General features: G+C 48.4%; 9 protein-coding genes and 6 long non-coding RNA genes across 25 annotated transcripts; 7 read left to right on the plus strand and 8 right to left on the minus strand.

Moving 5' to 3' along the window:
* The first annotated feature begins 5,898 nt into the window (after positions 1-5,898).
* Positions 5,899-29,413, plus strand: SLC22A4 (solute carrier family 22 member 4). 2 transcript variants are annotated; one of them, XM_064672280.1, is made up of 10 exons: positions 5,899-6,619; positions 12,750-12,853; positions 14,046-14,200; positions 17,842-17,965; positions 19,871-19,997; positions 22,029-22,129; positions 23,111-23,325; positions 23,996-24,178; positions 25,737-25,872; positions 26,994-29,413. In XM_064672280.1, the coding sequence occupies exons 1-10, from the start codon at positions 6,080-6,082 to the stop codon at positions 27,067-27,069; spliced, it is 1,761 nt and encodes a 586-aa protein (XP_064528350.1). In that variant the 5' UTR covers positions 5,899-6,079; the 3' UTR covers positions 27,070-29,413. The 2 variants fall into 2 exon arrangements, with proteins under 2 accessions (XP_064528350.1, XP_064528349.1); XM_064672279.1 differs by having other exon boundaries at positions 5,900-6,619; positions 17,794-17,965.
* A 1,417-nt stretch (positions 29,414-30,830) lies between these two features.
* LOC135422782 (organic cation/carnitine transporter 2-like) lies at positions 30,831-57,349 on the plus strand. The gene is made up of 10 exons (XM_064672281.1): positions 30,831-31,323; positions 39,398-39,501; positions 41,996-42,150; positions 43,480-43,651; positions 44,586-44,712; positions 47,713-47,813; positions 50,441-50,655; positions 52,200-52,382; positions 52,835-52,970; positions 53,524-57,349. The coding sequence occupies exons 1-10, from the start codon at positions 30,931-30,933 to the stop codon at positions 53,609-53,611; spliced, it is 1,674 nt and encodes a 557-aa protein (XP_064528351.1). The 5' UTR covers positions 30,831-30,930; the 3' UTR covers positions 53,612-57,349.
* Positions 57,350-66,982: 9,633 nt separating this feature from the next.
* LOC135422774 (uncharacterized) lies at positions 66,983-68,467 on the minus strand. The gene is made up of 2 exons (XR_010434585.1): positions 68,324-68,467; positions 66,983-67,496 (listed from the first exon to the last, which is right to left on the minus strand). It is a non-coding gene; the product is annotated as an uncharacterized LOC135422774 (long non-coding RNA).
* A 5-nt stretch (positions 68,468-68,472) lies between these two features.
* Positions 68,473-97,484, plus strand: LOC135422773 (uncharacterized). Of its 2 annotated transcripts, none has more exons than XR_010434583.1 (3): positions 68,473-70,863; positions 84,188-84,552; positions 97,171-97,484. It is a non-coding gene; the product is annotated as an uncharacterized LOC135422773 (long non-coding RNA). The 2 variants fall into 2 exon arrangements; XR_010434584.1 differs by lacking the exon at positions 97,171-97,484 and adding an exon at positions 85,406-85,912.
* On the minus strand, positions 82,830-88,154 carry IRF1 (interferon regulatory factor 1). Its single transcript, XM_064672267.1, has 9 exons — positions 88,068-88,154; positions 87,201-87,300; positions 86,824-87,000; positions 86,447-86,496; positions 86,187-86,322; positions 85,906-86,031; positions 85,271-85,314; positions 84,337-84,472; positions 82,830-83,874 (listed from the first exon to the last, which is right to left on the minus strand). Exons 1-9 carry the CDS (start codon positions 88,152-88,154, stop codon positions 83,783-83,785), a joined length of 948 nt encoding a protein of 315 aa, XP_064528337.1. The 3' UTR covers positions 82,830-83,782.
* A 9,564-nt stretch (positions 97,485-107,048) lies between the features above and the next one.
* On the minus strand, positions 107,049-111,663 carry LOC135422775 (uncharacterized). Its single transcript, XR_010434586.1, has 4 exons — positions 109,527-111,663; positions 109,195-109,227; positions 107,998-108,132; positions 107,049-107,403 (listed from the first exon to the last, which is right to left on the minus strand). It is a non-coding gene; the product is annotated as an uncharacterized LOC135422775 (long non-coding RNA).
* A 1,193-nt stretch (positions 111,664-112,856) lies between these two features.
* On the plus strand, positions 112,857-132,698 carry RAD50 (RAD50 double strand break repair protein). The gene is made up of 26 exons (XM_064672269.1): positions 112,857-112,878; positions 114,258-114,437; positions 114,825-114,908; positions 115,153-115,304; positions 116,111-116,299; positions 116,454-116,658; positions 117,036-117,164; positions 117,409-117,574; positions 118,253-118,446; positions 118,995-119,201; positions 120,043-120,225; positions 120,420-120,577; positions 121,102-121,277; positions 121,380-121,617; positions 122,115-122,304; positions 123,165-123,291; positions 124,061-124,254; positions 124,557-124,667; positions 125,227-125,319; positions 125,400-125,513; positions 126,262-126,389; positions 127,189-127,413; positions 129,479-129,564; positions 130,002-130,144; positions 131,460-131,593; positions 131,937-132,698. The coding sequence occupies exons 2-26, from the start codon at positions 114,309-114,311 to the stop codon at positions 132,121-132,123; spliced, it is 3,942 nt and encodes a 1,313-aa protein (XP_064528339.1). The 5' UTR covers positions 112,857-112,878; positions 114,258-114,308; the 3' UTR covers positions 132,124-132,698.
* A 1,525-nt stretch (positions 132,699-134,223) lies between these two features.
* Positions 134,224-144,410, minus strand: LOC135422777 (uncharacterized). The gene is made up of 4 exons (XR_010434587.1): positions 144,317-144,410; positions 142,456-143,668; positions 137,883-141,660; positions 134,224-136,639 (listed from the first exon to the last, which is right to left on the minus strand). It is a non-coding gene; the product is annotated as an uncharacterized LOC135422777 (long non-coding RNA).
* A 1,049-nt stretch (positions 144,411-145,459) lies between these two features.
* On the plus strand, positions 145,460-147,633 carry IL4 (interleukin 4). The gene is made up of 4 exons (XM_064672341.1): positions 145,460-145,612; positions 145,816-145,863; positions 147,237-147,368; positions 147,508-147,633. The coding sequence occupies exons 1-4, from the start codon at positions 145,460-145,462 to the stop codon at positions 147,604-147,606; spliced, it is 432 nt and encodes a 143-aa protein (XP_064528411.1). The 3' UTR covers positions 147,607-147,633.
* A 4,312-nt stretch (positions 147,634-151,945) lies between these two features.
* Positions 151,946-169,047, minus strand: KIF3A (kinesin family member 3A). 4 transcript variants are annotated; one of them, XM_064672270.1, is made up of 19 exons: positions 168,954-169,047; positions 167,312-167,594; positions 165,619-165,763; positions 165,300-165,384; positions 164,722-164,827; positions 163,814-163,953; positions 162,991-163,188; positions 162,534-162,708; positions 161,483-161,584; positions 159,817-159,888; positions 157,948-157,956; positions 156,167-156,323; positions 155,150-155,330; positions 154,778-154,888; positions 153,860-153,985; positions 153,167-153,220; positions 152,959-153,027; positions 152,625-152,749; positions 151,946-152,125 (listed from the first exon to the last, which is right to left on the minus strand). In XM_064672270.1, the coding sequence occupies exons 1-19, from the start codon at positions 168,957-168,959 to the stop codon at positions 152,077-152,079; spliced, it is 2,193 nt and encodes a 730-aa protein (XP_064528340.1). In that variant the 5' UTR covers positions 168,960-169,047; the 3' UTR covers positions 151,946-152,076. The 4 variants fall into 4 exon arrangements, with proteins under 4 accessions (XP_064528340.1, XP_064528342.1, XP_064528341.1 ...); XM_064672272.1 differs by lacking the exon at positions 159,817-159,888; XM_064672271.1 differs by lacking the exon at positions 157,948-157,956.
* Positions 169,048-169,208: 161 nt separating this feature from the next.
* Positions 169,209-170,929, plus strand: LOC135422783 (uncharacterized). Its single transcript, XR_010434589.1, has 2 exons — positions 169,209-170,542; positions 170,640-170,929. It is a non-coding gene; the product is annotated as an uncharacterized LOC135422783 (long non-coding RNA).
* A 2,016-nt stretch (positions 170,930-172,945) lies between these two features.
* SEPTIN8 (septin 8) lies at positions 172,946-213,197 on the minus strand. 5 transcript variants are annotated; one of them, XM_064672276.1, is made up of 10 exons: positions 213,043-213,197; positions 196,241-196,355; positions 194,072-194,267; positions 193,227-193,407; positions 189,295-189,456; positions 187,777-187,873; positions 187,312-187,480; positions 186,929-187,061; positions 186,124-186,314; positions 172,946-174,373 (listed from the first exon to the last, which is right to left on the minus strand). In XM_064672276.1, the coding sequence occupies exons 1-10, from the start codon at positions 213,070-213,072 to the stop codon at positions 174,208-174,210; spliced, it is 1,440 nt and encodes a 479-aa protein (XP_064528346.1). In that variant the 5' UTR covers positions 213,073-213,197; the 3' UTR covers positions 172,946-174,207. The 5 variants fall into 5 exon arrangements, with proteins under 5 accessions (XP_064528346.1, XP_064528345.1, XP_064528344.1 ...); XM_064672275.1 differs by having other exon boundaries at positions 172,946-174,370; positions 193,227-193,413; XM_064672274.1 differs by having other exon boundaries at positions 193,227-193,413.
* Positions 213,198-214,181: 984 nt separating this feature from the next.
* LOC135422784 (uncharacterized) lies at positions 214,182-217,766 on the minus strand. Its single transcript, XR_010434590.1, has 3 exons — positions 217,538-217,766; positions 216,211-216,368; positions 214,182-214,567 (listed from the first exon to the last, which is right to left on the minus strand). It is a non-coding gene; the product is annotated as an uncharacterized LOC135422784 (long non-coding RNA).
* A 141-nt stretch (positions 217,767-217,907) lies between these two features.
* Positions 217,908-221,512, plus strand: SOWAHA (sosondowah ankyrin repeat domain family member A). Its single transcript, XM_064672284.1, has one exon. The coding sequence runs from the start codon at positions 218,003-218,005 to the stop codon at positions 219,374-219,376; it is 1,374 nt and encodes a 457-aa protein (XP_064528354.1). The 5' UTR covers positions 217,908-218,002; the 3' UTR covers positions 219,377-221,512.
* A 3,331-nt stretch (positions 221,513-224,843) lies between these two features.
* Positions 224,844-239,321, minus strand: SHROOM1 (shroom family member 1). 2 transcript variants are annotated; one of them, XM_064672282.1, is made up of 7 exons: positions 239,200-239,321; positions 234,291-237,169; positions 233,925-233,995; positions 232,637-233,188; positions 232,107-232,254; positions 230,644-230,916; positions 224,844-228,895 (listed from the first exon to the last, which is right to left on the minus strand). In XM_064672282.1, exons 2-7 carry the CDS (start codon positions 237,063-237,065, stop codon positions 228,641-228,643), a joined length of 4,074 nt encoding a protein of 1,357 aa, XP_064528352.1. In that variant the 5' UTR covers positions 237,066-237,169; positions 239,200-239,321; the 3' UTR covers positions 224,844-228,640. The 2 variants fall into 2 exon arrangements, with proteins under 2 accessions (XP_064528352.1, XP_064528353.1); XM_064672283.1 differs by lacking the exon at positions 224,844-228,895 and adding an exon at positions 228,923-229,108.
* Positions 239,322-253,791: the final 14,470 nt, after the last annotated feature.

The following is a 253,791-nucleotide window of genomic DNA, read 5'->3' on the forward strand; positions in this document are numbered from 1 at the left end:
TCCTGGGACCCTGCATCCTGTAGGGTGTGGAGATGGGAAGGGCCATCGTGTCTGCACTGGTGCCTGGCTCCTGTCCCCAGTGAGACCCAGCTCCTCCTGTGATGGTCCAGAGCTTCACCACATCTACTCCTGCACAAGGCCAGTGACTTGGGGTTTTTGGCAATGTTTAACCAGTCCCAGTGACGCTCCAAGGGAACCTGCTCCTGCCTGATGGCCCAGGCTGTCACCAGATGGGACCCACGGCTCTGTGGGGCTGGGGCTGTCACTGCCCTGCCACTGCTGGAGTGATCCAGGCCTTCTTCCCAAGGGGAGGTTACAGCTGACCCTGGGGGCACAGAAGCCCAGTGGGTGGTGGGAGTGTGGGGGATTGGGAGGTGAGGGCAGGCTGGGATGAGCAGCCCTGTCAGAGGGATGTTTGCTTCTGTAGCTCAGTCCACATGGGGCTGGTTTTAATAGCTGATGGGGATTTGAATGTGGTTTTAATAGCTGATTGGGATTTGATTCATTGGTGTGTGGGAAAGTCAGAAGGGATGTGAGGTAAGTGCCTCCAATAGATGTTAACCTAAAAGGTTTTATTTGGCAAGTGTTCATATATGGAAATTGTTGCTTGTATGTGCCTAAAATATTTAAAAGACAAAGCCTCTGAGGATCTGCATGTGGCAGGAAAGATTTCCATAGTGTGGGTCTGTGTAACTCCATGTCTAATTAGTGCACATATTCAAATAATTAACATGCTTATGACTCTCCAATTAGTGGTTTTCTCTTCACCCTTGAATGCACACATGTGATGGGTGTGTTTCTGTGGTTTAGCCACTGCCCTCCCTGGCCCCTCTGCCCTGGGCATTGCTGCTGGGGGGCTTCAGTCCCACGGGGTGATCCCCAGGGGCAAGACTGGGGGGACATGGGGGCCTGAGCAGCCCTGGGGCCCCCCAGACCTCCTGCTGCCCACACAGACACTGTGACCAGCCCAACACGGGGAGCCTCCTCCCTGCTTTAGAAAAAAAGAGGTGTAAGCTCTGTGATGAAGCACAGCATTTATTAACTAAAAGTGGGATCCGGGCCAGTCTGATTCAAGTTCTAATTGTTTAACTTTTTCCATGTATCATCATTAAAGTTTCCTACTTAGCCAGGCATTATTTCCACCACCACACCCCCATTCTGCTGCAGCTTTTGTTTGGAGTTGTTTAACTTTGCTTTTGTTACTGGCTGGCTGCCCCAGGAACTCTAAAAAATCTCAGCTGGTCCATTTCTATGAGGATAAAAGTCTTTGTGCCATAGGAGGGGGGTAGAGGGAAAGAGGCTTTTTGGAAAAGTTCCCTCTCCTCCCTTTCTCATGTGTGAAAGAGGCTATTTTAATTACTTTAGGCAAAAAAAAAAATCTTCTCCACATGCATAGTAAACTCAGAAAACTGCTCCTAACTCTAAAGAAACTTCTGTGCAAGTTGTTCTGCCTCTCTGTTTCTCCCTAGGAAACACCCACAGAGCTCTTCCAGCCTGGGAGCAGCTTCTCCCACCAGGACACTTAAATATTTTGAATTTTGAGGCAGTCCTAAAGCAGTTCCTTGTGCGGGGAGGGCAGTGGGGAGGGCCTGGGCCGGGGCCAGCACTGCTCTCGGGGCAGTCGATGTGCACAGGGTCACGTTACTGTGCGAAGCTCGAGCCCGGTTCAGGCTTTGGGCTTTATTAATGAGAATAACTCTCTTCTGAAGAAACACCTTAGTTGTTCACTGCCAAACCTGAGGGGAGTTCCAGGAGGCCAGTGACAAATATGTCCTCCCTGAGCTGATGGACCCAGAGGACACAGAAGCTGCTGGCACTGTGGGACCACGGGAGGGCAGGGCTGGGGACACTGAGCACCGTCACTGGAAAAGCTGCCTGGGGGGCCCTCGGGCAGCCACCCACACCCTGCTCCTGTCCCCAGGCACACCGGCCACCCTGTCCCTCCCAGGGCTGTCTGATCTGTCTGTGGGGTGCAGCCTCCCGGCTCCCCAGGCAGGGGGTCCCAGGGCGTTTCCAGCATCGGGGGGAGCACAGGGGGTGCAAAGGAGCACATCGGGTGTGTGACGTGCAGAGGAACGTATGGGATGTGTGGGGGAGAGAGCGGTAAAGGGGTGTGCCTGGGGTGCAGGGGGCTGGATAGGATGGAGGGGGTAGGTGAGGAGCAGAGGGGGTGCAGGGGGCTGGGTAGGATGGGGGGGTAGGTGAGGGGCAGAGGGGGTGCAGGGGGCTGGGTAGGATGGGGGGGTAGGTGAGGGGCAGAGGGGGTGCAGGGGGCTGGATAGGATGGGGGGGTAGGTGAGGGGCAGAGGGGGTGCCCGTGCAGGGCCGTGGTCCAGGCGCAGCTCCAGGCGGGCGCAGCTCCAGGCGGGCGCAGCGCTGTCTCCGGCACCATCTAGTGATGGAACCCAGAATATCCAGCGGGTTCGGGCAGGGCGGGGGAAGAGCCGGCGCTGAGAGGAATCCCGGCGTGGTGGGATGGTTCCTGGGTGGTAACAACTAAATCCCTTGGGAGGACAGCGCTTTGGGAAACCTCTGGCAAAGATCGCTCCGGGAGAGGTGGTTTTACACCACGGGGATGGGCTTGATCCCGCCTGTCCTCTGGCAGGACCCCTGGCCATCCCTGTTGCTCTGGTGCAGCCCTGGTATAGGGCCAGGGCAGCAGGACATGGGTGCTGCCCCAGGGCACAGGTGCCTCAGTGCTCTGCTCCTGCCACACCGCTGTGCTGGGAGCGTGTGCTGGTCCCTGCCAGGGCCAAAGCAGCGTCCCTGCCCTGGCTGGAGTGACATTGCACCAGGGAAAACTATTTAATAAAGTCCTTGGTGAGTGGTGGATAGCCTTGGAAAAGCTGACTCCACCTGAGTAGGTGTTGCTTGGGGGGTTTATCCCCAATTCTCACGCAGGTGCTCCATCTCTCTCGCAGGATTCCTATCAGAAATAAGATTAAAAATAATCACCCTGAGTGCTTGTCTGCCTGGCTCTGCTTAGGAGGGGAAAAGTTCATGCACCACTGCCGGGAACTGGGCAGTGATGGCCACAGTGCCCCTCAGAGCTCCGAGTCCCGTAAATGGGATTTCAGCGAGCCTGGCACCAGGCAGCCCTCAGTGCTGCTCTGGGGGTACTTACAGTGCATTGCTGAGAGAGCAGCAGGGCTGAGATGAGTCAAGAGCCTTTGCAAAGGCTGCCAAAGATTATTTTTTCCCAGATGCTATTGGTGCAGCGGAATGTGGCCCTGATGGACATGATCACTGGCTCCAGGACAGGCAGCAGGCAGCCAGCAGGGTGAGGCCAGGGCCTTGGGCAGAGCAGGGCTGCCCCACACTCCAGCAGGGTGACAGAGGCGCTCCAGCACCCGGCACAGAGCCCCTGGGAGGACACACTGCAAATGTACAAAATGGGTCTTGCTTTGCCCCATCAATAAGGAAGCTTCCCCATGATCCAAGTGCTACACAATCCACAGAACTCGGAATTCTCATGAGCTTTCCCAATTCCCAGCTCTCGAGACGGCTGCTAGGAGGATGACACAGTTGTCCCCACCAAGGCAGAGGATCCCTTGAGAGGGGCTTTGCCCAGGCAGGAGGAGCAGCATCCCCCAGCCCAGAGCAGAGCAGGAGCTCTGGTGCCGGGGGTGGCACAGTGTCACACAGGGGGAGGGGGATGTTACTGTGTGTGAGCAGGAGCTGGGCTGTTCTGCTGCTGGGGGGACAGCCTGGGGCATCCAGCAGCCCCTTGGTGTCCTTCCTGCTTCCACAAGACAAAGCATTTGCACCAGAGGTGATATCTCAGCCATGCAAAGGTTTGCTCCTTCTCCCCCTGTGCTGAGTTACTCCTCCCTCCCTCTGCCAGCTCCTTGGCATCTGGTTTCACTTTACAGGAATCTCCTTGACCTCGTTTCCCGCATTCTGCTCTTCATCTAATAGCTGAAAGCGTGTTTTATAAGGCTGTGGTGTAATCACAGAATAGTTGAGATGAAAAAAGTCCCCAGCACTACCAAGCCCACCACTAAACCATGTCCCCAAGTGCCATATCTACATGTCTGTTAAATCCCTCCAGGGATGATGGTGACTCCACCACTGCCTGTGCCAGTGCTTGATAATACTTTCCATGATGATTTTCCCTAATATCAAATCTAAACCTCCCCTGGTGCAACTTGAGATGGTTTTCTCTTGTCCTATCTCCTGTTCCTTGGGAGAAGAGACTGACCCCCACCTCACTGAACAAGGACTGGTCCTTCTCTACGGTGAATTTGCTCCACAACTGTCCAAGCCATTCACTGGCCACTACTGTGTGTGGTTTTCATAGTCTCCATACTTCGGTTAAAGCATCCCTGATGTTGGATCACAAGTGGGGTTTGCAGTCTGGGGAGCACCAAGAAAAAGCTCTGACAATTGCAGCAGGAGCTCGTTGTGCTGTGGCAGCACTGGTCAGAACATAAGGGATTTCTGTAAGAACTAATTTATGTAGATTCACAGTAAAAGAGAAAAACCTGTGGTGTTTTCATGTTGAACACATGAAATTTAGAATACATTAAGGATTCATCTGCAAACCAGATAAACCTGAGCATGTCATATGTGTCTACCACTTACTTTTGATATGCTAAATTTGCAGCCTAACCACAGCTATTTCTGAGAATTGCAAATTAGTCCTCTGTAAAAAACTACTGTTGACTGATTAATTACTAAGATTGCATTAACATTAATGCTTACAACAATGCACTCTCATCCCTTATTTCCCCACGGGGGCAGGCATGCATGTCCTGTCTTTACCATGGTTCTTGCACAGCCCCAGGGCAGGGCAAGGCAGGTGGAGCTCTGCTGCTGCTGCTGCTGCTGCTGCTGCTGCTGCTGCCTGTGAGCCCCTGATCTGCCCCAGCTGGCCCCCACCCTGCTCTTATCACTGGGGACAGCTTTGGCCGAGCAGTGGCTCAAGCATGGCGTGGATTTGCCACCTCCAGCCTCTCTCCAAACAGGAGGTATCTGAATCTTCCCATGATGTGGGCTCTTCATGCCATACCCCAAGCAGCAGTGGATTGCTGCCCGGCCAGATAAATGTTGCCATCTGCTTCTCCTCCCCAGGCACTGCTGAGCCATTGCTTCCTCTCCGTGCCTCCTTCCCACGCACCCACAGCAGCCTCTGATCATCTCTGCTGGAGAGATGCTTCCCAGGTTCCCCTCACCCACAGCATGGGCATCCTTGGCTGGGCACAGCCTGACACGGGCACCCTGCTCACACCTCCAGGGACCTGTATTGTGTGAGCAGGGCGAGTGCTATGCTTGGTTTAGACACCACCGGGTTTCTGAGTGTCCCCTGAGTTATTTCAGAAGGTGACAGCATTGCTCAGATTTCTGAAATGGTTTTGCCAGCTATCCATGTATTCGACTGCAGGCAAAGCCGGAGTCGTGTAGAGCAAGAATAGTTAACGGACAGGAGACAGGAATATAAAAAGCACCTCTCCCGAGGCCAGCGCTGCTACAGGCTCCTTGGGCAGGCACGGCTGACCTTGTCAGCTGCCGAGAATAAACACTGCTGGGGAAAAGCAAAGGGGTGCAGTTAGGGACGGAATTTCAGGGGCTGTGAGCACGTTTCATTCCTACAGCTGCGTGATCCTTGTTTTCCTCTGTGCCGGTGTGTAGGAGGGATCACATCACTGCTGGCTCTCACGTTTCGTTGGGTGCTGCAGGGAGAGAGACCCCGCGGCCCCGGCAGCCCCCCCAGCTCCCATCTGATGGATCGCTGTTCCAGGTCCCTGTCCAATTAACCGGTCCCGTGATTCCCGGCTGTGCCCGCTGCCGCAGGGATGGTGCGATTGTGCCTCCATCTTGCAGCGGCAACACAGAGGAAGCCTGGCGTGGGTCCCCGAAAGAGGTGGATTCGGGGCTGGGGAGAGCTGGGGGCGGCGGGGCCATCACCCCCGGGCGATCCCCGGGCGCTGATCTCGCCCCGCCGGTACCGGCACCGCCCGGCGCGGCTGCGGCCGCAGGTGCCCAGGGAAATAAACGGGTGAAATGGAAAAAACCGGGAACCGCCTCCCGGGAAGGCTCCGGAGCCGGTGCCCACGCGGTGCCCGGGGAGGCTCCGGGGATGCCGCGGGAGGCGGGGTCGGAGCGAACCCCTGGCCGGGCCGGGGGCCGGGACAGGACGCACCGCCCCGGGGGGGGCCGGGCCGGGCCGGGGCCGCCCCCTCGGAGCGCCCGGAGCCGCGGGACAGCCGCGGAGCCCGCGCTCGCCATGCGCGACTACGATGCGGTCACCGCCTTCCTGGGCGAGTGGGGCCGCTTCCAGCGCCTCGTCTTCTTCCTGCTCAGCGCCAGCATCATCCCCAACGGCTTCAACGGGATGTCGGCCGTGTTCCTGGCCGGCACCCCCGAGCACCGGTGCGCCGTGCCCCGCGGGGCCAACCTGAGCGGCGAGTGGCTCAACGCCAGCATCCCGCTGGAGCTGCGGGACGGGCGGGCGGCCCCGAGCCGCTGCCGCCGCTACCGCCTGGCCGCGCTCGCCAACTTCTCGGCGCTGGGGCTGCGGCCCGGCTCCGACGTGGAGCTGGAGACGCTGGAGCAGGAGCCGTGCCTGGACGGCTGGGAGTACAGCCGGGACGTGTACCGCTCCACCATCGTCACCGAGGTGCGCGGGGATGGGACATCCCACCCTCGGGCTGTGCCCGGCCCTGGGGTGGCTTCTTCTGCCTTGGGGAGGGTGCACAGGGAGCAGGAGCCAGCGGGTGAAGCGCCTGTGGGAAAGGTCCGTCTGGGCACGATGCTGCGGGGAGCGGGAGGGATGCCGGGGGTGAAGGTTGCTGGAGGAGCCGCTCGCCCTCGCCATCTCAGCTGTTTTCCAGTTTGTTTTTGCTCGGAGAGATGTTTGTGTGGAGGGGGAGGCAGAGGCTGAAAATAGAAGCGTGATAGTTTCCTTCTGCCACACGCTGACCGTCCCGGTGAACTGTGTATGTGATGGGACTGTTCGTTCTCGGTGCAGCGGTGGAGGGGACGCGGACACGGTCCCATAAACACACAGCCAGCCCGGCTGCGGCCAGAGCAGGGTGGGCTCTCGCTGGCCCCACACCCCGTGCCCTGCCGTGGTCTCGGTGGCCGTCGGTGCTGGAATGGGCGGGTTGGGGCGAGGCAGGTGCTCTGTCGCTCCTGCCGGAGCCTGACCCGGGGCAGCCAGGCAGGGTTTGTAAGGCTCTGCAGGGGCATCGTCTGTACGGGGTGTCTTGTGAGAACCTCAGCGGTGACAGGTCACATAAGCGCTCGTTTGGCGGTGTGGTGGCAGGGTCGTGCTGTTCTGCCTCTGCCCGTGCGGGCAGGGAGCGTGGAGCTCCGTTAGAGAACGAGAATGATTCCGCTACAGCTGCAGGATTGCTGCTGCTCTTCTACATTGTGCAAGGGCTTCCAGAGGTTCCAGGGCTCACCCTCATGCCAGGCAATGCTTGGACTTGGCCGCTGGCAGGCTCTGCGGTCCTTCAGCGTGTCCCAGGTAGCCAAGGGCTGCCCTGGTCAGGCACTGCTGGCTCACCCTCGGGCTGCGTGACAGGGGGTGGCTGTGTGTCATGGTTTGAGATAGTCCCCAAATCCAATTCCCTAGTTCCATCCCCCCTCCCACATCTCAACCTAATGTGAGATGGAGATGGGCTTTTCCAGATAAAACACACCAGACTCAAAGTGGGGGAAAGGGAATATATTACAATGACTGTACAAATAAATACCATATCACATTATACACATGATCACAAACTATCTCTACCATGACACTGTGTAACCCTCCTCACGAGTTCTGTGACTCAGCAACAGCTGCCACCAAAAAACATTGCGCGGTGGCACAGCCGGGAAAGGTCCTGAAGGAGAGGCGAGGGGTCTGTGCCCTGGGGACACGGGAGGAGGGTCTGTGCTGGGGGTGGGCAGAGGTGGGCTCAGACACATGCCAGGAGGCAGGACGTGGGCAGGGGATGCCAACCTCCTCTCACCTGCCCGAAGCAAAGTCACTGGCACGGGTGACACCTCTTGCCGCTGTGCTGGCAGTCGGGGATCCCTCATGACACCAGGTCGAGCTGCTTGGCTGTGGGTGCTGCCCACACTGCACACAGACATGCCCAGCTGTAACCCGTGGGCTGGCACAGCTGCCTGGTGGGTGCCTGGTAGCCACCACTGGCAGAGGCAGTGCCACGCTCACTGCCAGAGGGAGGCCAGTTTATCCTGGGCTGTCTGTGAATTCATAGGCTCTGGTTTGGAGTTGGTGCTTGCTCTGAGAGAGGCAGTAAATGAAGCAAAAGGAGGAGAAATGTGATTCCTTCTTAATGACCAGTAAATAAGTTGTGTTGGCAGATGCCAAACAAGAGCATTCTGTGTGGGATCCAGATGGGACACAGCAGTGGGGTTTGCCACAAGGCTTGGGGTGTGCCAGAGAGGCAATAGCACATCCAGAGATGGAAACCAAGTGCCAGGTTCCCATCTGTAAGCCAGATGGAAAAGAAGGATACTTGTTTTGTTTTAAAATTGTCATGGACATTTGGAAAAAATACAGAATTTGGTTTCAAAACAAGGAAAACAGGCACTGATGAAATGCTGAAAAGAGGCAGTTCAGTTAAATTTGAGATGTTTATTTTTGTACCCAACATTTTTCTCTGTATTAGGAAAGACAAGCCAGGACATGCCATCAGGAGAGCTCAGGGAAGAAACAGCTTCAGTTCAAAAACTCAGTTGAGGAGCAGAACTTGATGGCACAGGATTAATTGCTGGAGATTTAATTTGATTCGTGCAGTTGCATGAAATCCTGTTATTGCTGCTGCTTGAAGGGAACTGGGAGATGCCAACTCAGCACCCATGTTACTTGGTCTGGGGTTCTCTGTTGCCAGGGTTTAGCATGTCCTCACAGACTCAGTCATCTGCTGGTCTGAAAATGGAGATGATGGGCAGAAGTGACCGTGCCCTCAGCACAGGTGAAGAGGTGACCGTCAGGCTCTGAAAGAGGCTCTGAGTGTGATGGTGAGCAGGTGGAAATGTGGGTCACTGTGGGGTCCAGTGTGATCCCACAGCTGAGGTGAAGGGGCTGCAGGGCTCCCTTCTCCCCTTGGCAGGCTCCCAGGCCCTGCTCATTGGTGTTCTTTTCTGGAACTTAACCTACCAGTGTTTTACTTCCAGATCACGATGCTCAGAGCTGACACTAATTGGAGGTTCAAGGGCAAGCACCAGTTCTGCTCTTTGGAGCAGGGCATCAGCATCCAGTTAGTTCCCTTGAGGTGGGTTGTCACCCAGCACTGCTCCCTGGGGACACCCTGGGCATGGTGTGTGCCCCAGACACACTGAGAGACCCCTGTGAGGGGCAGGGTGAGTGCCAGGGGCTGTACTGGGGCTGCTCTCCTGTCACCTGTGCCACCCTGCTCAGTCCCTGTCCCAGCCCTGGCACTGACTGTCAGCAAAGGCAGAAATTAGAAGCTTTTGGAACTGGCAGAGACAAGAGGCTGGGTAGGAGCTGCTGTGGTTTGAAGGCATCTAAAGGTCTTTTTGTTCCCTTATGGATTTTTCCATCAGTGGAGAGCAGCCCTGCCCAGCCCCGGGAACACACCCTGTGCACGGGCAGGAGGTGCCTGTGCTCATCACTTGTGCACCAAGCAGAGCTGGTCTCATTGCTGGACCTTGTGCTCAGGGAGCAGGATGGAGCCATCTGTGAATAATTAATACTTCTTGAGTTATTCATCTTCAGATTTATTCTTGTAAACCAGCTCAGATTTTCCCTGGTTTACAGCCCTGGCCATTTACACAAGGCTCCATTAGTGTTTTCTCCTCTGATGTGAGTGGGCTGGTTCTCAGGAGGGTTAATGAGTGATTTCTGACTGAGAATGCAGGTGGCTGGGTCTCTTCAGGCAGTCAGGACACCTTATCCAGTGTCCTTTCAGTTTTTCAGAAAGCTCTTCCACCCACTGCTGTGGGAAAGGGTTGGAGGGATTTGATGGGAATTAAGTGATGTAATAACAGTGTTCTTGAGCAGCTCCTATTCCTGCATTCAGAGCTCTTCTTTGGAACCTTACATGAACTTTGCTCTCCAATATGCTTAGCTAGGGACATTTCAGAATTACTTATTTTCTGGTTAATGAATAATTAGTCCAGTAGAGACAGTTTGGAAGTTGTAGCTGTAGATAGTTCAGCTGTGGCTGTAGCTCCCATGCCCATGTGTGGTGCAGCTGTGATGGATGTAGCCTCTGAGGAGGAGGTCAAATAAGTTACTTTTCACTTTTCCCTCTACATTGGAGCAGGAGTGAAACCTCCCCGTGTCAACATGTGCTTGATCCCTGTGCAGTGCCAGGGCACGAGCCTCAGTCAGAGCCAGTGTCTGTGGGGTGGGAGGTGGCACTGGGGAGATGAGCTGTACCTGTGGGGTAGGGCTGCATTGCCAAGGTCCTAAAATAGGTGGTGGGGTTTGTTCACTCAGCAGCTTCACTCCAAGGCATATTTGGAGCCGGATGGACTTGGTGTGTTTGTGTGTGTTCTGGCCACATGCAGTGAGTTGCTGCAGACAGCAGCCCCTCTCCAGACAACCAGCTGCTGGGTGCTCTTTATCACATCCCCCAAATCTGAAAGACTTGACCCTGTGCAGTGAATTTTTGCTGGCTGTACAGTATGGCATGGGAAAAGGGAGAGTGAACACCTGGGTAGGAGGCAATGCAGTTTTATGGACAAGTTATTATTTAGCTGGGTTTGCTTTGCAGCCAAAGTGCCTTTGGCACGTGGAGGCATTTTAAAAACACTGATCCTTAACCCTGATCGACTCAAGTCTGAAGGTCTACGAACAGGTACTGTGCTGGTGACCCCAGACTGGGGTGCTCAAATCCAGGTAATTAATAATAGTCTGTATCAGATGCAAACTCTGCCATGTCACCAGCTTTCCCCAGGGACAGGGAGGTGCAGCAGGATGTGGTGAAACACCTCTGCAGTGTACGTTTAATGCTTTGTTTCCTGTAGCTGAATTTTGTTTTGTCTTAAATAGAGGATTTGATTTCCACCAAACCTCTTCACAGAAATCTCCATTTCTCTGACAGGTGAAGCAGATCCCTGTATCTGTTTTTCACAGCTATCATCCTCGAACATACCAGAGCCCCACTGGCCCACATGCTCACATCCACCTTACCAAACACAGCAAAGATAACCACGGGTGTGTGTCTGGGGGAGGCCACACCTCATCACCTCTCCCTGGCCAGCAGGGATGAGAAGATACCTTACAGCAACTGCTGCCATAGGGCTCTTTTAGTTGTTAATCAGATTTAAGTCTTGGAGGCACGTTTCAGTCCACCAGTCTCCATGTTCCTGCACTGAAGATGTGTGTGTTCCTCAGGAGGAGGCATGGGCTGTGTTTTAAACTCAGTTCCTTTTTTCTGTCATGTAGCTGGTGTTACCCTGCAGGGCAAAGGGCAGAGGTGCCTGGCTCCCCACCACTGCCAGTGTATCTCTGTTCTGCCTGAAAATAGGCATTGGTTGCATCTCTTTCCTAAGTTATAGTCCAAAGCAAACTGCATCAAACCACACACCCCCCTTGCTTTGGGGTTTACCTGCCTGTTGTGCAGCAGCAGCAAAGCTCAGCCACCAGGCCAGGGGGGGTTTGGTTTTGGCAGGACTCTGGTGCCATCCGATGGTACCTGGGTGTCTCTGTAACACAAGAGTTGCTCCTTGTTGTAGCCTGCAGCTGAGTGAGGAGCCAGAGCAGCCCTGAGGGCAGGATTCTGCTCCACCCCCCTGCCTTTGCCTGGGCTTGGCCCGAGGGCTCCCTGAGCAGAGGGTGTGTGCTGGGGCAGGCGATGCCCCGCTCTCGGATAGCATGGCTAATTATTAAAATTATGCCATACTTTGATCTATGAGCTAATTAGATTACCATTATGGTAGTATTATCTGATCTGAGACTGACATGTTTGAAGCCTATCCCTAAGTGTTCCTGGCAGGCATGCCTTAACCAGGAGATTAGTCACCAGGATGGGAACAAGCTGTGGCAGAGACACGCTCAGCTGTAACTTCGGTGGACAGAGACTCATGATGCCATTGCTATTTTTTTAAACCTTGGCTGGAGTTATGAGTAGTTTTAGGTGGAAGTTTCCATGTTGGCTTCTGTCCCAAATCTCCAGCCCCAGCCAACTCCAATCATGAGGCTGAGTGATGGGCAGCAAGTCAGTGGTGCAGGTTATGAGATGGAACAGAATTTGGTAACACATCAGTGCAGGAGAAGAGATTTCATTCTGTGCCTCTTCTTGCATATGTTTTGTCAACCCCAGAAGTTACTGAAATGCAGCAGGATTTGTGCTGGCAGAGGTCAGGTAACTGGAAGCTGTCCTTAGCCAGGACAGTTCTTCAGCCATCTCCATTGCTCTGCTTCACTGGTGGGAACATCTCGGGCCATGGAGAGCCAGGTCCGGGGGGCTGGTGGGGGATTGTGCTGGAAACAGGGCCAGGGCAGCCCTGGGGCTGCACACACCAGCTCCATCAGGCCTGGCACTGCTGGCTGCTCCCCCCTCAGCGGAGATGGGGTCCTGTCAAACACCTGAGGGGTTTTGGCCTCATGGAGTTGCCTGGGGAGGGAACCACCTTCCCTTTTTTTCTGTGCTTTAAAGCAGGGCATTCCAGCAGCGCCCCTGACTGAGAAAGCAGTGCCAGGGATGGGTGGAAACGTGGCATGGGGAAATGGAATTAAATTGCCTGGAGATGTGTGAGTGTCCAGCCAGTGGCCCCCGTGCCCAGCGCCGTGGCTGTGTCTGAGTCAGGCTCTTGTCTTGCAGTGGAACCTGGTGTGTGAGGATGACTGGAAAGCCCCCCTGACCACCTCCCTGTTCTTCGTGGGGGTCCTCATCGGCTCCTTCATCTCGGGGCAGCTCTCGGACAGGTAATGCCGTGGGCAGGGCAGGGCAGCCCCGGGGCCACGCCCGGGCTTTGTTTTTAGGAGGGGTAAAGGAGTTAAATGTGCCATTCTCTGAGCTTTTGATCAAAATGGGGTAACTGGCCTGGCTCCTTCAAAAATCCCTTGATCTGCAATTGTTTCTTTATCTGACAAAGATGTTGCTCTTTGTCACACATTAACTGACAATCCCTCCTTAGAGCTGCAGGATAGAAACTTGCTCTTTGAATGGAAGCTCTGCATAGGAGAGCTGATTTGCTGGAAATACAGTAAGCACATCCAAGAGGAAGAAAAAAGCAGATAACCTGTAAATGGATAGCAGTTGTGTTGCACCATCTCACTACATAAAGTATCAAAAAAATCATTACAGGCATTTAATCATTATCTGAGCAGTGTTGACATTTTGGCCTTACGAGTGTTGAATGCAGAAAACACACTCTCTCTGCAATTCTCTGCTGCCCTCTCCATACAGCCCTCAACCCTGTGTCCACACCACTATAGTGGGATCTCTGATCCTGCTTTGGTTCTGCCTGGGAATGAGGATATCATAAGGCAGCAGTGTTCCTCTGGGCTCTTAGGAGAGGGGTTTCAAAACTCATTGGGAGTCTTAATCCTAAAGCTTCTAGCATTAAATTCCATGTGATCCGAATTTAATCTCCTGACTCCTGCCCCAGTGCAGAAGTCAGTTGCTGTTACTGTTTGAAAGGGAGACGAGATAATCACTAAATCCCACTGGTGCCATGTGCCCACTGGGAGCATCTGAGGGAGTGTGTGTGCCCTGGTGGCAGCACAGCCAGGCAGCCTCTCCCAGGGCCCAGACACCCTCCTGCATGAGCTATTCCTTGGATTGTTGTGGGATCTCTGTCAGTAATGTGATATCTCCTAACTTTTGTGTGGCAATCTTCACGTGTCTCCCTGTTGTACTGTTGCCTTGTCTCCTTAGTCTCTGTCTGGTGGCTCCCTGAAGTTTCTGCTTTTAATTTTTCTTCTTGGTTTGTTTCCTGAGTCTTGGGAATTTTAATATTTTTTTTAGTGCATATGAAAAGAATAACATTGTTTAAGATGAACAAAACTTCAGGTTGTGCTAAGCTTCATCACTTTGTGCTCCCTTGTGCCCTCTTACATAGCCCCCTCCATAAATACCTGCTGTTTCAGTAATAATCTTTATCTTTTACCAAAGGTTTGGCAGGAAGAGCATCCTTTTTCTGACGATGGCTGTGCAGACTGGCTTCAGCTTCCTGCAGATCTTCTCCACCAGCTGGGAGATGTTCACAGTGCTCTTCCTCATAGTGGGGATGGGACAGATCTCAAACTACGTGGTGGCCTTCATACTGGGTATGGATATGTCTGCATTAGAGTAAATGTTTGCTTAATGTATTGTTACTATTTCCCCCCCCCCAAACCTGCATTATTTAATTAGACAGTGGTAAATCTTCACTGGTACAATTCCTACTTTAAACCACTATGATTTTTTTTGGTCTTGGACCTTTAAAGCCCATAGTTTCTGTAGGTTGAGAGAAAAAGAAGAGAGCAGGAAGAGTCTAGATAAACATCCATTTCCTTCCTCTTTGGAGAAGACATTCAAGGCAGTGTTCAGGGTTTAGCAGCAGCAGGTCTGAAATAGAGGAAGCATTTGGGTTCTTCCCTGCCTCTGCATCCCTTTGCAGAGGGGTCAGTGCATACCTGGTGCAAAACCTTGGCACAAACCAGTGCTTCCAGACACAGGGAATGTCAGGGAAGCTGGGTGGGTGTCAGAGCCCCAGGAGCTACAAAGTCACTGGTCTCAGTGTTGAGATTAGTGATAAAGTCCCTAATTTTAGAAGCTAAGGTTTGGGGTTTTTTTCTACAGGGAGTGTAGGAAGAAGGACCCAGCAGCTGTGGGAGGCTGCATGGCTGCAGTCACTGCCTGGGGACCCTGCAGGGAAGGGAAGAGCCCATGGGGAAGGGGAACCCAAGTGTCTCCCACTGGGCACAGGGTTTTTGGGAAAGGCAACTGCAGGGGCAGATTGTGGGGATCAGTGAAGCAGGTCAGGGGGGAACTGGGATTTGCAAGAGCTGTCTTTAAAATGTGCACATACATATTTATGGCTGTTTTTAAACCACTGGTGCCAGCATTACAATTTGTAGATCATAATGTGAGCTAGATTAAAATTGTATACTAATAGTTAATGCTGGTCTTTCCTACCACATGAGGCTTTAATGGGGGTAAAAATAGAGCAGAAGGGCATAATATGAAGTCAGTGCTGTGAAGGGGATACAGCACCATGTCCCCAGGCAGCTGTGAGTCACCACTGCCAGTGTGGAGGGAGGATTAAGGTCAGACTGTCAGCAGGAAGATCCCTTGTTGCCATCACCACTGCCACTGCTGCTGCCACTGCTGTCACCACTGCCACTGCTCCCACTGTGCTGGGAGCTGACTCCTGTGCTGGGCTGATGGAGCTGGAGCCAAGGCTGGGAGGTGCAGCACTGGGTCAGGAGCTGGCCTGGCTGACAATCCTCCTGGGAGCACAGGGGGTTTGTGTAGCACAGGGGCACAGGTTCTGGTCAGGCAGGAATGTGGTACCCAGCTGGATGTGGATTGGGATGCTGCCTCAGGGCTCAGCAGAGGCCAAGCTGCAAGGGGGGGCCTGCAGCCAAATGCTCCTGCTGCTGAGAGAGGGGACGGGGTCTCCCCGAGGACATCAGGCTGGTTGAATTGCTCAGTTGCAGTTTGCTGGCCCTTGCCCCCTTGTGTTGTCTCATGGCATCGTCTTTTCTGTCGAGTCGTAGGAGCAGCGGTGGCTCCCTGGGGCACTTGTCATCAGTGCTGGCTGTTCCCTGGCAGCCTCGAGGCTGGTTCTTGGGGCAGGATTAATTTAAACTAACTTAGACATTGGCTTCCTCATTTAAGTGAGTCATCAGCTGCCCGTCATGGGTAAGGAAGACACTGACAGGGGATGGTCCTTCTCCCCCTACCCTGCATAGCTGATGTGCCCCAGTGAGCTCTGTGACCTCTGCCCATGGCAGGGCAAACCCAGGAGCTTCCAGGGAGCTGCATGTGATAGAGGTGCTGGATAGGAGAATATGCCCATAGAAAGAGAGGTAACTCCTTAAGAAAGGCCATGCTCATTATGGGATGTGCTGGAGATGCTCCCCATGTTTCATCTGACAGCAGTCAGGGCTCACCAGGGCAGCAGCACCAGCACCTGCAAAGGCCCTGTTGGCTCTGGCTGTGCTGCAGCCCTGCCACCCTCCAGCCCAAAGAGCAGGGTTATTTTTTTCAAGTGGCCATATCAGCACAGGTTTCCCTTGTCACTCCAGCTTTCAGCATCCAAACCTGTGTTGCCTTCCCATGTGTGGCTCAGACCCTGTTCCAGCATCCTTGGCCACCCAGGCTCGTCCTGCCCTTGGCACTACTGCTGCCCACCTTTGTGGGAATAGTTCCACCCCAAGCTGTTGGTGAAATTCTGTAGAGAATGTTGATTCCTCTTTTACCTTTAGGCCCCAGTTTTCTGTGTTTGGAACTGTTGTGCTCTGGGACTATAAAAAAAATGGAGATTTGTGAAGGCATGTTGGTATTGTCCTAGAACTGTTATTCCTTGGCCAGCAGAATGAGGGAGGAGAGGCAGGAGATAAGGGAATTGGAGTTGACAGATATCATACTGGCTTTGAATTGACACAAATGACAGTGTAATGTTTAAAGATATAAACTGATGTTTCAAATATCAGACCTCTCCCAAGACAGCCCATCTAAACAAGAGCAATCAATAGGGGAAGATGGAATATTTTATCCCCCCACACTTGTTTTAGCCCAACAAGTTGTTATTTTCAGTTTTCTTAGTGTGACTTTATTCAGTTAACCTAGGTTTCTAAAATGAGAATTCTTGTAACTATTAGGAGGAATTTTCAGTCTTGAGTATTTTTTTCCATCTTCTCAGCAATATTAAACATTGGAGTTCTTACCATGTTGCACAACCAAAGCACATTCTCCAGACTTTCTGAGCCCCTCCTGTTTGCTCAGTGTCCTTTGCTTTTTAATTGAGTCCAGATCAAAGTGAGAGTTCCAGCCCTTGCAGTGCTCCTCATGTGAGGGAGAGCTCTGTAGCCCTGGGGCTGGGAGCTCAAGGAGGGGTGAGGTGGACCTGAGGGCATCTGTGGATTTTACTAAGCAGTGGCTAAGTGTTTTATTGTAAAAGAAGGGTTTTTTTATTGTTAAAGAATTTAGGTGCTTTTGAAGCCTTAGAACAGCCTCAGTTTTTATGACTAGATCTTAGGTTGCTGCATGGTGCAATGACTGTAGGATGCTTCCAGTGACTGCTGCCTGGCTCCTGGAAGAGTAGCATTACTAGAAGATGGCATCTTCCCTGGTTGTGTCCTGGTTGTGCTGATCCAACATTCCAACCTTCCTTCTGTTCCAAGAAATAGATGTGACATTTGTTCCCAGTTCCCCTCAGTGTAAATTCACATCCTTCCATCCCGTGTCAGTCTGTTGTCCACGGACCTCTGCTCCTCCAGAAGTGCCCAGCAGTGACTTGCATCTTAAATCCTGATGGGCTTAAGTGGGGGAGCAGGCTGTGTCCGGGGGGAGCAGGCTGTGTCCAGGGGGGATCAGGCTGTGTCCTAGGGGGGGAGCAGGCTGTGTGCCAGGGGAGAGCAGGCTGTATCCTGGGGGAGCATGTCAGGAAGGCCCCTGGAAGTCTGCCGGCCATCCCCCATGCCTGTCCTTATCTGTCTCTGCAAATGCATTAATCAAAGCAAACAGAAGTAGCTTCTTTATCTGAAGGTCCCCAACACTCCCAGCAGCTTTTCTGTACAGGGTGGGTCCGTGCTGTGCTGCTCTCTTCTAAGACTGTTTAGCTGATTTTTTTTTCGTAACTGCAATAAAGTATTTAGTCATGCTTGAAAAGAAAGAGTTAAAATGCTAATCCAACCTCCCTTGTTTTAAACAGGCACAGAAATTCTTGGCAAATCAGTTCGTATTCTGTTCTCTACATTAGGAGTTTGCATATTTTTTGCATTTGGCTACATGTTGCTGCCACTGTTTGCTTACTTCATCAGAGACTGGCGGATGCTGCTGCTGGCGCTCACTGTCCCGGGGCTGTTCTGCATCCCGCTCTGGTGGTGAGTGCCCACGCTCCCCACCTCCCCTCCTGCTCTCCCTGCTGGGTGCTGGGGAACACCAGGGGGTTGGGGGGGGGCAGTTATTACTTTCTATCTGCCCTGAGGAGGCTTTGGTTCGAGGGGGGATGTTATGTTTGGGTTACTTGTGCCAGTTGTAAGTCACTGGTGCTGGCTGTGTGCTTGAAGCCCTGCTCTTTTCAGCTGGGCAGAGGCATTGAGGAAGGGCAGACAGCCTTGTTCTGTTCCTGCCCTGGTCATCTGCTGCTTTCTGAAGAGACAGGTATTTGAAAACGGAAAAGAAAGGCAAGGTATCACTCACACACTAAAAATAGGGATAATTTATAACAAAAAGAGTTCCCTCCTTTGGTATTATCCAGAGGACCCCTTTCTTCCTGAAAAAGTTGTAAGTGAGCAATTAATGCCTATATAACAGTTAAGTGATTCAGAGCCATTCTTCCACAGTCCAAAAGACCTCCTGCAGGTCCCAGTCTTGCCAGAAGTCTCTACTGATGGTTTTGGTTTGTCAGTTGTTTGGGGTTTTTTTTAACCTTAGCCTTCAAACCAATCCTTTAAAATGGTTTCCAGCTCCACCTCTGCTGTCATCAGATTTTAAAGGTTGATTCTGTCTAAGGGTCAGTTTGTTTATTTAACTTGAAATGTTTCAGACTCCTTCAGCACAGCAGCACTTCCCTGTGCACCAAGCAGCTGTTCCCTGGTTTGGGAGGTTTGGGTGGGAGCCTCTCAGGTATCTGTGGAACAGGCACTGTGAGGGACACGAAATCTGTCCCCAGGGCATGGCTTCAGAGTCCTGCTGGGAAATGTACTGGGTGGGAGTTCCCAGGTTTTCAAGGGTGCACACTGTAAAGCATGCAGAAAGTTCCATGGAGGGAACTTCTAGTCAGGGGCTTATGTGGGGGGAGATATGGGGCTCAAGGTGCACTGGCAATGCTCTGCCAGGGCAGGTTGGCATTAGCTGGCATTTGGGCACGTGGACCTGCTGCTTCCATGGGCCATGTGACTTGCACATCCCACTGCTCTGTGCCATAGTTGCTCTTTTACTCATTTCCCTTCCAAATTCTCCAGAAGGTTCCCATCATTGTCTCTGCAGTCTCGGGATCCTCAGCTTGCCCAGAAAGAAGAGCAGTGGAGGCAGCTCATCTCACAGAAAGTCCCATGCGTGGTTAAGGATTGGATATAAATCATCTATGTTTGAAATTATTGACCTGTCTTTGGGTCAGTCCTTTAGGGTTCATCAGAAAAGGAGTGTCTGACCTGCTTTTTTCCAAGGAGAGGAAAAAGTGCTGCTGGCTAAAAGGAGCAAGGCAGCACCTGTTAATATCAAAGGATTTAGTTGAGGAAAAGTGAAATTTTCTGCCCTTGTGTTTGGTGTTAATTCACTCAACACGTGCCTGGAATTGATTAGAAAATGTCATCAACTCTGCAAGGGGACACTGCCCCAGTTCTCTGCCCGGGAGAGCCTGCTCAGAGCTGTGGTAACATTGTGAGGTTTGTATATAAGATTCCTATGACACAGAACCTTTAAATATATCCTGTGCATATTTAAAGCATTTCCACATTGTGTGCAGTTTCCTAAGAATATTTCTGCTCAGTGCTGGCTAAGCTACCCCCATCCTTGCTGTCTGTCTGGTGACATCTGGTGGACATCAATTATTCCTTGAAAAACAACCAGTGAGGACAAAGGCCTAAGCATGCATCTACTTTAGCATGAGAATAACCACATCCCATATATTTGAATTACACTGCCCACATCCCTCTGTGCTGGCTGTCTCCTGCTGCAAGCAATCTGTGAGATGAGAGCATAATTCACAGACACAGCAAATATGTTACTTGTAACTTTTTACTTTTGTGACAATGTTGAGTCGTTTATTCTGAAACTTATTGCAGGGTCATTCCTGAGTCCCCTCGGTGGCTGATCTCCCAGGGAAGATATAAGGAGGCAGAAGTTATTATCCGAAAGGCTGCAAAAATAAATGGCATTCCAGCCCCAGCCGTGCTTTTCGACACTGCAGAGGTATGTTCCACACATCCTGCTGCTTTACCTAGCTGGCACTTTTCCCCTTTGGCCAGTTGACTTGTTGGGAAATGCCAGCAGGGAACTGGTTTGCACCAGCAGCTCTCAGAGGCTGCAGAGACTTCTGGCGTGTGGTAAGAGCTGGGATCAAAGTGAGAACCCAAAGGGAGGTTTTATTATTTGTTTTGTGCAGTAAAATGGTATTCCTCAGCAGTGGTTTGTTGTGGTTTTCAAAGCAAGGGTGGCCCGGATTGCTTTATCCTTTGGGCACTGAGAAGACCTGAGGAAGATGTGTTTGTGCCCATTTCAGCTTGGTGTGGTGTTTGCAATTTGTAGTTTAACAGCAGCCCTTTGCAGAGGGGCTGTGCAGGGGGCCCTAAATCAGCACCCATGTGTGCTGGGGCTGTGTGGAGCCTGAGGGACATCTTGGGTTGCATAAACCAGTCAAAGCACCCGAGTGCTACAAGGGCACTTGAAAACCAGGATGGTAGTGAAGGCTGTGAAGAACATCAAGCTCTTCTTCAAAACTGTTTTTTTTCTTGTGTTTCATACCTGTTGGTTAAAAGAAGAAAGCCTGGGGCAAACCTGGCACCCCAGAGGGCTGGGGAGCAGCAGAGCCCCGGCAGGATGGTTGGTTCGTGTGCTCATCTCCCCCTCTAGTGGCTCTGCCCGCGCCGGAGCGTCTCCTGAAGAGACACACGGATTTTTCTTGTGCAAAGGAACCAGCAACTCGACTCTTCGGCCTTGTGTCAGCAATGACCTGTAGGTCACATCTTCCTCTGCTGCCTCATAGTGGCACCTGTGTTTTGTGCCTCCTCGTGTCTCCTGGTAGAGCAGAAAGCAGAGCCCCGTGTGCTCCTCTGCAGTGTCTGCAGGACACAGATGGTGTGACACCTCCCCTGGGCACCACCCCGCACTTGAGAGTCCCACTTACAGTTTGGCTGAAGATCCCTTTTCCAAGTGTAAGTTCTACTGTAAATTGAAGTGCATATTGCAATGATGGGAAGCTCATCCTACAGAAACCACGGAAAAGCCATTTCCTTCCTTCACAGCCAGTGCTCGGATGTGTTTCAAACTGTGTTTCATCTTCATGCATTCAAACTGGAGGTGGCTTTTTCAGGTTGCAGCATTTCATCACTCCCACGTACTTTTGAGACCAAGCAGCAGCTCAGCTGTCCTTTACCTCATGGAGATTTTGTGTGCCACAGTGTCTGTCCTCAAAAGCCTGAGGATGATGTCTGTGCTCTGCATCCTCCGTTGGAAGTATTTTTCAAACATTACTAGGAAGACATTCCTCAGAAACCATCCTCTCTTCGTAGGAAAGGAAATCTCCCGGGTAGCCCTGTTGGGAGAGCCAGGGTGGTTTGCTCTTTCAGCCTGGGGGGAAGCCTGGACACAAGTGCTGGCTTTGCCCTGGCAAGTCAAAGTGTGCAGGCAGAGGGGCACCCTAATGCCTCCCAGAAGATTCCTGCCTCAAGCCTCAAACAGGACCCTCTGACTCCGATCTGAGGTGGTGGATGCTCCCATGCTGTGCTCTGGCCACCTCACCAACCTCTGGCATCTGTTGCCCTCCCTGTCAGGTGCTGGCAGGCAGCAAAACTCGGTGATTTCCTGCGTTTTTTTCACATTGTTTGTGAAGGTCGAACAGAAGAGAGTTGAGTGGACAGTACACAGAAAAATGCCTTTGGTAACGAGGTTACTCCTGGAAGCAGAGTGTGACATCCCTAAGGAAATGTGAATTCATCTGTCTGGTCAGCTGATACTCCTTTCTAATTAGTCAGCATGTGCTGTCTCGGCATTACCTATTTTTTTTTTTTTTAACAAAAAAGTGGAATCTCCCACGAGTGCAGCTGGGTGCAGAGACAAGCTCTACCTAAGGACTGCCCGCCCCAGGGCAGACGTGGCCCTTGGGCTGCCTGGTTATCCCCTGCTAGCTGTAACTTCGTAACTGCCCGGCTTGTGGGTAGCAGAGGTTGTTTTGCTCTTAGGTGTGTGGGAATTTTTTCGGTTTTGTTTTCCTTTTTCCTTCAGATGCAGGATTCGAAGCCTCAGCAGCAGCAGAAGGCTATCCTTCTGGACCTATTTCGAACCCGAAACATTGCAACTATTACTATTATGTCATTACTTTTGTGGTAAGGAAATGTGTATTCCTACAGTACCCAGGCAATAAAACAGTTACTGATTTGAGGGCACATGCCACAGGTTTAGATAAGAAGTCTGAGCCTTGGAGCCCATCTCCACATGGTCCTTGGCTGGTACCTGGCCCTCAATGTCCTCACTCCCACACAGCATTAATACCCAAGGATCTGGAGACAGTAGCCTCGATGTAAAATAGTTAAGAAACCATATGTAACAACTTGTGTATTTTAGATTATGTTGCTTTTCTTTTTTTTTAAGATGCTCCCATCTCTGTAATCTCTGTTTGAAGAGAAATGTTCTTCTTGAAGCAAAGGCAGCAACTCATAGCATAACAAGAAGCAGACCCATGGCCAGCATTTTTGTTCTGTGTCTGTACAGTGCCCATCTCAGTGAGATCTTGGTCCCTGCCTGGGCAGCCACGAGGAATGAGGACCCAATAATACCATGTAGACAAACCAGCACCCTTTTCTGTCCATATTTCCCCAGCAGAAAGGAACTGGCTAGCACACTTGGCATGCCATAGTGAGGCACTCTTGAGATTTGAGACCTGAACATCCAGCTCTCTTGTGAAGATTAAATAAGTTGGAACTGCTGAGGGGGGGAGATCCTGTCACTGGAGTTGGCTACAAGTAGGAAAGTAGTTGGCATGGGAAGCTTGCAAGAGTCATTCCATTGTGTTGTTGAGTCCATTGCAATGAAAAGCCTTTGTGAACGACTTCCACAAAGCCTTTTACTTGGTGTAGTGTGTGCAGGAAGGACAGAGAAATCCAAGGTCTCTTCAAGCTGCTGTGGATGTGGCCACTGGAAGAGATGACAGAATTAGAAAGATGGGGTTGCCACTGAGATTTTTTTAAGCCACGATACCTGTGGCAATGCTTTCCGACATCCTATATTTGTAACAACACCTGAGGCAACACTGGAGGCGTTCAGAGACTGCTGTTTCTGGAATGATTTGGATTTATTGCTTTTCTCAGGTTTTTCACATCAGTTGGTTACTTTGGCCTGTCCCTCAGCACTCCAGACTGGCATGGAGATGCCTACCTCAACTGCTTCCTCTCGGCTGTGATTGAAGTCCCAGCTTATGTGATCGCCTGGCTCCTCCTCCGCTCCCTCCCGCGCCGCTACTCCTTGTCTGGCACCTTATTTTTAGGGGGAAGTGTTGTCCTCTTCATTCAGCTGGTTCCTGCAGGTACAAAATTCAATACGTGGTTCTAGTATATAAAATATTCAGAACAGCTGATGGTACTACATACCAGTTCTGCAAAACTACTGGAAACCGGCATCGAATTAAGAATTTGAGGCCAAGGTTATGCTGATCCCTTGCAGCCTTAATTTTTTTTTATTGCATATGTATATGCTGAGTCATGCTCAACTCTCATTTATTGTGTCAGGTTACTGAGCTTTATATAGTGCAGGGGAACCAGCTTCTAACATGAGAGCCCAAAGCGTACTGTGATTTATCTTGTTGTGCATCCAGACTGAAAAAACCTGCATCCACATTTCACTGTGTGTAAATCTCCACAGGATTTTGCAAAAATGGGGTGGATTTAAGCTTGTGCTTTATTGCTATGTAATCCAAAGTTTTGTTCCATTTAAAAAATGCTGTTTTACTTGGAGACAAGCAAAATCTGGAAAGTACAAAATAACCTGAACAGCTACATTATGCTCAGTGGGAAGTTTGGAGCCAAGTCATCCAGAGACGGGTTAATACTTTGTGTAATTTTTAAAAAAAACAACAATACCAAACCCACAACCTTTAAGAAAAAGACCAGCAATATAATCTTTTGGACGTAGAAGAAATACAAGTAATAAGCACAGGGTGTTGTATATTGACCTTGATTTTATTTTGTGTCCTCCAGATCTCAATGTCCTCTCTGTTGGTCTGGTGATGCTCGGGAAGTTTGGCATCACAGCTGCATTTTCAATGCTCTATGTCTACAACGTGGAGTTGTACCCAACCCTGGTGAGGAACATGGCAGTGGGAGCCACTTCCACGGCGTCCAGGCTGGGCAGCATCATCGCTCCTTACTTCGTTTACCTGGGTGAGATATCCTGCCTTTCTTGCCTTGTGCCACACAGCTGCCCAGAGAAGCCATCTGAGCTTCTGCAGTGCAGGCTCAGCTTTAAGTCCCTTCACTTCTTGTCTTTTGAGTCCTTTCTCTCACCTGGGGTCTGAATTCACTGCCAGACACGGCAGAAATGAAGTGGAGCTGCTTGGGCTTGACAGAAGGATCAGGCACTTCTTTCCTTTAGGGACCACTCACGTATCACTGAAGTGGGTCCAAGCTGTTCCAGGACAATGATGGTGTTTATAAACCATGCAAATGGAGTGGCTGGGATGACAATCACATCTTGGGATGCCAGGTAGTTTCCCAGGAGAATGTGACAAGAAGTGATGTTGCAAGTAAGGAAATCTGGCAGTAGGAGATCCGTTGCATGGTACTCTCCATGCACATCCCAGGATGGGTATGTCAGGAGGAGGTGAACCAGGTGGGAATCCAAACATTTGCAGAATCTGCACTCTCTGGAGTCATCAAAATAGTTTCCTAAACTCTAAGGGATTTTAGGAGAAACTTGTCAGCTGCTGCTATTTGCTACAGCTAAATTAGGACCTTGTATTTCATCCAGCTCATGAACACAGAAGAGATCAAATCACAAACTTTGGCTCAGTGTGACATACCCAGGGGTCCTCACTTTAATCCTAGTTTATTCCATACATTATAAAGCACATTGCTCTATCCCAACTATAAAATAAAGCTGTCAAGTCCAGTTTGGTATTTTCTGGATCTTAAATACTTTAACTCCTTGGTAATCCCTTTCCTGAAAGACTTTTCCATTGCTGTGCTGCTGTGACTTGAGGCTCTTGCATCCTGCCCAAACACTCCTGTGCCAGCTTCAGGCTGCTGGCAGGGGCTGCTGCCTTCGAGTCCAAAATAGTATTCTGAGTACACCAAGGTCAGAGCCTCACGTGTGTCTCAGGAAGCCTGATGCTGTCTCTCTTTGCAGGAAGGAAGGCATTGAAGGATTCCCCTGTTAATGACTTGTTAGTCTGTAGCTGGCCTGTTCAGCTGCATTAGTCTCTTCCCTTCTTTTGCACCAGCCCAGCAGGATACACAATCCCAGCAGCTGATGAGCTGCTTGGTTGCTTATGAGCAATTTTATTCCCTCATATTGAATTATTTAACAGAGGATTTGGTTCCTGATGACAGTGTAGTGCTGAAGACTCCAGCAGTGATCCCAGCAGAGCTGTTGCCTTGCAAAGATGTTGGCTAGCCCAGCTGAAAATGTAAAACATCCCCAAACCCCCAAACTATCAGCCACTACACAAACATGGGGCTTGGCATGAAACTGTTGGTAGGTGTTGCCATCCAAGAGCACACGTTGAAGCTTTAAAATTTTTAAAATTGGAAAAATCCCTTTGTTTGCTGGCAGGTAACAGACGTTAACTCAGTTTTGGATTCACCTTTGATATTTATGAAGCTTTCAGCTAATTATTCCAAATTAATTCCGCATTACAGCAATGTCTGAAATATAAAGTTTCCACGTGGGTTTGTTGGGTGTGGACATTAAGTACTGTTGGCATGTCCTCTGCCCTGCCAGGTGCCTATGACAGATTCCTGCCCTATATCCTGATGGGAAGCCTGACTGTGCTGATTGGGATCCTCACCCTGTTCCTCCCGGAGAGCTTCCGCAACCCCCTGCCCGAGAGCTTCGAGCAGATGCTGAAGGTGAAATGGTAAGGCAGCTTCCACTCATCCTGTGCCTCACAAGGGTTCACAGCCTGCTCCTACACACTCCCTTTTCCCAATCAGTAAACATTTCTTCAGTTTCACTGCAAAACATCAAAGCTTTCAAAGTGCCCCTTAGATTATTTTCTTTTGGGTTGTTAATTCAACAGTGACATCGTGCAATTTCTCCAGAGTGTCTGAACCTGAGAGCTGATGTGCACTGGCAAAGCAAGGCTGACCTTCTCAGCACCTTGAGGCTGTTGCTTCAGATTTCCCAACACCTTTCATCCTTTTTATCATTCACTCTCTTTAACTCTTCGTTTAAACTTTCCATTTAGTAGGATTATGTACATTATGAAACACTTCATCATATACTACTCCAAATTAAACACAAAATTTCAACATTCTACCTCTTTCTGGGCAGCCAGAGACAGGCCAGGACAGCTTTTCCTCTGGTTTATATGGTTTAGCTGTAAGCAACAACAGTTCTCTTGACCCACCACCATGGCTATTTAGGGTCCCCTGAGCAAACATTTCCACTGAAATCTGTGCACATCCGTTACAGTGTGAAGAAAATTCTTGGGAGCAGCAGAGGGAAACTGGATTAACCAAGTAGCCACCACCCAGCTTAGTGAGAACTGGTACTGGAACAGAATTTGCCCTTATAAGCAATAATACCTTGAAAAAGCTGGGAATCCCTGTATCTAATTCCTGGTCAATATAAGGAGCTGTCATGCTTTCAGAATAAGAAAAATTCTCTGGCCAGGTTCCTTAAGAAAAAGAGCAGCATGCCCTATCATAATTAGGGACTTCTTACACGTCTGACCTGTGGCTTTTCAGTGTTGCACTGAGGACCTGTAGCTAGAAATCCTGGAGTCAAAGCAGATTCCCCTCACAGGCTTATTGCATCAACAGACTGAATTACAGTCCCTGAACGAGGTTCACATTCCAAGCATTGTTTGCTGCACTGCTGCTGCCACCCAGCCAGGCAACTGTGCAGAGCACTGCGTGGGCTGTAGGGTCACAGCAGAGGAACGTGCCTATTGCAGCTGTGCTTGCTGGGAGGGGGGAGTGGCTGATGACACCCTGGAAAATCTTCTCTAGTTCTCAGTCTTTTATTTGTTTTCAGTTTCAGAAATGGGCAAGAAACCACTGGCGTTAGGAGTTCCAAGGAGAGTCCTAAAATTCTGATAACACGCTTGTGAAGAAGGATGCACGTTGTCAGAGGGGCTGAAAGAAGAACAGGATCATCTCAAAATGCATTTTTCTTCCAGAGGAAAATGAACAAAACCCAACAGTCAATGCTATTGCACCATAGTTGTTACCCCCTGTGCTACCATCCCCAGATTACACAGTTTACTGACCAGCTGCTGTCTACTCCTGCAGGACTCTCAGTCTGTAATTCAGTGTCCTGATTGCTGGGGTTTGTCAGCAGATACAGTCCCCACTGAGAAATGGGGGCCTGCTGTGCTAAACAGAAGTCGAGGAGTAAGCTAGAAGTGAGCCTTAGGAATAATACAGCAGTGACTCCAGTAAGTCAGGTACTTGATGAAAGCTGCTTAAAGGACAAAAAATATTTAGCAAATGTAATGCTGGTGGTTCTTCTCACTGTGTGTGTTGACTGGAAGAAGGGGAGCTGGGTGCCTGTCTTTCCAAACCTGAAGGAAAGATCCTGGCCTCCTCTGAAATCTGGGACCAAAGCCCATAGACTGAGTGGGGTCAGAACTGAGTTGTAGCAGAGCAGACACAGACTTTGCTGTAAGGACATGGGGTTAAACACAACATCAGAGGAGCTTTCCATGTCACTTGCTTTTCCCAGGACCTGGGATCCGCTTGTTCCTGTAAAAACTGATGCTTTTTCATAAAGCCTGAGCCCACCTTGGGCTTTGTGAGTGTTCAGTGTCTTTGGGGAGGGGGGAAATCTCGAGCACTGAGTAAGGACTATAGTTTGCTGACTTTCTGATGGGCCATGCCCACTTTCAACAGAAACATAAGCTTTAGCAAGTCAGTGATCCTGTCCATATGTACCATGAAGTTTTAGATTTTAGGTTTTTCATGGTATCTGGGCATAAGCAGTTTTTTTAGATCTTTTGGGGTGTTGGTTTTATTTTTCCCAAAGTATTTAATTTCTTCTTTGAATATATACCACTTTGTTCTGCACCTTCAGAGAAAGCTCACTGCAGTTTCAAAAGCTTCTCAAAACCCTTGTGCCATTTATAAATTTAAAGGGGCTTTGCTCTCAAAAATCTGTACTGGAGATGTTTACCTGCAGCTATTAAAAATGCAAAAGGACTAATTGGGGACCATGTTTTTTTCAAAACAAAACTAAACACCAGTGTTTTGTTTTTCAAAACTTACAGATGATATATGCTTTTTTTTAAAAAAAAAGTTTAGCGTAGGTAGATTGGATGATGATAAATGTAGAGATTCAAGTTGTGCTACTACTGTTTTATAAACACTACATTGTTTGAAAAAAGTGTAATACCTTTTATTTTTGTATATGTTGGCTGTGCTTGCACTTCTTGGACACATAAAGTCTATCAGACCTGGTAGACTGATTTTTATCCTCTATAAATAACAATTAGCCCTGAGTCACCTCCTGTAAGGGCCAAGAAAAGCACAGTGTCTCATCTTTACTGCGAGAGTTCAGGGTGAGTTGTCTCATGCTGGCACTTGGCACAGGAATGGGGCTCTCCCTGAAGTTCAAGCACAAATATAAAGCTTTATAACATTTAAATGCAAGGAACTTGTGCAATTAATTCAAACTGCTTTTGGGAGTGGAAATACTATTTTCTAATATTTTGCTGCAGTTATGCTTTTGCCATAAATGTAACATGGCATGAGGTAACCAGTGTCCTGTGACCCCTGATGTTCTCATCCCTTCTCAAGCTGTAATTTCTCTAATAACAGCAGTATTTAATCTTGTTTTTACTTATTACAGAATTAACCTATAGAATAGTTGTTTAAATGTACCAAATTTCTCAAGAAAGCCCTTATATATCAGCACAGAACAGGTTTGAGGACTTGGGTTAAATATAGGTGGCCATATTTTTATGAAGATTTTTATATTAAGTTGTGACTTATTTTATGAGATTGTAGGCTTGGGTATTTCTAAAAGGTAAATATTTTTGTACTCTTGAACCTTGCAGTATCTTAAAACCTGTTTTTTCCTTTTTTAAATAAGAAAGAGGGTTGTGTTTTTTAAAATACCTTGTTTCAACCAGTCTCATTTTTCTTACTTGCACCGCTGATCTGGAGCTAGTGTCACATTTTAGTATTTCTAGCAGGGGATTTAACAACCTTTCTCAAGAGCAGAATGTCTTTCTGAGCAGTGCTGTTGTAAGGCCTGATGGTGTCTGAAGTGCAGTGGAAATGAGGGAAGCCCCAGCTGGGGCCGTCGCACTGTGCCTCCTCTGTCACCTGGACTCGGGTCTCTGTGTGCAACCTTCGATCCCCCGCTGGCTCACTGCTCTGCTCACGCCTCTAGGAAGCTGTATAATTGTCACTCATTAACTTCTGTGCTCATTGTAATAAAAACGTGCACTGACATTGTTTCACCTGCTTTCTGTGTGGGTTGTAGTTGCAGAGCAAGGCTCCCAAAATAAATGCTTGGTGCCAAGAAGGTTAAAGAAGTAATTTAAAATGTATTTAGCACGGATAAAGGATGAAAATAAACCCCTAAAACTACCTGGATTTCAGGTAGTTCAGTCCTGATCCTGTAAATCCTTGGAAGCTGACCCCGGCCATGCTTAAAGATGATTTTGTGGTTTAACTCTTATTTTGTTATTCGTTTTCCACCTTTGATAATTTTCACAGCTGTGTGATTTCAACATGGAATGAAAGATCTTTTTAAATACAACAGTTCAAAAGATGCTGTGGAGAAAATATCAGCCACAAAAAGCCAGTCAGAAATATGAACTAGCCTTTGGGAGAACAAGGCCAAATTCTGCAGCGATACCCCACAGCTTTTGAACTGAGCTCTATGGGGCATGTGAACCTCCTGCCAGTGCCCCTGGGTACTGAGCTGGGGCTTGGGACCGAAGATCAGAATATTATTTATTAAATTTATTATTTGTCAAACACCTAGTACATGTTCCCTCAGAAAGTAGTGTCATGGTAAACGAACCCTTTTTACAGCCACAGCCAGTGCTGCCGAAGGGACGATGGCAGGTGTGGGAAGGTAACACAGACTGGAACGAGGAGCCATTGAACCTGGACTTACAGCAGGCTGCCTTCTTTGGTCAGCAGAACAGTCCAGGAAGACTCTTTTGGCTCATCCATGGTACTGACCCAAACCAAGGCTTTACTGAAGAACCCTGGGCTGGTTCCTTGTGTGGTTGAGCCTTGGGGGCTGAAGGCAGCTCAATAATGATTCAGTTGGAATGGGCTGCCCAGGGAGGTGGTGGAGTCACAGGAGTTGTTGTAGGACAGACAGAACATGCTCAGGATGACATGGTGATGTTCACTGAGTGCCATGCTCAGGATGACATGGTGATGTTCGGTCACAGGTTGAGCTCGATGATCTCAGAGGTCTTCTCCAACCGAATTGATTCTGTAACCAACGCTGGTTTCCGAATCCTTTGGGCAGTAAATATGGGGTCTGACGCCTGTATTAATGGGCTGTTGCTGACCAGAAGTCACCCAGGGCAGGGGACGTGCCTTGCATGGAAAAAGAGCCCCAGGTCACGGACCAGGCTGGTCCGGAGCCGAGCCCCGGGGCCGGCCGGGAGTGCCGGGGGAGAGGGAGGGAACACCGGGAGGAGAGGGAGGGAGCGCCGAGGGGAGCGGGGGGAGCCGCGGGCCGGCCGGTCCCGCCCTGTGACACCCGTGCCCGTCCCGCCCTGTGACACCCGTGCCCGGCCCGTGCCCGGCGCTGCCGAGGTCGCTCCTCCCGCAGCCGCAGCAGCCCCGCCGGCCCCGGCCGAGCCCCCGGGCGGAGCGCGCCGGGCCCGGCCCCACCTGCGGGGCCCCCGCCCGCAAACCCCACCCCCGGCCCGGCCCATGGCGCAGCTTCCTGCCCGCGCCACAGCGGCCCCGGGCACCGGCGGCCGCAGCTCGGCCGCGCCATGCGCGACTACGATGCGGTCACCGCCTTCCTGGGCGAGTGGGGCCTCTTCCAGCGCCTCATCTTCTTCCTGCTCAGCGCCAGCATCATCCCCAACGGCTTCAACGGGCTCTCCATCGTGTTCCTGGCCGGCACCCCCGAGCACCGGTGCGCCGTGCCCCGCGGGGCCAACCTGAGCGGCGAGTGGCTCAACGCCAGCATCCCGCTGGAGCTGCGGGACGGGCGGGCGGCCCCGAGCCGCTGCCGCCGCTACCGCCTGGCCGCGCTCGCCAACTTCTCGGCGCTGGGGCTGCGGCCCGGCTCCGACGTGGAGCTGGAGACGCTGGAGCAGGAGCCGTGCCGGGACGGCTGGGAGTACAGCCGGGACGTGTACCGCTCCACCATCGTCACCGAGGTGCGCGGGGATGGGGGGCGCGGGGCTGTCGCAGCTCCGCCTTGCGGGGGTCCCTGCCCGCACATCGCCCTCCGGTGAGACCGGGCTTGTTTTGAGGTCTTCTATTCGCTTGCACTTGCGTGAGAAAGAGGAAGGAGTTTTTACTGTGGGACTGGTGAGACACTGGAACAGGTTGCCCAGGGAGGTTGTCGATGCCGGGCTGGATAAGCCCTTGAGCATCCTGGTCTAGTGGGAGGTGTGCCCGTGGCAGGTGGGGTTGGGACTGGATGATCTTTAAGGTCCATTCCAATCACCTAACTTTCTATGATTCTGTGATAAGGAGCCTCCAAAAGCAGCACGTTTCCTTAACCCAGCAGGACTGGTCACTGCAGTAATTGAATTGCTGCTTGGTTCGTTAGCATCTGTGCGAGGGGCTGGAGCAGGGTCAGCACCTGGGTTCAGCTTGTTTGGTGTCACAGACGTGTCGCTTTGAACTCGGGAGACCAGCAGGGTTTGTTTTCTTTCTTTAAAAAATAAATGTGGTTGAAGTCATAGAACCACAGAATGGTTTGGATTGGAAGGGACCATAAGGACCTTAAAATTCCCACTCCCTGCCACAGGCAGGGACACCTTCCACTAGCCCAGGTTGCTCCAAGTCCCATCCAGCCTGGCCTTGGACACTTCCAGGGATGAGGCAGCCACAGCTTCTCTGGGCAACCTGTGCCAGGGCCTCCCCACCCTCACAGTTGGGGTCATCCTGCGGTGTGCAAGATGCAGAGGTTGGGGAGCACTGGTTTAGTTTTACTGTGTCCAAAAGGACCCTGAACTTCTCTGTGTGCCCACAGTGCCTCTGCTTTGGCCGTGCCCACTGCTTTGGTCTCCCTGCTCCCCTGCCAGGACAGGTCAGCACAGATACACCCCTCGAGTCAGCTCTGTGGTCAGGGCAGCCAGCCAAAGCTGAAGCTGTCCTGATTGTATCTCTTGTTTCAGGTGAACGCTGTGCAGACCCACAGGTACAGGCTGACTTAAGGAAATGGTTTCTGAGGATAACTTGAATTTCAGTATGTGCATAGCGTTTTTCAGAAGGCTTGGGAACTTTGTAGGGTTCCATTGCCTGTTGACAAGTTTGACAGAGCTAGAGCTGTATTTGCCATTATTTCTTGCTTTGCAAAATGGGTTGTGATGGGTGTTTGGGTGGTGATGGGTGTGAGTACTTAATGACTGTAAGCTGATCTGGGCACAGAGATCTTCCTCAGGAGGAAGCAGGGGAGAGGAGCCATGGCAGCACAGGGGGTGTGGAAACAGGGACGCCGGGGTTGTTGGAAATTCAAGCGAGGGCTTGAGTGATTCTGAGAAGTGGTACAAGGCATTGTCTTACCTATTGCTAAAGAACTGCTGTCTTCCTGGAGAGGAAAGCTGCTGGGAATGTCTAGGCCCTGGTCCTTGCTGGCATGCACTGTTGAGAAAGGCTGGGTGCTCTTGGGGCAGCGTGGGGCAGTTGGCATCCATCCTCCTGGCCAGTCCTGCTCATGGGGTTTGTTCCCCGTGCCATACTGTAGTGCTAGACCTGCCTTAGACGTGGTGCTTTGTCTCTGAAACTTCTTCACTCAGCCTTGGCTTGGTGTGAATTGAACGTCCCGAGCTGCTGGAGCGTCGCGCAGAGGTTTCAGTGTACGGAGCAGGAGCTCTGGCCCTGCCCAGCCTCCCCGGCAGCCCTGCCCGCTGTCTGTGTGACTTGGCACATGTCCCGTGCCCGTGGGAGGTAATGTTTGTCTGCCCAGGCATCATGCACAGAGGCAGTATTTTTTTTCTCCTTTAACATTAATGTTTCTGAGGGAGTTTTGCAAAAGCCGTGCCCTTTCACATACTTACAGGTTTTCGGTGTTAAACGTGTTTAATTTCTTGGCTTTGTGCTGCTGCTTTTATGATTAACTGATCTTGTGTTTAGTTGCGTATCTCTAACTTGTTGAATAATCATGAGGACCTTTGTCCCAGATTTCCGTAGCCGACGCTGGGAGGGGGAAGGGGATCTTTTTTTTTTCAAGAAAGCTTTTTGCTGAATCTCTCATGACTTTAGAGGAACCTTGTTTATGGTTTTGCTTTTCGGGGGAGACTTAAAACATTCAGTTCTCTCCCGCTTGAAGAGAGGCTTTCTTTTCTCACACAGACTAACAACAGAAGGTTGTTATTAGCCAGTCTTCAGTATTTATCCAGCTCCAGTGTAACAAAATCCCTTTCTGTCTTTTGCTTTTTGAAATGCTGTGGCTCAGGGGATACGAAAAGCTTTACTTTGGCTCAAGAAGCCATCTGTGTCATTCTGATTCCTCCATAAGTCCCATAAAAAAAGAATGTAGGAGTAGTAAAAGTTCATAGATGGTAGTAAAAGTACTAAAGCCAGGAGCAACTAAGGTAAAAGGCCAGCTTCTGCCAGTCATGGCTGTTATGGGGCTACACAGAATAACTGGGAATAGAATTGAGCAGTGGAGTTCAGAGCATGAGTGCACTAGAAATATGATATAATGAGAAGGCGTTAGATGATACAGCAGTCAGAACACTTCACAGGGGAGTAGTTCTTACACAGTGAACCCTAAACAGACACCGAGTTTTGCATACACATATTCATCCTCGACTCCTAAAAATGTGTCACATTGCTCATCAATTGAAATCAGCTCAGTGCAGGTGGCACGCAGCCAGAGCTGGATGTTTTGTGTCTGTTTTGCTGTTGACAGGCTCTAGGGATTGTTGGCTTTTGCAGGGGAAGGGTGCCCGTGGTGGGAATTGCGGGGTGTGCAGAGGCTGATGCAGGGCTGGCACTCCGGGCTGGCACTCCGGGCTGGCACTCCCTCTGCATGGATGTGCAGGGACAGTCTGGGGCAGACAGAGGCTGCCAGCCCCTGCTCCCCCGGGATTCCAGTGCCCCGTTGTGCTGTTGGACCCCAGTCCCTGGAGGTCAGTGGGTTATGCCAGACCCTCAGGAAGCAAGGGGAGGCCACAGCAGTGTCATCTGGAAGGACTCAAATGGGCTCTGTGGCACAGCTGGTGAATTAGAGGTATGGATGCTCACTCTCAGTTGGAAGGCAGAGGGATGTATTGTTTTGCTTTACCAAAATAAAAACAGAGGCCTGTGCTAGACACTGTAATTTACAGAGTCACAGAATCACAGAATGGCTTGGGTTGGGAGGGACCTTAAGGATGAGCTGATTGCAGCCCCCGTGCCATGGGCTGGGACACGCTCACGAGCCCAGGCTGTTGCAGGAGCAGAGCCAGCAGCTGAAGTGCAAATCATGCCCATGTCATCCAGGTCCAGCTCTCACCCAGCTCTTCATTAACATCAGTCATCTCCATTGTTTCTCACCTTGTAAAATAGGTGCTTTCTCTTCATAGTTGTAGTTAAGATCTCACTTTTTCTGGCTGAAGTTCATATTGATAACTTCTCATCCCCTGGAGTTAATAAAGCTGTGGTGATTGACAGGTACAAAATCTTAGTGTTACTAGTCTTGTCGGAAGAAGGGGAAAAAGTCTAGTTTTCATTTAATAAGTAAATGTGAAAGTCTCACAGATCTTTTAAGGTATTTCTAAAATGCTATGGTTTTCAAGGTGTGATTTAAGAAGCACATCATGCAGGAATGTTCAGAATTGTACAAAGTACAGATGTTTCTGACCTTGCAACATAAAATAAGATTAGTATTGTTAAAGAATGATAGGCCTATGTTTGATGATGTTAAATGGAAACAGTGCTCTTTTAGTGGTACCATGGACAATTAGTGACAGGGTAATGTTCCCTTCAAATCTTTACTTGTAGATTTGAACTCAGCTCAGGTTTCTCAGTTGTTGATGTCACTGCCCCGTTTCCTTTTTCTCCAGCCATCTAAAAAACGTGTTGTATGGGGAACAGTTCAGTTTCTGCACTGGAATTATAAAATATTTGGCAATTTCCCTCCTGTTCTATGCAAGTTTTATCTCTGTAAAAATTTAAAACAACTACAGGGGGGAAAATTAAGCAGAACTTGTATTTTGTAGATACAGACTTCTGTTTACTTCAGATAATAAGCTTTAATGTAACATCTAGAGCTTCTAAGTATTTGAAATATACAAATGTTTTTTGAGAGGAAAGGGTGTTTAATAACACTCATAGCTCTCAAGTAAGCAGAGAATATTTATATGGATACAAACAAGAGGAGATTCTGAATTGTTAAGTACTTGGTTGTGAGACTGAGATTTTTTTGAAGAACCTGCTTCTACTTGCTGAGAGAAGCGAGTGGAAGGAGAGAGTACAGGATATTGGCTTAGCTTCAAAAATTCTTGCTAACATGTTGATTTTTAAAAAGAAAATATTAATACATGGGACCACCCACTTAATTCTTCAGTCATGTGTGTTACTCTCAGCAGGACAGGAAAACAGTTTAAAAAAATAAAGGAGTGGGAAGGTATGATATTTTGTAGCTGTAAAAATTCCTTTTCCTATAAGGCCTTTCCTTTTAGGACAGGAGTGTAATCAAGTGAGGCTCTCGAAGCTTTTGTACTTGCCATAGCCCAGCTTTGTTTAGGGTTCTTATAATGGTGTTAGGAAAGTTGAATGTTCCTGTGGTGGAGCAGTTCTCTATACTGAGAAACATCCTTTTTTCAAGTAAGGTCCTTCTTTATCTTTCCAAGCATGTTTGGTAGTGGTGTGTGTTTGGTATATACTGTAATGCAACAACTTTTGATGTTTTGGAGAGCTACCCTATAACTAGACTTGTAATTTGCATATTACAGTGCATTAAAAATTAATTAAATTTATTAAATTAATTAAATTAATTAAAAATTTATGCTTAAATAGCATAGGCAGTTTTATGCTTAGGTAGGATAGGCATCTTGATATCAGCAGTTAAGATTTGATTATTTTCTGTTTAGCCATCTCTTTTGGGATGGTATATTTGCAGTGAGAGTGAAGCAGGATATGGGATCTGCACTGAGGTCTCGATGAGAGGCACAGCAGGATTTACTGTCAGTAATTCATGAAGTGCCAGCTCTCCTTTCGAGTACAAAAATCACAAAACATCAGCCCAAAATAGCTCCAGTCTGAGGAAGAAAAGTTTAAACTGCAACAGAGGAGTTGTGACAAAGCAGAGTGGGGATGCTCAGTGCTGCTGGGTGCCCGTGTGGAGCAGCTCGATGCTTCCCCATGGCAGCAGCTGCTCTTTGGAAGTGGAATGTTTTCCTCCTGTTTGGAGCCCAGACACCTTGCCGGGGTTAACCTTAGCTTCTTCCCTGGGGCAAAGGCTGTTACAGCTGGCAGGCCAGTTCAAAGGATACTGAGAAGTGGAAAGAGCACATGATTTTAAAGCACTGGGTCACAGTGTGCTGTGTCCAAACAGCACTGCCAGCAGCAGGGATTAATCAGGAACCACTCCGGGGATGCTCCCTCTGTGCCGTGCTGGGCTCCACCAGTGATGTTTCAGTGACTTCCTCTTGGACAATGGGCACCTGAGGGAAGGGTATGGTTGCAGAATGGCTCTGGCAGGCTGATGCTGTCATCACTGGTAAGCAATGTAGTAGACCTTGTTGGTGAGTCATTACAAAGTTGAAGACGTCAACATTTATTTACTGGGGCAAAGGGTAACAGACCTTAAAATCCTTTTGCCCTAATTGTTGTGGAGTGTGAATAACTGAGATTGCACAACTAAAGTAATTCTCCTTTGGAAATTTGATGTTGAAGTTAACTCTGGTGCCTGGTTTAAGTGATCTTTAGCATAACAGCTCCTCACACTGTCACAGAGAGGACAGAAAAACAAGCTGGTAATCATTGCCACGTTTGAATGCCCAGTATGTTTGCACCTGCCAGTGCAAGAAGCTTTTGGCAGAACTGTGCTAAACATTTTAATACCATGACCTCTCCCAGGAAAGGTCTCCACCTCAGTAGTCTGAAGGAAATGTTTGTTACAGGGCACAAACAAACATGTCAGTGCCTGGAAATCCAAGTGTTGTGCAAGGCTTGTGCCAAAGTACAGGGGGTAGGACAGATGAGAGGAGAGGGTGCACAGGCTGAGCAGCTGGAAAGGAGTGACTTCTTTAGCAGTGATAGACTAATAACCAAGGTAGTTAGATTTTAGTTCTGTTATTGAGCATGTCTGACTCCAGTAGTTGATACAAAGGTGGCTTTTTGTGAGTAGGCGAGGCTTTATAAATGCAGGATTTATATTTGTGATATTTTTTTCCTGGTGTTATCATATGAAGGCATATGATAATGACTGAAACCTTTGGCCGGTATAAATTTGATAACAGTCATTTGCTGCATGTTTTCAAGTTGCCACATATATTTTCCTGAAGCTTCCTGGCTGGCTTAGCCTCTGTGGTCATCACAGAAAGGCTCAAACTTTTTTTAATCTATAATGAAGCACATCTTTTGTTGAATAATACAGATTTAATTATAAACGTTGATTACAGTTCTTGATCCACATGATATTGATAACTGTGGTAAGTTCAGTTCCTTAACATGAGTAGGATACATTTGTTCTCACATAAGAAGGCCACAGTTCTGGAAGGCTCCTCTGTAATGATGCCTGGTTGGTGGGATCAGGCACTGTGGGATGTGCTTGCACTGTGTTGAATGCTGGGACCTGAGCTTCAGGTGCTGTGAGGCTGGAAAGGGTTGGGGAGCAAGGGCAGGAATAATATCAAGGGTTAGGAAGCCTGATAGAAAGAGAGATTTTTTTTCAGACATGAAACCACAAGCAGATTTATCAATGGGGAGGTTAGGAAATTACTTGAATGCAGTTACAAATTGGAAAAGGTGCATTTTGACCTCAAAAATAACAATGATGTTATATTATAAATTAGTGTAAGGGCTGGCAGCTGAAGTTCTACAAATGCCCATGAGAGTGCAGCCTGTGTGAATGGCCATAATTCATCTCTAGAACAGTTCCCAGTTCTCTCTGAAAACTGGATGCTGTTCCATGACATAAGTGATGGCTCAGCTGTGTTTTGGTGCAGGGATCTGGGAGTGGAAGGCCATTGCTGGTGTGGTTCATCCTGTGCATAGTTTTTAGTGATCCTCCAGCCTTAAAACACAGGGAGCTGGGACATGGAGCAGCTGCATTTCTAAGGAGCAAATCAAAGCACTGACAGGTGTTCCAGTACAAATTGAAAGAAACTATGCTTAATTATTTGTAATTGGGGGACAAGAAGGATTAATTTTTGGGGTCAGGGCAAATATTTTCATTTCAGCCTTTTTACTGCAGATTAAAACCTAAAAGTTTCCATCCCTAAAATATCAGATGAGGGGTGGGGCAGGACTGGGAGAGCTCTGGGAACTCCTCCAGTCACAGCAATGCTGTGAAAGAGGAGTGGAGGCATCCCTGCTGGGTTTTGTCCTTTCTTCTAATTTTTACACATTTTCCCCTAGGTAACCAAAATAAAACTAAGACTCTTTTAATAATAACTCTTAGTGTAGATAGAAAAATAACACGAGTGCTGTTTCAAAAACATCAGACTGAAATGAGATTGGAAACCATTGCAGTCTTCATTCAATAAATATTTTCTTTTGTTCCTCTTTTTTGTTTGTTTTTTTTTTTTTCTGAAATCTTGGTTTGTTTGGTGTATGTTTCAATTTGTATTCAGAATTCTAATTGATGTTAGTTAGGTTCCCAGTGAAGAGTGAACAGTCTCCTGTCTCTCAAAACCACATTAAAATGTAATAGAGGCTTTTTCTTTCTATATTCTTGTTTCTGTAGTTCAATTTCTCTTAAATTAGGAATGTGAGCTTTTAATGGAACATTGCTATATGCAGGGAATTACAATTCGATGGGATATTGGGAAGGAATTTTTTCCTGTGGGGGTGGTGAGGCCCTGGCACAGGTTGCCCAGAGAAGCTGTGGCTGCCCCATCCCTGGAAGTGTCCAAGGCCAGGTTGGACAGGGCTTGGAGCAACCTGGGCTGGTGGGAGGTGTCCCTGCCCATGGCAGGGGGTGGGATGGGATGAATTTTAAGGTCCCTTCCCACCCAAACCATTCTGTGATTCTGTTCTCACTCCTTCCAAAACCAGCTCAGCCGAGACATTTAGGAGAGAGGGGAAATCCTGTTTATTGAAAGACTTTCATATTCTCTCTCCCTGCAGTGGAATCTCGTGTGTGACAACGACTGGAAGGGACCCCTGAGCACCTCCCTGTTTTTCGTGGGTGTCCTGCTGGGATCATTCATATCAGGACAAGTCTCAGACAAGTAAAGTATATACACCAGAGCTGCTGGCTCTTTGTTTGAGTCTCGTTTGGAGACACTCCTTGTATGTCAAATTTCCTATAAGTGTCTTTCTGCAACTCCTAACATGTCTTTGTTCTGTGACTGTCTAACCTGAGTCTACACAGAGTGTGTAGAGAAATGTCCTGAACTAGAACAAAATGTTACAAAGATTATTACTGGGTGTTACCTTTATCTGTTTGTTTTTGCAATGAAATCACTCCGGAGCAAACTGGTTTTATGTCAGAAAACAGGTGTAGGAGATAAGTTTTATCTGGAAAAATCAGATCAGTGACATTCTCTCCTATTTACTTTGGACTGTGTTCGGAGGGATACCTGAAGATTGTTTTCCTTTGTTTTTTTAAGTCAAATTTAAAACTTTTGTTTTATAAACACACGTAGCTTCTCTTCCTCCGCATCATCTAAGTCCAGTGATCTGCATTTGTGGAAGCTGCAAAGCATGAACGTTGTTCAGCTGCACTCCAGAGAAGCAAAGCTTTCTTGTTTATTAGTACAAACATTAAAAAAAGGAAGACAATGTTAATTTTTGTGATGTTGACAATTGTTTGGGTTTTGGGTTTTTTTGTAAAGCTTGGTTTTTCTTATTCTCTCCCTGGGATTTGCTGTGCAATGCACCATGTGCTGTCTTCCTGATTCCCGGAGAACGATATGTGGTCCTTTCATCTGCTGATACTTGTGGAGTTTTTGTTTCATTGAAACATAATCTTTATGCCACAAATCTTGTAGCATCATTTAAGGCCTTTGCATAGTTTCCTGCCCACCAGGTTTGACAAGTCTTGAGCTCAGAGGCAGGGATCCTTGAAAATCAGCCAGCCCTCCTGGACTTCTCTCCAGAGCTATATGCCGTGGGATTTTTCCAAGCAAATCCCTGGTCAGGCCAGTGTTTGCTCTCCCTGTGGTCCTGCCTTCTGCCTTGTTCCTCCCCTCAGGATCCTGCCCTTCCCATGGCACAGCACAGCCATGGTGCTGCCAGCCTTCACATCCCCAGACAGTTCTGCCCTGTTTGCAAGCCTGAGGTCCAGCAGTGTCTCCCTTGGCCAGCTCCTCAGCCACGTGTTGGGACATTGGCATTGATGAGCTCCAGAAAGCTCCTGGGCCTTGTCCTTCTCTCTGTGCTGGAGTGGTTGAAGCCCCCCTGATGGCCAGTGCCTCTGGACACAAGGAGGTTTCACAGGACACAACAGCCCTGCCCTGTTGGCTTCCCTGCCAATCCCAACCCATGAGCTCAGCAAGCTGCTCATCCATCCCCAGGTCATCCATCCCCAGGCAGAGCTCTGTGCCTTCCAACTGCTCTCCCATATGAGGGGCAATTTCCCCCCTTCACTGTGGGGAAGTCTCCCACCACTCCATCCTGGCACTGCTTCCAGGCTCAGGAGCTTCATTCCTTGTCTGCTGCATGGGTGCCGAGTGTGTCCCACGGGGACTGCCTGGCAGGGGAATCAGGAGCTGTTCTCACAGTGACCCAGGAGCTTCCCACCCTCACACTCCCGGGAGTCTCCTTCTGCAGCTCCTTCCCGTGGTGACACAGATCCTCATGGATGCAGGAGAGGAGGCCATGGGCAGGGAGCTCATGGCCAAGGGCTGCTCCTCTCCAGGAGGAGGACGCTGCAGGGAGGTGTGTGCAGTGTTCTGCTGCCCCCATCTGCTGCACACAGTCCTGCAGCCAGCCTGAGACATGGAGAGGGACAGAATGCTTTGGGGAGTCTGTCCTTGGTGTCTTGTGACCCCCCTGAGCTCATGGCACCAGCTGCAGAGCTCCAGGCTGGGTGGGGTTGTGTGACCCTGCCCTCAGCATGTCCTGCCCCAGTGCTGTGGGGCTGCCTGGGCCGGGACATCAGCAGCGACCCTTGATGGGTTGAGTTTAGTTGAATTTCTTTTATCTTTGTTTGTTTGGTTTTTTTCTTAATACTTCACTGATAGACCTTCCAGAGTCCCTCAGTTTGGTTCATGTTTAAACCAAGTGGAATGGAGATTGCAGTGTGGGAGCACTGACAGCTAATAGCATCTTGCAAACCTGAGTTTTACCTCTCTTCTAGGAACTTTCCATCTTTTTTTTTTTTTTTTAACATGCTGATCTGTGTCATGGACTGTGTGCTCCTTGGAGCTTTGGATACTCTTGCATTTCAAATAATTTGCTCCTGATGATTTGTCTCCGTGCCCATCCTATCAGTAAGAAAGGAATAGTGTTCCAGCACATAGTTAAAGACAACTTAATTAGCAGCCCTTGGAATATCACTTTCTCTTGGCCAGTGATTTTTTTTTTTAATGTATTTAGAATAGCTATACCTGTGTCACATGTCCTGAACCTCTGCTTTTTGCAAAAGTTTTGTATCTCCCTAACTGTGCTTATAAGTAAACTTACTTTTCTGTTTCTGAAGATTTCATTCATGATGTTGTATAATCATCTTTTTTTTTTTTTTCCCTTTTCTTTCTTTTTTTTTTAATCTGTCCATGGAAGGTTTGGCAGGAAGAATGTGCTGTTTGCAACTCTGGCAATGCAGACTGGCTTCAGCTTCATACAGGTCTTCTCTACCAGCTGGGAGATGTTTTCAGTGTTGTTTTTGCTGGTTGGCATGGGACAGATATCTAACTACGTGGCAGCATTTGTTCTTGGTATGAAAGTCCTGCTGGGCACAGTATGTGTTCTTTCATCTTGTGCTTTTCCTGCTCCTTTTCAGTACTGGCTTAGGGTTGATTTGTTTTGCCAAGCAACACTGTTAAGAGTGTGGCCTCACCATGCATGGATAATTTGTCGTCTCCTTGAAAGTTTCCAGTTGATAGAAGTGGAATTTGAATTAATTCTATGGTTTACCATTCTAAAAGAGTCAAAACCCCAGGAACTGATTATTTGAAACAAAGTCTGTCTTCTAGTTGGAGAGATAAGACATGTGAGATGTGATTTTTTGGGGGTTGGAACTAGAGGATCTTTGTCTCTTTCAACCCACACCATTCTATGTGATTCTATGATTTTTCAGGGATTTCTCTTGTCAGCTTTGGGGCCTAAATACCTATTTGATTAAAAAACTTGCAAAAGAACAAAAGTAAAGTAATTTTTATAAAGTCTCCTTTAAACAGCCTATAGTAAAAATGTGAATGTCATCATGATACTTACTTCATATACTCTCAAGTTGACTGAGACTATATTTGGTGATGGGAATTACCTTATGAATTACCTTATGAATGTGAGATTTTTTAAAAAAAAGTTAATGCTACTTACAGTGACCTCACTGTCCAAAGTGCCAAATGGTGGCAAGAAATTCCTTTTGGGCCAAGGAAGGCAAGTTCAGGGGTGAAAGCAGTGCTTGGCTAACCTCACTGCACACAGCCTGCTGCAGCTGCTGGAGTCTTCTTTGATTTCCATGGAAACAAGGAAGATTAGCTTGCTTTCTGCGTCTCTTGATTTGCAGGTCCCAAAACATTTCAGAGGGGGTCATCAACCCCTGTTTGTGCATTTAATTCCCCTGCCAGTAGCCTGGCCTTTGTTAGTGATCAACATGAATTCCATATGTGTGCCCCAAAAGACTGTGAGGTTTTTTGGCTGTCTTTTAGGAGGTGATACAGGTTGGGAACTTCTGAATTATTCTTTAAAGAAGCTGGTCACTCTCCATAAGCTGTAGAGGATGCTGTGGTGATCAAGCTATGGTTTACTGTGGGTGGTTTCAGTTCCTCAAGTAAAACGTGAGATTCTAAAAAGATAAAATTATAGAAATATGAGCTACAGAAATACAGTGTGGCCCAGTTCTCTTTGTTTTATACACAGAATTACCTCAGTTGATGCAGGATCACTGCATGAAGCAGCTCTTAAACCTGGATGGCAGAGCACTGTGCACTGCAGCTCTGCAGTGCAGTGCATTCCCAAGCCCATTGCTAGGGGTACTTTTGTTGGGTTATTTTGCTGCTATCAAGTTAAAATGCTATTCTTCCCTCTGCTGTTTTGAACAGGCACAGAAATTCTTGGCAAATCAATCCGTGTGTTGTTCTGCACCCTGGGGGTGTGCATATTTTATGCAATTGGCTACATGTTGCTGCCACTCTTCGCTTACTTCATCCGGGACTGGCGGATGCTGCTGCTGGCACTCACCCTGCCCGGGCTGCTCTGCATCCCTCTCTGGTGGTGAGTATCCCTAACTCACAACACTTCAGTCTCTGTAAGGCCCTGCCTGCAGATTTTTAGGATCCAAACTCCGAGCCAGTGAAATTCAGGAATGGGTAGGTGAAGAATGGATGTTGTGTCCTTTCCCCTCACAGTCGTTTTGCTGTCAGTCCATGGCTTTGTGTGTGATCTGGCTGATGCCCAAAAAGCCTGCTCTTCATTTTCTGTAGGCTTTTATAAAATAAGTGCAAAGAAAACAAAAAAAAAGTCAATAAAACTCCTCCTATGCACCAGCTGAAATCCGCGGGCTGTGGTCTGAACTGAGGGCAGAAGCAGAAACCACTGTCTGGGAAGCTGAGCGTTGGTAGGGTGACACAGATATGACAAACTACACAACAGTACTTCCACATCTGTGAGTTTTCTTCCCTAGCTGATAAAATACTGCTTTTGGGTGGCATGTGAAGCTGCAATAGCCCACATGGGGGTGGTGTTCCTTCACTTCCACTTGCGGTTGTGTTTGTGATCCCATCCAGGTTCTTACCCAGTTGAATGACTGGTGAATTCTGCTCTGACTTGCCTTTCTGTGACAGGATTTACAGTTACTAAGTTTATATGTGTTATTCTCTAAGGATATGCTTCTTAATGTACAGCGTGCTGCTTGTGTGTTCACCTTTCTGAATTTCTTTAATTAAACTATTTTTCCATGCTTTGAATGTTTGGATTGCTCTTTTTTCTGAATCATTGCTAATTCCTTCAGCACTTCTGAAATCCGTAAAGCCATGCTAGTCTGCTCTTGTTCAGTAGTCTAGTCTGCTCCTGTAAATCTGATTTCTGTTGTCACTGCACTAATTCCTGCAAGATGTGGCATGTTTTGAGATCAACAATGTGTGTGTTGGTGCCTGCAGCAATGCTTTGTGTGGAACTGCAGCCTTGTTGTTCTGAACCTTCTCTGCAGGGTCATTCCAGAGTCTCCACGGTGGTTGATCTCCCAGGGAAGGTTTCAGGAGGCAGAAGACATCCTCAGAAAAGCTGCAAAAACTAATGGCATTACAGCCCCAGATGTCATACTTGACCCTAGTGAGGTAAGATTCATTTAGCACTCCAGGTGTTTGCTGGACTCTGTGTAAAGGGATTAATTTCCAGGCAGATGAATGGAGTCATTCCTGCACTATATTATGTGCTTCTCAGATGGGTGAAAGATCATCCTGTTCTGCTGAAAAGCAGAATACCCTTTCCCTTCTTCATTAAGATTTGCAAGGCCTTTGCTGTCCCATTCACATTTCCAATGCAAGCATCTTTTGATCCAGTTTACAGCCACCTTTTTCCTTTTAACTCTATTTTGTGGAGGAAGATAATAATTTTGAGGTACTTGTTGTTTAGTCATCTAAATACTTGTGCCAAACAGACTCTGTGCTTATTCAGTCAATAATATAATTCTATAGAAGTCTAACACAGGACTAATCCTGACCTTCTTATGGTAGTTTTTCTCCTGGATTTTTATTAGAACGCATCTTTTTCCTTTTTTTTCTTCTTCCTACTCATGTTGTAGCCATGAAAACTCATCCATTGCCAGCACTGCAGCAGGAGAACAGAAAATAAGCTCTGGCTCCAGCATCTGCCTAAGGTCACTGTTCCTGGAATCCTCTGTGTCTCATTCTTAGAAAGAAGCACTGCTCTGTTTGCTGTGTCTGAATGGGGCTGGACTGTAAAGCAGCAGAAGGCAGGGGCAAGAGTAGGGATGTCTTAGGAAACACTGGGCAAGGGGAAATGCTGACATTGCAGCAGCGTGGGCTGGAGTATGTGGTGCTTATTTACAGATAAATCATTGCACATCAGCTTTCAGAAACACATATTAACATTCTGACAATCAAAGGAAAATGAGCTCAATGAACAGGTGCTGTTTAAATGCAGAACTCCTGTCCATCTCTTTACTTTTTTAGGGAAAAGTAATGCTGTGGCCAAAAGATCTGTGCAAAACTTCATCAGTGGTGCTGTTCTTGTGTCTGCTTTCTGCAGGGCAGGAAAGCAGGAGACTCACAGCCCTCAAGGGTTTGGGAAGCATGTTTATGCTGCAGAGAGGTTCTCAGAATTCTGGCTGGCCCTTTGCCCTTGTGCATTTGGAACTTGAGTTTGGGATGGAGGAGCAGCCCAGGCTCATGTTTGGAGTGTCCCTCAAAGCCCTGCAGCTGGAGTGCAGAATTCAGACTGCAGAGGTTTGAAACCATTGGGGTCCAGCAGGTGACTGGTCACAAACCAGCTGCAGAGCAGAAATAGGGCCTGGTTGGTTGAATTATCCCCTGTGAGAGGGATACAAGTGTTTGGATGATAGGTTTAATTTCAAACCACCATTTTGCCTTCCCTGCCCTTCTCATTGCTTCTTGTTCTAGCCTGTCCTGGTAAGGATTCTGTTGTCTGTTTATCCAGCTCCTAAAAGGCAGAGTCCCTTTTCCTCATCAACTGACTCCAAATTTTACTGTTCCTGGTTTTGTTTTGTGGTTTGCTTGAGGTTTCTCTCTCTTTTTTTTTTTTTTTTTTTTTTTTGGGGGTGTTCTTGTTTCTTGGCAACAAATAGTGGCAAGATGGGAGAGTACTTAGGAAAGATCATGTGATTTATGAGAAAGGGCTGTGAGTGACTGCAGTTTTTGTGATGTAAGTTTGGTTTTCAGGCAGAGTGAAAGCTGTCAAAGGTAAAGAACTGTTTGCCTTTTGTAGAAAATGAGATTTACAAAAGCAAATACACTGAAATTTGCCATGTACCAGACTGCTGCTTCATCCTCCAGATCTTCAGAACCGACTGTCACTTAGAGAAAATTTTCACCTGGCTGCAGGAGTTACACAAACTCCATGTTGTTTTATCAGAGTTGATGGAATTTGTCCTCTTAAATCCCCTTTTCCATATTCTGAAAAATCTCTTCCTTGGTCCCCCTTCTTAGGGGTCTAAATTAAAGTCCTAATTAAAAAAAAATTAATTCTTCCCTTTTTTACAGTCTTACCAAGCACAAAAATTGTTCTCATGCTTCATGGATGAATATCCTTGCATTGTTTACATAGAAGTGGTTTTATGTTGAGGAGCTGGAAAGTTTAATGGGGAAAGGAGAAGTTTGTTGTCTTTTTGTTTATGTTCTTAGAAGATGACCTCAAACCCAGACTAGATAATGATGGGCACTCTTCAGCTCGTTAGCCAGTTTGTCTCAGTTTTAATAGTGCTGTTAGGTCCAATATGAGCAGTCATTAACTATCTCTGTCCTGCTGTGGTTTAATCTTGTTATTTGTTGTAACATCTGCAGTAGACATAGAGGACAGTTTATCACTTCATTTGCAGGTCTTTGAAGACCATTCTGTGCCCTTGGTCTTCTGGCCCTTAGGCTAAACACACCCTCTCCTTTTTTTTGAATGTCTCACCATCCCCACTGCTCTCTTCTTGTCTGAGTGCAGTTCCTTTGCCGGATTCTCAAGGTGCAGTGCTCAAAACTGGACATAAGAACCATGTCAGTAGTGACATATGAATCATGAATTAATGCTTTATAATTCAACTAACAAAAAGCAGTTGCTTTGTGAAGCCCGAGGCAGAGAAAATGATTGCTATACAATCCCAGAATCCCAGAATGTGCTGAGTTGGAAGGGACCCACAAGGATCACAGAGTCCAACCCTCAGCCCTGCACAGAACCATCCCCAAGAGTCACCCCCTGTGCCCCAGAGGATCAGCCAAACCCTCCTGGAGCTCTGGCAGCCTTGGGGCTGTGCCCACTGCCCTGGGGAGCCTGGGCAGTGCCCAACCAGCCTCTGGGGGAAGAACCTTTGCCTGAGATCCAACCTGACCCTGCCCTGACTCAGCTTCAATCCTGCTACTGGTCATGAGAGTGAAGAGTTTCAGTCCAAATTTTAAGTGACTTTGAATTAAGGAGGAGCTTCTACTTTCACAGGCTCTTCCAGTTTATATGTGTTTTGTTAAAAGTGAGGCATCTATTTCAGCATATCAGAATACTGAGGTATAAGTTGGGGAGGGACTTATTTTCATAATAATTATTTTTGCAGGAAGTTAAAAGTTCCCATGTTTTGTTTGTTGTTTGCTTTTTTACAGCTGCAAGATGTGAATTCCCAGAAGCAACAGACATACACCATTTTGGATCTAATGAGAACCCGAAATATTTTAACTATCACTATTATGTCAGTGCTTATTTGGTAAGCAAGTGTGATTCAGGAGTATGTAACTTTAAACACTAAGGGACTGTGAAGAGATAGGGACAAAACCAGCTCAAAAATCAATGACTTGCTGGCTGAGACAACAAAGTTGTGGTTACATGGGTTCTTCACTTCAGTGACAGTGTAGAAACACATCTGGACTGTTGTTTCTTTCTGAAGTAGTCAGGCGTATCCTGAACTGAGTGAGAATTGGATCAGCTGGCAGTGACGTGTGGGAATCCTGCCTGGTCCTGGGCCTCGGGGAATGCTCTTCTCACTGTAACAGAGTCTTCTAGAAGAATGAGTCATGCCCTACCCCCCCTCAGAGAACTTCTGCCCAGAGGTCTGAACATGGTGCTTTCCGTCTCTTTTGTATTGGTTCTTAAAGGGATAAAGCTGCCTCTGAAGTTCTAATCTGAGATTTCCCTGGACTTTCCTGCTGTCTACTCTGTCTACCTGCCACCTTCAGCTTGATTTTTACTAGCTGAAGCCATACTTCATGCTCAGTGGCATTAAATGGTGGTTATTTTCCTTTACTAGATATCTTGAAAGACAGAAAACAGAGAGATAACCTATAGGCTGCCAGAGGCTGTACAAGTGAGGTTTAATTACTGCATGTACCCAGTGACATAACCAAGAAGGTCCCTTGAGTGCTTTGGAGCCAACTTAAGTCTATTTGCTGCCTTTTTGAAGAACATTCCTGTGCTTTAATGAGGCAGAGCCTTGGAGTTCAGTCCACTGACCTGCCAGCACATACAAGTTGATGTGGCGTTTTGGGTCAAAGGATGACTTGGCTAATATTTAAGCCAGATTCTCTGGCCCATCACCAAGCACAATGTCACAAACACACCAAGAAAGGAAATTGTGCAAAAAAACAGCTCAAGGAGAAAAATAATGTTAGTTCTTTGCAGAAATGTCAATACAGTGTCTATATAAATGTCCTGCCTCCAAGTCCAGTTGCTGACTCTCACCTTTAATTGAAAGTGAGACAGCCCTACTCCTAATCTGCTTGGAGCAGAGCAGTAGCCCCTGGGCACAGCCAGTTTTGCCTGTGTGGTTGTAGAAATCAAATGTTCGAACAGCATTTCTGGTAGGATGAAGCAGCTGAGAGGAGCAGTGACATGGCAGTGTGTATGTAATCCATTCTGCTGGATTCAGTAACCCAGGCTGAAGGGCTTTTTGCCACATGATAAATGAAGTTTTATGATAGGCAGGAAGAGTCAAACACGTGCAGCTGACTTGCACAATCTTACCTCCTCTCACAGACAAGTATTCACTTGGTCAGGCAATTTTTTTCACTATTCTATCTTGTGTGTGAGTTACCTAACCTACTTTTAATTCTTTCCCAAAATATAAAGCATCTTGTGCTGGCTTACAGCACAACTCATGGTATACCAACAGTATATTCTGCATTATGAATTGACAGTGCTTACAAAAAAGGTCTGTAAAAGAGGGTGGTTACAGACAGCACTATGTCACCTTTACATAGTACTGAGTGTTTTGGTAATTTTGAGTGAGTAACAGGCCTTTAAACTATTCCCTTTGCAGGGCTTGCACCAGGGAGGAGGAGGTTTGGCTCCTTGGCACCCTGGGCACAAAAGTTTTCCTACAGACTATATAACTGTGTCAGGGTTTGCCAGTGTGATAAACTAAGGCAAACTGCCACCAAAAAGGAATTCCAGCATCAAGTTTATTGTGTATAAAAATAATTCCAAGGAGAGCAGGGTGGGTGTGTTGCACAGTGGTGAGAAAAACACTGCAGAACTACTGAGAAGAATGGCTTTGGGGCAGGGCACCACAGCAGTGGGGTCACTCCCAGCTCTGTGACCTCATACCTTCCCAGGCACACTAAGAGACTTTATTTTAAGCAATTGGACCACGAAGGCTCTTCCCATATGCAGTGAGGAGGAGGAGGAGGAGGAAGAGCACATCTTTTGTCCCTGACCCACTGTGCTGTGCAGTGGTTTTGCTCTGGGTGCTGAAGATGCTGAAGGAGATGAAGTACCAAGTGTTTTGTACCTCACCTTTGCCCCTGCACATGTCCCCATCCAGTGCCTATTCCTTGTTTACCATGTTACACTTGTTGGTGAAGCTTAACCTTCTCTTCCCAACATCTCCAAGACACAACAGGGTTTGTCTTCAAGGCCAGTTGTGTGTTTCCCCAAATCCCGTGGAAGCCAGCTCCCGTCTGGCAGTGGCACAGTTAAGATGTCAGTGTTCCAGCCACCAAGGTCTGTCCTGCTGCACTGACCAGCCCAAGCACCCAGCCATGCCAGCATGATTTGGATGCTGCCCGGCCAGCTTGGGGCATGGCAGGGAAAATCTCAGGATGCTGGGTCTGCCAGGATGCCACACTCCTCCTCTCTGATTTTATACACAAAGCGTGGATGGTAATGACCCAGAAACAATGCTCTACACAAAAATGTATTTATATATATTGGTTTAGCTGTCTCTCTCTTGTTTCTGTTCTCTTGGTTATTTTTTCTCTTCTCCCTTGGTTTTGGTGGGGGGGAGGCAGCTCTTGTGGTGAGGTTTGGAGACTTGGCAGGGAGCCAGCTTCAAACCACCTCACTTGGCCACCTCAGGGACAGGTGAGATCAGTCTGATCCCGTTACTCTTCCTTGCAGGATGATCATCTCCGTTGGCTATTTCGGGCTGTCTCTGGACACCCCCAACCTGCACGGGGACGTGTACGTGAACTGCTTCCTGTCGGCCGTGATCGAGGTGCCCGCCTACACCATCTCCTGGGTGCTGCTGAGGAACCTGCCCCGCCGCTACTCCATGGCCGCCGCGCTCTTCCTGGGGGGCTGCGTCCTGCTCTTCATCCAGCTCGTGCCCGCACGTACGGAACCTCAGTTCATCTCACGTGTATGGCAGGGGGTGGGCAGTACTGGGCACACAGGATCACAGAATCAGCTGGGTTGGAAGGGACCTCCGAGATCATCCAGTCCAACCCTTGATCCAACCCCGCTGTGGTTCCCAGCCCATGGCACTGATGCCACATCCAGTCTGTCCTTAAACACCTCCAGGGATGGAGAATCCACCCCTTCCCTGGGCAGCCCATTCCAATGGCTGACCACCCTCTCTGGAGAGAAATTCTTCCTAATATCCAACCTAAACCTCCCCTGGCACAGCTGCAGACCCAGCCCTCTTGTCTTGCTGATCACTGCCTGGGAAAAGAGACCAACTCCCCCCGGCTCCCCCCTCCTGTCAGGGAGTTGCAGAGAGTGAGGAGGTCTCCCCTGAGCCTCCTCTTCTCCAGGCTGAACAGTCTCCTGAGGGGACTCAGTACAGATATTCATGCCCCATCTTTGCCCCTCCTCCTTGGTCCTCAGTGCTGCTGCACGAGGAGCTCCCACAACATGTCATTCAGATACACTTTTAAAGGTGGGTCATTGGCTTTGTGGTCTGTTGGGATTAGTATGGTAGTCCAGTTTTGCCTTTAAAGTACATCCCTGGCAGGGTGTCCTGGTAAGGTCCAGGTGTAAAACCAAGACTAGACCAACCAGAGTTTAGTCAGAGAGATTACCAAGAGGCTGCAGAACTCACTTCCCAAACTGCTGCCCATGACTTTAGGGCTTGTTTAAAGAGTTACATTCAATAGAGTCATTGTGGAAGCATTTTTGATAAGCAGAGATGCTTGTACTGAATTAGTGTTGACAGCTTAAATAATGTGTGGCAACTGGAAAGGAGGGCCAGGTAACATTTATTAGATCTCAAACCATATGTATCTTTAGATTAAAGGAGTGATGGAGTCAATATAAGGGGAGTGTTGTTGCCTAGGACTTGTTTACAAATCAAAGAGTATACAAAAGAAATGTGCAACAACTGCCTTGCTTATTTTATGTGTCCTGCATTCTCTTTTTTCCCTCCTGATCCATGAGTCAATTGGACAACACTGATATAATCTGTTTTCATTTTCAAATCTAAATGTCCCAGTTAAAGTCAACCCAGCTTCTTATAATAAAGTATTGACTTGTAGCTAAGAATATTAATGAGAAATCAGAGCAGGAAACCAAAAATAACTTGTTTCAAATGTTTCGTTTTGTTCATTTTATTAAGAAGGGATAAATGGCATTGTTTGCAATAGCAGAGATCTGGCCCTTGAAATCTGAAAGGGCCTCAACAGTTCTTGCTCTGTCCTCCTTATTTTTCACTTGGCAGGAAGCCCTGTGCTCAAAAGAAGATGAAAATGTTGATTCCTAGTAATTCACAGAAGAAAAAATTAAAAAAGAATATTCCTTATGTTTGTGGACATGTACAGGGAAAAAAAAAGACACCAGATCCTGGAGTTAATTAGGCAGGAGTTACACAAACACGAAGGAATGAAGGGATACCATGAACTGCCAGAGCTTTATTAAGTCCTTACTCGTGCTGTGATTTCAGATCTCCGTGCTCTGTCTATTTTTCTGGTGATGGCGGGGAAGTTTGGCATCACATCAGCCTTTTCCATGGTCTATGTTTACACGGCTGAGCTCTACCCCACAGTGGTGAGGAACATGGGGGTTGGAGCGAGCTCCATGGCCTCCAGGCTGGGCAGCATCCTCTCCCCGTACTTCGTTTACCTCGGTGAGTGACCTGCTCTGCTCAGGAGAGGCTCTGGAGACTCCCAGTGCTGTTTCCTCAGGAGGGACAGCTCCTACAGCTCCTGCTTCCCACTCCCTGGAGCTCCTCAGATCACATTTATAACAACATACACTTTGGATGTCAGGCTGTGATGGGGGTTGCTTGGGCTGGCTTTTACTGAAAGCATAAATCTTGCATGGCTAAAGCCCTGTACCTTGGTACAGACATTCCCACAGAACCACAGGATGGTTTGGGTTGGAAGGGACCTTGAAGATCATCTCATTCCACCTCCTGCCATGGGCAGGGACACCTTCCACTAGCCCAGGTTGCTCCAAGCACAGTCCAACCTGGCCTTGGACACTTCCAGGGGTGGGGCAGCCACAGCTTTTTGGGCAATTATCAGAGACCTAGAGCTGATGCTGCCTTTTCCCTTTTCCTTTGTTGTGTTCTGCCAGGTGCCTACGACCGATTCCTGCCTTATATCCTGATGGGGAGCCTGACTGTGCTGTCAGGAATTCTGACACTATTTCTGCCTGAAAGCTATGGGATGCCTCTTCCTGACACCATTGACCAAATGCTGTTGGTGAAAGGGTAAGGATCACCTTCTGACCTCGGCACTCTGCTCTGAGGAGTGCCCTTGCCTGGCTGTGGGCAGAGGGAGGGGCTGGTTTTGGCAGCACAGGTAGTGCTCTGTTGATACAAGAGCTTGCCTGGAATCCTGGTCCTGTTCCCAAGTGTGTATGTTTGTATGTGCATCTCTCAGCTCTGAATTTATCATTTTTCTCTGATAGCTTTTAAAAGTACATCTGAGGAATGCACTTTAAAAGTGTGTTGCTTTATCAAGGTTTAGGGACACATTGTGGGTTATAATCATTTTAGGTTCTGAAAGTCTTATAAGCTGGGGAAGAGCTGAACCCTTCCAATTTAATTCAGCTGACCTAAAAAGGCATTGTGTGTTTGGCCTTTCACCACAGCGCTGGTTGAAGATGACACATGAACACAGATGGGGTGTAAGAAAGGGACCTGCAGGATATTAAAATTAGGAAGCTGTAATGTCAAAACAGAAATCAGATTTTTTTTCCCCCAATTCACTCGTCTATCTTTAAAGTTATTTTCTCTTTTCTTTCTTTTTCCCACCCCCCAGATTAGAATACAGGCCTGCCTCTGGTAGCACAAGGGATTCCAAGGAGGAAGAAGAGAATCCAGAGATCCTTAAAAGCACAGCTTTTTGATGGACTCCTGTGTACTTCCTGGTGGACTGAAAGTTAAATGGACTTTCCTTTTAAAATTCATTCTAGAAAGGGCTAGTGGCAACACTTTGTTTCCTGCAATTTTATCCTTATTTATTAATTTAAGCACTGTGTCCCGTACGTTCTCTTTTTGTATGAACAGGAATACTGCACAGCCTTCAAGGAGATGGTTCAGCCACAGTTGTGCCCATCAGCAGTGCCATGGAGCAGCATCTGGTCAATCCTGTGTAACTTTATGTGTACAGTTCAGCTGAGAGAGACTTGAAAATGAGTTCAAGGGCTGGCAGGGTACCTGGGTTCCTCAGTGAACCTCCTCCAGAGCTAATGCACATCAAGAAGTAAAAATTGCCAGAAAAAGCTGCTCATTGCTTTTGATTCCTTGACTTCTGTCTCTGGACAGGAAACTTATTTATTATGGTGAAGGTTATGAGAACGTGCCTCTCTGTGATCTTACTCAAGTGACTTTGTATGTGCTGAATTTGTTACCAAATTCAGAAAGATGCAAAGAAAGATTTTTGAGAGTTAATTCTAACTTGATATGTTTTAACTCAGCACAGACTGAAAGGATTGTCTTGCACAAACTGTTTAGCACTGAAGTTTTGCTCACAAAATTCACTTGATTCCAATGCTGGATTTCAACTGTACCTTCTTGGTGAAGTTGTTTACATCTGACCTTGGATGTGGCCTGTTTCCAGGCTGGATTTATTCTAAATCATGCAAAAGGTTTCACCTGTGTGTAGAGGGAGTGGTGTTAGTTTTTGTGGTGAAAGTTTTACGTGTAAATTGTTTTAATGTTCTCTGTGCAATTTGAATGATGGAAACTATTCTCCTGTCTTTATTCTGTGCTTTTCCCACTGGTGCATGTACACACACACAATTAATATATTTAGTCATAAATTTTTGTGTTAATGATGCCACTGCATTGACCTCATGGTGGAATGTACTGAGAGCAAAATTCAGAATATATTTCTGACCACTGGTTCTCGATCCTCAGTATCAACTGTATGATTGCTGTGAGGTCTGTTGTTGCACTTAACTTGTGTAATCAGTGAATTGCTTTAAAACTGTTTTAAAAAACCCCAACGAACCCACAAATCTTGTTGAAAATCTGCCAAGAAGTTGTGGCAGCGCCCTTGGCATTACCTGTGTTTCTGTAAATATACAATATACAGGTACACACAGTCTCACTTGTGCTGTGCTGGTTGTGTGGCAGATGTGAGTGGTGAAAGGTTTCTGTCTTGTGGCACTTGTATTTTGTTCTGTCTTAATAAACAGCCTAAACCTTTGTAGCCAAAGCTGTTGGAGGCCTTACTGTCCTGCAGCAGCTGTTGGGGAAGTTTTGCATTTTCCTGTGGTATTTAAATATGTAGGTGGCATTGGCTCATTCCAGTCTTTGATTAACCAATATCCCAAATCCTGTCCTTGGTGGGAGTGGTGTGTGCCTTGGACTGCTTATCACAGGAACAAGAAAGTAGAAAACACTGTCTAGACTATAGTGGTTTGGTTTGGTTAAATTCTCCCTGCCAGTATCTTGAGCTCCAGGATTTGCTCCACTTCTCCTGCATTTTTTCACCTCTTTGTTTAGGATTTTGATTTCTGGATGCAGCAGGAAGCTGGCCAATGTTACTGGGTCAGAGAATCACGTGGAGGAAAATAATTTTGTTGTACGTGAACTTTTCCAAGGAAAGAAACGGAAAGGTTGGGGCAGGTTCAGTGTCACTCCTGTTTAGTAGGTTGACAAGCCCTGGGCAGGAGGTTTAAAATGCAGTGTGTGATTTGAGGCTAGTGCCAAAATTGAGAATCTGGATTTTACAAGCCTCACTGCCCATCACAGAACAGCCTTGACATGGGCAAATACATGTTAGGAGAGTGCATGTAACAGCCAGTTCCCCTTCCCAAAAACATGACCTGTTCTGGCAGGCTTACACTTTTTTTGAAATATTCATTGCAGACACAAAAGAGTGTGTTGTCAAACTTGGTACAGATATTTTTTTTTGTAAACCTTGTCTAGGAACTGTAACGCTGAGAAGCAACTTCTTTTGTATGTGTTATAGAGTGGTCTGATGACCACAGGAATCTGAGGCAAAACACATTTAGCTGCAACTTCCTTGTAATGAATTTGCCAAAGTAAACACCCGTGTCCCACAAGGCTCTTCCTGTAAACAGTTTCACAAAATATCCTGTAATGTCAGACATGTGCCTGCCCGATACACGTTTTAGTCTGGAAATTCCAGTGTCCAGTTAACATCTGATTTAGCTGTAATTTCTTACCCACTGTTCTATCCAAGTATGTGCCTTCAAAGAGAGACTTTTTTCCTTGAATATTTAAATATTCTGATGTTGACTAAAGTTCTTTGTGGGGGTTTTTGTTGTTAGTTTGGTTTGTTTTTCTAACTCCAGACAAACTGGGGAATTTCCCATTAGTCATGACTAATAGTACAGAACTCAATGGCAATTGCTTTGTGTCAAAAAAGAGGGTTTTTCTCTTGCTTATGTTTTTAAAAACATGAAGTCTGAGTCAGAAATGTAGAACATATTTAAAATAGCAGACTGGGTTATTATGTGTTCACTGTTTCATCCTACCCTTATCAAGTTTATGTCTAAAACAAGGATCTTGTTCCAGTGGGTAGGTGGAATTCAGATAACAGGGATCTCCAAAAGAAATTGAGGGAATATTTTAATATAGGTGGGTGATCTGATCCCTGCAAACAAGATGTAGATGAAATAACCTGATCCAGTCATGGGTAAATCTTAGAGCTTGGTCAGTGCTGGCAGCAGGTCAGATTTGCAGCACAGCTTGGCTGTGGATAAACCTGCAGGATAAGGGGAAAGGGACAGGATTTACCTTTGCAGGAGGAGTTGTGATAAACCTGTGAGCTCGTTGTGTTGTGGGGGATGCACCAGGCTTTGAGATTCAGACTGACCCTACCCTGGGCAGTGCTGCTGGCTGTGCCTGTGACCTGCTCCCAGCAGCAGTGCAGTCACTCCGGGTTATCCACTCACTGCTGCCAGAGAACAATGCACACTGCAGTATCTTCACCAAGGGAAGCAGCATATGCCCTCGAGCTGGGATTGAGAATCCCCTCCTCTCCAGCTCCCAGGATGACTTCTGTCATCATCTTGGGCAGGTCAGATAATCCCGTGACTTTGGTTCCTTTGCTTGCAGGTGGCAATGCCGATAACTCAAAAGGTACCACAGCTCCTTGTGATGCTTGTGCTCCACAGTCAGTATTTATTAGAATCTCTGACTCTTCTGACAGTGAATGTAATGCTCCCACGAGCATCATTTAGTATTTCAGCTTCCAGAATCAGGCAACTTTGGCTGACTTCTGACACTATTTTTGTGAAGATGTGTGAACTCCTCCCCCCTTTCCAAGTGACCATTCTGGGGAGGAGGAGGGGCTGCTTTGCCCGGGGAGTTGGACTGCAATACCTACTTCAGTATTTGTAGAATAGAACCCTAGTCCTGGCAGTTGTAAATTATTTTCTTGAAACATAGAATCAGCCCATGCACCATAAAGCCTTACTTAGAGATGCTTTTGGGAGAACTTTAAACCAGTAATGAACACAGCCTTGTATATAGAAAGGTATATAAATTTCTTCCAAGAATGTAAATATTCCTAGCTGTAACTACATTAATTCTTACCCTAGTTTTTTATAGAGAAATGCTTGTTATTTGTAAAATTCAGAATAAAATCGTATCTGGAATTATCTTTAAAATGAAGCATTCTTTTTTTTTTTTTTTCACATCTTCATGTTTAGAAATATATCCCAGAATCTACTGAAGGGCTGTTGGTGTGAGGTTTCATTGTTTAACTGCCAGTCTGAGATCTCTTGGACTGTTGGTGTACTGTATCTTTGTGTAAGGAGTCAGTGTGTACATCCAAATAGCAACAGTCCTGCAGCCCCAGGGGCAGCCCAGAGCCTGGCCAGAGCTGCCAGCAGCACTTGTGCAATCCAGATGTGCTGCTGGGATTCCAGGCTGAGCCTTCCTCTTGCTGTTCCCATCCCTCACAAAAAAAAAAAAAAAAAAACAAACAACAAAAACCTTTTTAAGATGCACGACCAGCAGGTTGAGGGAGTGAATTCTGCCCCTCTGCTCTTGTGAGACCCAACCTGCAGAGCCACCTCCAGCTCTGGAGTCCAACATCATGACATGGAGCTCCTGGAGCAAACCCAGAGGAGGCCACGGAGCTGCTCCCAGGGCTGGAGCCCCTCTGCTCTGGAGCCAGGCTGGGAGAGCTGGGGGGGTTCACCTGGAGAGGAGAAGGCTCCAGGGAGAGCTGAGAGCCCCTTCCAGGGCCTAAAGGGGCTCCAGGAGAGCTGGAGAGGGACTGGGGACAAGGGATGGAGGGACAGGACACAGGGAATGGCTTCCCACTGCCAGAGGGCAGGGTTAGATTAGAGACTGAGAAGAAATTCTTGGCTGTGGAGGTTCCTGGGTCCTGCCAAGTGCTCCTGAGAGCCCCAGCTCTTCTCCCCGTGGCTGTGCTGGTGTTGGGAGGCTCTTTCTCTGTCAGATTCTGGCTAGAAGTGAGACTTCCTGAAGCATCTTAATTGTGACCATCTGGAGGGTTCTTTTCCCCTGGGGTGGACCAAGTTAATTTCCTTTTGATTTATTCGTTAATTGTCCTTAGCCATCAGAACTCTTAGTGCTCCATCAGCTTTTCTCAGGCCACCCGAGTCCGTGTGACAGCTGGGTTGGCTCAGAGAGCTGTCTAGTTACGAGACTGCTCTCCCGGGAAGAAAGTCCCTCCCGTTACCCCAAGCGCTTCCACTTCAAGAGGTAAATCACTGTGTGGGAGCTACAGGGGCTCACAGAATCGTTCAGGTGGGAAAAGCCTTCTAAAATCATCGTGTCCGGCTGTTAGCCCGGCACTGCCAAGCCCACCACTAACCCAAGTCCCCAGATAGCCCATCTACACGTGTGTTAAAGCCCTCCGGTGCCTTCGGCGACGAGCTGAAGCTCCTCTTCACCTGTCCTGCAGCAGGTGAGGGAGGTGAGGGAGCATCCCGATGGGGCGCCTGGGAGGGGATGAACTCGCTGTGAGATGCGGGCTGGGGGAGTGGCTTTGCCCGCAGCCCGAGCGTCCCCCGGCTCCGGGCCGGTTCCCCCGGTCCCCCCGCCCCGGCTCCCCCAGCCCCTTCCCCGGGGCCGGCCGGGAGCCGGGGCCGCCCCTCCTTCGCCGGGAAAGGGAAAGCGAAAGCTCCGGGCGCTGTCACACGGAGCGGGGCTGCGGCAGGACCGGGCTGGGGGCGCCGGGGAGGTGAGAGGGGGAGCGGGGCCGGGAGGGAGGGAGCGGGGCCGGGATGCCCCGGGAAGGGGGTCCGTGGGCGGGGGCCGGCGGGTCTGACAGCGGGGATGGAGCAGCAGCTCCGCCGGGTCCCGTCCCGGTCCTTGGCGCTCCCCTCCTTCCCTTCCTCCTCCTCCTCCTCCTCCGCGGGCAGGTGCGCTCGGGGGGCGGTCCCGGCGGTCCGGGGTGAGCCGGGGGTACCGCTCCCTCCCGGGGGTGCAGCTCCCTCCGGGGGTACCGCTCCCTCCGGGTCCCACTGGGTCCTGCGCCCTCGGGCCGGGGGTTGCGAGCTCCCGTTGGAGCGTCTGCAAGTCTGACCTTCACATGTAATTATCGCTTAGAGGTAGTAAAACACTGGCACAGGTTGCCCAGAGGAGCTGTGGCTGCCCCATCCCTGGAAGTGTCCGAGGCCAGGTTGGACAGGGCTTGGAGCAACCTGGGCTAGTGGGAGGTGTCCCTGCCCATGGAACTGGATGAGCTTTAAGGTCACTTCCAACCCAAATCATTCAGGGGCTCTATGATTCTGTCTGAGGGGTTCTTTGGTGCGTGTGTTCCCTGAACTGCAGGTCTCTGGCTGCTGCCCAGTATTCTGATTGTTCAGTTTATCCCACTGCAAGTTCCTATCTTCGAGTTTCTATTTGCGTATAACTCTGCCAGCTTCAGTTGTTTGAGCTGAAAATGTCAGGATGTCCTGGATGTCTGCCTCAGCCTGCCTTTCCTTTCTGTACTCATTTATTTTCTTCCAGCCAAGAGGGAGGCAAGGACTGACTCTTGGCTCTCAGATGGCCATAGTTCTGGTGACCTTTCCTTGGAGCAGCACTGCCCTCTCAGCTCCAGCAAGGAATTTATATCCGGGAAGGGAGAAGAGCTTTTATAAAGATCTGTTGCCCAAGTATAAGCTGATTTGCACAAATTGTAATAAACTATAAGCTTAATTTCCTTCTGTTCTATCTCAGGTCAAGTATTCACTGTAGCTCTGGTACACATTGCTGCTGGGGGAGCCAGAGCAGGAAGAACAGACCAAGGTCAGGAACCTGAAGAAGTTGAGAAATAAATGGGAATTTAGTGGAGAGCAGTAGAATTGTGCAAGCTGGAGTAAGGCTTGGGGCTGGACTAAAACTAGACCAGCAGTTGCTGAGGACTGAGACCAGGGAGGACAAGGGCCCCCACAGGCAGCTGCTGTTGAGCTGAGTGCCCCAGGTTTACTCTTGCCTTGGCAGATGAAATTCAGTTTGTTCCTCTAGCAACAGCTGTCAGTCTTTGTTTTCCCTTTGAGAACAGAGCCCTCAACAGGTAACAGCCAAGGCCATGCCCAGGGCTTGCCTTTTCCCAGCCCACCTGGGAGTTAGTGAAGAGCAGCCCCACAGTCTTTCTTCCCCTTATTGTATTTATAAGAGCAATATTATCAGGGCTTTCGAAGTTGCCCTGGGGATGCAGGGTGGGCAGTGGGGGCACAGTGCATGGGCATTGTGGGTGCTATTAGTCCCTGTCCCAGCTGTGTCACCAGCACCCTCAGCATAGATGCCCTTTCTTATCTTCTGCTTTCTGTTTTGCAAACAAGCCACAGACTAGACTGCTTTTATGATTAACTTACTGCTACAAAGCAAATACTGCTCTGTGTGTGTGCTGACATACACCTAAAACTGGCTCTACTTCTGCTTCTTGCGTTGAGGTGGAGATTTTATATGTAATAATCCAACTGGGGTACTAAGAAAAGCCTTCAGAGCAGAAATGGTTATTCCAAGCCATAACTGCTGGTACAGCAGCATGGCCAGTGTGCTCTGACCAAGCTCCATCCTGGCTGGCAGCCTGTGAGGGGGCCGGGCAGCAGCGCCAGGCTGGGTTGGAGTGAGGGTGCTTCCCCAGATGCCTCCAAAACAAGTCCCCTGCAGCCACCAGACTCCTTGGGGATTTCTCCTGGACCCTCCATGCAGGCTGGGGAGGAGCAGGGGCTCTGGCAGTGTCCTGGTGGCTCACAGGCTCTCTGCCTCTGGAGCGATGCATCTCCACGGGTGGCTGCAGAAGTGCTGGCTCCCTCTGGGCTGTCACTCCCTGCCCTCTGCCCTGCCCAGACCCTGACCCGGCCATGTCTCAGCAGCCTAGAAAGCTTCAAGGATGTTTATGTGAGCTGCTGAAGCCATTGCCCTCAGCTGTCCCCTCCCAGTGCTGCTCTCTGCCTCCCCACCTCCACTGCTTGGACGTCCACGTTCAGCTCAAGCCCAGTGTGTTATGCTCCACTGACCGAGTCTTCACTGACTACAAATCAGCTTCAAGGAGCCTGTTCAGCCCAAGATGTCTGTGCAGAGTCAGGTGTGCCCCAAACTGCATGACTGAAGGCAGCACGAGGGCACAGCTCCACTCTGGGGTGCGCAGGACACCTCTGGCTGCTCTCGGGGCTGGTGGGAGGTTGCAGAAGGACACAGGAGGAGGGATTGGTGTGGGACAACACACTCTCTGCTTGGGCTTCTGGCCCTTTCTTGGCATCTTCTGCAAGAACCACAGCTCTGTTGGGGACTTCTCAGGTGGGACAATGCACAGGACAGGGACTTTCCTTCCCCCCAGTGCTGATTCTGGTGTTCCCACTGTGGGTAAATGCTTTTCCTTGGATGAGTATCTTCTGGACTGGAATTTCATAGGGAAGCCCACGACAGGAGAGGCTGGAAGGAGAGGACAGAAGGAACACCCTGTGTGGAGGTGAGCTGCGTGTTCCTCTGGGGACTGCAGAGGGCAGTGGCACCCGTGGGACCTGCGGGTGGCCCTGGGTGCTGGCAGGAGGAGCTGCCCCAGAGCAGCTCCTGGCAGGCTGGGAGGAGTCCTGCGTGGATTGTTGCATCCCTTGCTGGGCTCCATCCTGGATTGTCTTATTCTGCAGAGTGTCTCTGCAAATGCTGGTGGCTGCAGGGGCTCCCTGCTGTCCCAGCCCCCTGTCCTGCCATCCCTCCTGGCCGTGGCAGTGGGGAATGTCCACTCAAGACAAGACAGGAGTGACCACCACTGTGATGCTGCCCTTACACTGCCCTGAAGGTGAACACAGTCGGCTGTCTGCAGGAATGAGAGCATATCAGCACTGCTCAAGGGTGATGTGGACCAGGGGCCACGCAGCTCCTCTCCTGCCTCCTTCCATCCCCAATGTGATTGGCAGTGCCAGCTCCCACGGGAAGGGGTCTCTGAGTGCCTGGGGCAAGGGTGAGGATATGGAGCCTGTGGAGCATGAGCATGTGGAGATGTCGGGTGAGGTTCAGAGGAGATGCTCAAAGTGCAGCCAAGGAGGCCCCACAGCCACACACTCCACATGCTCTCAGAGTTTGGAGACCTCTGCCATCATCTGACACCTCAGGGCAGCCTCCACATCTGCATCTGGAGGGGTCTGAGGGAGGGACTCAGCTCACAGTGCCAAACATTTGCTGCTTGAAGGGGACTTGGGCACTCTGAAGAGCTTCCAGATCCTGAGGAGCCCTGGGAAAGGAGCAACAGCTCTAAGAGGTCCTGGAGGAGCATCTGAGGTGGAGGGTAGAGAGCTGCTGGTCCTATCAGAACTGTCAGGAAGAAATTAATGCACTGAGTTTTGTTTTACAATTCTGAGATCAAAATCCTGTGCCAGAGCTTTGCTTTGAGTGCATGGATGAGCACGTGGTTTGCTGCCAGTCCCTTTGTCCTTCTCCACACTTGGTTTTACTCACCTCCTTTTCTCTCACCAGCTGGCAGTTGGCCCTCTTCCTCGACAGAGTGTTTCTGTGTTTCTATTTAATCCCAATATCTGCTGTACACAATAGCTGTGCTGTCACAGGCACAAGGGAGTCTATGCCATCCTCCCTAAACCCCTGCCAAGCTTGGGCCCACAAGGATTTCTTACCCCTGGGGCCCAAACCCCCTGCTGTCCCTCTGGGACTCACAACAAGTGCCAGGCAGCTCTGGGGGGCTTTCTTCCCTCTCTGGCCCTGGAGGTCTGCGGTGCCTTCTCAGTGTCCCTGGTTCATCAGGAGTTTCAGTCTCTTGCCTCCTGTTTGTCGCGGCTTGTTCTCTCTCTGACACCCATCCCACCCTTTCCTGTCCCATCTCGAGCTGCTGTGGCAGCTGCACTTATCTCCTCAGAGCAGCCATAGACATGTGCCAGGTACAGCCCTGTCCTGGAGCCTGCTCAGCCTCAGCAGCTTCAAAAGAACAAGGAGAGTCATGTTGTTAAAATGTTTTTCAGTACAGGGGTGCTGTGGAGCACTGCAGGGAGATCAGGGCACACCGAGTGCAGGCAGAGCTCTCTCCTGGGAGACAGGAGGGAACCTGGAAGGGGTTATTGGTGGGAGAGAGATGCAAGAGAGGGGCCTCAGGAGAGCAGAAGTGGACTGGGTCTGGTGAGAAACTGCAGGTGGGTTTGATTGAAGAAACGGGCAAAGGAAATGTGGGGTGTCCTCACCTGAGGGGCAGTTAAGCTGCTGGGAAAAGTGCTCAGTGACTTCGGAGGAGTTTGAGACAGTCCCCTTTGCCTTACAGAGCCTTTGCATTAGTTTTAGCAAAATGTGTCCACAACTGACACTTATTCTGCCCAAATAAGCTTCTCCCAGCTGAGAACGTGTCCCTGGAGAAAAGGGAACGCCTTGAGTGACTTTATTGACCTTAGTGGTTGTGGTGAAGAGCCTCGGGGCAGCTTCTCCTCTCTCTTTACCTCTGACAGCTGTTGGAAGGGACTCTCACCTGCTGTTGAAGAAAAGGTGGTTTCACGGGTGAGAAACGCTTGTTTTCAGTGAACCCTACTTAAGGAGATTGTACAGTAGTTATACAGCTTAAGTAGTGCTCATCTCCTACAATCAACACAACGATTAAGCTCAATAAAGCCCACTTACTGGCTTTCCCTGACAAGCACCTTGTTTTCCTTAAGCAAATTAGCGTGAGGAAGAGCTGCAAAACCAGTTCTCCCAGTCTCCGACAGATGAAACAGCTTTTTGCCTTTGCACCATCTGACGGTGGAAGGTGCAGAACAGGGAGATTTGGGGGTGACAAACTTTGAACTTCTGCCTTCTTTTTCTGGGTTTCCCACAACACCTGTTGAAAGCTTTAGTTTTATTCTGGCCACCTAAAGCATTTACCTGCAGGATTACTGACACGTGGGGACCTGCAGCTCCCGCAGGGTTAGAAACGGCATCGCTCCTTCCCGGGGAGTGTGGGCTGCCAGCCTTGGGAATTAAAGATGCACAGGCCCTGGGCTTCCCCCAGTCCTGCTGAGCCGTGATGCTGCGGGACAGGCTGCATGGTCCTGCCAGCATCCAGCGTGTGGGCCTGGGCAGCCCGCTAATTATAGCCTGCTAATTACAGCCTGCTGATTACCCGAACAGCGTTATTTGGGCAGTGACACCCCTGATGGGAAGCACTGAACTGGCCTTTCTGAAGGCGTGAAATTGGTTTTAACGTGGTGTCAATGTGCCTTAATTACTAGACTGTCACCACCCTTACCTGTCTGGACCAACCCCCTGGGATGCTGCAGGAATGTTTGTCCTCAGTAGCCCAAATCCCCTGCAGTCCTTTCTTTGTTGATGTGTGAGGTAATGTGGCCATGGCATGAGGTCAGTGCTGGTGGAGGTGGCTGGAGCTGATGAAGCTGAGCTGTTTCTACGCCCCTTATGAGAGAAGGATAACTCTGAGCTACAGAAGAGAAAGCAGACACACTTTAGTTCCAGGTGAGTTATTTGCGTGGGTCCAAATTCCTTTCCTGGCAGAGCAGTGTCATGTCTGCCAGCAGTGCCAGTGGAGGAGGGACCAGCTCCCCCAGCCCTGTTTGCACCCCAGGCAGCACCGTGGCTGCTGCTCCCTCTGAGGGAGTTTAACTGAGCAGTGGAGAAACCAACTGTGTGTTTGTGCTGAGATAATGCAGCTGAGATTAGAGAGAGAAATGGATTGTCTTATCTGCTGAACCCTTGGAGTTCAGCCCCCGGGAGAAGGGTGTGAAGGAGGAGCCTGGGTCAGGAACAGTCCTGCTTGATTTCTCTTCTTCACTAACATGCACCAGTTTTCCCATCCTGATATTTTTCCCTCCCTTACAGGAAAGAAAAGGCATGGCCAAAAGCCTTCTTGAGGAGGTCAGTAAACATGGCAGTGACCATTCTATTCCGAAAGTCTCTTTTCTGAAACAATAAACAGCACTGTACAAAATAGCTGACACTTCCCATGCAGCTGTTGCATCATCTTCCTCTGGACAAGTGTTGAGGTTAATAAGAGTGTAGTGTGTGACAGCCTGGTGATAACAAGCATCAGTATGGGAGGACCCTCAGCACGTGAAGGAGCTTTGGAAGAGTTGGCTCCACCAGACCTTTCATTTATATCAATACCCAGTGCAGATAAACCCAGCTCCTGCTGTGCAGAAAGCAGGGCAGTGCCTGTTGCCCTGTGCTGGGCACTGATGAGGCCACACCCCGAATCCTGGGTTCAGTTTTGGGCCCCTCATGACAAGAAAAACTTTAAGGTGCTGGAGCATGTCCAGAGAAGGAAGGGTCTGGAGATTAAGTCTGATGATGAGAGGCTGAGGGATCTGGTGAGGCTCAGCCTGGAGAAAAGAAGGCTCAGGGGGAACCTTCTTGCCTTCTATAGTGACCTGACGGGAAGTTGGAGACTGTTGGAACAGTCTCTTCTCCCAGGTAACAAGGCAGAAGGACAAGAGGAAATGGCCTCAGGTTGTAGCAGGGGAGGTTCAGGTTGGACACTCGGAACAGAGGGGTTGTCAGGCCCCTGCCTGCATCCCCAGCGTGGGAGCAGAGTCACAGCTGCTATTTTGGGGCACTGACACCTGAGGTGAGTTCCTCGGCTGGGAAATGAGTTTTATTTTTGCAGGCTGGTTTGAGCAGTGAGCCACCCCTTCTCCCTTTGAACTACCCTCCTTCCTGCTTGGGTGTAGCTCGAAGCAGGTGGAGCAAAGTCCTGGTTTCACCCCTGTGGAGAGGAGCTTTGCTGCTGCAGCACTGCTTGCACTGCGGCTTCCTCGGCGTGGATAGCAACACAACCCACAAGCTTTCCAACTTTCCTTTCGAGAGAAAAGCGTTCCCTGAGTGCTTTTTCTCCTGTTCAGCAAATTATTTTAATTGTTGATACTTATCCCATTTTAAATGAGGTTTTGAGTCTGCCCTGAGTACAGCACTCAGTGCATGCTACAGCAAAACCAGGCCCCTGACCTTGGTATGGGAATCTCATCACTAGCTTGGGGTTTGTTTGTTGTTTGAGGAGAGCAGAGGGATGCTGTCTTCCAGCCAGTATAAACAGAATCAAGACAGTTTTAGGAAAAAAGAAATAGATCTATTTGTTGAAGTACATCTTCTTCTGTAATTTATCCTGTCCTCCTTTGTTTAGAACTAAGAGCTTACATGGAGCAAGAGACAAAAAGATGATGTGAGTGTTCAGTGATAGGGTTTTTCTCTGTTGTAGTCAGCAAACCTGCTTGATAATGGCTGTCCTTTTGCCTTGGAAACATGATGGGGAAAAGAAAAAAAATCCCTGGTGGCTAAGACTATTTTTCTATGTAAGTAATACAGGTGGAGTATTAATAAGCTGTTGGTCTGGGAGTTGTATCTGTAACTGCTGCTTGCCGTACACTCTGGGCTGTAGGAGTCCTGGTCCTGGGTCTCCTTCATGTCAAGGCAGAGGTACCCTGTCCCCTTCTCCCTGGGCATGTCCAGGCTGAGTTCTGCCTTCCCAATGTGCCACATGGCCCCACTGCAGGAGCCAGGCTGGTGCTGCTGGTGCAGGCTGGGCACTGGTGGCAGCTGCACTGGGGACTCTCGGGCTCTTTTGAGCCTGATGAAGGTGAGTGAGCCCAAGAACGTGACTATATTATGGCTGAGCAGGAAGGATCGTGGCTTTCAAGTGAGTTTTTTGTTTGTTAGGGCTTGTAATGTTGACATGTTTGCTTTGGACGCCTCTTTGTGACCGAGTCTGGTTTCCTCCTGGCAGTGAGGGTTGCACTGCAGTGCACAGACTGCCCTGAGGAGCCAGCCCATTAGCAGAAACCTTCCTTTGCTGGTATTATGATCTTGGAGGACACACCCTGCTAAGGAAATTAGAACACAAAGGAAAACAAAGGTAGCAGTATTCTGTGTCGCCTTTAATGCTGGTTTGAAGTTGATCAGCAAATGTAAAAACTGAAAGGGTCTCTTGACAAGGGCACGTAGTGACAGGACAAGGGGGAATGGCTTCAAACTGAGAGAGGACAGGGTTGGATTGGACATTTAGAAGAAATTATTCCCTGGGAGGTTGGGGGGGCACTGGCACGGGTTGCCCAGAGAAGCTGTGGCTGTCCCACCCCTGGAAGTGTCCAAAGCCAGGTTGGAGCAACCTGGGCTAGTGGAAGGTGTCCCTGCCCATGGAAGGGGTGGGACTGGATGAGCTTTAAGGTCCCCTCCAACCCAAAACATTCTGTTTGATGACAAACAGATGACGATGACGAAAGCACAGAGAGCTGGCAGGAGGCAGGTGAGGTGGTAAACACGGATTACCACTGCTGGGTCATTGATTCTGCTCCCGTGATCTGGTTGTTATTGCTGTTATCTTGAAGCACGTAATCAAATCCTGTGTGGCTTCAGTGCAACTTGGAAAACCTGGCAATTAGGGAATGAGAAATAACTCAGTGCATGCAGAGAGCTGGAGATCCTTGTGTGTGCCTTTAGCACAGGGGATCAGCAGAACCCCTCACTGCCACTGCCACAGCAGCTCTGCACTAACACCCCACGGTGCCAGTTCCTCTGCCTTCCCCTCCATGTTCAGTAACTCGAGCCTTGGCACACACCGGGGGCTCGGTGAAGTCCCCAGCAGGGCAGGGAACCCAGCACAGACTCAACAATGGGTTTAAACAATAAAAATGGGAAGAAAAATAGGATCACAGAATGCCACGTTGGAGGGGATCTCAGGGATCATCTGGTTCAACCTTTCTTGGCAAAAGCACTGTCTAGACAAGATAGCTCAGCACCCTGCTCAGCTGAATCATAAAAGTATCCAACATTGGGGAATCCACCACTTCCCCAGGAACATTCTTCCAATGGCTGATTGTTCTCATTAGGATCAGCTTTTATCTAACTGGAATCTCCCCAGGAGTAACTTGTCCCCATCACCCTTGGTCTTTTTGATGTGACTCTCTGTAAAAAGGGAGGCTCCATCTTTGTAGCCACCCTTTAAACAGTGAAATATGCTGGGACCTCCTTTTCTCTGTCATTGTCTCAGCCTTTCCTTTTACAGCAGCTTCCCAGTCCTTGGACAATCTTTGTGACCCTTTTCTGGACTTTCTCCAGCTTGTCCGCATCTTTTTTGTATTGTGGAGACCAAACTGAAGACAGTATTCCAGGTGTGGTGTGACAAGCACTGAACAGAGTGGGATAATCACTTTTTTCCCTCTTGTGTGATGCCCTTGACCCCCAAGACCCTCCAGTACCTTCAGTCTGCAAAGCAGGTATCCAGCAGAAAGCTGCCTGGGAACTGCCTTTCCTCGGGGAAGCACCCAAATTCTCGTCCTTTTAGCTCTGAAGGGGCTGAATTTGCTCTACAGAAAGAGTTTTTGATGAGCTCTTAGTAAATAAGTCGTGTCCCCTCCTCCCACTCTGCTGCGCCCGCCCGGGAGCTGGCAGTGCTCACAGAACTGCTGTGAGTGGGCCAGGCAGATAGGAACCGTGCCAAGGCCTTCTGGTTGACCTGGGAAGAGTAAAAATGTTGAGCTCAGGATGGAATTAAAAAAAAAACCTAGTTGGAGGAAGTTCTGAGGGATCAGGCAGAGAGGTCTGAGAGCTCGGCGGCACCGCCAGAAATAGCTCCAAAAACGGGGCTGGCGCTGAGAAAACCTTCAGAGCTCTGTGGCTGCTGCTGCAGGGGGGGCAGGGGGGGACAGGAGCACTGTGATGCCACAGCTCATGGTGAGGGCTCAGTCTGCCTTGAGGAATTCACCTATTTAACATCCTGCATGTTTAAAGGTCAACTTGCATTTGGAGGTCGACTTGCTTTTGTTGGCTTGTCTTTGGGTGGGCTCAAAAGGTGTTTGCATCCACTTTAAAAGAACCAACACCATAAGCAAATCAAACACAATCTTCACAGGAAATTTTGACATAATGACTGTGACTCAGCTTATTAATATTAGCGGTGTTATGTCACTGTTGGTCTCAATGCTTTCTCCTTTTCTTGCCTTGTGAGTGTGCTGCTGGGCATTGATGGAGAGAAAAGAATTGTCAGGTACGAAGGTGAAAACCCAAATGTTCCAAATACAGCATAAGAAGGGTCTCCACTGAGCCCCACTCTGGGAGCAGTCACCTGCCATGGTGCTGCTTAAAACCAAAACAGGGCCTCAGGAGTCAGGGGTGCATCCCCTGGGAACGGCCTCACCAGTGGTCAGGAACAGCCAGGGAGCAGCTCCAAGATTTAATTGAAACTTAAATGGTTTGTGTTATGAGCAATGTAGTCTGGGTAAGGACTGCAGCCACAGAAGTGGGGTCAGAAAGTGCAAAAATTACACAGAAAATTCATGGCTTGGTGATGGCTGGGATGGACATAAGTCATGGTCAGGCTGAGCAAAAATTAAATATATCTGCTCATTTAAGCAAGGCAGAAGTTCTTTGTGTTGTTGATTTTATTTTTTCTTAACAAACACAACTGAAACGTTTTATTTTGATTTTATATTTCTGTGGGGTGATTTTGGCAAAATTCAAATGAACTTGTGGGAAATTCCCTTTTAATCTAACTCGTATTTTCTGAGACAAAAACGCTGAGATGAGACAGTTCCATACACCTCCTATTTCAACGTTTGTTTGAGTTATTTGAGACAAACTATGCTCTGCACATTCAGGTATTTGATTCCATCTTTCATGATGTAACTGAGTGATTCCTGCGTGTTTTCACGGCCAGGCACCAGCACTGGTGGGTACGAGGTGCAGGTGACAGAAGCCATGAGAGCAATGCCAGTTTATATGACTTTCCAGTAGGTACCTAAACAAGTAGGACTGTCAGCAGCCATCCCTGATGTCCAGTAACATGGTCTGAAGCCCTGTAAATGCAGGATGAGTGTGCAGCCCTTCCCAGGGTGACACGCGTCGATCCTAGCGGAGCGGGGCTGCCTGGGAAGTGATCCAGCTCCTGCAGGAGCTTGTCCTGCAGTTTACATCAACTCCTTCCAACCTTTTTTTTTTTTGTGTTACTGACAAAGGAACTGCTTCAACCAGCAAAACTTAATAATTATAAAGGAATTACAGTATATACTTTGTTTGCCTTGTGGCTGAGGAAAGTCCATTTGCTGTCATCAGCCATTTTTGCAGGGAATGCAGCTCCAAGTCTTGAAGGCTGTCCTGTCCATGACAGGCACTGTTGGCTTTCATCTCCAAACATTGTGTATAGATAAATAACTTATCTTTGTATAAGAGAAATAACTTATGAAACAGGAAAATTCTGAAGTAGCCAGAATAAGGTTGTGAGATGGGAGGGTGTAGAAGTGTGAAGAAATTAATACATTTTGGTGAAGAAGGAATCCTTTCTATAAGCTGATCTAGAAATACAGTGGTATCCAATATATTAACCTTGTCCCTTTCCTTACAGCCCCTGATACACGGTTTATAGTCAGAAGAGACATGAGATGAAGGCAAGGCTGGGAAATCTCCTCTCTTGGAAGGGGGATGTGGTTCTCCTGGAGCAGCAGTTGATGCTCTGCACACCCAGCATCTCCAGCCGTGGTGGGCAATGGCCATGGGAGAGCTCTCACTTGCGTGTCTGAGGTGACAAAGGGACACCACAGGGAAAAGTGGAATAAAGATGATTGAGTTAGTCCTGAATCCAAGTATCATGGCTGATGAGCTAAAAAAAACCAAAAAACCAACCAAACAACAACAACAAAAAAACTAAGAAAAGAAAAGGAAAAAAAAAAAGAGAGAAAAAAACCTGTGGCTGTGTTCACTGCAAGTTTGTGGTCAGTATTTCCCAGGCTGCCTCGAGGTGAGGGTAAGTTCAGTCATCACACTGCCTCTCGACAGCCTCTGCTGGTGTTTCTAAATCACTGATAAAAGATTGTGAAAAATGAACCTGTGGTAGGTTGCATCATCCTTGTTATGTGTTTTGAGATGGGGACCAGCACAGATCCCATGTTTGGGTCCCACTGAGCCGTCCCTGCACTGCTGCACCCCCAGGCACCCCCCTCGTGGGGCAGACCCCATGTTCTGCTGTGACCCACCTGCATGGCCCTGCATTTCCAGATGTGCTGCTTTCCTGCTCTGCAATAGAAATTTTGCATCAGCTCATGGAGAGTCCAGGTTTCCCTTTGATGGAAGGTAAAAAGCTGCTCTGGGGGAAGCCCCCAGACACTGTGCACAGGACCCCCAGCTGGGGACCCCCAGCTCCCCGTGTTCCAGTGCTCTGACACCTTGAGTGGGAGGCTTTGCAGCGTTCAGGGCCAGGCTGGATGGGCTCTCAGCAACCTGGACTAATGGAATGTGTCCCTGCCCATGGTGGGGGGGTTGGAACTGGGTGGTCTTTAAAGTCCCTTCCAACCCAAACCATTCTGTGGTTCTATGAAGCAGCTGATTGGTGAAAATGAGAGTTACAAATTGGTACTGAGGAAATACCTGCAATAAAACAGCCTCTCCAAACATGTCTCTAAATAATGTACTTCATTGCAAGTTCCAACAGAAAGAAGAGGGGAGTCCCTGCTGGGCAGAGTTGTTGGAAATTAAACCCAGCCCAGGATCTCTGGGTGCACTGGGGCTGTCATCTCCTGGCTGTTGTGGTGCTGGTGGATACTGAAGTGGATTATTTATATGTAAATATGAGAAAGCAGAAACATAAACCCTCCTGAGTACTTGGCTATTCTAAGGTAAGCCCACAAGAGGGAAAGGATCTCCTCAGTAAGGAGTGCCCCACGAGCCAGTCCCCGTGCAATGGTTTCCTGGCACCCTGGGCAGTCTGGGCTCTGGCACTGACCTCTCCCTTTTCCACCCATCACAAAGCAGGAGTGATGGTGCATGAAAGGAGGTGCCTGGATGTGAAACCAGCTGAGAAATATCCCAGCCACTTCCCTTTTCCCATCAGTAGATGTTGCTTCAGTTCCCGTTTCCTAATGCTGCCTCTCTCACTGGCTCCAAGCTCTCTCAGCAGTTGCTTGCCAGGGACTCCTGAGCCATGGATGAAGACATACTTGAGCTATTTTAAATGAATCTTTGATGTTCCTATTCCATTTTGTCTTCAAATGGGCATTTATTGTCCTTCCTACAAAATACTTCCCTCTTTTATGACTACAAGCTAGAGTAAGATATTTACACCATGCTATCTGCAGGGCTCTGGCCACAGATCCCAGAGGGCTTTTCCAACCTAAATGATGATCCTATGGAAATGGTGTGTCTTTGGGATGTGGCTCCTGAGTCCTCTGCCACTCCCAGAGCAGTGTGATAACAAGCAACTGTCCCAAAAAGCCCCCTGACCTTTGGAGCTGTTATTTTCAGAGCTGTAAGGAAAAGGAAATAGGAAGTAGAGGTGCTGTAATGCATTTTTTGCATGCTTCAGTGTGGTGCTGTTTACCTTGTGAGTGGTTTGTATTTCCATTTGCATTTGGGTGTTGTAACCAGCAGCTGCAGCTCTTCAGCTGAGCTCAGCACTGGGGTTTTCCATGGGACAGTAGACTCAGGGGCAATTCTCAGTGGCTGCATCCTGCCATCAGCCAGGGCTTTGCAGTGGTGTTATTTAACAGAGGGAAAAGGGAAAGGAGCCAATAGATCCATTTATCTGGAAGCAGGGCCCCCAGGGCAGCAGAGCCAGGCTGGGAGCTGGCAGTGCATCAGCTCCTCCCTGTACCAGGTACTCTGATATAACTTGAAATTTTTATTGCTCAGTAACCAAGGTAGAAATGGCTGAGAGGTACCAGAATTGCAGTCCTGACAGTGGGGATGCACTGGTTTGCCAGTAACCTGGGGCTGGAGAGGGGACCCCGAGCTAATTTACTGGGACACTGGGTGAAGAAGTAAAGGGCAGGTAAACCCAGACCCTGTAGTGTTAATAACTCTTGATCAGGGGTTTCCAATGCAGTTGTAGAAACATATCTAAGGAAGTTTGCATCTTGTTTGAACTGCATGTGATTGAAAGCTGCTGCAGTAATTCTTGGGTTTAATTCTGTTTTACCCCCAAATTAGTAAAACATAATGGTTTCCATGCAGTGAGTGCTGCAGGCTATTATGGGCTGGCATGAATCCAACTGGTGTAAGAGCAGTACTGAGTGCCCTGAAAAGTAGAGGAAAAGAAGGAAAACATTCCAGTGGAGCTGCCTGCACAGATGTGTCTCTGGTACTTTAAGGGTGTTGCATTTTCAAAATGAAACTGTTTGTTTTTTTCTTTTCCTTTTTTTTTTTTCCATTCATAGCAGAAGCCAAATTCCACTGACTAGACTTTCCTTTTCTATTTTTTTTCTTCAATATTTCATGTTTTCCCTCTCTTTCACTGCACATGTTCTTTTCTTTGTTTCCACTGTACGGGGCACTTCTGTGCTTATTTTTCCTGTTCTCCCATTTGAATGGGCCTGAGGGCAGGCAGTGTCTGCCTTGTGTGAATGGGAATATCAGGCAAATAAGGAAAGATCTTCCCAGGCACCGATGGCCTCTTTCTAACTCATCTGTGCCAACTGCCCTCTGCTCCTCTATACTTCAGTAGAAATGAGAAATTGTCTACTGTGGCTTATTGTAGTAATAATGCACATTAAAACACCTTCAGGGAAGTTTTCCACATTGTATAGAGGGCAAGGGGTCTCCTGTGCTTTAGTTCTTGCATCTAGATTATTTGAGAAATGACATTCCTGAGCAATGGGAAGCACTCGTGGGCACAGCTGTAGCACATCAGAGCCCAGGGCAGGCTGGGCTTTGCAAAGCTCAGCAGAGGGGCTGGTTGTGCTCTCCTTGCTGTTCCTCTGGAGCCAGACATGGGGGAGCAGATGGACCTCTGCATCTTCCAGCAGCAGGACCAGCCCGTGAAGGTAATTCCCTCCTTCCACAATTCGGGAGGGGGAACTTTTGCTCCAATATTTGTTGGTTCAGGCAGGGAGGGGTGTGAGTGTTTGTTGTTATTGCTGCTTCATCTTTCCTTGGATACTAAGTTTAGATTCCTTGTTTTTTGGAGTTTGATAAAGCAACTAGTAAGCCAGCACTTGAGTGTATGGAGTGCCATAGCTGGTGTGAAAGGCTCTGGTAGAAATGCCATGTACAGTCTGCTGGGATTCACCTCTGCCCTTGGAGCTGGTATGGGTGGGTTCCCCTGGGAGTTTTATGCTGTTGAACTTCTGTGAAGGAGAGAAACATGGAACAGGTGAGGGATGTGGTATTGCTGTGGCTGGGAGGTGTGGGAGAACAGGAGACTTACCAGAGACCTTAACTGAAACATCACCAAAACTGAACAAGAAAATAGTTCTCTGAAGCCAGCTGCTGATTAAAGAAAGATGATAAAACAGGTGGTAAATCAGTGCATAGGCAGGAGGGGAAAGCACAGAGCTGCCTGTGAGCTGCATCACCTGCAGGGATCTGGTTGCTGCAGGAAGAACGTGGCAGAAGCAGCCGTGTGGGATAATTCCTGTGGAAAGGGACCTCGGGAGGGCTGTATTCCAGCCTCCTGCTTGTGCCCAGCCACAAGTTGCCCTGAGCTGTTTGCAGTCTCGGAAACCTCCCTGGCTGAGCTGTCCCACTGCTTGGCTGTCTTTGCAGGAAGAAACATCCCCTGATATCCTGGCTAAATCTGTTATTTCAGCTTTCCCCCCTTGTTCCTGGTACTCCTAGCACATGCCTGGGAAGAGCCTGGCTCCACTCTCACATGAGGCCCCTGGCAGGAGGGTGCTATGAGCCCCCAAAGCTTCTCCTTCTGCAGCAGAACACCCCCCTTGCCCCCTCCTCTCACAGCCAGGGCTTGGTGCCTTGCTTGTGCTGATGGCTTCAAGCTTTTGGAGCTTATTGCTGTTTTGTCAGTGTCTTTCTTGCACTGGGGAGACAGGAAACTAAGCCCAGTGCTCTAGGTGTGACCTGCTGTGTGCTGGGTAGGGGGAGAAGCCTTTCCTTTCATCTTCTGGGTGTGCTCCTGTTGGTCTGTATCGAGGTGGAGGTCTGAGCAGACCAGCCTGTAGGATCGGGAGGCCCAAGCAGGAGGTGACCTGGTGGCCCCAGACCACACTGGCTGCTGGCACTTATTGGGTGTGGACTTGATGGGATAATCAATGAGTGCCTGGAGGGATAAGAACTGAAATAAATGCTTCTGCAGAGAACAGCCTGCCAGGTCTGTGTGCTCGTGAGTAACAGCTCAGTCATTTCTCATCCCGTTGGAGAGATGTGGAGTGGAAGGAAAGGATAAATCCATGATAACTGTGGGGGAAGGAGGAAGCAGGTTGGTTCTTCAGGCACGGCCTTACGTGATGCCCACAGGTACTTCTGGCAGTGCTCCTGCAGCAGCAGCCTGAGGCTGCACCCCAGAGAAACACTTGGCTAGAGAGTGATTTAGGCTAAATCCACACTGGCTACACAAGTATTTTTGGTGCTGCCTCCCCAAGCAAGACAGGCAGTTCTCAGTTACAGAGTGGCCAACAGCCACCCAGGACACACCCTGATTTATCACTGAGCATCAGGAAGGCTGAGGCACCTGATTTATGCACTGAGCACCAGGAAGGCTGAGGCTCTGTTTGTCTCTGAGCAGAGGTGGCAGTTGCTCCAGCATGTGAAATATTTCACGCCTGACACCTCACTCCAGGAAATGGTGGTTTGCTCAGCAGAGGTGCAGGAGGCAGCGAGTTGTTATCGAGTGTAACATGAGCCCTTCTCATCGTTTTTCTCGAATTACTGAGTTTGTTTTCCAGAGCAGAAAGCTGTGCTGGGCTCTGCAGGGTGGGCACTGGGGTACCCCAGCTGGCATGTGGGAGCTGGGGGTGCCCACAGCAGGGGACATGTCCCGAGTGCCAAGCTCTTGAGTGTTTTCTTGGTTTTTGACACTGTAGCAAGTTCGTTTTCCTGCAGGGCTGGGCTCACATCCTGCAGCCCTCAGTCGCTGAGGTTCCTATTCCTCAGGCACAAGGTGCCTGAACTGCAGTGAGTTCATGGTGAAACTGAGGTGGCTCAGCTGCCCCCGGCGCGTTATTCTGTGAAGGGACTGAGACTGAGCCCTCCCAGGCCCTTCCCAAGGGTAGGAGCAGGTCTGTGCCAGGCGTGTGCCGTGCCCAGTGTGTGTGGGAGGGCAGCAGTGGGTTTCCCCCATGTCCTCCCCACCTGGAGCAGAGTTCTGTGCTGAGGACAGCCCCTGGGTCCTCTGCCTCACACCTCACCAGGTCCTGCTCTCAGAGCAAAAAGGAACAAACTGGAAGACCATCTTCCTCCTCACCTTTACCTCCAACCTAAACCTCTCCTGGCACAACTTGAGGCTGTTTCCTCTTGTCCTGTTACCTGGGAGAAGAGGCTGATCCCCACATGGCTCCAACCTCCCTCCTGGGAACTGTAGAGAGTGATGAGGTTCCCCCTGAGCCACCTCTTCTCTACCCCTTTTAGTCCCTGCAATGGGGGCCAAAGCAGAGTCATTCCTGGCCCTGGGGACAGTGCCTTGGCAGGACACACTCAGCCTGGCCGTGCTCCTCAGTGGTGGAAGGAGGTGTCACCCTGCCAGGGAACCCAGAAGGATGTTATTGCAAAGCTTCCTCATACCTGTGAGCAGTTAGAGGGCTGTTCCCACTCCTTAACCCCTGGATGCTCCTGTCACCTAAAGGGGTGTGTGTTGTAATCAAACACCTCGGGGAGCTGCTTTTCTCGGGAAGCTGATCAGGTGGAACATTTCCTGCCTGTTGAACACAAGTAAAATACTGGAGGGAAGTGGGCTGGGCTGGGGGCTTTCCCTGCTCAGCTCTTCATAGAGGATGGGGTTGAGGGGCTCAGCCTGTGCTTCTCTGTGGGAAGCCTGTCTGTGGGCTTCCAGAAGCAGGCTGGGCAGCAGAAACCCCAGTGAGGCTCCTCCAAAGCTGATGGTGAAGGATTACTCTGGGTAGGAATGGCAGCTTTTGGATACAACACAGAATTGTACTTTCTGTGTGAAATGTATATGTCTAAAATGCTGATTTTAACACTTGCTGATTTTAAATATTGCCACTGGTAATCTATGCTATGTCCCTCCAGCATTGTTAAAAATATCCTAAAAACTAGCCACAAGGCTGGGAACAGGCCAGCACTGTCCCTACTCCACTCCCTGCACCCTCTGCTTTCTTCAGCAAGAGAGCTGGGGAAAACAAAGCTCCACCTGTCTGGACTTGTCTTTTCAATTAATTTCTGCTGCCTGGAGACTGTTGGTGAAATCTTTGTAATATTTAGCTGATGACAGAACAAACTCAGTGAAACATAGCCTTGCAATGCAGATCTTGGAACAGGGCATGTTCAGTGGATATGCTGTGGTTCACCTGGCTCCTGTTATTTAATAGCCCCGCTCACAGATAGCTAATATGTGTAATGCTTGTGCTGGATTCATCCTGAATCAGGGCCAGCATCCTTATGCTGTTCTCTGTCCTCCATTCTATGTGTTATCAGTGCTAAACCACCCATGCTTTGATAGGAGCAAAACCTCCACCTGCTTTCTGGTTGCCCAGAGTTCCTCAGACCCTTCCCCATCCTCTCCCTATGGGAACCTGTTTTTTACCACTCCCTTGCTTCTGTGTTTCCAACCATTGCTCCGTGCAAACAGAGCAAACAAAGCCCTTCTCTCTGCCCAGGGCTGGCAGGGACTGTTTCTGCTCAGGCCACCCTGTAACTCTGGTGAGGTTGAATTCCCCTGGAAGGTCCCCAGAAGCTGCTGCTCGTATCTTGGCTTGCCCCAGCTTTGATGCTGTGCCCACGTGCCCACAGCACAGTGTGTCACACCATGCAATGGGGAACAAGCACAATAGGCAGGAGCACTTGTTTGAAGTGTGACAAGTCTACCCCAAAATAGGTGGTGAGCTCATCTGTGGCAGCTGAGCACCCTCATCACAGCTCAGGATGCTGGTGTGGTGATAAGGAAGGGCTGTTGTTGCTGTTCTGGCCCAGGAGCTGGGTACCACTGGCAACCTGATGGGCCACCAACTCAGCCTGCTCCTCCCTGCTGGTTTTTGGCAGCTGGGAGACACTGGTGGGCTGCAAGAGGCAGGTCTGTGCTGTGTGGGCTGTGACATCTCACCCTCACCCCTGCTGACGTCTCAGGCTGGCTGGGTACTGACAGTCAGGCTCTTTAAAGGCTTCACAGTGAAGTTTCTGTATGAATCATGAGCAAAACGAGTGGAGTGGATCATTCTGAAGTTGAAAAGGCTGAGGGGAGCCTGCCCATTTGTGTTGATTGTCAGAGCAGGGAGAGAGGCTGGACGTGCTGTCCTGTTTGCTCTGCAGACTGGATTCCTTATTCCTGGCTATCCCTGATAACTGTTTCCTGGTGCCTATTCCATCCCTGCCTTTGTCCTGACTTCATTTTCCAGCCTTGCCCACCAGAAGGGATGGTGCCTTGGTGTTCCTGAGAGCTTCTGGCACAGGGGTTGGGGTGGGTTGTTCTCAAGATCTGCTCCCTTGTCCACTCTCTGGCCCTCATCACCTCTGAGCCCTGTGGCTGCAGATCCTCCTGGCTACCCCATTTTCCTGTTGTGCTGCTGTGGTCCCACAGTGCCTTCCACCACGGGCAGCCAGGCACTGGGTGCATGGAGATGTGATTGTTGGCACCTGGCAGCCCTGAGTCCTTCACACCGTTTGTGACACCTCTGGTCACATCCAGATGGTGACCAACTCCAGCAGGACCAGCAGGTTCTGCAGGTCTTAGGTGATTTATGGCTTCTGCTGGCTCGGGTTGATGTTCCTCTGGGAGTTCAGCTGGTGGCAGTGCATGCTGTGCTCCCGTTGGAACTCTGGAAGGGACTGTGGGAAGTTTTCCCATCCCTTCCCAGCTCCTCCCCTCTCTGGGAGAGCTGTGCTGGGACAGTGCATGGCAGGGAACCACACTGGCTGAATTCCCATCCTGACCTTCTCAGGACAGATGAGACCAAAGGGCAGTGAGGCAGGACCTAGTGCAAGTGCCTGGAGCTGCCTGCACGGTGCTGCCCACTCCAATGAGCTTTGATTATTGCCTTGTTTGTGCACAGAAGGGCTGGGAAGGGACAGGGGTGAGTTTAACAGTGAGAGAAATATTGAAGGACATGGAAAAACATGGGAGGAAAAGGAGCTCTGAAGTGCAGCACTGCAGTGGAAGAGGGTGCATGGAGTGGACTGAACCAATTGGTAAAGGAGCAAACACAGATACTAATTGTCCATGAAAATGTGAGTTTCATCCCCGTCTCCCTTTCTAGGGATAGATTTTTCCCCACCTTAGCTCTAAAACTGACTTTTCTACAAATAATACTTCTTTCCTTGGCGCTCCCAAGCCTCTGGGAGGGTTTTTGCCCTGAGAAAGTTTCTGTCCTCCTTGTGTTGTGTACATAAACATGGGGAGGAAAACGGACCCTTGCAGAGGCAGAGAGGAGGAATGATCCTCATCAGCCCAGAAGTAGTGTTTGTAGTCCAAGACATCTGGTTGCTTTCTAAGCAGTAGTTTGCCTTTGCACCACAAATATCCCACTATTTTTTGCAGCTATAATGTGCTTTGGTCCAAAGCACTGCTGTCTGCTCCAGGTGTGATATTTTAAATTGTGTGACTGCCTGGGTGTGTGTCTGATCACCAGGATTCAGTCACCATGGCAAATGCAGGTGAATGATAACAGCAGGCTCTGCTGCCTGGAGGGCAAAGCTCACCCCAGTGCCACTGCTCTGGGCAGCCAGGAGACAAAGGCTCCTTCAGGCACTGCTGTGTGGAGCCCTTCACTGAGAATCCAGTTGGACAAAGACTGGGGGAAAAGCAACAACTTGTTTACAGGTCAAAAGTTTTCACTGGGAAAAGCTGCAGTCACCAGCTGTGTGATATCCTGGCTCTGCAGCACTGACAGTCTCTGTAGCCATGAACCAGGGGCTTCTGTCTTCTGTGCCCTTGATGCAGGGCAAGGTCTGTGCCTGGGGTGCTGCAGGGCCTTCCTGGGCACAGGATGTTGGACTGTTTCTGAGACTGGTGTTATTTTAAGGAGGTTTTGTCCTGCTGACATTCTAAGGCTCTATAAATAAATAAGGGGGATGTTGAATTTGGCTTTGAATGGTTCCAAGGCTCACAGGTAAGCTGCAGCCAGGGATGGTGTAAGGGTGGTGTAGGTGATGGAAAGCCTGTGCTCGAGCAGCCTCCCAAACCTGCAGCAGGAGCTCTGCTCCTTTCCCAAATGACCACTGACTGTACAATGACTCCTTTTTGTTCTCCACCACAGAGAAGTGATCTCTATTTTCACAAAAACTTACAATCTGCATTGGCTACAGGTCTTTCTCTCTGTCATGCATGGTTCATAGCACCAGGGTGAGCTGCCTGCCCTCCGAGCCCTGCCCATAGAAACCTTCTTTTCACTGCTCTATCTGGGCTTGGCAGGGCTGAGCTCTCCCCAGGGACCTGCCCTCCTGTGATGTGAATATTTCCCAGCTGAATGTAGCTGTGTGCATATTCCAGATGAAAACAACTCTTATTCCAACACGAGTTTACTGGGTTTATGAAAAGTTTAATTAATATAGGCAAGTTCAGAAAAATTTAATATCAGGGTTTTAAAACTGTTTCTATTGCATAGCCTGTGCAGGGAGTTTATCCTGAGGAGCTGATGATGCTCCTCTGTGTACAAAGTTTCTTTAGTCTGTCCCTGGAGGCGATGGAGGAGCCAGTCAGGCATTGACTCAGCACAGCAGCCCCCAGGTCACCCCTCTCCTGAGCTGGAAAGCACCACTCTGCTCTTTCTTCCTCTCCCAAAGAGTTCAAACCAACAAAACTGTTAACAAAATACTTGGGGGTGAATTTATCCATCCAGTTGCTTCAATGGCTGAAGAGCTGCCAAATTTTGTCATGAGGTTTCACCACTTTTCACTGGCAAAATACCCCACCTGCAGTCGGTCACGCAGGTACCTTGGCAGGTGACAGGGGAAAGCATCTCCAACACCCTGGTGAAACAGCCTTGGAGCATGTCTGTGGTCCCTGGGTGTGAGGCATTACCTGCTGCTTTCTTCTGTCTTCAGATCTTGGTCTAACCTTTTGTCTGTGAACTGTGCTGGTGTTTTTGTGTCTGAGCATATTTGTGAGAAGCTTGCAGCTTTTAATGCATGAATGGGTGAATTAATCTCTACCTTATTTTTAGCAGTGTTTGCATCACAGAAAGTTTCCCTTCTCCTGTCCCCTCCCCCCATGTGTGACAAACTTGCAGGGGCTCTTAAAAAAAAAACAGTTTCCTCTGGTTGTGTCAGTGATGCTGAGCTGGTGTCCTGTGTTGGGAGCAGAAGTGGCTCCAGGTCCTGCAGCCCCATGTTCTTTCCCTGGTAGTAGCTGCTGCTGCAGCTGATCAGGGCACAGATCTGATCATGGAATCATCATAGAACCACAGGAAGGTTTAGGTTGGAAGGGATGTTAAAGCTCATTTCATTCCCACTCCTGCTATGGGCAGGGACACCTTCCACTAGCCCAGGTTGCTCCAAGCCCCGTCCAACCTGGCCTTGGACACTTCCAGGGATCCAGGGGCAGCCACAGCTTCTCTGGGCAACCTGTGCCAGGGCCTCATGACCCTCCACAGCCCAGAACTTCTTCCCAATATCTAATCTGAACCTGTCCTGTGTCAGTTTGCAGCCATACCCCCCTGTGCTGTCACTGTCTGCTCAAGTAAAAGGTCGCTCTCTGTCTTTTTTGTAAGCTCCCTTTAAATACAGGAAGGCTGAAAACCTGGTGGGTGATTTCTTTGCTTGAGCATGGAATGTTCCTGCTCTAGATCTGCAGGATTTTGGGTGGATGTGATCCAAGGCAACCCTGGTGCTTGGGGGCTTCCCAGCTGGACAGATCCCTCCCAGGATGTGGACTTTCAGGCCAGATACCCTGCCAGGGAGTGTGACAGCTGTGGGGGGACAGCACAGTGGCCACCCTGGGGCTGCCAGCCCCGCAGAGCCCAGGGGAGCTCACAGGGAGCTGCTCTGCCCCAGAGCACTGGGGAGGTGCCTCCTGTGCCTGCCTTCCCCAGGCTGCCTCGGGTTAATGTCTAACAGGACACAGGGCCCGTGCCCAGCCTCCCCTCCACTGTGCTGTGCTGGATCTGAGACCCACCACCACCTGCCTGCTATGGCACTGAATTCCCCCTTCCCTCCATCCCCCAGCCCTGCCCGCAGGTCAGGTCAGCAGAGCCTGTGCCAAAGGCTGTAGGAAACGTCTGCTTTGTTCTGGACTTTTGGGCTGGGTCTTCCTCTCCCACAGCCTGATATTCTCCTCGGCTCTGGCTCAGAAAATGAAGTTATTCCCCAAAGGCCATCCCGGGGTTTTCCAGGCTGTGGCAGGGGCTGTGCTCTCACATGTCCCTTCAGCCTGGCTTGTCTCTCACCTCCCACCCCACATGATGCAATAACATCAGACCTTTCCAGCCTGCAGTAGGGCAGAGGAAGGGCATATTCAGGGGGAAAAGAGTGCTTTCTTTTTTAGGCAAACCTGAGGTGTTTAACGAGAGCTTCAGTGCTGATCTCAGCCCCAGAGCTGATGGCAATGCTGACAGAGGTTGTCCATAGCAGGGACTTGCTGTATAAGGTGATTTTTGCTGTAGCCTGTTACCTTGCTCTGACTTGCAGATGATGGCAAATACAAACCAACCACCCCCACATGCACAGCACCTCGGTTTCCCTTTCCTGACAAGCAGGATCCCACCCACCGACTGCCCTTGGGAAAGGGGGGTGGGGGGCAGAAAACAGGAGCAAACTAAATTCCTTGTGCTTTCATGAGTCATGAAAAAACCCCTCCAACTGTCTCTGCACATCTGTTCGGGTATTTTCAAGGAAGCTGGAAGCATCCTCAGAGCTCTCCCATGAGAAAAAGTAAACATGTCATATATAAAACATTTTATTAAAACAAATATACAACACTTTATATACAAAAATAAAATGTACAAGAAAATAGTCTGTTACAGCTTAGTGATTTGGTTCCCGTGTATTACACACAAACCAGAGCCTCATCCATCCAGCACTTCCCTGCACAGGCTGGTCCAGGGGGGCTGTAGGATGTTATGGCTTGGGTGCTGTGCTGGAGGGATCCCTGGAGAGTGCCAGGAGGGATCTAGGGAAGGCATGATAAAAGCAAAGAGCTCTGCCCTTCTCAGTGCAAAATTGTTTCGTGCAGCAGCTCTTCAACTCTTCCATGGAAATGGATGGGGCATGGCTACAGCAGAGGGCACCCTGGGAGTGCACTTGGGGAACAGACTAGCTGGAAGCAAAACCTAAACTGAATTTTCACATTTTATTATCTAAACTATGTACACAGTTTGAAAGATCTGAAACATGTACTATATAATGGAGTAAATCAAAGAAGAGAGGGCCCATTAGTGCAATTTTCCTGACTAAGTGTAATGAGAGTCATTTTGCTCAGTGTCACCAGTGTTGCACAGGTAAAGCAGCAACCAAAACTAACAGGTAAGAGACTCTGCAGTGTCTCCCCCAGGCACTCTGTGGGTAAAGTGCTCGTCACATCCCACGTGGGGAGGGTGGTGACCTGCTCCCCAGGCCTGTGGGACCCACCAGGCTGGGCTCATGGCACACTGACACCTGCCAGCAGAAGCTTCCCCTCTGCAGGGACCAGGTGCCTCCCCAGTGCCAGAGTCCTGCTGGTGAGAGGGTTCCTTGGATTGATAATGGAGCTGTTCATGGGAACCCTTCCAGACCCAAAGCTAAAACGGAATCAAAAAGCTACTTTCATCGGTCAGTAACAAGATGTTTCTTACATTCTCTCCAGTCTTGTCAAAGTTTCTATCCAGGAGCAGTTTGTGGTGGGAGGATCCAGGGGTTTACAAGCCACAGTGAATGACAGGCCTCACTGTATCCAGCCAGGAGAAGTCTAGGCTGCTTTTCTGGTCAAGGAACCTGAAATCTGCCTCTCCTAGACAAAATAAACCAAGAATGGGCACTGAATCAGTGCAGCAAAAGCAAAATAGTGCATAGATATATATAAAAAAAAAAACCTGAAAGATTTCTCAGATGTGAGCAAATACCTTAGACTATTATTTTGCTAAAATATACCAAACACTACTAAACTGGCCCATTTAAGCTGTTGCTAGAGTGAATTCTTCAGTTGTATTGCAAGAGGTTCTTGAAAGTTGACCTAACTTATGCATGTATAACCCTGAAGTCTGTAGGACACTCTTACTGGAGGTGTTTTTGACTTTTCCTTTTTCTCACCCAGTTCCTCACAGCCTTCCAACAGACTGCTTGGAAATCTCAGGACACGAGGACATGTGAATTCCTCCATTTCCTTCACTGCCTCCCGATCAGTGCCTTGCCTGGGAACCCTCATCTGTGCCATCCCCTGGCCTCGACTGTGGGTGCTCCCTGGACTCTGTACCTGAGGTGGTGTCGATCTCCCCGTCCTGCTCCTTGTAGCTGTAGGTGCTGCACATGGTCTGGGTGCCCGACTCGTTGGTGAGAAAGCCCTTCCCACCAATGCTGGTGTTGTGCCAGTCTTGGGCTGGTACAAGCAGCTGGAAGAGAAGTAGATGGTTAAAAACTTCTTCCTGCCACGGGTGCAATGCCTGATTCCTTGCCCTCAATCAGATGACAGGTAAGCAACAAGATCAGCTTCTATCTTCTTGTGCTAAGTTATGTAAAACTCGCTTTACTCCCAGCTTAAAAAAAAATAGTTAATGTAAAAGGGAGGGCTGGAGCACCTGATTCCATCTTATCAGTGGGATGAGTGTGACACGTCTGGAAATGCAGATTAAGGGCCAAACATATCAGAGGTGGAGGGAAGGCCAAAACAGAAAAGTCTGGAGGCCCTTTGCAGACCCTGATACATCAATCTGAGGCAAGGAATCAGCCTCAAGTTGCACCAAGGGAAGTTTAAATCGGATTTTAGGAAAAATTTTTTCGTGGAAAGGATTTTCAAGCATTGGAACAGACTGTCCATCCCTGGAAGTGTTCAAAAAAACCTCTGGATATGGCACTTGAGGACAGGGTTTAATGAACATGGTGGTGCTGCTGGGTTGGCAGTTGGACTTGATCATCTTAGAGGTCTTTTCCAGCCTTAACAATTCTGTGATTCTATGATTCTGTGAACTTCTCAGTAACTTCCTCTGGCTTTTACATGAAGGGTAAATATTTCAGTGGGTGTGTCCTCTCCAGTTCACATTTGCAAAGCAGCCTTCTTTTTATATTTAATCGTTCAGGCTTCCTCATTAAATAAGTGTATGTTCAGCTCATGTGGCACCTGCTTGCCTTCCTCTCTTGGTGCAAACACCAACTTTGGACCATTTTATTCTGGCCAGAAGGGCTGGTCTTACCTTAAAAATATCTGGGTTTATTTCCTCTTCATCTTCATCTGTGACTGTTTTGTAAGCACATTAAAAAAAAAAAAGAGAAGAAAACAGACATAGATGTCAACTTTAAGCCCTCATATTTCTGCTTCTTCACCACAGAACCTGCTTCATATTCTCTTGTCACACACCACCACTGCCCTTAACTCCTCCCATCCCAGACTCCTCACAGCCCTTCATCTCTGATGCTCTTCAACAACTGTATGTTGGGATCTCTGACACCAGCTCTGACACCTGCCCAGGACTCAACAGAGCAGAGCCCACTTGGCATGGAAGGTGATAGGAGGAAGATGATTTGCACCCCAGGGGAGGAACCACTCTGATCTATGCATGTTAATCACTTTTTCCCCACTGGGAAGCAGGGCTGCCTCCACTGTCACTGCTGGAGCAGTGGCATTTCAGAGCCTTTCAGCCATGAGCAGGTGGCAGCTCTTCCCCTCTGCACCCCGGCCAGTTTGGTAACTCCAAATACCCAAATCTATCAGGTGGAGGTTGGTTTTTCTGCAAAACAACTGATTTCTCCTGCTGCCTTGGGTACTCCTTCATCCCTCTGCCTCCTGCAGACCAGTGAAAGATTGGGGTAGGAAAAAAGCAATGCCCACCTTCGGAGGACGAGGCCAGGGGGGACACCTGGAGCTGGTAGAGGTCGTTGGTGCTGTCAGCCATGGGCACGTCCAGGGCCGGCCTCCAGTCGGGCAGGGAGCCACTCACCTCACAGGAGGACAGGTCTGTGGGACACACCAGGGGTTGGCACTCATGGGACAGGGACAACTCCCTCTGCTCCCCCCCGCCTGTCTGATGGCACAGCCACCCCAGGACCCAGCTCTGAGTTCAGCACAAGCGGCATTTTCCACTCTGCCCCGAGCTGAGAGCAGTGTCTCACCCAAGGTCATGGACGTGCTCTCCATCTCCACTTCCTGCCCTGTGTACTCGTGCATGGTGTAGCCGCTGTGGTCATCTGGCAGGGGGGTGTTGGGGAACCTTTCTGCTGACTCCTCCAGCCTCTCCTCTTCACAGAACTACAGAAACAAGGGCACGGCGTGAAAGGCTTGTCTAAGAACAAGCAAGTTCCCATATGAAAAAAGTTAAGCAAGAAAACCACCAAAACCTCTAGCTTCTTCAGCTGCCTCTACAGACACATACCTTTCTCTTGCTCCTGTTTCTGACTTCTCTTGAAGACTTTGACTTCCTTTCTGGGAAATAAAAATAAGACAAGTGTGAGAAAGAGCTGCCCATTTTAGGTGAGTGTGATCTCTTGCAGCCTCGAGAGCTGCTCAGCAAGCATGGCTACTGCCAGCAGCAGCCAGTCCCCACTGCCTCCTGATGAGGCCTCCAGGCACGTTTAAAGAATTTGGGATAAACTGAACCACTTGTACAAGCTGTTCCCAATGGCAATAACCAGTGAGTAACCCCGGAATTACCAGTGCTACCAACAGGTCTGTCACCCCCTGCCTGCACAGAGCAGGACATTTAAGTGTTATTTAAGCAGCACAACCTCAGCTGGACTGCCAAGGGTTTACCTTTCTTCTGATGCTTTGTCAAGGGTGGCAGCATCCTGTAAACCCTGACAGCACTGGAGCCTTTGTTGATGCTTTTATCCTTCACTTCTTCGATGTCAGGCAGGGAATTCATGGCACAGCGGAAGTTTGCCTTCCAGGTTTTTGGATCAGGATCTTTCTCACCTTCTTTATATCTTCCTGTAAATAAGAGACAGGGCATGCCTTTAAGACTTTGCAGTGCCACTTCTTCCCACCCCAAAAAAAAAAAAGCAAAGTTTTATTTTCTGACCTACATACTGGTAGTTACTGTAACTGCTGGTGTAAGGTGTAAGCCAAGGCAAAAAATGCCTTGTTTGAGATATTCCTGTGACCGATGGGAATGTAAAGGCAGCACACACCTGTGTGAATGGCCCAGCTCCGGAAAAGGCAGGCATCCTTCTCCATGTCCCAGCCATGCTTAGCTGCATGTTTCCATGGGATCTGAAATATCCTCTTATCCTGAAATTAAACCAGTAGAGATTTGACTTAAAAAAGAAACATCATATGCCAGTTTGGAATGATGGATTTAATCAAAGAGTTCTCAGAACCAGCTCAGAAATGTTATATATTTTAATTAAATATCTATCTTTTAATTAAATATCCATTGTTCCATCTATTCTGTTCATGGTATTAAAGGCTTTTTATGATTTCTAAAACTGGGAAAAAAATGTGGTACAGTGCAGTAGAGGTAAACAGTATTATCAATTTTATCCCAGAATCATTTCAATACATTGCAACCGATCTATAAGTATGTCATAAATGTCAGCATATTTTCTAGGTGCACTTTGGCAGAGAATCCCTTTTTTAGGTTGTCCATAAGGTCCTGAAGGAATCAAAAAATACGGAGTTTCTTTCAGCCCAAATCTTAAAACAGGGAACAACTGGAGTGTAACAGCAGCTGCTTAATTGGGACAGTTAAGTGGGCAACAGGAGTTAAAAGATATCTTGGAGATTTCTTGGTACTCCACCGTGTTCAAACTGTTTTCATTGTAATTTATCATTCCCCTCCTGGGAATTTTCCCAGAAAAAAAAAAATGGAGCTACTCCACTGTGTACCAAACAGAGCTACCTTTTCTGCAAACAAAAATAGTTGGTTTTTAAACATAATGCTGGCAAGTTTTCTCCCTGTTTTTTCCTTTATGATCCTTATGATCTTGACCCGTGCTTACTGTCATTTAAGAACAAATAATACTAATAATGATGATAATAGTACAAACCAGTCTCACCTTGTTAATCCATATCAGTCCTGGTATTTGATTGGAATCAATCTGCATTTCCAACCAGGGCCTCATGCGCATTCTTGACACTGGCATGTTGGCTGTGAAAGAAATAACGGGTCAGCCAAACCCTCTGCACTGTTTTAACCACTGTGCAGTGTCACCCCTCCTGTACCCTCCGTGCCCTCAGCATCACCAACACACCAACGAGCACTACTTTTGCAGTCTTAACTCTCCTTCAGTGCCTCCCACCTGCTCCAGGAGGGAAGTGCTTCCTGCTCTGCCTGCTCAGCCCCAAAACGCGGCTCGTGTTTGGAGCTCGGCAAGAGGCCGATGGCAGCGGTGAGTGTTCAGCCCTTGCTGCGTGGGGAGCCCTGCGTGGGACAGGGCGGCGGGGGGGAGCCCAGCCCCGACCCCCCGGCTCTGGGAGGGAGCCCACGGCCGGCACCGCCAGTGGCTGCGGGTGTGCCCCCGCGGGGACCGGTGCGGGATCCCCAGAGCAGCCACTGCACAACCCTCTTCTTCAAAGGCTGTTATTGATTAAGTTGCGCGAGGTTGCGCGAGGTTGCCGCAGGGACCGGCCCCGCCGGCGCGGCCATCCCGGCCCTTCCTCTGCACAAATAATTTCCTGTTTGCGGTGGTTTTCCAAGACAAACAGCCCAAGATTGCCCAAACAACGCATTTCCAACTTTCACCAGCAACGCGCTCGGCGCGGGGCGGGAGGAGGTCCCTGAGAGTGCCCGTTCCGAGCGAGGGTCTGCCGGGGCAGCCCCGGGGGAGGGCGGCTCGGGCTCCTCGGCGGAGCGGAACCTCCAGCCGAGCCCGCGGAGCGACAGCTGTGCAGGGACGTGCCCGGCCCGGTGTGCGGGGTGACAGCCCGGGTCGGAGGGTCCCTTCCTGGGCCTTGTGCGCTGCGCCGCGGCCGCTGCCCGCAGGAGGGATGCCTGGTGCCCGTAGGAGCGGTGCCCGGTGCCCGCAGGAGGGATGCCCGCTGCCCCCCCGACGGCTGCCGACGCGACGCGCCCGCTCCGCCTCCAAAACTCCTCACGACCAAGGCTCTGCCGCCTCTTGCCGAGCAGAGTCGAGCCGAGCCGTGGCCCCGGGGCCACTCGCGCGGAGCCCGCGGGGCGCCTTCTCCCGGAGCCCCGGTGGGCAAAGCGGGGGTGAGCGATGGGAGGGGACGCAGCGCGACCCACCTCACTGCGGTGTGCCGGGCAGAGCCGAGCCGCGCGGAGCTGAGCGGTGCTGAGCGGTGCAGTGCCGCTCTGTGCAGTGCCGCTGCGTGCTGACCCGTGCCGGTCCGTGCCGCTCGGTGCTGTGCCGCTGGGTGCTCTCGGCGGTGCTGCTGTGTGCGGTGCCGCTGTGTGCTGACCCGTGCCGCTGTGTGCGGTGCCGCTGGGTGCTCGGTGCGGTGCCGCTCTGTGCTCTGTGCGGTGCCGCTCGGTGCGGTGCCCGGTGTGCTCTGTGCTCCGTGCGGTGCCGCTCGGTGCGGTGCCCGGTGCGCTCTGTGCTCGGTGCGGTGCCGCTGTGTGCGGTGCCCCGTGCGCTCTGCGCTCCCCGCGCTCCCCGCCCCGGGTATAACGCGGCGCCGCCGGGATTCCCCGCGCCCGGGCCCGGCCGCGGCCCGGCCAATCAGCGCGCGCGCGGGGGGCGGACGCGCCGCCCATTGGCTGCGGCGGGCGCGTCACTTCGGGGAAATCACGGCGTTGCAGCGCCAGCGGAGCGGGGGGGGCGCGGCCCGGACCGGCCCCGCCCGGCCCGGCACGGGATGGGATGGGGCACCGGCCCCTCCTCACAGGGAGCCCGCGGGGCCCCGGAGCATCCTGCCTGCCCGTCCCCAGAGCGTCCTGCCTGCCCCTCACGGGGCACCGACACCGGGCTCACCCGCCTGGCCTCAGCAGACCAGGGGCAGGGCACAGGGAATGGCTTCACGCTGGCAGGGGACGGGTGCAAATTAGATATTGGGAAGAAATTCTGGGCTGTGGAGGGTCGTGACGCACTGCCACAGGTTGCCCAGAGAAGCTGTGGCTGCCCCATCTCTGGAAGGGGCCAGGTTGGACAGGGCTTGGAGCAACCTGGGCTAGTGGAAGGTGTCCCTGCCCATGGCAGGGGGTCAGAATCACAGAATCACACACTGAATCACAAAATCAACTAGCTTGGAAAAGACCTCTGAGATCATCTAGTCCAACCCATGACCCAACACCAACCTGTCAACTAGACCATGGCACTAAGAGCCATCCAGTCTCTTCTTAAAAACTGCTTGGGTGAAGCCTGGGGAAGGGAAATGATGGCATGACAGAAGGCTACTGAAATCATCAGGATTTCTCTCCTATCTATTGGATCTGTATGGCAGTGAGATTAGATTTTCATGCAATGTCTTCAAGGTGCCTTCAATCCAGCAGAATATTAGAGAATTTTTTTAGTTACTTCAGTCATTTCAAGGAAGGTTTGTAGTCCTATGCAACAGGAAGGTATACTGGGAGAGAGGTAGAAAGACACATGGACTGCTGAGGCAGGAGTGTGACACCAGCACACTGCCTGCCTGCTCTGGCAAGTTTTCTCTTTTTTTAACATAAAGATGAAAGAAAAGCCCAAACTTGGTTTTAAGAGCAGAGAAACACCTGGTAGGTGTCCCATGCTTTCTTTAAACTAATGGGTTTTTGTCTGCTGGACACATTTATCTTATGTAATTAGGATCCTCCAGTTGGGTCTTTGTGCTGTGGGAGGCACCATTCACCAATGAGCTTTCACCACAGGTAAAGATATATCAGGTAAATTAAATAAGTAAGCAAAGTAGGAGAGATACTAGATATGAAGTAACAGGAGGTAACATGAAAGTGGACTGGAAAAGGGAAGACGGAAGATATTTGAGGTTTCAATGTAAATGTCATCTGCAAAAATAGTCACACCACCTCTTATACAACCTAAATATTGACCAAAAAGATTATGCTGATTGCTTTTGATCCAACCTCCCATGGTTTGCTTTCACCCCTCCCCCAGCTTTAGGAAAAATGAATTCTGGGCTTCCTGGTCTGATGGGCCAAGGTCTGCATACAAATGTATCAAACACACCTTAAGTGATTGAATTTTGAGCAGTAACTTCTTTTGATACATGACTTCAGTACTGTTGGGACCCTTATTGGCTGTTTTTAGTCTGTATCTTCCCCAGGAATTGACTTCAGGCACCAAATAAATAGACCTACAATAAAAATGCACAAAGGAAGGTTAACAGCCCCAGCCCTAAATCTCCTCTTCTTTCCTTGGGTTTCAACCCAGACAGATCCTACTCAGGGAAACTTAAGTGACCTTTATATCTGTGTCCTGTCCTATATCTGCACAGCACGTTTCCATGGAGCAGGACCTGCCCAGCCTGGGATGCCTTATGTTTGCTTTTTGCTCTCTCTCAGCTGAAACAAGGAAATAACAACTTGTGTCTGTCTCCCTGTCATGGTTTTTCAAACCACGACACTCCCCGATGTTATTGCGTGTCAGGTTCCCTAACCCCACACTTACAAAGCCTCCTCCTTATTAAGCTGAGTCCTTCCTCTCATTCATATCTCTGCACTGACTGCCCTTTCAGCAACTTACTTAATGCAGCAAGAATATGCACTTACATTTGTCACATATGAAAGTAAGAAGAAGGAATTATCTGCACACCTCAGGGAGTCAGTAAATGGGTGGCCATAAAGCCCTTCTGCTCCACCCAGTTTATCCACAGAGAAGCAGGTCACTGACATATTTTATCACTTTTACCTCATCCAGGGAGATCCCAAGTCTAGAATTCTTTTCCTACTGCAGAAGAAATATTTAATAATATTTTTGTTTAAAACAAAATGCGATCCCCAGCTAATCCTCGAGCAAGAGGTGTTTGTTGTATACCAAACTCGATCTCATTCAGCAGTGCCTTGATATAAGGAGTTCCTAGGAAGACTGTAATTTAAGTAATGCAAAAAAACGTGACCTGGTTGGCATCAGCCATAGAAGTCCTGGCATGGCCTCCAGGGAGGGAGGGCTATGGATCGGGAATAGCGGCTCTAACTCAGATCTTTGTTCCCTGGCATCATCACTCTTGGTTAAGCAGCTCAGGGTGGCTCTGATCCTGTGCTGTATGAAAGGAAAGATGGTTAATATGGATCCCCGTGTGCCATGAGATGGGCAACCCCAGCCCACAGGACAAAGCCATGAGGTCCAAACATCCAGAAGCACTTTTTGAGGAGCTGGGGTTGAAGGGCAGAAAACCAACACACTTCAGAGCCAATGTGGATGCAATGGTGGGTACAGACTCCAGAGCCGTGTTCGCATCCAGGGAAGCCTCAGGTGCTGCATCTGTAAGATGTAGTGGGGGAAAGGTCTTGAGCATTACACCAAGTGCTGATAGCAGTCTTTGCTTTGAAGATTTTCCCTTCCCATGACTCTGAATCCAACCAGGGGAGAAGGTCCACAGTGGGGAATCTGTGTCTGACAACGGGGAGATGAGGAGATGGGGACAGGGGCTGCCACAGAAAGCTGCCTCTGGTGACCTGCCAGTGAGTCCCAGGAGGCAGCAGAGCCTCAGGTCTGCATGCCCAGGCACTATTTGTGTGGGAGGAGTGAATTAACCACAGGATGGAACAGGGGGCTGTGGAGGGGAAGAGTGGGAGCATGGTGAGAGAGCGAGCCTCTTATCTGCTTCCTCGTGTCCCTGGCTGCTTCCTTCCATCTCTGCATCAGGACCTTCCCATGCCCACCAGCCCTCAGCAGCCCTTCCATACCCCAGTCTGCAGGGGTTTGTTCCTCCTTTCTACCTTCTTTAAGAGAAACCTGCTCTAATGCAAATCCTTTCACATTCTCTCTCCCACCTGCCTTCCTCGCCTTTCCCCATCAAACTCAGGAACTTTCTTTTTGGAGAAGTAACTGGGACATAAAAAATGGCTGTGGAGCCATCTGGGGCCCCTGGGGATTGTCACAATTCCCCACTATGGAGCACCCAACACTGCCACAGTTTGGTGCCAGGGGCCATCAGGGGCAGGCAGTGCCTGTCCCTCCCACGGGCTCTCCAGGCAGTGAGGGGTTAATGCACAATGGACTTTTCAGGAGCAGAGATGGAGCATCAGCCTTCAAAAGCACCAGGGCTGACAACCAAACTGCTGGTCCTGGGTCAGCAGCCATGAGGTGCAGGGCTCTCTGCAAGCTGTTTCCATTTCTTATAAATGCCTCTTTTACAGAAAGGAAGTTTGGTTGAAGCACATGCCGGAGAATGAATGTCAGAAATGTTGAAACTCTGCCCAGGCATGATGTAATGCCAGCGAGTGCTCTGATCTGCAGGCTACAATAAAGATATCCTGGGATGGGCCATTTACAGTTTCCTGGAATTGGAAAGACCTATCTCAGGACCCAAAATCATTCCAGTTCTCCCTACTGGTGGAGCGGTGAAGTTTTAAACTAAACCCAAATGAGATTCTGGGCTTGTTTTGGTGGGAATGAAGGAAATTCCAAGAACCTGACTTGTGTCTTTGGACTTTCCCTGCTCAGACAGGGACACAGAGCTGTCATGAAGGATTTGCTGAGGGCAGTCCTGTGAGCTGCAGGCACCTGGCAGCTGTGATGAGTTTGCTAATGAGGGTGCAGCCCTGCAGCAGCCTGAGCCTCCCTGAAAAGGCCAGGGCACAGTGGGGCAGAGCTGAGTTGGAGTGTCCTGTGGTTGTGCCATCCTGGCCAGGAACACCCCTGAGGCTGAAAGGGGAGTCCATTTATTTTACGTTGCTGGAGTCCCACCTGTGCAGCTGGGGCTGAGATCAGCAGAAAAAGAGTAAGTTGTGTCTTACAGTCGGTTGGGGTTTCTTTTGCCCTTGTGGTATCTGTGTGAAGGTGGGAATGGACCTGCCCAGCCAGCCATCTGCAGAGCCAGGGAGACCAGCAGCACACGTGGTGGGCAAGGCTGGCTGTGCCTCTTGTCTAGCTCCTGCCTTGGAGGGTTTGCTCCATCCTGGCCTGCTCAGAAAATGTGCCAAACTTGCCAGCTGTGGGAAGGGCAGGCCAGGCCAGTGCCTGGGGCAGTGTGGTGCTGTGCCTCCAGTCCTCTGCAGGGGCAGGCAGGGGCCAGCTGGGGCTGGGGGCTCATGGGGGCCACCCTGCCTGTGCCCGGCCCTGCCTGCCCTGCCACTGCCTGCCCTGCCACTGCCCTCCAGCAGCCCAGGGTGTCTGTGAGCACGAGGCAGGGAGATCCTGGGAACTCACAGTAGCTCTCCAGGAAAAGTCCCCTGGGTGTGGAGGCTGCAGTGATCAGTGATCTGAGGGTGTTTCACCTCTGCTCTGCCTCGGGAAGGACGTCCATAACCCCTGCTTTGTTTGAAATACTCTGTCCCGTCCTCGTGCAAAGAGGCTGCCAAAAAGGAAGCTCTGATGGACACTGAGAAGCTCCAGGGCCGGTCACGTTTGTGCCACGAGGATCCTGGGGGTGTTGAGAGCAGGCAGGACACTGGGAAGGTGGCTTGTCCCCTGCTGGGACAGACTCTGCAGGTGTGCAGCAGGATGGGACCCTGGGCTGGGCTGGGTGCTGGTCCCCTGGGGAGTTTCTTTGGATGCTCTCAAAGGGGATGCTGTAAGAGCTGTTTGCCCCCCTCAAAAAAAAAAAGAAAAAAGAAAAGGAAAAACCAAGTGACACATCGGGCTGGAGGCTGGGGGCCCATCACAGTTCAGCTGCCCCTCTGCTGAGGGACAGGGTGGATCTACAGCAAGGGAAGGACCTGGCACATCCTTCTCCCCACCAAGGAATGGGGGGACCCTGGGGAGGGGACACCTTGCAGGGACCAGCTGTCCCACATGATTCCTTGTTCAAACTTATCACCTTCCCCTGCTCAGTGGGTGTGATTTCTTCCAAAAGAAGCACACATTTTATTTTTTTATTATTATTTTTTAACATCTCCTGATGTCCCACTGACTCACCAGCTGTGGCTGAAATCTCAGAGCAGAGGTTTTCTGCCCTCCCCCCTTTACTTTTTGTGTCCCACTCCCATTTTTTTTGCTGTGTGCCCCCCTCATTTTTTTTTTTGTATATGTGTGTCCCCCTCTTTTTTTTGTGACTCCTTCCCTTTTTTGTGTCCCCCTTTTTTTGGTGTCCTCCCCCTTTTTTCCCCCCTATTTTCATCGCCTCCGTTTCTTTTGCCCCTCTTCTTTTCTTTGAGCCCTTTTTCTTTGAGCCCTTTTTATTCCCTCCCCTTAATTTTCGGGTGGCCGTTGTTTGTGCGCTTCTGTTCCTTTATTTCTGCGTCTCCCGGGCCGATGTGCCCCGCTCCTCCCCATCCCCCTTCCCGCCGCCCAGTTTCGGTTTCCCGCGGGAGCGGCGGCGCCGGAGCCGCTTCCCGGAATCGGCAGTGCCGCTCTCTGCCGCGGGAGGGCGCGGCCCGGGGGGGCCGGGGGGGCCCTGAGTCAGGGGCAGGAATGGCCGGGAATTCCAACGGCCCCGCCGGGAAATCCCCCCCGCGGCACCGGGGGATGCTCCTGCCGTGACCCCCGAGGGGGTCCCGATGCGCTGCCCACCCGGGAGGGACTCGAGGGGAGCACAGCCGCTGTCTGGGGTGACTAATAATGCTCACCGGGTCAATTAAACTGTAAAAGGGAGGTATTTAATTAACCTTTAAGTTAGGGGGGTGTTTTATGTTAAGGATATGCTGTTTTCCCTGGGCACGCTAGAAAAGGTGATATAGAATCAGCTGGGTTGGAAGGGACCTCCGAGATCATCCAGTCCAACCCTTTATCCAACCCCGCCGTGGTTCCCAGCCCATGGCACTGATGCCACATCCAGTCCCATCTTAAACACCTCCAGGGACGGAGAATCCACCACTTCCCTGGGCAGCCCATTCCAATGGCTGAGCACCCTCTCTGTAAAGAATTTCTTCCTAATATCCAACCTAAACCATATAGATATGTGTAAAATAGAAAAATTATATACAATATTACATATTATATAATTTATATATATGTCATTAATAATATATATAACATAAATATATAGTATAGAACTCCCTGCAAAATTAGCATATACTATATATATTATATATTATATGCAAAATATAATTATAATTATACATCACCAAGCATATATTTATATTACATATATGATTTTTTTTCCTGGGCATGCTAGAAAGGATGGTTCTTTTGAACTTTTCATATAAACTCATAGTGAATACTGAAGTACAGCTGGAGCAGTTCCCTCCTGAAGCAGGATCCAGGTGGGTCGGAGGGCAGGTCTGACCCAGCCAGAGCTCCCAGTCCCTTGCGAGTCCAAAGTTCCTTTTTTGGGGGCCCTGAGCCCGTCCTGCTGACTCGCGCACGGACGGCGCGTGGTTCGTCTCCTCTCTCGTGGGCAGTTCCCTCACTCCCTGAGCAGTCTTTGCACACTCGTTTCTCCTCGCTATCCCCGTGTTTCCCAGGGCCCGGCACGGAGCCCGCTCGCCCCGTTCCCTTTCTCCTCCCTTTGGCCCCTCGGAAGCGCCCGCACCGAATCCAGGGAAACCTGAGCCGGGAAGTTTCCCGGGAGCGCTGGCCTGGATGTAACTCCCGTGCGGCTGCCCCCAGGGCTGTCCCGCTCCGCTGGTGCCCGCCTGTTCTCCAGGCACGGACCTTCCCCCGGCACATCCCGCTCCGGGAATGCCGAGCGCGGGGCTGGCACCGGGGACGGGGATGGCCGAGCACGGACGGGCTTGGGCTCAGCCCGGGGGTCGGAATCACGGGAAAACGGGGCTCTGGAGTCGGAGGAGCTCCGCACACCACAAGGAAAGCCCTGCCTGGGATTTTCCCCGCCCCAGAGCTCTGTGCATCCAGCGTTCGCGGTCCCCTGTTGCCACCTGCCGCCCGCCGCCTCCTCCTGCTCCTGTGCGGAGACTGCTCTGCTTTGGGAACAGCAGAGCGTCTGATGGATCAACGTCTGCACCAATAACTCACAAATAATAATTTTGCTGATTAATCCTTGTTTCACCAGCAACTGTGCTTGCTCCCCTCATCTTACGGAGCTGGGATGAAAAGCTGTATTTTTCCTTAATAAAATTTGGATAATGCTAGAAAACACTGGGAAAATCAGCATTGATGTGGCAAGAAAATGTTTTGTTTCTGTGTATCTGTTCTGGTGTCACAGGATTCTCAGCCGTGCTCCAGCCGGGGTCCCCAGGGATGCCCCCAAAGAAGGAGCAGGGACTGGCATGTTGTATCAGGACCTGTCTGACCCAGGAATTTGGAACACATTAAATTAAACCCTTGGCATCACTGTGACTGACAACAAGTGCCTTGCTTGGCTGCTCAGCTTCTTTTTTCAACGTGTCAAAACTGGTAAGTTTTTCCAGAAGCTTTTTTTGTGGTTAAAGGGACACTGGAGGAACCTGCCTCTCCCTCTGACCGAAAATCTCTTCTCAATTTGGTTCTCATTTCTTTCTCTTACATTTGAAACTTTTTTTTTTTAAGAATTAATTTGTGCTGGGATATTTATAGCAAGAAATGCAGTCATCCAGGGAGCTAGAGGAAACGTGCAAGCTCAGCTCTGCCACGGGCAGGGGGGGCACCTTACTGAGCTCTTGGGTTTTTAATTCATGAATCATTAGAAATAGCTTCCAGCAATACACTTGCACAGTCACCTGAAGGATCCAATTGCCCTGACTGTGAGAGATTTTACAATAACTAGATTTGCTAAAGTGTGGGAATAGTTTGGAAGAAATTTGGGGGGAAGGGGAAAGCCAGAGACAAACATTTATTCTCTTTATTAAAACTCATAAAGATACAGAATAAATATTTTCTTCAAGATACATATATCTATAAAATGTAATATAATTTAGTTGACACCATAGAAATAAAGTCACATCGCTCTAAACACTCCTATCCATTAACTTAAAAAAACCAGATTTTAACACAAAGGAGGAGTACTTCTTTAATAAGTAAACATTTTACTGCTCATATAAATTTTCAGCAATTTTAGAAACTTCTGACTCTATGCTCTTTTGGGTTTTAATGCTTTTCGGATGAATGTCATCAGCTTGTTTATAAATATCGTTGCATTCCTTCTTTCTGTATCACATTTCCCCTGAAAAATCAATCAAGAAAATGAAATTGATTAATATTTAATCATTATTTAGAGCTTGTTCATCTCAAAATCATTGTATGAATGATACTATTTTCCTTAAATTTGCTGATCACACATATGAATCCTTAATTTAGAGGTGGAGCAAGTGGGAGACTAGAACAAGGGAAGGGCATAAACATGAAATAATGCCAGGATTTATTCTTCCATGTATTAAAAACAAGCCAGTACAAAAGTTACTCTCTTTTGTAGACATAAAGGCTCGTCTATGAATTATAGATCACATTTTGTAACATCTCTGCTGTGGGATCTCTGGCAGACAGTGAATAAATTCCTACCTCTTTTGCCAGGCTGGGAGTGAAAAATTGCTTCAGTCTTTCAAAATTTTGGAAAAAAGCACTGAATTTTTTCATAGCTGGATTAGTTTTCAGCTGTTCTGTTCCTTCAAAGATTGTGCTGATACAATTCACATCCTAAGACGAAAGAATTAGCAAAACTGAGGCACAAGAATTTGTAACCATGAGCTGCAATGTTTATTAAAAATCATTGGGGGGGATTCCCAATGATTTTGGGTGACAAATTCATTCTTACTGACTTTTGGGCTCGAGTTTGCAAGCGACTGGGGCAAGTGTGTGTATTTATCTGATGTGCATACTTTACTCTGGAGGCAGAAACCTGGCAAAGTATCTGCTGCTGTGTGCTTTGTAATGTCCAGATGAACCTTCTCACTGTCTAACGCCTCAGCCCTTCCTCTTCTGCAGCCATCTGAAAGCCAGTTTGATTTCTCACGTCTGCTCGTGCCTCTCGAACACAAGAGAAAGCAAATAAATGAACCCGAAGGTGCTGCAAACACAAACTGTGCAACAGCTGGCACCTGCCTGCCAGGAGAGACGGGGACAAAGCCACCCTCGCACTTCCCAGCCTGTGTCCCATCCCAGGTGTGGCCACGCTGGTCCTCTGCCACAAAGTGGGAGCTGGCTTTGGTCTCTGAGGCTTTGTGGTCTGGACAAGGCCACCAAAGAGGGAGGAGGGACGTGGATGGAAGCCGAGCAAAGAGTGATGATGGTCACACTGGCCAGTGCGGGGCTGCTCAGGAAGAGCTCAGCTAAACTCACAAGGAAGGGAAAAGGAGAGGACACGACCATCAGTGGCAGGAACAGACTGAGGTGTCACAGGAGGAGAAAGTGATGAAAAAGGGAGAAAAAACTAATCATCAAGGATCAGAGGAAATGCAGCAGCTGCTGGAGGTGCCTGTGACGCCCACGACCAACGCGTGGTCCCGTTAGTCACTCCTGGTGCTGCGGGGTGAGTAAGATCATTCCTCCCACAGCCTCGCCTGGGAAGCCACTTCTGCTGCTGCTGAACAGCAAACTCAGACCTCGAGGAATTCTCTGTCACCTCTGGCTCCAAAGCACTGGAGAGAGGGAAGCAGCTCATCTCCCCAGAGGGAAGCTGGGCACTGGCACAGTGGGCACCTCCAGGGACCTCACCAGGGAAAGGGACAAATGAGCTGCCAGCACTGGGCACTGCTGATTTGGGGTCAAAATCTCAGAGTTAAAGCCAGCCCAAGCCCCAACCTGGGAAGAGAGCTCGTCCAGACAGGATCCAGAGAGAAGTGACAGAGCTGGGAACTTTGCATCTGATTTGCAAGGAATGGGCTGGATTTGACACCAAGAAACTCCCGTCCTGCTGTACTAGCTTAGGGCACAAATGGGAATTATCCCGCTCCTTCAACAAATTAATGACTCAGATTGCACTCCTACCAGCAGCCATCTGGCCACGCTATGAGCTGAAGAGTTCTGTGCTGGGCTGTGATCTGGGGAAACCAAGAATCCCATTGATGCACAGCAGAGAAAAAAGCCTCATTAACAGCATGTGCATGACCAGGGAGTTGCTTAAAGTCATCTCAGAAAGAAAACCTGAGAGGGGACAGGAGACATTTCCTGGAGATGTAGAAGAAGATGGCAGATCCACCAGGGGGAGTTTGATCTTTAGGACAGACCTGGTTCCTGGGCACCCTGTCTGTGGTGTCCTGTTCAGGGCACACTGACACCATCCTTCAGACAAGACCAGGTAACTTAATCCCCTTCCTGGGAGTAAGGGTTTAAAAAGCCCTTTCTAGATAGAAGCAGGCTAAGTGAAGTAGGCTAAAAAGGAGGATTTTTGCAGACACACAAGCAAGAAGTGTGAACAAGTTTTCTCTTTCCTTTTTAGCTGACTTTCATTCAAAAGCTGGTTCAGAAAATCCCTCCGTGGGTGTGTTCTGCAGGAGATTTACAAAAACATACAACAAGAATAGTTGCTGTCCTTTTATATTACAGCAACTTTTTTGACTCAACATTTGCTTGTTTTTAATAATGTTTTATATCTAACTATATTTTATATCTTACAATATCATTTTATATCTTATATAGCTACACTTAAAGTAATAATTTACTCTTAAATACAAATAGAACATTTTAGAAGATAACAATTTAAAAACTACCTCAATTTTCAATGAAGAAATTTATGAAAATGTTAATTTTATTTAAGAATACTTTTACTTACATTTATATTATCTGGAGTTTCAATCCTCAGATTCTGAAAAATAACATATTAATTCAGCCTTTCAAATATCTTCATTAACACTGATAAAAATATAATATTACATAGATTTTTTGACTTTCAAAGGAAGTTAAATATTCAAGAACAAGAGAATTCAGTATATCAAGTTTTAGATTAGAAAAATGGAAATTGAATTTACCTGAATGTCCTTTGCCATTACCTCCCACATTTGCTGTAGAAGTGTCAGTAATTCAGCCATACTGCTCATCTGGGAAGCAGCAGAGATGCCTGCAGCCAGCAAGAGAAGGTAGAGATGGATTTTCATCCTCTTGATGTGCTCAGAGAACCTCTAAGTAGCTCTGGACCAGTCCACCAGTCCTCTACAAGGAAATAGCACTTCAGGTTGATTTGGGAAACTGATTGAATTAAAAAAAAAAAAAAAAAAAAAAAAAAAAAAGCCATTTGTTGAGGCTTTCTGGAAGAGAGAGATTCCAGTAAATTTGGTGTCTAACCTTGGGACAACCTCCTTACCCAATCAGCATTTCTATGGAAAGAAATCTATAAATATCCGGTTTTTCAGCTTGAAAATCAGGAAAGCATAGAATGACCCAAAGCATGACCAGGCAGTTGCCACCTCCTGTAGCAGTTGCTACAACTCTTCTCTAGAAATCACAGCTTCTTTGGCCACAGCATGGGGCTGGTTGAGAAACAATAGGAAAAGACTGGTATAAGAAAAAAACCCCAACAAAATCCCATGGAAAATATGTGGCTCACTGCATAGAAAGGGAAAGTTACAGCATTTGTGCAATACCTGTGGCAAAATTTTGGCAAAATGTAGGCATGCTGTGAGAGTTAATTAATTTACAGCAGGAGAAGGCACTGCCCTGCAGCGACAGGGTGGCCCCAGGGATGGGCACAGCAAAGTGGCCCCTTTTGGGTGGGAAAGGAGGGATGCAGGGTGTCCTGAGTGAGTCAGCCGTGACCCCTTGGGCACAGCTGGTGCCACAGAGTTGATTTTGGGTCAGGACAGTGGTCCCCTTACTGCCCCACTCTCTGGCCAGGAGCTGGTGAGGGGGGAGCCCACCAGGTTTGCGAGGGTCACTCATCGAGGGCACCGTGGTGTGTTACCTGGCCAAACCAGCCAGTGGCTTGTGCTTCTCACTTTCCTGGAAGCTGGAAAAACTCCTTTTTTATTTCCTTTAAAAAAGGATGGGTTTATTTCACAGAAATGAGGGCAGTGGCCGGGGTGGCTGGAGTCCAGTCCGTGCCTGCTGGGCAGGGGCAGATCCGGCGGCTCCGCTCGTGGGGCCTGATGCCACAGCACTTACCAGTAAGTGCCTCAATATCTCAATACTTTGAATTGGGGAAGTCAAAAGTCACCAGTGGTTATGTGGCTTAGCTCAAGCTAATCTGTGAGCTGGCTGCTGCCCTCTTCACTGCATCTGTGTGTCATCTGGAACAAGAGTGGGCTTTTTCCCACACTTTGTGCTTATCTGTAGAACTTTCTCATCACACAGCTCTGGGGATTGTGTCCTTGTAGAAATGTGACAAGTAATAAGGAAGAAGTTCTTTACAGTGAGGAGGTAAAACACTGGCACAGATTATCAGGAAAAGCTGTGGCTGCCCCATCCCTGGAGGTGTCCAAGGCCAGGTTGGATGGGGCTTGGAGCAACCTGAGATAGTGGAAGGTGTCCCTGCCATGGCAGGGGGCTGGAACTAGATGGTCTTTCAGGTCTCTTCCAACTCAAACCATTCCATGGACTCCACACCCGTGCATACAAGCCATACAACTGAAAATATTAAGCCCTGCTCTTGGTTCACTGTGGTTTTGGTGTTTTACAGTTGTTTCTTTTGATCTCCCTCAAACTCACACTGATTTTTCAGGCAAAGCCTCCTCTTCCCCTTGGCTGGAACCTGGACTATACCTGCCAGCCAGGCTGAGGTTCAACCCCACCATTAGAGATCTCTGTGGGCAACTCAGTTTTGACTCAAGGTTGGTTGGAAAAACCCACTTTTTTCACCTTTTCCTTGGCTGACAGTTGGCCCATCCCATATCACAGTGAGAGGGATTGCCTGTGGGGCCAAGGCCACTGCCATGTCCCCCCACCTCAGGTCTCCCTGTCCTGGGGCCCCTCAGCACAGAGAGCACATCTGTCTCCAATTCCGTTCCTGGCCGGCACAACTGCCAACAGATTTTGTCTCAGGCCTTTTTGAAAAATGCACTTGGCATTCGTGACCACTTCTGCAGAATCTTATCACTGTCCCAGAACTTTGTATGAACTGTATTTCTTTTCCCTTGTTAAACTTTGCAGGAGGTAATTCCCAGTTCCCAAGAGTTCACAGGAATTTTTGTGATGTGTAGCAGCAGCATGAGCTGGTCTTTCAGCAGGGTTTTGCCCAGCTCCAAAGGGACAAGACTGGTCCTTCTCCACCGTTTTACCACTCTCTCCTCTTGTGACATATTCCAAAATCACTGCACTTTTAAATCTAGGGATTTTTGCTTTTCCCCTTCACTTTCCCCCCCTCTTCTGCCTCAGATAACAGGACTGCTCTAGTGCCTGTTTTTCTATCTAAGCTGGCTCAGTGCCCCTACACAAACCATAGTCCCAAGTTCGTTGTTATTCAGATGCTTTGGGGTTTTGTTTTTCACTTGAATGCAGGGTTAAGAAGCTGAAGGATGATGTAAAAAAAATAAAGGGCAATGTAAGCAACTGGTCCTGACCTTTGATACCTGTTATTCTGGAATTTGTCTGATCTGTGAGTATAGGCAGAGTGAAGGCACCACAAACATGGGTAGAATTGTTAGGAACAGAAATAAGAGTAAGCAAAGAGAGTATTTCAGAAGAAACTCTGGAGACTGCAGTAAAAGACAGTGAGTGGAAATCCAAAGTGTTGGATTTATCCAAAGTATTTTTGTTTGAATTTGGAATGATCAGGAGGATGGAAGTGAACAAATAATCTAATCAGTGAATTCATGGCTTTTGATACTAATGAAAAGTATTTCTGTGGGAGTTGGGTGTGATAAGTGTTCACGTTGCAGCTGATTTAGGAATATTATTGAAAAAAGGAATCAGATGATGCTACAAGTGTGAAAAGAAAGTTATCCCAAAAGCTGTGCAAGGTGCTGCTAATGCCAGCAGGGATCATCCTGGGCAAGGGCTTCTTTGCATCACAAAATGGTGATGATTCCTGCAGGTATGTGCCTGCATTAGCTTGATAAACTTAGCAAGTGCCTTGTAAGAACTGAGCTGCAACTGTTTATAGGAGCTGGTTTTGCTCTTTCATCTAGATAAGTGTGAAGTTATGATGCTCAGATAAGGTTTCCTTACTGGGGCAAGTACAAAAGGCAGCATGGCTATGGTGCAGTATCTCGTGCCTCTCTAACCTCCTGAGGCCAAGAAAATGGAATTTCTGAAAACCAGGGAACATCTCCTGCAGAGATGCTCTGGAATACTTTCTCATAGTGGTTATGTTCCAATATTTTGTGCTGGGAGCTTAGTTTAAAGCAATCCAGTTGAAACAGAGTTTTCTCCTATCCTGGCAAATTTTCTGATGCCCAAACTCACCCACCTCCTGGAGTTGTAGGAAGTGTTTTAACCTTTGGTGATACTTTCACTTCTAATAGACAGCAAGGGAGAGAAGCCAAGTGAGTGCAAAAAGCAGGTCACTAGCAGGAAGTCATATTCACCATATTTAAGGAATGAATCCTTGGCTTTTTGCTGCCTTCCAGCAGCATGTGGCCCTTGCAGAGGTGGCTGCTGCAGCAAGGCACGTGTGCATGTGCAAATCCAGGCTGGATGCTCCAGCAGCGAGCAGAATTCCTGCTCCCAGCAATGGAGAGCAAAGATAAACACCTGGACTTTGTTCTTACATCCAAAAGTAGTGCTGCTCCATAGTGCTGCTCCTGGAGCCCCTCTGCCACGGAACAGCCCCGGTGCTCGTTCAAAGGCCAGTCCCACGCCAGGGAAATTGTGAAATTTAATAAACACTGGTCTTGACCTGAATCACATGAAATAAACTCCTTTCCTAGGAAGCAGGTTGTTAGGAGAAGTTTTGTTTACAGTTCCATGACATTCCATAGGAGTCACTGCTTTCTGGAAAAAATATGTGCCATATCTGACCAGTTCTTTCACGGCTCCCATCTAGTGCTGTCACTGCCACCAGTGGGACTCTGTCAGATCCCATATCACAGCAGCTCGGCCGAGCTGCTGCACAAAAGGAGACACTTCCTATAGAGAAAAATAAAGGCAGATGAGAAGAGGAAATACAGGGAAAGGAAGGTGATCCAGAGGAGAGAGCTGTTGCTCCAGACTCAGCCAAAACTGGTGGAAATGTGGACATCATTTGCTGCTCACTCGCTGCCCAGGGCTGAGCAGAGGCACGACTGCTGGCTGGCCCAGGCTGTACTGGGAAGCTTTTTAGCATCATGGGAAATGCCAGTGGGAATGGTAGCCAGAATAGTTTAAAAAAAACCACTGAGCCCATTCTGTAGCTCCCCGAAGTGCCGAGGCAGAGGACAGTGACAGAGTGCTCACAGCTTTGGATCTCAGCAACTCCTTCTGGCAGCTTTAACATCTCTTCTGCTTTCTAAAATCCTTGTGCCTCTGTGTGGACAGACCCACGGCAAGGTGATGAGAAAGAATAGTGGAAGAATACACTTGTAAGTATGAGCTAAGTTTATGCAAAGTTGCATTCAAATATGCTTTAATTAGAGATATCCTCTGCCTAATTAGTTAATTAAGCTCCAAGGGTGGTTCTTTAAGCAGCCAGTAGCATTATGTGCTCTTCTGATGAGGTTTAGCTTGGTGTGGGTGAGCAGTATTGTCCCCACTGTAGGTACAGCACACTATAACTCACACTTCTAACAGGTCTTAGCACGGTTTGGAAGGAAAGATGAGTTCTTAGCATGACCTGTGATAATATTACAGTCACTCAGCAATGGTTGGTTGAAAGGGGTTTGTCTTAAGATTATAGAGTTTCTGCAAACTGTGGTAAAATGCTGACTTTGCTGCTACTTTTCCATTTTATGCAGAAAGCTGAAGTGCAACATAAAATAATAGAAAAAAGTGATGCTTCCCAGCCTTGTCTCAATTTTAGCAGCTGTGCATCGTTTACAGTTACTTTTGAAAGCCAACATTCAAGTACTTAATACCTTCTGCGTGGGGCAGGATTCCGGCTTCCTGCGTGTCCCAGGATGCATGGTTGGTTCCCTGGGAGCTGTGTCAGAAGGGCACATCTGTTTAGAGAGGTCCCTTCTCATGTTTGCTCTTTCAAAATCCATTGTTTCACTCTTGTCTCCTCTTGCTAAACCTCCAGCTGTGACTAATGGCCTGGGCTTGGCTTGTGGGCCAGTGTCTTCCCCGTTTCCTCTTCACCACTGGAGTTGTTTGAGATGTCTTGGTTTGAAGCCTGGCTGGATTGGCCACTGTCACACTGCTGATACCAGTGCCTGGATTAACCCTGGCTTTTCTCAGTCACCCAGACGGGAATCTCTTTGCTGTGCACCCTTCCACTTCTTGTAAGATTTTGTCCATCTGTTACAATCTGATGGTTCCTTGGCCATAATTAGCTCAATTACTTAATCCTGTTGTTTATTTCATTAGTAAGGGTCTATGACTTCCCAAAAATATATCTGTGCCAAGTACTTTGCTTTAAAACTTACACAATGTCTAGCTGGGCAGGTCCTCAAATTACTTCATGCCCCCAAAGCCAGCTCAGTGAATCCACTGCATTTCCTTTGGAATTCAATGTATGCTTCCATACATTAGCAAAACTGTCGTTTTCCTCTGACACTTCAGATTTTAAAAAAAAGTAGTATTTTTATTTAGGAAAAGTAACTTGTACATATATTCTTCACTTCATGAAAAATACAGTTTAGGCAATCCTGTGCAGAAAAAACCCAAATCCAGCCTAAATTAGACATCCTTTGCTACCACCATTGTTTCTCTTTGATAATTATCACAACTATATTTCTATGGCAATAACCCAGAGACCTGCCTAAGGTTTTGTTTTGGCCTGTCATTGGGTCAACAAACACTAATTTCTCACTCTTTGCCACATAATTGGAAGATACCATGGGTATTAAAATAAATACCACTGCTCTCACAGTAAATATATTAAATAAATAAAGAATGTGTATCATGCATGTATGCTGCACTGCAATTAAGTTGTGGAATTTCAGGTAAACACATGGTTTCCAAACTTAATTATGCACATATTTGAAAGATAGCCTTCTCTCCTTTTTTTCTCCTGCCTTCAGAAAATAAATATTTGACAATTTTGTAAGTGCTTGTAGGAGAGCACATCAATGGATCTGCCTCTTAATCTCTATTTTTTAAATTTCACTCACATTGCCTTGACTTATCCTCTAAATATTACAGTGCACAAACACCACAATAGAATTAATGATTTTAAGTTCTTTTATTCATGATCATCTTGCACATTAGGACTCTGTACAAATATAAAAACTCTCTATAAATTAATTAAATATGGTAATACCAGCAATAAGACATAAATATCTGATAACACACATATGAGACATTCATGTTAATGTTGTGCTGTCTCTTCATGGTGCTCTGTTCCACCAGAACCAGCTCTAGTGTTGGGTAAGAGGTGTCTGAGCACCTGCAGTGCCAGCAGCTCTCAGGAGGACTATGTGCAGTCCTCATGCAGCTTTTGGAAGTACTTCTTAAAGTGCTCCAGGGCTCTCTGCTGGAGCATCTCTCTCGTCAGACAGGAATGTTTCTCCTCAGGTTCCTGGAATAATGATGATAACAACAGGTAACAGTGAAAATAAGGGAGAAAACAAGAAGAGCATGTTGCTGAGATGCTGTCTGTGGTGGTTCAAGAGGGTGTGTCATCAGAAGGAAAGATAGATTTGCATGAATGTACAGAGAGAAGACACTTGAGTATTGGGAATACTTCCTCCTGGCTGACTTCACTTACTGAGATGTGGCTTAGGGCCTTTCCTTATTAATCTCCTGGCTAATGACAAGTTCCAGGATTTGTCTGCAGGTGATGCACTTTTTAGAAAACTCTAACTTCCATCAAGACCCTATGAATTTCAGGTATTTTCTGTAAAACCTTTGCTGAGCAGCAGCTGCAATGTTCAGCAGTGCAAAATTAGGAGTGTACAGAGATGGCATCAAAATGTTGACTTTAGTTGACCAGAATGCTGAGTTGCTTAATTTCATGTTTTGAAAACAAATGAGTGGTCCATTTACAGTAATTTCACTTTTTTACCTGGAGTGTCCCTGGGCAGGGGCGTTAGAACTTGATGAGATTTAAGGTCCCTTCCAACCCAAACCATTCCATGATGCTCTGACTATAAATAATTGATGAGAAACTTACTGTATGTCCTTTAATTACAGCTGATATTATGTGATTCATGTTTTTCTCCAACACAGAAATGGATTTTCTCATTTGCTCATTCTTAACTTTCAGCCCTTTTATGGTTCTTTTAAGTTGACAGGGAACACGGTTGCACTAAAAAAAAAACAAACCAGCAAAATTATATTCTACCAAACGAGTTAACTTTTATCTTTCAATAAATTCAATAACTATCTGCATGTACAGCAGAAACAGAAATTACCTATTGTCTACTCTACTTTTGTGCAATCAGAGAAAGAGTTACTTTGCTGTGTTTTCTGGGGTTTGATAAAAAATCTAGAGCAGGAAAGGAAAAAAGCATATAACATTAAAAAATTTGTTATAAAGGAAAAATAAGGAAAAGAGTTGTAAAAGCAGATCAAAATCCATTGGGGTTGCAGTTTTATCAAAACCACCTTGGGTAGCCTGAGGAGGTTAGTTCTGCCGGTTGCCTCTCCCAGGTCCATCTCCACACAGAAGGACAGAACCACTGTACTCTTCTGTCTATAAAGTGCTGCTCTCCACCTTCTTTAAAGTCTCAAACTCTAAACATTTTTTCTCTGCAGACAAGACCTCCCACTAACAGACTGCCTGTTGTTATTTATTTTTCGTGAACCTCTTTTCAGTTCACAGAGCCTGAGAAACCTGCAGCCCACAGACTGAAACCACGGATCAACAGGGCTGTGGGCAATAACTCGTGCCAGTGTATTGCTTCCTTCAGGCACAAACTCCGTGATGCTTTATAGCATTCAGGTCACCTTGAGATAATAATCTTGCCAAGAGATAAGAACATTTTAATGCTTCAAATAATAACCATATTCTCCACCTTTGGTTCTAAAAGACAGCGATGCCTTAGAATTCTTAAGGTGATGCTCAGGGTCTGCACCTCAAGCAGCAACATTGAGAACATCCTCAGTAGTAAACTCTCTGCAAGAGCTCCTGAGATTGCCTTCAGCGGGGGTATAACCAAGTCTCAGAGACCATGGTCACAGAATTGGTTATTCCTTTTGCATACAAGGAAGTTCTCTGCCTATATACATGCAGTTAGTAAATATATTCCCTTTTAGTGAGATTCGGTCTTTTTTAGCTTCTCACACTTTCCCTCAAGATCTGTTACAAAGCATCATCATTCTTCAAATAATTAACAACAGCAGTAATAAAGAAGTTTAAAAGTCTTACCTGAAATTTCCCCCTGGGTACTTGAATCCAGGTCTAAAATTTTAAAAAAGAATATACTGTTAGAAGGTATTTCTCCTCTAAGTGACTGCCACATTGTTAAACATCTCTAAGTACATATCATCTTCATCAAGTTTTCTATTTCTGAACTTCCTTTGGGGAAACAATTACAGCACCAGCTTCTGAGGAGAGTTTGACACGCAGTGCCTTGAGCATCTCATCTTTAACAAACAAGACACAGGACGCGCAAACTAGAGCTGAAACCAGCGTGGGCTTCACTTTATATTTCCATTAAAAGAACTGCAGAAAATGAAGAAAAAGAGATAGTGACCCACCTCCTCGTTCGTTAGATTCTTGAGGTTTTCTTGAAATTCTCTTACTGCATCTCCCATGGAGCCAGGTAAGCAGCAACTCACTAAGAGGATATAGAGCAACAGCATTTTGGCTTCCAGGAAGGCTGTGTTTGATTTATGCACTATGCACTGCCTATATATACTCATGTACACCTTGAATATTAAATGAAAGGGAAAGTTGTCTCATATAGGAAAAGGCACAAGACCATAGTGTGAATTATCATAGGCATTGTGGGATGCCTCAGTGGGGACAGGTTGGGGGTTTCCTTCCTTCTGACATCAAGTAAGGGGAAAATACCTTTGTGGATAAGAGATGTCATTTTCTTACACGATATCAAAAACTCATCGCAGGAAAGAGGAGCATTCCTTGTATAACACAGATCTTTATGTGGTTCTATTCTTTCTTTTGCATCACATAATCAGAGAGATGGAGATCTGAAAAGCTAAGTAGTTTTTACATCCCACTCAGTAATATGCCATCCTTTCTTCAGTGGGATTTTCTAACATGAACTGTAGTTCTAGGCTGAGTAAAAAATAATAGCAATTTCTTAGATGTACACAGAGCATAACACCACTTAAACAATTTGAATTCTTTAGCCTTCCTTCCTCACCCTCACTGTTCTGTGAAATTCAGTACAGTACATGGCTGGGAAAGGCATGGGTGTCATGAGCAGCAGCCCAACAGTGAGAGCATGGCAGGTATTGATGGCAGAAATTAGCTGTTCTGGCACCAAGGGAAAACCTTGTCCTTCAACGTAAGTGGAAAATCTCTGTCCACTGGAAAACAGTGAAGTGCTTATAAGTGGCTGAAATCTACTTTCAGATGCTAGGCAAGGGCTTGTGAGAGGGTAACAGTCAGTCATTAAAAGGTTACAATTTTCCAGCAGAATTGGACTAATTATTCAATGGTGTGAGAAGAGTCATCTGGTTTTCCACAGCTACCTGCTTGAGAGTCATAGAAATGAAGATTTTGCACATCAAATTATTAATTTCTCAATACATCATTTTATGAGCAGATCTGTTTTTGTTGAAAACACTGTTTAACTAAATTTTTAATTTTTTTTTTTTTTAATTCTTGTCCTAAAACTCCTCAAGAAAAGTGTAACTACAGGTTTAAAAAGCCCTCTTGAAAGGATCTTTTGATCCTTACTGATAAAGCTCCTGATAAAGCTTTTAACACTAGGCTTATGGAGCATCCTGTTGTCAGGGCACATCCAAAGAAACATAAGAGGTCCCCAGATGAAAATGTTTGGCTCCCAGAAGAGCATGTGGGAAATAATACAACATATACTTACATTCCTTCATAGAAGTCAGCATTTGACTGCTCTTAGTTTAGAATGGAAATATAAAAGTTTGTAACCACTGTTTGTTCTTCTACTGAATGTTCCAACCAGATTGACAGATTTCTAGAAGGGATGACATGATAATATGCATTGCAGGAAACAGAGACTGAGGTAGTCCCTTCTGCTCCTCAGCCCTTCATGTTCACACGCTTGCACTCATGGATTTATAGACTCTGAAAGGCTGATAACTGTGCTGGTCAGAGGAGACCGATCACAAGTGAAGGAATCATTCCCATTAAACCATCCCACAGTAGCATAAACACACACTCTTTAGAGAATAGACTTCATATTGGTGGGGAAATGGTGAAACAGGAAACTTAACAGAAACACCGCCAACAGCTGTCTGCTAATCAACAACTTTTGGAGAATATTCCGGAGGTCAGACTGGCTGCAGAGTCAGGACTCGTCTGAGCTTCATCTAAAAGCAATGCGGAAAAGTGTTGCACCGGAGAAAGCAGGGACAACAGAGCCTTTTGGCATCGTGCTGCTGAACGACTGAGTCATACTGAGGCAGCTACAGGGCAGGAGGCAACAAAAAAAATGGAGTATAATCTGGTGTCATCTCTTCAGAGGAGCTGTATTTGCTTCTGAAAGATGGGTGTGGGTTTTATCTCTGGCAATATCTTTACAGTCTGTTGTGTCAATATGGACCCTAATTTCTTGTCTCAAAATCTGAAGTGGCCAGAGCTTATGCCTTGTGAACCTTTTCCACACTCATAAAAAGCCGGATTATCACCAGAGCACAATTGCAGAGTGAAAGCCTGAACTGTTGGCTGCAAAACCACCTGCTGGCTGCCAGCTTTTGATAAGGTCCAGACTTACTTCACCTATCATCTCTGTTACTCAGTTTAATTACAGATGATGCTGAGATTGAGCACAAAGGGCTGTTTTCCAAAGTTTGCCTCTGTTACCTAACCATGAACTTGATCTGACACAAGACTAGCGGTGTTGTTTCCCTTCACAGAGGAAATACAGCAAGCACTAAAATATGCTGGTATAGTTATTAATCAGTTTTGGAGTAGGCTGAAAATCTAAACAAATTAGATTCCCAAGACTGTCAGCTTGTACAGTGAACCTGAGACGGCTCCCACCTGGCCGGGGGCTGCCGGGTCGAGGTAAGAGTGTTCATGGCATCTGCATTTTGGCCCTACATTTGGTCCTGTCGGGAAATTGTGGTCCTCAGGAGCAGGATGAGAAAGCTCCAGAGAAGGGGGAGGAAGGGGCAGTCCTCTGGCTCGGGCTTTTTTCTAACTGGAAGATTAATAGTAGCTATGAGCAAAGAGGAAGAGGACAAAGCCTGGTACGAGGGGGTGAGGAGGTCTGTTGGCCCAGGGGAGAACCTGAGCAGGCAAAGGAGCGATCCCCTGTCCTCCCCCTCACCTGGGACCCTCCTGCACCCCAAACCCGCCCGCCCTGGCTGGCAGAGGTCATCGCTGCTCAGTACCTGGCACAGTGCCGTGTTTTGGATTCATAATGAGAATAATGTGCATTAGAGACTGATGTTTTGGGTGTTTAGTAAGCCGTGTTTATCCCAAGTCAAGGACGCTTTGTGTGTGTGTGTCATGCTCTGGCAGCGAGGAGGGACCGAAGGGAAACCGGGAGGGAGCAGAGCCGGGACCGGTGCCCCGAGCCGGCCAAAGGTGCATTCCACCCCCTGGAACTCCATGCCCGGCACATAAACCGGGGAAATACCTGGAAAGGGGGGGCCAGCGGGGTTTGGGAAGGGGGTTTGGCATCGGTGGTGAGCAGTTGTATTGCGCATTGGGTTCTTTGGGTTCTTTCTTTCCCTTTTTATTACCATTATTATTGTTATTTACCATTGTTAGTGTATTTGACTTTGTTCTCAATTATTAAACCGTTCTTATCTCAACCCACGCGTTTCCAGCCGCTCCGCAGCCGCGGGCCCTCAGGCGGCGGGGGCGGGGCCGCCATGGCGGGGCGGGGCGGGCGCGGGGGCTGCCGGGCCGGGAGCGCGGCGGCGGCGGCGGGAGGTACCGGGGGACCGGGGGGACCGGGGGGACCGGGGGGAGCAGGAGGGACCGGGGCACGGCCGGGGGGACCGGGCGCGGGGGGGCCGGGCTCGGGCGGGCAGGGAGAGGGGCACGGGCAGGGGAAGGGGCAGGGGAAGAGCCGCTTCATGGCCTCCCCCTGGAAAACGCCCGCCCCCGGCGTAGCGCGGAGCTCCGGGCGGGAAAGCCCCGCTGCCACCTCTGCCCCGGCAGGAAATGCCCGTTCTGGGGCCGAACCCCGCCGGGCACCCCCCGAGCCGACCCGGGAGGGCCGAGCCCCAGGGAGGCGGACGGGGGGAGCCCTGAGGGCAGCGCGCTGAGCATGGACCCCTGGAACAGGGGTGGAATACAGAGCCGTACACACCCCTGGAACAGGGGTGGAATACAGAGCCGTACACACCCCTGGAACAGGGGTGGAATACAGAGCCGTACACCCCTGGAACACCCCTGGAATACACAGCCATACACCCCTGGAATATACAGCTGTACACCCCTGGAACACCCCTGAAATACACAGCCATACACCCCTGGAATACACAGCCATACACCCCTGGAACACTCCTGGAATACACAGCCATACACCCCTGGAACAGGGATGGAATACACAGCCATACACCCCTGGAACAGGGATGGAATACACAGCCATACACCCCTGGAACAGGGATGGAATACACAGCCATACACACTCCTGGAACAGGGGTGGAATACACATCCGTACACACCGCTGGAACAGGGGTGCAATACACAGCTGTACATGCCAGGAATACACAGCCATACACCCCTGGAACACCCCTGGAATACACAGCCATACTGGCACCGTTGTGTTTGCTGGGCCTTAGGGTCGGAGTTGCCTCCTCCCGACAGGGGCAGCTCCCACTCCATGACCTGGGAAGGCTCCAGTGTCTTCCCCTTCCCAGCAGGAATCAGGACAAAGTGATGCTGGATGTACCTGTGGGAAACAGGCAGTGGTGAATGGTGTTGGGTGTTGCAGTACAACAGTGGGTTATCATAGAGAAAAATATTGGGGCCTCTTGTGTTTGGGGTATTCTAAAAGCATGTGCATGGGGTTTGTGATGTGGATAAAGGGTTATTTTGGGCCATTGTATTTGATTTAATGACATATACTCTCTTAACTGCATTGATTTATACTCCACTTAACTTGGAGTTGATTAATTTTTGAGTTTAAAACAAATAAGGGTTTTACCTTCATATGTTTTTTACCTCGAACAGTAACTGAGGAGCCTTAACTGTGTTTTTAAGTATATTCATCATATGTTGTGCTTGTATAGGTATTTAGTCAGCTTTCAGTGATCTACTGTGATTTCTGCCCACTGGATTTTTCACAAAGCTCTGTTTTACAGGATTTCTGACATTTACACCTCTGACTTTGGAAGAGAAGAAGTTCAGGAAAAATGTCCAAGATTGAGAAAATGAGTATCCTCGGAGTGAGGAGTTTTGGGGTGGAGGATAAAGACAAACAAATTATCACTTTCTTTAATCCATTAACTATTTTGGTGGGACCAAATGGTGCAGGAAAAACGGTAAGACTTGCTATATGTTTGGGCTTGAGCTGTAAAAGGTCTGAAAGGCCTCAACATTTGAATAATGATCTCTACTGAAAGGTATTAATAATATTGCAGAAGTTGTGCTGTCCACTGCACTGTTGTTTAGCATTATTAGAGATCTGCTTTCTTGCCTGGAATTTACAGATTTTTTCTAGAAAATTGATCCATATCCTGATTAAAACAGATTTCAAAGTAACATGTTTTCATGATACTCAAAAAAATAAGATGTTGTTTCTTATTTCTCTCTCCTCGCATATTTTACTCATTTGTAAATATTTGGGCTGTTAGTGTGCTTTTATCTGTAGTCCATCTTGGTTACTCTAAATTGCCATTATAAGTATGTATTCATTTCTGTTTTCTTAGACTATCATTGAATGTCTTAAATATATATGCACTGGAGACTTTCCTCCTGGAACCAAAGGAAAAACATTTGTTCACGATCCAAAGGTAAGAGTTGTAGTGACTAAATTTGACGTGTATTTACTCCTAAATAAAATACTTCCCTGCACTCGGGGTTGTGAGTGAAACAGGGATGCTCAGGGTGTTGGCAGACTTGGGCTGACTGTATTGTTTCAGGAAAAGCAGAGAGCTGGGGGAGAAGAGAACATTCCCCACAGCTGGGGAGGCACATATTCATTTGGACCTTGAGGAGAATTTTCCGTAACTGGGTTTTCTTTTTGCTTCTGCTGAGATTGCCAATGAAACAGATGTGAGAGCCCAGATCCGGCTGCGGTTCCGGGATGTGAACGGAGAGGTCGTGGCCGTCCAGCGCTCCATGATCTGCACCCAGAAGGGCAAGACTCCGGAATTTAGAACGCTGGAATCTGTCATTACTAGAACAAAGTAAGTTGTCAAGTGTTTTTTTCTTGCTTTGGCATGAAGATCTGTTTGGTTTTGGGATATCTTTAGCATAAGATTAGAGAAAACTCCATAACCTATTCCTAAAAGCTGCCAGAGCTTTTAGATTAAAGGTGTGGAGTTTCACCAATTTATCTGGTAGGTGATTGAAAAATCCTACATTGGACAGCCTCTACGTTAAGGAATCCGTCAGCTTGAATTTATGTGAAAATTGTCTTAGTAATGATAATGGGGAGGCCCTGGCACAGGTTGCCCAGAGAAGCTGTGGCTGCCCCATCCCTGGAAGTGTCCAAGGCCAGGTTGGACAGGGCTTGGAGCAACCTGGGATAGTGGCATCCCTGACCACGGCAGAGGTTTGGAACAAGATGAACTTTGAGGTTCCTTCCAACCCAAACTATTCCATGGTTCTCTGATTGTATGATACAGTTTAAAATTAACATTATGTGGAGTATGTAGGCTTTACTTCCATAAGAACGTTTTCAGTTTCAGATCATTTTTGGCCTGTGTTTAACTCCCATCTCCACTGTTTAATTGTATTTCCTTTACTCCAGAGCGTTTTTGCTCCCTCTGGTGGTTCCACTGAGTTTTAAAACGTGTGACAGTCAGACTACAAATATTGACAGTGTTAAAAGCACCTGTCGAACATGGTAATTATGGGCTTAAAAATTGTTCCTTGTTAAGTTTTCGAATCATTGCATTACAACGAGATTATACTGTTAAAAATGCAGTTTACTGTTCAAAGAACTTGCTGGTAACCTCTTTGGGGATTTTCTTTCCCTGTGCTCGGGCAGGAACGGCGAGAAGATCGGCAGCCTGAGTTCCAAGTGTGCAGAGATAGATCGGGAGATGATCAGTGCCCTCGGGGTTTCCAAATCCGTGCTCAACAACGTCATTTTCTGCCACCAAGAAGAGTCCAACTGGCCCTTAAGTGAAGGAAAGGCCCTCAAACAAAAATTTGATGAGATCTTTTCCGCAACAAGGTTTTTCTCTTTACTGTAATTAAATAAAAGCTAAGTAAGAAAATGTCTTCTCTAATAACGTAGGTGTTGATGAAAATGTCTAGGGCATTGTTTCACACAGCAGCATTGCTATATTGCCAAAAGATCTGAAATTTTTTGTCTTTTTTTTTTAAAGGTATATTAAAGCACTCGAAGCTCTGCGTCAGGTACGGCTGAAACAGAGCTTGAAGGTAAAAGAGTGTCAGACAGAACTGAAATATCTAAAACAAAATAAAGAGAAAGCCCAGGAAATCCAGGATCATCTTAGCAACAGAGAGGCTCAACTGGCTGCTTCTAAGGAGAATGTAAAAACAATTGAGAGCCAGCTTGAACCTCTGAAGGTAACTTGCATGATGATTGTGTTAATACTTTAATACAAAACAGTCAAAAGTCTTACACTTTTATGTCTAATCCTTTGCCCTGAAGCAGAATTAAGCACACCTCAGCTCGCCTGACAGATGCTGCTCTAACCTGTAAACAGTCACTGGAGATTTAGGAACATAGAATTCTTGTAGCAGCATTGATTTTTTTGTTGCTTGATTTTAAACCTCTGAAATTTAGCTGGTATCTGAAACTAAAATGAACACTAAACTGAAACTTAGCTCTCCCTATTTTTTACAAGTATTTTATAATGCTGAGGGTTTTACACTTAAAATAATTGATTATGGGATTCATAAGCTGGTGAGATATTTTACTTCCAGCATTCTTTCTTTTGCAGAGTTCTCTGGCAGCAGTTGAACAGAATCTCACGAAAGTAATGAGGCTGGACAACGATGTGAAGGCCCTCGAGAGCAGGAGGCAGCAAATGGAGAAAGATAATCAAGATTTGCAACAGAAGATGGAAAAGGTTTCCTGTGTGACAAAAATTGAGATTAATTTGTTTTATCAGCCTAAGAAAAATATGTTTTCCAGTTTTTGCTTGTAGCAAATTTTCCCCTTACATGTGTTAGTATAGAAATTCTGCATGGGGGGTGTTTGTCTTTTATTTCTTGAATTCTGTTATAAAAACTGTACAGTTTAAAAACATCAATAATTGACTTATAAATTGAATTAATACAGAATAAAGTTAGCTTTTTGTATTTGGTGTACAGGTTTTCCAAGGAACAGATGAACAACTAAGGGATAGGTACCAGAATCACCAGAGAATAGTGAAGGAGAAGGAGAAGAGATTGTTGGACTATAAACGTGACTTGGACAGAGCCACTAAAGAATGCCAGAGGTTCAACAGTGAGAAATCAGAGCTGCTTGTTGAACGAGGTATTTTAGATTTCATCTATAACCTTATCTTTATTTTTTAATGTAACTCAGATCTGAAGTGGAACTACTGATACTAACTGAAGGGATCTGAACTGGACAGAACTCCTACAATGTGCATCAGTTTGGGCTCAGCTGCACAGTGGGGTGTGGGCACCTTGCAGGGGCCAGGTCTGGGTGTTCTGCTCCCAGAGTTTCTGATGTGCACTTGTTCTGAGCTCTAATTGCAACATGTGGTACATCTTGTCTTAGAACTGAGAAAAACATGGAAGCTGAAAGCCCAGCATTCTCTGTTCACGTGGGGAATGGGGGTCAGTCAGGTAGTGTTCTTTCATACATTGTGTATTCTCTTTTTGATGGATTATGGGAACTTCAGCAGAGCTGCAGTAGTTGAGGCACAGAATATATACTTATATAAAATAAGTTTGGGGTTTGGTTTTTTATCAGAGTAATATTTTTAGTGTTTTAAGAGGCTTGCTTTTAAGTTATTGATTTATTACATTAATAAAAATTTAGTTACCTGAAACAACAATCTCTAGCTGCAGCTTGTTTTTACTCTGTAGCTTTTTGTTTTGTTTAAAAATACTTCCATTTCAAAAGCTTTAATAATTGCAACTGACTTTGAATCCTGAATGTATCTTGGGGTTTTGAACATTCCTGTCACTCTCTCTCTCTGTGGAGGTCGTCTGCAGCTGCAGGCAGATCGTCACCAGGAGCACATCAGGACCAGGGATTCCTTAATTCAGTCCTTGGCAGCACAGCTGGAGCTGGATGGTTTTGAGCGAGCCCCTTTCAGTGAAAGGCACATCACTGGTTTTCACAGGTTGGTGAAGGAGAGACAGGAGAGAGACACAGAAGCTGCAAATCATTTGATGGTAAGAACTTGGTTATTTTAGTAGTGCAGTTAGCATTGCCCATTAGTGTGTTATTGGTCCAGAAGTGTCTTTAAGGTGCTGGGAGGAAGTGTTGGGGGGGAACTGAAGCCATTTTTTTCTGGAATCCTTGCTTGTGGGTTGCCTGAATCTTTCCATGGAGATTAGTTTTGGAACTAGAAGTGGTCATCAAGGCTGTTGGACAGGCAGTTTGTCACATAGGTTTTTCTAGCAGCCCTCATGCAGGTGGATCACTGACAAGCTCAAAAGCCTGAGGAAGAATTACAGTGGGCAGCTGGTTTAAAAATAAGCAGCTTTTCGTTGAAGTCATGTTAAAAATGGAATTCCTCTTATGGAACACTAGTGGTATGATGCATCTGCATTTTCCTGTCAAAAACATTGCAGCAGAAAACTTTGGGCAAGTTCTAGTTTTCTCAGTATTTCAGTGTCTTGTGTTACAGTGGTGACTATTTGCAAACTAGTGGGGAAAAGTATTTTAAATATTTTCCTGTGAAAAAAACAATAAGTATATTGTCACTGACTTCTTTCAGAGAGACTTTGCACGAAAAGAAGCAATGAAACAAAAACAGATAGACGACATGAGAGACAGGAAAACTGGATTAGAAAGAACCATTGACCTGAAGTCAGACATTCAAAATAAGAAACATGATGAGCTGAAGAAAGTCAAATGTGAATTGCAGCAGTTGGAGGGGTTTTCAGACAGAATTAGTGAGCTGGATGAGGAGATTGGCAAGGCGGTAAGTTAATGTGTAACTGAAAGAATTATAGAAGTTTGAAGTAAAAACTTTGGGCTGTATCATTAAAAAAATTGATAAAAACTAAAAAACTTAACCCCCCCTTGATCTTTACTCTGTCAGCTGCAGTTTTGCCTTTTAATACCCACTGTGCTTTGTCTTTTTAGATAGTGCATTCTTTGGGGCAGGGCCTGTTCACTACTTTGGTTTTGGTCAGTGCACACATAGAATATGCTGCTGCTGCTTGGTGAGTTGTAAATAGAGTAATAGCCACAGCTGGTGATAGGAGATTAGTCACCCTTAAATCAGTAGGCCAGAAACGTTGAATTGAAGTGCCACACTACCTACAGTTGTCAAGATAACTTGTCTGTGAGATGGACTATTTGGTTATAAGTGTTTTAGCTGATGAAATATTGTAAAGTTACAAGCATTTTATGTTCCAGCTGAACAGCTGATTATGCCTTTGTAGCCAAATATTTTATGTGTGTTAGCAGTATATGAATTCAGTGCTTGACAGTGTTTTTTCTAGCCTCCTCACTGGGGTAACTCCAAATTTAATATACAGTAAATGCTAAAATAGAGAAAATCAAACTAAATATGAGGGAGCTTCCTGGAGCTATGTCATGTGGTTATGACTTCTGGCAAAAGCATGAGTGACTTGGGGCAGCACTGCTTGCCCCATGCCAGCATCACAGCCTTGGGCCTTTTACATGGATTCTTTACAAATCTTGTGCCTGTCCTGTAGCAGCTGATGAGCTGAAGAGCTTTCTTCTCTTTCCTTTAGTTAGAACTTCATTGATTTGTGTCATTATTTGTGTTTTCTGGCCATTTATTTTTTGTGTAGGAACATGACCTGGAGAAGGCTGAGAGGAACAGCAATGTAGAAACGCTGGAACGGGAGGTACAGACTCTGCAAAGTGAGAAAATAAGCCTGGACAAAGCTCTCAGGAGGTTGGATCAAGAGATGGAGCAGTTGAATCTACACACCACCACAATTACCCAAATGGAGATGCTGAAGAAAGACAAAGTAATTTTTCAATCATTATCTCATAAGAGAGGGACATAAAATTGATACAGTCACTCTAAGATTTGTGTATTTTTCAGATGTCTATCACCAATCAGATGTAAAGCCCTCATAGAAGCCATTACCTTAATTAATGCATTGACTATTATAAACTTGAAGATATGAAAACTTTAATTTAAAATGCTTCATTTCCCCAGGCAGAGAAAGAAGAGCAGATTAGAAAAGTAAAATCAAGACATTCTGAGGAACTAACGTCCCTGTTGGGATACTTCCCAAATAAAAAACAACTTGAAGACTGGCTTCATGGTAAAAATAAAAAGATTAATCAGACAAGGGATACACTTGCTAACCTTAAGTAGGTATTAATTTAATTGTTTATGTCTCCATAAGTATTTGTGGTTTTAAATGTTGGAAAGTTTAATGTGCTCAACATAGTTTTAACCTAAATTCGTTATTGTTTATTTAGGTATTGCAAAATCAGGGAAAGCATCCTACAGTGTTCCTGTAATGTAGAGCTGACACAGTTTGTGCTAGTTGTTAAAATCACAATGTTTGTAGTGTGTCAAAGAGTGATAACAACCTTGAGAGGTTCAGTGATATCTCACAAGCAGCAGTAGATAATGCTATTCTGTAAAGTTTTGTAGGGTTTTATTTGTTAGAAAGGAGTTTCTCATCAGATAGAAAACTAAAGGGATTTAAAATGAAACACTTTGATCTATAGCATAGTCACTGCTATAGATTGGCTGAAAAATCATTGAAGAAGTGGTGAACAGCTCTGGAATACCAATTTTAGATTAACTTCCTATGGTTTTGGTTTTGCTTAAACAGTTTAAATCTTTGGTTTTGGGAAATAAAAGAGTTTCTTCACTGATGTTTCAGCAAGCGACTGGCATTGGTAGAAAATGACAAAACTTACGCCAGTAATGAGCTAAAAAAAAAAGAAGCACAGTTGTCCCAGCATGAAGCAAAACTTTTTGATGTTTGTGGAAGTCAAGATTTTGACAGTGATCTGAACAAACTTCAAGATGAAATTGAAAAAAGTTCCAAACAGCGAGGTAAATTCATGCATAGCTCTGCTTTTTCTCCCTAAAGCACTGATTTAGCTCTGCTTATGAACTGTTTATTCAACATGAGTCTTCTGTTTGCTTTTCTGCCAGCTGTGCTTGCTGGAGCCACTGCAGTCTATTCCCAGTTCATTACACAACTGACAGAGGAGAGCCAGTCTTGCTGCCCAGTGTGCCAGCGAGTTTTTCAGACTGAAGCTGAACTGCAGGATGTCATCAGTGACCTGCAGTCCAAGCTGCGCCTGGCCCCAGACAAGCTGAAGTCAACAGAGACTGAGCTTAAAAGGAAGGAGAAAAAACGGGATGAAATGATGAGCCTTAAACCACTGAGGTGGGGTACTAAGCAAACCAGATTGTTGCAAGCTGTTTTCTTGCAAATGCTTGTTTTCTGATTATTAAAACTATCAAGGAGGCTTTATTTTAGGACTAGTTAATTCATCTCATTGTTAATTTATCTAGTTAATTTATTTTGTTGAGATATTTTGAGAGCATTTGAGAATATATGAGGGTAGAGCTTTCCTTCACAAGAGGGCACTCTAGTACAGTGGATTATACCTTCTCATGGGCACTTGCTGTAATTAAGTTAAAAACCAAAAGAGATTTTGCTTGTTTTGTTTCATCTCACCTGTCTAAAATGAGGGATTATTACCTTAGCTGGGTATGTAACAAAAGCTTAGTTGAATGTGGGCAAGGTTAAGGGGTTACTATTTTGGTTAAATTTAATCTTCCACTATTAAATCATATCACAGATTTTATGATCTTGAATGTCTTCAATTTATGCTGCTGGTTTTGACAAAAGAAATTTTAGGGATTTATATCTTATTTAAGGCAAACTGTAGTTGAACTTGAAGAAAAGGAAATTCCAGACCTGAGGAACAAGATCCTGAATGCAAACAGAGATTTAACAGGCCTGAAGGGTGAGATAGAAGAACAGGAATCATTCCTGCAGACAGCTTTGTCTGAGGAGGGAGGTGCCAAAGTGTGTTTACAGGATATAACACTGATGGAAAGGTACCAGGTATGCTTTGGTCATTTTTTTTAATATATAAAATTATATTCACTTGCTAGGATTTAAATGTGTAGTTATTCAGTAATATGACATAACTTTAAGGTCTTTATTTTAAAATACTTTAAAAGACAGTATAACACAGATGATCTTGGTACTAATAAAATTCATGTTTTACATAATGATTTTTTCTTTCAAGGACCACAGAGTACCTTGAGTTCTGATTCAATTCTGTGCTAGTAACTGGAAGAAAAGATATAATGCAGAACATGAGCAGGACCACAAGTACACCAAAGTGTTTCTCAGTCCTCATAGTTGTTATAGTTCAGTGTATTCTCAGCACCTCACATGTGCTTCCATTCCCATGGTTCTGTGCCCTCTGAATATATGGTAAAGGGAAAGAGGAATCCTACACTTTTTGTTATTCTGGCACAGAAGACTGTTTTGAACAGTCTTCACACCTTAATACCAACACAAAATCTTTGCTTGCCTGAGAATCATCTTGGAACAATGAGACAGAGGATGTGGGGCCAGGCAAAGGACAGAGAGCATTTCCCAGGTGGGAGATGGCAGCAGCTCCCGAGGCTCCAGCAGTTCCATTGTCCCAGGGACAAGCTGTACATTTACCTGTCCTGAGAGGGGCTGAGAATGCCAAAAGCCCATCCATCCACACTGACTGATTTCCTCCCCAGTTAGGAATTCCAGTTTCTAGCAGCCTGTGGCTGACACAACCCAACTGCTAATGATGTGACATTGCTCCAGAGGAGGGGGGGAATTTGAAGGTGCCTGAGCTTATTCTTAGTGCCAAAGATTAAAAAATACATTGTTGAACACTAGTACAATAGTAATAGTATTTTCCCTTATACTTTCAGACTGATATTAGGGATATGGAACGGAAAATTGCTCAGCAGGAGGCTAAACTGCTGGGGGTAGATTTAAGTAGAACTGTTCTGCAAGTAAGCCAAGAAAAACAGGAGAAAAAACACTTGTGGGATACAGGTAGGCCTTACAAAACTGGTATTTAATTTTTATACTGGAAATAATGTTCCAAACTTCCTGCCATTAACATTTGAGTTAACTTATTTTACATTCTGAAGTAACTGTATTCCCCTAGTTTGTTGTTACGGGTTTTTGGAGTCATAGAGTCATCACAGAATCCCAGAATCAGCTGGGTTGGAAGGGACCTCCGAGATCATCCAGTCCAACCCTTGATCCAACCCCGCCGTGGTTCCCAGCCCACGGCACTGATGCCACATCCAGTCTGTCCTTAAACACCTCCAGGGATGGAGAATCCACCACTTCCCTGGGCAGCCCATTCCAATGGCTGAGCACCCTCTCTGGAAAGAAATTCTTCCTAATGTCCAACCTAACCCTCCCCTGGCACAGCTTTAGACCGAGCCCTCTTGTCTTGCTGATCATTACCTGGGAAAAGAGACCAACCCCCCCCGGCTCCCCCCTCCTGTCAGGGAGTTGCAGAGAGTGAGGAGGTCTCCCCTGAGCCTCCTCTTCCCCAGGCTGAGCCCCCCCAGCTTCCTCAGCCTCTCCTCACAGCACTTGTGCTCCAGTCCCTTCCCCAGCCTCGTTGCTCTTCTCTGGACCTGCTCCAGGACCTCAATGTCCTTCCTGAACTGAGGACCCAGAATGGACACAGCACTCCAGGGGTGGCCTCCCCAGCGCTGAGTCCAGTCGTACCAGCCTGATTTAGAGTAAAAGGAAGACAGTAATGGTTTTAAGAACAGATTGACCATTTCACTGTTTTCGTCTGCAGTTACTGGTAAAATTGAGTTGAATCAGAAGCTCAAGCAGGACCAGCAGAGTCAGATTCAGCAGCTGAAGAGCACAGTGAACGAGCTGAGGGCAGAGAGGCTGCAGATTGTGAGCAGCATGCAGCGCCGGCAGCAGCTGGAGGAGCAGAGCGTGGAGCTCAGCACTGAGGTGCAGTCCTTGGGCAGGGAGATCAAGGTGAGAAATACCCTTTGTTATTTAACCCTTGGCCGTGTCATCCTTGAAGTAAAAAATAATAATCTTGGTGTGTTAACATTGTCTCTAATCCTGGCCAGTGAGATGTGTTTTTAGGTGTTTGTCCTGTGCTGCTTTTGTGTATCTTGGGCAATATCCAGAACTTTATTAACATGTTTGTTTGTTGTTTTTTTTAATACACCCAAAAAAGAAAAGTAACCACGTTGCTGTTTTTACCAGTTGAAAAATTACTGATTTTTAACAGAATGTGAAAATAAAAAGGACTTTTTCCAACTGCTTTTCAGGAAGCAAAAGAACAAGTATTTCCTTTGGATGCAACTTTAGAAAAACTGCAGCAGGAGAAGGAGGATCTAGTGAATAAAAGGACTACAAGTAATAAAGAAACACAAGAGAAGGTTTGTTTGCTCTTGGCATAGCTGGGAGATAGGATTAGATACTGTTTTTCGGGCATGTATGGAAACTGTGGTAAAGAGTTTATTTTCAGGAAAGGGCAGTAACTTCAGCAGATGCTTGAGATTGGTGGAGCTTTTAGGGAAGAAAAGGAACATAAGTCAGACAGGACATGAACTCAATTGTAATTAACCTTTGGCAGTCTTGACAAACAGTTTCTTGGGACATTTGGCAATATTTATTGCCCATGGGTTGAAAAGCCCTTCCTGATAGACCTAAGAGGAATGGCAAAGGTGGCCATCACCTGTCCTTGCCAAGGGTCACAGTTGCTTTTCCCAGGTGAAGGAGCTCTCTTGTGTAAGCACCATTTGTTTTGAGAGACATTTTCATGGTTATAAGGAGCATTTGGATCTCAAAAGCTGAAGGCTTTATTAGATAATTAAAGAGAGTTATGATAAGTGATTGTACTTTGGCAGTAGAGTTATCCAGTGTCTCATCTTTGATGCAGGGCACATCTGCTCGTGGACTTCAGACCACATTTCATTTGAAATCTTTTCTCTGCAGATAAATGGCATCAATGAGAAAGTTAAAGATATAAACAAGTACATGAAAGAAATTGAAAACTATATTCAACAAGGAAAAGAAGACTATAAAAAGGTAATCTAAAAACCAGACAATAAAAAGTTTGCATGGAAAGTACTTCTGTGCTTAAATCATATACCATTTTATTTCTTTAGCAAAAGGAGTCTGAACTTGATGAAGTAAATTCTCATTTGGCTGCCTGTGAGAAACAGAAGGAAAAGATAAGTAAAGAGATGGAAGTGACTCGACAAGATATTGACACTCAAAAGGTGGATGTATTGCTTTTGTGGTTGAAATAATTCCTAGTTTTGGTTTAAATCTGCCTAGGTCTGTAGTGGTGCAAAATTTTAATTCCTTCTAATTTATTTAACAAGCTGTTAGGCAAAATAGCTTCTATCCATGCATTAGGCTGAAAAAAATCTTGAGATATGTGTATGCAAATTCAAAAAACATTTAACTGTCATCTTAGGGTATTTCCAAAAGGGTTAAGTCTGTTGGGATAGTAACCAGCATTTTCAGGAGTATCTTTGTGTGGAGAAAACGTGCCTTTTTAAGTAAAATACCAAAAGTTGCTAGTTACTCCAGATTTTATCACGTACTTTAAATTCCTGTGTATATATTTCAAACACTGCTTATGTTCTTCATAGGAAATATGTCTTACCCATTCTACCCCTCCACTTACTGTCTAACTTGTAGAAGTGAGATAGGGGGCTTGGTTAAATCTCATCCTAAACTACTTATCCCATTTGAAACATTGATTAATATTCACACACAGAATCAGTTGTGTTCACCTGTGAAAGTAAATACTATGTTACTCCAGTTTGAAAGCTGAAATAATACTGCTGATTTCCATGGTGCTCCTTTTCTAGCACAAGATAAGTGCTCACTGTGATAATTTTGGTTGTTGTCAATTATTATATGTTTGCAGAATGCTTAGAGTTGTACAGAACTCATACATTGTAATTGAGAACCAATATACTGAAACACTGTACACCTCCTTGCTTTCTGGGGAGGCAGGTACAGGAAAGGTGGCTGGAGGATAATCTGACTTTGAGGAGCCGGAATGAGGAGCTAAAAAAAGTTGAAGACAAGATAAAACAACTTATGAAGGAGATGGGAGAAATGAAAGTACCCCAAATGAAAAAGTAAGCACCTTCAAAACAGAATGGCTCTGCAGAAGAATTCAGGCAATATCTGAATGTTGTACTCACTGTGTTTTCATGTGCCCTGGTCCTCTTTTCTCCCCAGACATGTAGACCACTTCCTTCACACCTGTATTTGCTTCACGTCCCCATGACAACAACATAAATGACTCAGTGAAATTACATAGTGCTTCTGGCTAGAAATAGAAATATGTGCTCCTACCTGTTCCAACCTAATCCTTTTTCATGATGTTCACTGCTAAATCCACATTTAAATAATTCATACTTCTAGATAAGAATATTTAGTTTTCATTTTCAGTCTGCTCACTTAGGTCCCAGCAGCAAATTCTATGTTTACCTCAGTAGTTTAATAATAATTGCTCAGATAATAAACACTTTTGAAAAGTAATTATCCCTCTGCTGGTTCTTGCATGTGAAAGATTTATTTAGCTTGCTAGAGCTTACCCAATAATTTTTCTTATTTTGCTTGGTGTATCCTAGTTAAATTCCACCTATGAAATTAATTATTTTTTATAATTCTGTTAATAGCACTTTAGCATTTGAACTTGACACCCTGCTTCTCCCACTCAGAATAGTGGTTTGAATATGTTCTTAACAAACTTTAAAATGTTTTTATTTCAATAATGTCTTTGTTTCAGTGGCATTAGTGCTATAATTTAAACTGTTACAGACTTTAAAGATACAATATAATGAGCTACTGTCTAGCATGAATGAGAACCCTGATTAAAAAATCGTGTAACCCTGAATACAAAAGACTTGTGTATCAATTATGGTTTCACAGTGAACAGAAGCATTTGGAGGAGAGAATAGAATCTCTGAAAAGGAACCATCACGTCGCCCTTGGCCGCCAGCGTGGGTTTGAGGAAGAGATTGTTCGGTTCAGGAAGGAGCTTCGAGAGCCACAGTTCAAAGATGCAGAGGACAAATACAGGGACATGATGATTGTCATGAGAACAACAGAGCTGGTGAACAAAGATCTGGACCTTTACTACAAGGCTCTTGATAAGTAAGTATTGTCATGTGAGGGTCATTCTGAAATGTTTTCGTCTTTATCAATAACCTTGATGCAAAAGCAGCTTTCAGTTCTGGGCTTCCAGGATAACCTAGAAATGGTAAATGGATACAATTCTTTGAGATATATAACAATTTGTCTTTATAAATTCTGGCATTTAAATATTAGGATAACGTAACAAGGTACAACTTTTAAAGTAAATTAATGCAACCACACTAGAAACTGCACAGGATTGGTATGATGTAGGATATCTGTAAGTTAATGTCTATAATGTACAGATAGTAAATACATTGATGGTAATAATTGGATTTTAATACAGTCATAGATAAGTCTGATGATCGCTATAATTTCATTCCCAGTTCTCTGTAGGACTTGTTTGTGTGGTTGTACATGTTAGGACTCATATTTGGAGTGCAACAGTTGGAGAGAGATAAGGAAAGGTGAAATCCATGTTTAAATCCATTATTAACCTGGGTCTCTCTACTTTCATTTCTATAGCAGTGTCTTTTAGCACCTTCTGGTCATATCTTAACATGGATAAGATATGCCAGGTAGATTTTTTGTTTCCCATGATCATCTGCTGAGGTAAACTATTGTGTTTTTGATTATTACAATATAGAGGTGCTTTTTGCCCTTTTCCAGCGTGGGTGGTTTTGTGCTTATATCAAAGAAGGCAAGATCATAAGAAACACGTCTGGCATTTGATGGAAAGTGTAACAAACTTTGTGATTGTTTCTGTTTCCTCTGGAAGCTTATTTGCTAGTCTTGGGCTGACTGGCCAAAAAGGGCATCTCCAAATTTGTGACCATGTACAAAGTAAAACATGTGGCTCCCTGAACTCCCCTGTTTGCTCAGCTGTAATGGTGGAATAGCACCGAGCTGTGTGTGATTCTTCCCTTTCAGCTGCAGTGCAAATGCACTCCAAGAATTTCCTTTTTAGAATTAGGCTCTTTTTGTATGCTATCAAATCATCTATTGTTTCTATTTAAGGCTAAACAGGAAAACAGGCTTGTAATTTCAAGAAAAATAGATAAGCATCACTTATGGGTAATCGTCTGAAAAATCGGTGAGACGAAATTCTACCTCCAGTGACCAGAGCTGGGGATGGGGCTGGGAAAGCCAACACTGTGGGTGTTCTGTGCTATCAGCTGATCTTTATTGACTTAATATTTAGAGCTTGTGATAAATATTGATGAGGAATGCATTCTTGGGGTTAATTTAGTAAATTGTTGAAAACACTTCGGTTTTAACTTAACAATCCCCAGAGCAGGTGGAAGAGCAGAGGTGGGAAAAATATATGTAAAAGTGCATTTCAGAAGGATTATTTTATTTCTGCTATGCTTTTTGTGCTATGTTCGCTTGCCATAAATTGAGCAAGCTTTTTTTTTATTCTAGAGTAGTTTTTCTCTAAAAAACAAGTCAGAAATGCAGCATCCTGTCCTTTCCTGAACACTATCTAGGACTTTATCTGTTAATGAACTAAAATCATGCTGATATATTCACCAGGGAAATTAAATTCAAAATTATTAATGACATTCTGTGTTACTCTTGCTGCTGAAGAGAAAGGCAGTTCTAGTCATAATGCCTGTTTGGGTAATTATAAAATTACATTCTTGATAAAAATTCTCTGCTCTGGGGAGACTTCAGGTTCTCCTTTCCTATTGGTGATGGCACTGTTGGGGGACTGTGCTGAAGAGTAACACTTGTTCTGGAAGGCTTACCATGAGATTCATCTTCTTGGTGTCAGTTTGAAAATACACCTCACACATAAATTCTCTTGAAAAGTCAAGTAAAGTGGAACAAGTGGAAATAACTTTATCTACGTTACTTTCCTACTTCTTGAGACTGAGCTGTTTCTGACAATAAAATTATTTACACAATAGTGTGTCGTTAGTCTTTAAATGCTTCTGCATTCAAAATCAACTGGTATTTCCTCTATTTTTAGTAAAAGTGTTTAGGGAATGGAAAGGGAGCCGCTGCCTGCCCTAAAGCCCCTGTAGTCCATAGCAGTCCATGGTTGCATCGCTAACATTTTGTGGGTTTTGTTGCTGTTCTTTAGAGCAATAATGACATTTCATAGCATGAAGATGGAAGAAATCAACAAAATAATTCGTGAGCTTTGGCGAAGCATTTACAGAGGGCAAGGTTTGTAATGTTTTTTATTAGTTTATCCCATGTGTATCCATTTGATATCAAGCACTGCATATGGAACAGTGTTTGTTCTCAAGATGGAAAATCTGGCATCTGAAAATAGTTGGTTTCGTTGTAAAGGCTACATCTGTTCTTCACCACTGTAATCTTTTTATTACACATTAAAATTGCAGGATAAATAGAGTACACAGTAAACTGCAGGATAAATAGAATTACTTTTCCCGTCCAAAAGTAAGGTTTCCTTGAGGCAGAGGAAATGCAGGAGTTCATTCTTTCCATTTCGGAAAAATTAATGTCAAAGATGTATCTGTTAGTGGGAGTTCTGAACTGAATTTTTATTGTTACTGCATATTACACCTCATCTCCCTTTAATCCTGTGTTATTTTTAAAGATTTTTGATAATGTAAAAACCGTCTCCTTCCCATTTTCAGATATTGAATATATAGAAATTCGTTCTGATGCCGACGAGAACGTCTCAGCCGCTGATAAGAGAAGAAACTACAATTACAGGGTGGTGATGGTGAAGGGAGACACGGCCCTGGACATGCGAGGGAGATGCAGTGCTGGGCAGAAGGTGATGGCTTTTTGTGTTTAGTGCCCAGGGGTTCTGAGAGCAGACCCAGGTGGATGCAGAGGAGTCTCGTGTTCAGAAGGGACCGAAGCACAGGCGGCTCCAGCTCTGATTTATAGTTGTGTACAACTCCACTGTCTGGGTGTTGCTGTCAATGTATTATTCTGCAATATGTGATTCTGAACATCTGAACCCTGCATTGTTTCAGTTGGGCACCAGACTGGTTCCTTTCAGGGGTGAAGGCTTTGACTTCCCTCTCTCCTCAAGTTCAGCTCCTCCCAGTCTGAGGTTACCACAGCTTTAGGTCAATCAATTTGTTCCCATGTTTTTTATTTTCCTGAGCCTTTGGTCTTCTTTTTGCATCTACCTCTTAAGTTGACAGGACCTCTTTCCCTCCACATTTTGTTTCTCTCCTACTGCTGACTGTAACCTTTCAGTTCATGTCACCAAGCCATCCTTCCAGGTATTGCCTTTCCTTCTGTGCTGTCAGCTCACAGCTCTGTGCTCTGCCCATTCTTCTGTCCCAGTGCTTTAACAACACACTGGCCAAGAGGCCTGATGTCACCAGCCATGACAGACCTGTGGTCAGAAGTTCCTCACAGCCACACCCCCACACGTTGGGGCTGCAGAGTTGTTTCCACCTGCCTGGTGTGTTGTCTCCTGGAGCAGTTTAGATGTTGCGTTGCAGTCCTATGTAAATGAGAGCGAAACCTGAACAAGTTTCTGAGCCGATATTCTGAGAATTCTTTGATCATGAACTGAGGTGCCAGCAGTCGTGATAATTGGAAAATATTTTTGGCAGCACAGTTTCCATCGAGTGACCTGTAATTTGCACTAGTTCAGGAGATCTTACAGGTATGATTAGGCATGTTGATGCAAAACTAACATGTACGGTGGCAAACCCTGCTGTCTTCAGTTTTAGTAAGTAGTCAGGAGTTCAGTAACTCAAACTTAGTGATGCAGGCAAATTTCCACCCTCCCTGTGCAGTAGGATGGGCTTGCACAGAGAGTGGAGGTAATGCAGGTGGCAGTTTGTAGCTTCCTTACCTCAGATTAGAATCCTTACTTCCAATATCTCCTGAATTTTGAGTACTTGACTTCTTTGTGGAGTCCATCTTTCAATTCAAACTTGGAAGTTGTGATGTAGTTTTTCAGTAATTAATTAGTTATTGTCATTTTGTGAACTATCAGCACATTGTTCTGTAAGCTTCAGTCACAGATTGCAATGGAATTAAAAATAGTTCGTCACATGTAGAACCTCTTTAAACACTTTGGAGAGTGAGGGTTTTTTGTTGTTTTTTTTATTTCTTTCCATTAGGTGCTTGCTTCTCTTATTATTCGCCTTGCTCTGGCAGAAACATTCTGTCTCAACTGTGGTATCCTGGCCCTGGATGAGCCCACAACCAACCTCGACCGAGAAAACATCGAGTCTCTGGCACATGCCCTCATGGAGTGAGTGAGCTCTCCTTGTGACACTGAAAGATGGGTATTTCTCAGGTGGTCAGAGTAGTTGGCAGTAGTGAATTACATTTTAAGATGGCACATCTTGGCATCTGCAAATACTCATGCAAAGCAGTAGCCTTAAATTCCCTCTCTCTGGAAAAGAAAAAGTATTTCTTAAATAATTTGAGGTTTTTTTTTTTTAATGTGGGTAAAAATAGCGGCTAATCAGCATTAGGTTGGTCGATGGTTCATATCACTGGTTATGGACAGCTGAATTTTTGTGCTGTGTGTTTACAAGTTCTCTAAAAGCAGCACCTGCTTTAGATAAACACACAATAATATCTCCTTGCAGGATCATAAAGAGCCGCTCCCAGCAGCGGAACTTTCAGCTCCTGGTGATAACTCACGATGAAGATTTTGTTGAACTTCTGGGCCGTTCTGAGTACGTGGAAACGTTCTACAGGATCAGGAAGAACACTGACCAGTGCTCTGAGATCATGAAATGCAGTGTCAGCTCCCTGGGCTCGTATGTTCATTAGAACCTCCAGTGAGGACACACTACAGACAGCCTGACTGATACATTATACACTGCCTGGATTGACAGAGCTCACGTGAAGGTGTCTGAACATATGGTTCCTTTGCATTGTAATCTGTTGAAGTTTTGTCACAATTTTAGCCAGAGTCTAGAACTGTAAGACTTTTAAACTTCATCTCTTTCTACATATTTCTGGAATTTCTTAGGAATCGCCATGATTTGAAAGAATTTAAATGAATACCAGGCAGTTTAATTTAGGTGTATTCTGTGCTTTAAAAGGGAAAATAAAGTTGTGAGTTCTTTGTGTAGGTCCTGTTAGGGAGATCCACTGCAGATTCTCTGGAACAGCTGCAGCTCTGTCAATGGAATAGGGCCTGCCCTCCCTCTCTGGCAAGGTCAGCATGGGTGGGTGTCTCGTGTTCATAGCACCCACCTGGTCTACCCAAAATTCACAAGCTTCCAAGGGAACTTTTACTTCTTTCTGTACAAGATAACCTAACTCTGGCTGCTCAAAGACACAGTCTTCCCCAAGTCTAACAGTTTGTTTGAGAATAAAGCAAAGCCCTGTCTCTAACCAGAGGAATGAGTGAATTCTCTTTGCTCAGTGAGTTCATGGCAGTGATTGTGAACATGAAAATGGTACAGAAGTGCCTCAGAGAGTTGATGTGTGTGGATGCTGAGCTTCACCTGCCCAGCTGTGGGTTTCCTTGGCATGGCAGCCTGAGGGAGCCTGCTGCTCACTTGGGGTGACAATGGAAAGCCAAGGGCTGGCCTGTCCCAAAATGCAAAGGGCCTGATGGCCTCGAGTCCTGCAGACAGGAGTTCTCACAATGTTCCTTTCTGCCTCCAAAGCCCCGAGGGCAGGGACTTACCTGTCTCTCTTTATTTGTAGGCAAGTAGGAGGCACCTCTTCTGCCTTGAGCTCTTGGTAAGAGTCCACAAGCAGAAGCTGCACTTTAATTCTTTGAATCCTTGCAGTCAGCAGTGACCAGCTGAAGCTCCTCAGCAAACTGTGACCAAAGCTGTAAGATGGGGATGGTTCTCTCTGGCTGAGAACATTGCCTGCTGTCTTCCTCCTCCTCCAGGGTGCAGGAATGCCTTTATTTTGCAGGGTGAGGAGCAGCTGACAGGGTTGGGGGTGTGGGCAGACCTGGCACCTGTGGGCAGGGGTGAGGGGCACCCCTTAAGGAGTAATGGCAGAACCCAAGCCCTTCAACTATGGATTATTTCCACCTCAGTTTTCTGAAAGCCACCAGTCATGGGAAACCACTCAAAGATAAGTGAATGAATGGGACTTCCTAGCAATTACGTTTTCACCAATTCCCCAAAAAAGCAATGAACACACAACTGGGGAGGGAGGTGGGGAGAGCAGGCAAAGGAAATGCTACTAACGGGCATCATGTTTGCAGTTTTAAACAAGAAGCATCACTGACTCTAGTACTACTTCCTGAAGGGAAATTTTCTTAAAGATACAATCAACAGAAAAAAAAAAACCTTTGAAATTTCAAGTTTTCCTGTGCAACTCGTTTATTTTAGCATGACATGTACACCCCAGCTCTGCACTGTCTTCAGAAGGAACTCCCCAACCTTTGTCTATTCTGAACTGCTCTTTCCCCCAAGCTAAAACCATGACTTGCAGTTTCTCTATGAAGTCCTTTGGGCACATTTTTGCCTAAACCAGCCTTTCTCTGCTCCCCAGCTGCAGAGTTTATCCTCACACATGTATTAAACATTTTGCCAGAACTTGGAAAAAAATACAGAAAACGTGGTGGGAAACAACCTGTCCATTAAAATGACAAAAAATAATCCCCTTAATGATTTGAATAGTGTAGATAGCTAAGAGCATGGAAAAGAGACCACCAGCCCCATGGTTTTCATGTGGACTGGAAAACAAACAAAAAAAAGTGCTTATGTGAATGAAGTGTAGGAGAAACTTTAAACACTTCTCGTGATCTGCTCGTGGGGACAGAGAGGTCTGGCTGTGCCACACCTCCCCGGGGCCGTGGGGAGCTGGGTTGTGCTGAGGGGCCTCAGCCACCCCTGTGCCACCTCGGGGACCCCAGTGCCACCTCAGGGATCCCTGTGCCACCTCAGAGATCCCTGTGCCACCTCGGGGACCCCTGTGCCACCTCGGGGACCCCTGCCCTGCCACAGCTCCCTGCCCTGGCATGCAGGTGGAGGTGAGGGCAGCAAGAGGAGGAGGATGTCCCAGGAGAGGGGTTGTTGCCTCTAGAAGATGCTATGCAAAGTGCAGAACCAAGCAGAGACATCTTAGGGCAAACAAGGCACAGATTTACTGTGGTGACTCAGAGGACAGGTGATTAAGTGGTGAAGAACCTGAGTGTCCACTTGCCATGGTGGTTGGAGTGAGGGTGGGTTTCCAGCAGAGAGATCCCAGCATAGGATGCTCTGCACAGTAACCCGTGCACACAACTCCACAGGAACAGCACCCACCCAGACACACCGTGACTAAGAGCCAAAAGTAACAACTACAAAACTAACAACAGTAATGAGTGGAATTGCCATAGGATCAGGAGTTGAGAATCAGGCAGTTGCCTGGGATGGTGTTTGCAAAGCAGGCAGGCACCCAGCACCTCCCTGAGAGCACCAAATGCTTCCCATGCCTCTACATCTTGCCCTGGAAGGGCTGGTTGGGTGTAAATCCCTTCCAAGGGATTTGGGTCTGGCTGCAGCCTCAGCCCTGGCAAATGCTTTTGGAGTTGGGATCTGCAGGAGATGGAGGGCTCTGGCATGAACTGCTCGTGCAAGAGACCTTCCTCCCCCCCTGTGCCCCAGCACCCACTGCTTCAGTGCCACGGCTTATTTTCAGTTTATCTGCCAACAACTTTCACTAGGAAAAAAACCCAGAGGCCTCCAAGACATTCCTGTCTGAACACCTTTTTCTAAGTGGAATTTAGACTAGCAATAGAAACCCAATACTTTGATTTTCTGATGTTTCCTTCAGTGTTAATTCTGCAGTACAGCTCTTCTTGCAGGCTGCTGCAACACCTGCCCCAGAGCACTTTGAGTTTAAAAACTTCCGAGAAGACATTTTAATCAACAGATAATTTTTAAGTTTTTTTTTTTTAATTTTAAATGTCTTTAAACCAAAACTGCTCTCTGATCTCCCTGAAGTAAAAAACTGACTTACAGAACATGTAACTCACTTCTCCCCACAGTTTCCTCCTACATGGCATGTTTTAAGCCAAAAGCTTTTGCATGCCCTAAAAATTACATTAAGGAGCCCAAACAGATATGATTATCTACAAATAAACACCACAAACCAAAGCAATAAGTATAGATGATGCTTCCAAAAGCTTAATCATTTGCTGTCTCCCTGCAACTTTGCATTTAAATGTCACACCAAGTATCATCTCATCTATCTCAGTATGACAGGGTTGGCTGCCCCCCGGGCGAGCTGCCAGGAGCCAGCACTCACTGCACCCACTGCACCATCCCACCTTTGGGAAATGTGATGCAACTTGCCAGTTCTCCTTCACCTGGCTCCATCCTACCTGTGTAGTCTGATTTTTGCAGGAAAAGTGAATTGCTGGAGTGTGCCTTTCCCTCCAGCTGCAGTGGCTGAAGGAAGGGGGATGGCTCCAGCACAGGGCAGCATCCACTGTTTGTAAACCCAACCACTGATTCAAGAGATACTGCATGTGCTGATGCTACACATTGCACTGTGACCCACATTTGGGCTTTTTTCATGTTATAAGATGTCTTATTTAATTTCTCTGCCACCTTCTGAAAGTAAGGAACAGCACAAATGGCCTGGAAAACATGTGGTGGCTTCTCCATGAGCATTTGGTAAAAGAAGCAGCTGAAATAGTGCTGGAAATGAGAAAATGGTGAGAAGGGTCATCTAAAATCAGGCCCTCATGAAGAACCTGAAGTTATTTATATCACCTCAATTAAAGTATCCACTGGACCTCCTGAGTTCTGACATTGTTTCTAATGCCACGATCCCATCCTGTCCCTCCACAAACCCTCCATCTGCCACAGGGATGAATTTGGCTGCCAAAGCAAAGGTGGGCAGGTGACTCAGTTGCCTCCCTTTGCCAGGGAGGGGCAGCTGAGCACGAGGAGGCTGTGGGGGAAGGAAAGGCACCCAGGAGGAGCAGATGCCCTTCCTGCCAGCAGTGCCAGGTCCTGTCCCCACCCTGAGCTGGGGTGGCCAAAGCAGCCGGGGGGGAACTGCCAACTGCCACAGTGATGGGCCAGCACCAAGACAAAGCTACTGCCTGTTTGACTGGGGAGTCACAGATTCAGCCCAGCTAAAGTTATGGACTGGCATTCCCCTATTTCCTACAGAGCCAGGGAAGAGAAGGGGAGGCTGCCACAGGGAGCTGTACCCCTCAAATCTGGCAGCAATTGGTCATACCTGTTTCTTTCCACTGATTTCATCAATTCCATCCATGTCCACCAAGGCCATCCCATGCTGGTGGTGGTCAGGGCTCCAGCCAACCCCTCTGCTCTCCATTGGTGTGTGATGATTGTGGCATCCAACCTTGGCTCTGCTGCTGGAGGAAAAAAAAGAAAAAAAAAAAGGGAAAAAAAAGGAAAAAAAAAGGAAAAAAAAAGGAAAAAAAAAAGGAAAAAAAAGGAAAAAAAAAGGAAAAAAAAAGAAGGAAGAAAGCCATGACTGTGGACACTGAACAAAGCACAACTTCTTGGTTTGATTGCACTGAGGGTCTTTTCAGCTGGCTTCTCCATTTTCTGGTGTCATCATCCACAGGTGGAGGAATGGAAAGTCCCAGCCAACCCCAGCCCGGTGTGTACCATCACCCTCCAGGCTCTCCCGCTCGTGGAGGCAAGAGGAGTGTGAGACACCTGAATTAACCACTTGGACCATTTTTCTGAATTGGTTGGGACCAACGTGGGGGTGGCTTAAATCAGTCATGAAGGGCATAGGGTAACAAAGCACTGTAGGCACACACCTCTGGCTGCAGCTGGAAGCAAAACCAGCCCTTCCACGACAAGGAGACCCAGTTCAGGCTGGGCTCACACACTGGGGCTCTGTGCCCACCCTGGCCAGCAGCACTGGGCTCAGGGTCGTGGTGTCCCAGCTCTGTGTGCCCCAGTCCCTTTGGGAAGGACAGCTTGGCCGACCAGGAGCCTCAGCAGGAGTTCCTCTGGTTCCTGCAGGGATGACACCGATGGCTCTGTCCCCTCTCCCCAGCTCCCTCTCAGCACTGTTTCTCAGAACTGGTCTCCACTTTCCAGCCACCATTTCCCACCCCACAACCCCAATGACACAGGTCAGCTTTTCCCCCCAGCAGGCTCCTGACCCCCCATCAACAGTTTGGGGAATGATGGGATCTCCCTGGGGGAGGTGACACAGGCTCTCCACACACAGTTTGCAGGTGGGGTGTTCCCAGCCACGGGGTCCCCACTCCCCACATCCCCCACAGCCCTGTGACCCCACTGGGACCATGGTGCCATTGCCAGACCCCAAAGCACAGCAGTGGAATCTTTCTTGGGGCCATGGTGCCTCCTGCTGCAGCAGTTTGGCTCAGGGGACACGGGCTTTGGGACAGGCAGACACACACACACTGTGCTGAGCTGCCCCAGGCACACACCAGCCCCTCCACCTCCCTCCTGATGCCATGGGAATCCTCCAGGCTCCTGCCTGGCTCTGACCCAGCCTTTTGAACTCAGTGATTGGGAACCATCACCATCTTTTTTTTTTTTCCAGGAAAACCAATTTTTTCAGGCTAATACAAGCCATGAACAACGAGTGCTGCAGTCCTGTCACTGTACCTTAGGTCAGTGGTCATCCCATACGGAAAGAATGCAGGGAAGTAGGAAGGGGTTTGTTTGAAATATGAAGTTCAGGCTTCCTCAGGCTCTGGGACACGTTGACTTCACTGAAAATTTGGAAAAAAAATATTAATTTATAAAATGTAGAAACATTTAAATTCAACAATTTACACTATTTATAAGCCCCTAAGCAGGTACCAGGTGAAGTCAGGCTCCCCTGCAAGGGGTTTGCAGGACCAGGGGCTGCTTCACCTGTGTGTGCAGGAGCACATGGCAAAAGGACAATCTGACAATTGTCATTTGTCAAATTCCCACTGACCACACAGTTCACCCATGGTGGGAAATAATTACAGGTTTGTGTCTGTTCTTCTGCCCAAGAACGTGGGGGTTTGAATTCCTGAGCTACTGTTGGTTTTCTGATGTCCCCTGGGATGGCATGGGGTGGTGTGGGATGGCAAGGGGTGGTGTAGGGTGGCATGGGGTGGTGTGGGATGGCAAGGGGTGGTGTAGGGTGGCATGGGGTGGTGTGGGGTGGTGTGGGACCCCGAGCTGGGCACTGCAGGAGCCGTCCTCACACACTGGGATTTGTGCGACAGAGCCGAGGAAGTCCTGGTTGAAACCAAACACCCACATGCCAGAAAACCCCCCCAGCTACTTCTTCCTTTACATGCAAGAGCATTTTTTTTTTATCTTTGCAGATGTTTAACATCTTGATAAAAGTTTTGAGGTTTTCTTTTCTTTCCAATCTTTGGCTGTGTGAGCTTGCTGGGGCTCCTGCCCTGGTGGCCAAAGGACACGAATTCTTCTGACAAACAGTTCAGCTCTTCCTCTCCAAGAGCAGCCATGTGCCAGCTCAGGGAAGAAGGGGCCTTGCAGGAGGAGAGATACAGGTACTTGCTGGGTTCACATCAACTCCCTTGAGACACCAACACCCAGAGCAGGAGCCTGGCAGGCATCCAGCCATGCACATCCCAGAGCCAGCCCTCAGCATAACTGTTTGTCTTGATCATCGTGGAGACCAGGAAAGCACCCCTGGGTATTTCTCTGCACATAAGATCATGCCTTGACTTTACCAACAGCTTGCAATGTGCCTGGTTCAGTCCTGCCCATGTTCATGGTTTCCCACAAGCAGCATGTTACAAACACACTCAATAGTAAATAGATCCTCTGACATCAAAGAGAAATTCTCATCCCAGTATCTCCTCATCCATCAGTGAGGTGATTAAAATCTGCATGTAGCTGAATAACAGATAACATTATTCAACGGATGGAGAAGTGTCCCATCATTACGTAATGTCCTTCTTTGGGGTGTCACTTTCCACTGCCAGCAGCACAGGAAGACACCTATATTTGGCAGTCAATGGAGACACGGGTCCTTCTCCACACTATAAAAATGGGTCTGTGCCGAGCAGGAGGCAGAGGCCGTGGCCAGCCAGCCCAGGCAGCGCTCAGACAGTGGTGACAGGATGCTCCCCTCGCTGAAGGCAGCTGTTGCTCTCCTGTCCCTGCTCCAGCTCATCTCTTCCACGTCCGTGACTCACCTGCACAAGCAGATGCTGCTGGAGATCATCCTCCAAGTGCGACAGCTCAACTCAGCAGTGAAGGTAAATGTGCTGCCCCTGCTGCCCTTGCTCTGCTCACCCACCACGGGAGCTTCCCCAGCGATGATGATGATGGTCCTCGATGTCCCATGGTGTCCAAGGCCAGGCACTCCTGCCTGGGCCTGCAGGAGCCCTTCCCATTCCCTCAGTCCACTCCATCCCACCTCCAGCCTGGGGCACCCTGGCCCATCTCAGCCAAGACTTGGTGTGATCAGCACTTGACTTGGTGGCACAAGCAGCTGCTGGGGTCAGGTCAGCTGAAGTTTTCCACCTGACATTTGGCACATTGCAGGAAAAAATGTTGAGGAACAAGAAAGCTGCTGTGGCAGGGTGATTGAGGCAGCCTGGGATGTGGGCACGGGGGCCTGGGGCAGTGTGAGCTGCCAGGAAGTCCCTGCTCTGCTCCCACTGAGCACCCAGGGACCCTCCTGCTCCTTCCCAAACAGCTGCTTGCAAGTGCTGTGCCAGCCCAGGTCCTGTGTGCAGGAGCCTGTTTGGAACTATTTGCTGAAAGATGGATCTCAGTGGTGGCACCACCAAGGGTGCTGGAGAGGGATGGAGACACGGTGCCCTTCCTGGTGGAGGGCACAGCTGGTGACTCCTCGGGGGTGGTCTCATCATGATGGTCTGGTAATGACAATTCTCTCTTGTGTCACCTCTCCAGGTCCCCTGCAATGACACCCGAGTGGCACAGGTCTCCTTCACCAACCCAGAGGTAAAACACCCATGGAGAGACAGGCAGAAAAGGCAGTTATAATAAACCCAGACCAGGCAGTGCCCTCCCCCCCACGAGGCACAGCCCATGAAGCTGGGGCAGCTTTGTTGGTCACCCAAGAGCTGCTCAGGTGCCAGCACTGGGGCGAGGCTGTGCCTCCATCCCACATCTCTGTGCCCTCACCCCGGGGCACAGCCCAGGGCCCGGGGCACTGCAGGGGCTGCCACTGCAGCTGTGACATGAGAGCAGGTTGGGAAATCACTTTGAAACCTCCTGCCAATCCTGGATAAGTAGCTTCAACTTAAACCACCTTCGTGGCTTGACCCGTTCCCCTCCGTGTCCCGCAGCTGTCGGAGAGGGAGCTGCTGTGCCAGGCTGCCGAGGCGCTCGCCAGGGTCACCCGCTGCAAGGACTACGAGCCGCTGGTCACCAACCTGCGGAGGCTGCAGGGCAGGACGGTAAGGAGGGGCTGCCCCCGGCCCAGGGCCGGCTCCCGGGGGCACCGGGGGCTGATCACACCGGCACTGCCTCTCCTGGGTGGGGCCAGAGCGGGCACTGCAGGATAACCTGTCTCCACGGGAGGAGGGTGACAGTCCCCGCCAGCCCCACCACCCTGAGCAGTGGCCGTGGGGGTCACACTGGTGGCCAAGGGGGTCACACCAGTGGCCAAGGGGGTCACACCGCGGGGCACTGAGCAAAGGACAAACCCCCAGTCTCCCGGGGCAGCATCCTCACCGCTCTGAATGATTTATGTGGCGATGGGGGCAAGCAAACCGCCTGTCTGGGCTGGAAGCCTGGCTACCCACCGTCCCTGCTGCCAAATCCCGCTGCCAGCTCTAATGTATTTACACTTCTCCTTCCCCAGAACTGCCGCCTGAGCAATGACACCGAGATCTACCTGCGCCACTTCTTGCCAGCGCTGGGGAACTTCACGCAGGGGATGTACCGGCGTCCCAGAGCATCGGCTGCGCAGTGACCGGCACCGCTGCCACCCCGGGGCTGCCACTGCTGGGAGCTCGAAAATAGGGTTTGCAGAGCGGTTTATTATTTTGCTCCTCGTTGCATGCACTTCCTCAGCCCTGCCCCAGCCCTCCTAAACCCAACCCAACCCGCACAGCACCTCCAGGAGTGTCCGCCGGGCACCCTGCTCGGCTGCCGTGGGAAATGTGCCCTGCCCGGCAGGCACCTGACACGTCCCAAACTTTCCACCCCGGTGCCCGTGTTCGATGTTACTCAGCCTCAGCAGGAGAGGTCTCGTTTGGACGAGGCTGCCCTTTGCCCTCCCTTGCAGCCCTGTGGCTCGTCCCGCTGGGATGGACCCTCGGTCCCCGGGAGGGGTGTGATCACCTGGGAGGGATGTGGGAGCGTTGCCCAGCGCGGAGGAGCAGAGCATCCTGGAGAGCATCCTGGACCGGCTGCCGGGAGCCCGAGCTCTTAACTCATTCATCTTCTCCTGCAGCACCTACCAAAACCAAAACCAGATTATCTGCTTCCTGTTCCCCTCAAGGAAGAGAGATTTCTTCACAATCATCTTTCTCTTCCTAAACAGATCAAAATCTAATCTGAAGTGATGCATTTTTCGCTAACGTGTTGCTACAACAGCTGAGGGGGGGATGACTCCTGGGAGCAGAGCTGGGGAAGTGCAGCTTTCGAGAGCAAAAGCTGGGAGGGGAAACGGGGGGGGGGAGGGTTGGAACTGTTACTGCAACTTCAGTGTGTCTCTTCTATTGTCAGTGGCTTTTAAGTTATTAATAGTGAAGACAGGAGAGTCTGTAGCAGAACTTTGGATCTAATGGGTGCTCATCAGCATCATACTTCGGGATTTTATTTATTATTATATATTATTTAAATAACTTATTTTTATAATGTGTAATCTAAAGATCAAGACCAAAAAGTCCTGTCTGTTTAAAGCTTTTCTTTGCTTGGAACCCAAAATAAAAAGGAAAAGCCAATATTCAGGCTTTCAGGTAATTTATAGTTCTGGGGAATAGTCATATTTAAAATACTGCTACCTCATTTTAGGGAACAGCAACAAATGAACATGTGCTGATTCATAACTTATTGTTCTCTCTATTTAAAACATTTGTATTATGAGAGTTAATATATACAAATTATCATGTAGTAGAATGTCTTCATTTTATTATTTTTTTCGTATCGACTGTGCACTGATGTTCTTAAAGTGTCTCAGGGCTTAAGCAATAAATGACTGAAAAACGAGCTCTTGGGGCCCGTGGTTTATGTGCTGGTTCCCCCTTACCTTCAGCAGATAATGAGCACTGGGAGGTGCTGCCTCCTCAGTCAGTGGGCACAGGGGGATGGGGTGGGGAATGCTGGCCTGCCTGGGGCAATGTACAGCAAATTTCCCCAGTCTGCCACTGAGAGAAAGGCTTCAAGAAAGCAAAAGGCACCAAAGAACCCACCTGACTTGTGGTGCAGGAAATCCAGAGGGAAGGGAAGGGCTGGAGGAGGAAGGATGGGAGCCCCTGTTTGGGAAGAGGGCCATGGTGGAAGGGGTGAGGGGTGTGTTGGAGGGCAGGCTGTGGTCTGGGGGCACTGGAGGCTGGAAGAGGAGCCAGGGGGTGCAAAGTGGAACTGCAGGCAGGGAAAGGTTTGTCTGATGGGCCAGGCAAGGGACGGGGCTGGCTCAGGGACCAGAGCCTGCCTGGGGCCAGCAGCACAGGAACACATGTGAGAAATAAATCTGCAAAATAACTGCTGGAAATTGTTATAAATGTAGGAAATGGCTCTAAATGTGTGTGATGGGGGTTCAACAGCATCCTTGGGATTTGCTGTGGGTAAATCCCAGCACTATGGGCAGCAGGCAGGGCAGCAGGAATGCATGGGCACAGCAGAACATCCCTGGTGCCACCAGTCCCCCCTGACAGCCTGGCAACCCCCCCCAGCCCTGTGTCAGGGTTGCCCCACACTCACTCCAGTGCAGGCCAGAGAGGGCAAAGCTGAGCCCGTGGCTGTGGCTTTTGCTGGGCCTGGGCTCCAGCCCAGGGGTCTGGTGCTGGGGGCCTGGGCAGGATCCTCATGGGATGGGAGATGCTCCAAATCAGAGCCCAAGGGAGAGAAAGGCGAAGGAGGAAAGCTGAGAACACATTTCTGAATCAAGCACCTTCCTTTGGTGGGAAAATGGACATGTTCATCCCTGGATGGTGGCTGGGACAGAGGCACAGCCAGGGCTCCAGAAACAGTGGGGACCCCCCTGGGGCTGGAGCTGTCCCTGCAGTGAGTGATGGGGCCATCACTGCCATCAGCTGCATCTCACCCCAGGGAAAGGGCATGGGAATGTTTTCCTTCACTCCTATGTTGGATTGACCCTGGATGGACATCAGGGTCCCACCAAAGCCACCGTGTCACCTTCAGCTGGGCAGTGGGGAGAATACAATGAAAGGCTTGTGGGTTGAGATAAGGACAGAGAGAGAACACTCAGCACTTACTCTCACAGGCAAAACAGATTCAACCTGGGGAAAAAATAATTAATTAAATTTATTGCCAATCAAATCAGAGTAGGACAATGAGAAATAAAAAGTGAATCTTAAAACACCCTCATTACACTTCTTCCTTCTTCCCAGGCTTAACTTCACCCCCGATTTTCTCTCCCTCCTCCTCTCACAGCTTCTCTAGCTGTGTTTTACAGGGTTTTTCCCATTCTAAAAAACATTATCCCTGAAGCACTGCCAGTGTTGCCCATGGGCTCTGCCTTGTCCAGCAGTGGGTCCCTCTTGGAGCCACTGGCATTGGCTCCATTGGGCACAGGGAAGCTTCCAGCAGCTTCTCACAGAACCCAGCTCTGTAGCCTCCCACTTCCAAAACCCTGCCACACAAACCCTGCAGGGCTGGTGACTTTCCCATCACACAGTGATGCAGTTTTCCACCATGATTCAGCCTGAGTAGATCAAAGGTTAAATTTTTCTGTGATTTGAGCATTTTCTGTTCACTTACTCCAGCTTTAGAGCACCCCACCATGATCACTGGGGAAATCACTGTGTCTGCAGAATGGGGCTACTGCCTCCATCCCCTTCTCCAGCATCACTGTCAGGCAGAGATTCTCCCACCACCACTCATCCCAGAGCAGTGGGATCTCTCTGGGCACCCTGGTGAGGACTCACCATCCGTGGAGGCCAGGGATGCAGTGCTGCAGCCAGAGCTCCCTCATCTGCTCTCCAACACAAGTAGGGCAGGTAGGAAATGGGCAAATCCCTCACAAAGGTCTTTCTGAGTCAGTGGCTTCATCTCACTTCATCTGGGGCCTGTCAGAATTAAACAAACATCACTCTCAGTGTGGCTGCTCCTGGATTCATCGAGTGCTCACAAGATGCTTATCAAGCATCTGATGGCGAGTTGCTGTTTGAGTTAGAAAAAGCCCTATTAGTTATTACAAAACTCCAGAGTTTCCCAGCTGAGTCTCTCAGTGTGATTTCTGGGGTAGCACTGGGGGGCTGGTGGAGCCCGTCAGCCAAAGGCTCAGGTTGTTCCCTGAGCAGGGCAGGATGGATGGGGCAGCCTCCAGCTCCCTGAGATGCTGGAGCAGAGCCACACACTGACCCCAGCACTGACACCACAGGACTACCCTCGTCAGCTCCCTGGCCCTTGCCCACATCCTCACAGGGGGCCACGCTGTTTTAGGGGCCCTGTCTGCTCAGGAGGGCCCTCAGCTCCCCACAACCCCCCTGGGGTGATGCCCTGCTCCTGCCCAGGTGGGTTTTGTCCCCCCATGGCTCTGCCACACTTTCTGTTCCTCCCTGGATTAAGAAACCCAGGGACAGATATCATCCTGCAGATGAAGGATGCTTTGCACGCTCTGGAGATATTCAAATGAAATGTGATGGAATATATACAGGATACTCTGAGGAAAACAAAAAGCAAAGCTCCATTACTAGAGTGTAGTGGGCTCCCCAGTTCAGCCACTTCCAACTTGTGATGTAGAGAAAGCCTTGGGATATGGAGAAATGGAGAATCCCCAGAGCAGGCAGCTTTACACACTCTTGTGTGTGACCTGACTCCCACCACCCTTATCTCACCGTGGAAATTTCCTACATTGAAACACCATGCAAGATCAGAAGAAAATTTTGACTTGCACAAAAAAGACCTGTTGTCCTAATTGGGAGCAACTTTGGAAAGTGCAGATAAGGGAAAAATAAGTTTTTCCCTCCGATTCAGCAATCTTTACAGCCATAAATTGAGGTGCTCCCTCCAAAAATACACACACAGGTACAGATCACCAAAATATCCAGAGGCTGTGAGCTGAGACGATGCAGGCCATGAGCATCCTGGGCCGGGTCCTGCTCCCCCTCCTGGCGCTGTTGGCCTGCCAGGGTGAGGTGGTGACTTCGTGGACACACACACTGCGGACCAACATGCTGAAGGAGAGCATCAGGCTGCTGCACCAGCTCCAGCAGACAGAGGTAGGGCTGGTTGGGGCTTTACCTGCTGAGGGGAGGGACAGGGAGGTTCAGCAGGCTCGGGGAGAGCGATGAGGACTCCGAGGGAGGTGCTGAGCACGGGGCTGGCGGTGCTGGGAGCGTGTCTGTGCGTGCACGTGTCAGGATGGGCCCGGGGCAGCGCTGCCTCCAGCCTGACTGCTCCTCTCCTTTGTGTCTTGGTAAAGGTTTCCTGTAACGAGATGAACGTGACAAATATTTTTGCAGACTATAAGGTAAGAAAGAAAAGCTAACTTGTCCTTGTTCAAAAATAATCATACAACCCTGATGGGTACTGGGAGAGGATGCTGGGGGCAGGGGACAGCACAGGGCAGTCAGAGGCAGGTGGGAAGCCCAGGATTGCCCCTGTTCTGGTGTGGTGCTGTGGAGGAGCAAGGAGCCCACTGTGAGCCCCCAGGATCAGTGCTGGGCTGACCAGTTGGTCCTCACTGCTCCTGGTGCCCTGCACAGGTGCCCTCACCTTCCCAACCCACCTCTGCCTCCCCAAAGCAGCATCGGCGGCTTCTGGTCTGGGCCAGGGGGAGGGATGGGCCTGTGCTTGAGCAGGCTTGGGGGCTTCAGCTTTTCCAAAAGGAAGAGAGGGCAGTGTCCCTGTGCCTTGGAGTGCTGTCCCTGCCCAGGCACCCCTGAGCGCTGGTCACACACACTGTCCCTCCTGAGCCCCTTATCTAGGGACGGCTCTTCAGTCAGCATGAGATATAACAGCAGATAGTAGAGCCTCTTTGTGCTCTGAGAACTGCTGCCTAAGCCCAGCTCCCAGCCCCAGAGTTCCTGTTTTCACAGCAAGCCCACAGCCTCACCTTGTGCTGCACCGGCGGGAGGGATCCAAGGGGTGCAGCAGCCTTCCTTCCCTGGGGGCTGGGGCTGAGCACCCCTCGGGGGGTCCCCACACCCCTCCTGCCACAGGGACCGGCCCTGGGAGCGAGGAGAGGTGCCCAAAATGCTGCACAGCACCACGTTCCCAGACCTGTCGCTGCCCACAGGGCCGGGCCGGTTGCTGGTCTGAAGCTGCTGTTGGGGTGAAAGCTGAGGAGATGGAGCAGGCAGAGCTCTCAGGGACATGCTCATGTGGGGGCACGGGGATCATCCCCCAGGGAAGAAAGTCAAGTATTTTTCTTATTGCCACCAGCACCTCACTTTTTAGCTCCTCATCTTCTGCGTGTCTCTGCTACAGGACTTCTCAAAGCCCCTAATGAAGGCAACCTCTTCCCAGGCACTTTTGTTACTCCTGTAGCACCTCTGCCTGCTCAAACCAGCTTCACTTCCAGGGAATTCCCAGGGAGCAGCTTCCCCGAGCTCAGGATCCCACACCTGCAGTAGGAACAGGATGCTCCAGCACAGGGGTGGTCACTGCTGTGCCACCCTCTGTCACGGCTTCTGCCAGGGGCTGATGGTACCCTCAGCAGGACAGGGATGGGAGCAGAGCCTGCTGTGCACAGATGGGGCCGGGAAGCTTCAGGGAGGCTTTGGCATCTCAAACTGCACTTTGCACCTGTAGAACAGAAATATATTATTTGCAGGGTGGCGTTTTGTTGGGTTTTTTTCCACTAATGAAGCTGTGACTGTACTAAAGTTTCTTTCTCCCCAGGCAGGTGACACCATGGAGATCTTGTGCAAAGCTGCCACAGTGGCTCGGCAAGGCCGGAGCTGCCACAGGTCCCTCGAGGGCATTTATGACAACCTGCTGGGCCTGCTCCGGGGGAACAGGATGGAGCACAAGGTGAGGCACAGCTCCCCTGCACTGCCCCCGCCCTCGAGCTTTTGTTTTACTCTCCCACCACCACTAAGGGCTCAGCCCAGGCTGCAGAACCCAATCCCTCCCCAGCAAGCTTCCTAACAGCCCCTTCTTCCCATTCCAGGCGCCGTGTCCTGTGGCAGCAGGCAGCACCACCTCACTGAAAGATTTCCTCGAGGAATTACAGCAAGTCCTTCAAAAACAATACAAGAATCAGAAGTGAAAAAGCACAATTTGTTTGTTTTTAAACTATGAGTCTATTTTTCAAAGATTATTTATAATAATTCTTTAAATAAATGTATTTTTGGACTAAATTTTCTGGCATTGCATAGGATGCTACACAAGACAACACGCATAGGATGCTACACAAGTTCACAGGCACTGGGGTGATGCTGTAAGGAGTTGCCAAAGAATTTGTCCTGCTATGGGATTAAGGTTCATGCTAACACGAGGAACACAGGTCTAAGCAGAGGGAGACCGAGAGAAGGCAGACAGGAGAAGCCAGGCCACAAATGGGACCAGCTCTGAAAGCTGTGAACCCAGAAAGATGCCAGGTCTGGAGCTAAGCAAGCCCTTAGTTCTCCCTTCACTTTACTTGTAGCCTGTATTATAACCCTACATTTATATATATATGGTATTTATAGATGGCACAGCCCTTTGTGGCCCAGGAGTACAGAGGCTCCAGCAGCAACAGCAGTGAAATTGCAGTAGGGAACCAAACCTCTGGCTTGGGGAGGATTCCAGCCTGGGGCAGACCTGGGGGGTGGTTAAAGTCCCTCCAGCACCAGGGACTGGAGCCATGCAGGTACTTAGGTGTCCACCACTTGGCAACCAGTTTTGGCACAGCATGGGAGAGCACTTGGCAAAGTGCCAGGGCCGTGCAGGGTTTGGTCTGTGCTGAGGAGCTGCAGTGTTTGCAGGCACAGCACGGCTGCTCCAGGCACTGAGCCCAGCACAGCTCCCGCAGCAAGGGGAGCACAGTGGGACAGGGCCCATTCCCACAGGTGAATTAACCCTGGGCACAGCACGGGCTGTGGGGGGTTGTGCAGCACAGGACACAGCCAGGACAGCCTGCAAGGCCTTCTCCCCCAGCTGCACCCCAGGACACACACCCACACTCACCGCTCCGGCCTCTCCAGCCTCACCAAACTCACGGCTCCGGCCTCCCCAAACTCACGGCTCCGGCCTCCCCAAACTCACGGCTCCGGCCTCCCCAAACTCACGGCTCCGGCCTCCCCAAACTCACCGCTCCGGCCTCCCCAAACTCACCGCTCCGGCCTCCCCAAACTCACCGCTCCGGCCTCCCCAAACTCACCGCTCCGGCCTCCCCAAACTCACCGCTCCGGCCTCCCCAAACTCACCGCTCCGGCCTCCCCAAACTCACCGCTCCGGCCTCCCCAAACTCACCGCTCCGGCCTCCCCAAACTCACCGCTCCGGCCTCCCCAGAGTGCTGTGTCTCAGAGCTACACAGACCCTTCCTCACTCAGCTTCTGACACCACCGAGTTAGAAAGATATCGTGTGTATAATGTTATTAGGATAAAAAACATGCAGAGAGGTGGAATTAGGAATCAAGAATTTTATTTCATGGTATGAACATGCTCCAGGGACACAATACTGATATTTACAGTATAATGAATTAACTTTAAACATAAAACAAAGAATATTCAAAAATAAACAGTTAGAAAACCAATAAATAGGAAGACAAGTTATACAGACTAGCAGGTTTTCCCTCTATACAGGCCTGGCTAAGCAGAACTGTGGAGAAAGGTGAAAGCTGGACATGTGCAGACAGTATAGTCAGTGAAAGGCACTAAGGACCATTTCCCCTCCTCTTAAAGGATCAGGAACAAGTTAAATATGAAGTAATTCATTTACATGACATTAAACAACATAAAGCAGAAACCTCAATGTTAAAGTCAATGTTCTGGAATGAGGAAAACCTTCTGGTAGCAAGATGCAAAGATGAGCACAGTATTTATTACGTAATGTGAGTTTTGATAAATACTATAGAGCATGTACTGACCTGGGATGACAATGGTGGTATTAAGCTCTTAAAAAAAACCCATACAAATCAAATCCCTTCCTCATTAAAACATATTATGGGCCCATTAGAAATTCACAGATGGCCCAGGGCTACAGAGAAGGCCCAAGTGGTAAACCTTGCAAGCCAGACTCCTTGGTTTTACAGAAAACTTCCCAGAACTTCAGCAAAACACACCAGTTAAAAGGGAAGCCAAGCTGATAGAGCACACGACCATGACAGTGTTCCACTTTAAGTAAAGTCCTCTTAAAGAGCAGCTAATTTGTTCTCCAAGACTCTGTAACAGGAGATAACAACCAGTTTCTCCAATCTGCCAATTAAAGGCATGCAAGCAATTATTTTTTGTTTTTTTCTGTCTCAAGGCTCACTTAAATATGCAGAATACTATTGTTTTTAGCAGCAGGACTGTAACATTAATTGTAAAGCATATGCCCTTATAGTTAAGTTTTAAATATTTTAAATGCAATGCCATGGTCCACAGTGGTATCTTGAAGCCACTGATGTCTGCCAGGTAAAAGAATTTTCAATGGTCTTTTTGAAAGCACAGTTCAGGAGAAACTCCCCTTAAGACCAGATCATTCAATAAATGTTAGCACAAGAGGCAACACAAAAAGGAAATACAAGTTGTCCCTGGTCCTGAGAACTGGTACAGGTCACAGCTGTGCATTTATCTGCTTGGACTCAGAACTGACAGGAGACTTCAAAGAGCATTGAAGCAATTTCAGTCTGTTTTGTTTGATGAGAAGGATGAAACACAAGATAACCCAACTCTACTCAAGGATGTTCAAAATACAGCCAGCTCTTCACAAGCAAGACCAACTGCAACTCAGATTAAGAAAGACTGAGCATTTACCTCTAAGGGCTAGGCTAGAGAAAACAAATGCCAGTGTCTGTATGTTTTATGAACTTAGGTGACACCTCCTCCCCCAAAAGAGAGCAGTACGTTCTTCTAGGTCATGATCCCGAAAAAACACATCAAAAAACCAGGGAAAAAACTTACAACTCGTTTAGAATAGCACTGAAGATACCATTCAGAGTAAAATATGCCCTTTCAAGACCAGTTTTAACTATTCCAGATCCTGTCACAGAACTGTTACAGAGCCCCAAGGCATCAGGGCTTTTAACTACTCTCAGTACTTCACAAGAACACACTGGTAACTGCAGAGCAAGGACTCAGGACACCTGAGGAGCTGTCTTGTGCTCTGTCACACTGAAGGATTCCATTTCTCCTGTCAGCAATCACAGCTTTTCATCCTCCAGGTAACCCCAAGATGCCAGGGAGGTCACAGCTCATCCCCCCTCCATGGCACAGGAGCTGCTGAGGTGCCCACGAGCTGATGTGATGAGTTATAAAGCACACACAGTCAAAAGGAGATACATTTTCTCTGTGACACAAAAGCAACGTATCAAAGTGATATGTGTCTATTAGCAGCATAAATATCAAAGAAAAAGAGCAGCCATCACAAATAAATGGTTATTATCAGAGACCAGAATTTTTCTCCTCTCATCAGAGCATAGCCAGAGACCCAGCACAGCCTACACAGGAGCACAGACAGCAGCAGCTATTTCAGGGGATGTTACTGCTCTGGGAAAACTGGGCAATTCATCCTGCTTGACTGCAGAAGAGTCAAATTCATCCTGCCTAGAGCCAGGGATGAAAGAATGCAGTCACAGTGCTCACAGTCCCACAACTGGCACCCAGTCCTGGGGTCACAGCACCCCTGAAACCCCCTCTGCTGACACCCAGTCCTGGGGTCACAGCACCCCTGAAATCACCTCTGCTGACACCCAGTCCTGGGGTTACAGCACCCCTGAAATCACCTCTGCTGCTCAGATTACAAGACTGCTCACATACATTTTAAAATTCCAGCCCCCAAGCACAAAAAGCAGCCAAAGCAATGCTGCAACACAGCCTTAAAAGAAGGAAAAAAGCTCTCTTTTGCCTTCATATCCAAGGTCTCATTCTCCACAGTGCCAGCAGATCCCACACAAACTGATAAAAATACAAGCATTACTAGACACACTTGATTTCTGCTGCACTTCAACAGAGCATGGTCCCTTCTCAGATGTCTCAGACTTTTGTAGTTCATGTTTTTCCTATCCAGTTACTTCCTCTGTACAGCAAGACAGCAAAAAGGACTGTGTATTTGATACACAATACTATCAGGTTAACAGCCACAGTGAGGAATATTAAATAAAAAGATTTGATGCTCTTAAAGGTTTGCAGCAACCACATTCAAACACAGATCAGTGCAACAGGGGACAATAGTGAAAGCTGCCAGTTATGTGCAAAGCAGGGCATAAATCAGATCTACCAGCCTTAATTTTAGGATTTCATTAACTGTTTAGAACTAACATATCTAGCACTTAAACACACATCTAGAACCCTTATTTTTATACATTTCAACAAGGATTGCCAACAAGTTTCCCTGCACAACACGTTTAACACATGGAATTTCACAACCATCATATATACCAGTTTAATATTATGTTAATATAACATACAATATACAGGCAACTAAGGAAAAATACTTTTTTTTTTTTAAATAAAAAATTATAGCCATGTTAAACTGTGCCATCTCTTGAATTTCATGTTCTGGCCAAACCATATACACTCACTGATTTTTACAGGAATTCTGACCAGGTCACACTACTGCAGCAGGGAGTCAATGACAGCTCCTGGCTTGGCCGAACGTTTTCTGTTTGGAGAGCAGAAAGGAAAGGGGAAAACAACACCACACACACATCATTATGCTGTCTAGGAAAGACAGGGACCAGCCACATTTCAAGTCAAGAACTACAGTGTTACTCTTCCACAAGCAAAAGCAACCACGAGTCACCAGGAAAGCCCAGGCTGAGATCTCCCCTGGCAGTGCTCTCCTCTCCAGCAACACCCGTCTGCACTGTCAGACTGTGCTAAACTGGAACAGTCACATAAAGCAAGAAGCTGCAAGAGGGGAATGCAGCAACAGAGCATCAGAAAAATCCCCAGATGAGTCTTTCTGGACAAGATTTACTGCAGTAAAAGAGATCTCAGCGTGGTTCTGTCACACCAGTAAATTACATCATGCAAAATTTTAGTACTTTGCCTTCTCATTAAGCAAATGTTTGAAGACTTGTGGTAAGTTTGCATAAACAAACTTCAGCCTTCCCCTGGGTAAATCCCTCATTACATTCAGATACCCCAGAGTTCTTCACCTTCTACCCGTCTTGGGCCTGGATCTTCCTTTTGAAGTCCTCGGCCTCTCCAGCTTCATCAGGGATTGCCTCAAGCTTTCTTCAGTGTAAGCTAAGTAAACATGGGAAAGGTCCACTTCAAAGGGCTAAAAAAACACCAAAGAAACCCACAAGACAAAACCATCAGAATCATTTCATATACTGATCAGTGGTGCTTCTGTAACACTAGAAAGACTCATCTCTTCAAAAGCAAAGCAAACTGAACAGTTTGGCTGTAAAAAGTGAGTGGTAGGCACAGGCAGCAGGACTTGGACCTGTGCAGTTCAACACATCAATCAATGCAAGAGCAACTCACATCTTTCTCTTTTTTATCCAGGACAGGTGTCTGTTTCCTCATGTTGTTTCCTGTATATGCCACACACTTCTGTAAGATGAAAGAGAGGTCTGTTAGTAAAGTCTACTGTACACAGTAAACTGTCCAGAGCTTTATCAGCTTCTTGCTGGGCTCAGTTAAACTCCTCAGAAGCTCATGGTAACATTAGCTGGTACACAGCCACTCTTACCAGCTGCCACTCTCCTATGTCTTCATTCCAGTGAACGTAGTTTTCGATCATTTCCTAGAAAGAAATCCAGACAGTAGTTGTTAGACTTGCACAATTTACCCCCCTAGGTGCACTTTCCAGAACATGCATCTCTAAGGCCTGCACAAGCTGCTTAGGAACAGTCTTAACCATTCCAAGTTGTTTTTAATCAGGACAGCTACGCCATGTGCAGAAAACACTATTTAGACTCTGAAGACTACAGAAGATAAAATACCACTCCCAAACTGTATATATTGGAGAGCCCACTAAAGCCTGGTGGGCTCCACTATGCCAACACCATCAGGACAGCAATAAACACGCATTGTAACACGAGAAAAAAATTAAGAGGAATTGTTGTTATATTTTCTATGAGTGTGCATTATATTTAAGCTCATGATTTTTCTGTATATTAGAGTCTAAGAAAACAAGACGTGAAGAGTTCCAAATTCAGTTTTACTACTTTGTGATAGTACCAAACATTAGCAAGCACAACTTCAAGCACAGTGAAAAAAGATTTTGAACAGATCCAGGACATGGGCACACAGTGAATACACCAGTGTATTCACACACATGATGAACGTGATGCTATTATTTTTTAAATGACAAGGAAAATAGGCTGCAAGAGAACAGAGATCAGCACAGCCCCTGTGCCAGGCTCAGGTGCTTTGCCTTTACCTGGTAGTCCTGAGGAATGAAGTTGTCTATGATGAGCATCTGCAGACGGAGCTCCCTGCTCAGCTGCCGAATGTTCTCCAGCAACCCTTCAATCTCTCTCTGATGCTCCTGTTGCAGATCTGCCATCTGAAAACAAACCAGGCATTTGAGAGGCATCAGACTTAGCTTAAGACATGGTAACAGCCTAAAAGAGAACAGTCTCTTTCTGTACAAGGTTTTGGGGAAACAAAAGCAAACTCTGGTTATAAGTACTAGAATATTTATCTCTGAAGGATAAACCCTCTGAAATATTCCAGCTCGGAGAGGGCTGAAAATAGCATTAAGTTCTCAGTTTCATAAACCCAAAACTGGCCTCCTGCCAATCCAAGCTCCAGCTACGAGCAGATGAAAAGCATGCAGACAAGTTATATCCCTGGCAAGGTTTCAAGGAAAATCTCTCATCTCCAAGACCAAATGCATTTTTCATGGAACAGGAACTCCAGCCACCAGCCAAAGGACACGTTCATCCAGTGACTGAGGAAGGGGTAACGAGGGCACCACTCAGAAAGGACAGATAGCTCAGAGCAGAGGAGGCTTTAGGCTGCAGCAGAGCAGGAGATGGGGCTCCAGCAAAAAATTTCAAACAATAAAACTGCATTTTATTTCAGAAATAACCAAACGTTTTCTTTGAAGTTCTGGATGTCTCAGGGTCTCACACAACCCTTCTCACCCTGGTCTGGGGAAAAGCTCTACAATGTGCCACTGCGAAACTCCAGTACCAGACTTCATTAGATATTTTTGAATTATGTGACCCAAATGGACAGCACAGAAAGACATTTCTAAATATATGGCACTTTTCCCAGCATTACAAAGCTGATGGTTCACCCTTCCCAGCTCCAGTCCTTCAAGGATCACTGGCTGAGAACTTCAGACACTAACCTCTGATTTTGCAGCCATGAGCATGGTCCAGACTTTCTTCAGCTTTTTGGTTTTCCCCTGTGCTTCCTCCTGGAGGTTGGTGTACTTCTCCTCAATGTCCAAGCGCTCTTGCTGTGTGCAACATTTAGCAGACACCCACACATTAACACAACCAAAGAAACTCTCTGCAACAGTATGAACAAAAGGAGAAACTACCTGAACAAACAAAGCATTTGCCAGGAGCAGAGCCCTGGCTCAGCCAGGCTGGCTCAGCCCCACAGTGGTGGCAGTGGCCTCTGGAGGGGTTGTGTTTGCAGAGCAGAGCCAGGTCAAAGGACACAGCAGGGCTGTCCTGCCATGCTGTGTGCAGACAGCTACAGCACAGAGCCCCACCTCCTTCTCCTCGAGCTCCTTGCGAAGCTGCTCTGCTCTCTTCCTTCGTTCTTCCAGTTCCATGTTTGATTCTTCCAGAAGCTTTTCTTGCTCCTCTGCTTTTGCCAGCAAGTCCACTCCTCCCACAATCACCTTCTTCTCCAATGCAGACAGTTTCTCCAACAGGGACTGGTGCTCTTGCCTAGACAGAGAAGTAGGTGTGAGACTTCCTACACTCCAGTGCTCACCAGGCAGCAGGTCCAGCTTGGTTTTATAGCCCAGACAGCACTCACAGGGCTGGAAAAACTTGTCTTGCTGTTTAGGGTTTAAGTGGGGGTGAGGCAGTGCACAGGAGCACAGGGAGTTCCCCAAGCCCCAGCTCCCATGGCTTTCTCTCAAGCAAAACCAGGTCAACAGAGAAATGTGTCCTGCTGTGTAACACCTCTGAGGGGGCTGCAAGGCCCCAGGGACACCACCAGGCTACTCGAGGCACCCCTGCCCAAAGGGGCCCTGCCAGCACAGCAGTGCCCAGAGGGAGATGCTGAAATGGAGGGGAGTGAACAGAGACCAAGGCAGAGCAGCTGAGATGCAAACCAGGAATGCTGGAGCAGCCCCTTGGCAGCAGGACTGTCCTATCTGCTGGGGCAGTGGGACCTCAGCAGCTCTTTGGCCTCAGAGGGGAGAAGCCCTGCACCCAAGGTGACATGCTTGTGGCTGTGCTGCAGGAAACCTGGCCTGCTACATGGCAGTACTGCTGCTCCTCACAGCTCTTGGCTCATTCTTTATGTCTCTAGGCTACCTTGCACAACTTGGTAAAGTTAAGAAAAGAAAGAAGTGGCAAAAGGATAAAAGTTTGTCTTTTCCATCTGCCCTAAACTCTGAAAGCAGAAACTCCACTTTCACCTTGACAGCAGCAAGGGATGATGTTCCCTTTCTACAGTTTGACAGACACCTCACCATGCACCTCCAGATATTCAAATGACTAAGGAAGGAAAAAATCCACACAACCACACAAACTGCTAAGAGCACAGTACTCACTGAGCTTTAAGCAAGTCTTTTTCTCTCTTCTCCAGTTCAGCTCTGGCTTTATTTCTTTCTTCTTCTTCCATATCAAGCTTAGTTTCAAGAGCTTTTCTCTCCTCTTCAATCTTTGCTTGCATCTCTACCATCTTATCAGGGGAAACTTTTTTTTTGCCTTTTGGAAGAGATGAAGAAAATAAATGAGTTCACTGAAAAATAAGACAGCCTCTGTGTAAGAGCATTTTTTCCAAGTTCAGATTCAATACCGGCATTTAACAAAAATTTAATTACATTTGATTAGATTAGATTGTGATGGGCACACCTCAGTCTTTCAAACCCCATTTTAACATTGACCAGCTGTCACCAGTTCCTACAGAGAAGCAATGCTACATAATGACACTGGAACATAATGCCCCCAAAAGAGAAAACATGAAGAACACCTGGAGAAGGAACACCGCCTAAAGAAAAGCCTGAGCTGGAAACTCAGATGTTCTAACAATGCAGATTAGGCCAGAGGAAGGAAAACAGAAGACTGCCTTGACCTACAAGAGCTCAGCTACCAAGAGTCACATACTCAAATATCAGATTAGCATCTCCACCACCCCCCTTGGTCACTGTCCTCCTTACAGGCTTACCTGTGCCAAAGTGGGCACAGAGATATTTTTAAGAACACACTACTATGAAAATAGAGAAACCAGAGAAATTCAGAACAATCCTATGAAAACCAGGCAATTAAAAGAAAATTTTGATGGTATTTGTCTATGGTACAGTGACTACCCACAGACTGGAAAGCACCAAGGTTTGCTGTGCCTTGTCAGCTATGTGTTTACAATGGTCCTACAGCAGCACACATGGGCCAGTTCCTACAGTGTAACACAGTCAGTGGCCACAGCAACTCCCTGAACCCACTGGCCTCAAGGGTCTGTCCCAAACACACCAAGTTTGAAACAAAGTGTGAGGCTGCTGCTCTTGAGGTCATTCTGCAAGTCCTGAGCCAACTTTCACTGTAATCCCAGGAGCACTCGAGGCAGGTGAACAGAGATCCTTGGGGGTTATGTGGAGTGAGAATGCCCAGCCTACATGCATTTCCTCAAATCCACAAGTCCTAAATCTCCCTTTATTCACAGGTAAATCCTTCATTTTGTTGCTTTGCTCTTCTCTAGACATGAAAAAGCCCACCCTGTAGAACCCAGCTGCCCTGACACTCCCAGGGGCCCCTGACTGCCACGGCACTGGTTCCCTCAGTCACACAGGGCACATGGTCAGAACCTGCTCAAGGAAGCTGTGCAGTAAAAGGCTTCTCTCCCTTCAGTCTTCATGGCATTCAGTTTCATTTGTACATATACATGATATGCATCTTATTTACAATTACATTATATTAAATACACATATACTCCAGCAGACAAAATGCAGTGCACATGCACACACATGTACACACCTGTACACGTGTTTGTTCATGTGCACAAGAGCATTAATTACTGCTGAGGCAAGGCAAGGACTGTAGCACTACAGCAAACCATCTTCATTTCCATCTGCTAAACTTCAGAATCAGATAATAAGCACTTCTTTCTGAGTTTGTGGTGCAAAACTCTCACTAATTAGTCTTTGAGTAAGAAGCTTTCTGGAAGTGCTGTACAGAGCTCATCATAAGAGATAAGCCAGATAAAGGCTTCTTACTGTTAGGACATAGCTCTATATATTCTCAGTTCAGGAGAAAAAGGTGAACTGAAGCAAGCTGTATGATCCTTTCACAAGCTCTGCAATTGTACTCTAAGGAGGTGAAAATCAATTAGACCAACCTGCTTGATCTTGCATTAAGAGGAAGTAGAAAGCAAATCGCAGAGAGGCAGCAAACACATGAAAAGAGGAGGAAAGAAAATATGTTATTGCTTTGATCATTTTGGACAAAGATCATTAGCAGCAGAACAAACATTAACTTTGTATGCATATTTCTGCACTAGAAAACACAGGATAATCATCACTAAAAACCCCTCCATTAGAGCAAACACTAATGTATCATGTTCTTATGCTAAAGCAGAGAAGGTTTGTGTACTTCAGAGTGCTTTGCATCTCCAGGATAATGTTCAGCTCACTCTGGCATTCTTCTGCCCATTCAGTGCAATGCTGGATCTAAACACAACCCTGGGAGCCTGCCGCAAGGATCATGCCCTAAGAAACAGTCAGAGGGGGCAGATTCTCCTTCCATCAGAACCTTAATGCTTCCCCCCACTCAGGAGAGCCAATTCTGTTATATTACCTGTGAAATGTTAGCATACAGAATACATGTTCTAAGTTTTCACCAAGTTTCCAAGCCAATTCTTTGCAAGGTACATGAACAGTTGCACACAGGGAGTCTCAGCACAAGATTTCTCCATTTAATTACACAGGGGATTAGTAGGTTAATTTGCAGTAACTGGTGCTTCCATAGAGGTATAGAGCCACTTGTTATTCAAGCAAGTGCAGCAAAAAAGGCAGGGCAGGAGAGGGAAAACAAAAGACACCACATGCAGAAGGGTCACACTTGAGGACAGTTAATATCCAAAACCACAAAAAGCCACACTTATCCTAATTGCCAAAAGCCCAGCACAACTTCCCCAACAGAGCAGCCTCCAAACCTGCAGGAGATGGACTCATCCACCTGCTGACACACCAGCAGTTTGCTATTAACTGTCCTCATCCAAATAAAACACTCTGGTTCCAAACAAGCTTTGAGAAAGCAAGACTGAAGCAAGCAGATTCCCAGGCTACCATCATATGACCCACTTGTCCCTGCAGTTGTGTTCCTTCTAAACCTGCTGCCACCCTTCTCCGAGCTGATGCTTTCCACTACCATCACTAGGACAAATGTGAGTGAACCGTACAGCAACACCTTCCACACTCTCTCCACACAGGAAGAGAGGGGACTGATCCATCCAGGATAACCACAACAGTGGGGGAAGTCCCCACGAGCCGAGTCCTGAGATGGGATTTGTTTCTTCAGTCTTCACTGACTGTAGGGTTTTTACAGGCACAGAGGCCTCTCTGACCAGGAGCAGCCCAGGCTTTCCTCCTCACTAGATCAAAATTTGGATCTCTTGTTCCTCTGAACAGACATCAAGAACTTGATATTGTGGGGCAGTTAAACCCCCAACCACCAAGGATATTTTTTTAAGTATCTGCAAAAATATTGCAAATCAACCAAGTGTTGGCACATTTTCTTTGCAAGTATAAACTTTGTGCTGTTTGACTGTTAACTGCTCCATTCATTTTCTCCAAAACTAATTTGGAGAAGGCAGTCCAATATAACGTAGCCCATTTCACATGTCTAGCTGTCCTTTTGATGAACTCATACTGTAGCAATTCCCATTAAAAAACTAGCTTAGATTTTTTCCCCATGTTTTAGAAGGCACATTTAACACAAGTTGCAAACTGGGTTACTTATTATTTCTCAATTGTCTTTAAATCTTGCTCAAGCAGCTTCTCATTCTCTCACGTAACTGGCTAACAATGTGCACATTGAACAACTGTTTCGAGCATGGAAGCAGCAAAGGAAAAGCATGCTTTAACAGAGTTACAGCCTCACGTTTATCTTTCCAACAGACAAAGCAGGGAAGAGTGCAACATTGCAGAATGGAGTGTGCAGATTATGGAAAGGCCAAAGCTTAAAGGACTTAAGAGCTCCCACTCACTAGTGAAGGACTTATCCAGAGGTTTCTCTATGACAGAGCATGTGGAGTCTGAACTACTGCTGCTGCTACTGCCTGGAAAACAGAAATGCGTCCCACAGAAACACCCAGAGAGGAAGAAACATGCAGATGGGAAGTTAGTTCTAAAGGAAAGAAACCCAGAAGAGCCAGCAACCTAGTTCAAAAAAAGCACAAGTTCCCATTAGGAAGCATTTGCTAGGATCCCTCCCAGACTCAGCTTGCAAAGCCACCATTTCCCAGCACAAAACTGCATGCTCAGAAAGACACTTCAGTTAAAACCCATCTTAACCAGACTACAGCTTAAAACCACATGCCAAGGCAGCTTCCATTTCAAGCAACAACAGCACAGAACACCAGATCATAGTGGAGAAGGCTGTGGATATCTGCCATAGCTGAGGATTCTGTGACAAGGAATCCTTTCCAGTCTTATGTACATGGCAATGTGCACTTCTCCCTCTGGAAGGCAGACTCAGCTCACACAGGGGCAGTCACTGCATACTCCTGCTAAGCAGCTCCCTTAGAAAACTTAACTAGAGCAGCTTGTTTGGGAGTTGAGTCAGTCAGTTATTTGCCCTGTACTCCTTTTTGAAGGTGGTCTCCTCTTGGGAGGGGATTTGGGCGTGACTTGGTTCTTGGACACAACGGTCAATCCGTTCACTTCTAGAAATAACCAAAAGGTGAAAAATGAAGTAGAATTTGTCACAATTATCACCAAAGGCATGACAAAGGTCATTTATGATTGCTTGGACAGGTACCAAAACGAAGAGAGTGCATCTAAAAGCAGGAATGCTTTAAGAGGAATTTTTTCAACAGATGTGGGTGCCTCAGGACAGGAAGGTAGTTTGCCAAAATGAGTGTACTAGAGAGGCTGGAATTTGAGGTGTAGCACTGGGCTTGAATTCTCTCTGCCTGTGAGGAATCATCAGCCAGGTTCCAGGAGCATGGCAAGCTCCCAGGAAGCCACAGCATGCCATGGTACACAGTGACCTGCAGTTCCAGGTTCAGCCATCCCCTGAGGGTTCAGATGTTATACAGTAGTTTAACACTGATGTAGGGCCAAGAAGACTTCATCACGGGATTTCCAGAGTGCTCCCAAACAAGGGATGTGCAGCTCCCTTTTCAGCTAGCATGAAGATACCCAAAGGTTAAGTTTTCCCTCTACCAACATAAAATAGGACACTAGAAGAGTCAGTTAACTGAAGTTACTGTCCATAAGACAGATGAATCCTTTGCCTAAACCACAGCCAAAATTCCCCTCCAACCATACCCATGGTTATAAAAACCACATCTGCCTACAAATGATCTTTGGTGTCTCCTTCCTCCCACGTCTGTGAGCAGGGGAAGTTCCACACCACCAGTCAGAAGCCATCCACAGCCACCTTGCGGCCACCAGGGAGCCACCACAAAGGAGGATGTCACCACAAGCACAGCAACCCGAGTGGAAGCAGATACTACACAGGTTTGGAGCTGTCCATCTCCAGAGAGGGCACCAAAGGGCTTGGTTTCTAGGACAGGCATGATAATTGCAGCGGCATAGGGCAGCTCTACAACTGCACTGGGGTCCCTGCCTGCCTCTGCCTACAGTTCCTCCCCCAGCTCCAGCAGGAGAGCAGGCTGGGGGCACTGGCAGGAATCTCTGCAGCCTTACCCCGCCGTTTCTTCCGCTTCTCCCCGTCCTCTCCAATCTCCCCATCGTCATCTTCATCCTCCTCTTCAGAATCACTGGTCTCAGAACCAGATATCTCTTCCCCTGGAACAGAAGAGTGTGCTTTGAGATGTGCTTTCCTTCATCTCCTATCAGCTTGTTACTGTGACAGCGGCATTTGTCCAAACCCAGCAGTGCCTGACGTCAGCTTAGGAGCTCCTGCAGAAGTCCTCAACTGCCGAGCAGACAGACAGTTTGCAGTGGCTCAGGAAACTTAAGGACAATCAAGATAAGCAATTGAAGGCTGTGATGTCAGTGTGTACGTGTTAGAGCTCAAGAGGCTGCTTTTCATGGAAAATAAAGCATCTTTCCACAGCTGAAGCTACAAAGTTTCCCTAGCAGCATCCCACCAGACCTTCTCTTCCATCTCAGACTTCTCTCTCAGATGAAAGAGAAAGAAGCATTACTCTTTCCTGCTTCTCCTGAACAAGGCAGATGCCAAACAGCAAGTCACGTCAGAGTTACTGCTACAGCTGTTCTGTGCTGTAGCTCTGCAGAGAGATGTGTCAAGGTCACTGTTTAGCAAGCATCCTTTGGCAGGGTCACTCCATGTTGACAGACTTTGACACAAGACTATGAACTTACAGGGCTTAAAGAAGTTTCTTGTTTCTCTACACAGTGTTTGAAAGTCAGTCCCAGTTCTAGCTCCACAAATTTAATTCAGTTTTCCTCTCACTAAGTGCATCCTTCCTCCTCAATCAGGGAAAACGTCTGACCTGCTGTTACAGTCCCTTTCAACTCCCTACACCGTGCCAGGGAGCCCTGGCACACCGATGCCAGCCCCAAGGCCACCACTCACCCTAGTGCCAAGTGCCACCTAGTGGGCAGAGCCAGCCCCCCCCCCAGCACCCTCAGACACCCCTCTGGGCACCCAGCACAACAAAACAACCAGGACACCAAGCTGCCCAGTGGCCACCCTCCTGTGACACACGCTGGAGCAGCACAGAACAAGCACTGGTGCACAGAGGGTCCCCAGGGGGAAGGACAGGCTCACCTTCCTCCAGTTTTTTCTTAAGCTCTTCGATTTCTTTTTGGAACTGGCGGAGCATAGCATCCTTGGGATCCTCATTAATCCTGGCCTTGTTCTTGATGTTCTTGGCTCTGTTTGCATACCTGAGAGTGCTGATGGTCTCGTCGTAGTTGTAGTCTGCCGGGCCGATGTTTGCACACTGTGACAGAGACAGGGTTACTGGGGGACATGTCAGAGCCCAGAACACTGCAGGGACCCCCCCAGCCCTGAGTCTCACACTGCTGCTTTCTCCCAAGCTTTCCTGCTGCTTCTACACTGAAGCTGCTCTTGGCTACCCAAGCACAGCTTCTGTTCAATCTTACATGTGCATGTACACACCTCTGCACAGAGACCAAGGGAAAAGGAAGAGATGCACAGAGAAGACTCTCTAGGCTGCAAACAGCTCAGAAACAGAGGTAAATGCCAAGCTGTCTCAGCTCACCATCATAGTTTTGGAGTTGCCCCCCAGGGAGTCCTGGAGGAGCCGTGTCAGTTTGGAGTTCCGGTACGGCACGTGGGTGCTCTTGCCATCCACCAGTGCAGAGATGACATTCCCCAGGGTGGAAAGGGACAGGTTGATCTTGGTGGCTTCCTTCAGTCGCTGCCCTGTGGCTCCAGTTTTTGTCTGTCTTTCAGAGCCCTGCAAAGGGAACCGGAAGAAGGAGTTAAAACAAATCCCCTAATACATCTCCTACCTCCAAACAGAATCAGCTACACCTGAAGTCTTGCTAGCAGCCATGTCAGTAACCACCTCATCTATCATTAGAGAACCTGGGTGAGTACCTCAGACATTGTCAGAGAGACAAGTCAAGCGTTCAGTGACAGCAAATTCTGGATTGCTCAAAGTAATGCAGCTGGAGAAAATGGAGATTTTGTCCCCATGAACAAAAATGTTACAGGCAGTCAGTCATCAGTTAAAAGGCACCTTAGCTGGAGCTGCTAACCACCATCTACAGTTCTTCCTATCAGCAGATCAAGGGAGAGCAGCAACACTGCAATTATTTTGAAGAGTTTCATAGAGCATCCTATACACACATCATGTAAATAAGTTAAGATGCAGACACTGAATGCCTTTAGTCTTGCTTTTCCTGCATCTTCTCCAAGAAAAAGTACCTCAGTGTAAATTTTGGGCTAAAGGCTTGTTTTACCAGCAGAATTACATTGGTTCAAAGTGAGACAAGTGATGAACTGCATGGTCACAGTCCCCTGGAAAAACCTCCCCAACCCAACCCAGCCTTGCCCCAGCCCCTGCTGGGCACACTCACAGCCAGATCCACGAGGTGCAGCTTGCCCATGCGCACGTGCATGTTGCCATCCACGCCCTTCTCGCTGCACTCGATGGTGATAGTGAAGATGGCGTGGGAGCGAGAGCTGTGCTCGTTCATGTTTGTGGCACCAACAGAGCCTGTGCACGCAGAGAAAGAGCAGTGATGCCTTTGGAATTAATCATGTGCTTCTCTAACTCTTCCTGCTCTCAGAGGAAACTCATCCCCACCTCTTTACCCCACCCTGTATTTCGGAAGAGGGCAGAGGGATGCTCAGACTCAGCAGCAAAGTGTATTCCTGGGCACTGAAGTTGCAGTACACATCCAACCTGGACTAGCAGAAGTGTTACAGCCTGCTGCAGCTCTAAGCCAACCACAGGCTCCCAAGAGCAGTAGTTATCCTCATCTGTTTCTTTAAGGCTACAAATACCAGTAGCCTAAGGTGTCCACAGCTGATCCCTGAAAACAGCTGTATTTTCAAAAATAAGAGCACAGGAATCCACGCCAAGAGCAACAGTAGTCAGAACTTTAAGTCATTAAATAATTTGAGCTTAACAAAGAAGTCTTGCAGAACACATAAACCACCTCCCACTCACAGCACAGGGCTAATGCTTATCCTGATCAGAACTGAAGAGGGAAAAGGATCAAGAGACACAGTAGCAGTTCTGACAACACTGACTGCCCTCACTTCATCCTGCCTTTGCTGATCCCCTGCTGGCACTGCCCAATGTGGGAGGCACAGCCTTCTTCACCTACCCCTACACAAAAGGGGTTTGGGACAAGATAACCTTTCTATTCTGCTCAGCTGAACAACCTATCCAGCAACAGGACCAGGGTCTCTCCCTGTGCTCTGTAAGCAGCCCTTTGCTCTGTCTGAGCTTTAACCTGCCCCCAGCAAGGCTACGTACGGTTCTTGTGGCCCAGAGTCATGATTCTGTCCATATCATCTGCATTGTTTACGACATAAGCTGAGAGGTCTTTGATATAAACTCCCACATCAGGTCTCTCTTTAACCTAAGAGAGAAACAGTTCAGACTGAGCATCCCTAAGAGACCCCCAGCAGCAGTTCTCAGTGGTACTGTAACAGTGCAGTGATTCACCCCTTCAGGTTCTGGTTTGCACATAAAACACTCAGAGCAGATAAGGAATAAACACTCATGCATAACAACATTCCACAGTTTTCCCCTGGGGGCAAGACATGACTTCAAGTCTCACTCTCCAATTCCTAGAACTGCTGAGGGGCCTGTGGGGTAGCACTGCAGGTACAAAAGTGACTGGATGGAACAGCCAGGTTCTCACTGTGCAGCTGGCCAGGTGGAAGGGATTCAGAGAAGCCAGGAGTGATAGCCAGCTACTCTGTCTGCAAGGAAAGAAGACTGCTGAGGAGCCCAACCTCCCACTTCCCTTCAAGTGCTGCTCTGGTCTCAAAAGCAGAATACTGCTCTCTGAGTCCAAGCAAACACCACTTTGAGAAGAGCAGGCTCACCTCTAACCTCTGTGTCTGGTCCTTTCCCAGCAGGTCCCGCACTTCCTCATTGTAAATCTCCAGGTAAGAGACACGAACCAAGAACCTGAACATAAACAGTTTGTTTAGTGACAATTTGCTCATGTGCCACAAACACAATCACAGAGCAAACATGCAGTGAAATATCAACACAATCTTGCTGCCCCCTCAAGAACTGCCTCAGTAGGAGCCTTTCAGCTCGGGCCAGAGGTACCATTTCAGTTATCATTGTCAAGGTCAGGCTCCTGCTGCACATGGACACACACAGAAAAGACAGAAGCAGTGAAGAGAAGCTGTTTACCTTGTGTCCCCCTCTGCCTTGGCAATGTGACCAAATATATGAGCAAAGGAATTGGGAATGATGCCTCTGAGCTCAGGAACTGCTCGGACCCCTTCCATGGTGAAAGTTTTGCCTGTTCCAGTCTGCCCATATGCAAAAATAGTACCTGGGGGACAAGATAAATGAGCAAACTCTAAGAAATTGGTAACTGCAGTTTTATCTCAGCCCTTCTTAGCCTGATAGCACTAAACACCTCTATTGTTATGGAGCTGAAATCTTCCACCCACTCCAGTAGCTCCTGTACAAGGCTGGGGCAACAGAAATGCTGGGCAAACACAGCAAACGGGGCTGAGCCACTGTTCAATCCAGCCTGCAAGATGCCTAATAAAAAGTCAGCTGGTTTTAATTGTGCAGAGTGATTAAAGTCTGGAGTACTAGTACACTTAGGTTCCACATACAAAGAATGCAGGCAAGCCTAATTAATAATGTGGTCAATTAGCAGAAGACGATTATGCACCAACTGCAAACCCAACTATTGCTCTAAGCCACAGCAGAAAGGGTGTGAGGGTTCTCCAGCACAGCCACAGCACAAGCCCAGCTCTGAACCTGCAGGTGCAGCTACAGTTTGGACTAGAGAATCAGCCTTCACAGAAAGGCATCCAGAAATGTCACTGAGACCCCTGACTCTGGAACTCCAGAAATATAACAGTTCTTAGTTTTGGCCTAGCACTGCTGAAAACTCAAGCTTTCATTGTCAAACCATTACAGACTGGAAAACTGAAAAGAATATTTTGGGTGGAAGGGACCTACAATGATCCCCTAGTCCAACTGTCCAACCAATTCAGGGCTGACCAAAAATTAAGCTTGTTGTTAAGGGCATTGTCGAAACGTCTCAAACACTGACAGGCTTGAGGCATTTACCACCTCTCTAGGAAGCCTGTTCCAGTGTCTCAGTAAAGAAATGCTTCCCAATGTCCAGTCTAAACCTCCTCCAGCACAGCTCTGAACCACCCATTTTTGAACCCCAAATTTTAATCAGCTGAAACCCATGTGTGTTAGCACAAGAGCTTATGAGGCATTTTACAAATGCTGAAAAATTTTGTAAACTGCTGTTGTTTGTAGCACACTGTTACAGAGGGCAGTGATCTGCTTTCCTTTATATAATACATTTCCATGCATAACAGACACACACACAAATCATGGCCATACTCTTCCCAGCTGCAGGAAGCAATGGACTGTCTGTGAGGTAGGCTAGATGTGTTTAAGTAGTCATCTTAGTTCAAAACAGCCAAGTTCAGAGTTAAGAGTGCAGCAGTTCTCTGCAGAGGTCTGTGTGCATACCTAGTGCTGCAGAGCCGTGGCAGCTGCCTGGGTGCTGACACTGGACAGGGAAGAGCCACTGAGAACTGACAATAAGATAAAGCGCGGATTTTTGCAAAGAGAAGATACAGGATAAAAACACAGAGCTAACTGACCTCAGTTGAATTTTGTTCATCACCAGTCTCCCAGTGTTAATGATCACAGTGGGTACAACCACTGAGCACTCAGAACACCAAGTACCTCCAGGCTATTTTAAGTTCACAGCCACAACAGAGACAACACAGGGCCACAGCCCTCAGAAGGTGAAACTCCCTTAAACAAGATCAGCTGGAACTCCAACAAGGCAAAGAATAGGAGATGGGCTGGGATCCTTCACTTAAAACACAGGACTTACCATTGTATCCCTCTAGGACAGAGTCAATGATAGGTCTTGCAGTTAAATTATAGACATCCAGCTGTTTACTCTCTGGTCCAAACACCGTGTCAAATGTAAATGTCTTCGGAGGCTCGTTGGAGGAGTCTGTTTTATGCACAGTTATGGTCCCTCTCATCTCATCCACGTTCACAGCCATTTTGTAGCCTGTGGCTTTCTCGCGGTCGTTGAGGGGCCGGCACCGAACCACCACCTTGACATTGTCACAGCTCTCAGGCCTGTCCAGCTTCTCAGGCTTGTTGATCTGCAAGTGTTTGAAAACCAAAAAACACACAGGTGGTAATGCTAGTGTGAACACAGAATCATAGAACAGTTTGGGCTGAAAGGGACCTTAAAGATAACCCATTGCACCCCCTGCCATGGGCAGAGACACCTTCCACCAGCCCAGGGTGCTCCAAGCCCCGTCCAACCTGGCCTTGGACACTTCCAGGGATGGAGCAGCCACAGCTTCTCTGGGCAACCTGTGCCAGGGCCTCACCACCCTCACAGGGAACAATTTCTTCTCAGTATCTCATCTAACCCTGCCCTCTGTCAGGATGAAACCACTGTGTGTTTAAGCACAAATGCTGTCGAATCAGCTCAAGCAGCTGCACACATCTCTACAGGATCGTGAACTTGGGGAGTTAAAACCTGAACTGGTTTATAATTAAAGCTGAGAGAATAACACACATTTAATCACTCACTGCAACCTGTTCGTTTGCCAACAGGGAAACTCAATGAGTAATCCTTGAGCATTTCATATTCAACATGGTCTAAGAGTCTTTTCAGGAAATGCTTTCATGCTTGCAAGCAACCTGCAAGCAGTTTGCTGGAACTGTGTGCAGCCATGACATTCTTTCACATTAATACTGACCATACTCTCAAACCTCACAAAGGTTTGAGCAGGGAGCACTGCTGAAGGGAATTAATTTCACTTACAACCCTCAGTGTACTTGCTGAAATGTAATCGTTTAGAAAATCTGAATGTTGTATTATAAAACCTCACAAACCTTTTTTTTCATGCAGTTACCAAAACAAATCTTGAAGCGCGGCTGATGAATCTGCTGTCACATGCTCTCCTGATCAAATAAACCTAAAGCCCATTTGCTCTAGTTAAGCCTCAGACACTCCCCTCGGCGCGAGGTGCTGCGGCTGAGCAGACACCTCCTGCTAGAGCAGCGCTGCTGGATGTCAACAGAACACAAAAGCCTCCCCCCCTGCCCGGCTGCCCCTCAGGCCTCAGCAGAGGCTGCTGCCGAACGCGGGGAGCGGCTCAGCCCCACCCGGGCGGGGCAGGGACCGCACACGACGTGCGGCCAAAACCCAGGGGCGGGATTCGGGAGCCGCCACGAGCCCGCCGGGATGGGGGCGAGACCCTCCGGAGAGGCAGAACCCTCCAGCCCCGTTGCCACGGGACCTCGCCCCGCCCGCAGCCCCTCACCGCCCCCGGCCCGCTCGGCCTGACAGGCGCCCGCACGGGAGAGGCAGGGCCTGCGAGCCCCTGCCAGCCCACGGCGGGCGCGGCGGCTCCTGCCCGCGGCGGGCCGAGGTGCGCAGCAGCCGCGGGGCCGCAGTGTGTGTGTCCCGTATCCCATCTCCCGTGTCCCGCACCCCCCCGGCTCACCGGCATGATGGCGATGGCGGCAGCACCGCCCGGGCGGCGGCACCGCGGAACAATAACGGCACCGCGCCTGCGCCGCCCCGCCCCGCGCCCAATCCGCGCGCGCTGCGGAGGCCCCGCCGCCAATGGCCGGCCAGAGGAGGCGGGGCCGGAGCGGGCCCAGCCAATGACGGGGCCGGAGCGGCGGGGGCGGGCGGAGCGTCCTGTCGCCATGGGAACGGCGGGGTGGGGGGGCGGGCCCGGACACCGCCCGGGCTCTGAGGGGGATGATCGGGGTCCGGGGGAGCTGACCGGGCTCTGAGGGGGATGATCGGGGTCCGGGGGAGCTGACCGGGCTCTGAGGGGAATGATCGGGGTCCGGGGGAGCTGACCGGGTTCTGAGCGCTCTGGTTGGGGTTCTCTGGCTCTGACTGGGTTCTGACGGGTTTCTGGCGCTCTGACAGAGCTGCAGCTCCAGCCTGTTCTCCATACAGAAAATCCATCTCCTCCTTTTCCTGACTGGAACGTTCTGAATTACTCCTGAGATAGAGGGAATGCAGAGTGCCTTAAATATAAACAATACAGAGTAAGTGGCACAGAAATCAATTAGCCCCGTGCATAGAAGAGGCACGTGTCCAGGTTATCTGCCCTTTAGTGTAAATTCTCACGGGATGCTGCTGGGATCCTCCACACCTGCTGTTCTACTCACCCCGCTGCATGTCCACATCCCACTGTGCACGTGCCGTACATTTACAGGAACGAGACTAAGTTATTCTGACAGCCTGGCTTTTCCCTTTCATAATATGTCACTAAGAGTCAAAGACATCATTTTGTGCAACAGGAAAGGTCCATGAATAGTTTCCCTGGCTCCTCAATCCTACCTGTGTCGCTCCCCCCAGGTGTTTCTGCACACCCAAATCCTGTTGGCAGGTCACAGGGCCTTGTTCCAGCCCCACTCCTCCCCTCGCTGCCTTGGCTATGGACAACCAGGGCCTGGGATCCTCAGGCAAGGCCAGGAATGCCCAGCACGGAGCACCAAGCACAGGCACAAACCAAGGGCTGTGTGTCAGCTGTGCTGTGTTTTTGCCGGAGGGATGTAGGCGGGAGCAGGAATGTGGACAGGATTGATCTGGGGCTTCCAGAACTCCTCCACCAAACTGACCGGTGTGTCACAGGGCCGGAATGACTGACAGGGCCATTCCCTCACCCCAGGGAGTGTCACCAGGTGAGTCAGGAGGTACGAGGACCAGGTGTTCAAACAGTCACTTTGCAGTTTATTCACTGCCCCGGTGCTGCCCAGAGCTGTGCTGAACGCTGAGACTCATGGACTAAGAGAGTTTCACACCAGAAAATGCATAACCCAAGGGGCTGGGGAGAGAACAGGGAGACCCTGTGTGGGTGAGACAGACCTGCCTGGGCTGGGAAGCGTGGTGTGGACCCAGAGAGTGGAGGTTGGTGATGCAGGGCTGCATTTTCCCAGGATGGGCATCGAAGCTCCCAGCCGAGGCTTCCAGCAGTGCCTGCAGAGAGATGGCCCGTGGGGCGGATGGGCTGTCCAGGCACTGCAGGAGCTGCTCGCTGTCCTTCTTAGGGAAGTTGAAATTAGCCAGAGGGTGACTAATTATTGTTTCTCCTTCCCAACTGCAGAGGATTAAAGTTCTCTGTGTGTCGAACCGCTCAGATAAATCGTTTCCAGCTCTCCCTGGGCAGCCAGGTTTGGATGCAGCCGAAGCCAAAGTCATGTGTGGTACCTGCTTTCAGGGGAGCAGTACAGAGTTCCAGCTTACAGTGGTCTCCAGAGGGTTCATGGAACTTGGGGTTTTTAATGGAGCTGCAGAGACAATGGTGTGAGTTCCAAGGAAACACTGATGAGGAAGCCCACATCTACCACTCTTTGGAAAGAAAAGCAGAAATTTTATACCAAGTAACATACTTTTTATGATGTTAAAGAGACACCAAAATAGTGTCTTGAATAAACACTTGAAATAGTTTCAGGCTGAGATGTTCTCATTGCTTGGTTCTTACCTGATATGATTCAGAGATGTTTATTTCCTGTAAATATTGCCTTAGGCTGGGTCCTGTGTGCATTGTCATGGCAGCCAGAGGCTGCCTTCTCACCTCAAAGCAGCTTCAAATAAGATATAAGAAAGAAAAAACCCAGTACATTTTTCCAGGTGCCTTGAGGGAGTCACAAACCTGTGGTCCCAATGTGGTCCCAATGCTCAGCAAATTCAAGGGCTGCTAAAACTCTTGCAGAGTAAATCAAAACCTGCTCCTGAGCCCAGTTTCTCTGTCGAGGCTGCCTGAGTGGAACAGGTGCTGCATTGAGGCTTCAGTTTTCCCAGGGTGGGAATAACAAGCACGCTCAGCACCTTGTTTGTAAGAGCTCATTTTGGGAGGGCTGGGTGCTGCCCCAGTCAGTACTCCAGTACAACCCAGTACCAGGCCTGGGTCACCCAGCCGGGCACGACTGGGTGAGCAACACAAACCAGTGGTTTAAACAGCACTGAAATGTGCCCTCACCCTCCCTCTGCAGACACAGCCGACAACTCCCTTCATTTCCAGCCTCCAGACATCCAAAATGCTAATTAGAGCACTTAACAAGATTTGAGTCTTCCTTTGGAGATAAGTTAACAAAATCATCAAAGCACTAACCGCATTTTTCTTCTAACTTTTCCTCCCCCTCAGGGCACAGATATCTCTCTGTTGAGTTACAAGAAAGCAGTTCTCTGGATTGCAGAAATAAGCTCTAAGTTCCAGTTTTACCCTGAAATGTTTGCCCAGCATCTTCAACAGGCTGTTGGCATCAGTGAAGGCAGAGACCTCTCAGCTTTTCCCTGGCCAGATTATTGCCTGGGAATGTAAGGAGCACGTAATCAGTTTACACACAAAGCAGGGACTATGTCTGGCAGCAGATTTAGGGAGCAGTCAGGGTCGTTGCTGGGGAAGGCCTTCAAGCACACACATACAAACATGTATGAACTTGGGTGTTTGATGAGGTTCCACTGATGCACAGTCCTCGTTAGGAGTGTTTGTGTGAACTGAGTCCAAATGCTGTGATAAGTCCAAAGAACTCATTATCATCTGGTTGTCTCTGCTAAACACAAAGCATTCATGTTATTGCTTTTCATATTTTAGTTTTGAAACTACAATTTTTAACCAAACTATGGGGCTGACATTTTCTGCCACTGGAGACACAGCAAAGTTAGGAGTTGAGCTGAGCCTTGCAGCTCTCAATTCCATTTAGATTGATGCTGGCATGTAGAATCACAGAATCATTAAGGTTGGAGGAGGCCTCCAAGATCATCAAGTCCAACCTTTGACCAATTACCACCTTGTCAACTAAACCAGAGCACTGAGTGCCACATCCAGCCATTCAGCCAACACCTCCAGGGATGGTGACTCCAACACCTCCCTGGGCTTAACCACCCCTTCCATGAAGAAATTCTTCCTGAAGTCCAATCTGAACCAGTATCTGAGGTGAGAAGAGGAGTAACATTGCATTGTAAATAATGTGGCATTGCATAGTCTAAGAACTGTGGGATACAGGAATAAAGGTTGAACCAATAAGAGGATTTATTCTGCTTCACTTTTGAATTTCCTTGTTCTATTTCCAGATTCTGTAGCTAAACTAATTCAGAAGCAACTGAAATCAAATGAAAGTTTGAAACTTGTGCACGTGTCACAGAATGCAATTATTTCCCCAAGACTCTTACCTTCTTTATTCAATGTTTTCTTCTTCTCCCTTCAGGCCCAATTAAAATATCTCCAGTGCATTGCAATTGCTTGTCCTTGCAGCACAAACCAGTGGAGAGGATGAGGTCTGCACGTTTCATTTTCAACACACTAAAAGTTGTTCATGTTTCCAGGTCTTTCAACAACTTGGGTATAATGAAGAAGCGTTAACTTGTTTACCCCAAGTAACAAGGGCTCCTGGATGAGCATTCTGCTTCCCACAGACGTGTTTAACCTTGTCAGATCCCCTCACCATACAGAGAAGCACACACAGCACTGTGTAGGACGTTGGCTTCTTTATTTTTTTAAATTTTTAAATTTTTTTACAGGTAATCCCATTGGTGCAGACACTGGTGTTGCAGAGCAGCTGTAAATGCTCTCCAGCCGAGATCTTGAGAATGGAAAGAATTATCCTGGATGAGCTTCAGCGGGATCTTTACACAGCAACACCAATGGATTTCTTAAACACTGTAAGCACTATGTTTTGCAACTTTTTTCTTTAAAGAAACAACTCCTTATCAAATAAGACTAGAAAACACAGATGCACACACACACACACACACACACACACACACATCCTTCCCAAGATGCTCTGCAAACTACCTGTTCCTACCTGTCTACAAGTCTTTTAAAGAATATTGCAGTAATTTTCTTTTAAAATTAATTTTTAAAATTTTCTACTATTTAAAACCTTTCTTTTTGCTGAAAAAAATTTACTCCTGTCTTTAAAGGACAACTAAAATGGACATTAAAAAGATTCTCATAATGCACAACTCTATGCCATTTTTATTTTTTTAAATACGCGCTGCAAAAATATTTCTAACTATTTCCCTTCTATTAATACTGTACATAGAAAGCTGTCAGAGTTTTGCTACATTTCACACACAGGTTTTTCCTTAAATCATTTTCCTTTTCATCCCACTAATTATTCATTTATGCAATGAGACTACCCTGATCTGGCACTTAGTTCACATTGCAGTTACTGAACATTTGATAGAAACAATTAAACTTTATCTTCAAGAAACGATCATGTGCTGGTAAGGCAAAATTCATGTGATACAAACACATCCTGGATCCCTTTTTTAAGGTTATGTGCAAATATCGAGCCATTAGAGGCTGCTGATTGTGAAAACTGCCTTTTGCAGGTGCTTGTTTCCTCGGGAAATTCAGAGTGCAGTTGGAATTACTGGTTTTGCTGGATTTGGAGCTGCTGGCCTGAACTGAATCTCCTGGGCAGCAATCTGGATAACGTAGAAACTTCAGAGATTGTTAGGAAACACAGACCCTGTACATTCATTATCAGTTCAATGATTGGCAAGTACAAACACAAAACACAAAGAAAAAGGTGGGGGAAGCCTTCGGGTTTCCTGCTATGAGATGAAATTCATCTGTACTTCTGGGTGATGATATATGAAAACATATCAACTTCACTGACCTCTGCTTTTCTTTGTATATATATTCATATATATATATATATGTACACTCTCTCTTCTCTCAGTCCCATGCCATGTGATGTCCTGCTGGCCCCATCTCCCCCACTGCCTCAGAGGAATCCTTCCCTCCACGTCGCGCTCTTCACCAGGCAGCTGCAGCACTGGATGGCCTCCCACCAGCTCGTGCAGTTCAGGGGCTCCACGCTGGTCTTGGTGATCATCACCTTGGAGCTGGAGAGGCAGACTCCTGGCTGGCTTTGTGTTACTACTGACCTGCTAAAAAAGCACAGGTAGGAAGCAAAATGGCCTTTGGTCACACATGCTGAGGGCAGGCCACGGTAAATGAATAAAGGTGTGTGTATTAACAGCCTGCACTGCACTTCAGCAGCTCCTGAGACTCGGGCCTGTGTTCTGCCTGTGCTGCAGACCCTGCTGGTGCTAACAAAAGGGAACAAAACTGCAACTCAGGGGTGGGACTGGGGAGAGGGACATCCCTTTGGCAGGGAAGGGAGGTTTCCAAATTCTTGGCCACAGATCCTGAGCCAGGAGAGATTCTTCCATGATGAGAGAGTCTGTGAGCACCTAGAAACCTGCCCAGTGTCCCCAGCCTCCCACTGAACACTGCAAAAAGTACAGTCCAAGCACAGACACTGCTTGTAAAATATAATCAGTTTGACTTCTAATGACCAAAGGCACGATCAATTTTTTCATGGATTTTTTTCTACAGCTTTCCCCCAGTTTTATAAAACACATAAAACAGAGAGAACTGTCAGCTTACTGTCCACCCATTTTGTGGTCTAGAATTTGTGTGAAATAACCTGGCCTCCTGCTGTCCTGTCCCTCCTGCCTGTTGTCTCCTAAAGAGAGGGAGCACTTGCCCACCTTCTGTGTGGTAATTCCTGGTTAAGTGTTTTGCATCAGGACCAACAGCATATTGCTGCTATGCCTTTACTGGGGCATCCAGCCTGCCCCTGCCCTCCCCCTAATTATAGTGACAGCAGCAGTGGCCAGACAAGGAAGTAATTTATCCTGAACTTACAAAAATCTGCATCTTTCCTTACAGGTGAACAGTGCTGAATTCATCCAGAAAGAGCCTGTGGATCAAGAGCTAACATGCCTGCAGCCACCCAGCGCTGTTTGTGTTTTCTATCCCATCAGCCAAGCTGTCCAGGGCCATCCCAAGGCAAGGCTGCCCTGCCACCACCCTTCTGCATGGAAGAATTCCCATCAGGGGAGGTTGAGGGTCACTGTAAGCCAGGCTGTTTCAGCACCTTTCCCACCTACTAATCCCGAAATCCTGATGAAGCCATGGAGACTGATGAGTGCTGGGATGGCCCCCCCTGCCCAGTGGGGATGGGAGGCATGGGTGGCTCATGCCCTCAGCTGCCCATGGCCTCCCTTACAGCCACTCCACAGGCTCTAGTGAAGAACTACTGCCTTGGCAGGACCCAGCAAAGAGAGCAGCCAAAACAACAGGGAAAAAGCATCACTGTGCTTCTCAGAGGATATAGACAGTTGGTATTACCTGCCTATTTTTATGTCCCTCCTAAGCAGTGTGTGTTCCCCTCAGTTTTAATGTCATTAGATACAACGAGCTGGGGAGAGGAGGGACTCAGTCACAATCCTTCAACTCAGAGCTCCAGCTGGCAGGCAGCTACACACTGCAGGGAGAACCAAATGCCTCCGTTTATTTTTAAAATAGCCATGATGAAGTTTGACAGATGGAGCCTTTCATCCAGCTCACACCATTGTTCTCTCATTAGAGCTGATCTGGCTCACCCCGTGGGAGCCTGAGCAGGAGCTGCTCTCGAGGAACAGGGAGTCCCCACTGCTGCCTCTGGAACAGCTCTGGAGTGGAACCAAGGTTTTGGGTCAGCAGTGAGAAGCCTCAGTCAAACCTCCAGTTTTCCTAAGGCCTTACCCTGGAACCCAGGGGTCTAGAGTCTGTGCTTCTTCCTGGTTAAACCATTAAAGACCCAATCACAGTTCCTTATGAAATGCCTCCTTGTCCACAACCCCCATTGCCCTGGGCCCTCACCAACCAGCACATGCTGGTCAGTGTTTTTTAAATTTGTTCTGTCTTAGCAGACTGGGCAATACAAAATGCCTTTAATTAAATTCCCCTTAACCACATTATTTCTTATTAACTGCTAATCTTCACAGCCAAACAGTTTCACAAAGGTCAGATTAAACCTCTCTTAGACTTTTAAAAACCAGCTTCACACATTGTTTTCAAACAAACGGGATTTTGGTTTTGTTTTAAATAATAGGGCCAGTGTTTTCAGGCGGTTGTTACCCTACTTTGAAGGTGTAATCCAGCCAGTACAGGATGGATACCACCACACCTGCAACCCTGTCACAGAATGGGAAGGGGTTCCATATGGACTGGCACAGGCTAAATACTGGGCAGGTGTCTCATGTAATGACATGGGACAAATAATTTGGGGACAGGGATGGGACAGGAGCAAGGAGACCCTCATGTTGTGTAACAGCAGAATTCATCAGTGCAGGGAGAATGTTTCTGGCCTTCCTCCCCTTCCTCATTGTCTTACCTTGCAGGAGAGGAATTCCTGACCAGCAGCCTTGCAGGACTGATTGCTGAGAGCTGTTCACGCTTTCTGAAGTGTTAAATCTGCCAGAGCTCACTCTGAGAACACAGAGAGCTCTGTGTGTGTGCAGGGAGAAAGCCACACTGCTCTTCCAACTGCCAAGAGAGTGCCAAGTGTTCCAGAAACATCCAGTGCTGGAGACAGTGCAAACAACACGTGTGGAGAGACATGACTGGAACCAGCAGTGGAACCCAGGGAATTCCCACGAGCCAAGTCAAAGCTGCTGCAGGCTGTGACTGGGAATGCTGCACTGAGGGGGCTCTGCCCAGGCCAGGGTGCTGCAGGAGCAGGACTCAGGGTGCTGGGTTAGACCAGACGAGGGTCCCAAGGTCCCTGCACACCCAGGCCAGGCAGCACCATGTCTGGGACACGGGATTTATTCATCCTACCCCAGGGAAGGTGGTCATTTCATGGTAGGGCTCCTCCCCCTGAGCAGCACCTTCCTTTTCTCCAGCAAGCCGTGACTTGACTGCCTGTCTTTTGGAAGGAGGCAAGTTGTCTTTTGTAGTTTCTATGAAATAAAATGTAAGCTTGGTCTGCACCTGGAATAGCCCAGCCAAAAGGTGATGTCCACGTGGATCACTGCAGGAAACAGGGCTGTGACTGGCTCTGCTTCCCTCCCATCCCTTTGCTCTGTCTCAGGATTCACCAGCTGTGTTAACCCATGGAAATGCCAGCAGAAAAACCCCACACACAGTAATTAACATGCTGTAACTTTATCCCACAACAACCACAACCTCGTGTTTTCCCCCAGCTTTGAGCCTAGGGGTGTAGTTTCTTGCCCATGAGCTGGATAACATCTTAAAACCCATGAACAAACCTGCTTTTCAAAACCTCTGCAGATCTCTATGATCAACATTCAAAAGCAAGCACCAATGTGAGGTAACTCTAAAAGACAAAGCCAGTGCTGAAAGGCCCATCAGGGCCCCTTGTTCCCAGTTGGGGTAAGATGTCATAGTGGGATAGGGGCAGTTCACCTGGAGCCTGCCTGCTCTCCCAGGACATGCTCTGCGTTAAATTCAATTTGAGCAGTACTTACAGTTCAATTCTGCAGGAAGGCAGAGGGTGCACTGAGATGGAGTGAGGCATTAACTCCTGGCAGGTCCCAGAGCTCCCCCTGTTCCTCCTCAGCAAGGTGTGCAACTGCAACCCCACTGTGACCGAAGCATAGCCACGACAAACAGAACTTAATCAACCCTTCTGAGCAATTTGGAAAAAGAACAAAACGCTTTTATTCCCAATTCACCTACCCAGCTGGAATCTGACTCGACAATAGCTCCAAACCGGATGAAAGCTCTGCCAAAGAAATTAGACTGGTTGGCCTCGAAAGAGAACACAGGCAAGTTTAAAACAGTCATCAAAGCAGCAGCAAAGGCTGTTTCGAGGCACAGCTCAGCTCACATGGGGCTCCAGCTGCCCCCTGCTCTGTGCAGGGCACCACAGATGTGCAGACAGACAGAGCCCTCCAAGAGGACCTGCAGCTCTGAGTTCACGGCCCCAGGACACAGCTGGGTCAGAGCCTGGTGCTTCCCACCCAGTCCCACTGCCCCTGGCACACATGGGGCCTCATCCCTGCCCGTGGCAGCAGGGCCAGGCAGGGATGAGCAACGTGGGGGGAACATGCTTGTCAGGGGGATTTGTCCCTCCTGCCTGCAAGTGTCAGGAGGCCCCAGACCTTCTCCATGGGCCCAGCTTGGGCATCTTCAGGCCACAGAGCTGTGATAGCTGAGATTTATTTCCAAGTTCCAATTTATGCCAAGGGCCTCCAGAGTTTGAGTAGCTGTCAGTACCACCCCCTGGGCACAGGGCTCAGTGCTCCAGCCTCTCCACCTCGGCAAACTCCTGGTCACAGAGACACAACTGCCCTGGTAGCCCGGGGGGCTCCTGCCACACTCACCCACCCCTGTTCCTGCTGCTCCTCACCCCACTGCAGCCTCACTCTCCAACACGAGGCAGGGGCACAGGGGGGAGCTCCCTTCAAACCTCCTGCTCAGGACTGGCTTTGGGCTGCTCCCACCCCTGAGCCCCAGGGACAGCAGGGACAGCAGCAGCCTGGGGAAGGGCAGGAGGCTGGGGCAGCAGCTGCCCTGACACGAGGGTGCACAGGGGACATCTCACTTCAGTCACAGGGCAGCAGGGTTAATGGGGGGACACTGGGATCACGTCAGGGTTGTGAATCTGGCCACAGCACGTTGTTGTTGCAGTGGTTACACCTGCATACAAACCATGGTTTTAACAGATGTTTGTTAAACAAGTCAGTTTTGTTTTTATTAAACCCAACTTTGGTACAAGTAGGTCATTCCTGAGATTCGTTTACAAGGTTGTTTAAAACAAAGATAAACTGGGGCCTCTCCCTGTTCCTGTGTGAAGTTACTGAGGCACAGACATCACACTTTGTTTTTCCCCCTTCCTTTTTTTTTAAACAAGTATTTGTGTAAGGGGAAGTCAGTCTGTAACAAACACAGAACTCACATCAGGAACACTGAGATCCAGCTTCAAACCATCCCCCCTCCGTTAATATGTAACATTTAGTTGTCCTTTAAAAGGGTTCCCTTCTCACCCATCCTGTCCCAGTGGGATGAGTGGAGCCCAGGCAGGTGGGAGGTGGGCAGGGAGCTCTGGGAAAGGGGTTCCAGTGTGAGACAGCATGTGCTGCCCTTTGGTTACAAAATCTGTAAGCAGACAGAAGAAAGCTGCACAGAGGAGTTATTGCTATGATAGGTGAGAAGAAACCAGCTGAAAGATTAAGGAGTCAGGCTATAGGTGTCAGGTTAGGGACATCAGGTTCTCCAGTTACACCCCAAAACCAGACAGGAGAGGACCCGTGGGACCCTGTTACTGTGGCAGCTCAAGCAGCAAAGCCAAAAGCCCTTCACACTACCCCAGCTTTGTCCCTCATCTCCCTGCAGTCAGTCAGTGTTAACTGCTTTGGAGGGGCTGTCACTCCAAAATTAGCATTCTGGTTTTAGTGCCAGCCATGCAGCAGCCTGAATTAGCAGTTTACCTTTTGGCAAATATCTTGGATTTCAACTTTACCAAGAAACCTGATCAAGCAAACTGTTCCCCGTCAAAAGACACGGCGCATCTTAGTCCTTGCTACATATTCTCTTCTGTGCAATGTATTGCAAGCTTAAAGGTGAAAGCACCAATTAATTTCTTCTGCATGAGATGTTTTGGCCTTAATAAATCTTCTAATTAATATCTTCCTGTTGTTATGGAGTAGGCACTGGGAAGACTAAAGAAGCTACAGAAAGAAAAGAGAATCAGTGTTTAAGTTTCAGTTATTTACATTGAGTAAAGACAGCATGAAAGGTCAAAGCCCCACTCTAATGTAGCTGGGGCTGGGCACAGACACTGAACTTGGAGAAGCTCTCCCAGCTGCCAACATCTTCTTCGGAACTGGTAATCAGAGGATTGATTTAAGTTTTTCTGAGGAAAGACTGCTGATGGAACACCTGAGAAGTCCCACGGGATGGAGAGCTGGGATGGGAGAGCTGAGGAGCTGTTCCCAGCCTGGCCAGGACTGCAGGCACTGCCAGCCACACAGAGCTGGGCACACAGAGCTGGGCACACAGAGCTGGGCACACAGAGCTGGGCACACAGCAGCCGAGGACAAGGAGACCAGGCAGGGGTTGGGTTGTGTCCTGAGGGAAAGCACCAGCACATCCCAGGGCCTTGGCTCTGGGACTGTAGCACAGGGGAGCACCCACCTCACTGCTGAGCTGCTGCCCCAGCAAACCCGTCTGGTTTTGTTCCTCACCTGGGGCTGCAGAACAAGCTCCCAGAGAAGCAGCACTGGGGCAAAGGCTGCCTCAGCCCAGCTGCCCGTGCCAGCCGTGTCTGAGCACAGCACCCACCTCAGTCCAGCACCAACACAGCCCAGGGGGCCCAAAGGCACCTGCACACAACTTTGTGTGTAGCACTGACCCCGAGAACAGAGAACAGGCCTTTGGGTAAAGCTTCAGCTCTCTCTGAAGGCAGAACCCCAGACCAACACTGTGCTCCTTTGCTGGCCTCACCCTAAGTACAGGATGTGCTTCTTCAGAAAAGGACACAGCTCTGGAAGTGCCCCCTGGAAACCCTCCAGCTCTGCTCCCTTCTCATCCTACTCTTCAGTCACCTCTTTGCCACCATCACATCAGCAAAGCTGCTGGTAGAACCTGCTCAGCCACCAGACCCCACAAAGCAGATGTACCAACAAGCTTCAAGGCTCCTGCCCAAACAGGGATGGCTTTGGAATTAATATCTTAGAATTTCTCCCCAGATTACAGATGAGGTGCATTTCTGCATACTCTATGATTAGCTAGTTGTTAATTAATTAGCTAATTATATTTTTGAATGTTCCCAATAGTCATAAGACAGCCTGTGACTGGTAAGATTTGCAATCATGACACAGTATTATTTTGACAGATAATACAGATAATGACTGGATAGCACAGAAAATGCACCACCAAATAAACGACACCACAAAAACTCAAAATACATGTGAGATTTAATAAAAGAAAAAAAGTACAAAGTGAGTGGAAAGAAATGAAAGTAAAAAAAAAACCAAAGCCACGAACCCAAACACGCTGGGAATGACAAAGCAAAGGGATGCAGCATGTCCCAGAGGGTTGTGTCCCCCAGGCAGGTCCCCAGGAGCCTCCACGGCCCCAAACCACCCACCCCATCTCCACTCTGGGGCACCCACCACAGCCAGGTGTGAACCCCCCTCAGAGACCCACAAAACACAATTTAAATTAGAAAGCAGACAACATACACAATGGTAAATGTTTAAATGATAAAAACATGGATAGTTTTTCCCATTAATACCAATCTTTTACAGATAAATGTATAAAACAGCCAAAGGACGTGTAACTGAATGGTTTCAGTCATTTCTGAAGGGTTTTCTTTCACTTCTTCTACCCTACCAGATGTAAGTCTTCAGACTGGATGAGATTAGAATCACCACATATTTGTAACTTGTTAAATAAAAATAAGATACAGAACTACCCTATATACCACAATATTTAAATCTTGTCTCAGCCAAAGGAAAAAAAAACAAGTACTGGGGAAAAATATATGACTGAGTCCCACTGGGGAGAGTGTGATGTTGAACAAGCAACTACAAGGACAAGGGCTGTCCACCACAACATAAAGTCAAAGTAATATAATAATCATAGTCATTAAAATATTCTCACATACATTCTGAATGTCATCTTCAGAAAAAGCTGTAAATTTCTCTGCAATGCCCATGGATTTGAAGGTTTTTACTCTTTCTTTGTAATCATCACTTTTCTTAACTACCTGTTATTCTAGGAAAAAAGAATTGATCTCTGATGAGCCAGGGCAGAGAGAAATCATTTGCATAGATCTTGCTGGCTGCAGCATGAGATCAGGAGAGAACTATTGACTGGAAACACACTGGTGAGGCAGCTGGGGGCACACCAGTACCACCAGTCACTGTTTCATGCCAGCATTGGCCTTGAGAAGCAAAACACTGAACCAAAGAGTGCTGCTTGCTCAGGCAATTAGTGCACCAGAGTTTCTCTCATTAGCAAAAATCAATAACAAATCATTTGCTACATGATTGGACTGCAGTCAGAGGTGAGGTGGAATTGTCTTCTTGCACGAAACAGAGGGTTGGGTTCCTTGTCTGGGTTTGAGAAAACCACACTAACCCTCCCAACGTTTGACAGTTACTGTTTAAAACACATCTAACCTGGAGGCACAGCCTTAATAATTAAATGTTCAGCTTTCAGCAGACTCCCAACAAGTGCAGAATTTTTACTCTTTGAAGAACAGCCTGTTCTAAAAGGTACCGTGAGGTCTTGGTGAGGTTCTTTCCTACGAGCATCAAGTAACACTGACAGGACTGTCAGGATATCCATGGGAAAGGCCAATGTCCATAGGAAAACAGTTTAACACCTGAGCATGTATTCAGAAAGGAAAAACAAGCTGCTTTAATGGGATATGTGAGGTAAAGAACCTCAGAGTGCAGCAAAGCCCCTGGACAGTGGGGCCCAGGCCCTGCCCCTCCTTCTGCACGGCACAGCAGGAGTTTGCTGACAGCCCAAAGACAAGTCTGCAGTAAAAACCACAGCAGAAAAATCCTGCAACATTAATAACTAAATAAAAAAACACACACTCACAACTAACACTTAGCCAGCCAGTGTTTTTATAAACTCTAAAGACACTATGTGAGGGTTAATATAAAATATTTCCTTTTGTTTAGCCTGGGATCTGATGGATGGATGGAATTGGGTCCAGCTATTTTTCCATGACAACATAGCTAGTAACTCTGTTCAGTTATTGTCCTGCCTAGTCACAAAATGGTTTGAGTGGAAAAAATTAATATTGATCCTAATTATTCCTCTAAGCTCAGTTGCCCAGGAAAACAAGGCTGTGATTTCTAGGCATGAGGAGTGTCAAAGGAAGCCCCTTCTAAGAAGAACAGAGCCTGTCAGCATAAACACAGAGCACAGCTCAGGAGCAGGGGTTCTCCTTATTAGGCACATTGCAAGTTTAAGGTTAAAGAGTAAAAGTAAAGATGATGGCTTAAATAGTTTCCACAACAGTAAATACACTGGTAAGTGACAACTGAAAAGTTACACAAATTCTGTAGTTCCACATTATACAACAAACTCTTATGAAAACCTTTCTCTATAAATGTTCTATTTTAGCAGTAAAGAAAATTCAAAACATTGTCCCATGAATTTTATTAACCACTCTCTCTCTCTCTCTCCTTATATATATATATATATTATAAATGATGTAGAAAGTGTTTAGAGTAATTCAGGATTAAATACAGAATTACTGGAATGAGGGTTACTCTAAGATTCCCAGGGCAAGAAGCCTAAGCATTGTGGTTTTCTATCCATTCTAAAAATTTATTTGAGAATTTTGTTAGAAAAATAAACATTTCAGCATTTTTCATACCACTCCTCTCACTGTGCATGTACTGGGGAAGGTCAATGAGCAGTCACCTTGGCCAATTAAAAAAACTAAATGTAGAAAGCAATTATCAGCTGGTGGGTAAGACGAGTTCAGACAGTTACGGTCAGTTCATACTCGGCTGCTCAGTCGCTGGGTTTGGAACAAAACATCTTAACTTGAGGGATTAGCTGGCTTTGTTTAACAAAATGTACAGGTTAGGTCAGCTCCTGCAAACCTCCTGATAACTCTGCACAGGTGACAGAGGGTCACTGCCACCACCGGAGACGCTCATTGTCACTTTGGTCCACGCACACAGTGTTATGAGAAGGGTCACAGGGTGGGAAACTCAAACAACTTAACACATGAAAGCACCAAGTCCACTCTTGGCCTGAAAGTCTGTGTGTGATTAACTGAAAGAAACAAAACATAAAAAAAAAAAGCATGAATTAAAGTTATGAAAATTAAACAAAAGCAAAATGTAGCAAAATATGTTAAAACCAAGGGAGGAGGAGGAGGAGGACAAACACTGCTGGGGCAGCTGAAGGCTTCAGATGAGAGCACCCCCCCAAGGCCCTCTGCACAGCACCAACACTCTGCTTTCCCAGCAGCTCACCAATCCCAGCTACTTCCAATCTGGTTGGGTGGACTGATCCTGGTAAGAAACCTGGCAAAGATATCCCAGACGAAGAGGGGACCTGGGAAGTCACACCACTGGCAAAGCCAAGGGGAGGCACCTTCCTCTGAAAGTTTTATTACAAACTTTGTTATTTAACTTGAGCAGAAATCCCCAAAAAACACACTAGCTCACAGGTATGCAAAAAAACCCCAATGCAAAGCCATCCTGGCCATGCTGCACCTCCTCCAGCTGCAGAGCCCCAGCACTGTGCAGGGTCCCCCCTGTGCTGCGGGTGCCCCTCGCACCTTTGCACCCCCCGAGCTGCCTCCTCCTGACCATGGCTGGTGTTCAATCACCAGGCAGCAGAGGAAGGGTCCAGACTCACATCTCCAGGAGGGCTAAACCCAGCAAAGCACAGGAAACCCATTTCTGCTGCAGCCAGAGGGAGCTGAGGGGGAGCTGCAGCGTTTCCTGGCTCACCTGCACAGTCCATGCCCACCACAGTGACAGTGTGTGGCTCAGCATGCTCACCTTCCCCAGGGCAGCCCTGGGCCCCAGGAGTCAGCCTCTAACTCACCAGTGAGCTTAGCTGGACTAAACCCTATTTTCAGCAAACTATTTGACAAACCATCTGGACTCTGTGAGGTGGGCCATGCCCAGAGCATGTCGAGAGGTCTGCAGAGGAGACTGCTTTGGTTTTAACACATTTACACTCCAAGGAAACACTTAAATAATCTACCCTGTTATCTAACACAGGCAGAGACAAATTACTAGGATGTCAGTACACAGAAGGAGCTCCTCTGGTGCTGCAGTTCACAGCAGGGAAATGACAGAGCACAAGATCTCATCAGCAACGTGAAGCCAAACGCTGTGCTGTCAAGCACAAACTCAGGTGTTGCTACTCTCTGTGGTGTTTTTTGCTCTTGCTATCATTAAGAGGCTCAGAAAGCCTTGTCACCAGTCTGTTCTGGGTTTGACAGAATGCAGTTCAGGCTCTTGAGCTCCTTCATGCAAGGGGAAGTAACAAAAAGTGCTGGAATAGCAGAATTACCAGCTTGCATGATGGTGTATCTCATTTTGCTCCCTGGCCAGTGTTCCTCAGAGACTGGCTTGAATAGAAGCAGGATCACATCCTCCACCTTTTCTTTTAAAATCTGTCCTCCTCCTGCTCTATCATTACGCAACCAGGTGGCTGAGCAGCATTATTTACATGCCCTCACTCCTGCTGGCTTCAGCAATGCCAATTAGCTTGCAGCAAGCTAAGATAAGGGTTCTGCCTTTAGGGGAAATGAATTTTCTTGTAATCAGAACTGTGTCTTGGAGCCCCATTTCACATGGAGCCCTAATGAATTGCCAAAGCATCTTTACTCTAAGCTGCTGTTTCCTTCTTTACAGCTCTGCCTCTAAAAATAAAGTAAGCACACTCTGTGAAGAGAGCCCACGGCCTGCAGCAAGGCAGTGAGTGATGGGGACTGCATGCAGGAGACATTACAGCTGTGTCAGGGTTGTCCCCACTCCTCTCTGCTGGGCAGAAGATGCAGATTATTTCCAGTCCCCTTCCCACTTGTCTCCAGGAGCAGACAGCTTGCAGGACTGCCTGAGCTGGCTGTCCCAGAAGCAAGAGTGAATCCACAGAACCACTGGCCTTCTGACAATGGCCACAAATTGCAAACCCCTCCCACCTGCAGCTTCCCAGGCTTTTCCTGGGCAATGCTGGGGCACAGGAGGGCCCTGTCTCTCCTCTGCTTTAAGCAAAGAGTCAGAAGGGTGGGAATTAGGATTCCAAAATCCCCTTTTCCATGTGCTGTCCAAGCAATTGACCAAACATTAAAGCATCTGAGCAGACCTCCAGCTTCCCAGTGGCAGACTCCAGTTCAGACACTTACTTTTTCTTGTCTTTGTCCTTCTTCAGTGGCTGCTGTGAGGTAGCCTGCAAGGATTGGGACTGCAAGGTTTCCACCGCCACTTTCCGCCTGTTGAAGGCATTCATCTCGTCCTCCAGCTCCCTCCTCTTCTCCTCCACCTTCCTTTTCTCTTCCTGGTGTATCCTTTTCAAGTGCTCAAATTTCTCATGCAGCTGGCAGGAGACAGACCCTCTCAGCACCTCCTCCAGCAGACACTGGGCTGTGCTCCCCTGCCCCAGAGCCCCTGTCACACCTCCCACACGAACCCCCCACCCCCGGGGTGCTGGCAGGGTCTGGCACCCAGCACCCACCAAAGGCAGGGAAGACACAATAAATTCAGCTCTACCTGGTGCCCCACAGCAAAGCAGGAGGAAGTGTGAGCCCTGGAAGGTGCACTGAGGATCCTGGCTCACCTGCAGCCCTGCACGGGGCTGGTGACACTGTGGCCTCTGCTGCTCCTCTCTGGTTCTGAGGGTGGCCCAGTTAATTCTTCCCCTGTCCCAGCTGCCCCTTTACTCTGCTGTCCAGAGGGCTCAGGGGGGAAGTCTCCCTGACATGGATGCTCCCCTAAGCATCTGCCACTGCCTTTCTCTCACCAGACAGCAGCCAAGCTTCCTGCACAGGGCAGGGAAGAGGTTTCTGAGGGACCTAAACCAGGGATTTGTTTGTGCCTCAGCTGAGGAGTCTCCTCAACAGCTGCATGTGCTTCCAGGACCCAGACACTGCCCAGACCCAGATTCCCTGCTGGCTCTGTTCTGGGCTCCTCACAGTTTTTTGGCACACCCACCTCTCTCTCCTTCTCCTTCAGCTCTGCCTCTGTCTCCTTGACTTTGTTAACAAACATTTGTCTCATTTCTTCCTCTTTCCTCTGGAGCTCGCCCAAGAACTCTTTCCTTTTGGTCTCATACGTTTCTTGGAGGCTGGGGAAGAAAGCAAATGAAATCCAGACTCTTTGGACACCGATGAGTGAGGGATGGGGAAATGCATGCCTGTCTATGTTGCTATAAGACAGTCAGGGAAGGGAACATCCAAGTCAGCTGCAAAGTTCAAACCCAGTGCTACTATTTTCCAGCTCTGCACCGTGGATACCCCCGACAAAGCTCCCACTTTTTGGGGTTGTCAGTACCAAACCATGGCTCTGAATTGATGCTAGATGTGAAGGCCTCTCACCTGAAGGGCTGGCTGTCTGGGTCTGTGTCCTTGAAGCCCATCTCCTCCAGTTTGCACCTCCTGTACAGCTCGTAGTGGCGGGTGTGGGTCTGCTCCCGCAGATCCTCCATGTTCACCCGGATCAGCATCTCCCGCAGCTTCACAAAGTCACAGTGACTCTCATTCTCCACTGAGGGAAGCGAGGGGACAAGTCAGCAAACTGCAGGCACGGTGGGGGAGCACAAAGGTATGCACAGATTGACTCTCCCATCCCAAGGAATTCTGCTCGGGCACAACACAGCCCCTTGGCTGGAGGGATTCCCACTGACCTTCCTACCCGCTGGTAGGAATGGGAATTCAAAGGAAAGATTGTCCAACCCTTGAAGGCTGCACAGGATGAATCTGCACTGTTGAGCAGAGGGGCTGGCAGGGCCAGGGCTGGGGTGGGGGTGTGTGAGCACATGGGGTTGGGGTGGGCACCCTCACCTTGCACCACTCCCCACGGGTACTGCCGAGCCCGCACCAGCTTGTTCCCAACCTTCACCTCCTCCGTGCTCCCCACCACGGCAAAGGGCAGATGAGCCTGAAACAGAGCCAAGGCAGGGACTCAGAGCATGGGGCAACCCCCCAGAGATCAACCTGACCCTGAGACCCCCCTCCCCCAGGCACAGGATGTGCTTCCATGACCCTCTCTCCGAACCTCCCGATCCCTGACACTCGGAGCAGTCACTGCCATGACCTGGGATGTCACACCAGGAGCAGTGTGGGGCCACAGCACAGCTCACCAGCAGTGCTGGCTGGGGAAATGTTGTAGGAACACCATGGTCACTCCTGCTCTCCTCTCTCCATCTCTCAGGCTGCTCTCGCCCGTGCCAGGCGTGGGGCACTCCCTGCCCTGCTGAAAGCACAGCCAAGGACATCCACACCCGGGCCTTGGCACAGCTCGGGGTGTGTGGGCACTGCAAGGGATGTGTGCAGCACACAGTGTGTGCCTGCTGCTCTCCAGGTCTGCAAAGCACCAGGCACAGGGAGGAAACAGGGCATCATCCCTGGCATTGCAGGGAAGAGCCATGGAGTGGGTGCTTGGGCAGGGCAAGGCTGACAGAACCCTTCACAACGAAGAAGAAATGGATCCAGAAGGGTGGAACTGGGAGAGAAGTGGCCAAAAATATTTTCATTGGGGAAAGGAAGGGAAAAAAAAAAAGCCAAGCAAGCATGACACCAGCTTTTCTCTCCAATGTATACAGCTTGCAATTATTAAAAAAGAGTGAATCCTCCAAATTTTCTATGAATTCAGCAAAAAAGAACTATTACAGTGAAAATATATATCTAGATGACCCAGAAATTACCGAATTTAAAAAAAAGGAAAAAAAGGGGGGAGGAGGGTGAAAGAAAAGACAAAGCATTTAATCAGAAACAGCTATGCAGGAAAAAGTTCATTTTGATAAAAAGATGCTTTTGATTTATAAAATTAACATGGAAACATTTCAGCTGTTTCTACTGCAATAGCTGCACTCTAATTTGGGAGACAGGAAGCTTGAAAGTGTTTTGCATGTGCTTCAGCCAGGTCTGAATTTGATCTTTGAATTTCAAAAAAGACAAAATAGAAACTAACAATTTTTCTTCTTTACTTTAAATTGGGTTTTCTCTGCTTAGCCTCCTTAAGTCAGAAGGCTAATATAAAATCTTAACTGTCGAATTTTTATTCAAAACTTCTCCTTCCTCAAACGTAAAGTAGCCTAAGAGCAGACAGAATGGATTTTGAAGAAAGTATTTTTCAAAAATTCAGTAAAACAAATTCTCTGGAGTTTCTCCAGAGAGCCTCAGATTAAACATGAGCCACATTTTAATTAATTCTGTATGCAACAGCCTTCGGCATCTGTCAGACCCACAGCTCGACTTTCCAACAGATTCAGTGTCTGGACACTCCCAAAGACACTTGCCCTTCAAATGCATCTTTGTGCAGCAATTTAATTTGTCCCAGCTCTTGGCAGCATCACTCACATTCATCACAGAGTTGATCTCAGCCACTGCCTCATCGTCCGTGGGGAACTGGTAGATCTGCACTCCATTGCTCACCAGCTCGCTCATGATCTTGATCTTGAACTTGTGCAGCTCGCTCTTGGAGATGGTGTCTGCCTTGGCAATGATGGGGATGATGTTCACCTGAGCAGGGAGGGAGGAAGGACACACCCCCAGCTGAGCAGCCGTGTCGGGGTGACCCGGGTCCTGCCCCACTGGCTGCTTTACATGTACACTTCCCATTTCCCAAAACCACCGCGGGGCTGTGTTTGCTCAGGAGTTGCAGCCCAGCCCAGCTGAACACTAGAGGGAAGAGTTTTCCAGCACGATTAGGCTACAGGGCTTCAGACAAACCACCCACCCTGCTAAGTGCACAAGAGCAGATCAAAGCTCTGCTCTGCCCATGTATCGTGTTGCACACATCAGAGACAGGGGAACTGTCACATTCCTGCTGTCACCCCTCCACTCTGGCTGTGCTGACAGGCCCCTTTAGCAGGCAAGCACAAGGCTGAAACGCTGCACTGAGCTGATGGAGCCTGCCCGTGCTCAAGCAGAGAGAGCAGGGACTCCTCAGGTTTCTGGCAGTACCTGTGGATCCTCCCCAGGGACTCCCTGAGCCTCTGGGAGAGAATCACACCTCGGGCACGCTGTGTGGGTTACATGGACCACTCAGGGGAGGTGCAGAGTGCCACACAGCAGACTGGAGATCTGCTTTCATGCTGCTCTTGCTCAGCTTTGGTTTCACATCAGCCAGCAGTCTCCATACCCCACACAGCTTCATCAGCACAGGCTTCAAAGCCACCCACAAGCTGCAGGGTGGGGAGGTCCCCCTGTCCCCAGTACCCACCATGATCAAGAGTAAATGAGGGCCACATCCCACATCCTTCAGGTGGGATGGGGCTCACTGTGGCCTCGTGCTTGAGAGAGCTACAGCAGGGCAGGACCTGTCACAGGAACCTCTGTTAGACAATGCTGCTGTGCCCAGAAAAGCCAAGTGTGATACTGCAAACCCCTGCTAAACAAACAACAACAGAACTCCTCTGTCTGAACAGCAGCCAAATTCAGAGCAGTAAAACACAAGAATTCAGACAAATAAGGGGAAAGTCTGATTTGCCATCTAACATTTCCCGACAGCCAACGCTTTTTGTCCTACAGAGCTGAAATTCATAGCAGCCAGCTGGTCTCCAATGGGTGCCCATTAAAATAAATGGCCTCACTTTCCCAGCTCAAGTTCTCTTTGTAGCTCAGTGTTTTTTCCATTCTCCTCGGGTTCCCCACCCCCGGCTCTGCTTTAGCACTCAGAAACACAAGAGCATTTACTTGCTACAAATGAAGATAGTCTCAATTTGCTCACTGCAAATTTATCTGAGAGACTAAATTCCTTTTTTTCAGCCACTGACCTGGCCTCTTTTACCAAGGACCACAAGCCCCCCAGAAGAAGGCCTGCTGCTCACTGCACTGCTCAGCAGGTCCATGTCCTCCTCACAAGGGTAACAGGGCCATGGCCACAGCTGGGTCCCTCGCTGGCCTGCTGAGGGCTGAGCAGGAGCCACATCTGCAGAAAAAGGGTCAGCTCAGGGCTCACGTGCCCCCCGCTCTGGAGTGGGATCTGCCAGGGGACAGGCACTGCCAGGGAGCTGGGCTGGGCACTCTGCAGCCAGCCAGGCACGTCCCATCTACCTACAACCACTTCGGGAGATACTTCTGCCCTCTGCCTGTAACTAAATATCCCAAACAACAGCTGGCCATGAGCTCAGCCGAACAGATATTGTTTTACAGTACAATGGAAGATTTTGTTTACAGAACAGCTTTACCCGGAAGGGGTTTTGTAAATTTTACACTAAAAGTAAGATTTGTTATTGAAATCATCACACAGATTCAAGAGCCTGCCCAGCACCTGATGCCATGCCACTGGTGGGCTAAAGCAAAGGTGGAACCAAGCCAGGGCCCTCCAAACTCTCTGTTAAACCAGGCTCAGAGGCTGAGCCAGCAGAGCACAGGCAAAGCATTGCCTCTGATCCACCTTTCACCTCCATGGGCTCTGCTCTTCAGCTGCAGAACAGGGCTACCAGCCACGTGAAGCTGCCCGAGAGGCAGGCCCAGGGTCAGGAGTGTTCCACAGCAGGGCATGTCCCCTCTGCTCAGCCACAGCCACCACTCACTGTCACCACCAAGAGGGGACAGAACTGCCTGGGGGCTGCTGGCACCCCCTGCCCACACTGCCCCAGCACCACTGGGGAGTGCAGGGGGAAAGGGGCACGAGGCTGCCATGCACAAGCCTTTAGGGAGCGCCTGGAAAGCACCCCAGTAACCTGGGATGACACTGGTGCAGAAATGCAACATAAATCCCAAAAATATCAATGGGCTCTACTTGCTCAGTCACTTCCACGTGCCCACCTGTGCGAGGCCACCACAGCAGGAAACCCAGGATGTTCTCATGCCGTGGCAAGAAGGGATAAAATGACTCCTGACAGGTCTATTTAAGTGGAAGTTTAGAAACATAAAAAGCTTGCGTGTGCACAAAGTTTTCATCTCTGCACAAGTACAAAGGATTTATTTTGGTACTACCCAAGGACCACATTAAAGGCAGCCACAGGGAGATGTGAAAAGTAGGGAATGCAGAAGGAAAAGAAGAGAAATGCTTTGTGGGACCACCAGCACCAAGGGGAATCGTGCAAAAGCTTTCCTCCAAACATATTTCTGGGAACATGTAATGCTGGCACTGCACCAAGAGACAAGAGTTTATTAAGGGAAAGTTTTCGGATTCCTGATGAAGTCAGTGTAACAGGCACTACAGTTACAAACAGCCCACTGCAATGGGAAGCCAGTGCCTGCTCTGGGCTGGGGCCAAGGAAAAGCAGGCCTGAGCCCCAGGCAGGGAGGGCAAGGAGCAGGGACTGTAGCAGGGGGAACTCTGCCTGCCAGGAAAGTCCAACAGAGCTGCACATGAACAGCAGCCAGAGAAGAGAGTGCTCCCTCTGTGCAATCCAGGGTCCTGCCCTGCCTGACCTCTGTAGGGTGATCAGCACCTGCCACCTGAAAGGAACCACCTTGCTGCCAAAACACTGCTCTGAAAGACAGGAAACTCTTGAGAAGAAAACAAGAGATGCTGCTGCCACCAGTGACCTTTGAAGCCTCCTGCAGCTCCCTAGAAACCAGCTGGAACACCCAAAAGTGTGTCAGAAACTTGCTCTGAGCTGCAGGAACATCAGCAAGTAGCCAGTTAAATAACCACTGCCCCGCAAGGCAGAACATCTTATGCACAAAGAAACAACCCCCCCAGCTAGACCCTCTCATGACCCACTTTAAGGATTCCTGTGACCTTGAGAATCCTCACCCTATTTACACTTTCAGAAGACACTGTGATCTATCCAGATCACCTGGCACTGCCAGCAGTGACAGCTCACACACTCCCCGTGCACCAACACACACAAATCTTCTCCTCAGCCCTTGTCTCCTCAGCACTGACCACCACCTTAGGACATCTTCAGTTTTGGTGGCTCCCAGCCCCTCTGTCCCTGCTGACAGGTCAGGACAGCAAAGGTGGCTCCAGTTTCCACAGTTCAGCTGTTGGAGCTGGAAGGCTTCCTCACCTGCACAGCTGATAAAGCTGCAGCTGATGGCTTTATAAATACCAACTAATCTGGGTAAGATTCTTACAGAGAGGGACGCTCTAGAATTTACACAACCAACCTGAAAACAGGTTTTTCCTGACATTCTTCAGAAAAGTCTATGAGAAAACAAGCACAGGACCTCAGCAACCACCAGCAGACAAAGCTTTACCAGAGTCCTAAAAATGGCCCAGCTGCCATGCAGGAGTCCAGCACTTACATGAAAGGAACTAAACTTCCACGTGACAATCAGGACCAACAGAAGCATTCCAGAAAGAGAGTCCGTGGTCTCCACTGCCTTACCTTGCTATCCAGCTTCTTCATTGTCACCAGGTCCAAGGACTTGAGCGAGTGCCCCGTGGGGGTGATGAAGTACAGGCAGACGTGGATCCTCGTGTCGTGGTAGTTGAAGAGGGACCGGCGGATCTTCAGCTCTTCTTGCAAATAGTTTTCAAACTGCGTATCAATGTACTCTACGATCGGCCTGTAACTAAAACCAGCCCATTAGCAACCAGAGACTGCAACAGCTTAAGGGCTTCAGGAGTTCTCCTGGACATTCCATGCTGTCACTTAAAGCGGAGTTACGAGACTCAAACAATTTAGCCTTTCAACAGGAAATGTGTGGTGTTTACACACAGACCTCATAATCCAAAGGTTGCTGGAGATTCCTGAGGCTGCACTGCAAAGTCTAAGGACAGTGGGGCATGGAAAGATGACTACTTGCCCAGACCAAACTCTGCCCACATCTCAGGGCTGAGCCATCTGGCTTAGCAATGCAACGTGACAAGGAGAGACCTTGGAGTCCCAGAAGCCTTTACCTGGGGCTTGAACAAAACATTTGTGTAATTAAATGAGACAAGTCCAGAAACACCAAGCACTGCCACAACAGATAATTCCTGACCCTGCACTGAGGACAGCCTGTTAACTGCTCACACTGCTGGAAGACACCATTCCCTGCTGGAAAGACCTCCTACGACCCCTCTTTTCGTCTCTTCACCCAATCCCCTCTACGTCCAGCCCCCAGCCCCAGAGCCAGCACTGCTCTGTACCAGCAGCAGCTCTGCAGTGCTGCGGGCAGACCCGCAGGCAGCCCGTGGGGAAGCACCAGAGGAAGCCCCTAAAGGCCGAGCAGATGGCACGAGACCTGCCTTTCATCTTTATTGATCTGATCCCCGAACCCGACGGCGTCCACGATGGTGAGCTTCAGGTGCACGTTGCTCTCCTGCAGGTCGTAGGTGCGGGGCCGCAGCCGCACCGCGCTCTCGTAGTGACTCGCCTCCTCCGTCTCAAACGTGGTGTTGAACAGGGTGTTCATCAGGGTGGATTTCCCAATGCCAGTCTCACCTAGGAAGGACAAATCATCGGCTCACTGCAGCATGGGTTCGTCACAGGTGCCTCAAAGCACGTTAATTAGAGAGCAGAGTAATTTATACTGTGAAAGGTGGCTACGAATCACTCGTGGACAGACAGGTAATTGTCACACGGGATCTGCCCTCCTGAAGGTCTCCCATGCTCAATGCAAAGCCAGCACAGAGCACTTGGGTCTCATCTCCCAGTGAGTATCAGAGAGCACAGCAAAACACACCATTTTCCTCTCCGTGTTCCCTGACTTTGCTTGGGACTCTGCACTAGAGAAGCTCTGGAGAGCACAATTTTAGGAGCCATTGAAGGATGCCTGGGATGCATCACAAAAAGCTACATCTCAGAATATTTGGCTGACAAGCTGTTTGTGAGCCAGAAAGGCTTTGAACTGCTGCTCCTCGTAACAAAACCAGACTCTGATCATTTCCAGATTGGCCAACAAGGAACCCCATTTAAACTGCTCCTTCCCTGCACACAGAACCATTGGCCACAGCAGTGAACAGAGGCAAAACCCAAGGAGACAACCTGCTACTCCCTGCTCATTTCCCAGGCAGTCCATCCTGCTACCACTTCAGCAGAGACAGGCACTGCTGAGGAGCCCTGCAGCAGATACCCTGCTGGGAGAGCAGGAGGGGGAGCAAAGTTCTGTTCCAGGGAGATGCCATGCCTGCTGCCAAGGGCTTTGGACTCTTCCCTTCTTCCAGCACCACAGGAGGATAAACACCTCACATTGCTCAGAGCAGGGCAGAGGCACATACTGCTTCCTACCAGCTGTGGCTGAGAGTTGTGCAAGAAAACAATGCCAGCTGGTGCTCCAGATTATTCTGAGAGGAGATATATGGAGAATTCACTACTGATGTCAGCTGCATTCTCCTCTTCACTTGTGGGCACTGTTGGGAGCAGGAACTGGCAAACAGGGTGGAGCTTTTTCTTTCTTGTCCAAAAAAACCCCAAAGGCCAGATGAGAATGTAAGAGTATCCATTCTGGTATCCCCAAGAATGATACTGATTAAAACCATATTGCCCACTGCTGCAGTTACCCTTCTGCTAAAGAACAAGTCTATGAAGTTCAAGACTGTGATTCCAGCCATGCTCTTTACTTGTGGTGTGGATATGCCAGAGTGGCTTGGGTATGGCACAGGCACCTTCTCAAAGCTGTCAGGTTGCCAATGAACAGTCGACACAAAGCCACAGGAGCTGCTGTCTCTGGATGTCTTTTTGCTGGTCTAGCAGGTCACACTTCAGACCCCATCCACCATACAAGAACCAGCCAAATCAAAAATAATGCTCATCTCATCACTGGAAGCAATTTGTCTCTAGTACTCCAGGCAGGATTGCCTGCTAGATCATCAATACCAAAGGTAAAACCCATGAATATAATGAGGTTATTTTAAAGTCAGCCCCTTGCACGCACTCACAATCTCCCAGGTAAATGCACTACAATCAGTAAGAACAGGAACACTCCCCCTCCCTTTCCTAGCATAGAGGTGACCATGCTTCAAGCCCTCTGACCCACCTGGGAAGGCATTGACCAGGCACAGCTCAGACACAAACCTCTTATTCCCAGATTTGGGGTGCAGGTTTACACTCAGAAATGACCAAGGTACCACCAGCAGCTCTCAGCTAATCCATGGTGCATCTCACTGCATCTATCTGGACATCATATTCACCAAGAGCTGCTCGTGCCAGCCACCCCAGTTTGCAAATGGAAATACTTTACTTGCCATACACAGTCTTCCCTTAATTCCTTCCTATTGCAAAGCTGCTGCAGTGGAGGGGATGAGCAATTCCTCACTGGTTACGGAAATTCTCCTGCTTTGACTCAATGTGATTTTAAGGGAGTTTGGCATTTCTGACTCGCTTAAGTCACTGCCAAGGCTTGTGGCACAGCAGGAGACACCAGAAACCCTGGCCCCAAGCTCAGCCCGTGTGTGCTCGCAGAGGACTGTGCTCACCCACACAGAGGATGTTGAAGCTGAAGCCCTGGGTGACAGACTTGCTGACCAGCTGATCCGGGAGGCTGTCGAAGCCCACATGGCCCCCCAGGGAAAGGTTCCTCTTCTCTTCATTCTGGTAGGGAGAAGAAGCCAGATTAGCAAACTGCACTGAGATGGCAAATCAGGTTGATGAGGCCCAAGACCAGGACTACCCACCCTCCTGGGCACTGCACAGCCACCCACACAAACCCCAGCACTGCCCTCAAGAGCTTGTGTGCTGGCACACCACAGCACAACCCCAAACAGCCACCAACAACAGGAGAGAGGGTGTACAACACTGATCTCTGGAGGGAACTGGGAGACTAAGCTACCGAGATCCAAAGAAAACACCAATGTGAGCTCCAGCTCCATGCAGCTGGGAGGGATCAGCAAAGGACACCCCACCACTGCGTGCTTTAGCACCCATTTCTCCTCAGCTTTTTTGATTTCATTTTCTGAAACCTTCCAGCACTGAATTCAGCTTGACAGCCTCTGCATTTCCCCCAAGCACTGATCTTCTTCCCTCTGCTGTTGCCACCACAGCGTGCTCTGTTTGCTCAGGGGGTGCTGCTCCCGCAGGCAGGGCGAGGAACCCTCTTGCTTTACCATCTGTGACCACGGTTTTCCACCCTTCCTCTGCTGTTCCTGTTCCTGCCTCCCCCGTGTGCACTTTGTTCTCCCTTCTGTCTCCTCCCTCCCCCAGATCACCTGTAGAAGCTTTGCTCAGGAACTCAGACAATAAAATCTGAGGAGACAGCCACTCTGTGACCTGTGCTGTACAGAAAGGCAGAGCAGAGCAGCTATAAAATCCAGCAGCTATAAAATCCAGCAAAAAGGAGCTGACAGAAGGATAATTTCTGTTTCCAGTGGTTAAAAACAGGAAAGTTTAGATTTGCACAAATATATCAACAGATTTGCCACCTCTGCACAACCAAGCAAGGCTGTCTGAACCCAGGGGCCAGCCCACAGCCCCTGCAGCCCCTCAGGCACTCTCACCCATCCCTGGAGAGGCAAGGAGAAGGGATTTCAGAGCACCATCCACTCACCCCCACAGTTTCTTTGGTAAATGACTGTTTTCCTTAATCACCAGCACACAGAGAAGATGGGGACAGAAAAAATGTCTGCCCTTGGCCTAGCTCTGCTTCTTCTGTCTGTTCCTGGCAACTGGAACTTAACGTTTCAGCACTAAGTCTGTGAGACAGGACCATCCCTGAGAAGAGCCTAAGCTGCCTGTCAAACTTTAAATTAAGTCAAGAGGAAAATAAAAGAACTGACGTGATAAGCCTTGCCTATTGCTCTGTGCCTGCAGTAAGATTGTTAAACAAAACACAAACCTTTGTTCAACTGCATCTCGAGTCAAAGCCTTCTTCAGCTCTGCCTTTGGCAGAACAAATATTCTCAGCTTTGTAAAATAAACCATTTAAATCACAAGAACAACTTGTGAACAGCTGAAGCAGCTCTATGCCTCACAAACAAACCTTCTGGCTGTCCTGGTTAGCATTTGGTACCCATTTTCAGATGATTTCAGCCCAGTGCTCTCCTAAGGGACTCCCTGGACAGAAACACAACCCAATCATAGCTGGGCTCCTGTGATCCAACCTGTTTCATCCCACCAGGACTGATCACACTCACTAAGCACAAATTGCAATCAGTTACAGTTCCCCTGTGCAACCGAGGGCAGCAATTAAGGTTTTAAGGTGCCAAGAGTTTAGGTGAATTAAAAATAACAAAGGGCCCCTAAGACAGGGGGATCTTCATGTTTAACTTTCTTCCACGCATCTGTCAGCACATGGAGATGCTAAAGGTCAGACTCCAGAGCACTGGGAGAAAAGTGAGCCTGTGTTGCTCCAGGCAGCCCAGTGCTGAGCTGTGCCTGTGCCATGGGATGGTGCAGTCACACAGGGAAGGGGAACTGGGGACACATGTGTGCTGGGGAGGGACTCAGAGCTGTTCAGGTTTGGTTTTCCCCTCAGGAACAGGCTGTCACAAGGCACAGGAAGCCACTGCAGGCACCAGCAGAGCTCGGGGGGCTTCCTTGGGCTCTCAGCCCATTCCCTCAGCCCCCCCTTCCCCGTGTCCCTCTGAGCCACCACCATACAGAGCTTAAAATGCCAGTTCCCACCACTGCAATGCGGTGACAGCCGAGAGCCGTTCCCACAGAAAGTCACCCCGTTTGATGGTTACACTTTGTGTCTTTTCATTGGAAATAATAAACAAAAACAAGCAAACAAAAACACAAACTAGAAGCCTGGGATGACATTTTGGATGGGAAATAAATAAAGGCTGCCGATGGCTATGATTAGGCTGAAAGTGCCCGAGGCTGGGAGGAGGTTTCCAGGCAACAGGCAGCACCACTGCTCGAGATTTTAAAATAGGCTCCAGCTCAGCAAGGCTGCATTTAAATAGGCTCCAGCCAGGCAAGGCTGCATTGAGAACTCAGTCATGCTTTGGCTGCTGGAAACCCAAACGTGGCCACACAGGGCTTCTTCTCTTCTTTTTTTGGCTTTCAGTTGCTGTTCATTACGGGACAGGAATACACTTACTCAAAACTGCTCTCATCTCTCAAAGCTGCTAAACCAACGAGACAGACCTCAATGAAACATTTCTGCCAGTGACCTTGAAATGCAGTTTCCTTCTATTTCTGTAAGCAGCAATAATAATCTGGTTCAAGTTCAAGGCACTGCCGATACCAAAGCAGAAAACCATTTGCTGTGCTTGCAGGGCGTTCAGCTGTCACTCAGCTCCAAGGGGATTTTGCTGTGTTAGGACAAACAATGCTAACAGCTGCTGGGAAGTAATAAGATTAAGAAAAGAAAGAAAGGGGAAAAAAGTTTTCACTGTTTTATTCTTTTCCTCCAATCCATCGAGCTCACAAACCTGAGAGCCTTGTGAACACAACCACTACTTGTGCTCACTGGTGGTGTTTGGTGTGCTGACCTGCCTGGGGAGGAGCCTGGCCACCATCCTGACCAGCCACCCCAAGTGACCTGTCCTTTTGGCAGCTCCCACACTCCCAGGATGGCTCAAGGACAGCTTGACACAGTTCACCTGCTAGTAAAGACAAGGTCACCTCCACATTGAATCCTTTCCAGCAGAAGCAGCCAGCCTGCAAGGCTCAGCATAAATAATCAATCCAGAGCACAAATGCTGCAATAAACGAGGGCAGCAGTAATGCAGCAATGGGGAGGGGGGGTTTGTTGGTTTTGTTTTAAACAAAAGGTAAGGATTTCAGTGGGAGTTTTTCCACACTTTGTGCCAGCAATGAGACTGTTCTGCAGGACAGGAGCTGGCAGGTTATGTGGCAGAGCCAGATGGGATCAGCCATGGCAAGAGCCAGGCAGGAACACAGCCCTGCTCTTTCCAGTTGCATTGCTCCCTGCAACATTCCTGCCCTCCCCAGCACCTGATGAGAACCAGGTCCCTCATCTCATGGTATGGGGAGACCACTCTCCTTCTTACCAGGCAAGAGCCCATCCTGGGTCTGCAAATAACCACGAGGCAGCTGACCTTTCCTGAAGCCCATTCCATCATTACACAACATGATAATTAAGAGTCTGCAATGGCTCTGAGTGGGAACTCCCACCACAAACAGCCACTGCAGCCCTGAACATCACTTCTTGGGTCAGTAATGATGGGCATCCCATGATGAGCAGCTAGCAGGGTTTAACTTGCAGCCTTTGAACGTGCTCTTCAAAGACTTCTGTGCCTTGAGCTGATCTTCAGGCTTGAAGCAGAGAGCCAAGGGGATAATTCATATTTTGAATCTGGAATTTTGTGGGAAATGAAAGATTCATCATAAGGTCAGAGCAGAATTTATGTATTTTCAAATCCAAAGTCCTTTAAATGTTTTCACAGACGCTCTGTCCAGGCAACAGGCACATGAATGGCTCCTGTGGGCACAGCCACAGGAACAACAGCCATCCCAGAGGGACAGCGATCTTCAGCTCTGGTTTGACAGAGACATCACAGAACCCTCCTCTTGGCATGCAGCAGAAACACACACATGCCCTTGGCAGCACAGATGGACACAATTAGCTGAGCACCCAGGAACTGAACCAAAACCTCCAAACACAGAGCTCCCAACCAGCTGCAAGGCACCAGCACCCCGGACACGCTGCGCTGGAGGCTGGGGGTGCATTTGGGATGCACAGTGGCACACTGGCCCACTCCTGTGGCATCAGCAGCACAAAGCTGTCCAGGGAACCAACAGCTGCACTTGGAACCCAGCCCAGCCTCCCAGGGCCATCCCCAGCAGGGTCCCCTGGCCGTGCCATGGGTGGCAGGGCTGGCACAGACAGAGCAGCGTCGTGGGCAGCTGCCACAAACCACATCCCCAGAGATGACAGGTTACTGGGCCCTTTACTGCAAGTCACACAAGAAAAGGCAGCAGAGAAGCACAATCACAGAGAACAAATCCAGATCCCTGTAAGAAGGTCAACACAGTATCATGTACTAATTAGGCTCTTCCTCGTAGACAGAGTGATTAAAGAAACCTGTGAGGAGAAGAGCACAGGCTACAGCAGCAAACTTGTGCCTACGGTTCTTCAAAAAATAAAACCTGCTCACAGTTTCTCTTCATGCTTCACCTCCAAATTTGCACCAGTTTCAATCTGCGTCATTACAGTTTTCATGGCTTCTTCCAGGAGAAGGGGTTTTATCACTGCCTGCACAGCCCAGGGGGATGTCAGCAGTGGGACCAGCTCCATGGTCAGCTGCCCCTCAGCTGCAGAGTGTTCTTTGCTGGGGCTCCTGGTACAGAGCAGGGCAGCTCAGTGCTTTTAGATGTGCTGCCCCTGCTCTCCTTAATTTCATCAGGAGCACCATGAACAGACTGGACCTTGGATAGAAAAGGCCACTCTGACATCAGTTGCTTAAAAAATATAAAATAAAATAGATGTCTAGGAGTATCACCTTTCAGTTAATCTCACACAGAAATTCTCCCTGGTGACATATGCTCATGTTTCCTGCTCAGACAACCCTCGGGTCTGTTTTCCTGAGTGACGCAGGTGACAGCATATGGGTAAACAAAAGTGTAATCCAATGCCACAATCATAAATGGGGATTTTTTTTTTTAAATGGTGATAGTTATTTTTAAGAACTTGGCATGATGGGAGCTGTAATGTAAACCCTGGGCCCAGCTACAGCAGACTCATCAGCATACAAGCAACTGGTGAATAGAACCACGAGGGAAAACCAAAAATCACATGGGTTAGCTGACAAACACTGAAGACTCCTGGACTTTTACCCTGAGGGACAGCACAGCACTTTTCTGTATCTGAGGTGCCCTTTCCCATTTCTACATCACAACAAAACACAAATGAGAAAGATAAACAGATGACTTTTTCCAAGGCAAAACAGTGAAGGCCTAGAGGGAAACAGGAGGGAAATTCAGTCCTTTCTTCTTTTTGCTACAGGAAAAGGGCTTACCCTTGAGCAGTGACCTTCTACCCAGAGGTGTCTGGTGCTTCCTAACAGTTCCTCGGGCACCTCTGTGCTGCCAACTCGGTGTCTCCCTGAGCTGCGTCCAGGCTGCAGCTCCCAACACCAGCCCCATGCAGCTGGAAGCACAGCAGTTCAGAGAACTTCTGTCTTCCAAGAGCTCACTAAGCAGATGTATTTCAGGTCCTTCTCTTCCCAGACTTTTTCCATTTACATTTTCCACATACACTCAGAAAACAGCAAGAGGCAACAACACAAGGTCTGCGTGGCACTTTTCCACAGTGCTTCATTTCCCACCACCAAGGCACACTTGTGTTTCCAAATTCCTCAATCCTGGGTGACATCATGACCTCACACAACACCAAATCCTCCAGCACTTACAGCACGGGTCCCCCTCCCACCTGGGTGCAGTGGGTATCTGTGTCACACCAATGCCCAGCACTGGGTATTCCCACGGGTACATTGCTTCCCACTGCAGCAGCACAGGTCTGCAGGCAGACCTGAGCCATGGAGCAGTGTGCCAGGCCTCCTGGAGCCATGGAGCAGTGTGCCAGGCACCCCAGAGCCATGGAGCAATGTGCCAGGCACCTCAGAACCATGGAGCAGTGTGCCAGGCACCCCAGAACCATGGGGCAGTGTGCCAGGCACCCCAGAACCATGGGGCAGTGTGCCAGGCACCCAGCAAAGCACAGAGCACAGACTCCATTTACAATCAAATCAAATGAAAGATAAACCAGCAGACAGATTGCAGCTCCCTGATCAGTGACTCGGAGAGCAGAGAGGAAGGCAGGGAAGGCTCTGCATGGCCAGGACACCCTGGCACAGCTCCCATGGCAGGACGGGCGGGCAGCGCTCCGAGGGGCCGGCTCAGCACCCGGCACAGCTGGGACTGTGCTGGGCACAAAACAATGACTTCACCTTCTTCATGCCCTGTCCACAATCCTCAACAGTGTGTGCAACACAGAGATTAATACATGGACCAGTGGGGTTTGGAGGATGCTACTCCTTGTCTCCTGAATGGAAGTGCATGGAACTGGCAAATTATTCAGTCCTGGTGCAGGGAGTCTCATTTTGCAGCTGAGCAGAGAAAGGACTGAGTGAGATTTGGCTGTTTGTTCAGTCCAAACAGAGCAAGCTGGTCCCATGTACAGGCTCACCCGTGCTGGCACCCAGCAGCTGCCCTGCCAGCCACAGGCACTGCCTGGCCCCTCTCAGGCCGGGCACTCCGGGCAGCACTTCCACAAACCACGGAGCAGAGGGGGCTGCTGCAGGGTCCAGCACGAGCAGGATCCCCAGCCCAACCCCACGACCTCCCAAATGCCCACCACTGTCAGATTCCTTATAAAGGTGCTTGTTTCTATCATCCTTTCACAAGTACATGCAGTCATGGAGCAGTTGAGTACTTGCCTAGAAACCTTTGGGCAAACAGTGTCAGAAGCCAAATTCAGCTTCTTTGCCCAAGCAGGCACTCCCTGGGGCCTGGCCCAGCTTCTGGATCAATGCAGAAAAATCTGACAAATCACCTCTCTCAGGAGATCCTCTCCATCTCTGAATATTGGCTCAACAAATGCCACTTGACATTTGCAAAGCAACAGCAGCGAGTGCAGACTCACTGTTTCCATGAAGAAAACATTCCTTTTTCTTGCTCAGAGCTGAGGGGCAGTTACCAGCAACATCACATTTGATGTTTGGAAAACACCTCTATGGTGCAAGCAACATTCAAAACAGATGCTATCACACATCAAAATATTATCTGTCTTGTACTCACAGGCCAAAGACTATTAGATGTATAACAGCACCAATGAATGAGCTTGCACTTTGCAGTCTACTAAGCCAAAAGAGATGGCCTCAGAGAGGTAATGAGACCAGATTTTAGGCTGCCTAACAACAGTCAGAGGACTCTGAGCACAGTAAATTTTAACAGAGGGCTTCAGTGTAGGCATGGCTTCATGGGTGCCTTTGGCACTGGAGATGAAATGAAGCACCCTCAGCTGGGGCTGGCCAGGGGAGCTCTCAGCACCTCTTAGGCTAAAGTTGTCATATCTAATGCCACTTAATCTCAGATTTGCAGAGTGCAAGCACACATTCCACCTTGAAGGTTTTCAGTTAATCTAAAGCATGTGCTTAAAATTTCAGATCCCCATCGTGAAGCACTTAATAACAGGCTGGGAGAAGAAAAGAGGAACTAAAAATAAGCCCACAGAGAAAGTTTTAGATGCAGGCTTTGTGTTGATTTACCACTTGTCTTGCAATAGTAACCCACTGTGCTTCAGCTCCTCTGGTGCCTCTCACTCCTGCCCACTCTGTGGTGGGACATGGGCAGTCAGAGAGGACACAGCTGAGATGGTGTGAGCAGCTCTGCCTTCACTGTGCCCGTGCAGGGAGGGCAACAGTGGTTTCTCCCTGCCGTGGCAGCCCTAAAGAGCTGTAAAAGGTGAGGTTGTGATGCCTAACACTGCTCTTCCCTCCAGCAATGGCAGGGCAGAGCCCCAGTGCCTTCCCTTCCTTCTCTTTTCCAAGACATGCTGGAACACAGCCACCTGAGCCAGCCCTCCACACACAGGACACTGTGTCAGCCAGACATCTCCAGTTGCTGCAAGCTCACAACAGGCTCCCAGCCCACACTGAAGTCCCCTCCAAAAAACCTCACACTAAACCAACACAATCCCCAGCCCCCCTTTAAACCACTCTTCTAAGAATGCCAAGAATTTTCCCAGACACTCGAGCCTTTATTCATATCCCTCCCGGCTCCCAGCTGCACTCCAGGCAGGCAAAAACATCCCTGAAGAAACCAGATATGGAGTCACCACCAAGACACGCCAAGTAAAAACTAAAGCCACTTTACATTACAGAAGCAAGAAGGCTCAAGGGAGGAGGTTCCTGCCTTTAAGTAAAGGTTATGTTGCCTGATGTGATGCCTTTCTTGAAAGCTTTTAGACCCGTTTTTAAGAGCTATTCATAAACTCTAAGACCAGTGATTGCATTGCAAAGAGCAATGCTCAGCACTCAGTGAAAACAAATTTCAACCCCCCCTGGTGTGGTGCCAACGTTTCCCGATGTCCCATGTGCCCCAGGCCAGGCTCGGGGAAGCCCAGGCTCTGCTGCACACCCGGGAAACCCAGTGGGACACACTGCAGACACCTCCCTGAGGAGCTGGACAGGGATTCAAGTGAGAAAGCCAAACTCCCTTGAAGGGAGGAGCTCCTTAGGCAAACTCCTTAACTGCTTTCCTGTATCCAAGGAACTGGTGCCAGAGTTTGGGTTCCCGGGACACACCTTGTGCTGTATCCCAGCTGTGGGTGATGCTGGGCACTCCCAGCAGCCGGGCAGGAGCAGGGACCTGCACACTCCCCTCCTCCCCTGCTGCACCAGCCGGCTCCCCCCAGCACTGCGAGCACACAGCTGAACTCAGGCCACTGCCTTCGGCTTCCTTTCAGCCCCAGCAGCCTTTCCTCCCTCAAAAAACCACAACAAACCACAAAACATAAAATAAAAATCCTACACACATCTACACATCAAGTGGCACGGGCTTAAAACATCAGTTTTTGCTGACTTTCAGAGCCAAGTCTGAAGGGAGAGTAAAGCTCCTCATCTTTTCTCACACCACACACATCCAAGATGATCCATTCACAACCTGTGAATGCAACATCAGTTCTAATTTTCTGCAAACAAACTGACTGTTTCTGGCTTGAATTCCTCTCTGACTTTTTACACTACAAGCAAAATTCCCACATGCTTCCTTAAGCTGTTATTTAGCAATTTCCCTATAACATTTATAAAGCTTACTTAATTTTGAGGTCTTTCTTAATCAAGAAAGGATTAAACATGCATTTTGTCCCTATCACAAGTCCTGGATGAGATTTTACAAAGCAGCAAAGCAGGATTTACCAGGCATTATACACACAGTGTTTTGCAAACATGGATGTTGCCTTTGAGAATAAGGAAAGTTAGTTAAAACAGAGAAAACTATGGAACCAAAAATGAAAGACATTTCCTCCAAAATGACCTTAAGGGATGAGAAAGTTCAGCTCCTTGGCAGCCTGAGAATTCCATCTCCCATATGCTATTCAAAACCAAGCAAAGTCCAAAACACAATATAACTTTTTAAACAGGCTGAAGGAAAAGAACCTAAAACACAGACAAACAGGAACACCCCACACTACCCTGTAAGTTTTGCTTAAAAATTACTTATTCAGAAGCTTCTAAGGTTTTGAATTTAATGGACTTCACAATTAACCCTGTCAAGAGGCTAATCTTAGCATCTTATCTAGCAGAGACTTTCCCAAGTTCACCCGAGGCAGCAGATGCATTCCCAGCTTACACTCAGCTGCTCTGACCAGCAGAATCTCTTCCCCACCATCCCTCCACGAGGAAGAGGAGACACTTGGCAAACACAAATGGCTGTGGGACCAAGCCAGGAGATAAACTGAATGCCTACCCCTAAGGAGCGGAATGGGAAAGGTTTGGGGCAGTTTAAAAGAAGTGTTGAAGAGGGGAAAAAGGATCTGGATCCCCATCGTGCCAAACGAGCCACGCTGGATATCAGCCACCAAGATTATTTGTTTTAGTTACCACTTAAAATAAACATGGCCAATTCCCACATACGTTTCCAGAATTTATTGCCCAATTACACTAAATGGTATTATTCAGTATATTTTTAGAGAAAGGAACAGAGATATAATGGGAACCCAAGAGTTTTGGTCAGGACCGTATGCTTTTTCCCAGTTTGCCTCACGCAACCATCCCACAGCATCTCCACAAACAGCTCTCCCAGCCACTGACCAAGTCTCCTTGTAATAGTACCTGGAAGACACCAGAAAGAGAACATCCCACAATGTACCACAGTCACTCAGCACTGAGAGCTAACCCACAGTCATCATGCTAATAAAGCTGACTGCTATATATCCTATTAACACATGCCTCCAGAAAGCCTCAAAGTGTATTAGCACAGAATACCTTTAAGCTGAAGAATCAAGACAATGGAAAAAAAGAAGAGAAAACCACTATCTGAAAAAATACATGCAGGAAAAAGCTAAGCTGAAAGGACTGTGTATGAAAACACAGGATAGATGAACTGGAAACACCTTTGCTGCAGCAGACAGGGCAGGGGAGTGTTGCTGGGAGGCACTGGCAGCCCTTCCTCAGGCAGCCCTTTTCCTGTGGCCGAGCTGACAGCCAGGATCAGCATGGATTAGGATGGAAGGCCCAGCCCAGCCTGCCATAAGCAGGGTCTGGACCAGAGACCCGGCACTGCCCCTCTGCCCCGAGCTGCCCCCACACCCTGGGCACCCCAGGAACACTCCCAGGGTCTGGCACAGCGTGGATCATCTCCTGTCCCAGCACCCACCTGAGCAACGCGGGCTGCTCCGGAGGGTTCCATCTTCCCGCTGGGAATGCGCTCCCCAGCAGCCCAGAGCCAAGGGCATGCCTGTGCAGTGCTCTGCAGGCAGAGGGGAGCTCAGGCGAGCAGAGGCTCAGGGATGTGTCCCGCCTGGTGCAGCCGGAGCACTCGGGATGCATTCCCAGAGCACTCGGGATGCATTCCCAGAGCACTCGGGATGCATTCCCAGAGCACTCGGGATGCACTTCCTCACACACGTCATGCAGGGTGGCACAGCCCCATCACAGCACCTTGTGCCCCCTGAGGTGAGGATGGGACATTCCCGGCCCCTCCATGGAAACCCAGCTCCCTGTGCCAGCCTGGCTGTGAGGCAGTTGGAGGCAGAGAGGCAGGAGCCCCAAGGCAGGGTGCTCCACGGGAACCAGGGTGCTCCACGGGAACCAGGGTGCTCCATGGGAACCTCGCTCTGGCTGTCTGACATCTCCGGAATTTCGCGTGTGTGGGAGACGGACACTTCTGTGTTTCACAAAGGAATCTGAACATCCAAACAAAGTGGTGCCTCCACAGCCCTGACCCCAGGGGCCCTGGTCAGCCACAAGCCGAGAGTGGCGACCAGGGCTGTATCCAAGAATCCTGCGGTTCCCACTGACACCATCCTCCTCTGGAAACCTCCCGTCACCCCATTTGGGAGGGGGGGGCCGACTCCCTGTTTGGCTCCACCTTCTGCACCCAAATGTCACAAGCTGGAGGTGAGCACGGCTGCTTGTGCCAGAGAAGAGGCTCTGGAAGAAAAGCACACGGTTGGAACTGAGAAGAAGCAGCACTTTCAGGATTTTTTTCTCACTTGAGCTGCTCTGGGAGAAGAGATGGGCTCTGTTAGCTGTCTGACACTTCTATGATACGTGAACACAAATGCAAAGCTTCAGCTACAAACCCAGAGCTTGGTGCAGATGTGGGGAAGGGGAGAAACAAGCAGGCTGTGCATGAACACGAGGTCCACCTCAACAAAACACAAATATGGGACAGGACGATGTTATTTCTAAAGGTTGCAGCTAATCTGAAACAAACAGGGCAGCTTCTCCTATCCACATCCTGAAGTGTGTCCAAGATACATTCTGAATAATCAAAGTTAATCCCATAAACATGCCTCTACCCTACAGAGGAGGGTTAAGCAGCATGCCCACACCCTGCATGTTTCCCTCAGTCCCATCACCTCCCAAATTCCTCCTAATTGCACAACCCAGGAAAAGCCAATTCAGCATCATGCCAGTTTCTTCCCCTCCCAAGCTCAGAGCCAAAGGAGCAGCAGAAGGAAAGGAGAGGAGTGGAGAAGCGTGGCTGCTCCTGCAGAACAGCCCAGCCCAGCCCTCAGCTCGCACGGCGGTGCCTCGAGCCAACAGCGCTGGGGACAGGGGGGCACCCGGAGACAGGGCTGTGCCTCTCCCCGCAGCTGGCTGCCTGTTCTGCCACACAGGATAATATTTAGGGAGCTTTTGGCCTTCCAGCAACGCTGGAGACTGGCTGACAGCTGCCACCACAGCACTGACAACAAGCCCTGACACCGGGCTGGCCTCCTGAAAGAGAGTTATTCTTCAGGCTTCCATTTGTTTTGCCAATGCTGAGGGCACACACAGCCTCAGCCTTCGCCAGCTCATGGCCTTCCACCCACGGCCTCTGCCTGCCTGCCTGCCTTCCACCCCCCCATGGCCTCGGCCTCCCTTCCACCCCCCCATGGCCTCGGCCTGCCTGCCTTCCACCCCCCCACCCACGGCCTCGGCGCTCGCTGCAGTTCCGAGCGTTCAGAGCAGCTCTGGAGCTCCCACGCACAACAACATGTTGCATCTCTGCTGCAAGAAGAGACCGACAGCAACAGCACCATGGCAGGGAAGGGGAAAAAAATGCAAAAAATCTTATTCTGGGCAACATTCATTCACGGTGCATACACAGAAAATTAGTGTTTCACTGTGATGGGCTGTGGGTGAGTAACTGGCCCTGTGGCTGAGGCAGTCAGAGATGGCTTCCCGTGTGAGGACAGGCGAGTCTCCCAGGGAGGCACTGCAGGGCTTGGAGAGGCAATCACCAATTTGTCCCCTGCAGTGGAAGACCATTTTTGCCATCGCTCCTTCCCAAAAAAGCATACGCTACAGGCAGAAGAGCTGGCCAGGGCAGGGAGGGAAAGGGCTGCTCCTGCTGGGCTTGCTTCCTGGTGCTTGCTACCAGCTTGGAGAAAAATCTGTCACTTGTGTTCCACTCTGCATGGGAGATCGCTTGAGTTTTTCCAGGCTAAAGGTAAAGTAACTGAATGGCAAAAACAGACAAGAAAATTCAATCCTGGAGCTTCCAAATGGTGCCTCTGGCTGGGCGAAAAAATAGAGCCAGGGGAATGTCAGAAGTTAAGTCAACCCCATTTTCCACTGGAATTAAGCCATGGAAAAGTTTTCCTTGAGAGTCTGATTAAAATGTAAGCCTGTGCTTAGGACCTGCCATGATAAGACTTCTGGCAACCTCTCTGCCCTGGTCACGGTACACAGAGCTGTTCTCAGCTCACTCCTCATGCCCATCTTTCACAGATTAAGGTGTCACACTGGCCCCTCACAGGGAGGAGCAGGTTTAGGCTGTGCAGTCATTAAGTGAAACCCTGAGCTTACAGAAAACAGCAGCAACGTATGAAGTTTATCCCAACCAGGCAGTTATGGCAGGAACAGGCACCGTTCAAAGGTCCCTCTCCTCCCACAGAGCTGGGAGCAGGTGACAAGGAGGCCGTGGTGCCTCAACAGGTAATGCTCACACAGCTGCCAAACCGGCCAGACCCACCCCAAGCTCAGCAACTCACTGCAACAAAACAAATCCCATTGTCCATTTCCAGAGAGGAAGATGCTGTTCAGCTTTCCTCTGTATCAGGTGGTGTTTCTTCTGCAAGAGGTTCTAAGGGACATTAATTTATAGTAAAGCTGCCAGTACCAGCCAGATGTCAATCCCTCAGATGAAGGGAGATCTCAGGACTGCATGTAGACAGCTGTCCCGCAACCACAGCTCTCACACTGCCACGTACAAGTGTCCAGTGCTCTCTTCACTGGGCATCAATGTTCACACATCCCTGTCTGTGCAGGCAGCCACAGTGTGCACACCAAACAATCAGCCACAACATCTTCCAAAGTCAACTTTTCATGTTGAACTGTTATCTCAGCCCAGCCCTGAGGCTGAGGACACCTGCTCCTCCTCACAGGACGCAGCTGCTCAGCTTGGAGCCCAAGCAACCGCCTTTGCACCTCCAACTCAGACTGTGGGTTAATGCAGATAGTTAAGGAACAGCATTTTGTGAGGTCGATGGGTTTTATTTAAAAAGAGAAAGCAACAGATTTGGGAGTTTTGAAAAAGCTTCTTAAAAGCAAAACAGTCTTACAGCCTCAGTCTCACATCTCATCCCATTTACTCTCCTACGCACCTCCAGTCGCTTCTCTGTCACTCCTTCTCCTTCCAGCTTTTCTGGCTTCCTTCAGAGCTCCTGCATTTCCCTGCTGCACTTCACACACCTTCTGGCTTCCGCCTGCACGTGGTGCTTGGGCTGTGTCCCACTCAACATCCCAAGATCCTTGCTAATGCTGCCAGTGTCTGCTCCAGCACACAGTCACTGCCTGTGCCAGCTCAGCACTGCCCAGGCCAGGCCACGGAGCAGCTCTGAGTCTTGATGACAAAGTATTTCATAACGGAATCAACTATCAGCTTTCTCCCCACTCTGCTGGTGAGTATCCTTGGGTCTCCAGAAGTGATGCCTGCAGACCAAGCCTGAGCAAGGCAGTGCTGAGCCACATTCTCACAGCAGATCAGCAGAGAACTTCAGTCTCCAGGGCCTGAAGTAAATCTCTCTCACAACACTACTTTCACAAAAACAAAGGCGGTGTTGAGCACCACTGGTGTGATCCTGCTGCCTCAGAGGCAGCTTTCCACGGGAGAGCTTCCTTTCATTTGCTTTTGTTGGTCATTTCCAACAGCAGCACTTGAAGGGAACTTTATTGTGCTGGAGATAGAGGCATTCTGGAGGGCTGTACAAGGGAAGCGTGCATCTGGGGAGTTTTCAAAACACATTATCCAAACCTAAGGGTCACTACATTCCAGGATGTCAGTGTCAGCTGGACACTTATAAATAGCTTCAACAATCTGAATAGCAAGACCCATTGTGTGTCAAAACCCTCCTTCAGAGGCTTTTTCAACATTAGTTCCCACTGCAGATACAAACAGCTGGTAAAAATAAATGAACTTATCATCACTTTGTTTGGCAGTAACGAGCTGCTCCCACGCAGAATTTATGCTCAGGAAACTGAGGCACAGTGATCTAAAGTGGCACCGAGAAAGCTGTGAGCCCTGCAGAAAGAACAGCTTGGAACACCTGAATCACGAGATTTCCATGGTACTGCTGGAGGAACAGCATCAGAGCCGAGACACATCCTGAGGGTAAAGGAAACAGCAGCTGGGACAGACCTCTGCCCCATGTCAAATGGAAAAGAGACACTGCTGCCAGGCGAAAGGCAAACTAAGACCATCAAATCAGCAGATCCACTGGGTCTGCAGATCCCTATAAACTCTCCCTGCACAAAGGAAGCAGATTTCCTCCTAATGGAGTTGGGCACTCAAGCCATGCTGGAGCCAAGCCATTTCCCTTTGGTGCCCAAATGAGAACCAAGCACCTTGGGAGCTCTTTTTTTCCTTTCTTTTCTTAAAAGAAAAGTTACAGAATACTGATGTAAGTACTCCAAGCATTCTTTACCCACACCAAAGAACACAAATTAAGCTTAATGTTCTCCGGAACTAGGCAATATTTTAGGTGCCTGTAACACCTATGAAAACCTGCACAGGCAGCAGCAGGCGCACCAAATTAACATTAAAGGTATTTATATATGATATCAATTCAGAAAGAATTGCAGTGAGACAGTCATGGTGTTTCCGTTCCCTGCCATTGGCTTTACCTTAATCCCCTCCTCCCAGAGCCCAGAAACATTAGCTTTCTTAAATGAGAACCTCAAATCAATTTTCCTTTATGCAAGTTTTAACTAAGTTACAGTTTTGCAAATTCATTCTTGAGCTGGAAACTTTTGGGCCAGGATTCAAAGAAATGAAGTGGAGTTTGAGACTCTTGGCAAAAAGTAGCTTTCAAAGAAAACAGTAGCAGGGACTTGTTTGTGCTCAAACGGCATCCCAATAATTCAGACAGCCACCACTGCTGTTCCCATTTATTAGTAATATCACACCAGACTTTTCTGACTTTGGAGAGCTACACTACTTAATGCGGTAAAAATGTTTTTAGCTCTACAAGGCTACAAGACGCATCACCGAGCTATTTCACGAGAGCAGCCTTCCAACAACAACAGAAAATTCAAGCGGTAGACAAAGAATAGTTTAGAGCCGACACAGATTTTAGCCAGATTGACTTCCGATAGCAGTTATACAACATGTGAGCTGCAGAGAGGCGGCTGAGCGCGGGTCACGCTCCATATTTGCTGTACAGCATTCCTTACCCCGGGACCAGCCAGCCCCGAGGGGCTGCTCTGCCCGCCTTCGAACCCCGTGTCTCCCGCAGCATTACACGCACCCCGCTAAGTTACTGTCGCAGAGCGTTTGGATACCAGCGCTGTGCAAACAGTCCGTGTTTCGGGAGGTCTGACCCCCTTTCTGTGCTGCCCGCCCGCAGGCACAGGCACCGGACACGCTCCGGGAGCATCCCGGACATCCCGGCAGGAGCCCCGAGCGCGGCGGTACCGCGGCGGTACCGCTCCGGCTCCAGCTCCGGCTCCGGCTCCAGCCGCGGCCCCTCCGCCCGCCCCTCCCTTCCCTTCCCTCCCGCCCCCGGCGATGCGGGACCTTCCCGCAGGGACTGTCCCCGCACCGCGGCCCCGCCCGCGCCCTCCGCAGAGCCCCCGCATCCCCCCGGCCCCGCATCCCCCCGACCCCGCCCGGGGGAGGCAGAGCCGGGCCGTGTGCCCGGCGCGGAGCGGGCCGTGCTCACCGAGAAGCGCTCCAGGTCGGTGGCGGCCATGGCCGGGAGCGGCGGTGCCTGCCCGCGCGGGAGGATGCGGGGAATGGATCCAATATGGCCACTTCCTGGAACTCCCCCCGCCCGCCGCAGGCACCGCCCGCCCGCCGACCGCGGGCACCGGGGCCGGGCGGCACCGCCGGGGCGGGACAGGACGGGACCGCCCCCGGGGAGGGACCAGCCCGGCCGCGCAGGGGACCGGGGGGCGCGGCCCGGCCGGGGCGGGCGCGGGGCCGGCGATGGGCGGTGAGGACCGAGCACCGCGCACCGAGCGCCGCGCACCGAGCACCGGCGGGAGCAGCGCCGGGAGCGCCCGCACCGCAACGCGGGGAGAATCGTGCCCGAGGGCGGCCGTGGGAGGGCTCGAGCACCCCCGGCAGTGTTCACACAGCCCCGTTTAAAGGTCGGGCTCGATGACCTCAGGGGTCTTTTCCAACCTCGCTGATTCTGTGGTTTCCCCGTGTCGGGAGGCTCCCCAGCGTCCAGCAGGCTGGCAGGACATCGCACACCGCAGGGCATCACAGACCGCAGGGCGTCACGCACACACCGCAGGGCATCACGCACAGGGCATCACGCACCGCAGGGCATCACGCACCGAGGTGCCGCTGTCACACGCGGGAGCCACACCGCCGTTGCGGGCACAGCGTGGGTTCGAGCCGGGACACGAGAGCTCACGGCCCTCACGCTGCCTGTGTTGGTGTAAGTTAAAGTGTGCAGCAGAGGACTGGCGAGCCTTTCTTCATCGTTCCTTCCCACAGAAAGCACAAAGCCAACCCCATGGCCTCGCTCTCTGTAGCTGCACAGACACTGGTGTTCCATGAGCTGGTAGCACAGAGCGGTTCCTGTTGCTTGCTGGTGCCCTCTGCTGCAGTGCAGCCCAGGCACAGCTCCCAGAGCCACGGCTGCTCCCAGCCATGCCACTGGATCCCTAGACCAGACCTGTACTCCTAATCCTAATGGGTTCGGATTAGGTATTAGAAAGAAATTCTTTCCTGTGAGGGTGGTGAGGCATTGGAACAGGTTATGACTCCCCAGCCCTGGAAGTGTTCGAGACCAGGCTGGGTGGGGCTTGGAGCAACCTGGTCCAGGTGCAAGTTTATATAGGAGCAGAGTTAATTTTCCAGGTTGCCTTTATATATCACAAGGAAGCAAAAATAAACAAATAAAAACACTAAACCGTTCTGATGGTGGGGAGATCAGCAAGAGTTGCTTTACCTCTTCATGTTGTGACCCAGGAACAGGCAAGGAAAGTGAAGTAAATCCTAAAACAGCCCCTTGGATGTCACAGGCAGCCACAAAGAGCAAGAGGTCATCCCACCTGCCACACGAGTGCAGCAGCAAGATCAAGGCCTTTTGAAGATGGCTGCATCTTCCAGGGCTGAGTAAAAACCTTGATCTTCAAATCTAGGTGGTGCAGATGAACAGAACTCCTCCAGGGTTTTCAACACAGGCCAGAGGAAGCAGTTTATTAGTAACTCCATACTCCTCACAGTGTGTCCTGGGGATTATTAGAAACCAAATGGTTTATAGCTACACTTTTAGCAGCAGCACCACCAAGCACTTTATATTAAAATTTCATTGGTTATACTGACAATATATGGAGCACATAAGGCATTTCTACAGAAATGCTACCCTTCTAAGCTGAAAGCCAATAGGAGCCAATAGGAGATACATGGTAAACTGCATTTGAACACTTGCTGTTAAGAAACCTTTTCTGAACTGGTTACTGAGGCCCTTGAGTTAGAGGTGAACCTTGCTCATTTATGAGAAAATGTCTTTTATCTGTAAATAATCTTCCCCCCCCCTTCCTGCCCCTTCACAGACTTTTGCTCAATTGTTTATCTATGGAAGGTTACTGCATTTCTCCATGGAACAAAGGAAGAGCTATTTTCCCTCACAATGTGTGCTCTTTGTTTCACATGAGGAACATGCCAACAAGGAAAGTGGAAAATCATGGGCTTTGTTATTCTATTTATTCTGGGAACCCCGATTTCATTTTGGAGGAAAGTAAGTTTTTCTTGAGGTAAAAATCCCATCTGTAGTCAATAGCACCTAACCTTCACCTTTCTGCAAAGCAGCAGCATCCTGTCTGACAGGGACTATCCCCCACATTCCCTTTTCTTCCTCTGTTGCTTCCAACCTGGCACTTTGTCTCTCTTGGGGCTCTGAGAATATCATGTGGGAAGGAGCAAGGCCTGGGATACCATCTCTGTCAGTTTTGGTCAGCAGAAACTTTGCTCTGACTAGATGCTGTGCTTGATCTCCCACTTTATTTCCCGGTTTTGTGTGGTGTGGATAATTACAGTCATATAACCTTCACCTTCCACCCCTGAGGCGGTGGGAAAAGCCCCCAGGTTCACTATGCAGTTTACTTCACTGTAATAATGATAACCTGAAGGTTTGGGAAGCTTCTTCATGAGAAAGGTAACTCTCCTCAGCCACATGGTTATAAATAGAGGCCAGCTCTCTATAGCGTGTGATGCAGAACTAGCAAACTGCAATATTGGTGTTTAAAAAAGTAGTAGTAAATTAATTTAATCATGGGATTCTGTACATTGTTCTGTAAATTAAAAATATCAAGACAGTTGGCTTGAAATCTCCTACAAAACAGCCCACGATATTCTGTAAATAGCCCCGCAAAAAAATACTTGCTTTGTAGGTTTTTGGTGACACAGAAAAAAAGGCAAAACTTCTCACGCTTTTTAAGGCTGGAAATTTCAGATGACTGATAAGCATAACACCCATAATGCTCCAGGATTTTATTACCTATATTAATAAAATGCATTTGGTTTAATTTCTGCTGCATAATCTGATCAGAGTGTGACCAGCGCCCAGCAAACTAAAAGATGCTCTCTGGGAGCTGGTACTTGGCACTCATCCTGAAAGGTGGGGAACCAAAAGGCATTAACAACCAAGAGGAAAGGCTGGCAAACATGATGTGCCCCATGCTGTGGTCTGGAAATCCTATGGAGGATTAGCCACAAGTGCTGTTTTTTCCTTTATTACAGAAAGTATAGAAGGCTACTGTGGGTGTCCAGCTACTAACACCCACTGAGAGAAAGACTGTGAAGAGGAGCACAGCCACATGCTACAGGTGGCACACGAAGCGAGTGCATGTGAGACAGTGGTTGGAGGCATTACCTGGGTGAAGAGGTCCTTGGGCAGAGTGGTTAAACGAGAGCAGCCAGTTCACACTCAGCATGGCACGAGGTGCACGTGTAGACATCCTGTCTCCTCCTCTCTGACCTCCTGGGGATGTGCCCTTCTGCTCTGCAGCCATGAGAAAGGGATGCCAGGACCTGCAGTGGGGAACAGCCTCAGTAACTCCTCTCTTTTTGGACTGTGACCCAAAGCAAGCCCCTGGGGAGGTGATGGGACCTCAGACCCAAGGCTTGGCTGCTGAGCAGTGAGGTGTCCTGGGAGCCTGGTGCATGGAGATCCCTGTGCAGGAATGGTGTCTGGCTGGGGATACAATGAGTGGGATGGGACACCTCATGTGCACCCTCATGGTCTTAAGGATACAGGGGTGTGATGGGGTGCAGTGAGCCCACTTGAACCAAATCAAGCAACAGGAGCAACTTCTCCCTTAACATTTGTAACATAAGAAAACGTTATTTAGAAGAGCCTATTCTTCTGAACTATTTTCACTCCTCTCACTCATTTGCAGATATGAACTGTAATCCTTGGGTAGAGCTGAAAGTTTGCAATGCAAAAATCCCAGACTGCTGAGATTTTCTTATGCCTGCAGTGGATTCTAGTAAGGATGTGAACAGTGGAAGCAAGGCACAACTGATATTTGGATGCAGGCTCATTATTAGGTCTCTGTGTAGGCTGGGCAGACTGTGGCAATGCCACCAGCTGAGAGCAGTGCTCATACAGCAGAGGGGCTGCTCAGCGAGGGCGAGGCTGCTGTGTGTGCCACGGGAACAGGCAGCAATGAGAGGTGTGCCATTCACATGGAAACGCGGAGCTACTACAGGAAGATTACACACCATTATGTGAAAGAGCATTAGAGCAGAAAAATGATTTTAAGGAACTGGCTTGGCACCAGCTCATTAGCAAGAGATGAAATAGTTTTTCAGACATTTGCACAAAGAGAGAAGGGTAAAGACTGCCAAAGGAAGACTGAGCTATCTGTGGGAAGTGGCTCTTCCACCCTCAGTAAAAGGTGTGAAGCAGCAGAATGGAGGTCAGCATGAGCAAGGGGGGAGAGAGATGCACTGGGTGGGGGATATGACAATATATATACAATAATATATAGCATCACATAGAGGTGAGGATATTTCAAAAAACTGACCCATCCACCAATCTTCTGACTCATTTTGAGGCATCAGACCCTAACCTAGCAGGATCGCAGCTCCCGCAGGACACCAGAGGCTTCTCCGGGAATGGAGACCGAACTTTGCGGTGATTTCTACCTAAAGCTGCTTCCACTTATTTGCTACTCAAACAAACAAACAAACCCCACTCGTTTCAGGAAGCATGAAGACGAGTAAATCGATGAAGGGTTCTCCCCTGCCCGAGGAGTCTCCGGAGAACTGATACCCAGGGCTCCGTTCCCGAGGAGGACATCAGTGCAGCGAGCGGCCGGGGCCAGGCTCGGCTCTGGGTGCGCTCCCGCCGGCCCCGCCCGTGCCCCGCGCGGTCCGGCCGCTCCGCGGGGCCGGGGCTCGGAGCGGTGCTCGGTGCGCGGTGCTCGGCGCTCGCAGGCGGCGGGCGCAGAGGTGCGCGGAGGTGCTCGGAGGTGCTCGGGCCGCTCCGCCCCGCCCCGGCACCGCCCGCACGGGGAGAGGAGCGGCCCCGGCGCGGCACCGCCCGTGGGGCGGCACTGCGGGGCCGGCCCCAGCACCTCCGAGCACCTCCGAGCACCCCCGCAGGTGCCGCCGCCTGCGAGCGCCGCGGGCCCGTCCGGCAGCAGCACCTGTGGGGCGGGATGGCGGAGCTCGCCCTGAGCGCGGAGGCGGTGCTGGGCTTCCTGCGGGAGCGCGGCGGGCGGGTGCGCAACGCCGAGCTGGTGAGCGCCTTCAGGCCGCTGCTGGAGCCCGCCGGGGCCGGGGCCGGGGAGGCGGCGGAGGGGCGCGCGGAGCGGCGGGAGCGGTTCAAGGCGGCGGTGAACGCAGTGGCCACGGTGAAGGACATCGACGGCGCCAAGTTCGTGGTGCTGCGGCGGGAGCTGCGCGCGGCCCCGCCCGCGGGGGGCGCGGTGCTGCCGGGGGGCGATGCCGGCCCGGCCCCGGTGCCTGTCCCTGTCCCTGGCCCGGGGCCCGGCCCCGCCGGGACGCCCCCTGAGGAGCCGCCGGGGCCGCGGGCGGTGTCGGAGCTGCGGGGCCTGTTCCAGGGCGGTGGCGGGGGGGTGCCCCTGCCCGGCGGCGCGGGGGGGGCCCGGCGGGAGCCGCCCCCCAAGCCCTGCATGCTGCCCGTGCGCTGCGTGCCCGTCCCCGCGCCCGGGCCAACCGGGGACCCGCCGGCAGCGCCGTCGGAGCCGCCCGCAGCCCTGTCCCCGCCGCCCCTGGAGGACGAGGCCGGGTCCCGCTCCCCGGGGCTGCGGCGGGGGCCCAAGGCCCACCGGGGCAGCGAGGAGACCGTGGTGCCGCTGGAGCAGGCGGAGCACCAGTGGCTGGTGCTGGCGGCCGGCGGGCAGTGGACGCAGCAGCTCCACGGGCTCCTGCTGGGCGATGCCAGCCTGGCGGCTCGCAGGGACTTCGTGTCCGGCTTCACCGCCCTGCACTGGGCCGCCAAGAGCGGCAACTGCGACATGGTGACCAACATCATCCGGGCGGCCGAGAAGGGGGGGGCCCGGGTCAACGTGGATGCCCGGTCGCACGGCGGGTACACGGCCCTGCACCTCGCCGCCATCCACGGCCAGGAGAAGATCATCAACATGCTGGTCTACAGCTACCACGCCAACACCGACCTGAGGGACTACAGCGGGAAGAAGGCGCACCAGTACCTGAGGGAAGGGACTTCCCTTGCAATCAGGCGCCTGCTGGGGGACCCCAGCCTTTCCCAAAACATGGAGCACTCCATGCCCATCAAGAAGTCCACAAAGCTTGCAGCTTCAATCTTGAGCTCCACTAGCACCTTCCTGGGGGTCATATCTGATGACATGGCTTTCTATGATCTCACCAAGGGTTTAAGGAAGCCCTCGACTTTAAACAAGCTTCTGGCTGCCACTACGGGCCCGAGGAGGAAGCCAAAGACCAGAGGGGGCTTCCCTTCGTATTCCTCCCTCTCCGAGGTGATGGAGGAGGAGGAGGAGGTCGTCGTGAAACGCAGACCTGTTTCTGAGCTGTTCTTTGGCCACTAACCTCTGCCTTACCGTGATCAAAATTGTTCAGTAACGTGGCTGCTGTCTCAGTTTTCTCTCGCAGAAGCAGTTTGGATTTCTTCTCTCCGTGTGTGTCATTTTGGATGTTTGACTAAATGGTTGATACGGTCTGGATCCAAAGTCCACAGGATGGAAACCCAGCTCCAGGTGCCTGTGGGAAGGGAGCTGCCAGGAGGTGTTGTACATGCTGTCTGTACCATCGTGCAGAGGCACTGGGGGAGACCACAGACTTAATGCTTGAAAAACTAAAACAACCTCTGTGTGCGTAGACAGGTGAAAATGCTCGAGGTACAGCCATCTTGATGTGTGTTCCTGGGTTGGAGAGCAGAAGAGAGGTGAAGGATTGCGTATTTTACACTGTGAACAGCAAGCTGGTAGCTGGCTACTTTAACAGGGCTTGTTATCTAGCACTTAAATTACCAGAGGAAAGATACATAGTTTTCTATGATGTTTCTGATTATTTTGGTAGAAGAAGAGGGATATTTCTATTTACAAAAATTGTGTACTTTTTCAAAACAAAGTTTCTCACTATCAGAAATACTAACAATCTCAGTTGTTGCCTTATGCATTTCTTTAGAGGAACAACTTAAAGAAAACAGAACCCAACCTTCAGCACTCAAGTCACCATGACTTGCCTACCTCAGTTTGGAAGCTTGGTTGGCGTTTTAATTTTTTTTCTCTTCCTGGAAGAGTTTTTGACCAGGTGGTACTAAACACGTCTTGATGATACTGTGAACATGTGACTAGAGTTCAATCAACTTAATCTGAATAAAAACCTTGTTGATAGTGAAAAACTGAACTGAAAAGCTGGGAATCAGAACCTGCAGAGTTTCTAAGTAGCCAACTGGAAACAAAGTTGGGCTTGTATGTCTGATTCTTTTTGTTTAAAACTTGGCCTTTGATTTTGACCTATTTACAATAAATGTTTATAAACATTGGGCTTTATGTTAAGTGTTTCATGATGGAATGTCTGCATGACCTCTTGCAGCGATGTTTATCCTAACAGCATGATTCACTGACCTAAAACTAGCTCGTCTTTTGTATGATTAACATAATTGTTCTATGTATAGAGCTACACATAGCTCCAAAAAGCATGCTAACTGCAGGTTAAGTAGTATATTTGCAGTGAGATTATTATTTTTTTAATTACCATTTGGTTAAAGGTAATGCAGGGAGGCAGAGCTGTGAACAGAAACTGTCCAACTCCTGGGGCCAGTCTGCTAAAACAGCATGTTTTCTCTAAAAATGTGACTAGAAACCTGTATAATTCTGAGGTGATGAAGGTGAGAGCAGTGCTGTGCTGGCCCTGCTTTGCAGCCCCATCAGGAGTTTTGGTTTCCACACAGAAACACTTGTTTGCATGCTTTACCTTTCTGTCCCAGTCAGTGACTTCAGGAATGTGTTTTTTTTCTGCCTTGAATTAAGCCTAGTACTTGTAACTGGCTATAATTGGCTTGTCCCAAATGCTCAGCAAGGAATGCTGTAGGACTGAAGGTGGAGGCACTGCCCTCTTTGCTTTCAAGTGCTCTCCCTGAAGTCCCTGGAGTTGGTTGGGAGCGTGATCAGAGCTTGCAGGGAGCTCTGGTGCACCTGTTCTAGGAAGAGACTGGATTATTCTGCACTGGTCTGCTTCTGTATTGAACTAATTAAGTTGTTAAGCAAAGGTTAATGATCACGCACCTCATGACTTCTATATCTGGAGTAGGGTTTAAAAAAATAAAATCCAATTTGCTGCGTAGCTGTTGGTGTGACTGTTGGCCAGTGTGGTCCTTGGAAGCCTTGATTTGTGCTGCACTGTGTCAGCTCACAGAGTTCCACGTAGAAAAGGGCTCTGTTTCAAAGTGTCTTTCTAAGTGTATGGACATGGAACACTTTTTGTCTGTGTTTCCTGGAACACAGAAGTGTGTGTGTGCATTCCTGTTACCTGAGGCACTGGCAGGGCTGGTGCTGCCTTGGTTAAAGTGTTTGTTTCTGTGGGAATTGCAAACACTCTCCAGTTTGCCTCGGTCTTACGGGGAAGTTTGTTCACTGGTTATGGCTGTGGGCTTGATACCTGTTCAAACAACATCACTGAACTTTTAGTGCTCCCTCTGAATAAAGCTTACCTGAGCTGGAGGCAGGGTTCAAGGATGGAGTGTTTTGTGTTTAAAAAAGCCCAGCTGACTAACCTGTAAAGCGTGGTTGTGACTTCATCTCCAGGAAAGTCGGGAGGAGGCTTCATTGCTCCTGTGTTGTTCTGTCAAAGAAGTCATAGTTGAGATAAGACTTCATTACAACATGTATCATCAAGGAAATTCTGCACTACTCCTTCCTCAGAGGCATTGCAGGATGAGCTGGTGTGATAGGACAATGCCCAGCAGCAAGAGCCCTCCCAGCAGTGCCCAGGGAGTGCCCCAGGCTTGGCAGGAGCATTGGGACACAAAGGTGGGGCACTCCACAGTCGGTGCTGTGGGCTGGGCTCAGGCTCTGCCAACAAGTTTGTGCTGTGACTCAGCTCATTCCTCTTCCCTGTTGAGCAGATGAAGGAAAAGATAATCTCTAGGCAGGCTGGGATTAGTATACCCAGAGCAGTACAAGTTCAGGTGTAGACAGGTACTGGGAGGTATCGAGAAGGCACCGCTGTAATCTTAAAAATATATATAGTGCCTTTGGTTTGAAGTAAAACCAGTCTGTCAGCTTGGCTGGGTTTTGCTTTCCTGTGCTGTCCTTTACACTGGGGAAGGGACTCTGCAGGATGATCAGTGATTGTGGGAGTGTTTTCCTGCCAGAGACTGAGGCCAGGACTGTTTTATGAATCCCTCAGCTTGACTGATTCTCCTTAATTTCACTGTCAAGCCCAAGTCTGGCTGAACACAGTGGAATTTTCACCTGAGTGAATGAGAGCTGTGGAGTTTAGCCAGGATGCTGTCACAGGGAACAGCTGAGGGAGGACTGTGGCCCCCTCAGCAGCCTGGCCTGGGGCAGGGGCTGTGCCATGGTGTGCCATGGGCTGGGCATGCAGCCTTCTGAACCCCTGGCACAGCCCAGAGCTGGAAGCTGCCTTCCACTTCATCAAAGCTAATAGCAGGAAAGGTAAAAAAATAACCTGAGCACCCTGAGCTCTGCTCCTGCCCTGTGGAGAGGTTTTAGTGGTGGGGAGGGGTGGCAGCTTCAGGAGGCTGGCAATGGAAGGCACAGATAAGGCACAGGAGCTCAGGTTGCATTTTGCCTTGGTTACTACCCTGCCTACTTGCCACGTCTCAGTTTTCCTGCTATAAAATGGAGATAATCACTTTGGTCACTTCTTTAAAGCACAGTCAGTGCTGCTGCTCCAACTGAAATCAAGATAAGGTTTTTAGAGCTGGAGGCAGCACGAGCAGTGTCATTCAGTGGAGCGCCTACACAAATAAAACCAGCTCAGATTTTAGTTAGCAGCACTGGAGATCAGCAGAACTAATGTTTGTCTGACCCTGGCTCAGTCTGCTAGGGATGACTTGGTTTGTCTGTTCCTCAGACGTTTTGTTCTGACGAGTATCAGCTCACAAACCTGCTCTGAGGAGCTCTGCAAACAAACCTCAAGCTGTGATTCTGCACAGAGGGGCAGACTTTGACCTCCTGGATGTGTTTGAGCAGTGTGAGGCAGCACGGTCCTTATCAGGCTCACAGAGATTTCTGGCCATCTCCATTCCCCTGTGAGTGCTGCAAGAAGCACCTGGACTGGGAAAGCCCTGGGAAATGCTCCTGCACTGCAGAGGAGTCTGAAGGAGGTTTCAGCTTCATCACAAACCCAAGGTCCAGTGGCAGAGTTGCTGAGTAACTCCAACAGACCAACAGGAGCTGCAGCCACCAGCTGGAGGTGGAGGAGGCCTCCTGAGAGTCCCCTGGTTCTCCAGTGCTCATCCCTTGCTCCTACTCCTCGTGTCTCACCATGACCTACATTCCTTGGATGCATTTGTCTCCTGATTTGCATATTAATCTGAGTAAAATGGCAACATGGCAGTTTTTGCTCTTTCCAGTCATTTGTGCTATTGTGGGACCCCCAAATTAAGAGGTTGTTAACGGGGACTTGGCCAGAGTGTAGCTTGGGCATGAACAGCCTGGTGTTTGTTTGCTGCAGGGGGAGAACGGGGACAGAGCAGGACAACACAGATCAAAAACTCTGCCTCCTAATGAGGAGCATTTCTATTCCAGTTCCAAGGTTTGTTTCACTAATTTATAAGACAAAGCAAGTCAGTAAGCACATCAAACCCTTATACTGTGTGTAACCCCAAACCAGGCAAAATAGATCCATACTGTCAATATTAGCACAGCTTTAGTATGTCTTCTTCCCCTTCTGGGAGGAAGAAAAAGGAGATGTGCACAACAAAAATGATGCTGCCAGTGTTCAGCTTTCCCTTCCTTGGTAGGAATTCTGCTCTGTGTTTGCCCCACTTAGAGTGTTATTCCTTTTCTTCATCTGAGAGCACAAGTTTCCAGCCAAACCCAAACCACCATTTCCCAAGAGAAAAATCATCCATCCCCATCACTTTGAGACCCTCCAGACAAGGTAAGAGACCAGCTGAGAAGCACAACAAGTACTGTGGACTCACTGCTGACACAACCCAAATAACCTTCATTTCCACAGAGTGGAACACAAGTCCCAAAATGCACAAGCCTTTGACATGAGGTTGTACTGGGCTGCCAGGCCCGGCCCTGGTTGTCCTCACCCAGTGCCTCCTGCATGGAGCAGATGGTCACAGCATCAGACTCACCCACACACACAGTGACAAACTGCAGTGGAACAGGCACACCTTCTCACTGTGGGGTTTCTGTTGTACTTTCTTCCATCCCTCTCCCACAGGAGTTTCCCCCTTGGCAGCAAAGCAGGACAGCTCCACTCTGGGCAGGGTCAGCCCCGGCTGGAGCAGCTCGTGCCTCCCCAGCAGCCCCTGTGGCCCTGCAGGACACTCACCTTGTGCTCAGGAGGGAGCAGCTGCACCCCAGACAAGGGTCCTGCAGGCACCAGCCGTCGCACTGGAGCTGTCACAGGGATTTTGGGAGGAACTGTTTCACAAGTGTTCCCATTTGAGGTAGTTTGGGATGTTCTTGCTCTTCCACCATGTGCTGAGCCCATTAGAAAGACCTCTGGCTCTTCATGCACATTTTTAGAAGTGTCTCTTATTCTCTAAATCAAGACTATTTGTGCAGCCCATATTCTCTCTCTGTGGATTTATCTCTGAGATGACTCAGCTTCAAGGCTCATGTGGTATTTTAGAATCTCTCTGATAACCTTTAATGCCTCTCTTTGTTTAGCAGTGAAATTCATGTGCTGCTTCTTGAGAGCCTTTTGTGAACCCCAGAGGTCACAAAATGATTCCTACAGGCTGATTATTCTTTAATGTCTACGTGGGCTCCCTTCAGGCACAGATTAGTTTTGCAATTCTGCTCTGAGTTTATTTTTAAAAATTATTCAGATGGTTGCCATGAATTCCCAAAGCAGAGAGAACATCTTTTTACTTATTAAATGCAGCTCTCACAAGCACCAAACAGATCTTTTGCAGAGTACATTTGCATTAACTCCTGCAGCCCTCCATTCCTTAATTAGTTCTACATGCAGAAGTTCCTCAGCATAACACGCCAGTGAAGAAAAATGAGACTGGGGCTTAAAACAAAATAATTAAGATCCTTCAATTTAGTGCCCAAGAGGCTGAAACAGTGGCTCCTGATCCAGCAGTGACTCTCACACATTGGAGTGGGCGTTAAATGAAATTCTAAAATGCCTAAAATCTTTTCAATTGCTGCCAAGACAGATGGGCAGGATGTGCTCTGCTTCCACTGACCGCTCCTCCACCCCACACCGGTGCCACGGCTCCTGCTCTGCCTCAGGCCATGCAAGTCATCTCCTGATCCCAAACCAGGCCCAGCTTATCTGCTCAGCAGAACAGAAGCTGCTGCTGTTCTACCCCCACTGTGCCCATGTGTGGGTGGCCAAAGGAGCTGCAGAGATCTCCTGGAATCCCACCAGCCTTCCCCACCACGGGGAGATCCGGGCTCCTGCATTTTGCCTGTGCCACCTCTTCCTTCTCCTCAGCACTCCTCTTTGGCTCTTCCCTGGGTGCAGCTGTCATCAGTTCACCCCTCAGCTCACCCAGGGCTCAGGTAGCAGTGCTCCAGTGCTGGGTCACGGTACCTCCTACCTGGCATGTTCAAGTATCAGCTCTCAGGCTGCAACAGGACCCTGCAGGGCTGGGCAGCAGCGGGGATTCCCTGCCTGCTCTCCCAGAGGGCCAGGGGCCAGGCAGCTCCTCCATTCCTCACATTCCCCAGCTCACACACACCTGGCTTTGCTCACAAAGTAGCTCAGCAGGTCTCAGCACAGGGCAGTTGCCATGGCCCAGAAGCCCCTGGAAGCCAAGAGCTGCCCAGGGCCCTGGGCAGAGGTAACTCGGTGTCACTGCACAGGTCACCAAGGGGAGGCTGGAGAGGAGGAGTATGAACAGTAACAATGTACAAGCACTGCACAGGGTTTCATTTCCAAAATCCTTACATTTGCAAGACTTGCTTCCCCAGGAAGACCACCAGTTACTGCTACTTACAGTTCAGGTCTTACATTTGTCTTCTGATGGTAAAGGGTCAGAAAAACCTGTCTGGAGCAGTGTGAGATCACAGTGTTGTAACTCAAAGATGCTCTGCATTTCTGGCCATCTTGGCTTCTAAACCACATGGCTTGAAGTTGGGAAAAAGGCTGCCACAAACAATGGTTATTGGTATGGGATATAATCAGTGCTCTAAATACCAAACCTTCAGCAAAAGGCAGTAGGATTCAAAAGCAGGCACTCTTACCCTGTGTAAAACTGGCTGAGCCACAGGACCATTCAACATCTCCATCACTGGGACAGTCCTGCCAGCCCCACAAACAAGTTCAGTTTGTAAGTTCTACATGGAGAAGAAATTTTAAGTGAATAATGTAAACTGATGTGAAGACAAGAAGATCAGCCAGGGGATGTGGACACCACCTGCCTGACGTGGTCCTGTCTCCCAGCAGCCAAGAGAAGTGCACTGGCCTCCCCAGAGGGGGTTTGTGGCCAGCACATGTCTCCATGCTGCTGAAGGGACATGCAGCCCATCCTTAGGAACAGGCTGGCTCTTTATCCTGCAGGTAATGACTGCAGTATTGAGCAACCAAAGAGTGTTTCACCAGTCCCAGAGGTGCCCAGGGCTGCTCCTCACCATTCATCTGGGAGTAGGGAAATCACTATTTGCACATCAGATGTGGGCTTCTAAAACCACAGTCTGAGTATGTTAGTGTGCCAGGAATGCTGCACAGGGCTGCAGCCCAGAGTGAACTATCACCATCACCATAAAGCAATAACAAACCATCAGGATCAAAGTGGAACCCACCTGACAACCCAGATCTGCCCCTGCTTCACAAAGGGGGTCTCTGCTTGCCAGCAAAGAGGTTCTGGTGCCATCACTGTGTCCATTTTCCACTTTGTCTGGAATTCACAGTTCTAACAGAGTAACAGGGAGTAAAGAGATGTGAACTGTTTGAAAGCAGAGTACAAGTTATTTTTAACATTGCTCTTTGAAGCATACCTGTGAATGCTGGTGTGGAAGGAGCAGCAGTCACTCTCCCATGACACCAACCCCCAAAAAGAGATGAGAAGCTAAACAGGGTAAGTCTATTCTTCCCCTTAAAGGCAAGCTCTAGCTTCAATTACTCAACATTTATTTCCAATCAGATGTTTTTCCCTCAACTAGGAATGATAAGAATAAACTGCACCTTTGAGTCAGGCTTCTCAAACCATGCAAACAGCTCATTTAACATTGCTCATATTTTTTAAAATTCTCCACTGACTCTGTCAGCATCATTTCTGTTATTTTAAAGACCATTTTCAAAAGGCAGCTTTCAGATTTACGTATTAAAAGCCTGTCTTTAGGGCCTTCTGAGAACCACTGAGCAGATCTACTCACAAGATCTAAAGTGTCTGGCCATTTTCCCCCAGGTATTAAGGCAATCACCACAGCACACATGGCAGCTTGGTCTCTGTGCTCCTGGAGTTCTTGTGCCCAGTGAAATGCAATTCCAAAGGATAAGATGCCTCAGGACCAGCTTCTGTCAGTGGTGATGATACTTACTGTGGTCAGGACACACACCACTAGTAAAACATTTCTTGGTAAAGCCCAACATCCTGGGACAACGAACATCTATTCTGGCTCTGGAAGAAACCTGAGTTCAATTAGTGCTGCCTTATTCATGGTCTAGGTACGTAGCTCAGATGGAATATTGTTCTCTCTGAATACTTACAAACAAGCAAAGCACACTCAGATTTCAAATACAGCAGCGTCACTGGTCTGACTCAACGCACAGCATTTGTTTAAATGTTTGCCAAGGGATTTATAAAAAGTCTCTCTGAAACCAAATAACCTCCCCCAGGGCTCCCACCTGCCCCACGCTGCAGCAGAGCTCTTCCCCCTCATCCAGGCTTCCTGTGCATGCTGACAACTGAAAACTACCCAAAAACAACCTCCTGAAGGTGCTGCTTGAAAAACAAGCACTTCAAAAGCACAGCAAGGTCTTTGCAAATGACTGTGCAGGAATAAGCTCAGAGTTTATGATTCCCAAAGCCGTTCATGTGAGCTGGCCCCCTCACAGAGCGGCTCTTTGATGTCAGTGAGGACCACCCTTCTTCTGACCTCCTCTGAACAGCCCACTGGGATTGCACAGAGCCGGGAAAGACTCAGGGATGGCAACTACCAAGAAAGGAAGTAATTATTTTCTTGCATTGCAGTGCATTTTTACTGTGTCACACACCTGAACAGCAGAAGTGAGTGCAGGAGTTTCACCGACATGGTCCATAACATTTCCTAGGGCTCTGTGCAATCCCCCACTCAAATCTGAGCACCCACATCGTTTTTCATTTCAAACATTCAACCCACCCACAGGAGGCAAATATTTGTATGGTTCTTTTATTGAGATTGTGTCAATCTGGGAATAGGTGGACAGACAACAAGAAGGGTAAATACACACCAAGTTAATAGGAGCAACACATCCTATCAGTCATGTCCCCAAGGCGGTTTGCTGCACACTGTGAGACACTGTCAGCTGGCCTGTCCAAGTGGGATACACATCCAGGGTGTGCCTGGAGCATCCCCAGAGCATCTGAGCACCTGCCAGTGCTGTGGCACCAGCAGGGTTGGAAGAACTCACCCCGTGAGCCCTGAGCCATGGGCACCTGTGGGTTCCCAGGGGAGGGTCACCAACACCAGGGTCTGGGGTGGGCGTTAGAGGGAGAGACTTTGCTCAAGAGTTTCTAATTGTTCTTCGAAAAACTTAATCTGCTCTTCGAGGTCCTTCTGTTCGATCAGCAAGGAGGTCTTGGCTTGAACAAAGTGTCGATAGTCCTGGAGCTGCTGCTCTGTCAGGTACTTGGCCAGGATTCCAGAGACCACCCGTTCCCTGCGATCCAGGTTCTCCTTCAGGTCCTTTGCATCCTCCCGCTGCCGAGACAGGAGCTTGTGCCGCTGGCTCAGCGAGTGCTGCAGAGTGAGAGAACAGAGCAGCACCCTGTGAGAACTCAGCATTCCTGGCAGGCTCTAGTTCTTCATTTGGAAGCCACAGTTGATTTAATTTAATTACTTCCTCTTGTGGGCTTTGTGTTCCACTTGAGTTTTTTCTCGATTGAATTACTCATTCTTGTGGCTTGTAAGGTAAAGACATGGTAAACCCCAGCAAGGCTCACTTCTTCCATGCTGCCCTCAGGAAAAAAAATCAATATACTTAACATTCTGGGCATTTTAAAGCATCCTGTAGCCATCTTCATTCAATTAGAAGCTCTTTAAGGCACACGTCTTTGTATTTTGTGCATTGCATGTGGCCAGAGTGCCAATGACATATTGAAAAGATAGAGTGACTTCTATTAAAAGGTATGTGCAATAAAATAACTGTGATGTAGAGAGTAACTGTTCATCAAAGGCTTGTTAACAACCCACAAGAGTCAGGCCTTGCTTGTTCTACAGGATTTTTATACCTTTCACATTTAGCAAAGTCTCTTTCAGCTGCAATGATTGTCACAGGAATAACACTGCTGGAAAATGTCCCATTTCAGGACAGTGTCCATAAATCCAGCACAGATCAATCATTACTATCGACACCCTAAAAACAGAGTCAAAGATTGAGACTGCTGCTTGTGCTGCCACCAGGGCAAATGCAGTGAGCAGGAGATGGCTGTGAAAATGATGGCACATAATCGAGTCTTTATGGGGCATGTTATTCATATGTTTGAATAAATGATTTAAATGTATTTCCTATGAAGAGTATAAATATAACACTAGAGAAACAACACCCTCCCTGCCAACCACAAAGCCAAAGTCTGGATGAAATACTGCTCAAAATTATTCATATTAACACAACTGAAATTTTGGAGGTGGTAAATCCTACTCTCCACGTCACACTGCATGGAAGGACCTTTTTAGTGCAGTTCTGCTGGTGAACTATGATAAACCTCCAGAGCTACAGGTCAGCAGCAGCATAGCTCCAGAGAATCCCAGTTTTTGTAACTGTGCTTTTCCAATTTCCAAATGAGAGATAACAGCAGGTATGGTGTTAATAAAAACATGTGTAAAAGCAATAAGGACAGCAGGGAAGCATCACTCCTGGGATAAATTCGGCTTGTCTTCTCTAGCAAAAAGGAGACTTTTCAGATTTGAAAAGATTTCCTGGTGACATGAGACAATTCCTCATTTTCCAGCAAAGATGAGTTAAACTACAGGGTATTTTATCTCAAGTTATGAACACATCCTGCTCTCCAGAACAAGCCCATTTAGTGAAGTATGTTTTCAAAGGCAGTAATTACTGCAGTGAAATTACCAGTGGAGAAAAACAAACCCACAAAAAGCCCTGTGAAGCCCAGGTTTGGGGCTACTCCTCAGGGAGCAACCCGAGGGTCCAGAGGCCACCTCTGTGGCCCGGACCCTCACAGGGTTCTGCTGTTGCCCCCCATCCCCTCTGCAGAGCTCACTGGGCACTCCTGTGCTCCAGCACTGAGCCTGGCACCAGACCTGCTGCACTCAGTGGGGACACAGCCCTGCCATGGCACAGACACTGCCTGGGACAGGCTGGGTGGGACAGTTCAGCATGAGCTCAGGGAACTGTCAGACAGATGAGGTGAGCACAGCCTGCCCTGGAGAGAAGGGAACCAACCACCTCAGACACCTGCTGGTCCCCACTCACCTTCCCTGGAGAGAAGGGAACCCCCCAACCCAACCAGCTGCTGGTCCCCACTCACCCTCTCCTCGGTGTCCGTGCTGCCGTCCATCCTGCTCATGGCGTTCTGGACGCGGGCCAGGCGGCTGGACAGGCACAGCAGGAGGCTCACGACCTTCTCCAGGTCCCCGATGAACATCAGGTAGCGCTCGAACTCGTTGGGCTTGCACAGGTCCCTCACCGTGTCCTGCAGCCCCTGGCCCCGCTCCGCGCATTCCCGGGATTCCTGCAGGACCAGCTCCCGCTCCTCCCACAGGCTCTGCAGCCTGGCCCGCAGGCTGGCCATGAGCTCCAGCTGCAAAGGGAAAAACACCATCCCAGAAAGCTGTTACTGCCCAAGAGAATCCACATCAGTTCTGGAGAATGGATCTGCTTCCCATCGTCTTTGTCAAATTTTTGATTTCTAAAAGAATTTTAAGCTCCAGGAAAGAAAAAGGGAAAAAAATACAGTATTTCTAAGCCATACTTAATTCTCAAACTCTGAAAAGCAAATCACCTTAATGGGCAATATAATCCCTAGCTCAGCTTCAATCTGTCAGAAGGGAACTGCAATAAAGATTACAGCGTTACACAGAGTTGTGCTCTAAGACATCTAGGGCATGCAGCCACAGCTCTGTACCACACTCAGGAAGAACTGACTGGAATTTCATTTGTTACATGCACAGAAAAAGTCAGTTCCATGGGTGATTCAAGCAGGTCCCAGTGCCTGGGCAGCAAAGCAAGGAGAGGAGACTGTTTGATAGGGAAATGTTGATATGGAACAAGGCCTGGAGACTGGAGTGGGAGAAGACCACCAGCAGTTCTTTGGAAGCTGGACAACACCACCATGGACAGCAGCAACAGTCAGCCGGGGTAATGAAGGACATCACCACGTGCACAGCAGGAGGAGCTCCAGGAAGGCAGGCTGTCATTACCTGAGAAGGAGCATGGCCAGGTTTCTACAGGGGAAAAAGCCCCTCTGACTCTGCAAAGCTGCACCATTGCCCTTCCGAGCTCTGTATGTCTGTCACAGCTCAGCTGTGTCCAACCTACCCCATTCCTGCAGTATGGAATTAATTGGACACTGGAATGTGCAGGAACTGCTGCCAGTTCTTAGAGTAAAAAATATTTCTTATTTAGGCTGCGAGTTGTAATTAACTTTGCAGATCTTGAGACTAGATTTGAGTGTTAAACGGGGAGTCAGGAGCTGGCCATGCAAGGAAATCTTTAACCAGCTCTGTGTGCTTGTTCCAGGCACATCCATCCCCAGTGACCTGATGGAGACAAGGATGTGGGATGAGAGATCTGAATCAAACCAGGCAGGATTTAAATACCACCATTCATGACCAATAAGCCAATTTGCCAGGACTTCACTTTCTGGCAAAAATTGACTCAAAGTTACCTGTGAAACATTATTGGCATAAAAATATCCATAATAAAAATAATAATAATGACATTAATAACAATAACTTTGTCCTGATGGTTCCTCTGATGTAATCTACATACTTTCTTAGATGTGATGTCATCTGGGTCGTTTGTGCTGTCCCTGCTCCTGGTCAGGACGTGGTGTCCCTCAGAGGTAGATTCTTTGCTCCTTCGCTCGGCTTCATGTTCAGATTCAGGACATTCTTTTGGGCCATCTCCATGGCTTTTCCTGCCATTGGAACAGAAAATAAACACCTGTAGCAAACAATGCTTTTTTCTCAAACCTTGTGTTCATGGTTTTATCCGTCTTGACTTCAGAATCACTCTCTTCTCACAGTAGGAATTTTTCTAATTTTTTAAAAAATACAGAGCAAAAGATTTGCAGCCTAGGTCTGTCATAGGCCCTTCAGCAAGGCATCATTGAAACCCTTTTCTTCCATCATATATCCATAGCCTCAGGTATTTCTTGGTATGTAGATCAGAAAGCTAAAATATTTTGTTAACGAAACAAAAATAAAACAATATGCTAAATTTCATCTTGCTACTGGTATATACATGATATTCATATGCTAAAACAGAAAAATACTAGATAATTGGTTTTGTCTACTTACTCATTCTCCTGCACATGCTGCACATTGCCCTTTCTCCTGTGTGATTTATCCAGCATGGAAATGTTAACAGGAAACAAACCCTCCATCAGGTCCAAAGCAGTTTTTCTGTCAGGATGAGGCATGAGAATGTCCACCAGAGACCTGTCTTTGGCCACGATCTCCAGAGCAAGTTCCTGGTCCCGCTGGTGGTGCGGAGGCTGCAGCCTCCTCCTGGGCAGGCGTGTCCCTGTCTCCAGGGGAACATCCTCCTGTGCAGCTGAACCTGTGGCTGCACTTCTGTCTCCTTGGAGAGGCTGAGCCAGTGCTGGGGGGGGGCACATTCCCTGCTCTGCAGGAGCTGCAGGATGCTGCCCTGGATGCTCTAGTGCAGCATTCCCACTCGGACACTGAGTTCTGCATTCCTCCTCCACTCCAGCACCTTCCCTGCTTCCCCTTCTTGGGATAGGAACAGAGGTTTCAGGAACCAGCTCCTTAGTATCCTGAAAACATGCATGTCCAGTTATGCCATTATGTCCATGATTCTTGGATCCATCTTTCTCAGGATCATGGAAACTATAAGAAAGAACACAGTGCCTTTTATGTGAGACATTCCCTCTTCAATAGATACTTTTGCAGACTGTTTATGAACTATGATCAAATGTTTCTGATGTTACAGTTCCATCTAGAACTTCCTAGTCAGCATGCAAGGAACTGGAAATTTACTGCTAAACTGGGAAATTTAAGAAAAACTTCAAAATATTGCTAAAAATACAATTTTTTTCCTAACATAATCAAGCCTCCAGAAACCATTGGGATATTTTTGAATGACTGAAACAGTGGAAATTCTTTTACTACACAAGAATCAGCATCACTGCCTTGCTGAGACAGAGTTCAGATGTTTTTCTCCTCTGATGCTCCTCAGACCAGCAAAGCAAATATGGAGAGTTAAAATGCAAACTTCTCAGTTAGTGAGGTGTAAACGGCACAGTATTTTTTTTCCTTTCAAAAAGCACACCCAAAGCCCCTGTCACACCACGCTGATCACACACTCTTTCCAGGCCTGGGCACACCCGAGCTGTTGGAGATGCTGTTTTCTCTGGAGCTCGGGTGAGGGAGCTGTGATCCCAGAGATCTGACTGTGCAGGGACAGCGGCTCAGGGGCACCCGGCACTCCCAGCTTGTGCTTCACACGGTGGAAGTGGTTTTAAAGACTGTCCCAAGTGGGCAATACTTCCATATGGACAAGGAAGGATCCCGAGAGAGAAGGACAGGAGCAGCCAGCCATGGCTGTCACACTTCACAGCCTTACCTGGGGGAGCTGGCACAGCCCTCACAGCTCTGGGACGGTGCTGCTGCACCACTGGCACATCTGCACATGTCCTGGAAGGGAAAACAGCACACTGGGACAACGGGCACTGCAGGAGAGGCAGCTCTTTAACTTACTCACGTGCACACTTCCAGGGACGGGGCATCCACAGCCTCCTGGACAATCTGTGCCAGGGCCTCACCACCCTCACAGGGAAGATTTTATTCCCAGCCTCTAATTTAACTCTGCCCTCTGTCAGTTTGAAGCCTTTCTCCCTCTATTCCTGCCACTCCACGTCCTTGTAAAAAGCATAAAGTCCCTCTCTGACTTTCCCATAGGGTCCCTTTAGGTGCTGGATCTCTGTCTTACCCGAGGGGAAGGAGGAGCAGATTTTGATCTGTCAGGAGCTCTCCCTGATGCAGGATCACCTGCCTGTGGGAGCCTTTCAGCTGCAGGACAGGTGCTGGTGCAGGTCCCGTGTGCTCTGTTGGGGTCAGCCCCGCCGGGGTCAGCCCGGCCGGGGTCAGCCCCGCCGGGGTCAGCCCTGCCGCTCACACCCGGCGGGGCCGCGAGAGCCGAGGCAGGAAAAACATCGGGCGATTTTTCTCTGGGGAAAACTTGCTGGAAAACCTCATCATTTTCAATCTTCCCGGTCCCATTTGGGTTGGAAATCTTGCCAGGAGGCCCTTTGGGATGTGACAGCCTCTTCTGCAGGGGGGGCTTATGCAGTGGGAGGTGCTGTGAACCCCCTGGCCTTTGGCTGATCTTTCGCTCCACGTATTCCATCAGTGCAATCTGCTGGATTTGTTTCAGCTCTGTCCTGGAGATGCTGGAACTGGAAAGTGCCCTTTCTCCATTCTCCAGAGCCCTTCTTCTGGGTGCCACTATATCTTGCTCAGTGATTTCATCCTTAACTTGACTCCAAGATGCTTCCTTATCCATTAGCTGATCGAGCTTCTCAGGCTCAGAATAGCACAGTTTCTTTTCCTCTTTGGTTACCCTTTTCCTTGCCCCTACTCGACCTGTTTGTGGCTTCTGTATTTCTTCATCTTTATTGAAACTTTCCAGGGATTCTAGATGAGAAGGGGAGCAAAGAACAGGTTTGGGATCCTCGTTTGCACTGGATAACGAGAAAGACCGAAGGTGTTCAATTGACGGCCTTTTAGAGGGTTTCTGTCTCAGTCTGACAGGCAAACTCATCTGTAAGTCTTTTCTCTTAAAGGAGGTTTCTCTAAGAACCTTTTTCTGAGCCACTTTAAGTTTCTCTCTGTAGTCATCCTGGAAGCTCTCCTCTGTGAATGAGGCAGGGTCCCCGAGGGTGGGATCCGGGCTCTGGAGCTCAGCACTGCCCCGGGGGTGCTGGCTGGGCCCTGCACACTGAGGGCTCTCCCTTGGCTTCTCCACACCCTGTGCTGAGGCAGCACAGCCTGAAGGGATTTCCCTCAGTGACCTCCTGGAGTCCTCCTGGCTGTGGGAGAGCTTGGTGGGCTGTGGGACACTGCTGGGTGTCCCCCCAGAAAGGTAGTAAAGCATGGGGGTCATCTGCCTGGTTATCTGTTCACCAGCACGGTCCTCCCAAAGCTGTCTGGAGAGCTGGGTTTGAAATCCAGGGTGGTGTTTCTGAACAGGAGGATCCTCTTGTTCCAGGCACGTGCTGAGGTCAGGATTGCTGTTGTTATCCTGTTTTCCTTCCTGGGATTCACATACTAAGTGAGATGTGGAATCTTCCTTTGGTCTGAAAAAAGCCATTTGGCTGCTGGTATCACAGCACTGCTTCCTTCTCTGATCCAGCCCCTTGTGCTGAGGGTGCTCTGCTCCCACAGCCTCGCAGCTGCAGCACCCCAGTGACCTCTGCACTCTGGCTTGCTGATCCAGGACTGGCTCCCTGACACCTCTCCCAGTTTTCCCTTCCGAATCATAGCACTGATTTTTGTCTGTACAACTGCTCAGCTTCCTGGAAGCATTTTTTATTGGGAGAGCATTCTCCATATGTTGTAAGTCACAGCTGTCCTCAAACACATCCTGGTCCATGTCTGGATGCCACTCTGCACAGGGCAGGTCCTGAGCATGGGGCAAGGGCCCCTTTTTCTGGCTGGGTCCTGGCACAGTGCTTGGCAGAGTTGCTTTGGCAGTTGGATTCTGCACCCCACAGGGACACTGTTTGACTTCCTGTGTATCATTAACAGCGCTGGGGTTGGAATGTGCTGGGTGGTAGGACTTGGAGTTCATCTCGGTGGGAATTTTATAACCATGAACTGAATTATAAGCAGAAAGTATTTTGGGCACATTTGCCACAGAGTCTGTCTTTAAATATTCTTGAAAAATGAATGAAGAAGGTCTGCTGCAAATGTGTGGATTGCTTCTCTTTGTAGGTTGTTGGGGTGGGCTCCACTCTCCATTTCCCCCTGTCTTTAACCCCTGAATGTTTGATACAGATGCCTCATTTGTAGAATCAGAAGAAAGGCCCTTGTTTTCCAGAGTCTTTTCCCTGGCAGGTCTGATGTCTCGCTCTGTGAGTTCATCCCAGTGTTGGCTCCCTGGCACATCCCTGTGTGCCAGCTGACTGTCCTGCACTCCAGGAGCTGCCTGCACCTTACACCCACTGTGTCCTCCAGAGCTGTGTCCCCCTCTGGAATTGTCCCGGTGTCTGGTGATGTTGTAGCTGTCGAGTCGTGTGGGAGGGGAAGGTGGAGGTGCTGCCAGAGGTGGAGGTCCCTGAGTTAAAGTCTCTCTGGTGGGATCAGTTCCACAGCGGTCAGGGAGGCTGGGAGAGCTGGGATGGATGCTCGGGGCTGGTGCCTTGTGTGGCTGCAGGGACCTGAGGTCAGAGGGGGCAGCACTGAGAGTATAAATTCCCCTGACGTACTCCGAGTCCATGTACGGTGCCTGCTCCGGGGGCAAAGGACAACATTCCCCACAGCAGGGGCGGGTGGGACACTCTGGCACGTTGGAGCCCCCTGAGAAGGAGCTGTAGGCAGAGTCTGCCTTCCCAGGCAGGTGCAGGGCATGGTCTGTGCTGCCCATCGACATCACTGGTGACAGATGATGAGCATTGTCAGGGGAGATCACAGGCTCTGCCAGCTCCCCACTTCTGCCACCTTGCCTGTGAGTCCACCTTTCTATCTCATTCCCAACTGAAGCCATATTGTAGCATTCCCAGAAATCCGAGGCTGATTAAAAGTCCACAACTGAGTCGTTAGAAAAGAACATTTTTCTCTGTATCACATTCCAATAACATCTAGAAGATCCTAAAAAGAAAGAGAAACATGAAAAAACTCAGTGGGAGGATTCTCACTGCACTTTTTCTCAGAGGCTTAAAGAAAGTGCCTTGAGGCTGAGAGAGCATCTTGATGAGACATCCTGACGTCAGTGAAAAGTCACAGCTTTTAAGACAGTCAAATATTTCTGGCTGCAGCCAGGAACCCCCCTGCAAACATAGCAAATGGACTAGAAAGAAGCACCAGCTCAGAGTTCATGTACAACAAATACCCCACTTTTGCAGAGTCTGGAAGACAGCCCATGTTCATCAGCAGCACTTGACAGTTCCTCTGGTGGCTGTGCAAGGTGCCCCCAGGGTTACTTCACAAATGGATCTCCACAAGCAGCCCCTCAAGGGGCCAGCAGAAGACACACAGCAGATGCTCCCACCAACAGTGTGACCCCCTCTGTCAGCTTCAACCCCCCTGACACACAGGCAGCACGAGCCCCTCAGAAAAGACTGAACCTGGCACCAGATGGGTGCTGGCAAGTGACTTTGTTTAGTAATTCTCATTTAAACCAGCTCTAAAGACTGATTAGTTATTAAATAAAGCAAACAAACAGTCTTGAAAACAAGCTGCTCCAGTGACAGGCCTTCTGAGGAGAATTCTTTCCAGAGCCCTCCAGAATATTACATGTCTGATTTCTTCACAAAGGTTGAACTCACCAGACCCTAATCTGCCATTTCCAATATCATATTTCTGTGGCAGGGCCTCACAAAGCTGGCAGAAAGAGAGGTTTGAGGGGTGATGTTGCTCTTTAATCAAAAAACTTCACATTCCTGCCTTGTTTCAAAGACAGTCCTGGTATCATTCATTTTGAGCCAAAGCAAGAGATGGATAGGAGCCAAAACACACAAGTTAATCTATAAATGAAACTTGGACTGGTGAGACACACTAAATAAATTAACTAGTTTCTGGGAACTGAAAACAGCCTAACACCACACAGTGGGAATTTCTGCTGGGCTTTTTTTTGAAATTTCAGTAAGAAATCAGCTCAAGGATGCCTGGAGAAGTTCTCTCCCTCTTTATAGATTATCTAAACCACAGCTGTGAAATTTCCTTGTGTGTCCCTGAGTAACTGGGTCACACAGGAAACATGAAGGATCAATGGCTGATGATGACATTCCCCATCCTTGTCACCATGGCACATTAAGGACTTTAAGGAAATAAAAACCTTAGGTACCTGGTGAAAGGGACACCTTGGATTTTCTGAAGCCACAGAGCTTAAAAAGCAGGTGAAGGTTGCCCTGCCATTCCCTGCAGACTCCAACTGTGCACAGTTCCACCACCCTGGGCACACACAGTGCCCTGGGGGTCTGTCCCACCAGCCACCCCGGGCTGGGAATGCTCAGCAGGACCTGCAGGGGCTGGGAAGGGCCCGGGATCAAACCCCATGGGAGCCACATTCCACAACAGACCCAGAAGGCAGATTCCTCTGTCATTCTTATCTGCCTTGTTTCAATCAAATTTTTCTCCCAGTGGAATCTCTCCAAGCAGTTCTGTTCCTGACAGTGTTATAAATAGAGCCAAGTCTTTGTCTGGGATGTGCTGGCACAGATCCACAGAAGTTAATGGAGCCACCCTGATTTACAATGAGAATTTGGCTCTAACTTTTCACAGCAACGTGTAGAAATAGCAGTTGTGGTTTGGTTTATGTCTATCAGTGAAAGTTCTCTTCTGGTTTCCTATTCCAGTGATTCCCAACATCTCCTTTTCCTCCTTATTTCAATCTCCTGATTGTGATTTACAGTGAATTTAGCAATACAGTGAAGAATTTTTGACTCAGGTGGTACCAGAAATAAGAGGAAATATAATTTCAGTATTTTTGAAGACCAAGGCAAGGACCTCTGACTGACACTGAAACACACCTTAGGGAAAATCTGTCATATTTCTTTTGGAGAAGATATTTCCTAAACCTTGGCAGCAGAATCATTCATCTCAATGTGTTTAAAGAACTATGTGAAAACTGCCTTCTCTTTCCCATGTAAGAGAAAAACATTAATGCACTTACAACTCACCTGACAAAAACAATAACGTTATTGTTCTCAGCTGGGAGGTGGCAGAGCTCCCTCAGGGACTGTCTCTGGGCCTCAGAAATGCTCTGGCAAGGCTGGAATACAACGTGCACATTCCAGACAGGCTTGCAATATTTTCATTGTAAACCACTGAAAGCAAGAAGAAAAATGTTAAATTAAAAAGTCTCTCAGAACCAAACCCAGTGGAAGATGAAGGGCAGTGTATCAACACTTGTGTTAACTTGACTTCCCTTCACTGGGTTATTACATTTACCCCAGTACTGCCCAGGGACCCACACAGAGCACAGCCCTCTGTGTGAAGCAGTTTGCAAATATAAAGCACACCCTCTTTGCTTTACCCATCTGACCAACCAGAGAGATGAGATGAACACACAGAGGAGAAACAGGGGCTCTGTGGGGAATGGGACCTGTCCAGTGCTTCCCTGATGGCTGAGGAAGGACAAACCCCAGAGGACAGAGGACGCTGTGCACGAGGCTGGGCTGACTCTGGGCTGAGATAATGATGTCTTATATCTCAAAACAATATTTGTTCCAAGTTTCCAGCATAATAATGATAGAAAAACCAAGACAAAATAGTAGTGGCAAGGCAATGCCAGGAAGTTCCCATTGTGCAGCTCGTGCTGTACAATTTCTCAGCTCAGACACCAGTGCTGGCATTAAAAACTCTTCACCCAAACACTATCAAACAGGCCCCAAGTGTTGAGAGCCAATTTGTGCCCTGCTGAAGCTTCCAGTCCCTCACAGACCTCTGTTAAATACAAGTCACCACATCAACCTCTTCTGTTCTCAGGAAATGTGGTTTGCATTGCACAACCTGGAATTCTTTGCAACCAACTTAGAAGGTCAAAGCCTTGTGTCTCTGGCAAATTAACTGTACAGAGAAAAACCAGTGACTCCAGACTGCAGTCAGTTAACAAGTTACCTGTCTTTTAAGGGCAGGATTTCTTCTACTTACACTTTGGTCTTGTTTGACCCCATTTAGACTGTGCTAGGTGCCAGAATTGATCCATAACTCACCTGAGTTACACACAATGCTTGCTCAAACAAGCCATCACCCTTTAGAAACACAGCTATTCTCTTTATGAAGTGTCTGATTTATTCTCAGCAACCCAGGAAAAACAACCCCTGGCACCAAACACACTCCACACACTATGTTTGTGTCCTTGTGCAGGTCCCTGGAATTACCAACACCACCTTTCTGTCAGGGAAGCAAGAATGAGCATTTCCTTTATAAAGACAAGCAAAGTTCAAACCTTCATAGCTCTCTTTCCGTAGAACTGCCCTTTTTAAACAAATGGCTCCATGACAATAAAGGGGAAAACCACAGCTACTGATCCAGATCAAACCACAACACTCAACTGTTCTCAAGGAGAGCGACAAGTGTGCAAAATGCAAAGCAAACACTGTGACCAACCTACCAACATCATGTCATGTTCATGCCTGTGAATGACCTGTTCCTTATCCAAGGGTAAACACCTGATGTAAATATTAGCTGACATTCTCCAGATTCCAACCAGTTGCACAGGCTGCAGCACCTGATCCATCTGCTCCCCAAAGATCACCTGAGAGACTCTGGTGTCAGCAGATGATCCCATGGGCTGTCCCAGGGCAGCCTAGAGAGTCCAAAATCCTGGGCAAGTCAGGTCCAGTCTCTGGTATCTCAGAAACCCTCAGCAGGTCATGGGTTGATGATCTGGCACAGGTTCCCAGATCTCCATCCTGATCTTCCTGGACAGACCTTGATGCCCATGCAGAACATGGATGCAGTGACTGCATCTCTGAGACATGAGACATCTGGAAATAAGAGCTGCTCCTTTGACCAGACTGTGAGAGATCCAAAAATTCCAGACAAATGCCTGAAGTCTTCAGATTCCATCACTTTGACATGACTATTGACAGGGTGAGAGAAGTGGAGGGACACCACATCCAGAGAGTGTGTCTGGCTGATCACCGTGATTTTCAGCACCTTGAAAGCCCCTGTTTCTCTCTTAGCTACCTTTTTTTTTTTTTTTAATAGATATTTTCCCTTTATTATTTTTTTCTAGCTTATAATCAACAATTTTGTCCCCTTGGACTTTCAGCTTTAGGTTTCAAACAGGAAGCCAAACACAGCAGATGACATCCCCTTTAGACTGGAAAAACACACGTTCTGCTAATCTGTGGTTTTCTTACTAAGGTTTCTGAAGACTCTAAACCCCAAATTTCTCATTCAATGCAATTTCCAGAACTCATGTAGATAGCTAATGGCTGCAAGGATACAGTGTGTGTGTCAAGAAGGGATCCTGACTGACTGGAAGCTTTGCTGGAGCCCCAGTGCCAGCACTGGTCCATCCTGTCCCTTCCCCGTGTCCCCATGTCAGGGGGTGACACCTCCCTGCTGGCCACAGGCTCTTCCCTGTCATTCCCACTGGGCTGAGGAAGAGCTGAGCCCCAAATGAAATACTTTTGGACCCAGGAGCCATGGTCTGGTCTCTGGCCAAGGTTTTAATGAGGAAGATCAGGTTTGGCAATTCCTCACAGCCCTGTGAGAGACTTTTCCTGGGCACCCACCAGAGCCTGACCCTTTAATGAGAGCAGTCACCCACCACATACCTCCCATTGTCCTCCAATTCCCTGACTTCCCTTATTCAGCCTCAAAAATTTCTCTTGGCTTCCATCAGCATTAGTCTCTAATCTACTGAACAGCACCAAACACTTATTTTTGTTTCTACCTCTGTGCTTCTCAAAACTGCTTTTTCCAGAAATCACAGTTTCATCCCAAACGTATTTATTTCTTTCCAGCCATTTCCATTTCACCCCTTCTTAGTTCATCATAATTTTCCTTTTTTCTTTTTTCAATCTAATCAAGTTCATTTGATGCCATAAATATAACCCCATACTGCTTTTGCAGGCTACAAGAACACCCACAAATATCCAAGGGCTTTAAAGACTTACAGGCTCTAAGGTACTCAAAATCAAAAAGAAAAAAACCTAATGACACTGCTGATTTTTAAATGTATGCCTTTAGAATTAATATAGATGTTAATTAATAGAATAAATAATATATATAATGAAGATGTTTTCTCATTTCTACCTGTTGAGTGCTTGTCAGCAAGGCCATCCAAGAAACATCAGAGAAAAATAAAATTCTCCAAGTCCCCCTGACCTGCTGCACTGAGCTGCCCACAGCTTAGGCAGCAAGTCAGACCCTAAACAGGTGAAATCCAGTTCAACATCTCCTTGCACTGATGTGTAGTTTGAGTCCAGAACCCTGTGAGTTGGTAGAAGTTGGTTAGCAATCTGTGCAAGCAGAGTTTTAACAACATATCCATGATTAACAGCCTGTAATTAGAAAAATCCAAGTGTTCATTACAGACAGCTCCACCAGCTGCCACACATCCCAAACCCAGCGTATTCCCAGCACTGCAGAGATCAGAACTTGCCTTTCCCAGCTTTATCAGAACTCTGGGAGAGCTGATGCTCACTCAGGTTTATGAGTGACAGTTGTCAGGCTGGAAAATGCCACAAAGTCATCTTATCTCTGGAGAATTGTGGTTTTCTGGTAGCTACACGTGGTTTCTTGTACCACAGTATAAAACCATTCCCAGCAGCTCTGTGGCTGTCTCTGCCACTGCAGCCCAGGCCCTGACAGCACAGACTGCAGAGTCCAGTTCCTCAGGCTGTAGTGATGTTTTCCACAAACCTGCCATGGGAGCAAACATTCCTGCTGCAGCTCCAGTGTTGGACAAGGATGGATCCAGAGGCACTGGCTGGGCAAGGAGCAACGTTTTGTTTGCCTTAATAAAGTGGGATTATATATATATTTATTTATATAAATAAATCTGTGTGCGGATATTTAGATTATGGCTTTTAGATGTAATAAAGATGGATCAAACAATTCATTCTCTGCTCCTTAAATGTACTGAGCAGCTTTTTGCTGAGCTTGGCCAGCTTTAGACTGTGTGCTATGAACTTCATGAATGATACAGAAACACATTCCCTTCACTGTATTCCCAAAGTCATTCCCGTCTAGGGAATAGCTACGGGTAAAACATTGCACAGAGAGTCCTACCAGAGAGACCTTCCCAGAGGTCAGTTTGGCTCACCCAGATCCTCCCAGAGAACAGGAGCAGGACCCAGCTCCCTCATGTCCTCACCACTCCTCCTAACTACAAATTGATTTTTTTAGTACCTTACTACCCTCAGTAAATCATGGAACTTTTCCATTCTTTCAAAGCACATTCCCAGTCTAAAATATCATTAGCAAACAATACCTTCATTTTCTCATAGACAAATTAAGGATTATGAAGTCATATTAATCAATTACTTGATATTTTAAAAAATCCATTAGCTCTTTAACTTTCTTATTTTGACATAGGAAACAGAAACGATTCCTTACCAGAGGATGTCTGTTTTCAGTCTAATTCATCCAGATGTTAAACATAATTGTGCCTGCCTTTGGGCTGGGGCAGACAGTAATGTCATATCCAGTTACTACAGAACATTCCACTGGAACAAGAGGAAAACACCAAATATACACGAGACATAATATATCAGACTGCTCTGTTCCTTTGGCAAAGAATGGGTTCCAGTAGTTTCCCACAGCTTTCATTTGGACAGGATTCATAAGGGTTTATGCTTAATCTCAATAAACATATCACTGGTTTCCACAACAAACAATGAGAAACTGGATTAGTAGTTAAAAATAATCTGGAAATATCCAATAGTTACATTAGTGCAGGTTTAATGGGGGGGGTACTTGGAATCATGGGCATAAATTAAACCCTTGGTCTGCAAAGAGCATCAGAGAATCACAGACTGGTTTGGAGTGGAAGGAGCTTAAAGGGATCTCATTCTACCCCCTGCCATGGGCAGGGACACCTTCCACTGTCCCAGGCTGTTCCTTTGATCCAACCTGCCCTTGGACACTTCCAGGGATCCAGGGGCAGCCACTCTGGCAGCCACCCTTCTCTGGGCAACCTGTGCCAGGGCCCCCCCACCCTCACAGGGAAGGATTCCTTCCCCGTATCCCATCCAAGCCCACCCTTGTCCAGCTCCATCCAGACAAATCTGACAGGAGAGCCAGAGGAAAAGTCTGGGGAAAGCATCAATTCCTTCAGTGCTGGGAAAAGGCAGCACCCAGGGCTTTAGTGAGAGCCTTTGCCCAAGCAGGCAGTGCCAGGGCAGGGATTCCCCTCTGGGAGGGGTGGGAGAGCAGTGGCAGCTCACTGGGAACAGCTCCTGGTCACCCCCAACCCAGGGGTTCCCTGTCTGTGGCACTTCATACCCGTTAGTCCCCACCTAAACAGAAGGCTGTGAGTTTTTGGAGGTCCACCTTTCTACATTTAATCTGTTCTACAGAAACTTTCCAAGTTCCCAAATCAGTTCCCAAATCCTCCATAACCTGCGTTTCAGCATCAGCCTCAAACACTGCCTGTGCTGGGGGATCATTGAGTGTATTTGTACCAAGGGAACTGTTCCTTGTGTAACAACGTCTGCCTGCCAGACCCCTCACCCCACCTGTTTAACATGGACCTAGATTTTACTTGTTCTAGAAAAAAAACATAATCTGCACACTCAAGGATAGAGCAGAGCTCCTGTGTTTGTGTTAGGCTGAGGTGACACTCCAGACTGTCCATGTCCACAGCAGGGATGAGGTTGGTCCCTTACACACTGTAATACACTGATCATTTTAGCATTTTAAAGATAAATTTTCTAGTACAAATTCAGTTCTGCCCTTGTCAATTATTTGGGTACATTCACACATTTCCCTAAGAAAATGTCATCTTTCACCCACAGAGATCTCTGAAGTTCAGGTGGCCTGGTGCAATCACGGGTGCCTAAGACAGCTTTCGACCCCAGGTTAGACAAGCCAAAATGTGAGTTTAATATTTTCCAAGGAACATCCTGCTCCCTCCTCTGCTTCTGGGCTGTTCCAGGAGGGAACATGGACAGATGGGAGCACCTGGACCTTGACAGCACGTGCTCTGCAAGGGACCTGAGAGTGAGTCAGTCCTTACTGGGCAGAAAGGAGGGATAGAAAACACATCACTTGGACACCTGGTTTCCCAGTGTTGTGCTTTCTTCTCCTGCCTCCACCAGCTTCTGCTTGGCTCTGGACAGGCTCTGGCAACACGTGTGACCATCCCTCCAGTGGGACCAGTGGCTGTGCCTGCTCTGTGCTGCTGAGCTGGGTCTGGGCACCCTCTGCACCTCCTCTTTTGCTGAGACCTCCCAAGCCACCTGTGAACAGCTCCACGATGCCACAGCACCCCCAGGCTGGCCCGTGTGGCACAGAGCTGGGGCAGCTGGCACAGAGCCACGGGCAGCTGGCACAGCCCATGCATCTCCAGCCCCAAACCCACACACACCAACTCTGCACTGAACCCTGTGGGTCCAAGGACCTGTGTGGTGTCCCCAGCTGCTCCAGGGACACTGCTGAGCTGAAGGGAAATCTGCTTGTCAGGATGGAGGGGTGAGATCCCCCCAGCACAGCACGGACAGACACTGCAGCCCCCAGAGCTCTGCACACTCAGCCTCACTGAATCCCCCCTCCCCAAACACACCCCCATCCACAGCTGAGGGAGCAGTCGGACAGGGACCAGCAGAATCACTGCTCTCCAGACTTACAGCAAACACAGCATAAGCAACAGAGTAACCAGATGTTCTTTTTCATTCTTTTCTTGCATAAAGCAAATACACAGACGGACAGCACAGCAACTGCCGGGGACAGCATGTACCAGGTACAGGCATCTAAAACACACACACACTGAACTGATGCTTGGTTTAGTGAGACCCACAGAACTACAGAATGGTTGGGCTGGAAGGGACCTCAAAGCTCAGCAGTTCCACGGGCAGGGACAGCTCCCTCAGAGCAGTCACCAGTCACCTCGGGCAGTGTGAGGGCACGGGCACGACGAGCACAGACAGGGCACACCTTCGGCCTCCAATATCCTCCTTACAAAACAGAAGCTAATGCTCTGGTTCCAGACTCCAGCTGCGCCCTCGGAAAAGATCGGAAAGTCAGCGAAGCAGAACTTTGGCGTCTCACAGCCTGCAAAGTTCTCAGTGCACTCACAGAACGCGGGGGCGAGTCCCGTCTCTCAGCCGGTCCCAGGCCGGGATGTCCGAGCAGCTCCGGGGGCACTCCCAGCACCCTCCGGCTCCTCGGGCGGCTGCCCTGGGCTGTCCGGGGCTCTGTCCGGGGCTCTGTCCGCTCAGCAGCCGTGGCAGTGGGGAGGGAAGGAGAGCAAACAGTGGGCTGGGCCATCCCATTATCTCACCAGTCAATCATTAACGACGGCGCTGCTGCTGCCCGAGCTCTTGGCCAGCGGCCACGGCTCCCACGTGGGCACGGCTGAAAAATTCCATGAATATGCTGCCAAGGCCATAGAGGAGAGAGCAGGTGAGGCCCCTGCGACCCAACACACTCCTGCACATCCCACCCGGACGGGACGGGACAGGACAGCACCGCTCCAGGAGCATCCCTCACATCCCACCGGGACGGGACAGCACCGCTCCAGGAGCATCCCTCACATCCCACCGGGACGGGACAGCACCGCTCCAGGAGCATCCCTCACATCCCACCGGGACGGGACAGCACCGCTCCAGGAGCATCCCTCACATCCCACCGGGACGGGACAGCACCCCCTCAGGAGCATCCCTCACATCCCACCGGGACGGGACAGCACCCCCTCAGGAGCATCCCTCACATCCCACCGGGACGGCACCGCCCCAGGAACATCCCTCCCATCCCACCGGGACGGCACCGCCCCACTCCCCCCTCGCTGTGCCTTGCCTGTGGTGTCCCCAGCCCGGGGTCACAGAGCACAGGAGCCCTTACTCTGGGGTAGTCGGGAAGCACTGCTAACAAAAACTAATTAAATCCAACTGAAAGTAGTTAGATTTAATCCAACAAAGTAGTTAGATTTGATTTTCTTAAAAGATTATGCCCTGCTTCCTGAGGGTAAGAGAAAAAGGGTCGTACAGTGGAAGTTAATGCAGCTCAAGGCAACTCTGAAGCTGTGATTTATACACTGCAGGGGTTTTTTTGTGTGGCCTTTTAATTATTTTTAAGTGTTTTTTCTCATAAAAGAGCACAGAAAGCACACAGATTGAGGCTTTCATCTGATTCGTGTGACTCTGAATCAACTCAAACCCCTGCAATAAATGTTTTCTGCTTCCAAATACATGTGATGAAGCCTCACACAAACATTTTATAATGTCCTTATCCAGTGAGATGAATTCCTGCTACTTCCCAGCTGGGCTTAAAAAATAAGCCGATTTTGTGCCACTATTTTTTCCCCTCAAACTAAGCTGCCAACTGGATAATGCCATGCTCTGTAATTTGTTATGTATTGTCTCTCAAGGGAAAACTGGGCATTCCTCCCACATTTCCTACAGAAATAATCTGCTCACCTGTGGTTATGCTGTTCTCATCTGTTGGAAGGAGAAAAGTGGCCTCCAGTGGGGGACAGGCTGAGCCTGTGGGTTGTGCCTGCCCCTCACCCCACTCTCCTGCAAGGCCATGCCAGGGTCATCCCAGAGAGCATGGAATGGGGTTTAATGCAGGGAATCTGGAGAGGACAGGGATTGTTCTGTTGGGAAAGTCTCAACTCCACATCTGTGCACGAAGAGCCTCTGGAACACCATCCTCTGATGATTCATGTAATCCATGTTTGAGGTTCTTCTGTGAGCAAACACCCAGGCTCCTCTTCAGAATGCTGCACACAAATAGGCCCTCCCCGAGCCCAGTCTTTTTCACCAGCACATAACGTGGTCGGTAACTTTGCATATGGAAAAGGGCTCCTGGGAAGTTACTCAGTAACTAACTCAGGGTTTAGTCATTGCATTAAATCCTGTTTTCACCCAGCAGTGACTTGGTATCTGATCAACTGCTCTGCCACAGGCAGCGAGGGGACGTTTCCAGCAGTGCAAGAAATGAGAAGGAAAAAATTCTGCCCACAAAGGCAAAGCTGAGCAGTCCTCCTGCCAGGGGATGAGCAGAGCTGTGCTCTGGGGGCAGAGCTGCCTCTCCAGGTGTCCTCCATGCACAGCAACTGCTGTACATCCCTTTTGCCACTGGTCTGTCAGAGGATGGCTGGTTTGGTGCAGCACTGCACACAAACCTGACCCCAGTCCCACAGGAATAATCAAGGTTCCAACACAGCACGTGAGAAAACAGGGAAGTCAAAGCCATCGTGTTCCCACCCTGCACCTCAGAGGGTTCATTCAGCAGCTCCTGCCTTTCCCTGACCCTGCAGCAAGGCTATTCCCTGCAGACAGTTTGGTTTGGCTCTGGAATTTGCCACAGATCTTTGTAAGGTTTGGCTTTTATATTGGGAGATTTTTAAAAGACATTTCAACACATCAAAATTGAGTGTCCAGACTTTTCCAGACACAGCACAGTGCCTGACTTCTGCCTCTGTGAGAGAACTCTGCAGATATTCAGGTTCAAGAGCCCTTAAATGAAGCGTCTCCTGTATGTAAACTGGGGATCAACAGCACTTTTCTTACCACACTGCTGTCAGGATAAACCCATTAAAAACTGTGGGGCTTTGAAAACAATCCCCTCCTAACCCAAGGGAAGGCTCTGGGACTCACTGAGTGTCATTTCAGGAGGGCTCTGCAGCCACACTCACACATGGAACACTGGGCAGGGCTCCTTTAGGGCCCTACTCTCACAGTAAATCCATGTGTTACAAGTATTAGCAATTAAACCTTCCCACTGCCTTCCCACGAAGCGCTGTAGATTTGGGCTGACTAATTGCCCTTTGCTCCATCCTCAGATTCAATCACTGGTAAGATGTTTAATGACTAAAAATGATTGAATGAGATGGGATGGGGACACCCCAAGGAGAGAATTTACAGCTGCTCTTGGCAGTTAAAACCACTGGAATGCGTTAGTGTCAGAGAACATGACAGAACCACGGCAGAAACCTCACTCTTGTGTCAGCCATGAGCACTCCACCACCCATTCATCAGCTCTAGGAAATAACCAAAGTGTTCTCAGGGGATATACAAGTCACAAAGCTCACTTAGGTTTGATATTGATAAACTTATGGCAACAATAATAAACAGGGCCAAGAGTAAAAACAAACAGGGGATTTTGTAAAAACAACAGAGCTGAGATTCATTTCAGTCATCCTTGAGTACCTAAACCTTTAGAGTACATTTACATGTTTTCAAACTCTTCTTTGCACCCAGAAATGCTAATGTACATGGGGGATTTCTTAATTGAGAACTAAGACTTCCAGGCAAGCCTTGATTTGTACAGCTGGTACTTTCAGAGAGGCATAAAATCTCATGGCACTTCCCAGGATATCAGTGGTTGTCATCAGCGTGGCTTTCACTGCCAAGCACTGCCACAGTCCCTGCACAAAACTGCTTGGAACTAGAAAAGAATAATTAGGATTATGGGCCAAAATTTGCCTCTTGATGCTGCTTTACAGGTCTTCTGCTCAACCTGCACTGTGCTGGGATGTCCTGTACTCACTGCAGCTCCTGAAGGCAGAGCCCTGCAGTTCTGGGCAACCCCTGGAGACACCAGTGACTGACACAGCCAGGGCAGGGGCTGCTCCCTGCTCAGCAGCCCCCTGCATTCTGCACAGCCCCTGAGTGCCAGGGAACAGCACCAACAGCCCAGGAACGTGGGCACACTGCAGGGACAGCAGAGAAACACAACATTCAAATAATTCTGTTACCAGAGCCCAAACACAGCAAAGCAGCCACTGGCTGAACCCACAAGGCAGGATAAGGTAACCCCAGCTCCTGGTGTGAGCCCACACGTCCCAGCCCTGCCCTGCTGCCTTCCCAGCCTTTATCCTGAGGGCTGGCAATCACAGTCCCGAGGGGAAGCAACACAAACACAAATGCTGCCCACAAACCCTCCCATCACCCCGAGGGGTGTTACCTTCAGGGGCTGTTTCATTCCTTGGCATCAGCTGGGACACAGATGGCTGTGTAGTCACTCTGCTGCAGAACTAGGTCAGGGCAGCACAGATAGCAAGGAAAAATAAAAATCCTGGGGTTTAGCCACCAAAACCATCCAAGCAACAGCAGCCTAGTGGACAAAACAATATCCCTGAGCAATCTCATCACCCCCAGACTCTGCAGGTACAGCTGCCCTACCCACTGAGCACCCAGCCAGCAGGGCAGAGGGCTGTGCCATTACACACACACTCATTATTGTTTTACTAGAATCCAATAATTCCTACAGGAGTTAATCCTTCTGCATGACAGTACAGCAAACACAACCAACATTTTTTACATTGCCCATTATCTAGTTAATTGGTAATAGTTCACAGGAAAAAGGTTACATGAAGTCACTGGAATAGTTCTAAGTCTTACTGTTCGTGGATCAAAGACAGGTCCCCGTGTTCCTTCAGTCCCTGCTTGGATACAAAATGTTCTGCAGCCAAAGCAATTTAGAGGAGTTTCCTTTCTCAGGCTCCTTCCAAGGCTGTTTTCCCAGTTCCCAGCACTGTGAGCAGTTGCAAGGAGCAGAGGGAAGCAGCTGTGCTCCAGGGAAAGCATAGTTGCAAAAAATTACCTTAAATTGGTGTGGCTGTGTCAAGTCACCTAAATCTCCCTGGGAGTTTTGGCTCAGTAAGGTTACAGGATTGGTCCCTGGTTAAATATCTAATGGGAGATCTTCAGGTGAGAACAATCAAATCACATCTGAAAGCCTCATTAGAAAAGTAAACCAATATTTAGCCAAACAAATTTTGGTTTTCCATCTGAAACCATGCTGTGAGCTCATTTAAATGCTACACCAGCAGTGTCTGAGCTCTTTGAAACCACAGGAAAATCTTCAGAGAATATTGTGTCACCCAGCACTGGGACATTGCAGTTTCTGAATCAAGGGGCTGTACCAGCCTGGATAAGTGCTTTTAATTTTGTTAATACTGTTTCTCAAACCAGCTGAACTTCATTTGGTGTGGCTCACAGATCACCAGTGCCCCTGGGCCTCAGAGTGGGATCTGCTCAAGCCATTTAAATGGAAGTGAGTCCAGGTTGCTGCTGGAAGGGAAGGATAGGATAGATAGGATTGTCTTCTTCCCACTCTCCCCTGTCCCCACACCAGTCTTGCTGCAGCTCTGCTGAGTGGGTTCAGTTTGCTGAGCTGGCAGAAGTTGATCAGGGTTTTATTTAGTTTTCTGAGGGTTTACTGAGCTGAAAGAGTTAACAGAGGAATTGGGTGTCAGGACAGAGGAAAGGAGAAAGCTGCTGAGCTTCCTTCAGTATAAAAAGGAGTGTGGGCATGGACCATACAAAGCATCAGGGGCTGTCCCTCCCACCTGGGCTCATGGAGGGGTGTGTGCCTGGGACACGGGTGTGCACCCAAACAGATTTACCAGAAATCTGCTCTGAGTCTGGTACTGATTCCACTCAAACCTATGGCAAAACTCTTTGTTTATATTGGCTAAAGGAAAGAGCATTCACAGAAGAAATGTGGCATTTTGTTTGGGGAGTGTGTCATTGACAGAATGCACTTTCATTTTTCCACAGATATTTATAAAACCAGAATTTAAACACAACTTGTTACTACACTTAAAAAGCACGTTCAGGAGCCACACTTGCAGCCAAGTATTGAGGGTAGACAGAGTGCAAATAAACAGCTCCCACAGGAGGGGGGATCTGTTACTTGGAAGAGGCCAGAGAAGAAAGCAGAGAGGGCCATGGTGGCTCCCCTGGGACAGGGGGGGCCCAGAGCAGCAGTGCCAGCTGCTCCTGCTTTTGTCATCGGGGTGTGCTCCTCTCTGCACTTGGACAAACAGATGCCAAGGGGGGCTCTGGAGGGCTGTGCTCCCGTTACAGGGCAGGAGCAGGCTCTGCTCCCTCCCGGCACTGCAGGACACTGGGGCTCTGTTACAGGCAGGCTAAATAAATCATGTGGCCATGAGATGTCCTGAGGAAAGGAGCTGTACCCACGCAGAGCAGGCAGCTCTGCCACACTCCCCAACAAACCAGCGCAGGCTCAGCCTGCTCTGGCACTGGGGGTTAAAGGCAAATTCCAGGGCGTCAACAGAGGCACTGACCATGAAGGTCTGGGCTTGGAGGACAGTCCAGCTCAGAATAATGGCTGGGAACAGGAATTTCTTTCTCACATGCTTTTGTTTTCTGCAGTGGAGCCTCCGAATGTATAAACTCAGCAGGATCTGAACTTCTATCTCTTGGAATGGGGACTGATGGCTCTTGTTGGGGACTCCCATCCCTGGAAGTGTCCAAGGCCAGGTTGGACAGAGCTTGGAGCAACCTGGGCTAGTGGAAGGTGTCCCTGCCCAGGGCAGGGGGGGTGAAACTCGGTGTCTTTAAGGTGCCCTCCAGCCCAAACCATTCTGTGATTCTGTGAATGTGGCTTTCAGAAAAGAGAAAAGAATCAGGCTGTCTCCCAACACAGCTTGAGCACGTATTTTCATAAGTAAAAGCAATATTGTTCTAATAATCAAACACTAAAAAGGGTCTCAGAGGGCTCCAAGCAAACCTGGCTCATTAATCACAGAACTTCACACGTGGTGTTAGTTTGGCCAGGAGTCTGGAAATGCCAGTTAATCACTTAGATTTTGGAGCTTCCCTGGACTTCAGAAGGTATTGGAATGACAGAATAATATCAAAACCATTTTACAATTAATATTTTAGGAAGCACACATTTTCTTTATATGAACCATTCCTGCTAATAAGAACCTTATTCTGGAAGCCATGCACAATGGAGATTTTCCAACAGCTTTTGCAAGAGTTTTCACTGTGGAGAAAACTGAGGAACAAAAATAAAAATCCTTTTCATGTGGTAAAGTTGTAAGAAGTTATTAACAGAAAACAGGAAGCCCAGAAGGTGTCAGTTCTGAAATTCCTATGAGTGGATGTACAAGATGCTACAATTGATCTCTGCTTTTTAAATTTGATTTTATATATTAAAAGAAGCAATTTTCCTCAATACAAAATGGGAAATTCTATTACAGTCATCTAATGATGACAATCCACTAACAAACTTGGAGTTTCTTTTTTATTTAATATGAGGAAATCCTTCTTGTTTTACCAGTCTCTTTCATATAATTTAGCCAAGTATATATATAAATATATCTAGAAGTGCTTTGAACTCAACACTTCTCAGACCCAGAGCTGAGGAATGCTCCTCAATGGGCAGGTTTGGGGCTGTTCAGCCACACTTGGGCAGTAAGTTAATGGCAGGATGAAAACCAGACAGGTCTGTGTGTTCCTGAAAGGCCTGATGTGTATCAGCATCACTTCCATTTCCTGCAACTTGTTCCAACAAACGTTTATCCATTTGCCTGGGATATTGCAGCTGGAGACATAATTTGATGATTTTAAAAAGAAACATGAATCATGTTCCAGCTGTTTAAGAACAAGTCTCAGGATAACACACCATCCTGTCAATGTTAAAAAAATAGTCTGACAATCCTTTATGAAACAGGAGCTCTGTTCCTCTGCAGTTCAGACTCCAGATCTGGCAAGGATCAGCTATGGCCCAAGGTGCTTGGCTTTGATTAGTTGGTGAAATCTAAGTATTCTAAATTTAGGACTGAATTTAAATCCCCGAACAATCAGTTTGCATAAACTCAGTAGAGCTGATGT

The sequence above is a fragment of the Pseudopipra pipra genome, chromosome 15, assembly GCF_036250125.1.
Source record: "Pseudopipra pipra isolate bDixPip1 chromosome 15, bDixPip1.hap1, whole genome shotgun sequence".
NCBI classification, from domain to species: domain Eukaryota; kingdom Metazoa; phylum Chordata; class Aves; order Passeriformes; family Pipridae; genus Pseudopipra; species Pseudopipra pipra.

Excerpts from the sequence above, each read along its gene's own strand:
- SLC22A4 (XM_064672279.1), top strand. The coding sequence starts at position 6,080 with ATGCCGCGGGAGGCGGGGTCGGAGCGAACCCCTGGCCGGGCCGGGGGC. Across the intron at positions 17,966-19,870 it reads TTCTGCATCCCGCTCTGGTG|GGTCATTCCTGAGTCCCCTC; the intron begins GTGAGTGCCCAC and ends AACTTATTGCAG. Across the intron at positions 19,998-22,028 it reads TGCTTTTCGACACTGCAGAG|ATGCAGGATTCGAAGCCTCA; the intron begins GTATGTTCCACA and ends TTTTTCCTTCAG.
- LOC135422782 (XM_064672281.1), top strand. The coding sequence starts at position 30,931 with ATGCGCGACTACGATGCGGTCACCGCCTTCCTGGGCGAGTGGGGCCTC. Across the intron at positions 43,652-44,585 it reads CTCTGCATCCCTCTCTGGTG|GGTCATTCCAGAGTCTCCAC; the intron begins GTGAGTATCCCT and ends CCTTCTCTGCAG. Across the intron at positions 50,656-52,199 it reads CATCCAGCTCGTGCCCGCAC|ATCTCCGTGCTCTGTCTATT; the intron begins GTACGGAACCTC and ends CTGTGATTTCAG.
- IRF1 (XM_064672267.1), bottom strand. The coding sequence starts at position 88,154 with ATGCCAGTGTCAAGAATGCGCATGAGGCCCTGGTTGGAAATGCAGATT. Across the intron at positions 85,315-85,905 it reads CCTGGCCTCGTCCTCCGAAG|TCACAGATGAAGATGAAGAG; the intron begins GTGGGCATTGCT and ends CTTACAAAACAG. Across the intron at positions 83,875-84,336 it reads GGAGATCGACACCACCTCAG|GAGAGGCAGATTTCAGGTTC; the intron begins GTACAGAGTCCA and ends TATTTTGTCTAG.
- RAD50 (XM_064672269.1), top strand. The coding sequence starts at position 114,309 with ATGTCCAAGATTGAGAAAATGAGTATCCTCGGAGTGAGGAGTTTTGGG. Across the intron at positions 117,165-117,408 it reads TGCAACAGAAGATGGAAAAG|GTTTTCCAAGGAACAGATGA; the intron begins GTTTCCTGTGTG and ends TTTGGTGTACAG. Across the intron at positions 122,305-123,164 it reads CACTGATGGAAAGGTACCAG|ACTGATATTAGGGATATGGA; the intron begins GTATGCTTTGGT and ends TTATACTTTCAG.
- IL4 (XM_064672341.1), top strand. The coding sequence starts at position 145,460 with ATGCAGGCCATGAGCATCCTGGGCCGGGTCCTGCTCCCCCTCCTGGCG. Across the intron at positions 145,864-147,236 it reads ATATTTTTGCAGACTATAAG|GCAGGTGACACCATGGAGAT; the intron begins GTAAGAAAGAAA and ends CTTTCTCCCCAG. Across the intron at positions 147,369-147,507 it reads GGAACAGGATGGAGCACAAG|GCGCCGTGTCCTGTGGCAGC; the intron begins GTGAGGCACAGC and ends TTCCCATTCCAG.
- KIF3A (XM_064672270.1), bottom strand. Across the intron at positions 153,986-154,777 it reads TCATGGCTGCAAAATCAGAG|ATGGCAGATCTGCAACAGGA; the intron begins GTTAGTGTCTGA and ends GTTTGTTTTCAG. Across the intron at positions 152,126-152,624 it reads AGGCCCAAGACGGGTAGAAG|AAAACGTTCGGCCAAGCCAG; the intron begins GTGAAGAACTCT and ends CTCTCCAAACAG.
- SEPTIN8 (XM_064672274.1), bottom strand. The coding sequence starts at position 213,072 with ATGGCCGCCACCGACCTGGAGCGCTTCTCG. Across the intron at positions 194,268-196,240 it reads CTTCAACATCCTCTGTGTGG|GTGAGACTGGCATTGGGAAA; the intron begins GTGAGCACAGTC and ends TGTCCTTCCTAG. Across the intron at positions 187,874-189,294 it reads AGATCAACTCTGTGATGAAT|GCTCATCTGCCCTTTGCCGT; the intron begins GTGAGTGATGCT and ends GCTCTGTTTCAG.
- SOWAHA (XM_064672284.1), top strand. The coding sequence starts at position 218,003 with ATGGCGGAGCTCGCCCTGAGCGCGGAGGCGGTGCTGGGCTTCCTGCGG.
- SHROOM1 (XM_064672282.1), bottom strand. The coding sequence starts at position 237,065 with ATGGCTTCAGTTGGGAATGAGATAGAAAGGTGGACTCACAGGCAAGGT. Across the intron at positions 233,996-234,290 it reads CTGCTCCTCCTTCCCCTCGG|GACATGTGCAGATGTGCCAG; the intron begins GTAAGACAGAGA and ends TTTCCCTTCCAG. Across the intron at positions 228,896-230,643 it reads GCACGGACACCGAGGAGAGG|CACTCGCTGAGCCAGCGGCA; the intron begins GTGAGTGGGGAC and ends CTCACTCTGCAG.